Source organism: Capra hircus, chromosome 19, assembly GCF_001704415.2.
Source record: "Capra hircus breed San Clemente chromosome 19, ASM170441v1, whole genome shotgun sequence".
NCBI classification, from domain to species: Eukaryota; Metazoa; Chordata; class Mammalia; order Artiodactyla; family Bovidae; genus Capra; species Capra hircus.
The window spans coordinates 50,412,283-50,658,423 of record NC_030826.1 but is presented as its reverse complement, the minus strand read 5'-3'; the positions used below and the strand labels follow the sequence as shown (position 1 = coordinate 50,658,423).

Here is a 246,141-nt window from a genome sequence, read left to right as displayed (position 1 = left end):
GCCAGCTGTGCAAACTCTCCCTAAATCATCTCCTTCTTCCATCACTTCACAGTGGCCTCCCTCTGGGGTGGAAAGTGGTGGCCCCAGGAGCCAGAGGCCCTTGCAGGGAGAGGGCTCTGGGCTGGGTTAGGGGGTCAGGGGTCCAGGTCTAGTCCCTTTCCCTCCCAGCCCACCACCTTCCCCCAGAAACTGCCTGGAGACATTTCCCAGTGCGATGGTGGCTACATACAAATCTCAGGAGGCAGTCAGCCTGCAGTACTGGCCCGGCTATGGACACAGGGCTCCCAATCTCTAGACTCCCCTCCCACTCAGAGTTCCCCTGTGCCCCTTCTTCCCAACCCACTGAGAACCAAGAGTCTCAGCTCCTTTTCTTCCATGAGGTGTCAACCAAGAGGACCACCAGGACAACAGGAGGTACAGGGCCCCTGCAAGGGAGGAAGTCAAGCCCCAGGCACTCCTCAGCACCCACTCCAACCCCCATTGACCTGGAAAAGCCCCCAAACCACTGCTGATGGAGTCCTAATGGTGGCTTAGGGACAGCAGCTTGACAAACACAGGAGTCACCTCCGAAATCACCTGTCCAAGACCTAGGAGTAATGTAATTCCCTGAGATAGACTGGAATCTGATCCGTGTTCAGAATGCCTCCACATGCCATCAGTGGAGGAGTCCCTCAGCCATCGTGTGCGACTCCTTGGTTCTGGTGTGTTGGGCCAACCACTACAGCTCCCAGCAAGCATCATGGGGTTCAGAGGCCTCCCCTGCACCCTGGCTGTAGTGGCCCTGGAAGGACTTCCAGTCTCAGGGCCTTGGCAGGTGTCTGCTGGTTCCCTGGGGGTGGGGTGCTGGGAGCCTGACATCTGCGGAGTGTTTTTACTGTTGGACAAATTGAATCAATTAAACAGGCCCCATCAGGGTGGCCGGGAGCCCAGTGAATGGGAAGGAGGAGGGGAGCAGAGCCAAGGGGGCAACACAGCCTGTCTGTGGGAGCGTCTCACCAGCAAGGGTTCAGGGTGAAGAGGCAGGTGGAACATACCCCCTTCCTGGCTGTTTGGGGGCAGGGACCCTCTATGCTAACCACAGAGAAGGAAGGTCTTGGAGAAAAAGCCAGCAAGGGGTGCTGGGGCAAGTTACAAGAGGTGACCCATTTCTCTATCCAGAATGCAGACCTTCTGGGCTTCTCAGCCATCTGCCCTACAGATCCTTGGGGGCACCTCCTCAACACCGCAGGCTCCTTTCAGTGGCATTTTGTTACACTCACATGGAGGCCTTCGGAAGCTGGAGGCTCCACCCAAGAAAGAGGAGGATGCCTAGGGAGGTTGGAGGAGCCAGCAGAGGGAAAAGGAAACAGACTTTGGAGGTGATAGCGAGGACCAGTCATCCACCTGGAGCGGAAGCCTCCGCTTGGGCAGGCCCAGAATGATTTAGGGGCCGGCTGCTCTGTGACCCAACTGACCCAGGGCTAGCCGCTGCTTGGGAGGCCGAGCAGCTGCCGGAGCGTCCCACTACCAGCCCTGCATCCAGTTCCCCGACTCTAGCGAGGGCAGCAGGGCCACCTTCTCAAATGCCCTTCCCCCAAGTCCTGAGTCCTGGGGCAGTGGTGTCTCCTGAGGCTGCAGCTGCAGGGTAGTGACAGGGTTTCTGTGAGTTGGGCCAAGATTCCCCTCCCCCGCCCCCAGCTGCCACCCTGGCACAGGCTCTCTCCAAAGTACCTTTGCTCTGCTCTTCAGATGCCATGGTGGTGATGATGTCACTGTCACCCTGGACAGCCAGACCACGTCTGTCCCTTGATGTCAAATGACTGTTACTGGGCCACCTGGGGCAGACAGCATCTCATCAGCAGCTTCCACGGAGGACAGAGCGGTCAGCAGGAGACCTCCATGGGGCAGAGGCTGAGAAAGGACACTGACCAGTGTCTGGGCCCGGGAACTGGCTGAGGGTCCCACTTCCAGAAGTTAGCCTGGGACCAGGGTCATTTCACTGGGAGATGAAGAGGAGACCCTTGCAGCTGCCACAGCCCTGGGACAGGGTCACCAGTGTGATAATTTCACTGTGGATGCTGTCCTTTCCTGGAGAGGCCACTGGCACCCAGTCTGAATCCCCGGGGGTTGCTCTAACCAGAAGTCCTGCCGGGGGAAGAGACGCAAGGAGGGCCGGGAGAGGGCTGCAGTCCTTGTTTTGGTTCTTGCTTGCATGTCACCTGCTGAGGACCCCCAAACTCAGACCCCTGGCCTCCCTCATGGGTCGAGTTTTGAGGCATGGAGGTGTTGAGTGTGGGCCACAGGGACCCCAGAGGGATGCCAGGTCTTGGCCATCTAGTTGTCTTAAGGAAAGCGAGTGTTCAGGTCATCTGGCAGGCGGCCCCTCAGGAGGTGGGATTAGTGCAGGTTTGCTCGCAGAGGAGCAGTTAACAGGCAGGCACGGGGTCCTGGGAGGAAGGAACTGCGTTTGCTTTCTCCACTGAGCCTTTGCTTCATTTTCGCCCTGGACCTCACCAGCTGCAGTGCAGTCTCAAGGCGAGAAGTCGCCGCCCGCCCGCTCCCACCCTTGGTTCTACCGTCCTGACGTGAACCAGGAGATCAACCTCCTTCGCCGCCGAGGGCTCAGTGGTGGAGGGCGGGGGAAGCCAGCGGCCGGCAGGAGTGGTGCTGGGGCGCCCTCCAGCGGCTGCAGCAGGGACGACGGCAGACCTGTGGACCCGAAGAGCAGGCGGGGTTGGGTGGCGGTGGGGGTGGGGCGCATCGGTTGTAGGGGATCCAGCCTGGGGACGCTCTCGGCGCCCCGTATTCTTGATTGGATCTCAGATAACTTGGGAACCAAAAAGGGAGCTGCCCCGTGAGGCACTCTGCTCCTCATAGCTCACCAGGTGGGGTGAAGAATAGCACACACACCAGGTAAAGCATCGGGGTATTAGCCACCCCCACCTCCCCAGGAGTAATCAATACCTCCAAACTCAAATCCTGCCACACCCAGGCCCAGAGCACTTTGAGAGCAAAGAGAAGGCAAATACTGTTTCGAATATGACTCGCATACTCCATACAATTTGCCCCTTTAAAGTGTACGATTCCATAGTTTGGGGATGTTGCATCATTAATTTTTTAAATTGTGGTAAATATATATAACAAGATCTGTCATTTTAAAACCATTATCAAGCATACAGGTCAATGGCATTTAGTACATTCTGTGTTCAGTAACCACCACCACTATCCATTTCCTGAGCTTTCGCATTATCCCAGAGAGAAACTCTGTACCCACTAAGCAATAACTCTTCATTCTTCCCTATCTCATAACCTCTAATCTACTGTCTGTCTCTCTGAATTTGCCAAGGTTAGGTGTTTCATGTAAATGAAGTTATACAATACTTGTGCTTCTCCCTGATGGCTCAGATGGTAAAGAATCTGCCTGCAATGCAGGAGACCTAGGTTCGATCCCTGTTCTGGAAGATCCCCTGAAGAAGAGAATGGCTGCCCACTCCAGTATTCTTGCCTGGAGAAGTTCCAGGGACAGAGGAGCCTGGTGGGCTAGTCCATGGGGTTGCAAGGAGTCAAACACAACTGAGTGACTTTCACTTCACTATTCAGTATGTCACTCAGCATAATGTCTTCAATGTCCATCCATGTTCCAGTGTGTGTCAGAACTTCATTCCTTCTCATGGCTGAATAATATTCCTTTATATGGATAAACCATATTATATCCATTCATTTGTTGATGGACCTTTTCCCTACTGTGATAATGTTACAAGATACATTGACTTACAAGTATTCGTTTGTTCGAGCCACTGCTCAAGAGGAGTGTGTACCTAGAAGTGAAAAGAAATCTATCTTTAGCTCTTTGAGGATGGACAAATTGTTTTACGTAAGGCTGCACCAGCAATGGCACCCCACTCCAGTACTCTTGCCTGGAAAATCCCATGGATGGAGGAGCCTGGTAGGCTGCAGTCCATGGGGTCGCTAAGAGGCAGACACGACTGAGCGACTTCACTTTGACATTTCACTTTCATGCATTGGAGAAGGAAATGGCAACCCACTCCAGTGTTCTTGCCTAGAGAATCCCAGGGATGGGGGAGCCTGGTGGGATGCCGTCTATGGGGTCGCACAGAGTCGGACACAGCTGAAGCGACTTAGCAGCAGCAGCAGCACCAGCACTGTATGAGGCTCAAATTCCTCTGCAATCTCACCAGCACTTGTTCCTTTCATCATCATTAAAAGAAATTTTTAAAGTAATATTTTCTTCTTTAAAATTATTTATCTTTGGTTGCACTTCATTGCTGCACTCCGGCTTTATCTAGTTCTGGAGAGTGGGGACTACTCTCTAGTTGTGGTGCATGGGCTTCTCATTGTGGTGACTTCTTATTGCAGAGCATGAGTTCTAGCTAGGGGCATGGGCTTCAGTAGCTGCAGCACAGGGCTCTATAGCTATGGCTCTCAGGCCTAGAGTGTGTAGGCTTCAGTTAGTTGTAGCATGCAGGCTCTGTAGTTGTGGTGCATGGGCTTACTTGCTCCTCAGCATGTGGACTCTTCCCGGACCAGGGATCAAAACCATGTCCCCTGCATTGACAGGTAGATTCTTATCCACTGCGCCACCAGTAAAGTCCTAAAGTAATATTTTCAATACAAAACATATCTGTTGAAACTAATTTGTAAGCCAGCTTCCCAGGTGACTCAGTGGTAAAGAATTCCCCTGCCGATGCCAGTTCAATCCCTGGGTCAGGAAGATTCCCCTGGAGAAGAAAATGTCAATCTACTCTAATATTCTTGCCTGGGAAATCTCATAGACAGAGGAGCCTGGCAGATTAAACAATGTATAAGCTACAGAGAAGAAAAAGTTTGTATTCATCTCCAATTCCACCACCTAGAAAAGACCACGGGTAATCTGTGGTGACACTGTTGGTTTTTGGAAATGTCTCGTCTACTAACTTTCTAAGGCCCAGGGCAACTCCCGGCCAGCACCGGGTGGGGCAGGGGCTTCAGGTCGAGCCGACTTCGATTCTGTGCACAGGTCCATTACTTGCGGGGCGGGGGGGGGGGGTCAACAAGAATCGTGGGCTCACTTCCCTTACTGAAGGGCGGCAGAGGAAGGTTAAAGAGAGACCCCAGTAACCATACAGCTGGCTCCCATCAGACCCAACACCCTAGCCCTCCTGCCATAGCCCCTGCGGCTGGGCGATCCGGGAGCCGCGCACCCATTGGCCAAGAGCACAATCGCTCGGACCAATCACAGAGGCGGTTTCCCGGCGCCTAACGCAGGCGCGCTGCAGCGGACGCACGCGCGCTAAACCAAGCACGCGGCGCCGCCCCCGCCGTTCCGGGGCTCGCCGCAGTGACCCCGTGGGTTCTGGTAGGATTCTCGTGCCGCGTGCGAACCAGTTTTCCCTCCCGGCTTTAGTCCCGGGGAGCGCGAGCAGGGGATCCTGCAGATGCGCCGTCCCTCCCCAGTCGTGCAGAGTCCGCTGCCCTGACCGATAGTCGGTGCTCGCCTGCCCTCTCCGAGGCCCCGCAACCCACGCATCCCCCGGTCCCTTCAACTAGAATCGGGAGGTGAAAGCCCCTATTGCCGCAGAACTGTCGTTATTGTAAGAGAATAAACGCTTCAGTACAAAAGGGAGACGCAGAATTTATGAGATGGCCCCCTCAGAGCCCGTGGGCGACATCTGGCTGCGAGAGGGGTCCCTTTATCCGTAGACAAAGGAGCCTCTGGGCCCCCGAGGCCGCAGTGGCGGGGGTCCCTGTCAGCCCTGCGTGCGGTCGTGGGGAGGCCGCACTTGGGAGTGGCGAGGGCTCTCGGTGGCCGATTGCGTCCCAGCACCCCCGTCCCGTCTTCAGGCTGGCCTTCCCCCACCCCCGCGTCGGGCTTCCCCTCCCTCCCCTCCCCTCCCGCCCTTTCTCCCTTCTCCCCTCCTCCCTTTCCTCCCTTTTCTCCGCCCTTCTCCATCCCCTCCCCTCCCCCTGCCCCGCAGCAGAGCGGCAAGGTTAAAAGAAAAGGCTTCAGGAGAATTTTCATTAAGTCATCTTTGCTTCGGGGAATAACTAATAGAATCAAGGGCGGCCGCGACCCCGCCCCTCTTCTGGGGAGATAACATATCACGGGTTCTGAAGGGCCTTCGGGGGATCAGGGCTCTACCTGGACAGAATCTTTTCCCTTCCCTGGGGAGCCTGGCCCCTGGAGAACCCCCGCCCCCTCCCTACCCGTCCGGCCGGATCGCTCAGCGCGACCGAGGGAGGGTGCTACTGCTTCCGCCCCAGGCCAGCGCAGGTGGCCGAGGCGGAGCTCTGCACAAAGGCCGCAGGGATCGAAAGCCTCAGCCCCTCGCATGTGACCGACCCCTAGATGACCGAGATTGAGGCCCCAGAGCAGCCCCCAAGAGGCAGGCCAGGCCCGCAGCACCTCCAGAAAGGAGAAGGGGCTGAATGAGAGGGCTGGTGAGCAGGTGCTGTCTCCCACTCCCTCCTGGGAACAGACCGGGCTGGCAGCACCTCGCCCCTGTGCACAGTGCCCCCCACCCCCCAGCTGCAGGGACATATGACGGTAAAATCCATCACTGCCATCTCTCTACCCTTCCTGTCACCTGGCCTGGGTGTTTGCTCCCCAAGAGCTTCCTGGGTATGGATCAGAAACCCCAACTCCCAGAGAGTAGGGAGAACAGAACAGACCGGGAGGTCCTCCCAAGGGCCTGTGGACCCAGCGCTGGGCGTGATCTGCCTCAACATCCTTAGACCCCTGTAAGTCACTGTTTCCAGCTGTTCACTCAGCCCTGAGAGAACCCGCTGCCCTGATCATCTGAACTCCCTGCGGAATCCACCAGCATCTCATAACTCCAGACTCCAGATAGCTTCTCCCTATAGTTCCTGGAATTCACCCAGACCTGCACTCACCCCCGGGGCCTTCCCACTGTCCATCTCTCTTTGCCCCTCCATCTCCTCCTTTTAATCTTTGTTCAAATGTTGTCTTCTCAGAGGGCTCTCTAACCCCCTACTTAAAATTTTCACCTCCGCCCCAGTCCCTGTGCCCTCCGTCCCAGTTCCTGCTTTGCTTCTCTATAGCTAGCATCCGCCTCCAATGCAAAGCAGTTTCCTTGTTTTAAGAGTGTTTCCCGGTACTAGGGTGTGAGTTCTTTCTGCCATTGTGTTTCCGGCTATATCCTGCCTGGCCCCCAGGAGGCCCTCTCTAAGTATTTGTTGACAATAAAATAGTGAATATAAATCCAAAAAATCTGCAGACCACCTTTCAGATCAAGGCTGACCCTCCTCCCAGCTACACACCAGAGCTGTGGCAATAGGCCAGGCCACTGTGTATAACATACGCGAAGAAACATTAGCGATAACATTCTCGACACAGCAGAGAGTCTTTATTAACCATAGAGGAGAAACAGCAGTACTTCAATAGAAAATAGGCAACAGTTATGATAAAGACATTCCACAAAGGCCCCAAACAAATGAAAAGACGCTTCAACCCTCCAAAAATTAGACATGCACATTCAAACAGCCAGGAGGTGTCATTTTTCACCTACCAGACTGGCAAACATTTCAGCATTTCAGGGTGGTCGTAGCTGGTGTTGGTAGGATGCGGGGGTAGGGGAAAGGATGGGGGTTGGGGGAAGCCCACAGTAGGAAGGAGGAGGAAGGAGCTGTGCTCAGGCCCCAAAGAGTAACCACACAGGAGAGTTTGGCCTGGCCCCAGGGTAGCCAGTGAGACCTCCCCCAGGACGGAAGGGCGCCCACCCCTTACTCCTTCTCATCTCTTCCCCAGTGGCGTTGTATTTGATGTTTCCAGACACCAGCTGGAAGGACACACGCCTCTTGGCCTGGCCAGTAGATGCCAAGACTGAGTGTTGGCTGTGTTCACAACCTCAGTGAAGGGGCCCCCAGGCACCCTGTGGTTGGTGCGAGGCTGCCAGAACAGCCCCAGAAATGCTTATTAAAGAGCCAATAAATCACACGGCTCCATCCACCTCCCCACCCCTCTCCCTTCCATGTTGCTGCCTGACGTTTTTTTATATTGATGCATTTAATTTATCTTTAAGAATGGGCCAGACCGCTTGTTTGATTTCCACAGGGGCCTCGTGGGGCAGAGAACAGACAAATTATCTCCTGACCCCGGCTGTCTGATGTCAGGGGTCCCCGGCACTGAAGGCCCGGCCCCCTTCTCCTACATGCTCCTTGCTGTGGCTCTGGGCCACTCCCCTTGCTTTGACATCAGAGCCAGTGCGGTCCTTGGCAGCTGGCTTATTCCCCCATAGCTGCGGACACCTATAGACTTCCGGAGACCCCTGCCAGGTGGCAGTCCTGGCCCAGGCCTCTCTGGTCCATGCCTCCCAGGGATATGGGAACTCCAGACCGGGGAAGGGCTGGTGAGTGCTGACCCCTCTTTGGGCCTGACAAAGGCTGCGGGGACACTTTGGATTATTCCTTTGCCTGAATCATCAAGACAGACTAGATCCATGAGCGTCACAAAAAGGGATTTATTTGAGCCAATGAATATTTTCAGCAAAAATAAATCTGGAGAAGGAATCCAAGGAAATTCTTTGTCAACGCTGGACAGGCTGAGGCCATCTGAGCCCGAAGAATGTCCCAAGAAAGGATTCCGGAAGAATGCCAGTAGAAAAGCCTCAACCTGTTTCAGGTGGACTTAAGGCATCTTAACAATAAAGCTGGCTAGTTACCTTTCTACATAAACACATAGGGAATTCCCTGTGGTCCAGTGGTTAGGACTCCACACTTCCACTGGGGAACTAAGATCCCACAAGCTGCGTGGTATGGCCGAAAAACAAAACAAAACAAAACTCACAAATGGGCAGACACGCGACAGCAGCTATGACTGCCTCCAAGGTGGCCCCATGGCCCCACCTCCAGGTCCTCAAGTCCCCAGCCCCACTCAGACTGGACCAGGGCAGGTCTGGCGGCCAGCAGAGGAGGGCAGAGCAACAGCACTTCTGAGAGCATGTTGTGAGACCATGGCTCTCTCCATCACCTCCTCCTCCTGGCAAGGAACACAGGCTTCTGCCAACAGCCACGTGAGCTGTTGGCAGTCCCCGTTGAGTCTTCAGAAACCATGGTCCCAGACCACAGCTTGACCACAACCTTGTGGGAGCCCCTGAGTCAGGACCACCCAAGGAGGCTGCTTCCTGACCTCCGGATATGGTTGTTTTAAGACGCCGAGTTTTGGGACAGTTGGTTACCCAAGAGAGAAGACCCACCTGCCCCAGAAGCAGCAGACAGTACGGACAGCCTGGCGTCCTTAATGAGTTGGTTATGAAAACAGAAAAGGAGGGAAAGGAAGGGATTCTGTAGCTACACAGTTTTCCTTTCCTGACAAAGGACAGAGGGTAGAGCCTGGATTTGGCATCAGAGCCCTGGGTAGAGCCCTGCAAGTCCCCATTCCCTGGGGGCTACTGGGCAGCTCTATGATCAGCTCTCCATCCCGGCATACTTGCACAGGGAGTTCCTTCCGCCCAGAAAGTTCTCAACCTTCCTGTGCCCTGCAAGGCCCTGCCCCTGTCCACCTTCCGGGGAGTTTATACCTGAGCAGGCATTCCCTCCCCACCGTGGAGTCAGGTACCCCCTTGCAGCAGGCATTACCCAAGTTCGAGGACCTGCTTGAACCACACCAGGCATCCAGTGGGTGCTTAATAAATGTTACTGACTCAGAGCAGGCAGCCTCAATTTTCAGTCTGTTTTACATCAGAAGGAGAGGGTGTTGAAGGGGATAATAGCACTTAAACAGGTTAACACAACAGTCCCCACAGAACTGCAAGGTAGATACTCCATTGTTACCATGGCGACTAAGGCTCAGAGAAGCCTAGGAACTCACCTAAGATCACACAGCTGTGGCACAGCTGGGATTCAGGTGCTCAGACTGGCACTGAAGCCATGCTCCTAACTCCTGTCTTCGCTGCTTCTTGTCTGTTGGGGTGGCCTCCCACCATCCATGGCTCCCACATTAGCCACCATGCATTAGGGTTCAGGTTTGGCCCAGTGGTTTCACGTTAGGTAATCTCTCTCTCTAGGATGGTAGAGTGAGGGGGAAGCACTAACACACACATCATCACGATGGCGTGGATTATAACCACAATCAGTGGCAGCAACCACCTTTTTCAAAGAGGAGAATATGTGAATCCTGGCCCAGTCATCCCTACAAAGAATGTTTAATAATCTAGGGAGATGCTTGGGTTAAAATGGTTAATGAAAAGAGCAGATAAGCCTGTGGTTGTCTTGGCAAAGTCTGAGAAAGTATTATTTACCAACATCAAGAAACCAGCTGCACAGGCCTGCCTGATTTGCCCCCACATTTTTTTTTTTTTTTTTTTTTGGCAACGAGGCGTGTGAGATCTTAATTCCCTGATCAGTGATCGAACCCAAGGCCGCTGCATTGGGAGCACAGAATCTTAATCACTGAACTGCCAGGGAAATCCCAAGAGTTGCCTGATTGAACTTAGTTGGCAGAATGATTTGGAAATATGGAAGAGTCTCCACATTTTTCTTTGTATTTATTCTTTTTTTAAAATCCAGGTGTAGTTGCTTTACAATATTGTGTTAGTACAATGAAGCGATTGGGAAAGACTGAAGGAGGCAGGAGGAGAAGGGGATGACAGAGGATGAGATGGTTGGACAGCATCACCGACTCAATGGACATGAGTTTGAGAAAATTCCAGGAGTTGGTGAAGGAAGGACAGTTGCAGTCCATAGGGTCGCAAAGAGTCGCAGACCACTGAATGACTGAACAGCAAGGAAGCGAATCAGCTATATGTATATTTATACTCCCTCCCTCTTGGTCCTCCCCTGCCAACTGAGTCTCCAGATTTAAACAGAAATTACCCCACGAAAATTAGGGAAAGTCTTAAAATGCAAATACCCTTGAAGAAGGCTTGAGGTTGGTTGGCCAAGAGCTTTGAGGAAATGAGCATTTCCAGACAAGCTGACAAAGATGCATAAATAAGAAAGCCCATTACCGTGTTATATGAATTAGTAACAATCTTAAAGCCACCTCAGTAGCCATCAGTAGAGAGGTAGTTCAGTTCAGTTAAGTTGCTCAGTTGTGTCCAATTCTTTGCGAACCCAGGACTGCAGCACGCCAGGGTTCCCTGTCCATCACCAACTCCTGAAGCTTCCTCAGACTCATGTCCATCAAGCTGGTGATGCCATTCAACCAGTTCATCCTCTGTTGTCCCCTTCTCCTCCCACCTTCAATCTTTCCCAGCATCAGGGTCTTTTCCAGTGAGTCAGTTCTTCACATCAGGTGGCCAAAGTATTGGAGTTTCAGCTCTAGCATCAGTCCTTCCAATGAATATTCAGGACTGATTTCCTTTAGGATGGACTGGTTGGATCTCCTTGCAGTCCAAGGGACTCTCAAGAATCTTCTCCAACACCACAGTTCAAAAGCATCAATTCTTCAGCCAGCACTCAGCTTTCTTCACAGTCCAACTCTCACATCCATACATGACTACTGGAAAAACCATAACCTTGACTAGACAGACCTTTGTTGGCAAAGTAATGTCTCTGCTTTTTAATATGCTGCCTAGATTGGTCATAGTTTTTCTTCCAAAGAGCAAGCGTCTTTTAATTTCATGGCTGCAGTCACCATCTTCAGTAATTTTGGAGCCCCCCAAAATAAGGTCTCTCACTGTTTCCATTGTTTCCTCATCTATTTGCCATGAAGTGATGGGACTGGATGCCATGATCTTTGTTTTTTGAATGTTGAGTTTGAAGTCAGCTTTTTCACTCTCCTCTTTCCGTTTCATCAAGAGGCTCTTCAGTTCTTCTTCGCTTTCTGCCATAAGGGTGGTGTCATCTGCATATCTGAGGTTATTGATATTTCTCCCAGCAATCTTGATTCCAGCTTGTGCTTCATCCAGCGCAGCATTTCTCATGATGTACTCTGCATATAAGTTAAATAAACAGGGTGACAATATACAGCCTTGACATACTCCTTTCCCGATTTGGACCCAGTCTGTTGTTCCATGTCCAGTTCTAACTGTTGCTTCCTGACCTGCATACAGATTTCTCAGGAAGAAGGTGAGATGGTCTGGTATTCTCATCTCTTGAAGAATTTTCCACAGTTTGTTGTGATCCACACAGTCAAACGCTTTGGCATAGTCAATAAAGGAGAAGTAGCTGTTTTTCTGGAACTCTCTTGCTTTTTTGATGGTCCAGCAGATGTTGGCAATTTGATCTCTGGTTTCTCTGCCTTTTCTAAATTCAGCTTGAACATCTGGAAGTTCATGGTTCACATACAGCTGAAGCCTGGCTTGGAGGATTTTGAGCATTACTTTGCTAGCGTGTGTGATGAGTGCAATTTTGCAGTAGTTTGAACATTCAGTGCCAAACAATGCCAAAGAGAGGTAGTTAATGATAAATTTCCACAGCAGAATACTACATAGCCATGAAGAAGTTACATTCAAGCATATTGACATGGAAAGATGTCACTAGCATGTCAATAAAATAAAAATCAGATCATGGAAGAATATAACCTTTATGCCTAAAAATATGTCAATATATATATATTACAAAACATAGAACTTCTACTTTTGGCTATTATGGGATAATTGGTTGGGATTTGCTCTCCTGCCATAAATGACTAGAAAACTGGAAAGAAAAAACATGAGGCAACTATTTTTAGACATTGGACAGTAGGCATTCCAGGTCTGTGATCCCTAAGGGGAGAGAAACGTCAGATGTGAGCCCTACAATTATCTTGGCTTTCTGTCTAGAGGTACTTTCTGGAGTGAGGCACAGAACACAGAGGTCATGTGAGTTGAGACACAGGGACTGGAGTTTGGAGCGGCTGAAATGTTTGGCATGTGCAAAGCAGAGTGTCTAAGGAGGTGAGTGCGCAGAGAACGAGCTCTGGAAATCTACATAGGGGTCCCCTTAATTATGAATTTTAAACTGTGCATGTGGACCATGAACCCCGTGAGACTCAGCAAAGAACAACTCCCAGAGAGCTGTGAAGCTGAACCATTCCCAGAGCTCCAGACCAAGACACATGTGAGTTCCCAACAGACCTCATTATTAAGCATCTAGGGCCCTTCATGGAGATCCCGTAAGAGTCACACCAGGAGTAGCGCTAAACGAGAATTAAAGGCTTATCTAGACTCAGCCTAACAAAGCTTTAAAATTGCCTCCAAAAAATCAGACTTCTCTGCAAGTAAATTGACTTCCTGTGGGAATGAAATTCAATACTCAAAAAAAAAGGACAATAAAATCCAGAGGTTCAATAATGTAACACTTAACGATGTCCAACTTTGGATGAAAAACCACTAGACATGTAGAAGCAGGGAAATGTGACCCATACCAAAGAAAAACCAGTCAACAGAAACAGGCCCAGATATGAGATGGTGGAATTAGCAGACAAGGATTTTAAAAGAGATGTTACATATTCATTCACAAATGTAAAATAAAACATGAACATAATACAGAGAATGAGATGATCTAAAAGAAACCAAATGGAACTTCCAAGGCTGAAAAATACAATACTTAAAATTAAGAATGAATCCCATAGGGAATTCCCTGGGGGTCCAGTGGCTAAGACTAAGTGCTCCCGGTGCTGGGGGCCCAGATTCAATCCCTAGTCAGGGAACTAGATCCCACATGCCACAAGGAAGACCCTGTGCAGCCAAATAAATAACATGAAGTTTAAAAAAAGGAAGAAGAATGAGTCACATGGACTTAACACCAGAAAAACAAAACAAAATACCAAAGACCTGGAGGATACAATAGTAACTATCCAAACTAAATCACAGAGAGGAAAAAACACAATGTATCAACATTTTGGGGCCCGCAGCCAGAACAGTGATTAGAGGATATATATACAGTTTTGGGGTTTTTTTTTTTAGTTTTAAATGTTTATATTTTAAAAAGAAGTCCCCAAATCAATGATTTTAAGGCATAGAAAAGAGAAGATTAAATCCAAAATGGAAGGACAAAGAAAATAGGAAAAATCAATGAAAATGACATAGAAAATGAATATGCAGGAGAGAGAAATCACTGAAAGTAAAAACTAGTTGTCTGGGGACTTCCCTGGTGGTCCAGTGGTTAAGAATCTGCCTGCCAGTGCAGTGGACAGAGGTTCAATTCCCAGTCCCGGAAGATCCTGCAAACTGCAGGGAAACTAAGCCTGTGTGCCACAGCTACTGACGCCTGTGCACCCGAGATGCCGTGCTCCGCAGAGAAGCCATCACAGTGAGAAGCCAACCCGCCCAACCCAGAGCAGCCCCTGCCTACCGCAACTAAATAAGACCACAGATAGCAACAAAGACCCAGGCAGCCAAAAATACATAGATAAAAATGTAAAACACTTTTTTAAAAGCTAGTTCTTTGAGAACTTTAATAACTTTGATAAAACTTTAGCTATACTATTACGGGCTGAATTGTGTCCCCCCTCAAATTCGTCTATTGAAGTGCTAACCCCCAGGACCTCAGCATGTGATTGTATTTGGAAATGGGGGGCTTTAAAGAGCTCATTTAACTTATATGCAGAGTACATCATGAAAAACGCTGGGCTGGAAGAAGCACAAGCTGGAATGAAGATTGCTGGAAGAAATATCAATAACTTCAGATATGTAGATGACACCACCTTTATGGTAGAAAGTGAAGAAGAACTAAAGAGCCTCTTGATGAAAGTGAAAGTGGAGAGTGAAAAAGTTGGCTTAAAGCCCAACATTGAGAAAACAAAGGTCATGGCATCTGGTCCCATCACTTCATGGCAAATAGATGGGGAAACAGTGAGAGATTTTATTTGGGGGGCTCCAAAATCACTGTAGATGGTGACTGCAGCCATGAAATAAAAAGACACTTACTCCTTGGAAGAAAAGTTATGACCAATCTAGACAGCATATTCAAAAGCAGAAACATTACTTTGCCAACAAAGGTCCATCTAGTCAAGGGTAAGGTTTTTCCAGTAGTCATGTATGGATGTGAGAGTTGGACTATAAAGAAAACTGAGTGCAGAAGAATTGATGCTTTTGAACTATGGTGTTAGAGAAGACTCTTGAGAGTCCCTTGCACTGCAAGGAGATCCAGCCAGTCCATTCTGAAGATCAGTCCTGGGTGTTCATTGGAAGGACTGATGCTAGAGCTGAAACTCCAATACTTTGGCCACCTAGTGTGAAGAACTGACTCATTGGAAAAGACCCTGATGCTGGGAAAGATTGAAGGTGGGAGGAAAAGGGGACAACAGAGGATGAGATGGTTGAATGGCATCACCGACTCAATGGACATGAGTTTGAGTGAACTCCAGGAGTTGGTGATAGACAGGGAGGCCTGGCATGCTGCAGTCCACGGGGTCGCAAAGTATTGGACACAACTGAGCAACTGAAATAAACTGAACTGAAAGAGGTAATTAGACTAAAATGAGGTCATGTAGATGAGCCCTAATCCAATGTGACTGATGTCCTTATGAGAAGAGATAAAGACAGACACACCCACAAAGGACAATCCAGTGAGGACACAGGGAGGGAAAGGACCATCTACTTGCCTAAGAGAGTGGCCTCAGGAGAAACAACCCTGCCAAAACCCTGATCTCATTCTGTTGGCCTCCAGAATTGTGAAAAAATAAATATTTGTTGGTTAAGCTCCCTGGTCTGTGGTAATATGTTATGGCAGTCCTAACAAATTAATAAAAGTGATCAAGAAAAAAAAAGAGAAAAATCACAAACCCTGACACCAAAAGTTGGCAGAGATACTGCAAGAAAAGACTAGTGCATACATGTGAATATCACTTAAAAACACAGATACAGAAACACTTAACATACTAGCAAACTAAAGCAACAGTAGACAGAAGAATCACGACCAAGTGGGGTTTATGCCCAGGAATACAAGACTGGTTTAACACTCAACAATCACTGTAATTCATCATGATAACAGAATAAAGGGGAAAAACTGATCTTCTCAATGAGGCAGAAACATCATTTGACAAAATTCAACACCCATTTCTGATTAAAAAAAAAAAATCATGGGACTTCCACGGTAAGCCAGTGGGTAATATTTCCCACTCTCAATACAGGGGGCATGGTTTGATCCCTAGTTGGGAAACTAAGACCCTGCAAGCCACACAGTGCAGCCTAAAACCAACAAACAAACAAAAACAGCCTCATATCAAAATAAAAATAGAAGGGGAATTCCTGAACCTGATAAAAAGTATCTATGAAACACCCACAGCTGACCACACTGAACGATGAAAGACTTGAGAGCTTTCTCTCTAAGATAAGGAACTATTGTTATCACTCCTGTTCAGTCTGTTGAATTATCATACTGGAGATGCTAGCCAGTGCAATCAGACAAAAATAATCATTAAAAGCAAACATATCTGAAAGAAAAGTAATAATAAACCGTTCCTTGTTCATGACCAGGATCTGGTCATGTGTGTAGAACGCCTACTTCTGGAATTAACAAGTGAATTAGCAAGATCTCAAGATGCCAGACCAGATGCAAAAATCATTTGTCACTGTTTCTCGCACTAGCAGTGAGCAACTGGAAAGTGAAAAGAACCAGATCATTCACAAGGATAGCCCAGAACATCAAATACCTAAGAATAAGTTAGAGCTATGTAACACCCATCAACTGAAAACTATAAAATCTTAACTGAGAGAAATGAAAGAAGACCTACATAGATGGAGGGAAAGAAAACACTCATTATTTGGAGGACTCAGTATTGCTAAGGTGTTGATTCTTCTCAAACTGAACTATAGATTTAATGTAGCCCTAATCAAAATCCCAGGAGGCTTTTGTTTATAGAAAATAACAACCTGATTCTAAAATGGATATGGAATGCAAAGAACTTAGAGCAGCCAAAGCAATTTTAAGGAAAAAGAACGGGTTGGAGGACATACACCACTTGATTTCAAGACAATGTAAAGCTGAAATAATCAAGAGAGTTTGGTCCGAGGAGGATGTATATATAGGTCAATGGGACAAGGTAAAGAGGTCAGAAGTAGACCCACGCAGTCAGTTGATTTCTGACACATATCAAGCAATTCAATAAAGAAAGGAAAATCCTTTCAACAAATGGTGCTTGAGCAACTGGATATCTCTGAGGGAAAAAATGAACTCTTACCGTACGTCATTCACCAGTGATCAACTTTTTTTTTTTTGCCTCGCACCATGGTTTGCAGGAGCTTAGTTCCCTGACCAGGGATGGAACCTCAGGCCATGGCAGTGAAAACACTGAGCCCCAGCTAATGGACTGCCAGGGAATTCCCACACAAACATCAACTTTAAATCAATCATGGATCTCAACGTAAAAGTTAGAACTCTAGCACTTATGGGGAAAAAAAAAAGGCAGGACAAAATCTTGATGGCCTTACAGTAGGATGAAAAAATCACTAATGATCAAAGGAAAATTGGTAGAAGCTCCCTGGTGGCCTAGTGGTTATGAGTCCGGGCTTTCACTGCCGTGGCCCGAGTTCAATCCCTGGTTGGGAACTGAGATCCTGCAAGTCACACAGTGCAGCCAAAAATGAAAAAGGAAAAATGGGTATATAAGACGTCAACAAAACTTGAACATTCTATTCTTCAAAGTACACTGTTAAAAAATGAAACAGCAAGTTACAGAATGAGATAAAGTACTTGCAACATATGCATCTGATAAATTATTAGTGTCCAAATAGACAAAGAAACCTTAGCACTGAATAATAATAAAAAGACCAACAACTCAATAAAAATGGGCAAAAGAATAGACTATATACTTCAGAAAAGAAGACATAGAATAGACCAATAAACACATAAAGAGATGCTCAACATTATTATGTATTAGGAAAATGCAAATTAAGACCACATTATGAGACCACTAACATCTAACAAATGAGTAAAATTTGAAAACATTGACAACACCGAATGCTGGCAAGCATGTGGAGCAACAGAAATTCTCCTTCATTGCCAGCGGAAAATTCAGAATGGTACAGCCACTTTGGAAAACAAGTTGGCCATTTCTCACAGGGACTTTCCTGATAGCTCAGTTGGTAAAGAATCCGCCTGCAATTCAGGAGACCCTGGTTTGATTCCTGGATCAGGAAGATCTGCTAGAGAAGGGATAGGCCACCCACTCCAGTATTCTTGGGCTTCCCTTGTGGCTCAGCTGGTAAAGAATCCGCCTGCAATGCGGGAGACCTGGGATTGATCCCTGGGTTGGGAAGATCCCCTGGAGAAGGGAAAGGCTACCCACTCAGTATTGTAGTCTGGAGAATTCCATGGACTGTATAGCCCATGGAGTCACAAAGAGTTGGACACGACTGAGCAACTTTCAGTTCACTTCACTTCGTTTCTTACAGAAATGAACACAATCTTACCATACAATCCAGCAGTTATACTCCTAGGATTTTTGCCTAATGGATCTGAAAACTTATGTCCACATAAAAATCTCCAAAAAAAAAAAATGCTTATAGCAGCTTTATTCATAATTACCAAAATCTGGAAACAAGCAAGATGTCTTTCAATAGGGGAATGGAAGTCTTCCCTGGTGGCTCAGTGGTAAAGAATCTGCCGCCAGCGCAGGAGACACAGGTTCAATCCCTGACCCAGGAAGATCCCACGTGCCTCAGAGCAACTAAGCCCCCGAGCCACAGCTATTGAGCCTGTGCTCTAGAGTCTGGGAGCTATAACTGCTGAGCCCATGGGCCACAACTACTGAAGCCCTCAAGCCCGAGCTCGGCAGCAAGAGAAGCCACCGCAATGAGAAGCCTGTTCTTGGCAGCAGAGAGTGGCCCCACCAGCCACAATTAGAGAAAAGCTGGCACAGCAGTGAAGATCCAGCACAGCCAAAGATGAATATATGAATAAGCAAATTAATAAAATTATTTTTAAAAAACATTTAGGAAATCAAGGGACCCCAGGAAGGAAGGCAGAATGTGGCAAAAGAAGGTAACAATTACAAATGGATGAACCCACCTCACTAAAGTGGGTGGGGGAAAGGTACTGACCTAGGTAACTTTGGGAATGGGAGGATCCCTAAGACTAAAGGCAAAAGAACAGCACATAGCCCCATACTGTAGTTGGTAAAGTTGTTTCATGCTGGTACTGGTTAATTCTGAAATGCTGTACAGTTCAGTTCAGTTCAGTCACTCAGTAGTGTCCGACTCTTTGCGACCCCATGAACTGAAGCACGCCAGGCCTCCCTGTCCATCACCATCTCCCGGAGTTCACTCAGACTCACGTCCATCGAGTCAGTGATACCATCCAGCCAGCTCATCCTCTGTCGTCCCCTCCTCCTCCTGCCCCCAATCCCTCCCAGCATCAGGGTCTTTTCCAATGAGTCAACTCTTTGCATGAGGTGGCCAAAGTACTGGAATTTCAGCTTTAGCATCACTCCTTCCAAAGAACACCCAGGACTGATCTCCTTTAGGATGGACTGGTTGGATCTCCTTGCAATCCAAGGGACTCTCAAGAGTCTTCTCCAACACCATAGCTCAAAAGCATCAATTCTTCAGTGCTCAACTTTCTTCACAGTCCAACTCTCACATCCATACATGACCACTGGAAAAACCATAGCTTTGACTAGATGGACTTTTGTTGACAAAGTAATGTCTCTGCTTTTAAATATGCTATCTAGGTTGGTCATAACTTTCCTTCCAAGGAGTAAGCATCTTTTAATTTCATGGCTGCAATCACCATCTGCAGTGATTTTGGAGCCCCCCAAAATAAAGTCTGACACTGTTTCCACTGTTTCTCCTTCTATTTCCCGTGAAGTGATGGGACCAGATGCCATGATCTTAGTTTTCTGAATGTTGAGCTTTAAGTCAACTTTTTAACTCTCTGCTTTCACTTTCATCAAGAGGCTTTTTAGTTCCTCTTCACTATCTGCCATAAGTGTGGTGTCATCTGCGTATCTGAGGTTATTGATATTTCTCCCAGCAATCTTGATTCCAGCTTGTGCTTCATCCAGCCCAGCATTTCTCATGATGTACTCTGCATATAAGTTAAATAAGCAGGTTGACAATATACAGCCTTGACATACTCCTTTTCCTGTTTGGAACCAGTCTGTTGTTCCATGTCCAGTTCTAACTGTTGCTTCCTGACCTGCATACTGTGCAGGAAGACCTATTTTTTTTTTTTTTGAGCTTCAGTTTATTGCACATTGTTTACAAATCAAAGGTTTGCGGCAATTCTACCTTGAGCAAGTCTGTCGGCCCCGCTTTCACAACAGCGTTTGCTCCCTTCGTGTCTCTGTGTCACATTTTGGTTATTCTCATGATATCTCAAACTTTTTCATTATTATCATATGCATTACAGTGACCTGTGATCTTGTGATCTACTACAACTCACTAATGGCTCAGATGATAGCATCTTTTAGCAATAAAGTCGGAGAAGGCAATGGCAACCCATTCCAGTACTCTTGCCTGGAAAATCCCATGGATGGAGGAGCCTGGTAGGCTGCAGTCCGTCGGGTCGCGAAATCGGACACGACTGAGGGACTTCACTTTCACTTTTCACTTTCATGCACTGGAGAAGGAAATGGCAACCCACTCCAGTGTTCTTGCCTGGAGAATCCCAGGGACGGGGGAGCCTGGTGGGCTGCCGTCTATGGGGTTGCACAGAGTCAGACACGACTGAAGCAACTTAGCAGCAGTAGCAGCAGCAATAAAGTATTATTTTAATTAAGGTACATACTTTTTTTTTTTAATAAGACAATGCTATTGCACACTTGAGGCTTCTCTGGTGGCTCAGATGGTAAAGAGTCTGCCTGCAGTGCAGGAGACCTGGGTTCAATCCCTGGGTCGGGAAGATCCCTTAGAGATGGGAATGACTACCCACTCCAGTATACTTGCATGGAGAATTCCATGGACAGAGGAGCCTGCCAGGCAAAGAGTCAGAGAAGACTGGGTGACTAACATATGTCAAAATAACTACCGTATAATGTAAACGTGTTTGTAAAGATGTTTTTGATGTGGACCATTTTTAAAGTCTTTATTGAATTTGTTACAATAGTGCTTCTGTTTTAGGTTTTGTTTTTTTGACCATGAGGCATGCGGGATCTTAGCTCCCCAACCAGGGATTGAACGTGTACCCCTGCATTGGAAGGCAAAGTCTTAACCACTGGACTGCTAGGGAAGTCCTAAACATAACTGTTATATGCACCAGGAAAGAAAAAAATTCATGTGACTGACTTTATTGCAATATTCACGTTATTTGGTGGCCAGGACCTGCAATATCTCCATTCTGCTTGTACATATACACTGGAATTGATGATTAAATGAATGTATGGTGGATGCTGGGGCTTCCCTGGTAGCTCAGCTGGTAAAGAATCCGCCTGCAATGCAGGAGACCCTGGTTTGATTTTTGGGTCAGGAAGATGCCCTGGAGAAGGGATAGGCTACCCACTTTGGTATTCTTGGGCTTCCCTGATGGCTCAGATGGTAAAGAATCCATCTGCAATATGGGAGACCTGGATTTGATCCCTGGGTTGGGAAGATCCCCTGGAGGAGGGTGTGGCAATCCACTCCAGCATTCTTCCCTGGAGAAACCCCTGGACAGAGGAGCCTGATGGGCTACAGTCCATGGGATCACAAAGAGCTGGACATGTCTGAGCGACTAAGCACAGCACAGCACAGCATGATGGATGCTGGAATCTAGGTTGCTCATTGTTAGAGAAAGAGGTTACAGATAAATGAAGGCAGAAGAGTAGACTGATCCAGTGGTAACGATTAGAGTTCGAGACATCAGTAGGAGCTCATGCTTAACTTAATACAGATACAGATGGTTTGATATATATTACGTGTGCACACCAAACCCAGTGTCATGAAGCTTTTGTCCTGTTCTCTTTTTTAAAAAAATTATTTTAATTGGAGGCTAATTACTTCACAATATTGTAGAGTGGTTTTTGCCATACATTGGCATGAATCAGCCATGGGTGTACATGTGTTCCCCATCCTGAACCTGATTCCACCTCGCTCCCCATCTCATCCCTCAGGGTCATCCCAGTGTACCAGCCCTGACCACCCTGTCTCATGAATCGAACCTGGGCTGGCGATCTGTTTCACATATGCATCCTGTTCTCTTCTAAGAGTTGTGTAGTTTTCGGTTTTCCATGTAGGTCCTTAATCCATTTTGAGTTAATCTTTGTATGTGGTGTGAGGTAAGGGTCCAGCTTCATTCTGTTGCATGTGAGGATCCTGTTTTCACAACACCATTTGTTGAAAGGAATATACTTTCTCCACTGAATGGGCTTAGCAACCCTGTTGAAAATCATTTGGCCATATATGGGAGGGTATATTTCTGGGCTCTTCCCATTGGTTTATGTCTGTCTTTATTCCAGGACCAACCACACTGTTTTGATTATTTGTGCTTTGTAGTTAACTTTCGAAACCAGAAAGTGTTCATCCTCCAGCTCTATGCTTTTTCAGGATTGTTTTGGCTATGTGGGGCGCTTGAGATTTTATGTTAATTTTAGGATGGATTTTTCTGTTTCTGAAAAAAAAATGTCATTGGGCCTTTGGTAGCAATTGCACTGAATCTGTAGATTGCTTTGGGTAATATTGACATTTTAACAATATTGTCTTCCAATCCATGAACATGGGATGTATTTGTGTCTTCTTTCATTTCTTTAAGCAATGTTTAGTAGCTTTCATTGGACACATCTTTCATCTCCTTGGGGAAATCAGTTAGTTCCTAAGTATTGTATTCTTTTTAATGCTATTGTAAAAAGGATAAATTTTATATACTGTGTATATTTACCATCATTTAAAAACAAAAGCACCTCACAGACCAGGGAGGGAGACAGGTAACACAGGCATTGAAGTGGTAGGATAGGTATACAAGGGGTGGGGCAGGGCTGTGCAGGGATTTCATGGTACAGATGCACAGGTGGTGCACTGCACAATTCTAGGGGTAGCCATGCGTATATACATTGATGCTGTATCAGACTGCTGAGGCTTCATTATTCTGCATAACCAGTGATTCTGTAATTTCACCAGCTTACAGCAGTAAGGATTTGTTTCTTGCTCAAGCTCTATGTCCGAACATGTTAGCACTGATGATATCTCTCAGGCCTCCAGGCTGATGCAAAAGCCCCTCTCTGGAACACTGTGGTCCCAGAGCAGAGGGAAAAGAGAGCAGGTCCGCCCTACATAGGTTCTTACAGTCCCTTCACTCCTATTTCATTGTCTAAAAATGTGTCCAGGGTCAAACTCACCATCAATAGGGTAGGAAGTGGAACAGACCCCAGAGAGGGGCAGCCTCTGAACCCTGCACTGAGACAGGTCCCCCTGGAGGGCACCCCCTAAGGCCTCAGCAAGAAGCTGAAAGAGGAAAGGGAACTTCCATCAGGAAAAAAATCTGAATGGCCACTGGTCGATGCGGGTGAAGTCTGCAGACCAGCACAGCTATAAGGGGCTGTGGGCCCCCCAGGGGCTCTGTGTACAGCAGGCAGCCCCAGCTGGGGTGGCTCACGTGCCTCTCAGGAGGAACACCCCATGGAGAGCTCCCCAGGGCTGAAGGTTGGTGCCTCTAACCAGAAAAGGGTCCTGGGAAGCCACAATCGCCAAGTCATTAGAGACTAGTCTTTCCAGAGCGAATCCTTGCAACTCCCTCCTTGAAACACTTTCCATCCTCCACTCAAATACTGACCATTCATGATAAAAGGGCCTCGAACTTGAAGTTGCATCCGACAAACACGACATCCACCTCTTGCCAGGGGATGCTAATTTTGAGTTGGCATCATCACTGACTGTCCACCAGGCACGTGGATGGGCTCCTCACACCACAGGAAGGCTGGACACCCATAAACCTCCTGCGTCACTCATTGTCCTCCACCTGTCTCAGCATCAGGACACCAGGGGCCCTGGAGAAGAGCCTGTCAAGGGTTCAGCTCACAGATTTACTCAGGACGTGTTTCTCTGAGGGGACAGCCCTTCCAGAAGCTTCCATTCATTAAGCTAATTGGCATTAAGACATCAGTCTTCGAGGTTTTCTTGCCTTCCCTAAGTGGCCCATCAGAATGTTCTCTCATCTGTGGTTCTTCCGTGGTCTGGAGATATATACACATATATATTTTTTAATTAGCCTTTATGTCTTTTTAAATATTCATTTGGCTGCATCAGGTCTTAGCTGTGGCTTGCAGGTTCAGTAGCTCTGTGGCATGTGCGACCTTAGTTCCCAGACCAGGATCAAACCCACGTCCCCTATATTGGCCTGCAGGTCTGTGGTCTGCAGATTTATCCCGTTTCCCCACTTCAAAGATGCTGCATTCCAAGCGCCGGCTGGCTTTGTTAATGACGTTCTCCCTTGACGAGCTCCTTCTTTCTGTAGAAGTGGGCAGAGCTGGGACTTGCCTGGCACTCCAGTGGTCGAGAATCTGACTTCCAGTGGAGGGGATGTGGGTTCAGTTGGTGGCTAGGGAACTAAGATCCCACATGCCAAGGGGTAGCTAAGACCATGCACCGCAACCAGAGAGAGGCCCAAGTGACACAGCTAAATCCTGATGCAGCCTCAAAAAAGAGGCAGAGACAGAAGTGGGCAGGGCTGTCAACCTCTTGCTTTGGTTTGAGCAAATTGTGTCCAAAGTCATAGTGACTAGTCCATCTTTTCCTCCAGCTTCCTCTCCTGTGCAAAGCGTAGCATTTTGCTGTACTCTGCAGGCAGAGCTGACAAAGGTGAGATTTTCCAGAGGCTGGAGGAGGGCCTCCCTCTGGGGTGAAGTCTCTTTTCACAGATGGCACCGTGCTGAGCTCTCCAACAGGTCCAGCCAACGGCGCCAGGGGCCAGGCTTCCCCGCCATGCTCCTTCCTCCAGTGGGTACAGTGATTGGGTTTGACATCCGGTAACTGTCCCCAGAATGCCACAAAGAAAGGCCAGTGTCTTCTGTGTTGCAGAAATCTTGCTACACCCAAGAGCAGAAGGGCAGGCGACATGTGCCCCTTCCACACATGGGGATGGTGGCTGGCCTCCACATGGAGCAGGCACTGTTCTCCAGTTTGCAGAGGGGACAGAGACCCGGAGTAGAGGGCCATGCTCACTGGGCCCAATGCAAGGAAGGGTTTATGGAGCTGGGATTGCGGTCACCCAGGTCACCTTTCTCCTCCCTGTTCCTAAAGGCGTTCTCTCCTCCACCTCGCTCACCTGAGTCCGGTCTATCCTGTTTCCTGAATCCAATCAGGCTTCAAATCAGATTTTCTTGTTCTGAAAGTGGAATGCTGCCCAGGGCAAGAGAGTCACTTCTGACCCATCACTCTTGTGTTCCATGAGTGGTCACAGGGCTGCTGTGAGCAGACAGGAGCAAAGCAATTGGAGGTCTGGGCTTGGCAGGGTCCACATTTTTATTCCCAAGAGACTCCCCATCTCCTTCAGTCATTTGTTCTTAGGGCCCCTTGCTCCTGACCCAGTCTAACAAGGCCTCCCTCCCCTGGACCTGGAAGCCCCTCCCCAACCACAAGGTTAAACTAGAAAGCACTATCAGCCCCCACCGGTGAAACTTGCTTCCCAAAGGGCATGCAATCTCCAGATACCTAAACCATGTTTTTCCAAACCCTTAAAAGCTTTTTCAACCTGTCAACCTGCCAAATTTGAAAATCTGAAATAGCTGTGGAAGACTCTGCCTGCCCTTAGGGAAAGCTTTGGGGTATTAGTCAAGGAATCTAGAGCCCAAGTCAAGTTCACCCCACCAGGTGACCCTTATCAGCAGACTGAAGGTTCCACAGCTCAGCAAGAAGGCTCTAATCAACTCCATGGTTGTTTCACTGAGAGTGCACCACCTCCCCATCACCTGTGTGCTGAGAAAGTTACGCCCTTCCTGCTTCTATGGGAGCGCATCTTTACACCAAAGACATCAAGTGTAAGATGCTGCCCTCCTCCCAGCCCCCCTGGGGGTTAGTCCCACCCAAGCTTTCCTTTTCCCTGGAAGCCCAATCTGACACGGACTCCAGATGCTCACAGGACCCCTGTTCACCTCTGGTTTTGGAGAAACCAGTTTTTGTTGCCTAATTTGAGCTTGAGGCTGTTATACCCCCACACAACCCACCACTCCCCACTGATCAAACACAGGCACTGATCGGTTTACTGCAGCACTTTTATTTCCTCACAATGACGCGTTGCTGGGGCCTAATGTTCTCACATGACAGTAGAAAATCAAAGTCTGTTGTCATCTCTTAAAAGAATTGAGAATTGCGTACAAAAACCTTACATAAATTAAAAGGATGAATAAATTTACAGGTGTGAATGCCAACTGTTTCCAACTCAAGGCAAGTAAAAGCCCATGGTGTTCTGGTGGGAAATCTTCAGTAAGAAAGGAAAAGCAGGTCCTACGGCTTGGACCTTCCCAACCCCGTGTAAGACCGGCCAAGACAGAAATGACAACTGTTTCAGGACTCTTGCCAGCCTCTAGAGAAATCCTGGAATAGGCAGCTCTGACACATTAATACCCTGCACAGACTGAAACTTGCAGTCTCCCAGATTCTTATCAAGCCATTGGATTTCTCTTCCATAACATTCTCACCTCAGCTACAGAGGTGAGAGAGCCGAATATAACTAGGGGTTTAAATCAAAGATACGCACAGGGCATTAAACATATACCAAGGGAAGAGTTAACTTGAATACAAGGTCAAAATCAGCAACAAGTTCTACAATCCAGTGCTGATATCAGATACAAGCTTCAAGGACAAATTTCTTTTCAAAGGCTTATTCCAGTTTCATGAGGCTAGCATGAGGTGTATACATTTGCCAGGGCAAATTTATACTTCTGAATTAACTCATGCAGCAAATGCTACGCATCTGCTCGCAGTCCGTTTAGAAGCATTTGCGGTGGACAATGGAGGGGCCAGACTCGTCATACTCCTGCTTGCTGATCCACATCTGCTGGAAGGTGGACAGGGAGGCCAGGATGGAGCCTCCGATCCACACCGAGTACTTGCGCTCGGGAGGAGCGATGATCTGAAATGACAAGAATGGGGCTTTAGTGGGTGGCACCATCTTAGCTGCAAGGCCCCGGGGCCCAAGGCCACAGCCGCCTCTGCCTCACCTTGATCTTCATCGTGCTCGGAGCCAGCGCGGTGATCTCCTTCTGCATCCTGTCGGCGATGCCAGGGTACATGGTGGTGCCACCAGACAGCACCGTGTTGGCATACAGGTCCTTTCGGATGTCCACGTCACACTTCATGATGGAATTGAAGGTGGTCTCGTGGATGCCACAGGACTCCATACCTAAGGGACAAAGCTCACCCTCAGAGATCCCACGTTCAAGGTGAAAAGCACCTTGACCCTCGGCAGCCTCAAAGGGAGGTCAGTCATGCTGCCCGCCAGACACCTACCCAGGAAGGACGGCTGGAAGAGCGCCTCGGGACACCGGAACCGCTCGTTGCCAATGGTGATCACCTGACCATCGGGCAGCTCATAGCTCTTCTCCAAGGAGGAGGACGACGCAGCAGTAGCCATCTCCTGCTCGAAGTCCAGGGCGACGTAGCAGAGCTTCTCCTTGATGTCACGCACAATTTCCCGCTCGGCTGTGGTGGTAAAGCTGTAACCACGTTCCGTGAGGATCTTCATGAGGTAGTCTGTCAGGTCCCGGCCAGCCAGGTCCAGACGCAGGATGGCGTGGGGGAGGGCGTACCCCTCGTAGATGGGCACCGTGTGGGTGACCCCGTCCCCAGAGTCCATGACAATGCCAGTGGTGCGGCCAGAGGCGTACAGGGACAGCACAGCCTGGATGGCCACATACATGGCAGGAGTGTTGAAAGTCTCGAACATGATCTGCAGGAGACAAAAGGCTCCTTTAGTCAGAGGAAGGGACTCGGGGCCACCCCATGCTCTCACACCATGCCAGCATGCCACAAATGTGATGTGTGGAGAAAAGAAAAGGAAGCAAGCAGAAACACAAATAAGAAACCTTGAGACTTCAGGAAGGAAATGCCAGGAGAAGAACAGAACCCTGGAAATATTGAAAGAAATACTTGAATTTCAGAAAACAAAACTGAACATGAAATGACTAGCGAAATAGATGAAATGGCTCAACCCACCCAGCTGTGCTTACCTGGGTCATCTTCTCACGGTTGGCCTTGGGGTTCAGAGGGGCCTCCGTCAGCAGCACGGGGTGCTCCTCGGGGGCCACACGCAGCTCGTTGTAGAAGGTGTGGTGCCAGATCTTCTCCATGTCGTCCCAGTTGGTGACGATGCCGTGCTCGATGGGGTACTTAAGGGTTAGGATGCCACGCTTGCTCTGGGCCTCGTCGCCCACGTAGCTGTCCTTCTGCCCCATGCCCACCATGACGCCCTGGTGTCGGGGACGCCCAACGATGGACGGGAACACGGCCCGGGGGGCGTCATCCCCAGCAAAGCCAGCTTTGCACATGCCAGAACCATTGTCGATGACGAGGGCGGCAATTTCTTCTTCCATGGCGATCTATTCAAAGATGAGACCCACTCAGGCGCGCCCTGACGCTCAGAGAACGGCCCCGGCAAAGGCCCTCCCCGCGAGGCGTTCCACCTCCCCCCGACCCGGCTGCAGAGTAACCGCCTGGAACCGGGGCCGGCTTTTATGTAACGCCCCCTCCCACGTCGTTCCGCGGAGAGAAGACCGGGGGCTCTCAACACTGCCGCCCGGACTCGCCCTGCCCCTTCCCCCAGCAGCACACCCGCTGCGCCCTCCCCGAACCAGCTGGGGCGCGTCCCAGCCCACTTACCCCACCCCACCCCACCCGACCCGACCACCCTTTGTTCCCGGGGTCGAGGTGGCCAGGCCTCTAGGGCCGGGAGTAGAAAAAGGAACTGCGAAGGGGTGCGGGGGCCCGGATACCCAGTCAGGCCGCCTAGGCCTGGTCGCTTACCGATGGAGGAGACGGGCCGCGGGGTGCGGAAGAGAGAGCAAAGAAGCGCGGGAAGACACAGAACGCGAGCCGGCTGCGGCGAGTGAGACCGTCCGCGGCCTCCCCCGCCGGTATTTAAGCGAAGCGGGGCGCGCGCGCGAACCGGCGGCGCGCGCGGCCCCAGAACATGTCCATATATGGCGATCTTTCCGAACGCCGGGCGCCCATTGGCCCGCCCGAGAGGGGCACGTGGGGCCCCTCGCCCGGTCCCGCCCCCCGCCCGCACCGCCCCCAACGGCCCCGCCCGCGCTGCCCCCGGGCGCCGGAGACCCCCAGAATGAGACCCCGCACTGACCGGCGCGCGGGCAGGATGGGTGGGCGCCCCCGGGGGGCTGCAGGGGTGGTCGCAGAGGAGGCCGGGAGCTGACCTGGGGGCCCCGCCCCGCGACTGTCGCGCGCCGTGGGGGAGGGCCCGGCTGCACCCCGAAACTGCCTGGCCCGGGGCTGGGCGGCACCCGGAACAGGGTGTGTACCTGCGGCCTAGCCGCGCTGGTGGGCTTTCCTCCCCGCGCCCCCTTTAATTTTCCCCTCCTAGTCTCTGCAGGCCATCAAGGCGGGTTCCCGGCACCGGGCTGGGGGAGGGGAGGGTGGTGGTCCCGGCCGGCCTCCCTTGCGGCACTGTGGGCCCGGTGTTCCTGGGGAGTCCTGGGGAGCCGTGACCTCGACCCTGTCTGGATGGGAAGGAGCCGCTCGTCCCCCACCGCAGCCAGGACCGCGTAGGCCTCAGCGTCGGAGTTGAGGCACCGTGGTCCCTGACAGTACAGAGACTGGCCCGATTCTACCACACCCAACGCATCCTGCCCCTCAAACCGCAGGCCCGATTGTCCCCAGGCGGGGGCTCCACTCTGGGTTTGGGGTCACCCTGTCCCCTCTGGGGAGGGGGTGGAGCTTTGTTTCAGTTTAATAACCTTTCATTTTAATTCCCTTTGTAGGGAAACAGGCAGGGAAGAAGTCTTGACTGCCTAAACGGTCAACTCCCCCGCTAAACTTGAAGGTGGCACCCTCTCTTCTGTTTAAGTTATGTGTGTGTGTGTGTCTGTGTGCGTGCGTACCGTCGCTCAGTTGTGTCCCACTGCTGGACCCCTGGCTGCCCTGGGGCTGTGGTTTTCCCGGGTCCAGGGCGTGCCCTTTCTCCCAGGAGCTGGCACTTGAAGACTTGTCACCTCTGGCAGGGTCCTGATGACCCCCTTTGCCGCCAGTATTTGGGTTATGTCTAGAGGGAACTAGGTACCATGGTTTCCTTGGACTTGTAAGCTTCAGGATTGCTCAGTAATGAATGAAATCACAGGAGATATGGGGAAGAGCAGTGGCCAAGAGGGATGGCAGTGGTGCCAGGCAGAGTGAGTCTGGGGACTCGTCCAAGGTCCAGGTGCTCTGGGCTGGCGTCTGATGGGGGGCGGGGCCGCGGGCCCCAAAGAGCTGGGCAAGGTCTGGCATCTAGCTGATATCCACATCTACCTTTGCACTAGGCAGGTAAAGCAGGTGCCCAGCTCACCTGTGGACTGCAGTCACCCAGATGCCAAAGCCATGCCTATGGGCACCCTTGCTGCCAGGCCTAGCTGGGTTCCCGACTCCCAAGACTTTGCAAGGGCGCAGGGCAAGGCTGCTGTCCATCAGGTGTGTGCTCCACCCAAGAGAGAACCTGGGGCTAAGTCTCCCTCCAGAAAAATCCACCCTTACAGGCGCCCCTGGGCACAACCACGAGGCCTTCAATCCCCAGGTGGGGGAGTGTGTGATGACTGCAATACTTGGGGGGGGGGGGTCCCAAGATGTCACACATGGCAAGTGGGAAGTTTCCAGTATCGTCCAAGGCGTCGCGCCCAGTGTCCGCCTACCCCGCATTCCACTCAGGCGCTCTCGTCTGCGGGGGCCTCCCCTCCCCGGAGGCCTCCCCTCCCCGGACTCCAGTTCCCTCCGGCACTCCTTTGTCTGGTGCGCCCGGGCTGCTTCGTAGGACAGATGGGGAGGGGGCGGAGGCCGTTGGAACTCTGTCCCCTTCCCCACCCCCACCCCCCCCCCCGCTGCCATCTTCCCCACTTTGCAAGGGCGGTGGATGCACAAGCCAAAGGGTCGTGTGGGGAAGTGGGACCGGGCCTGGGTTCCCGGGGGCTCCCACCCTAGGCAGCCAGCCCCCCACCCGCAGGGCTGGCCAGCGGCGGAGGGGAAGGGGCGCTCTCAGCCGGCCTGGCGCGGGGTGGGATGAGCTGGGGGAGCGACTTCCACTTCCGCGGCTGTGTCACCCGGCGCGGGGCAGGGGGAGGGGGTTCAAGGTGCGGCCGCAGGTGCGCAGGTTGGGGGCGGCGGCGCGCAGTGCGGCCATATTTGGCCATTTCGGCGCCGCCGGAGCCCCACCCGCCGCCCGGGCAGCCGCAGCCCGGCAGCCCTGTCCCCGCCCGCCGCCGGCCCTGAGTCACCGGCCGGGCGGGGGGCGGAAGTAACGGACTAGGGGCTCTGGGCGCGCTCCTCGCCTTATTTAGTCAAGGAGGCCGCGGATTGGCCGGCGAGACAAAGGGGCGGTGGCGGGCGGCCCGGGCGGGGGCGAGGCGGCCCCGGCGCCTTGGAGGGGACGGGGCGGGGAGGGGGGCCTGCCGCCGCCTCTCCCACCCTGTCCGCGGGTCCGCGAGACCCCGCCGCCCCGCGTCACACCCGGCCGCGAGAGCGAAGGGTGGGGTGCGCGTGTCCCCAGAGGTCAGGTGGCGCGGGCGGGGGTGGGGGGGTGGGGGGTGGGGAAGTGGAGCTGGAGGTTTGGCTAGGGCGTGGAGGGGGCGACCCCTCGCCTGGGAAGCAACCCCCACCCCGGAATCAGCAGTAAGAGGACGCTGCGGGTCCAGGGACCGAGCCCCACAGAGAGACCTCCAAGCCCTGCGCAGGGGGTTGGGGAACGCCGCATTCTGTGCTGTGATTTTTCTGTTCTGCAACTGGCAGTGCGAGGCCTCGCCCAAGGTCATCTCAGGGCTGTGCTCCTGGAAGTGCAAGGCCGCCCCCTCCTCCCTCAGGATGGAGAAGCCCAGGAATCCCTTGGGAGGGGACCACACGAATGTGGCAGCCCCTGGCTCGGGTGAGCAGGGAGGCCCTGGGAGGAGGAGCGAGAGACAGCAGCTGCACTTCTGCCCAGAAGCGGGTGTGTCCTTCTATCGTGAGGATGGAGGGTGGTCAGAGAAATGATGTGATTTTTTTTTTTTTAATTCGGTGCTGGGCTTGGTGGATTTATCGTGTGCTTGCTGCATCTCGTTTCATCTTGTGGCCATTTAACGGCTGAGAAGACACTGGTGCAGGGAGGTGGCATCACCTTGCAAGGAAGTGTGGCCTGACAGACTTAGCCCCAGGCCTCCCCAGCCCTGGGGCACGGCCAGGCAACCCCAGCTCAGGGTCTTTCTTTTCTTTCTCTCTGACAGCCACACCAGTCTGTCAGTCTCCCTGCTCCAGCCTCCAGGGATCCTTCACAGGATCAGGGTCACCTCTGCATCTGGTAGCGTAACCTGCAGCCCATCACCCAACCCCTGCCTCCCGCCTCTCACCATCTCCCACTAGCCAGTTACTTGCCAGGCAGCATAGGGACTTGGTAATAAGTCCCCCTTTCTGCCTTTGCCTCTGCCACTCCACCTGCCAGGAATGCCTTTCTTTCCCCTCCCCCCAAATGCAACGTGGGAGTCTGAGTTGGATCCTAGAACAGGAAAAAAAAAAAAAAGACAGTAGTGGAAGAACCGGTGAAATCTGAGCAAAGTCTGTGAAGTTTAATGAATTAAGTACCAGTCAATTTCAGTACAACAGTTGTACCATGACTTGTGTAAGATGTTAACATTAGGGGAAACCAGGTGGAAAGTCTACAGAAATGCTAATACTGACTTTGGGGCCTTTGTGTCAGTCTAAAATTATCTCATAATAAGAACTTCATTTTTTAAATGCCAAGGAGGACTTCCCTGGTGGTCCAGTGGTTAAGACTCTGTGCTTCCACTGAAGGGGGCACAAGTTCAGTCCCTGGACAGGACATGTAGGGAAGTTCTGTGTGCCGCAGTATGGCAAAAAAAAAAAAAAAAAAAAAATCCAAGGAAAACCACAAAGTTTTCCTACCCTCAGCTCACTGTCCTATTCTCCTAGGCTTGTGGGTCAAATGCAAGATGAGTGTTCTATCACATAAAGCCTTCTCCAGGGTGCTGGGCTGGCTCCCATGGCAACAGGCACAGCCCCTGGAGTGGTTCTGTCTGTTTGGAACAAGGGTCCCCAGACTGCCCTGGTAAGCAAAGTCAGGTTCCTGCTGGCTTGGCCCACCTACCTCTAAGTTTCAGATCAATAAACAAGAGTCAGGCCACATACTTCCGTCTCTGGTCTAGGTGTCTAGAGGGGTTTGTTCTGCCGGCCCTTTACAGACAGGCATGCAAAGTCCAGCTGTCCCAAGGCACCCCAGGAGCCCAGGGCTCCAGCCCCAAGCCCTGTGGAGCCTCCATGGTGGCCAGATGCTTGGGTACTCAGGCACTGGTGAGTTGTCAGGTGCTGTCTGCTCATCCTTGCCGTTTGTCCTGTGCCAGGATGCACTGGGCCAGGCCTCTTCACGTGTCATCCAGTTGTTGCTGCATGAGGCAGGTAGACTGAGGGTCACAGGGTGTCCCCCCCAATGAAGTTGGGAGGTCAGGTACACAGAGACACCCAGGCCAGGGCTTCACTGCTCCGGCAGTGGAGAGCTTCAGCTATCTTACAGACAGGCCCTGCTGGAGTTTCTGGGAGCTTCCCATCTCACTATGATGCAATGGGAACCGAGGAGGCCCTTGGAAGAGTACTGGGCTGGGAGTCCGGACCTGAGTTCTGGGTCTCAATTTCTGTAAAGAAGATGGGCCAGTGATGTGAGCGATGTTTGACCCACCAGAGGCTCTGAGGGTGGTGGCCCTCCTGCACTGGACATAGGTCTGGGGACAGGATGCCCCTGGATGGCTCAGTGAACTTTCCCCAAGCCTCACTACTGAGGATTTCCAGACCTCTGGCCTCAATGTCCCCAGGCATTCAGTTTTCTTTGATGAGTAAGATGTACTCACTCAGCACCTCCATGTGTCAGACCTGAGATTCTCTGGAGCAGCAGTCTCTGCACTCTGCTTCCAATGGTGCACCCCCAGGCCTCATTCCCCTGGGCCTCCAGGGCCAGTGACAATGCTCTCTACACCACTGAGCAGCCTGCTGGCCTGGCACAGAGGTCCAGAAGTGGTCACAATCTGCTTTTCACCTTTGCTTGCACACATGCCAAGAGCACACTTTGCCCACCTGTGTGAACCCTGCTCCCTATGGTTAGGACTTTTCATGTCTGCACAGTTCTTACTCTTAGTGAGCTGTGTCCACAAATTGCCAAAAGGAACCAAGGATTATACCCAGAATTCTGGGCTTCCAGCTGCTTCATCATAGCCCTACCTCAGCATGTGGCTAAAGACAGAAACCAGGGTGCCTGCCAGACCATAGCACTCTGCACATCCTGGTCCTGTGTCTGTCCAGTCCAGCTGCCAGCCTTCTGCTTCCCTCCAATTAATGCTACAAACCCCATCACCCTGCCCCCCATGCCACCCACTGCCTTGAGACAGAAATTCAGCCCCTTACCCTGTTGCTGGGGGCTCTCATGGCAAGCTCTGATTGACCCTTCCACCCCCTCACCTCACACACCACCCACTCACAGCCCTCCAGCCCAGGACCAGCATCTGCCCAAAAAGATTTTCCCATTGGCTGCTGCCTCTGCAGGCCTCCAGGTCATCCCCTGGCTTTGGGACAAGTCCCCACCTCCCACCTGAATGCTTGTTATTCAGTTTGTCCCCGCCCTTGGCCCCAGAGTGTGGTTCTCCTGAGGCAAGGTGCAGCCGGTGTCCCCTTATACTTGGGAGGGAAGAAGGAATGGAGGGGGAGGGTTTCCAGCCAGCCCTGCTGGAGGGAAGGGCCTTCCCTGAGAGTCAGAAGGGGGACAGGGGAGCAGCTGTGCTCTCCTCTGTGTGTCCCTCTCTAGAGCTGAGAGGGAAAGGAGACCCAGCCAAGGCCTGACTGCCCCCAGGAACCCTCTTCCAGTAATGCAGCTGGTAGGCGCATGGGGCTGCTGGCAACAAGGGTGGGGCCCACCTCCTGCACCTCTCGCTCTGGCCCCAGGCTGCGGGGAGCTCGCCCAGCCAGCCGAATTCTCTTGAGCTGGACTAGGTCGGGACTGTCCCAACAGGTGTCCCCACCCCTGGGAGGCGGATCAGGGCAAAACACAGGGAGGAGGCCGCTGGTCTGGTTCTGTCTACTCCCCTCCACTGCACCAAAGGCTGCCGCTGGGGTGCGCAGAGTGGTGCGGGACGAGGTCAGGGCTGAGGTCGAGTCGGGTCACCCAGGCCTTCGCGGCACCCCTCTTCCTGGGCGGCACCCCTCTTCCTGGGCTCAGACTTCCCGGGGAAGCCGCGCTCCGGGGGCGGGGCCTATAGAGCCCAGCCCAGCCCACTCCGGCCCCGCTCACTCTGGACTCTAGCTGGCGGGGCCCAGGGCCGCTTGTCCTAATTTGGTCCCGGGGCGGGTCCCAGGCCTCGAGACCTAGCGTGTCCCTCCCTGTCCCCCGGCTCGCCTCCACCTCCGGGAGCCTGACCCCAGCCCCAGCACCGGCTTTCCCTGGGCCCTTTGGGGTCAGCGCCGGAGTCCCGGGAGAAGCTAGGTCCGGCGGGAGGCGGAGAGAGTGCGGAAGAGGCTGCCGCCGAAGCAGCGCCAACTGGACCCGGAAGCCTGGGGCACCCTGCCACCCACGGCCATTCTGCGCCCCCTCTGTTAGCGGGTTTCGGATCTGGGGCCGCCCGTTCACCGCTCAACCCGCATCTCCGCAACGGGGTGCGGGCAGGGCACCGCACGCGTGGCCCTGCAGACTGGGCAGGTGGGCGCCAGTGCCCGCACGCAACACTCACCTCTCCCGATCAGTCACGGGCTGGGTGCGGGTCATCCCCTGTAAGCCGCGAGTTTGCAGGCTTGGGCCAGGAGATGGCGCTCTGGCCGGTCGCGGCGGCCCGGAGCGTCCAGCTCTAAAACAGGTCACTGTCATTCCCAGGTGGGCCGCCAGGTGGATCCCCCTATCCCGGCAAAGTGCCCCGGGTCGAGCGAGGACTGGGTGAGTCGGGGCCGCACCTGTCAGCCCCACCCTAAACCTCCACCCGGCTGGCCCGGGCCTCCCGCACAACACCGGCAGCCACTCACCCGGGCTGGGGAGGTCGCTGTCGGTGGCCGCTGAGTCACTGCCGCCCTAGGGTGACAGGGAGCGGCTTGGGAGTGGCCGGTGACTCCAGTCAGTACTGACGCAGGGAGACAAGGTGGGATTGGGGTCAGCCTGTACCCAGGGCAACAGAAGAAGGGAGGGCCAGGGCCACCACTCAGGAGGCAGGGCCAGCCCACCCCTGTGTCCCTGTAACTTCTGTTCAGGGAGCAGACAGCACCCACAGACGGACTCCAAAGCTAGGGCGGACCCTGGGCCTGAGTGTGTCTGTTGAATACACAGCTGGTTTAGATGGCAGCTGCCATACTGTCTGCTCACTGGACATGCTGGGTTATTTCAGCAGCTAGGCCACCTGGCCAGATGGCCTTAGATAACCAGTTCGGAGAGAAGGAGGAGGCTCAGAGAGGCTGAGGTTAGTTTGAGAACACACAGGATGATTGGAGGGGTGGGACTCTGAGCCCCTCCCCCAACTACACACATCCTGCTGGCACCGCCAGGCCAGGGTTGGGGGCCGAAGGGGTGTGTGTTCAAACCACTTCTCCAGAAGCCATGCAAGGGCTGTCAGCTGTGGGGCTAGGTCATTTGGGGTTAGGTTAGCCCCAGGAAGGTGGGAGTGGGAGCTGGTGGAGGTGCACCCTCTAGGGAACCTGGAGTGCCACACCAGGGCAACAGCAAGACCCAGAACGCCCTGGGGTGGATGGGTAGGGAGGGAGTTGAGGGCAGACTCACGAGGTCTCCCTGAAAGTCGATAGGTAGGGGGCAGAGAGAGCCAGGTTGGGGTCAGGTCATTCCTGGGGAAGGACAGAGGACGCCCATGGGCAGGTGGCCAGAGCGGCACCTCTGCCTCCCTGGGTGACAGGTGAGTCACCCTACCTGTGTGTCCACCAGGGCCTGTGTGAGTGAATTGTCTCAGAAAGCTAGCCCCCAGGAGCAGCCCTGACCCACAGGAGTCAGCCAGGGTTAGCAGTACTGAGCAGGCTCACAGATCCACTCCTGCCCACAGCATTTTCTTCCTGACCTTGCCCAGACACAGACTGAGTGTGCGGCTGGGAAGGGGCAGGCCTGGGGCCTGTAAGCAGGAGCAATTTGGCATATCTGCAGGTGCCTGTGTATTACCTACCTGGGAGCAAGGGAGGGAGTTTCAAGATGAAAATGTTCCCTCAGATTTTTTGGATGAATGTTCAGCATGCAGGATCTTATTTCCCTGTTAGTTGCTCAGTCGTATCTGATTCTTTGTAACCCCACGGACTGTAGTCTGCCAGGCTCCTCTGTCCGTGGAATTCTCCAGGCAAGAATACTGGAGTGGGTTGCCATTCCCTTCTGTAGGGGATCTTCCCAATCCAGAGATCAAACCCAGGTCTCCCATATTGCAGGCAGATTCTTTTACCACCTGAGCCACAAGGGAAGCCCTATAATACTAGAGTGGTTTGCCATGACCTCCTCCAGGGGATCTTCCAGAATTAGGGATCAAACCCGCAGCTCTTCTATCTCCTGTATTGGCAAGCGGGTTCTTTAGCACCTGGGAAGCCCTAGTTCCCTGACTAGGGATCAAGCCCGCGCCCCCTGCATGAAAGGACGGACTCTTCTCCACTGGATGGCCAGGGAAGTGCTATGTTCCCTCAGGCTTGGAAGGCTTGACTCCCTGGCTCTTCCTACTGCTGCTCTTGGGATATGGTTGTCACTTGAGCCCCACCCAGAGTCCATGGTTTTTTGTGGTTCTCCACAAGAGTTTGTTGGGCTTCCCAGGTGGCGCTAGTGTTAAAGAAGCTCTCCGCCAATGCAGGAGACTCAGAAACGTGAATTCGATTCCTGGATCAGGAAGATCCCCTGGAGGAGGACATGGCAACCCACTCCAGTATTCTTGCGTGGAGAATCCCATGAACAGAGGAGCCTGGGAGCCTGGTGGGTAGCAAAGAGTAGGACACGACTGAAGTAGCTTAGCATGCATGCCCAAGAGTTTAGGCTTTCCCCCTGTTTTTCCAGCTGATCTGAGATTTCTGGGGTACCAGTACTGAAGACTTCTCATTCTTGTCTTGGCCATTACTAAGCCCTAGGCCCTCAATGTCCTTCAGTTCTTCGGAATTTTCTCATGCTATTTCTTTTATATTTCCCCTCTTTCCTGTTTTATTTTTTCTATTCTTTGGTTTGGGGTTTTCTATTATTAGACTGGTCATACCTCCTGGTTGAATCTTTTAATCATCTTATTTTTTCTTCTATCTCTATTTTTTTTAACTTCCTGTAATGTTTTTTGAGTTCTGACCCTGCAGTGAAATTTCATTTTATTTACTTATTTTAGTTACACTGTGAAGCATGTGGATCTTAGTTCCCTGACCAGGGATTGAACCCATGCCCACTGCAGTGGAAGCGTGAATTCTTAACCACTGGACCTCCAGGGAAGTCCCTACAGTGGATTTAAAATTAGTTATTATGGTTTTAAAAAAATTTTTTGAGACACTTTCAGACACACTAATTATTTTTACCACTTGTCACACTTGTCTTATTTTCTTTTTATTTTCCTCTTTTAATTTCTAAACAATTTGGGAGTTGGTCTCGGACATTCTGACCTTTACTCCTTAATATTTCAGTGTCTTTTTCCTAAGAACAGGGACATTGTCTCATATAACCACAGTACAGCAACCAAAATCAGGCAGTTTCACATCAATATGACACAGTTCATCTAATCTGCAATCTAAATTTCAGTGATGACAGTTATCCCAATAATGTCCTACACAGAATTTTTTCCTGACCTAATCCAGGATCTGTATTGCATTTAGTTATCCTAACTTATGACACACTTAATCCCCAGAGCCTCACTCCTGTTCTCTGTACCATTTATAGCATATCACCCATGCTGCTGCTGCTGCTAAGTTGCTTCAGTAGTGTCCAACTCTGTGGGACCCCATAGATGGAAGCCCACCAGGTTCCCTCATCCCTGGGATTCTCCAGGCAAGAACACTGGAGTGGGTTGCCATTTCCTTCTCCAACGAGTGAAAGGGAAATTGCTCAGTCGTGTCTGACTCTTAGTGACCCCATGGACTGCAGCCTACCAGGCTCTGCAGTCCATGGGATTTTCCAGGCAGGAGTACTGGAGTGGGGTGCCATTGCCTTCTCTAGCATATCACCTATAGGTGAGAAGATTTTTATCAGAAGCAGACCAGCACTAATGCCTCAAGCTGACTGGCTTGACACGGTCCCCATGGGAACCATTTGATGAAGGTGCCCATGTGCAGAGCCTGTTTGACTGTAGGACCAGGCAATGAACCATTCCTGTTTTGGCCTAGAAGTCAGAGACAGAGCTTAGTTCTTTTTGAATCCCCAGCAAGGTTTCTGGCACACAGTAGGTACTTAATAAGTGCCTGTGATTGTTGGACATGAAGTGTCTGATTCTTTCATGATGGCCTGAGCCTCTGCAGATAGATTTGGCCTTGGCATGGGTGTTTGGCTGAGAAAAGAAGAGAACCTAAAGGCAAAGGAGAAAAGGAAAGATACCCCCATTTGAATGCAGAGTTCCAAAGAATAGCAAGGAGAGATAAGAAAGCCTTCCTCAGGGATCAATGAAAAGAAAGAGGAAAACAATAAAATGAGAAAGTCTAGAGATCTCTTCAAGAAGATTAGAGATACCAATGGAACATTTCATGCAAAGATGGGCACAATAAAGGACAGAAATGGTATGGACCTAAACAGAAGCAGAAGATATTACAAAGATGTGGCAAGAATTCACAGAAGAACTATACAAAAAAGATCTTCATGACCCAGATAACCACACTGGTGTGATCAGTCACCTAGAGCTAGACATCCTGGAATGTGAAGTCAAGTGGGCTGTAGGAAGCATCACTATGAACAAAGGTAGTGGAGGTGATGGAATTCCAGTTGAGCTATTTTAAATCCTAAAAGATGATGCTGTGAAAGTGTTGCACTCAATATGCCAACAAATTTGGAAAACTCAGCAGTGACCACAGGACTGGAAATGGTCAGTTTTCATTCCCATCCCAAAGAAAGGCAATGCCAAAGAATGCTCAAACTACTGTACAACTGCACTCATCTCACACACTAGCAAAGTAATGCTTAAAATTCTCCAAGTCAGGCTTCAACAGTACGTGAACTATGAACTTCCAGATGTTCAAGCTGGATTTAGAAAAGGCAGAGGAACCAGAGATCAAATTGCCAACATTCGTTGGATCATTGAAAAAGCAAGACAGTTCCAGAAACACGTCTACTTCTGCTTTTTGACTCCAGCAAAGCCTTTGATGGTGTGGATCACAACAAACTGTGGAAAATTCTTCAAGAGATGGGAATACCAGACCACCTGACCTGCCTCCTGAGAAATCTGTATGCCGGTCTAGAAGCAACAGTTAGAACTGGACATGGAACAACAGACTGGTTCCAAATAGGAAAAGGAGTATGTCAAGGCTGTATATTGTCACCTTGCTTATTTAACTTATATGCAGAGTACATCATGTGAAATGCTGGGCTGGAAGAAGCACAAGCTGGAATCAAGATTGCTGGGAGAAATATCAATAACCCCAGATATGCAGATGACACCACCCTTATGGCAGAAAGGGAAGAGGAGCTAAAAAGCCTCTTGATGAAAGTGAAAGAGGAGAGTGAAAAAGCTGGCTTAAAACTCAACATTCAGAAAACCAAGATCATTGCATCTGGTCCATCACTTCATGGCAAATAGATGGGGAAACAATGGAAACAGTGAGAGACTTTATTTTTTGGGCTCCAAAATCACTGCAGATGGTGACTGCAGCCATGAAATTAAAAGATGCTTGCTCCTGGAAGAAAAGCTATGACCAACCTAGATAGCATATTAAAAAGCAGAGACATTACTTTGCCAACAAAGGTCCATCTAGTCAAGGCTATGGTTTTTCCAGTAGTCATGTATGGATGTGAGAGTTGGACTATAAAGAAAGCTGAGCACCAAAGAATTGATGCTTTTGAATTGTGGAGAAGACTCTTGAGTCCCTTGGACTTCAGGGAGATCCAGCCAGTCCATCCTAAAGGAAATCAGTCCTGCATATTCATTGGAAGGACTGATGCTGAAGCTGAAACTCCAATACTTTGGCCACCTGATGTGAAGAACTGACTCATTTGAAAAGACCCTGATGCTGAGAAAGATTGAAGGCAGGAGGAGAAGGGGACAACAGAGGATGAGATGGTTGGATGGCATCACCGACTTGATGGACATGAGTTTGAGCAAGCTCCAGGAGTTGGTGATGGACAGGGAGGCCTGGGTGCTGCAGTCCCTGGGGTCACAAAGAGTCAGACACAACGGATTGACTGAACTGAACTGGTGTCTGTGTGTGTGTGTCTGTGTGCAGGCATCTGTGTGTTTGTTTGTGTGAAGGTGCACCCGAGCAGAGTCTGGGCAGAGGCTTCTGTGGTCACCTGCAAAATTGTGAGCTCCTGACGGTCCATGCCAAATATTGACACACCTTGGGCACTGGTGTGTCTGGAAACCCAGGTGGGCAGTAGGCAGTCGTATTTTGATGAAGCTGACCTGGTCCTCACTCAGTCCCATACAGCCGGGACTCACTCGGATAATGTGAATGCTCCTCTTATTCCAAGAATGTGCAAAGGTCCTGAGGTGTGGGTGCTGGAAGATTGCCCAGTGGTCATTGCCCTCAATCCTGTCCTTGTGGTCCCTTTGGAAACTTTTGGCCTTGCTGGAGCCCAGAGTCCTCTGGTCTTTCCCTCCCCTCTCCTGCCAGATATAGCCCTCGTCTCCACCTCTCCCCAGCCCCCCACCTTATGGCTTTACAGGAGACAAAAACCAGGAGATTCACCAACTTCGTACCCTGTCAGCCCCAATTGGGGGTCTTCCCAGCCCAGCCAGTAGGTCTCTGCTTAAAGTGGAACCGCCAAGATGGTGTGTGTGTGTGGGTGCATGTGTGTGCATGTGTGTGTGTGTGTGTGTGTGTGTGTGTGTGTGTGTAGATGAGGGTCTTGGGAGGAGGGGTCGGTGGGGGAGGTGAGAGGTCTTAAGAGATGGTGGTGGGTGGAGCAGGCTGGGCACCCCCAGTGTTTGCCCACACGGTGCAGTCTGAGATGTGGGCGCCCCCTCCCTTCTGCCCTGCTGAGGGGAGCTGTCACCCTAAACCGCCAGCAGGCCTCCAGTAAACCAACCTAGGCCCCCGCCCGCCCGTGTAAGTGGAACTGCGGGGCAGCGGAGAGCTCTGCCATGAAAAAATCATGAGGACACCAAGCTGTGGGCCTGTTTCAGGAACAATGCAGGAAGCTGGGCCCTGGGCGCCTGCCGAGCTGGACCCCAGATGGGCCCAGGAGTGAGGAAATCAGGGCCTCGGGCTGTGCCCAGCAGCACCTGGACCACCAGAACGGCCCTCACCTTGTGGGGCCAAGGAGTCCGGGGCAGAGGGTTAAGGAGGGACGGCAGAGGCCTGGCATGGGAGGGATGGGGTGCCTGGGGTGGGGGGGAGAAGAACACCTAGGGCAGCAGCTGGCCAAGGCCTGGGGCTGAGGCTCTGGGGTGAGGCGCCAGTGGTCTCCTCTGTGAGGAGAAGTTCCCAGACTCACTGCCCTGCGGGCAGGGGCCTTCTGCTGTTGCTCAGCGCCGGGAGTCCAGACCTGATTTGGGGAAGGTGTGACTGTGGAGGTTCCTTAGCCGGTGGGTCTGCCCTGGCCCCCATCCTGGGCCATTTCTTAGTTTCCAGGGCTCCAGGCCAGCTGAGGCAGGGACGGCCCCCTCCCCCAGCCTGCACACACACACCGCCTGTGCCAGCTCACACCACCAGCATCAGCGTTGCCCGGGCACTGAGCCTGGCGCACGCGCTGGTTGCCATGGCAGCAGGCAGCGTGCTGGCAGGAACCCAGGCTGGGCTCTAGCATCAAGGGCTGGCTGTCTAGACGTGCAGAGGTGGGGGTGCTTTCCCTGGTAGCCCCAGAGGGGCCTGGCTACGGGGAGTGGGAGGGGGGTCCCTCCAATGGCTAGGACTACCCAATCCCCAGCATTCCAGGAAAGGAACAGTTTCCTGAGAGCTGCCGGGTGAATGTTAGGGGTCTAGGGGGCTTTAAGGCCCTCTATGCGCCTGGTCCCACCTGGACACTAAGAGGGGCAGGAGGCCAAGGATTGGCCCCAGCCTTGTCTGCTGGGGGCGTCTGATAGATGAGGCCATTCCCACCTTCCGGGGCCAGCTGTGGCCCGAAGGGCCCATCTGGCTGTGCCCATCTGCAGATGGCCACTCCCTGTAGTAGGGGCCAGAGGCATGGCTCGTTGCAGGAAATGGCGCCCTCCTCCAGTCAAACATATTAAAGTTGGTGTGTTAGGCGGCCTGACATCTGTGCTCAGGCCTGGTCCTGGTTGCAGATGGCAGCTCAGGGTGGTGAGCACACACTGGGTTCATGCCCCCACCCATGGGAAGGGACGGGGTCAGGTTCAGAAGTGAGCAGGGTAAGTGAATGGGGCTCCGAGAGTGGCAGAGACCTTAGATGTCCCAGGGCGCAGGCTGGCCAGGGCAGTGGTGGGCACATTTGTATGCCCCAAGTGGGTGGCTGTGTGGACAAGTTCTGGCAGGGGGCATGGGGTTCTGTGGGAAGGGTGCTCCCCATTGCCTGCGGATGCTACCCCGGTGTGAGAGGTTCCCCGAAATAAACTCCCTTAGGCCACCCACAGCCTGGTCACCCTGCTGGGCAGCCTCGAGGGGGTTCTGAGGCTGGGATCCAGAGTAGCATCTCTGGGCTGGGGCTGACCCAGCAGGTGGCTGTGGATCACTCTGCCCAATTCCTGCCTGCGTGTACTACACACACACACACACACACACACACACACACCCAGACTTGCAGGCATCCTGCCCACCTGTCAGCAGATGCTGGGCCCATCACACAGGAACACCCACATCAAACATTCACAGGCAGTTATTAAGTACCTACTGTGTGCCAGAGCCTTGCAGGGGATCCAGAAAGGAACCATGACCCAAGAAGGCAGCTGGGCGAGGCCCTGAGATCCTGATTTGGGGAGGGAGGAAGGGAGGGAGGAGGGACCATCTGTGCAATCCTCCTCCCTCCAAGGAAGCCTGTGCTGGAAGGCCCGCCTCTCAGAACCCACCCCCCCAGCCCCCAGGGCCTGAAATGCCACCTGGTGGCTCATGCCCCTGGATCAGTGCTGGGGAGCCCCACCCTACCCCCACTTGGGGCTGTGGGACCTGAGAATTGAGAGGCCACGGGCACTTCTGGCTCTGCTGCTGAGAGGCTGCCTGGAGCCAGGCCTGCTTAGCGCCTGGTGGCTGGGCTTCCTCCTGCAGGGCACGTGATGCCCATGAGCGCCCTGCCAGCATCAGTCAGCGTTAATGAGGCTGTCGTGCTAATCGGGCCCGGCTGGGCTCCTTCAGAAGGCTGGCTGGGAGTTGGGAGTGCAAAAGGAGAGAACAGTGCCCATGCCTGGGGTGGCCACGGGCACAGCTGCCCCTCAGGCTGCCCATACACATGGGAACTGAAGTGTGGACAGCATCACGGCTGGTACGGCCAAACCAGGACATTTCCCTGGCATCAAGGGCTGGGCAATGCAGTCCCCTGGGAACGTGGAGGGATTTCATGTGGGCATCATCTCTGCGGAGGCGGTGCAACCCCAGATTACATCTCCCTTACCATGGGGTGCCTGGCACACAGCCTAGTCAGTCAGTGTCCCATAAACCCCTGTTGGCCACAGAGGTGGACGACACTAGCCAAGACCAGTTCCTCGCTCAGTATGCACCATGCTGTCATGGGGATTTGTGTGCAGACCTATCTCCCTGAACCCCAGTGTGAACCCCTCAAGCAAGGGGTCAGGTCTCCTGGTCTCTTGCTCAGTGTGCACATGCCTGGGGAGGTCACTGCTTGGGATTGGGGACATGGAGGAAGGACTCCAGAGCCATGTGCCCATCCACCCCACCCACCTCCTGGGGCCTCTGCACGCCCAACCCGAGGCCCCTTCATTCTGTTGGACCCCCATATGGCCTTGAAAGGGATGGAGGGGTGATGCCTGGAGCATCAGGGGCAAGACTCAGGAGGCCAAGGCTGGAAGTGCCCTGTGGCTCCCACTCCTGGTCCCCAGGGAGGCCTGAGGGTCACACGCTGTGATGAGGAAGAAGACACCAAGGCTGGCCTGGGCCCAGGGCAGGTGGCTCTGGTTTCACTACTTGGCTCCTGGCCCCTGAGGCAGGTGCAAGAGACAGACAGGCAGGGCGAAGCTGAGCAGGCCCACCGCAGCCCCCTAAGACAGCCTCCTCAGGCTCAGGGTTTGGGGAGGTACAACAGGGTGGGACCCCAGAAACTGAGCTGGGAGGTACCAGGGTCAAAGGTAGTCAGCTGTGGCTTCTCCTAGCCTGTTGCCCTTATCCTTCTGCTGGGAAGGTTTTGCCCTATGTAATCGTGGGACCCGGCCCATTAAGGATCCCACAAGGACCCCACAGTCAGGCCAGTCACTCTATGCAGTGTGAGTGGCAGTTCAGGGGTCCCCAGGGCCATCCATCAAGGCTGGCTTCACCAGAGCCCACCCATGGCAGACAGAGCAACCTCATGGGCCCTGAGAGTTGCTCAGGGTACAGGGGTCAGGTCCGAGCCTGGCCCTGTGACCCCAAGTCCAACGGCTTGCCACCTCCTCGTGCTGCCCGGGATGACGCCTGCTCCGCATGTGCTCCCAGGCCACCGTCCCGCTGTGCAGCCCGCGAGGTGGGCATGACTGTCTCCATCACACAGCTGCCACCTCAGCCCAAACCGAGGGCCCTTTCCCCCGGAGCCCAGCAAAGCCAGGCTGCCTAGCCAGTGTGAATCTGGCTGAGGAGCTGCCTCTTCACACCTGGCATGGATCTGGGTGCCACGAGTGCTAGGATGAGGGGGTTGCCTGGCCCGCTCACTGGCACCGACAGCCCTGCCTGCCACTTTCCCAGCTACAGGCCACCCTTGGGAAGCATCAGACTTGGGGCTGCAGGCTGTGACCCAGGGGCTGCTGAGGAGGACATGCAAGGCTCAGCCGCAGCCGCCCAGGTAGCAGCAAGGAATCAGAGAAGCGGTAACTGGATCTGGCAGCTGAGGGTGGAGGGCTGCGATCGGGTTGCGGCCACACGCAAGTTTTCCACCAGGCAGCTTTCTCTACCCCAGGAAAGAGCTGGGCTGGGCTGGCGAGTCTGTGCAGTGGGTCTGGGGGCCCGGAAGTGGGGGGCAAGGAGAGAGGCCAAGACTGGGGGGTGGGTGTCCAGAGGGTGGGGCACAGCACCGGAGCCAGAGCCAGGCAGCTGCCAGTGAGCACAAGGAGGTGGTCAGCCCTGCGGCGAGTGGCACTCTCCAGCCCCTCCGGCCCCGGGCTCTGGCCCCTGGGCAGTCCGGGAGTGGCTGAAATCCAAGCTGGGGTAACGAAAGGCTGTTCCTAAGCCGGCACAGTTCTGATCCGCCCTCCCACCCGCCCTCTGCTGCCCGCTGGCCATGTAAGAGCTCCCCGGACCCGCCACTGCTGGTCAGAGGCAGCTTCTGAGAGGGCAGCGGGTCCATGACGCCAGCCGGGCCTGGGGGCCGCTGGCCAACCCAGACGAGCTGGGCCTCTAGGGGACCTCAGGGGTCGTGAGCACAGAGAGAGCTTCCCTGACCCCCGTCGGGGACCTCAGCCAGGCCCGAAGATGCCTACCAATGGCCTGCACCAGGTGCTGAAAATCCAGTTTGGCCTCGTCAATGACACTGACCGCTACCTGACGGCCGAGAGCTTCGGCTTCAAGGTCAACGCCTCGGCACCCAGCCTCAAGCGGAAGCAGATGTGGGTGCTGGAGCCAGACCCAGGGGAAGGCACTGCCGTTCTGTTTCGCAGCAGCCACCTGGGCCGTTACCTGTCGGCCGAGGAGGACGGTCGTGTGGCCTGCGAGGCGGAGCGGCCGGGTCGTGACTGCCGCTTCCTGGTCCTGCCGCAGCCCGACGGGCGCTGGGTGTTGCAGTCGGAGCCGCATGGTCGCTTCTTCGGCGGCACCGAGGACCAGCTGTCCTGCTTCTCCACGGCCATCACCCCGGCCGAGCTGTGGACAGTGCACCTGGCCATCCACCCGCAGGCCCACCTGCTGAGCGTGAGCCGGCGGCGCTATGCGCACCTGTGCCCGCGGGAGGATGAGATGGCAGCAGACAGTGATACGCCCTGGGGTGTGGACGCACTCGTCACCCTCATCTTCCAGAACCGGCAGTACTGCCTCAAGTCCTGTGATAGCCGCTACCTGCGCAGCGATGGCCGCCTCGTCTGGGAGCCCGAGGCTCGCGCCTGCTACACGCTTGAGTTCAAGGCGGGCAAGTTGGCCTTCAAGGACTGCGATGGCCGCTACCTGGCACCCGTGGGCCCTGCGGGCACGCTCAGGGCAGGCCGCAACACACGGCCTGGCAAGGACGAGCTCTTCGACCTGGAGGAGAGTCACCCACAGGTGGTGCTGGTGGCCGCCAACCACCGCTACGTGTCCGTGCGGCAAGGTAATGGGGTGCGGGGCCTGTGCATGTGTGTAGGGTCATGTAGCGAGTGGCTCCGGGGTTGAGGGGTGAGAATACATTGTAGAATACAGTGGGCTATAGGCCAGGTATGGGGTCCCTGTTGAGCCTCAAGCCCGCTGGACAGCTGCTGAATGCAGGATGGGCAGCGCCCAGGTGGAGGTGGTTGAGGCCCAGGCTCGCCGTGATGAGGGGCAAGAGGGCAGGCCCCATCCACACCGGGCTGCCCCCTGACCACTCTTCCCCTTTTCTTCCATCACCCCACTTCTGAACTTTACAGGAAATTGGGGCTGTGACCAAGGGCAGGGAAGGCAGGCAGCAGGAACGGAGTGGGACGGGGTCCTGGGGGCCCTTCCAGTCCAGGGAGATGCAAGCGGTCCCTCCAGAGCCTGGGCTCCTTGGTGGGGAGACACTCTCTGTTCAGCAGGTGTCACGTGGCTCCCCCCAAGTCCCCGATCATCGGTCACCTGCTTCATGTGACCCGTGGGCCCTTCTCCACATGATCACCTGCCTGTGGGGTGAACATGGACAGCTCCTACTTCCCCTCAAGGAAAGTGAGGTTCCAGAGTGGCTCCATGCCACTTGGACTCCTGGCTCTGTGCACCTAGAAGGGGTGGGTGTACCCGGACCCGGCTCACTGCCGCCACCTGGTCCCAGCCCTGAGCACATAGAGGGGTGGCCCAGCTGTGGCTCTAGGGGCTCCTGCCCGTCGTTTGGATCTTCAAAGCCAGTGCAGAGTAGGGACTGGCATTCAGCAAACACCCCTGAATCCTTGTAGAGTGCGGTTGGGCCCTGGGGTGTAAGGGAGGACAGACAGCCCCAGTCTTTCCCGTCACAGGTCCTACTGTCTGGCCACACTGCTTTCTGGCCTTGACCAAGGCCCATATGCTTGGTTTGCCAGTAAAAGGTGGGCAGTAGTGGGGAAAGCTTTCTCTGTGAGTCAAAGGAAATGCTGGCTACAAAGCATTTGTCCTTGTTCAGCTTGTGAGTGAGACAAGTGGTAGTGGGGATAGTGGTGATGCTGGTGGTGCTACAAGCGGTGGTGGTGATGGTAAGGGTGCCATGGTGATGGAGATGATGCTGGTGGTCCTGCTGGTAATGGTATTGGTGGTGATGGAGATGATGGTAGTGATGGTGGTGGTGGTGAGGGGGGATGGTAGCCGTGTAAACCATTTTTCATTCTTTGGATTACCCTGCATCTGACCTGATCCCTTTGATGGGGGAATTCCCCCACAAAGGAACAGATTCACCCCCCTCCCCACCAACACCACTGTGAGGCCAGAGGTACCTACATTCACCTCCCTGCTTTCCTTGCATAAGCCTGAGGGCATCAGACCTGGCCCTGAGATGTTCTGATGTTGACTTTGCTAATCAGTGATTCAGGGAAGCAGAGTGTGGCATCTCAGGCTGAGGGGGGGATAGTGCCGCTAGGTTTTGAGGCAGCTGGAGTGGTGGCTTCTGCAGAGTGGGCTGGTGGTTCCTTGGTCCCTGTCATTTTGCTGGCGAGGTAGCCCCCAAACTTGTCTCCTTCCCCCAGGCCAGGGTGTTGGTGAGCAAATTGGCTTTTGCTGTTGATTTTTTTTTTTTTCCTTTCCCAATCTCCATCAGCCAGAGTCTGCTTGTTTCTGCTATGCCCACTGCCAGCCCTCACTCATGTGGCATTGCTGCTGGGCTGCCCAACAAGCAGTGTTTGCTGCTGCAAGTAACAATAGCTGCTTATTGGCTTAAGCCATGAGGACGCTAATATCTTGCCTAAGTGGAGGTCTGGAGGCACAGGGGTGGTAGGGTCCCAAACGGGCACCACATCCAGCTCAGTGGCATCACCAAAGCCCTCTGCTTTTTCCTCTTTGAGGAACTGCTCTCCCAGGACAGTTCTGCCCTCAGACTGGTGCCCCTGTGGTTACAAGATGGTTGCTACTATCTGGGACCTCACGTCCAAACAGAACAAAGTCCAAAGGGAAGAGGGGCACTGGCTCTTCTCGTGGCTTTGCAGGAGTAAGAATAGGTCTCCTGTAAATGCTCTCAGACACCACTCCTTGCTCACACATCCACCACTTGATCAATCCCTCCTGGGACAGTAGGGTCCATACTCTTTGCCAGCACCAGCCAGGACTCCACGAGACCCTGCTGCTGCAAGATCAGGGTCCCAGGAGCAGCCGGCTGTGTGAGACCGAGCCCCTGGGCTGTATCCTGTCTGGAGAGGGTGTGTGGAAGGAGATGCTGGGGACACTAAGAGGCTTGACCTCAGAGATGGGGGTGGAAAACTTGCAGCCACAGCCTCAGACCCCTGGCTTCAATCCTCCCTTTAGTACCTGTTGGATGGCTCCCTCACCTTCTCAGGTCCTACTTCAGGGAGGCCATCCCTGGCCAAAACCCCAGCAGTCATGGGCACTGGACATACCATTTTTGTTGTCCACCGCTCCCCTTGGGCCAGCGTCTGGAGAACAAGGCCCATTGTTTTGGTATTGCTGACCACAGGCTGGGGGCAGCAGGAGCTCACTTTGTGCAGCACTGCTGATGGGATGGTGGGGTTGGCAAAGAGAAGGGGTCACTTTCTTGGGGTCTGATCAGTGATCTGTGTAAGAAGGGAGACAGACTCCAGTCTGGGGGACAAACAGGACAAAGCCATGGGCACCCCCTCCAGTCTGGGCCCTGTGTGCTGCCCCACTTCCTTCCCAGGGGGCAGGGCAGGACAGGATGTGGCCCTGACCCTTCAGCCCTGATTGGGGTATGCCCCACTCCCTTCTGCTCTGCTCACTGGAGCTGTTGGGGCTCTGCCTCAGGGGAGCTCTGTGATCTGCCAGTTGCAATGGAACACGGATGTGGTTTATGGGAAGATACCAGGGAAACTCCACTGCCTGACTGCTCTTCCCTACCCTGGTCACAGATGCCCCATTCATCTCCCTCCCAAGCAGAGTCCCAAGTAGCTTTGCCCTCCCTCCAGGGTCCTGGGAGACCACACACTTGTGTATGAGGGGCTGAGATGACAGGGGGTCAGTCCCAGCTCAGTGCCCAGGAGCAGATCCCAGGACCCCGCTGTGTCCTGAACCATGCTAGGGAAGGACAGGGACCCTGCTGTGTCCACCCAGCAGCTTAGGGAGGAGTTATAAATAGAGGCTGCTGTAAGTCCTGGGTCCAGAGAGCAGGAGCAAGCAGATTACCTGCTGATTAGCTGAGGCAGGGGATTTGGCGGCACGGAAGGGCCTGGCTCCTGGGGCTGTGCTGGAAACCTGGCCTCTAGGAAGTGGTATGAGTGCGTCCACAATGCGCCTGCACCGCACTGGAGCAGAACTCCAAATCTTCTCAAGTCCAAAGGGTTCTAGATGAGACCCCCGCTGACTTCAGGGATGCCCCAAGAGCATGCCTTCCCATCCCTCTGCTCCCCACCCCACCCAGGGTGAGGCGTGAGGGGCTTCCGATCTCCTCCCTCCAGGGGTCAATGTCTCAGCCAACCAAGATGAAGAACTGGATCACGAGACCTTCCTGATGCAAATTGACCAGGAGACAAAGAAGTGCACCTTCTATTCCAGCACTGGGGGCTACTGGACCCTGGTCACCCATGGGGGCATCCAGGCCACAGCTACACAAGTGTGAGTGCACCATCCTCACCTCTGTGACCCCTGCATCTCCACCATCACCATCACCTCCTCTACACACACCACTTCTGTGGCCGTCACCACCACCTCCTCCACCATCACCACCACCACCATCATCTCCATTTCCACTACCACAGGCATCACCACCTCCACCTCAACCATAGGGACCACACAGCCGCCCAACCAGGGAAGAAGGCTGCTAGCTTGCAGGGCAGCTCTTCATGGTGGTGGGTGTAGCAGTGGAAGTCAAGTGCCTTGAGCGGGTGGTCCTGGACTTGAACGGGATGCGGGAGGTCTGACCCTGAGTCCCCGTGTCCTGCTTCTCTGAGGGGACCTTGACCTGCCCCTTCCAGTTCTGAGAACACCATGTTTGAGATGGAGTGGCGGGGCCGACGGGTGGCCCTCAAGGCCAGTAACGGGCGCTATGTGTGCATGAAGAAGAATGGGCAGCTGGCGGCCATCAGCGATTTTGTAGGTGAGCACACCCCTCCTGCCCTGGGGAGCCTGGGGCTGAGCGCTCTGCCTGGGGACAGTTCCAGCTCAGCCCGTCTCCACCCAGGGCTGAGCCCTCTCCCTCCCCATGGAGCTGCCGCTGTCTGCCACAAAAGAGTCGTACTTCCTGTTCCAGCCCATTGCTCTTGATGTGGGGGCTCAGATCCAGAGCACACCAATCACTGCTGCACTTCTGCGGAACCAGGGGCTCACATAAGCAGTGGGCAGATCCAGGCACACAATCGGGGCAGGTCCTGGCCTGGCGCTCTTGTGGGGCTGCTGGAAGGTCCCTCAAGCCCTTGTCTCGCCAGCAGGGGAGGACGAGGAGTTCACCCTCAAGCTTATCAACCGGCCCATCCTCGTCCTGCGCGGCCTGGACGGCTTCGTCTGCCACCGACGTGGCTCCAACCAGCTGGACACCAACCGCTCGGTTTACGACGTGTTCCACCTGAGCTTCAGCGACGGCGCGTACCAGATCCGAGGTGCCGGCAGGCGGGATGGGGCTGGGGAGCAGCGGAAAGGGGGGTCCCGGAGAGAGTGGGGGGCTGTGCCCAGCCTGGATGGGGGAGCGAGCCACCCGCCGACCCCTCTCTGGCCCACCCCAGGCCGCGGCGGCGGGTTCTGGCACACTGGCAGCCACGGCAGCGTGTGCAGCGACGGCGAGCGCGCCGAGGACTTTCTGTTCGAGTTCCGCGAGCGCGGCCGCCTGGCCATCCGGGCCCGGAGTGGCAAGTACTTGCGTGGCGGCGCCTCGGGGCTGCTGCGTGCGGACGCCGACGCGCCGGCTGGGGTTGCGCTCTGGGAATACTGAGTGCCGCCGTCTGTCCCCCATTAAACCATGTCTGTGACCAGCGGCTCGCGGGTCAGTGGCGCCGCTCGCGGTGCGTGGGGAAGGGTTCGCATCCGCCTGCCGCAGGCCCTCTGGGCCTTTCCTGCGATGGTCGCTCGACGCCAGAAAATCCAAGATTGGCGCTTTTCCAGCCCATTGAACATCCGGAGACCCCTTCCTGGACTGCCAGTCCCGGGCCTTCTTTTGTCTGCATCACTCCTTGGCACATAGCTCCTCCCCAAGCATGGGGGTGGGGGTGGGGAGAGGACCCCCATTCTACTCAGCAGGACAGGAATGGGAGTGGGATAGTTGGGAGGAGCCTCATCCCAGGCCCCAGCAAGTCAGGTAGGTTAGAGGGTCTTCAGGGTCTTCATAGCACACATCACTGCTCCCTTCCCCAGGGGCAGGGTCTTAGGGAATCCTGGAAGCACCTGATGAAGTGACTTCCACCCCTCCCAAGACAGGGTTATGTGCAGCCAACCATGGGGGAGAGGGCGCTTCTCCGCCTGTGCACTGGCCTGCTGCCACCCAGCGTAGGAAGGGTGGACCACCAGGACAAGGCCCATGGTTCACCCACAGGTCTCCCCAAACCAGCTGGCACCCAAAACACCCCAGTCGCCAAGGACCCCCACCCAGGCCAATACCTCCTGGAGGTGCTGGGCAACCTGGACCACGGGAGGTGGGAGTGGGGTGGGAGGTGTGCCCCTGGGATTGCCTAGGCCTTGAGGACTGGGTGATGGAGGGCTGAGGGGACAGCCTGAGCAAAAGTAGGGGAGACCACGGGCCTCAGCGACCTTTCCCCTCAGCCCCCACCCTCTCCCACCCTGGGCAGCCCCCACTCTTGCCTGGGGCCTGAAGCGCCCCTTCCAGTGAGTCTGGCCAGCGTGAGGCACTTTGGGAAAGGGGGGCAGCTGGGACTCCTCTCCAGGGTCCCGCTTTGGCTGGCTCCCTGACTCACCGCTTCCCTTCACCTTAGGGATGAAGAAAAGCTGGGTCCCACGTGGGCCAACAGGTCAAGGTGGGCTCTGATGGACACTGGCCCAGATGGGACAAGGGGACTGCCCTGTGTGTGGTCTGCACTGCCCCCTGGTGGCCTGGGAGACAGGAGGGTTGCCTGCTGGGCACTCTTGGCACCCTTGTTCAAGTGCTCCAGTGGGCGCGAAGGAGGGTCTCCTGTTTGCTGACCTTGGCTGGACAGGGTACTTGGCCTCAGACATGCTGAGTGGAGTCTGTGCAGCCCAGGGCAGTGGCTGGAGACGGGAGGCAGGGAAGAGGGCTTGTGGGTCCCTGTGGGCTGGCCTGCCCACTTCCTCCCCCCCCAGGAAGTGACAGGAAGACGACCCTCAGAAACAGCCACTAAGGGGGTGCAGGCCCTTCCCTGGTTGGGCCACAGCTCCCCTCCAGGCTGTGTAAGGACCACCCAAGCCAGCAGGGACCGGAGGCCAACTGCTTGCTCATCTTTGAAGGCAACTGTTACACTGCTCCCAGCACACACGGGGACAGGAGGCACAGGACAGTACTGGGTGGGCGGAAACCCCTCCCCGTCCTCCCTCCTGCTCAGAAGAACACTCCAGTGCTGGGTCTGTGCGATGACCCCAGATCCCAACTTGGAGCACACCACCGCCCCTCTCCCTCAATGGAGCATGACGAGGAGGTGCCCGTGGTCCTCCTGGGGAGGGGCCCTCATGACCTAAATGGCCCTGCAGGGACCACGTCACCCCAGTGTCTGAGGGTTCCCACTGGCCTGACGGCCCCAGAGAGGCCAGTTCAAGGCTCCTCTGGGGAGTGCAGTGGCCACCAGCCTTGGCGGGGGTGTGGAGCTGCGGTGAGCCCAGGAATCCAGGTCAAAGCCGCCACCAGACCGCAGGGAGGAGGCTTAAAAAACAGCCCAGGACAAGGCAGAGCAAGAGAAAGGGTCATTTTTTGAGGCGGGGTGCCCCGCAGGCCCTGCATGCACAGCAGGAGAGCACCGTGTGAAGTCCCGGGGAGAGCCACCCTCCCCCAAAGCACCGGAGCCACCCCAGGGCTGCTGTCGGCCCTGAGGGACCCTTGGAAACAACGCACAGTGCTGGGCGCTGGGTGCGGCCCCGGCCGGAGGCATCTAGTTGTTGAGTGTTGTGGCCACAGGGCACCTGCAGGAAAAAACCCCACCCACCCCTACCCCCACCCCCACCCCGAGTCTTTGTGCTTTGGTCACAGGGAGCACCCTCCCACCTGGCGACCCCAGTAACTGCAGAGAAGCAGAACCAAGGCACCAGAGCAGGCCCGCTGTGCAGGTGTGGACAGTGCTGGACAAGAGGTCTATGGGAAGGCGAGTGGTGCTGCTAACAGGGGCAGCCCCGGACTCTGGGCACCATGGTGGGAACCAGACAACCGCTGAAACGCACCTGCCTGAGTCTCAACCCCGAAGCCCTGTCTCCGGGGCCCCTGCAGGCTGTGAGGGCAGCAGCAATCCTGCTCTGGAGTCTAGACCCCATGGCCAGGCCCGACTTCTGAGCGGAGCGACATCGGTGATCCAGCCCCGACGTTCTGGGTGGGTGGCGGCCCAGCAGCGTGGAGGTTGAGTGCAGAGGCTGTGGCAGCTGCTGGAGGAAAGGAAGGAGTGATATGGGAGGCTGAGCGGGCCCCCGGCCCAGTGGGGTCACGGATTGCCTGGCTATCCTGATACAACGGCTACATGACCCGCCTCCTCTGAGCACACCCACCCCGGGGGGCACCGGGTGGCCATCTGGGGGGGCTGGCTGCATTCACCACAGACCTTCCCCAGCTGTAACCAGGCCAAGTGCCTCCTGGGTCAGGAGCCAGGTTATCTCCATAAAACCATGGAGATACTGTGAGCTGTCAAGGGTTCAGAGGCCGGGAAGGCCCCGGGCAGGGCGGGGTAGGGGTTTGGGGAGGGGGCTGCCGGTGTCCCGGGCAGGGCGGGGCCTACCTGGCGTCACAGCAGGAGGAGGCTGGGGCTGCGGAGGCGCCTGTACACCTGCAGCAGCCTCTGGGCAGTGGCGCAGGAGCTGGCTTCATCCTCCGTGCACAGCCGGTCCCGCAGCGTCTGCACCTCCCGCAGCAGCATCTACAGGAAGGGACCGGTGGCGACAAGCTAGGGGCCACCTTCCTACCGGGCACGTCGGCAGGCCCCTCCAAGAAAGGGGGACACCCACCACTCAGATCCCACCCAGGCTGTGGCAGGTGGCCCAGGAAACACACTCCTCTGTGGCCTTAACATGATGACCCCTCGGGACAGGAGGTGTGGCTGGGCTGAGGGGAGACCCCGTCCCCAGGGGACGGGAATGTCCTGGCCAAGGTAGAGCAGTGTGACTTTGCCCACTCTGCCCTCCTCTCGCCCCTGCAACAGGAGCCCAGAGCTGACTCTGGGCTGAGCGGACTGGGAGGCCCTGCCAAGCTGGGCGATACACAGGTGCTTGTGTGTGTGACCCCAGTGGAGCCCCAGCGGGTAGAAGGTTCAGGGCACAGACCCCCGAAGGGCCTCACCTCGTGGTTGGCCTGCATCTGGTGAAGATACTGCAGGCGGAGATCAGGTGGGCTGGAGCCCCGGGCAGCCTGCTCCACCACCAGCCTCTGGAGGGATACAAGGGGTAAGTGGCTGGAGAGGGCGCCCCTCCTGTGTGTCCCCAGATAGAGCCTAGGGCTCCTGGCACCGGCCTGCAGAGCCAGGCAGCCCTCCCCGCTAGTTGAGACATCCATCAGGCCTCCCTGCCTCGCCTCTAGTTAATCTCCGCTCCACAAGAGCCCCAGCCTGATGGTCGTTTACTTGGAAGTAACGTTCCTGATTCCCAGGGAGGATGCTCCCAGATGGATCCAGGCAGCAAGGCTCCCACTGGTCTCTGGGGCAAAGAACTGAGAAGAGACCCCAATACCTCGAGAGACGGCAGGAGGTGCCACCAGAGGCAGAAACTACACATCTGACAAGGTCCCCAAATTCTGAGTGGCCAAGTGAATGAAGAACATTCTGTCATAGGTGCATGATGTGGCAGACGGAGTGCAGAGGTTTGCAGCCCACAAGAAATTCCCATCAGGGGAGTGCCCGCAGCACTCCGTTAGGGGCTGACTCAGGCCTCCCAGATTCACATGTGGAAGGTCCAGCCCCCAGCACCTCAGGTGATGGTGTTTGGAGAAAGAGGGTCTCTATAGATAATCAAATTAAAATGAGGTCAGGTGTGTGGGCCTTAATCCCACAGGACTGGTGTCCTGCTAAAAAGAGATTAGGACACGGACACGCCAAGGGAAGATCCCGTGAGGACCTGGGGAGGAGTTGGCTGTCCACACACCCAGGAGAGAGGCCTCGGAAGGAATCACCCTGCAGACACCCGGCCTCCAAACTGAACCCACTGTGTCCCGTCCGTGGCACTTGGTCACTTGGTCCTAGCAGCCCTGGGATGCTAACTCCCCTTCTTGTGGGAAGTCTGGTCAGCATGCTCCCCACCGCCCCAGTTTCTCACAGCTGTCCACCTATCAGCTGCCACGCTCAGCAGGTCTGCAGACGGCCCTGCACGTTTCAGGCCCAATAAGAGCAACCACGTGGCACCTTCTGGGGTGGAGGGATGCAAGGGTGGGAGCTCCGCTCTGGGGACAGAACAGATCCCTGAACCCGGGTGTGAAGCCACGGCTGTGCCATGCAGGGCTGTCACAGCATGGCTGAGGGGGACCTTTGGTCAGGGCTTGGCCCCCAGGCTTGCCTGGGCACACAGGTGGGTCTATTAATTGAACAGCAGCCTCGGATCCCTGCTGGAACTTGGACTGCAGCTCTCCGACTCTTGGGGTCTAGGGTGGGGTCTGGGCATGCGCACTGGTGAGTTCCCAGGTGAGGCTGCCGCAGAGCCCACATATAAGGAAAAGCATGGGAATCGGCTGATAGCTGCCAACCCAGCCTGCTCTGTGCAGCCGAGGCCACGCACACAGAACAGGTGGGAGAGGGGCCAGCAGGCCCTGGGCCCAGCCTGCCAAGCCACCAGCTCACAGATTTCCCTGGGGGACACAAAGACCTCCCCTCAGATCCTAGAGTCGTGGCCCCAGTAGCCCCACAAGGCATCGAAGCGGCAGTAAGCGGCCCCCAGGGCTGTGTGTTTGTGAGGGGCTGGCTGCCAACTCTCTCTTTCTTGGCAAGGATATGGAAGCTCCAACAAGCACCTTATCCTAGGACCCGAGCTGGACCTCTCCACACTACTGTATGGAAATTTCATGCTGACAAGTCACAGGTGGACTGTCTCCCTGTAACCACGTGTGCTCATGGACCACTGGGGGCTACTGCCACGAGGGTGAGAGACAAGTCCCTCACCACCTCCCAGCTGGCCAAGCTCATTTGCAACCCCAGGCAGGAAGCCAAGCCACCAAGGTCCTGTGTCCCCACCACCCCACAGAGACTTCCCAGGCAAGCCCATGAGGGCCAACAGACCTGCAAACGCCCGACAATGGCGTGATGTGCCCTGCACAGGTTGGCTAGAGAGGAGCTCTCCACCTGGATCTCCACGGCCTGGACGGGGCCCGCTGGGCACAGGTCGGTGACGGCCACCTGCAACGCACGAGGAGCCTCGTTGGCTGTCCACAGCCTCGTCTGGCCCGAGGGCAGCATGGCCTGTGGGAGCATGTGAGCTGGCTGAGGCATGTGAGGCCTGGGTGGCCCCTCCACATCCCATTCTGGGCAAAGCTTGGGGGGCCCCAGGCCTCGATCTCCAAACCCAGCACGAGTTCCCACCTGAAGAACCAGCTAGCCAAGCAACAACAAAGCTGCTCATCTGGAAACATCCGTCCAGGAAGAGCCCTGCTCCCTCTGAGTCCAGGTGTGTGGCACGTACAACAAAGGCAGTGGTGGCTGTGGCTGCACCACCAAGGAGAGCCTATGCCCTAACCCCTCCAGGGCCCACCCTGTGCATTCCAAGTCACCCCACAGCAAGGTCAGGTTGTAAAAAAACAGGGAGGGGGCTGGGTAACGGAGATCTCTGCCCAGTGCCCTCCAACCAAAGATAAAACCTGGCAAAGATGGGTGATAGCCAGGACGCAAGGCAAGACCCCAGGGACCTTAGGAAAGATGTTGTCCCTGGAAGTTCTTCCTTCTGGGACTGTGGGATGGCTGGGCACCCCACCCTCTCCACCACCAGGCCCCCGGGATACCCAACGTGGATGCTGCCTAGTGTCGGTGGACCTGAAAGGGCCGTCAGTGGGCAGCCCCCACCCACCACCCTCAGAGGGGTATGCTGGGTCACACGGGATGCTCCGCCACAGCCACCAATGCTGCGGCACGAGGGTCAGCTGGATGTGACCCCGAGGCTGCCAGGAGGGTCTCCGGAAGGAAGGTGTGTGCAAGGACTGCACCCAGAGAACTGAGCCCCGCCTCAGTGTCTCAGTGGCCCCTGGGTGGGGTGTCTGTGACAGGGCCCAGCACCCTGGGGCTCTGGGGGCTGCGTGGCTCAGGGGCTGGAGGGCTTGTGCTGCTGCTGGCGGCACAACTGATTGAGTTGCTTGGGCCACTATGAACTCCAGCTGGACGCAGGGCCAGGGCCACGCATGGGGAGTGCTGGACAGGGTGGTCCTCATGGAGACCTGGCTGGGAGGCTGATGCAGCTTTCAGCCCTACGAAGGCCACCCCATCACAGCCTGCCTCTCAGACGTGGGTGCGTCAGACTTCTCTGGAAGGTGGGCCCCAGAATCTGATTCCTCTTGAGCGGCCAGGGACCCCACTCAGAACTGCTGCTGTCGAGGCCAACGTCTCCCCCTGGGGCAGGAGAGCTGACCCCTGCTTGCCTCTCGGATGATGAGGTGGACATCGGTGCCATCGGGGGCCACTCCCTGGACAGAGGACAGCGCCTGGGCCTTTACGATGTCGGTGGCAGCATTCTCGGCGAGGAGCCACTGCAGGGTGGCACAGCCCAGGGACACGCCTGGAGGAGAGAGGTGCGCCAGTGAGGCTGGCCGGATTCCAAGGGAGGGAGGAAGGGCCCCGAGGCTGCCTGAAGCCAGTCAGTGCCACCAACCTGCGTGACTGTCCCCTAAGGCGGCCCTGAGCAGCTCTGCCGACACCTTGATGGTGGCCACTGACGGGGGCAGGTACTTGGCCCGCAGGGACTCGGGTCCCGCCGGCTGGCTGCCCGGCACACGGCAAGTTCCCAGGAAGGTGTGGATGGGGTCCCTGGCAGGGCCCAGAGCCTGCGTGTAGGGCACGCCCAGGCTGGGGAAGCGCAGGCCCTGCAGCATGTCCACCGTGTGCTCGCTCAGGGGCAGGCACACACCATCCTGTTCGGGCAGGACGATGGGGGTGCACTCGGCTGAAGGGGGGTCCTTGAAAGGGTCCCGGGGGGTGAGGGCCCTGCCCACGACCTCCCGGAGGCTGTAGAAGAGCGCGCAGGACACGGTCACGGGCAGGTCGAGGGCACCGTCCTCACCAGGGCCCAGGGGCAGCGTCACCTCGCGCCGACCGCCGGGGCCGAGCTGGTCCACAGGGATGGTGTAGGTGACGGCTGAGCCAGCCGAGTCCAGGTCTAAGGCCTGGGAGCTGCGGAGCACCTGGATGCACAGGGCCCAGCCCCGGTCCAAGCTGAAGCCGCTGCTGTTCTCCAGCAGGCAGGTGGCCACCAGCACGTCCTGCAGCTGCAGGCGGCTCCAGGTGGTGCTGATGGTGCAGGAGATGGGCCGCGGACCCTCCCGGCTTGACAGCAGGGCGCAGCTCACGTTCATGACTTCGTTGAGGCAGGTCAGGGCCTTGTCCCGCTGGTCAACTGCCTTCTTCAGAGAAGACACTCTGGAAACAGACGTGGCTGCTGAGGGAAGACCCAGACCTCATTCCTCCTTAGCATAACGTGAGAAGCCTTCACCTCAGGAGCTCCCGGCCTTCTCACACGACTGTCTAACCCAACCCTCCTCTCCAGCAACAAGAGAAGAGAGGGCGCAGGATGGAGCTGAGGCAGCCTGGACTTGGTGGCCTGGCCTCGCCCCTTGGGCTCATGGAGCCTATACCCCCAACTGGGCCATTGGGCCAGGAGGTGCCCATGGTGGGGCTGGCCATCCCTGCTGTGCTCCCTGACGTGTTCCAAGTTGGCCCAGATGCTCCTCTGCAGAGCCACCGTTGACAGCCCAGAGGGTGGCATGCACCCTAGAAATGGTCCTAAACCACAGGGGCCTGGTGTCTGCGCTGGCCTTTACTATCACCTTTGGCCAGGCACCACGATGTCTGGGGCAATCTCGGGGGTCAGAGGCAAAGTCACAGGCCCTGTCCGGACCAGTGCCAGCGCCAGTGCCAATGCCTTGGACACCTCCTGGATGCCATGCCGGCCTCTGCCCAGGCCTCAACCCACTGCTCACCTCTCAGACACGGTGCCAATTCCAGACAACAACTGCTTAATTTTCTGGCCAGCCTTTGCTGAGGTCACTCTGGAGGGCTGAGGTGCCTCATCATGTGGGTCCAGGCGGCAGATCATCAGCCGGCCTTTGGCAGACAGGGCCAGGAGCTCGGCACCTCCTGCAGGAGAAGACATGCAGGGCTTGGGTGGCAGGCAGGGAGGGGCACACGGCTGGGAACAGGCTGTGAGGGGCCTCCCTGGCAGGGGGTCAGCCAGCAGAGGCGTCACCTTGTACGTGGACTAAAAGGAAACAGATGAGGGTCATCGAATTAGCAGGGTGCATACCCCCTTCAACAGCCTCCGCCTTGAGTAGAGCTGCTCTGAGATTTCCTAAGAGAAGTAAGTGCTACTCAGGCCCAGGCCTCCTTCACTGACCAGTCTGCACTTGCCGGGGCCTTTCTGAAAGCCTGCCGCCTCCCCAGCAGCGTTCTGCCTCTGTTCCCACTCCTGGACACCAGAAGCTCCCTGGGAAACAGGTTCCATCTCCTGCGACCCACTGGTTGTGCAGATCCAGTACCACTGAGGCCCTGAGCCCTGCCCAGAGGTATGGCTCCCCCATTGCCTGCTACAGGCAGCCCTTCTTCCCCTGTGGGAGACAGCAGTTTCTTCCCGTCGAAAGCATTTCTTTCCTGTCGGGTATGGTCCACGGCAGGCCTTACAATGCACTCATGGGCCATCTTAAGGGGAATATACGGTGTGGGGAGGGCGGCTGTACCCCTCCCCCCACTACTGGACAGACATGGCTGAAACCCTCTCTGGCTCTGTCCAGAGAGAACACACATATCAGAGCTCATGGATGCGCCCCCCCGGCCCCCACCTTCAGGGCAGGGTGGGCTCCTTGGAGGCCACTCGGTAAGTGGAACAAATGTTTTCCAGCCTTCAGGAGAAATATAAAGGCTTGACCTGAACCAGTTTGAGTTTCCCTTGGACCACCTGCCATGTGAGACTTGTCACGGGAAAATGCTCTTACCAAGGGTTGCCCAGGTGCAGACCCTACCCAGGCAGAGGGGCACAAACCCCACCCCGAAACCCACACAGGACCCCAAGACCAGCATCAACCACGAGGCTGTGCCGGCGGAGGGTCGGGCTGCCCGGAGCGGTTTTAAGGAGAGCAGGAATGAGGTAGGGAAAGGAAGATGGCCAGTTCACAGGGAGGAGATGCCAGGGCGGGGGCTCCACCAGCCACCGCGGCTTTGGTTTTTAGCTTTCGGCCATGGCTCATACCTTCAGGCACGCTCGATGACACACAGAGAGTGACGAGGCTGCAGATACCCAAGTTGTCTGGATACAGTAGAGGGGGCAGGCTTCCTGGGGCCCCGTCACTCTCCGTGGGGTCCAAGGGGGAACCCTCCTGAGCCAGGTCGACTACACAGAGGCCCGTGGAGGTGCTGTGGTACACATGGCTGCTCCTGTCGCAGGCTGCGCAGAGCACGGGCCCCGGGAGGCTGTACTCCCGCAGCTCAGGCACCAGGTGCCCTGCCTCATCCCAGCTGGCCTTGATGGCCAGCGTCCGGCCGTGGTGACCGAGGGCCACCAAGCAGTCGCAGTGTATGTCTTCCACCTCCTCGGCCAGCGGCTCTGTCCTCAAGGCGCCAATGAAGACGACAGGCTCCTCCAGGTGATGGAGGATCTTGACAAGGGCCTTCGGATCACCCAGGGCTGACGTGGAGGTGACCAGGGTCTTGATGATCACACAGCAGAGCTGGCCATCGGGGAGCCCACAGAGGACCACAGGTGACTCCAGGAGGGCGGCATCAGCTCCAAAGAGTAGCCCAAAGAGGGCCCCCTCCAGCATGACCCCCTCAGAGCTCCATGAGTGGCCAAGTGGGGTCCTGGAGCCAGGCGGTGATGCACAGCACAGCACTGGGAGGAAGCAGGGGGCTGCGGACGCCCCCTGGCTCTCAGCTGGGGGGGTGCAGGTGGACAAGTCCACCTCACCAATCTGGCCTCTGGGCCTGGGGTCCTCCCCTGGAGAGGGACGCTCAAACAGCTGCATCTTCCACTGGGTGGGGCCCAGCGCCAAGGTGATGAGTGCATCATCAAGGACGGTGAAGGCATGCAGCGAGGCATCCGGGAGCACACAGGACTCTGGGTCCACGTGGATCACAGGGACAGGGGGCTCACCGACCTGCCCATCGTCACTGTCCTGGTCGTCCCCGCCATCCTCCTTGTCTCGGCTCACAGACCTTGTAGAACCCAGGGAACTGTCGGTTACAGTGCTCACAGGCTCCCTTCAGGACAGCCTGCCACTGACATGATGGGTGTGGGGTCTGCACAGGGAGCGATCTCAGAGGCTGCCACCAGGGAGCAGCTGGCATGCCCACAGTGCCTCCCACCTGCTCCAGGGAATGCTCTCCCCCACCCCGGTCACCCAGGGACACATGCATAACAGCATGCATCAAGGCTTCCAGAAATGGGGTTTGGACAGAAAATTCTCAACAATGCAGAACTGTCAGGCCCCTGAGTCCTCACCTGTGGTGAGTGCTCATTCTGAACCCAGTCCAGAGGTGACCAGACCATATAGGTCACAGGGGCAGTGTTTGAGGATGACAGGGAAGTACTACCAACTCAGAAACAGTGACAAGCCCATCTGAGGGTATGTCAGCCTCAACCTGGGAGAGGGCAGTGTGGGCCCAACCCAAAGCAGTTCCCACCAGCGACCAAGCCTCACCTGGTCGTCTGGTCCAAAGACAAGCAATAGATGCCGCTCTGGGCGCACAGGACATAGAGCACCTTGTGAAGGGCCAGGAGCTCCAGGTGCCACACCTGACCGGGAAACTTGTACACAGCCTGGACGACCGGGGAGAAGGACAGTGTTGGGTCAGGGGCGTGGGGGCTCAGGTGAAGCAGAGGACAAACTCCTCAAATGCGCCGGCCGCTCGAACATCCACGCCCGACCCTGGCCCCTCCAGGACCCCCGATCCCTCCCGCCCCAGCCCCCCATCCCCTAGGCCCCCAGTCCCAGCCCCTCCCCGGTGTGCCCGGTGCTCACGATCAGCAGCCGCCCTTCCCGGTCGTAGACATAGACCAGCTCTCTCCCAGTGGACAGGAAGATCTCCGCCCCGTGGCACAGCACACGAGGCTTGCCCGCCGCCAGGCCCCCGAGCGGGTAGCAGAAGCCCGCCAGGTATTCGACCCGCGGCCTGGGGTCGGCCATCGTGGGATCGCCCTGGAGCCCGGCCACTGGCGGGGGCTCGGCCTCGCGGCGCGGGAGCCGGGGGGGCGGGGCCCTGCGCTTTACGGCCGCCTAGGTCGTAGCGCGGCCTCCGCCGTACGGCGGGGCCGGGGGCGGGGCCGCTGAGCGCCGAGTCTCGGGGGCGTGTCAGCGGGAGCCGAGTCCTCACGCCGCCCGGATAAAGCTAGCGCACACAGAGCTGTATGGCAAAGGGCCAACGTGTTTAAAGCCAAACGCGGGAAGCACAAGGGCCTGGCCTCTCCACTCGGGGGCTCCACTGGGCCCGCCCGAAGTCGAAGGGCCGGGCAGGCTCTCGAACCCGGGCTAGTACACGGGCTCCCCCAGGGCGGCGACCCCCCAGAGCACGTCTCTTCCGAGCGGACAGTCTCTTCCGCTCCTAAAGCGACTGTCTAGCGTTTTGGGGCTGGGCCTGTGAAGGGGGCGGGCAGCGCCAGGTCTTGACACTTTCGCAGCCGGGGTCTCTTCCCTCTGAGCTACTGAGCCACAGCCACGCCTACCCCGTCCCCAGGACACTGCCGCCTCTGAACCTAACATGGACAGACGGGTCTCTTGGGTGTGTTGGTTTGATTGGACAGTGGGGAAAAGGGGTAAGCCAGAGGAATTCTGGGTTGAGGGCAGAAGACCATAAAGAAAATCACTGGTTAGGCCTTGGTAAGGGGGGCGGGTACAGCTCACCAGCAGTCATCCTGGTGGTCAGGGTGAAGACAGGGCAAGACACCTCTTCTCCCTAACCCTATCCTCCATGGCTTTGGGGAAGGGTCTGATCAGATGGCCCAAGAGTTCTCTGAATAGAGACCGAGATCAGAGTGACACCGAAAGATGCCTGCAGATAGCTCAGTTACACTCCTCTCAAGGCCAAACATCTATGAATGAAAGAGGCATCTGCGGTGGTGTGGCCAGACAGGCCAAGTTGAAGGGGCCCAGCAGCCAAGTGTTTTCTGGGCTTGAGTTAAGCTGACGTCACCAATGCTGATTTACCTACTGAAACAAGAAACCAGTGGCACAAGTTCTAATCCCCCTTGTTGAGGTTGGTGCTCAACCCCTAGGGCAGTGGAAAGCCACTGTGCTTCTGGGTTGGACCCAGCATGAGCGCACCATATGCAGTCTGTCCTTTGCCCTAAGACCAGCTCCCACTTGGCTTTTGGAATTAGAAGTGAGGACTCCTCTCAAGACACACGACTCTGAATTCCTCCTCTACCCCCCCACCCCACCCCCAAGTGCAACCTGTTCTTGGCTTGTGTTATGACCACCAATCCTTGTGGGTGACATGCCCATACCAATTTCTACTCTGATCCTCCCAGACTTCCAACACCAAGGGAACTACACTGAGATTGTCCCAGAGAAAATGACCATATGGGCAAGTGGACTGCAAGGAGATGGGCTAAGCCAGTCAGGCCTCACCACCCTGCTTCAGCCCCGACTGGCCAGGCACTGTGAAGTTGGTCACTGCTCTGCCCCACTCCCTTCGGCTTTAGAGGACTAACAGGCTCCTGGCCCCAAACCCAGGCAAACCCCACACTCTGTGATACTAGGATTTATGACCATCAACAGTCTATCCTGAACAGTGAGGGGTCCCTGAATGCTGATTGCCCTGGAGGGTAGACATGAGCAAGGGGCTTAGCCAGCTCAAGGGGTGATGCAAAGGCAGAGACCCCTCATGTGGGTGTCTCCGGAAGGCCTGTGGCAGGATGTGAGACAGCAGGGCATGCTGTGGACAGTCAGTTGGTCTCTATGCCACATGGAAGCTGTATCATCTTCCAAGGACAAACTACTGACAGACAGCACTGGGGGCGTGGTCAGGGGGGGACAGGACACAGCATGTACAGGCAGTGCCAACTGCTTCCCATAGCAACATGGAACGCCAACATGTTGAACGTGCCAAGAAAGGGGGTGGCAGGACCCTGAGTTCTATTTCCAAGCAAAGCAGTACCTTCCATTTGCTTGATTTCGAGGGGAGGGGGCTATTCCAGAACCTTGTTACTTCATAGAACCAATAAGGTCAGCAGCCTGAGCCATGCAGAAGGCAGAACACTGCCAGTAAAAGCAGGTAAACTCAGGGACAGGGCTGGAGCCGGGAGATGAGGCCACTCACCCCAGTCCAGAAGCTAAGCTGGGCCTGCCTCACCTAGGGCCCCTTGGACATCAGTGGTGGCGTTTCTCATATATGTGTTCAAGGAGCAGTGAGTCGGTGGCCAAAGGACAGTCGGCTGTAAGGTGTGTGTGAAGGCTCGACAAGTAATTCAGGCCAGGCAGCATGTCCTCTCCAGGCCTTGCTCCCTCTGCATCTGTGCAAGTTCTGGGCTTTGTCCTCCACCTGCTGCCTGGCTGCCTGCACCTGACCCACCAAAGGCCAGGAGCAGCCACATGGCTGATGGTGGGAAGGGTGCAGGAAAGGCACAGAGGCGGCCAGGCTCTGCTCTTCCCATGGACATCATGCTGGGAGCACAGGGCTAACGAGCCTGGGCAGGGGGGGGCGTCTCTATCCTTCATACTCTAAACACATCAGCAGAGGACAGTGATGTGTGGAGAGGAAGTCATCAAGTCACCCGACAAGGTAGGCAGGTCACGATCAGGGCAAGGAGAGGCCTCAGGGCCCAGGAAGGACAAACGGGGCGCTGACAGTCGCTTCAGGTGCTTTTATTGGTTCACTTGCAGGGCTGGAGTCCAGGCAACGCTACTGCAAACCCAACCGACACACACCTGCAAGACCCAAGTGGGAGCACGGGGAGCAGACTGGTCAGTGGAGGCTGGGCACCTCGTCACCCTTCGCTGAGTTATGGCGCCTGGTGGCATGAGAGGGTGTGTCCACATGAGGGCAGGTAGGATGCAGGTGGGGCTGGGGGGCCCCTCCCTTGTGTAAAAGGAGATGGCTAAGCTGCCTGGGCCTGAGTCTGCTGGCAGGGTGCCCCCACTCCTTATGCTGACCCCTGACTGTCTTTGGACAATAAAGTGCATTACTGAACAAAGAGTGACTCAAAACCAGAAGCAGAGAAATCACAACACTTTTTCTTTAGCTAAAAGACAGACGGAAATGAACTATGCAGATGCCAGAACTTCAGGGCGAGCGGGATATTGGTCGGAGAGAAGGTAAAGACCAGAACAGGTGGAGGAGGAGCGGCGGGGACCGCGTGGCCTGAGGTTAGTGCGCTCCCACTCCCCCTGCAGACTCATGTCTGATCAAAGGAGCAGGTGACCTGGGCCAGAACACGTGCCCAGCTTTCTGGCCGGCGGCCACAGATGAGCTGGGGAAACAGGGCTCTGCGCCTCGTGCCCCTACAATAGGTCCAACCCACTGGCCACTTGAGTGTCCTATGCCAGGTCAACCCAGAGGTGCCAGGCACACCCCTGCCACAAGTGAACACAACACCCAGGTGTGCTCTGTTCACAGGCCAAGGGTGAGGGAGGGTCACAGAGATTTGCATCCTGCCCTAGGACAGAGATATGAAGTCCTCAAGCAGCCTGTGTCTGGGTCCACCTCTCCTGGGGATGGGTGCAGTGCAGCTCAGAGATACAGGGTTTTTTTTTAAGGCAAAGAGGCATCAGGACATCCACAGCTCCTGGGGAAGGGCCAGACTGGAACCCAGCTGTAGAAGAAATGCGGGACCCTAGAGCACGTGCAAGGTCTGACCACCTTTGTCCTGGGATGGCCTGGACCCACACCTCAGCATAGGACCCACTTTCCAACAACCCAGCAGCAGCTCCACAGCCCTCTACAACCAGGTTCCTACTCCCTGACCTGGCTTGTAATGTGGCCTTGTCAGAGGCCAGGGTCTAGGCAGGACAAGAAGGAATGGTGTGGGGACAAAAGGGACCAGAGCTTCCGGCCCTGCCTGGGGCCACCCAGCTCACCCAACGCAGGCCTGGTCAAGTGTTGGCTGCCTGAGGGGCTGCCTGCTCAGTAGGGGACACTGCCAGGCTCCTGCTTGGTCCTGGGTCTGCAGCTGTGCCAGGCGTGTGGCCTGGCAGGAAAGTCTCAGGCACTGAGGTTCACTTGTGAGGAGACCTGACTGTGGGTCCCCCGTCCACTCACCCAGGCTGCACACACCTCCAGGAACTCATTAAAGGAGGGACGAAGGTGGAAACTAGTCTCTCTCACTCCCCTTTTACGCAGTTTTTCTTAAAAAAAAAAAAATAAATAAAAGTCTTCTGGGCAGGAATTACTGATTAACTGTTATTACAACCAAAGCAGACTTTAAAACCCCCCATGGACGCTGGGTGGGAGCAGGAAAGGGCGGGCAGCAGATTCACCTGCAGACCAGGCTGACAGGAGGCCATAAGCCCGTGGCCACACATTTCCACTGCATGATGGCTACCAGAAGGGGAAGAGGTGGCCCTCACAGGCAGGGTCTGCCCCAGAGCATCAGGGTACAGAGGTCACCAAGAGCTCCCAACCAAAAACATGGGAGGAGCAGGAACAAAAAGCATCCAAGGAAGGGGAAAAGAAAGCTGGATGGTGGCAGCGAGCCCTCCCACCCCCTCGATTCCAGGTGATGATTCAGAGGCACCTAGTCCTTCTACCACAGTGGGGGCTGCTGTGGGGCGGCCGGGTGAGGCCACACCATGCCTCCACCAGGAGACTGGTTTTAGCCCGCAGAGCACCAGCCTGATTCCCTCTCTCCAGGGAAGCCTGGTGCTGAGAAGCTTCCTGGGTCAGAGACCCCAGGGCAGCCGCCCCCTTGCCTTCAGGGCTGCTGAGGTGGGGCACGGTCACAACAATCTCGGCTTCCGAGAGGGCTGGGGTGGGCCCAGTCCCGCCAGCAGGGCCCGGGAGCCCTAGGTCCTGGGGAGGCTGCACATCTCGCAGTGGCCGGTGCCCGGCTGGTTCATGAAGGTGCAGTGCTGACAGGCCCACATGGCAGATGAGGCGGCATGTGTGGAGCCCCCGACGGCTCCGTACTCTTGGAGGCCCGGAAGCTGCACACCAACTGTGCCTGTGGGGCAAGAAGAGAAGCAGTATTCATCCATTTTGCACAGGGAAGATGCCCCACCCCGTCTGAGAGTTCTGCACGGCTGCTCATCAGGACAGGAGTGGACCTGAAAAGCAACTGCCATGGGCGTGGACGAACGCGGCTTGAGAGCCCCCACCTTGGGTCCCCTGCTCGCTCTCACACACAGAGCCCCGCTAAGGAAAGCTGCTGTCTGCTGAGCAGGAAGCTGCCGGCTGTGGCCACTCACGCACCTGCTCACTGCCCCCAACCAGCTGTGTCAATGGCTCCTTCCTTTTCACTGCTGAGGAGCAGTATGTGGTGTGAAGAGCATCTCCGGTTATCTGTCTCCCTCCTGATGCACACTTGGGTCACTGCCAGTTTTAAGCTATTGTGAACAAAGCTGCCATGAATATTCTTAACACAAATCTTCGTGCAGATCTGTGTTTGCCTGTCTCTCGGGTAGCAGTGGGCTGGCTGGGTCATCCTTACCAGGGCGTGGGAGAGGCTCCAGCTGCTCTGGGAGTGTGTGAGCACGCCATGCAGCCAGTGTCTGCATCTCATCTCACAGCATGTAATGGTAGCTTATTTACTTTCCACTTTTCTGATGACTGATGGTGACCTTACTGAAGCTCTTTTTGTGGAACATCTTCTATGGCTTATCTTCTCCTAGTCTGTACCTTGCCTTTTCAAGTTTTAGACAACATTTCTTCACGAGCCCAAGTGTTTCATTCTGATAAAGTCCACCTGACCAATCTTATAGTCAGTGTTTTTCTGTCCTACCTTCAAGGTCCTGAACATGTTCAACTTTTTTTTTTTTTTTTAACATATATCTTTATAGTTGTAGATCTTACCATTAGGTCTATCAGCCTGTGATAGACCTAATGTCCCAGCCTGTATTGATTTTTTGTTTCTTTGATTAAAAAAAAAAAAATCTTTAGCTTCTGCTGTTGCAGCACACAGGCTCAGGAGCTGCAGCTCTCCAGACCTAGAGCTCATGGGCTTCAATATCTGTGGCACACAGGCTGTTGCTCCACAGCATTTAGAATCTTCCTGAACCAGGGACTGAACCCGGTGTCCCCTGCACTGGCAGGCAGATTCTTAGCCACTGTACCACCAGGGAAATCCCGTGTTGGTTTTTATATATGAGGTGTACTGCAGAAGTCCAAGTTCATTTTACCCACACAGACACCCATTTGCTTCAACATGTTTTCCTAAAAAGGGTGTATCTCACGTAATCATTCAGGTGCCTTGTTATCACCCAATTCTCAACTCTCCATCTGGCCCATCAGCCTATTTATTCTCATGCCAACAGCACCCTGTTTTAACCATGGCAGCCTTACTATTGAAATCAGACAGTCCACATCCTCCAGCTTCATTTTTAAAAAATATATTTAGTTACTTGGCTGCACCAGGTCTTAGTTGTGGCACGTGGGACCTTCGATTTTCACTGCAGCATACAGGATCTTTAGCTGTGGCATGCCAACTCTTAGCTGCAGCATGTGAGTTCTAGTTCTCTGACCAGGGATCGAACTTGGACCCTCTGCGCTGGGAATGCAGAGTCCAATGGCACCCAACTCCAGTACTCTTGCCTGGAAAATCCCATGGATGGAGGAGCCTGGTGGGCTGTAGTCCATGGGGTCGCTAAGAGTCGGACACGACTGAGTGACTTCACTTTCACTTTTTACTTTCATGCATTGGAGAAGGAAATGGCAACCCACTCCAGTGTTCCTGCCTGGAGAATCCCAGGGATGGGGGAGCCTGGTGGGCTGCTGTCCATGGGGTCGCACAGAATCAGACACGACTGAAGTGACTTAGCAGCAGCAGCAGCCACTGGACCACCTAGAAGTCTCTTCTTTTTTCATGATTGTTTTCTAGGCCCTCTGCACCCCCAGATAAATTTTACAACTTTTCCCTCCTCTCTTCCCTTGCAAAATAAATATGTCTAAGGGGAATGATGATTGAGATTGTACCAATTAATTTTGGGAAAACTGACATCTTAGAAATATCTTGCCTTCCAGTCCAGAACAATGGTATTTCTTTACGATCTATTTAGCTCTTCTGGCAAAGTGTCAGCTTTCAGCAGAGAGCTCTTACATGGCACCAGTAGACTGTGTCACGAGATCGCTCGTGTTCTGTGACCCTGCATCTGCAAAGGGTACTCCATTGCTAATTTACGTTACCAACCCCTGTGCAGTGAGCAGAGTTCTTTGAGTAGTGTATCTGTTGACAGCATTTGACAACCACACAGCACGTTTTAGCAAAGTGACAGGCACTTTCCCAGTAGAGGCTCCAGGCAGTGGGTCCAGACCATATCATCCTGCTGCTGTGAGACTGATGCTTGAATAGGTTTGGGTTTCTTCCCACCTAAGTATGAGGCGTGGAGCCAATGGGACCCAGCTCCTATGGGGTCACCAGCTTTTCATTAGTTTCTAGTGAGGATGGCAAGGCACACCACATGCTCAGACTGAATCCTTTCCTGATCTAGTTTTCTTTTCTCCCAACTGGGCCAGTGCTTATCTAGGAAAACCTCTTGGTCAAGCCACTCTCCTTTCCCAGCTTCCCTGTGTGCTCTTTCTGGAGCTCTCTTTTTAGAGAGAGGGTTCCAAACCACTAAAGCTGCTGCAGTCAATGTTTCTGTGTGAGGCATCTGAAGAATAACACCAGGAGCTGGAAGAGCCCAGTACGTGGGAGAGCCGGACCAGGAGCTGAGACCCTGGCCAGCAACTCACACTGTCCACCCAAGGACATGAGGCCATGGGCTTCACTGTAGGAATTTGGTGACGACATTGGGTCCTCTGTTTCAGAACGTGAGGGCAAGAATTAGATGGCACGTCCAGCTCTTTTACCGTTTGGCTGTCAGAATCATATAAAAAGAAAACTTAAACAGAACAGTAACACGGTGAATTCCAAGGCTCCTCAACCCCTGAACTTCCAGGTACTCAGTGTAGAGAAAGTAAGAACCCCATGGGGTTCCCTGTGGCTTGGGTTCCACTGAGGGTTTCCTGACTAACTCTGGCCCTCCAGATTGAGAAAATGTTTAAACACTTTTTAATATGTACTTTCAGGTGTGTTTTCAGGGGGCACTGCAGTTCTTCTCGAAGCCACAGAGCAAAGGGCCACCAGGGTCACCACCCTCTCGAGCTCTTGGCGAGGGCGCTGGGAGTATGGGAGCAGCTGGATGGAGGCTGATGGATGGAGGCTCTCACTCTGAAGACACAAGATCCCCTAATTCTATTCTCTTTTCCTCCTTCTCCACCAAGAATACTCTGAGGATTGATGGGGAAAGGGGAACAGAAAAGCCTGAGGAGCCCAAAAGCTCTCTGCACTCAGCACTTAGGTGAGTGTGAAATTCCTGTTCACCTAAAACAATGACTTTCAAACTACTCCTCTGGAGCCGATTATACAGAGTGAAGTAAGCCAGAAAGAAAAACACCAATATAGTATACTAACACATATATATGGAATTTAGGAAGATGGCAATGACGACCCTGTATGCAAGACAGGAAAAAAGACACAGATGTGTATAACGGACTTTTGGACTCAGAGGGAGAGGGAGAGGGTGGGATGATTTGGGAGAATGGCATTCTAACATGTATACTATCATGTAAGAATTGAATCACCAGTCTATGTCTGACGCAGGATACAGCATGCTTGGGGCTGGTGCATGGGGATGACCCAGGGAGATGTTATGGGGAGGGAGGTGGGAGGGGGGTTCACGTTTGGGAAAGCATGTAAGAATTAAAGATTTTAAAATTTAAAAAATAAAAAACTATAATTTAAAAAAAAAAAAAAAAACTACTCCTAAGATGCTTAAAGAATCATGTACAAAAATCCATAGAACTGTGTACCCAAAATGTGTGGCCTTAACACATATGTTACAGTGATAAAAACACCTGTGGGCCCCAGCAAAGGTCTGTCTGTGCTTGTTCCACTGCCCATGATGCCATCAGGATACATTTGGGGTCCGGTTTCCAGGGCCCAGGAAGAAGTACTGGGCCCTGAAGGGCAGGAGTCTGAACCCTGGTCATGGGGGTTGCAGGAGGGGAGGACACTTACTGCAGAGCTGCTCAATGGTGGCCCATTGCTCAGACTTCTTCCAGGTCTGGGCAAGCTCCTCGTTTCTGGTCCTCACAGCCTCCAGCAACAAGCTAATGCTGTCCTGCAAGAAGCCAGAAAGATTCCAACTCGCTTCACTGACAGTGGACAGACTTGCTCACAAGATTTTCCTCCCCAGTATCAAGACACACTTAAGGGAGAATTGTGAAAATCTCCCAGGCTGTCACATGAAACGCGAAACAACACACACTTAGTCTATAAAGGCAAGTGCTAAATTGAACTAAAGTGTAAATTCTTCCCAGAGAGCCCCAAGGTGAACACTGTGCTGCTCTCTCCTGGGCTGCCTGCTCCACCCCCTAGGCAGTCACAGCTCACAGGCCTTCTCCTGAGGGCCTGGGCAGACAGGCAGGAGCCCCGTGGCCATGAGGCCCACCCTCATCCCTCTCGCCTCCCTCAGTCCTCTGTCTTCATCGCGTCTCTATCTCAGTGCGCTTCGCAACCCAGAACTCCAGGGCAAAAGTGCAGAGAACTGAATAGCGTTTATAATTAGAAACTTACAAAGCCTTCCAGGGCCTCTCAGGCAGTACCTTCAGAAAATGCTTCCTAACAGATGACTGCAACAACAGCACAGTTTCCAGTGAGAAGGCCCTAAGCTCTCACCACCTTCCCAACCGGACAGGCAGCAGCTGAGCCTGGGACTGGAGCTGCAACTCTCTGGGCTAAACAGGGAAGGCAAAGCTAGTGTGAAGCCTCAGAATGCCCAGTGTCAAGTATCACAAGTGAGCAGTCTGGACAAAAACAAACACAAGATCAACCCAGCAGGACACAAGAACAGCTACAGAAAAGCAGTGGGAGGAAGGGGCCTCGCCCTTCTATTCTGTCTCCTTGTAGAAATGTGTTTCTCTGGGTCTCAGGCAGAAAAAGGGCCAAAGTAAAAGGACAGCCACAACACAACCCATGCAAGAGGCTTCCTGACTGGACCTGCTGCTCCTGTGCTGCTCAGAAAGCAGCTGCCATCTGTAACACTTCGCCCTCATCTCCCCACAAAGTATGTCTTAAAAACGCCAACTGTGCAGCTGTGCGCCTGGGGCCTGGATGCTGGCCAACCTTCTGGGCCAAGGTGATAAACCAGAGCTGATTCGGGAGAAGGGGGGATCAGGAAGAAGCAGAGGCTGGGGTTCTCAAACTGTTCCAACAGGAACTTTTTAACTGTGGATTTCTAATGCTTCCCTTAGAAGCTAAGTGGCTTCTGCATCCCATATGATTTGTCCTCTGTCATGGAGGGCAGACACTTTTGAACAAGCTATTCTAGTGCAAACTCTAAAACTGAGAAAGTCACCTATCCAGGCCCTTGTGCAAAGTTGCTGCCCACAGGACAGGTTAAGGGGGCCTTAGCTGCTCCGGTGCTGCCCAGAGTGCTCCAGTCTGAGGACAGAAGCCCACCTGGCTCGTACCTGCAGAGGCATGACGTCGTTGGTGACCAGAAACAGCAGGAGGTGGAAATCCGAGATAGTGTCCAGGAACACAGATGAGGTGTTCTGGGACAGGTAGGTGGCCAGGCTGTGGAAATCCTAGAGATCCAGGTAAGAGGGGGAGGAGGAGACAGACACAAGCACCCGTTGGTCCCAGGTCAGAGTTGGAGGAGAGCCACTGTCCTACAAAGATGAGACTGAGCACATTGAGCGCTGAGGGACGGCCCACCCCCTCTCCTTCTAGAACCATTTACTGGGAGCCAGGGGTTGAGGAACGCAGCTGCAGAGGAAAACTTCCAGGAAAACACTGGGGACATCTGACTTATGGAAGAGTACTGACCCAGCTGTGAGACACATTCAAACTCACCTCTGGGGAGGAGTGGGAGTGGGAAGGGCCACGTGGTGCTGCGAGAAGCCCTGTCTGTCCGGGTGCACTGTTGACCAGGGCAGCAGAGTGGTGAGGAACAGGAATTGGGGCAGAGGGATGGGGGGACTATATGACACTAACACTTTCAATGGGACTGAAGCAGGCCGTTCAAGGGTGCTACCCCAGTCAGTGGCCCTGCTCCTCCACCAGCACCTGGCCAGGTGGGCGGTGAGGAAACCAAAGTATCGGAGAGGTGCTGGACACGAGTCACTGTTTCAGAAGAAATTCTCAATGCAGACATTCTTTAACCAGGCCCCTTTCTGCAGTGCCTGTGATCAACTTGGGATGTGTGCTCACAGGCCACTGACGTGAGGACAAGGCAGTCATGGCAGTTCTGACTAGCCTGATGTGCAGGTGAGAGCCGAGGTGGCCAGGCCACAAGAGGCCCCATGGCTTGGATGGTGCCAGAGAAACGTGGCAAGGTGACGAGGTAGGGGGCAGAGCACACAGCAAAGCAAGACACCGCCACAAAAGACGGCGCTTAACAACAATCAATAACCTTGCTGGAAGAGGACATAAAGTGACCGATAAAACAGGCCCCCTGAGAATGGTCCTTCCGGCAAATCCACAGGCCTGAGGACTTAGTGGGATTTGCCTCTATGCTCATCCACTGCCCCTGCCCTGGAGAGGGCTCATGCGATCAGCAGTATCTTAGAAAAAAGCCTAACCAGGCTTTGTCACAAGAACGAATGAGCAGAGTCAGAAACCTTGATACTTTCTGGAAAAATAATAGTGACACTAGATAAACAAGCAGCAGCGACTTTAAATTATGTTTCTAAAGACAAAGAGCTTACCTGTGTCTCACCCAGTACATCCCGGTTTTCAATGGGAAATGGATTTTGTGAAATAGAAAAAGTATAAACTGGATCCTTGGGGAAAGTTGTTGTGATCTAATGAACAAAAACACAAACCCATGATAAATTAATTGTGTCGTAAACAGGGATGTGGGCCCTAAGCACACCAATCCTTGGAGCCCCGAGCTGCTCACAGGAGCAAAGTCCTAACTGTTCTACCCTGAATGGGATGCTTAGCTCCTAGGACAGCCCCTAAATGAAAATTCTGAAACTGTGACTCTCAAATAAATAATCATTTTTCATAGCTGGTAAGACTGTGGTACCCGTGGGCAGTTTCCTAACTCCATCTCCACTGGAACGGCCGCTCAGCTGCTCTCCCGCTGCCAAGGGGGAGCTAGAGGGTGGGCCACGGGAGAGAGCAGAGGCATGAGCGCCATCTCAGGAGCCAACTCTGTTCCAACCACCATGTCTGGAGGGCAAGTGCAGAACCAGCTCCTGATGGTTTTGAAAGCCACGGTGCCCTCCAGCGAGCTGGCTGAGGCCCCTTCCAATTCCCAGGCACCACTCCATGGAGCTAGGGCATGACCAGGCAGGAAGAGAAGCAAGGCTGGGGAGATGCAGGGCATGGCTCTCCCCTGAAGATGGCTGGAGTCAGGAGCTTGCATCCAAAGGGGAGCTGAAGCCCTGCAGTGCCTCAGACGTGCTTCAGAAACGAAGAGAGGGCATTTAAAATTCAAAATCAATAGAAGCTACAGGGACAGTGGCAAATGTGCAAAAAATCAATACAAATACAGTTTCTCATTCCTCCTGGCAGGTGCCCCACCCCAAACACACCCAAGTGTGCACCACCATCAGCCATCTTTTGGTTGACGCAGCTCTTCCCCTGCAATATGACACTAGCAGCAGATTACACCTCGTCCAGATTTAGCACAGCTATTCTGGTTCCTTCGGGACTATTTCTAAAGAATGAAAATGTGGCTCTGGCCTGTTTTCTGCATCAGTGAAGGCAGCGAGCTGTGCCAGGCTGGCTGGCCCAGGACCCGCTGTGCCCGTGCCAGCGCTGTGACAGTGAGCTGAGCTGTCAGCAGCGCCTTCACTCGAGCCCTGCTGGCCTTTTATGGATGAGACCACGTGGCCTCGGGGCACAGGGTGTGAACTCAGCACAGCGCCAAGTCCTCCTGTGAGGCCTCGCTTGGTTCATCTGAGAGATACGGAGACCAGAGAGCCCATGCCTCCTAAGGCTGTGTGAGGATCAAGTGTGCCCAGACGTGTGGAGCCCACAGAATGGGCAGCACACATGGGGCTCAGTCTCAGCTGCCGTCACGATTCTAGAGATGGCGGAGGGGCCACCTCACTGCAGAGACAAGGCCTGTGGCAGGCTCACAGCCCTCCCTTTGGAAGGCAGATATAGGAGTGGACCAGCAACAACAGAAAACCCACTAGTAAGTAAATGAAGAATTAAGGGAAGTATTTGTTAGACCTGTAACTGCCCGTTGGAGAACTTCAGAGCCAAGTTCACATAGCAGTCTGACTATCCCAGAAATCCAGGGGAGAGGATGCAGGGTGTCAAGCACTTTATTTTGTGCTCAAACCCTCTCCCCACCCAGCCTGCCTGGCAGACACCCCCCTACATGCGAAGCACCTCCACAGAAGGCCTGAACGGCTGCCTGACCACGAGGCTTATTTAAAGTCACTGAATGTGCTGATCAGGTGGGGGTGTGGGGTCGGGTGAGGAGTGAGCACGCCTGTCTGGACACCTGCTCCAACCTCCTTCCACAGGAAGAGAGCACGTGAGTATCACAGGGTAGAATGTTTCCCCATCAACCAAACGCTACTGCAACAGCACTAAGGCAAGAGCTTAGCTCCTTCGTGAAAGGGAACGGGTAGGGAGGCCACTGGGAAAGAAGACCTCAGGAAGCTGGCTTTAAATCACGCAGACTCCTCCTAAGTGTATGCTCTATCAATCTGTTTTCATCTTAATTACACCCTAGGTAGTCTAAAAAGCAGATGCCTTTATGGCCTAGGTAATAAATATGTTCTCGGGAGCTGTCAGTTGGAATGGAGCGTTGGCGGGCTCGGCTCACAGGGACCCGCTGCTCCAAATGCAATGATACTTTACAGCCTGAATCACATGCCTGTCCAAATGCAACCTGAATTCATCCTGGCAGGCAGCAGTTAGGAAAGGAGCCACCTCCTGTACCCTGTGGACAGAGCGCTGACTGCAGCAAATGCATCAGGCTCTGGTCCTGCAGCATGTGTTGCCCTCTGCCCGTGACCACATCTCCATGAGGAGCCTCCAGAAAGGAGCCGCGGCTTGGGGAAGGTGTGCCAGTAACCAGGAGCCTTCCTGGCTCCTAGAGTGCCCTCCCAGAGACCGTGCTATCCCTCACTCAAGGGCAGAGTCCGGCTATGTTCCCTAAGGATCGACTTGCAGCAGCCCACCATGAGCCTGGCTGTGGCGGCCATTGTGGCAGCCACTGTGGCCAGGGCAGAACCTGCGCACAGAGCCAGGGAGAGGCTCGCTGACCTCTGGGGCTGCTTGGCCCAGTCGGCAGTCCTCTGCTGCACTGTAGGCTGGGAGAAGTGAACCCCTTAAGCTGTTTTTAAGGAAATAAAAAATGAAAAGCCCTTAAGGTTTCTAGCTTTTCAGGGATGCCAGAAGCTCAGTGACTCAAACATCTCTGGGTGGCTATTCTATGCAGGCAGCGGGGCAGGTGTTCAAGCGGCGCCCTCTCAAGGCCTCCCCCAGCCGTCCTGACCTCCGCAGGGAGATGACACACACTTACGTCTATGATCAGATACTCCACAGGCAAGGGGCGGGCCAGCTGGGTGATCTCGTTGCCAAACTTGTCTATGTCCTGAAACAGGAGACAAAGGTCCAGGGTGTGAGTGCTGACCTGTGATGGGTTTTCCGTCCACATGCTTGTCTCACTCCTTAAATTACTACAATTCCTATTGAAGTGTTTGAAAAAGCAGAGAAGGAAATGGGCACATTTTTGCCATGACTCCACCTTCCAGCATTTCTTGGAGGCCACGACTCAAGAAAGTAGACTTGCTCTCAGCCACAGGTGTCTCGCCCCCCAGCCTGGTGCTGAAGCGGTGGGAGATGGACCCCAGCTCCCTTGGGGACAGATTCCTGGAAACAACCCCCCACCACCAGGCCACATCTGTGCCCCCCGCCTTCTCTATAAGCTCTCCCAGTCTCATATCTGAATGCTAACTCTTAACAACCTCCCTCACACCTTTGAAAACCCAACTTCATGGAAACTTAATCCTTACACATTAACAAAATAAACACACACACACACACACGAGTACACATACTACTATGCAAACATGAAAACCCCACCGCCAATCTGTCAAAGTCTAAACTTGTTTTGCTTTGTCAGATGCACGGAACATAAAGTTTAATTATGGGGAAAAATGGCCAGCATATGTTCATTAATCATAAAATGACAATTAGATCTGATTTATGTCAAACATGCTGAGTTCAAACAGAGCTCTCGAAATAAATTCATAAGAACCAACGCTTTTCATTAAAGATTCCGCAAGAGAGGGTCATATTTTCTATCTAACTCATCACTTAACATTATATAAATCATTCACTGAGTCATATATAAATTAGACATCCATAATTTCCAATTATGGGACCTTACATAAAAGTTTATGTTTATTAAAGCTCTCAAACCCTATTGGATGCCAAGCAGACCACCCTGGGACATGCAGGTGACGCAGTGCCACCCCAGCACATCACACCTTTTGGGGATGTCAGAGGCCCACGCCGTCTTTTGAGACAACGTTCACAGGCTGTCCTGCGTTAAACCAAGTCTGTTATCCTAACGAGAAGTCTAGAGGCTCCATGCAGCCCTGCTCCTTTTTTTCTTCCAGATATTAAACTCTTTGGTCCACAGCACATCTCAGATTACCCACACCTTCCCTACCTTTTCTCAGTTCACAACCCAGAGAGCTGCTAGCAAGCATGTGCCCCTCTGCCCTTCCAGAAAATGGTTCAAACACATCTAGCCAGCCACACAGGGAGTAAGACCACAAGCAGAGGACAGGTTCCTGGAAACAATGCCCATTCTGTCTGTGTGTTCTCCTCAGAAGCTAGAATCCTGTCCCCTCCACCTGGGCAAGAGTCCTTGGTCTCTCCGCACGCTCACTGCTGCAGCATATGAAGCAGGCCTGGCTTTCGGTGGCTCTATCAGCTTTGACACTGGCAGCACAAGACATGAGGCTTGCTGAATGGGTCCTGGGCCCCCAAAGTGGTAGTTTTTCAATGGAGGAAACATGGTAGGAGGCAGGAATCAAACCCAATCAAACTACATCACCATTTCCAAAAATACATGCTTGCCCCTACAAGAAACAACCTGCAACAACTCACACATAATTAGCCCGTCTGGAATTCATCTTCAAATCTAATTAAGCTCTAATATGCAGAGACATTTTCACAGCACCTGTTCGCTTTAATCTTCCCCTCTAGGGATGTTGCTTGCTAAATGCCCCCCTCTCTTTTTTGTGTGTCATGCGATTCTCTTTCAGATTTAACTACCCCACTGTACCCTTCTGCTCCCCAAGAAAATAAAGGTGCTGCATCCCCCTCTCTTCCCCGGAGGAAAAGCAGGTACTTTCTATCTCTCCCCCATGCTTTCACGCAAATGTTTTTGCCAGCCAAGCCCTAGCCCCACACACCATTTTAAAAGGCAATTACTTTTTATGGGCGTTAGCAAATGTCAGGCAGAATACACTAGGAGGAAGACATCTTAATCCTAAGTTTGGCAGCCACCAAAGTGTCAGCAGTTTTATCTCCACCTGGAGCAAGACACTGGGAGAGTCAGAAATCGAGGTCCCTGACGCCTTGCTACCTCCCATCGGTCATGTCTACGAAACGTCAATGAGAAATCCAGGGATCTCTGTCTCTGTTAGCTCAGAGGCAAGCAGGCTTTGTGCCAGGACAACAGCAAAGTCCACTTACTGGGTGGCACCAGCTTGCTTTGGAAAAGGTAAATGAAATCCTTCAGGTAATGCTTTTCTCCTTAAAGAACTTGCAAGAAGACTAAGTGAAACGAGCAGCTTGATCTGAGACTTCACAGGATAAAGTAAGAAAAAACAACATTTTCAGGACAAAGTCTCTTAAAGAATCACCATTTAGGAAGCAGTCCAGTTGATAAGCACCTAAAGAGCACCTGTTAGAAGCAAAAGACCAGCAGAGCCTGGTCCAGGCTTGACAGCGTGTGCATGCACCCAGCAGGCCCCAGAGCATGCGGAGGGCACAAACGGGTGTGAGGACAAGCTGCTCTACCCGAGATCTAACAGCCAGGAGGGGCAGAGGGCAGGGGGGACAGCAGCTGTGTCCACTTTAGACTCCAGATCTCAGTTCCAGGACTCATGGGCTCTGCTCTTCCGCAGCCCTGCCACCCAGGGTGTGCACGTCCAGCTCCATTTCCACCCCTGTGGGGATCTGACCACAGACTTGTCATCTCCAGCTCAACGGAAAGAATGAAAGCCAAGCTCACAGGTCTCAGAGACTACAAAATCCTTTTCCCTAGACTGGGATGTTATTCTCGTATGTTGTTGCTCAGTTTCTGCTCTTGCTGGCAATTTCTTGGTTCCTTGATACATTTTCCTGAATAATGCTGGAGGCAAACATAATCTCCTGTGATGAAAACATTCGTTTAGAATTCCCTGGCAGTCTAGTTGTTAGGACTTGGTGCTTTCACTGCCAGGACTCAGGTTCAATCCCTAGTTGGGGAACTAAGATCCTGCAAGCCAAGTGGCACAGCCAAATATAAAAGAAATCTTTAAAAATTAATAGGCAAAAGATAAAACATTTGCTTTAAAAAGTTGAATAGTGCAGAGTCTTGCCCTAACAAATATAAAACTGTTATTATGAAACTACAATAAATAGGTAAATAATGGATAAACATTACAAATCTCAATGCAAAATTAAATCAAAAAGCACTGAAACAAAATATAAGTAAATAGATAGCTTTAAGTAAAGAATTAGCTAAGTATGATGACAAAAGCAGGAATTACAATTTTAAAAGATTAAGGTATCTCTGAATCAGAAAATGTTAGAACTTCCTTTGTATGTAAAGTTAAAGAAATGATATATATGACAAAGGGTTTACGTATAAAGACCCCTCAAAAATGAATGCAAAAATGATGAATCGCTTTACGAATACCTCAGGGCACAGAGAGGCAATTCACAGAGAAAACAGCAATGCACTGAAGAGACTTGGGGCAGAGTGAGTGCAGAGCATGGGGTCCCGAGAGCAGGGCCCAGGCAGGCGAGCGGACGAGCACAGGGCTGGTCTGCAGCACAGCCTGCTGTAGCCTTCTCGGGGGAGCTTTGGAAGACCACATGAAACACCTGAAATATAGGTTAACCTTTGACAAAACAATGCTGGTGGTTTGCTCGGAATGTCCTAAGTAACTCAGAACACACATGGAGTGAGCTCCGCGATGAGTCACAGAGCACGGCTAGTCAGTGCCAGATGCTACGACAACCCCATGCTGGGCTGAGGACAGGTGGGTAAATGATGGGTGGGACAGAGAGGACTCCACAGGCCCCCAGAGCGTGCTGATCCCCTCCACAGCCATGACACCCAGTTGCCTGTGTGCTCTCTCCTCCCCACCGCAGCCACCTGTCAGCTCTTCCAGATCCTCATCACTGAGGCCACAGCCACCTCATGCCGGGAGGATCCACCTTGCCACCCCCCTGCCTGGGCAGCCACCTAAGAGCAGCATTCCCTGGGGTCTCTAAGACCCTCCCTGTCCACTGAACAGCCCACCTTCTCTCCTCTACTTCCAGGGCTTTAATCTGGGGTGTCTCGGCAGATAACCCTGAAGAGGCACTCTTGGTTGGCACCTCTCGCCTTCCTTCCTGTCCCACCGCATCCTAAGACACAGGCACCTCTCCCCACCATGACAGGAGGTGCTCCCCAGCCATTCTTTCACTGGCTCCACAGAGCTTCCCATGACAAACAGATCAGAGCTGCAGACAAAGGTGGACCCTCAAGCCCTCCAGCCCTGCCCTCTGTGCGGACCCGCATACAAATGTGTGTACATACACGCACCAACATCTACAGCAGTTGGGATTTTTACTATACATACAGGTACCTTTTATTCTTTAAATATATTTATTTATTGAGCTGCGCCAGGTCTTAGTTGTGGCATGTGGGATCTAGTTCCCTGACCAGGGACTGAACCCAGGCCCCCTGCACTGAGAGCACAGTCTTAGCTGCTGAGCCACCAGAGTAGTCCCATACAGATACACTTTAAATTTTACTTCATGAGTTTTATCGCGTATCTTCACATAACTTTCAAACACATTTTTAGTGATCACAGAATATCCCACCATATAGATGTATAATTTAATGTTCCCATTACTAGACTTTTAGATTGCTTTAAGTTCTTGTTACCACAGATAACACCATGATGAACAGCCTTAGACAAACACGGGTATGTGTCCTGTTTACAAGGTATATTTTAAATCAACCCCAAAGCCCACAGGAGGACTAAAAGGATTACTTAAATGTTTGCTTTCATAGGTCTCTTTGCTCAAACTGATATTTTCCTGAAATGTATGAGAAATGAGTGTCTCAACTCCTATAGGGCTATAAACAATTCTGAGAAGCCCTTCTAGACTGCTCTCACTAACGGGCATGTAAGCAATCTAAGAAAACAGCAGCATGATTAAGGAAATAATATGTTCCGGGACAAAAGGAGCTCTCTTCTTAAGGGGAGGAAACTTACAACAAGAAATGGAAATAAACAGCAAATTTCCAACATGATAAAGGGTACAAAGAAACAACACACAAAAAAGCCCCACAGCAAACTCACAGTTAATGATGAAATCCTGAAAACACATCTTTTACAATTAAAAACCAGACAAAAGCACTGGTTACTCAATACTTCCAAAAGCCCTCGCCAGCACGAGGAGCCAAAACGAAGGGAAGAATCAAAATTCCTCCATAGTGCAGAGAACCCAGAACACACGTACAAATTAGAGGAACAAGTAACAGAGAGCTGAACTGCCAAGCCGGTGCTTACTGCAGTATGCAGAAAGTATAAAGTACCCAGGATCAATCTAACAAACAATGGACCAAACCTTCAATGAAAAAAATCCTGACTTTCTGAGAAATGTCAAAGGTATCGTTCGTGTCTGTGTGTGTGTCTGTGTGTGTGTGGGTGTGGGTGTGTGTGAGAGAGAGAGAATCACATCTGGGTGGAACCTGCAGGCTGGTCCGCAGGGCGGGGCTGCAACGGATTGGGGAAGAGTGAAGTTACAGTGAGTTGGACAGTGCGGTGCTGGTGCTGGTTGAGCAACACCGGTCAGGGGACAGAAGGGAGGACAAAGGTGAGGCCACGGTCACGGAGACGACTGCTAATGGAGAAGCACCACAGATCAACAGAGAAAGACAGTTTTCCCAATAAATGGTGTTCAGACAGAATACGGCTACAATAAATTAAGAGGAAAACTGGGCCCCTACCTTGGAACACACATTTGAAGCAATCCTAGGTGGGCTTAAAACTCAAAACCACCAACCTTAGAAAAGACAAGATAACAGATTTTATGATTCAAAATGCTAAACCATAGAAAGCTGACCACATGGAAATGTAAGCTTTGTGCTTCAGTGACACCACGGGAGAGAAGAGGCAGAGGTGTCACACTCCTGACATGGTCAGAGGCAGGGAGAAAAGAGACTGAACCACCCAGGGAGGAACAGGAAACAGATACAACCAGCACAGCACAGGAGACAGGACGGAGCAAACAAACGGAGGAACAGGAGCCTGGCCTCACTTATGATTAGGATGGCACAGTGATAGCTCAAGAAAATGCCCCATGGGTGTCCGAATGGTGAGCAGGACTCGGGCCCAAGGCTGTGGAGCACGGTGCCTCGCGCGGCATTCTGCTCACGGTGGACTCGGGCCAACACAATGGCCACACACAGGTAGGTCTCAGGCTGCTCCAGGGTAAGGGAACACGGCCTGGCTCAGAGGACACAAGAGCACAGTTCTGGGTCTACTGTGTGCAGCAACATGTAAAACTCACAGTACCTGGTTTAGGAAAACATACATAGGAGGTAAAACTGGAAGAAAAGCAAGGAAGTCACACTGCACCCCTTCTGGAAGCAGACAGGAAGACCCAGCAACTTCAGAGGCCACAGGAACGTTCTGGTTCTTAATTCTGGGGATTGGTATTTCTGCTTTTTTTAATTTCTTAAACATGTTTTTTAAATAATCTTTTATATCTACTCAGTATATAATTTTTAAAATTCTGGAAAAAAAAAGAGATGGCAGCCTGATGACCTTGTAGCAATGTGTCCACATACACAGTGCACCAGGCTTCACAGGTCTTTGCAGCTAACAGGGAACAGCTTTCCATGAAGACACCAGACCCCATCACTGTCCCCAGACCCCATCACTGCCCCCAGACTGGCAAGCTGTCCCCAAAAGGCTCAGGACCACAACTAGCAGGATCACCAGGTCTTAGGGTCTATAAGTGAGTCATCCTGCATTCCGAAACGTGCCATACAAACATATCTTGTAAGACAGGAACTTTTGGGGAGAAGATTAAACCTTCACAGTGGTCCCCAGCATGGTGTGATTTTGATGTGTGAATGTTTAATAATGGTTTAAAAGTATTTATTCAGAGTACCTGATGCACACAGAATTTGTGTACGGGCAAAATCTGTGTTATCAAGCCAGAAATTGTTACTGAACACCACAGGAGAGAAGAGACAACAGATTCTTAATCAAGACTCTTTAGAAATGTTTCAAGAATGACATGGAGAACCTTTTCGCAGAGCTCCTTATTGTTCCACTCTGAGGGGATGCCTGAGCGAGCTATCACAGGCCAGCCTCACTGTGTCTCTCCACTGCCACCAGCCGAAAGGAGGAGATACAGCATCAAGGCCTGCCTGCTCAGCGAGCATTTCCTGACAGGCTGCTACAGAGCAAAGACAGGCTGCTTGCTACCATACTGACCCAGTCTTCCTGGCACAATGACAGTCCCCGCCCCCACTACCCTCAGACCATGCAGAAGCTGAGATTCAGAAGTAGAAGGCAGACCTTCATTCCAAAGAGTTGAGGGGAAGACCAGGGGCAGGGACAAGACCGTCAGGCCCTTGCATTTTTCCTCTGCTCGTCACCCACTGCCACAGACGCCCACAGCAGGAAAGACCCAGCTTCAGACAGTCTCAGTCCCACTTCTAATCCCCGAGGAGGTGAAGCCTTTGTCACAATCATGCAGTGTCTAGCCTTCACGTCACCACCAGGATGAGGCCCTGGAGGCCCTCAGCTCTGGGTGCTCTCCTGGGTGTCTGACATGTCCCATAGGTAGTGGGGTGTGTCCTTGGCACTGAATGCTATTCAGCAATGAAAAGAATGAAGCACTGCAGACTGCAGGCATGGATGAACCATGAGACACTGTAAGTGGTGAAAAGTCAAGTCACAAAAGACCACACACTGTAGGATTCCATCAAGGAAACCAGAGAAAGCAAATCAGTGGTTGCCAGGTTTTGGGAGGACTGGGCTGTAACTGCTAAATGATGCAGGGCTTCTTTTTTGGGGACAAAACTGTTCTAAAATTAGACGGTGGTGATGGCTACGCAACCCTGCAAATATCCTAAGGGCCCCTGAGCTGGGCACTTCAAATCAGTGAACTGTGTGATGTGCAAACTGCATCTTGATAAAGCTATTTAAAAATACAGCCTTGTTGGAACAATAAAAACAAACAGAACAATGACTAGACACTGCTTAGTGTCTAGTCACTGCACACACTGATACAAAAAGAATGCTAAAAGAATCAAATCATTTTAAAGAAACTGGATCGTCACTCTCTCTGGGCTTTCACTGCTTGCCTATTTTCGGTTCCAGGCCCCTTCTGCCAGCAAGTCTTTGAGGCCTAAGTGCAGTAGGACCACAAGTAGAACTGTGAACCTAGAACTTGTTACGTGGTAAAAACGTCCCTCAGCAATGGAAACGAAGTACTTCTCAGACATACGGACGCAGCCCTGTACCACAAGAAATAAAGGCTCCTCCGGGAAGAGCAGTGCCGGATGGAAACTGGGGTCTGCCCAGGATGGGGGACAGGCACAGAGCCGGACTGTGACCACGAACAACTCCCTCGAGGCGGGTGGGAACCAGGTCACTAGCCTGCAAGGAAGCACCCAACGCTGACTATCCAAACCAGATCACAGCTTTCTTTCTTTTCTGGGAGGGGGGAGGGGTGTGGCACGCCATACAGCATGCAGGACCTCAGCTCCCAGACCAGGGATGGAACCCGTGTCCCCTGTAATGGAAGCCCAAAGTCTTAACCACTGGGCCGCCAGGGAAGTCCCCACAATTTTCAATAAAAGTCATTTTTATAGTTTTCACAGGAGACAGATTTAGAAATGGATGACTGGGTCTCCTCAGGAGAGTCTCACTTCTGCCAGGCAGCTCCAACCTTCACTCCTGCTGAGGCCCACAGGCACCAATTCTCCTTTTCAGAAACTGAAAGGGTCTGTGTTGCAATGGTCTCACTTGTTATGCACCCCAACTCCAGGGTGCAGCATCCCCACTTCTGCTTATAAGCCCTGACACCACACAATCCTGCACAGTTAACAAAAGCCCTGGAAAAGGTACAGATTCCTTATCCACAAGCTGGTCTCTAGATGACCATGGTGGACCCATGGCCAGAATGCACCAAAATTAGTAGCATCCAGGACAGGTCAGCGTCCACACTGCTCTCCATCCACCTCTCTCTTCTGGTACCATCGCATTTTTACCTTATAAAACACATCAGGCACGTACTGCTCGCTGCTGGACTCCTTGGCATAGCCGAGCTCAGGGGCATCCTTGCAGGGCAGCAGGCATTCATCTCGGACCAGCGCCATGCACTGATTGGACACCTGGTACCCTTCAAAGTGGACCTGGTTGTCGGGGCCACCTGCAAGAGAAAGACCTTCAGTGAGAATCCACTGGAGGATGTTCAAAACAAGTGTCACTCTTCATCTCGGATCTGCAGAACCAACTCCCGTGTATGTGTCTTGGGTAGAATCAAAAAAGTTCGACTGCAGCTTCACGAGAGCTGTGGGCACAAAGCTTTGAACATAGGCTGTGGAAATGCCACTGCAGCTCCTCAAACAGGCCCACCAGTGACATGCTCTCTCAGAACTGGAGGTATGACTGTTAAACCTTCTCTAACACCCGTCCAAAAGCACGCTTGGGCTCCTGGATTTTAGTAACACAGGGATATGAACAACAGCGCCCCATGTTCCAGCAAATTCCATTCTTGAGTGAATGCAGGGAGCCAGATGGGAGTGAATGGGAGAAGACAGAAACATTTCCTAGCAAATACAATGCTAGTTATCTGCACACTGCAGAGGGCAGTCCTGACCTCAGACACCTGGACAGCCGGCACATCTGCGAGGCAGGCGTGGACCCTGCCGCAGCACTTAGGAGGCCATACTCCCTGTGCCAAGCCCTGTCCTTCACTCTAACCTTTCTCAGGTCCTACTCCACAGAAACCTGCAGCAGGGTTACAGTTTGAGACGAGGGTAAAACCCATGGAGGAGGTCAGGCAGGACCAATCATTCGGCCATCTTCCTCCCCTCCAGAATCAGGGTCACACCCTGACAACTGCGATAGCTTTGGAGAATTAAAAAAAAAAAAAAAAAAAAAAAAAAGCTCTCAACATATCTAACTTAGTTTCTTTATAAAAGCAGAGTAAGGTACCGATCAAGGAACACCATCCATTGCCACCCCCGGGAAAGGGAGAGAAATTATGCATCTGAGCATCTCGCAGCACTACCAAGAAGGACAACTCAGCCCAGATCTGAGAGGACTCTAACTGCAGATCTTATTATAAGTGACTTACTACCTTACAGTTCTAAAACCTGTCAGTAAAGTGCCAATTTCAGATGCAAAAATTCCACAGACAATCTGTAATTTCCAAATTCTCAACAACAGGTATGACTCAATAACTGAAAGTACAGGCAGCTCCTGACTTGGAAACTATTTATAATTCTAAACAGGTACCAGTTCTTTGGGCTCATCAAATAATTCCCCATAAAAACAGTAATTAAAGGGGTTAGGTTACCATGGGAGCCCATGGAAGCCTAAAACAACAGTGCTCACAAGAAGCAGTTCTGAAAATCTGTGGAGGTGACTTTTGTTTTTCTTAACGAAGTGGGGCAGGGTGGGGCGGGAGCTGCTAGTTTTAGCAGGCTAGAGTCAAAGGTGCCGGATGTCCTGCTGTGTTCATGGGAGTCCCTCACGACACCTGGCCTTGAAATGTCCTGCGCACACTCCTGTAGGCAAAACCCGCATTTGTGGAGACCTGGGATTAGAATCAACTGCATTTTATACACAACCACAGCAATAAACACTCATAGCTTTAACAGCGTATCATCTATGAACAGGATACCGTATAAGCTGAGGAAGGGCCCTGCCTGGCTCAGAGTTCTATGGAGGGCTGCTGGCTGAATGTCTAGGAACCATGTCACTGATGCCTACACGGGGCCAGCCCACAAGGCTGGCAGCCCTCCACAGTGCTGTCCCCAAGCACTTGCTGGCTCATGGAGTGTACTGTTATTACACGTTCCTTCACTATTATTTTTCCTTAATGTTACAGTCATCCTACGACTCTGCTTTCTTTTTAGAATCAGGTGTGTAGGCTGGCATATTACCTATTAACTTTACTTTCTGGTAGTAAAGACGAGTCATAAATGTACTAAAAAGCAGGTATCAGGTCTAACAGGTTTGAGAACCACCGGCCTAAATGCCTAGACCCAGAATCTCAGCCTAAATGAAGCGAGTGGGGGTTTATGTGATGTAGGGAGTAGAAAGAGAATACTTTCCTCCCCTGTGTCAAACAGAAAGCTGGCTTGGCAAAATTCTGGTAATGTACAACCTGTCTCTTCTCTGTTCTCCCCCTTGGCTCCTGCTGCCCTGAGTGTTCTCATCACAATAGGTTCCCTGCCCCCATGAGGCCCTGGTAGGACTCTATGCTACAGAATTAGTGTTTTCACTAATCCCTGTCCAAACTCCCATCCACTTCCTTAAGCACTTGACCCCATTAATTCACGTTAATATGTGAATGATGCCGCCATAGCCTCTTGTGCCCCAAAGTACATTCATTTCAAAGAGAAGGTGCCTGTCACTCTAAATGGATCACAAATCAAATGGATCTTAAAACTTCAGACAGCATGAAAGATGTCTTCCTTCATGATTCCCATGGCAGTAGTAACAGGCTCAACTGGGATTAATAGGGGATATAGTTACTTATGGAAAAGGAAATGGCAACCCACTCAAGTATTCTTGCCTGGAAAATTCCATGGCTAGAGGAGCCTGCCAGGCTACAGTCCATGGGGTCATAAAGAGTTGGACACGACTGAGCACATATTTATTTATATGCTTTAGGATGTTTGTAAACTGGGTTTTTAAACTAGAAGAAGTGTGATAGCCATGAACAAACTGGATTATCACCTCTGTGATGGAAGAACTCAAGGCTTCACAGGATCAAGGTTAGTGTTTAATAAACTGACCAAAGAGACTGTTTTTAAGAGTTGGTTTTCCAAGTTTCAAATTCCTACTCCTTTTGAACGATATGGTCTTATACTTGGCTTTTTTCTAGGACAGCATCTCAAGTGTATTTTAGATTTGGTGGCACTTTTTTACAGGCCATAATCTTTTATTACTATGTATTCATGACATATGGGCTTCCCTTGTGGTTCACCTGGTAAAGATTCTGCCCGCAATGCGGGAGACCTGGATTCGATCCCAGGGTTGGGAAGATCCCCTGGAGAAGGAAAAGCTACCCACTCCAGTATTCTGGCCTAGAGGATTCCATGGACTGTATAGTCCGTGGGGTCACAAAGAGCTGCACATGACCGAGCGACTTTCATGACATATATGTAACATGTAATTCAACAGACACAATATTACAAACACATTCATCACTCCCAATAAAAGCTTTATGGAAAAGATTTCTTAAACTGACACTTCCACTCATAAACAAGTAACAGAAACAGTAAATTCCTTTTCTCTTACTTAACCAGAGCCATCCTTCGTTACTAGAAAGGGGCAAAGGCAGCCTAGAACTCCGATCTAGAACCAAGTGAACCCGGACTAAGGCTAAGACAGTGGACCAGAGGCCACGATTCTAGTATTAACAGTTTGGGGCGACGGTGAGTTCAGGATTTCTGCCACAAACCAGAAAGAAGAATTTCATGTCTCACAGGCCCATTAAGAAAATCTATTGTAACTACATTAACAATGCAGGGCTTTTCTGGTTGCTCACTAGTAAAGAATCCACCTTTCAACGCAGGAGACCCAAGTCTGATCCCTGGGTTGGGAAGATCCTCTGGAGAAGGAAATGGCAACCCACTCCAGTACTCTTGCCTGAGAAAACCCCATGGCAGAGGAGCCTGGCGGGGTCACAGGCCACAGGGTTGCAGAGAGTCAGACATGATTCGGTGACTTAACCAACAACTGGGCAGCAGAGCAGGCTAAACACAGACTTGACATGATTTAATCCTTTCTTTCCTGTATCCATTCAGGCCTGGTGCCAGGGTGAGGCAAAAAAAAAGTGCCTAAAAAAGAATGCAAAGAGGAACAAAACCTATTGACAGGGTAGCAATGGTTATAATATAACTCTGCCTCCATTTATACCTGTAGCCACTGCAGTAACAAACTTGGATCCAAAATGTCCATCTGGAGATAGTCGACATATGTTGGGATGCTTATTTTGGAAGTCTCCTGCAGTGATACATTCTTCTGAACTCAGGAAATAGGTGTCCTAAGAAAAGAGAACCAGCATATCAAGTTCTAGGAGCATCATGTCAAAATATGCTTCTATTTCTTCTTTAGAAAATAGTAAGAACTGAACTATGACACGTCACAAACGACGGTGAAACAAGCACCTACACTTCCTGTTACCAACCCGTCACAGAAAACCACTTGTAACCAGTAAGGCCAGAAGCACAGGGCAATTCACCTCATGGGCTGACCTATGAAAGGCAGAGCTTTATAAAGGTAAGGAGGGTTTTGATTTCCAACACAGAATGAACAGACTCAGCCTTAATTTACCAAGAACAATGTGTTGAAAATAATGTGTTCTAAAAACGTAAGCTGTGCGGGGATACCCAAGAGTGCAGCCCACAGCTGGTCTGTAACAAGGTCCCGCCAAGCAAACATCCCCACCCCACCTCACCTTATTTCGACTGTATCGAACTGTACCCTTCCGAGTATCTTCTGAGACAAGGTCTGTAAATATCCAGCCAACCTGCATAAGAGAGAAAAGTACCTTCTGAGTCTCTCCCTGAAGCAGATGACAAATGCCTTCTAGCCTCTGCCCAGAGAGGAGACTCCTGGGAGTCAGTCCTTTCTTTCTAGGTGAGTCAGCTCCTCAGCTAAGCCACTGTCCAAACCAGGGTTCTCAAGCAGTACTCAGCTGACACTAGTTGTCCTCCCCCTGATGCTGCCGGGTGGAGACGAGAGCAAAGGAGCGAAGCTCATTTATGTGTTAGAAACTAAGACTCAGCGCCATCTCTGGGCCCAGCACTGTACTAGGTGCAGGGGCCTCCGGCCTGGACAAAACTAACAGAGTATCAGTGAAAAGGGGATTGGAGAAACAACAAGCAAGCAAATACAGACAGTGCCTCTCCAGATGCTAGGGCTTTCTCCAGACAGGAGAACATACTCCCTAGAGAATGCACTTAAAATAAAAGAAAACACACGACAGAGACTTCACCCAGCTGCTTCTCTGAGCGCCAGTGCAGGGCTGAAGGAAGCATCTGAAGGTACAGGGATCTGAAACACCAATCCCAGACCTCGGCATAGTCAGGCTTCCTGGCACGTCCTGCTACAGCAACAGTGCCTGTCCATGTGCTCTGTGAACCCTGGCCGTCTTGTGCCCATGAATCTCACAGCTGGTTACCCTTCCTGAACCAGAACCTGGCTGGGAGGTCGAAGAGCGGCAATGGAATCCAGATACACACCCATTTCAGTCCTTCAAAGAAGTGACCTGGTGTCTGTGACCCTCTCCAGTACAACCCTGACATGAAACTCTTCAACTCCATCTCCTGCAGACATGACCAGCCAAATCAAGAGACTTTCGTTTTCTTTAAAAATGTCCAAATGAACAAAACTCCCAAGGAGGATGGCAATGGAGAAAATGAGACTTAAAGGATAAATGTAATTTAACCATTAAACAAAACAGAATCAAAATCAAGCTGAGATAAGGGCTAAGGAATTAGTGTTTGGAGAAAGGCATTTAAGTAATTTCAAGACCTTCTACTCTACCACGAACCAAACATTTATAACAAAAATGGGTTTAAAATAAAAACATTGATTTCTCTTTTCAACATGAGAAACTTTCAGAATTTAAACCAAAATATGCCCCTAAATCATGATACTGACTCCTTGTTAGAAACAACAGTTTTTTTCTTAAAATGAAGTAGTAACTTTGCTCCATAGCATTCCTGGGTTAAAAGGCACATTTCCAGTCTTCCCCCATTTATCTGTACAGTCTATTTCTCTCTGTCTAAACTGATTAGGAAACAAAGGATAAAACTTACGTAGCTATTAATAGTGAATTTTTAAGATGTGTTCAAATTCACATTTCAACATTATCTATAAAAAGTCATCTTTATAGTTCCTAGGAACTCTACCAAAGATGTGAGATAAACTAGATGAACAGATTCAAAAAGAAAACCCTCTGTCTTCTAACTGCCCAGAAAACTAGCAAGGCTTATATGCTCAGATGCCTCAATTACAAACAGGAGGTTCACTGAGGACTGAAGAGGAACCACCAGAATCTCCAAGTGCAGGGGAGAGAAAATGATCGGTGCAGACAGACACATGAAGGGAGAGCTCACACCCAGAAGGATGTGCCTTAGCAGGCAGGTGGGACACAGAGCCTGGTGTCAGGTCCCCTGCAGCAGAAGTAGGGGTCTTGCTCCTGCTGCTTTTCCTGGCCCACTTTGAGGCAATCCGCAAGAAGTATGTCTGGTGGATTTACATATAATAGTCCCTACATTGGCATCCTTTTCTAGGCACCCAATAAATACAAGCGAGGCTTCAAAATGTGCAGGGCCTGCATCTGACCTTGAGCAGCTGGGGGTTCAGTCCCGGATCAGGCCTGGCTACGCGACACACCTAGATGTCCCCAACACAGAGCCCAGGTCCTCCCTCAAGGAAAAACAGTCTCAGTACCTTCCTCAGGCCAAGTTTGGCAGCAATTTCATCAACCACCTCGGCCTTTGGGTCTTCAAGAAGCTCCAAGCTATTCTGTGTACCAATCTGTGAGGGTATTAAAGAGAAGGCGGATTTAGAGGAGGAGTTCAGAAGAGCAGCAAGCAGCTCTGCTCCATTTCTGGTTGGTTGTCACAAAGGAGCACCAATCTCCCTTGCCAAACAGGAGATTTTCAACAGCAAAAAAAGCTCAATCAGATCCACAAGCCAAGCCCTCCAGGCTCTTTCCTTCCAGGGCTCAGCTTTGCTTTTAATCAAGATTCAGAGAACATGGAAGAGGCAATATTCAGGCTGGTTCACGTTAGCAGCTCCACATGAAACGTGTGGTTGTTCAGGACTAGAGAAGACTCTCTACACCTTAAGGTTCCTTGGTTTGGAATAGAAGTTAGTTTCAAAACTCCCTTGGATAAATAGTTTAACTCCAAGTAAACTTGGCTAGATTAGGCAAGGTTAGAGTTACAAAGTAACATTCATTCCCAGAAAAAACAGCTTTGGAAAACCTGCATACAACTTCTACAGGGACAGTGCTTAGCAACCTGCATACAACTTCTACAGGGACAGTGCTTAGCTTCATGGGCAATGCAGAATAAGAGAGCACAGAAGATAAACACACTCTAAGCCAACAAAAGGGCACCTGAAGTGGGTATCCTGTTGACTCAGCTTGGGGCAGTGGGGGGCTTCGGCTGGCTCACATGCAACCTACACTGGCCACAGGACTCCACTTCTCGCAGCAGACAAAGCATGCTGAAATCTTTAATCTGCACCAAAATGCAGCTCATAGGTTAAGCATCATACTGAGCAGAAGACACAGCTATGAAACAGGAAAGTGAAGGTAATTCCAAATTGAGTTATGCTAATTGGGTATATCCTTGTAAATTAGTCAAATCCTGGCAAAATAACAAAAGAACTTTATGTTGCTGGGTATGACCCATATGGAGATGATTACTACATCCAGAGCACAGCTCAAAGTACAAACTCAGAACAAACCTAAAGATTTTTGTTTCATGACATGTGGCATCATGAGCTTCAACTTCTAATGAGCTGGAGGTTATTAGAGGTCACATGTTTCAACTTCCAGGATCCCCAATTTGGGAGCTCTGATGATGCTGAGTAGTTTCGACGCCAAAGGCTTCTGATTCCATTTTTTGTTCAATCATACTCTAAAAAGAACTGTTAAAATACTTCATGAAAGGACCCTCCTCAAAACTGAACTGGAACATCATAAAGGACCCTCCTCAAAGCTGAACTGGAACATCCTGTGCTTCCAAAAGCAGGTCCTGCTTACAGAGCACATTCAGCACCTGAAGGGTTGGACAAGCAGGGTCTCCTGGGTGAGCACCTACTGCCATCTTCCATCTCCTTACAAGTGAACCATCACAGAAGGCCTGGTCCGACAGTTCCTCTGTGGCTCTCAAAAAGTAACAAGAATGTCAAGGGGGTAGACGACACACAATCTGTGTAAATATACCCAGGGAAGAACTGATATCTCTACAGGAGCTACACACCTGCACAGGCCACAAGGCCTGCAGTTCCAGACCCTGGTTTATTATAAAAAAAATGAACCAGTCATGGCAAGATCTCCAGAACACAGCACAAGGCTAGAGAAGGCTCTCTACACCTTAAGGTTCCTTTGTTTGGAATAGAAGTTAGTTTCAAAACTCCCTTGGATAAATAGTTTAACTCCAAGTAAACTTGGCTAGATTAGGCAAGGTTAGAGTTACAAAGTAACATTCATTCCCAGAAAAAACAGCCTTGGAAAACCTGTACACAACTTCTACAGGGACAGTGCTTAGCTTCACGGGCAAGGCAGAATAAGAGAGCACAGAAGATAAACACGTTCTAAGCCAAAAAAAGGGCACCTGAGGTGGGTATCCTGTTGACTGGTAAGGAGCCATGACTGGTTCACTTTTTTTTTAATAAACCAGGGTCTGGAACTGCAGGCCTTGTGGCCTGTGCAGGTGTGTGGCTCCTGCAGAGATACCAGGAGTATCTCTACACATGTGTATGGCATGATGCCCACCAGAGAGAAAGGAGAAGACAGTAGTATCTATGTACCCACTTATACTAAAAAAAAAAATCAAACTTTACAGATCTAAGCCAAAAATTGTTTAAAGTGAGGGATACCTGTAGGGGAGGGAGGAAATCAGATGAAAGGGAAGACGCTGTTTGTAGATCTCACTTTGCAAACATGCAAATTTCTTTTCCAACATTTTTTAAAATAAAAAATTTCAGGCATACAACAAAGTTTAAAGAATCAGTAGTGAACACCTATATACCCACCACCTAATTCAGCCTATCTTTACTATGTTCCATTTGTTCCTCTGTTCATGCCTCAACGCACTGCATTTTTGTGTTTTTGCATCACAGTAACCTGCAGGAATAAGACCCTCTCCTAACAATCTCAACACATCATAAACCAGGATGCAATACAGTTCCAGTCTTCACTTTTGTAATAAACTTATTATAGATAATAAAACAATATATTACATATACATATCACACAACCATATAGAAGTTTTACATAATTGTACAATAAATTTAAATACATATATATATATAACCAAAATGAAATGAACATAAATGTTGGTTATAAGCTGTTGGTGACATAATCATACAGAGAAGATCTTCCAGGCAACTTTAAACACAGAAAACAACTGCTGGTCCCTAGTGGGATATACCCTAGGGGACCCTACCCTTCCACCTAAACAATTCTAAACTGTTTTCAGTCCTACACCAGTGGTAATCTTGATACTGTTAGTAAGTTACATGTGTGGCATAAGATAAAGAACTAGAGTAATTTTGTGACTCTAATTTCTTAATTCCTAGGATAGGTGATTGTAGGCATGAGCAGAGGAGACAGGGAATCAGAAGAGAGCAACTGTGTGACACTTTTGGGGGAACTGACAAAAGTGGAATAAGATGGCAGATTAGATCTGTATCAAAGCTCAACTTACTTAAATTGCTCAATGCGCTTGTTATATAAGAACGTGTCCTTATTCTTTGGAAACATACACTGAAATATTTACGGGCTATGCTCTTACTCTCCAAATGTTTTTTTTGAGTGTGTCTGAGTGTCTACAGACTGTGGCAAATGATGCAATAAGAAAAGCAACAAGCAATCTGAAAAAGGCATCCCATAGAGCCGTCAAAATAAAGCAACAGAGACCCACAGACTGTAAATCCTGTTCACGTCTACCTGAGGAGGCTCATAAATTGCAGCTACTTCAGCCCTGATACCAAGAGGAATGTCTTTGTGCTCCGTGTACCGTCCATACAAGTACCCGAAGTGCTGGTTCCCCGTCTTCCTCCAGAAGTCAAGGAAGCGGTCAGCAACTGTATGATTCTCAAACATGATGTTGTCCACATGTCTGTATTTCTGTAGAGTTAACAACAATAGGTTAAATTCAAACACTCGATAAAAAATAATTCTTTTAGCACAAACCGTTCATAAGTATCTTTTACCTAGCTTTTTAAACACACAGACTTTAAAAATGTGCTCTGCCCTTAAGACTACTTCAGATTTTAGCAGGTAGAAGGGGTAATGGTGGGATTCCTCAATAAATTAATTCAAATTTATCTCACTGGGGGACATCCCTAGCAGTCCAGTGGTTAAGACTCTGCACTTCCACTGCAGGGGGGAAGTGTTTGATCCCACATGGGATTTCACCTAAAATCCAGGTTTTCACATTTTCTAAATCAAAAAAAGTTTTCAAAAAGAAATTAAGACAGAAAGAAAGAAAAAAAGAACTAGAGTGATGGATGGAAGGAAGGAAAGAAAAGGAGAAAGGTTCTCAGACAGTCCAGGAGATTATGGAATTCTAAGCAGCTAAACACAGGCTGGTAGTGGCAAGGGAAAGATGAGGTGAGCTATTCTTAGAGGGCTGGATGATAGGAGTGGAAAAAGCCAGAATAACTACACAAAATTTTCCCTGAGTTCCTTCTTGAGCCAAGGCTCCTTCCTGAGCCCAGTTCCCTCCTTAACCTGGCTTGGAAAGATGTCCTGAGCTAGTCCCAGGACAGTTCTGTTCATAGTTGAGCCATAGCCAACTTCCAGAACCACAGTTTCTTAAAAGGCAAAGTCACAACCACTGAGCATTTTAAACAATCACCAAGAAAATTTTGCCTCCACACAAGCCAACAAGACAGAAAACTGAAGGCTACCCTCTTTGCTTGAAGGAGCTAGAGATCTTTCCTCAGCCATGAACACAAATATACTGCTTTCTGCATCCAGATGGACACAGACAACATCTCACCTGTCTGTTCAACGTGATGGCACTTGGCTGGCACTTAGTACAGATGCCGTTAGGCCATGGAAGGTGTCCCTCACACCCTGATTTAATCTTGCAACTGATGTTCTCCAGGGCAACAAATTTCCCCCTGAACAAGAAAATGCAACTTAATTAAACATTACAATGGTAAAAAGTTTAGCAGGAGGCTGGAAATAAAATGTAAGATACCTTACACTTCCTGAATAGAGTTCTTAGGAGCCAAGCACGTGGCAGCAACAGCAGGGAAAATGTGCTAAAATTTATTCTAATGGAATTCTAGCTTCTGTCCGGTACACTTAAGACTGTACAGGATTCAGAACTATTTCTGACAAAAACAGTTTGTTTTCACTATCACTAACATTTATGAAGACTTTCAAGAGTACTGCTGAATATCTAGATTTAACCTATGCCTCTGAGAGAAAATGAAACTCTTTTTAAATTTCATCGACTTAACAGAAATATTTACGTAATGAGTCTAATACTTAAGATTTCTGTACAGAATTCTTATCCATAGAAAAAATGTGATTAGGATACAAAATGCTTTTGGTCAGTGAGGAAGTCCTGGGCCCCACTGTGGACTTGGGGTGAGCTTGCACGAGTGCCTGCAACCTCCGTCGCTTTCCTGTTCACAAACAGCCCAGTGATCAGCACTGTCCCCACAAGCCAGTGGCATCACAAAAATGATGGCACTTGGAAGCAAGGGTTACCACCAAGGTTACGTGTTAATGACAGCGATGAGCGAGCCCTTGACCTATACTGACAAAAGGCCAGCAGACCTCAGCACACTCGTGCTCTGGTCCAGATAGCCTCAGAGCTTACCCCACGGACAAAGCAAGAATAGGCTTCTGGTAGATTTTTTTTCCCCTGGCCTAAGTTTTTTTTTAAGTCATTTCAGGATGTCAGCAGGCTGTCAGAGAAAAACTACAAGCAGGCGAACATGACATTCTTCATGAAATGTTGCTGACTTGGGTTCAACCACCGTCTCCTCTCGATGCACAGACAGGAATCATAAAATCCTGGTAAGAAGTCCGTTCCTTTTTGGTGAGGTGAACACATCAGCAGGATGGGGCTGCATGACTTGATGTAATTCAGAAGAAATCAAAGTGCTCTCAGCTTGCCACTGTCACAGCTGCTCTCTAAGAGCCAGCCGTCCCCACTGCCCGCCTGCACCCCCACTGCCCGCCTGGCCGAGCCTGCAGACAGCAATGCTGAGGCACCAGAGGCCAAGCCAGGGATAACACCCTACCTCGGCCTTACTATGGCTGTGAAGTTGAGCTGCTAATGAGGCAGGCTCCAGGGCAAAAGGCTGACAGGGGCTATGAAACAGGGGAGCCAAGAGGATTGAGGGGAGGTGGTTCAGATTTTCCAAAAAGCAGAGGGAAGGTGGGCTCAGACTCCACAGACACAGGACTGGCCACTGTCATGCCTCATCTCATCCATTTTCGCAAACAACTAGCTGCCAGAACATGGCATACCCGAGAGAAGGTTGCCAAGGTACCCCCAGGCCTTCACAGCAGCCACCGCCAGCTGGGCCTCTGCCCATGCACTGGGCACTGCGACTACAGCAGGTACCAGAGTCTCCACCCACCTGTTTCCTCTTCTAGAATCAGAATAAGATTCACAAATTTAAACAATGCATGCCCAGACTCTTATCTTTACTTTTCTCACTCATATGCCAAAGGGCTTTAAGCAACGTGTGCAAGTGACAGAAAATTAACTTCTGTGCCCCAAAGCCACTCGGGTGCCACCCCCACATTCAAGCTGCTTACTTGTCAGCCCCTCCAGTCAGCTTCCGGATGTAGGCGTGGAAGGACATGTGCTTCACGGGAGGCTCCAGGTGGTTTAGGTAGTCCTCATCAAACGGCTGCCAAAACACACCGTCAACAGAGTTACGCACCTGCGACCAGGGTCACAGCCACAGCCTCCACCTGCCAAGCCCTGAGGCAGGTGGGCAGTAAGGGAGAACTGGTGCTGGGTCCTCACTATTGTTCTAGGTCAGAACCAAGTTTTCTGTGTACCAGTTATCTTTAAAAGATTAAAATTAATCTCTATTAAATATGAAATGATGTAAGTCAAGTAAGTATCAAGTAAATTTTGGAAAAAAAAAAAAAAAAAGGCCACAAGATGAAGCAAGAGGAGCCTCATGAAGAAAATCAGGTTGGCCTTCCTGCCGTAAATTCAGTGTTAACCAGTCACAAGTCAGCATTATTACGGTAACTCTCAATCTCACCAGGACAAACCAGTAGAGACGTGAGATTCAGGGCAAAGTAAATCAAAACGATGATGGAACACAAAAACCGCCAGGCCCAGCTTTGTGTCAGGTTTTAAAAGGACTGTCCAGGGAAGCCAGTGTAAATGCTGCCACTTTATCACAGCAATACCCTGTTCCAGCTGTTCATAATCCACCCAGAAGGTCACTCCCATAAATAAAGGCTCATCCTCTCAGTGCAGCCTGCACTAGGGGGAATACGAGGCCCAGGGCAATAAATAGATAAGTTCTTTGAACCACTCCAACCCAGCCCAGGGACTCAGAGGTATAGAGACAGCCCTGGGAACTCCCTCTGCATGGACTCTCACCTCGAGAGGAACGCAGTGCACGCACTTCCCCAGAGGCCCGTGCCGGCACCTAGAGCACAGGGAAGAGAAACGCACAGCATCAGCACGTGCTCTTCCGCCTCCCTGCATGCTGATACTCACAATGCACCTCATACCTAATGAAATGCTGCCCCACCCACGTGAAATTATCTGAAATGGTACATGGTGAAGAGCTTCTAACAGTTTAATATTTTGGTGTGTATTAAAACTATTGACCTGTGCATCAAACCTGTGATTCCATGGATATTAACTGCTTAAAATGACACAAACTAAGAAGAAAAGTGAATGAAGTTAAAGTCAATTTAAATAAAAATGTTAGGTAAAGACTAAGAAAGTTGGTATGTGGATGTGGCAAAAACCCTGAAAATGGTACATAAATAGCTCAAGTGTGGAAAACACCCACTCTGCATGCACATTTTGGAAAAAAGGATGAAAGGATCACTTGGCTCTGTGGGTTTCAGTCTGCACAGAGTAGGACAGTGGGGGTGTGGGAGGTGGCAAGGCTGCTGATGGGTGCAGTCACAGCACTGTCCACACGGGGCAAGCTCTCAGGTGCACCTCGCTCTGTATTTCAAAGCAAAAACCGCCTGGACCTCCCAACAGGCAGGCTCTTCCAGGTAATGCACACGGAGGCACATGAACTCTGAAAAAGATTCCAACGAGGCCTCACAAACACTGATCAGGGTGGGAGCAACCCTGGGTCCCTGGGAGGAATGCAAATGGGGGCGGAGAGCTAACTGATGGCCACAGCCACAGAGTGGTTCCATGCCAACTGCATCTCAGCACTCTCTGGGGCCCTCTGATCGGAGACATACAAGTTCCTAATGCAGCATGCTGAATTCCAATATCTCAATGCCATGCTTGCAGAGTGATGCAGTTACACACTCCACTGCAGAGACAACTTTCACTCAGTTTTACATCAGAGTGTGAGCTCAGATGTTTCTAACTAGTCTCCTTAAAAAGCACAGCCAAAAATCTAAAATAAACAAACGTACACAAGCATAAGCACTTTATACAATCCTCAATGAAAAGTGAACATTCCGAAGGGAGCAGCACCTTTAGCAAATGAAACATTTCCTAGAAGAACGGAAAGAGCGCACTGAGTATGGGAGGTTGAGCGTCGTCCATGAGAATTAAACCAGACGATGTGAATGAGGACCTGTGCCGGCAGGTGCTGAGGTCCCACCCCCTCCATCCCTTCACACTCGCTAAAGCCCACTCTGCACGTGCATCCAGGTATTTCAGGGGCACACCACAGAGAGGACTTGGTTTAAGGCTCCTCCCTTCTTTCAAATCTCTTAGTTCTCACCACTTAAAACGTTTAAAATACATGTGGAACACAGTTGGAGATTCAAACAATGAGAAAAACCTCACAGTTATAACTTAAGTGAGATGTAAGTTGAAAATAGATGGTTAAACTCGAAACTTACATTTCTTCATCAGGACATATTACAGACATTTCACTTGACTGACCCTGAGGGCACTTACAGCTGCGGATCGCGGCTCCTGTAGATCTTCCCATCCTGCCTGCTGAGGTATTGGTCAATCTCATCTTCCACCACATTGGGAGCACCACAGGCCTTCAACCCCTGAGGGGCTGACGTCTCCATCTCAGATGACGGTCCCGCAAGGTTCGAGGGAAACAGGAACAACAGATCTCCATGCCTGTTCAAACAACAAATGTTAAGTTGAGGCTGTCTTCTTTTCTCCACAACCTGAGCTGCACAGAAGATCAACTCATGTGAAAACCTCTGATGCCTGTGAACAGCCAACACCAACCACCCCAACAGCCTAGACAGCAAGGCTTCCAATTTTAAGAGAGTAGAGTGCTCCTTTCCTGTCTCCTCTGTGCCTGTTCACCTTATCAAGGCCAGCAGCAGGCTCTCTGGACTGAAACATAACTTCCTTACAACCAGACTGCAGGATCTATGCTCCACAGGCACAGACACACCTAGTTCCACACAGAAGATGCACGACCTCAGCAGACACTGGAGCAGCACAGCCTCTACCCTCGTCCTCCTCCTCTGCTTGGCGCCCACTTCCCTTCATTCCTTCCATGGCCCTGTCTTTAGCTCCCTCATTTACGTCCCTGGGGCATCTTCCTTTCAATTCTCTCTACATCCACACATGTGTCCCTAACATGCATGTCACTAATGTACAACCCTGAGATGATTAGACACACACTTTCTGCATTTGCTGTTCCCACACAATCCCTCCAAAGATGGTCTGCATCTAGTCAATGTTCCGCGGTGGAGCCACCCCACAGTACGCTTTGCTGCTCCCGCATGACACACAAGGCTCTTGAGAGACCTGCCACCACCATGCCACCAAGAGATGGCACAGTCTCCCAGCCGCAGGGCAGATTTCCCAGAGAAGGTACATTGGACTTTAGAAGTTTTATTTGTTCTTAAAGCTGCTGATGTACTGCTTTCTACAATAGTTCAGTTCAGTCGCTCAGTCGTGTCCGACTCTTTGCGACCCGATGAATCGCAGCACGCCAGGCCTCCCTGTCCATCACCATCTCCGGGAGTTCACTCAAACTCACACCCATTGAGTCAGTGATGCCATCCAGCCATCTCATCCTCTGTCGGCCCCTTCTCCTCCTGCCCCCAATCCCTCCCAGCATCAGGGTCTTTTCCAATGAGTCAACTCTTCGCATGAGGTGGCCAAAGTACTGGAATTTCAGCTTTAGCATCATTCCTTCCACAGAACACCCAGGGCTGATCTCCTTTAGAATGGACTGGTTATATCTCCTTGCAGTCCAAGGGACTCTCAAGGGTCTTCTCCAACACCACAGTTCAAAAGCATCAATTCTTCGGCGCTCAGCTTTCTTCACAGTCCAACTCTTGCATCTATACATGACCACTGGAAAAACTATAGCCTTGACTAGTCAGACCTTTGTTGGCAAAGTAATGTCTCTGCTTTTCAATATGCTATCTAGGTTGGTCATAACTTTCCTTCCAAGGAGTAAGCGTCTTTTAATTTCATGGCTGCAGTTACCATCTGCAGTGATTTTGGAGCCCCCGAAAATAAAGTCTGACACTGTTTCCACTGTTTCCCCATCTATTTCCCATGAAGTGATGGGACCAGATGCCATGATCTTCGTTTTCTGAATGTTGACCTTTAAGCCAACTTTTTCACTCTCCTCTTTTACTTTCATCAAGAGGCTTTTTAGTTCCTCTTCACTTTCTGCTATAAGGGTGGTGTCATCTGCATATCTGAGGTTATTGATATTTCTCCCGGCAATCTTGATTCCAGCTTGTGCTTCTTCCAGCCCAGCGTTTCTCATGATGTACTCTGCATAGAAGTTAAATAAGCAGGGTGACAATATACAGCCTTGACGTATTCCTTTTCCTATTTGGAACCAGTCTGTTGTTCCATGTCCAGTTCTAACTGTTGCTTCCTGACCTGCATAAAGTTTTCTCAAGAGGCAGGTCAGTTGGTCTGGTATTCCCATCTCTTCCAGAATTTTCCACAGTTTATTGTGATCCACACAGTCAAAGGCTTTGGCACAGTCAATAAAGCAGAATTAGATGTTTTTCTGGAACTCTCTTGCTTTTTTGATGATCCAGCAGATGTTGGCAATTTGATCTCTGGTTCCTCTGCCTTTTCTAAAACAAGCTTGAACATCTGGAAGTTCACGGTTCACGTCTTGCTGAAGCCTGGCTTGGAGAATTTTGAGCATTACTTTACTAGCATGTGAGATGAGTGCAACCGTGCGGTAATTTGAGCATTCTTTGGCATTGCCTTTCTTTGGAATTGGAATGAAAACTGACCTTTTCCAGTCCTGTGGCCACTGCTAAGTTGTCCAAATTTGCTGGCATATTGAGTGCAGCACTTGCACAGCATCATCTTTCAGGATTTGAAATAGCTCAACTGGAATTCCATCACCTCCATTAGCTTTGTTTGTAGTGATGCTTTCTAAGGCCCACTTGGCTTCACATTCCAGGATGTCTGGCTCTAGGTGAGTGATCATACCATCGTGATTATCTTGGTCATGAAGACCTTTTTTGTACAGTTCTTCTGTATATTCTGTTTCTGTTAGGTCCATACCATTTCTGTCCCTTATCGAGCCCATCTTTGCATGAAATGTTCCCTTGGTATCTCTAATTTTCTTGAAGAGATCTCTAGTCTTCCCATTCTGTTGTTTTCCTCTGTCTCTTTGCATTGATCACTGAGGAAGGCTTTCTTATCTCTTCTTGCTATTCTTTGGAACTCTGCATTCAGATGCTTGTATCTTTCCCTTTCTCCTTTGCTTTTCGCTTGTCTTCTTTTCACAGCTATTTGTAAGGCCTCCCCAGACAGCCATTTTGCTTTTTTGCATTTCTTTTCCATGGGGATGGTCTTGATCCCTGTCTCCTGTACAATGTCACGAACCTCAGTCCATAGTTCATCAGGCACTCTATCTATCAGATCTAGTCCCTTAAATCTATTTCTCACTTCCACTGTATAATCATAAGGGACTTGATTTAGGTCATACCTGAATGGTCTAGTGGTTTTCCCTACTTTTTTCAATTTAAGTCTGAATTTAGTAATAAGGAGCTCATGATCTGAGCCACAGTCAGCTTCCGGTCTTGTTTTTGCTGACTGTATAGAGCTTCTCTATCTTTGGCTGCAGAGAATATAATCAATCTGATTTCGGTGTTGACCATCTGGTGATGTCCACTTGTAGAGTCTTCTCTTGTGTTGTTGAAAGAGGGTAGTTGCTATGACCAGTGCATTCTCTTGGCAAAATTCTATTAGCCTTTGCCCTGCTTCATTCCGTGAGCTATCCCACACCCGAGGTCAGAGGCGGCAGCCAAGAAGAGCAACCCCACGTTCAAGGAGCTTTACTGGAGCAGCCGTGAAGAGATACCCCACATCCAAGGTAAGAGAAACCCAAGTAAGATGGTAGGTGTTGCAAGAGGGCATCAGAGGGCAGACACATTGAAACCATAATCACAGAAAACTAGTCAATCTAATCACACTAGGACCACAGCCTTGTCTAACTCAATGAAACTAAGCTGTGCCCTGTGAGGCCACCCAAGACAGGCGGGTTATGGTGGAGAGGTCTGACAGAACGTGGTCCACTGCAGAAGGGAATGGCAAACCACTTCAGTATTCTTGCCTTGAGAACCCCATGAATAGTATGAAAAGGCTTTCTACAAAGGCTGCCATGATTCACACTACAAACGGCAATATTTGATTTTTGATCATTTTCAATATGAACAGCGTTCTTTCCCCATCAGACCCACTGCAGACTTCGGCAGAGCCTGACTGCCCACCTACCACCATGCCTGAGGCCAGTGAACAGTCCCACCTGGGAGCACTGCGGGTCCTGAGACAATCAGCCAACCTGTCTGGGAGGAAAAGCTGTAGCACCACCACTGGGTTAAGTATTTCCTTGCTCTCAACAAGAGGCACGTGCAGAAAGCAAGACTGGAAGCACAGCCTGCAGCCTCCAACCAACCAACAGAGAACAGGCACCTAAGCCAGGATGGGGAGGCTGGGCTGTAGCTCTTCAACGGGTCTGCTTGGCCCTCTTTTTCCTCTCACAATTTAGGGTGATATGACTGCCAACTTGTCTATGTCTAACAGCAAATGAGATATTCCTAAATATCCTCCAGGTTCAGGATACTTGGCTCAACTATCCATCAGTTTTAATAAACACACTCTAAAAGGCATTGTGGAGCTCTAAAGAAGGGAACTCTCAAGGGTCCAAAAACCCAGAGCAGCTCAAATAAGAATAGTGAGGGAACCTATGGCCAGCTCATGATGGGAACCTTGAAGTTGGCTTATAGTCATTTTCTGGGCGACAGAGGTTAGGCCTTGAGCCTGCCTGCCCAAAGCGAGTGGCTGAGCCCAAAATGCCACACAGAGCCAGATGTCTGAAGATGTCTCAACAGTTGGGAAAAAACCTACCAGCTGACAAAACAGACCAAGGAGAAATCCCATCTGCCTCCATCCACTACGCTGTAGGCAAAACTGTCTGAAAGTCTGAAACCAAAGGCCTGCTTTTGCATGCATCCAGGGTACAATTAGGGATGCTACCTGGTTCAGGAAACCAAAGACAGAAATTAAGTTGAGTGCTGAGCCCACAATGCCCCCTTGTGCTTACAATGCTTCTCAGTAAGACTCTTTGCAACCCCATGGACTGCAGCCCACCAGGCTACTCTGTCCACGAGATTTTCCAGGCAAGGATACTGGAGTGGGTTGCCATTTCCTTCAGTAGGAAAGCCAACAACCCCAGATCCTTCAGGCTCCCTAAGACTAAGTTTGGCCAAATATAAGCTCTCAAGAAAAGGTCACCAAATGTACAAGAGAAACAAACCACCAGGACCAAGAGAGGGCAGGAAACAATCAAGAGATTTAGACAGCCAAAGACTTCAGGTGTGGGATTCAAGACAAAGAATATATACTTATGAAGGAAATGTCAGCTGGAAATGGAATGAAGAATTATGAGCAATAAGAGGCTATCTGCAGTAACCAGGGCCTCCAAGAGTGGGCAGAGGGGCCACAGACTTGGCAGTTCTTCCCAAATCCCCTGCTTAGAACAGGCTAGACAACACCAGCAATAGTGCAACAGGATCCTCACAAACCCTAAATACACTCAGGCAAGACAGACTCCAGACACCTCAGGACCTGAGAGGGAAGCACCAGGTGTGTGACAGGCCAAGGCGGAACCCCAAGGAACCCAGGAGTCTTCACTGGAAGCCTAGGGGCCAGCGTGAGAGCAGAGCAGGAGCCGGGAAGAAGCCCCTGTGAGCATATGAGCTAACAGCCAGGGCTGAAAGAAATCAAATAGGAAAAAGTAAAAAATGTAATCAACTGAAACAATAGAGAGACTGAAAGAGAGGTATTATTTAAAGAGATAATGGGGAAGAATTCTCTAGACCTCACCTGCAGATACAGAAAATACATTTTACATCAGGTAGATGTAACACAGCAACTAACAAACCATCGAGTCCACACCTGGACAGATCAAACAGAAACCACAGGACCCCAAGACCAACAGAAGATCTTGAAAGCAGCCAGAGGAGGGAAAAAAGAACCTATAAATGAATAAGAGAATTAGAACAGCCAACTGAACTGTGAAAATGGCAACAAAGGCAGTGGAGTGAGACTCGCAAGGAACTCTGGGTGACCGACTCTTACAGACGTGGTCAGGTAACTCTCGAGCAGGGACAGGACGTGGTTCTCATGCTGCTCAGCAAGCATCACAATTATCACTGAAAAGACGCGCTCTAGGATCACCCAGAAAGACACGCCCTCCAAGTGTGACCACACCGCAGGTGGACAGCTTTGCCTAAAGGGTACTTCATTCTGCAGCCCCCCTTTTCTGGCATCCAGCTGTCAGAATAGTTCTGAGACACATAGCTGCCACTTCCACAGTGCTTGTCCTGTGTAGGGACCAGACAACCATGTGGCGGAGGCACAAGCCCCCCACCCCCCAACAGACAAGGGTGGAGGGGCCCAGTGAGACTGGGTGACTATTCACGCACACAGCCAGGAGTAGTGGGTGTGAGTCCAAACCCAAGTTAACACCCACAAGAAGTGATTCTCAAGATGTGGAAACTCTTTGCAAGCTGGGAGGAAAGTCGGCCCACAACCACCGGAAACGAATGTACACAAGACAAGACTTCACATCTTCACAGCAACAGGCAATGAGCAGGTGCTAAACAAGTATCCGATGAAGAACAAATAAATTCATGTTAAAACTGCATTTTTCCCCCTAAGATATACTAATTGTGAATCTAAAATGGACCACACAGATTGCCAAGACGGCCTATTATTCTGACTGGTAAAAGGCACACAGCCAAGTACCAACAAAGCCCAGCCCAACCCTCAGCAGTGGTCACAGCAGCCAGGCTACCTGTACCCCAAATAGGAGAATTCCCTGCCCGCTACCTAAGGACAGCAGAAGACCTGAAGGGTTCTACTCACTAATCCATGAGCAGGTGTGCCCACACAGCTCATGTGTGGGTGAGCAAGGCTTTTCCATAAAGGGCCAGACAGTAAAATATTTTTGGCTTTGCAGACCAGACAGCCTCTGTCACAATCACTCTGCCCTGCCCTTGCAGCATGAAAACATATGAATGAATGGACATGGTTGTGCTCCCATAAAACTGAAAAAACAGAAGAGGTCTCTGCACTCAAGAAACTTCTTCTGACATTACCCATCAATTCTAAGGCATTCCAGGGGTCTTGCCAGCAAGAAATACAACACAGACCTACCAAGCAGGTCTCAAGGCAGAACTACACACAGAGTTACATTCAAGGTCCTTCTCTGCAGTGAAGCAGCTGAGTGTGCAGCTGCACACACACTATAACTCCTCCTCTGTGACGCATACCCCTGAATTCTGCAAGTCACACAGATCGGCTCGACAGTAACTGTAGATTCGGCATGGCTGCCAAACACCTGGCGAGGAGCACGGTCACCTGCACTTTGGTCCGCGTTCAAGACCGTAATCACAGCAGCAGAAGAAAATGGGAGAACTTAGTAACTTCAGGTGGGTAACTAGTGCCAGCATGCCCTCCCCACTCCCCATCTTCTCCCCTCGGGCACTCACTTGATCTTCAGCAGGTTGAGGGATTTGTTAGATGATGCTGTTATTTCTCCAGTCTTGTTTCTATTGATGTAAACTGAGAAGCCATTATTTTGGAAGCCAAACTCCTTTGCGACCTAAAACAAGCCCCAAACAACAGAGATTTAATAAAATATTTAAGGGAATTCCCTGATGGTCCAGTGGTTAGGACTCTGAGCTTTCAGGGTTAAGGACCTGGGTCCAATACCGGGTTGGGGAACTAAAACGTCACAAGTCACACAGCACAGCAAATAACATACCAAAATATTTAAGTCTCACTACTCTGACCACATATATACATCAGACATTCCTAGTGAGTTTAGAAACTGCTCCTCGTTAAACAAATACCTCTTGTTATTTTGCTTTCTTATGAGGAAACTCAAGTCTGGGGCCAAGACATGGAGCTCAACTCTTAGCGTCATCGGAGACAGGAAATTTTGGCAGAGAAACAGAAATTATAAAATATAATCAAATAGAAATTCTACAACTGAAATAGAAAATTCACTGGATGGGCTTATCATCAGAAGGGAAATGACAAAAACAAAACAACAAAAAAAAGTCAATTAAAGATGGGTTAATAGAGATTACAATCTATAGATAGAGATTTGAAAGAATGAACAGAGCCTTAGGGAACCTCCGGAGCAATAGCAAATGATCCTCCAGAGAAGAGACTAAGGCTAGAACTGAAAAATATTTGAAGAAAGAATGGCCAAAACCCTCAAATTTGATGAAAAACATACGAGTAACAAATCCAGGAAGTTCAGCAAAACCAAAATAGGATAAAGAAAGAAAAAACTATGTCTGGGCACACTGTCATCACACCGCTAAAAACCAAAGATCAATGGAGAACAGAAGACAATGGAACAACATCTTTAAAGTGCTGAGGCAGGAATAAAAATCTGTTAACTCAGAATTCTCCATCTGGAGACAATACCCTTCAAATACAAGGGCAAAATGAAAACATTCTCAAGTTGACAAGACCCAAGGGCACCTGTTGCCCACAGCCTCCACCACAATAAATGCCAGAGGATGTTCTTCAGGCTGAACACCAGACAGAAACTCAGAAGCAGAGGACACACAAAGATAAGAACTCCAAATCACACAACAGGCAATCATCACAGAATCGCCATGAGAATCCTGAGAGAGCAACAGTGCTGGTCAGGAACAGGACCAGGTACTTTCTTGGCAGTCCAGGGGTTAAGATTCCATGCTCCCAACGCAGAGGACATGGGTTCAATTCCTGGTCAGGGCCTAAGATCCCGCATGCTGCGCAGTGTGGCCAAAGACAAAGAAACAGACAAGACTAAAGACTTTGACCTTTTTCTGAAAGTGATAAACTGGAATTAACAAATTGTGGCATTTTATCTGTTCTGCAAAACCATAGTTTTTCTATAGACAGAGCATTGCAAGCTATTGCCAAGAATAAGAAAGAAGTCTTGCACCAGGAACATCGTTCCTGTGTGAGTTAGGATAGCACCCCTGGGATGTAAGGCAATCTCTGAAGTGGTGCAGGTATCATGTCGGCAGTCCTGTGGGCAGAGGGAAATCCCTATGACCACATGACTGAGAACTGTGCTTTCTATCAGGACCAAGAGCAGCAGTATTTTCAAATACAACAGCCAGCAACATTACTTCACACATGCTGAATCCCACTTTGGGGAGATGCAAAAATATATATACTAGGTTCTATACGGTGCTCCTGTGAAAATAACTGCTTCTGCCAACTCTGAATTCTTTATCTAAAGATACAGAAATCAAACACAAGACATCAAGCATTAAAAAAAAAAAAAAAATCTTAGCAGAGTCTTACAAGAGCACACTTAAAATCTTAGAAACTGGGACTTTGCTGTCAGTCCAGTGGTTAAGACTCTGCCTTCCAATGCAGAGGGCACAAGTCCCCAGTAGAAGAACTAAGATCCCACATGCCACGCAGTACAGCCAGGAAAAAAAGCTTAAAAACTTCACTTCAAACCTGAGATAATCTTGATGTGTGACTACTGTAATAAAACCAGAAACATGGTACTGTGTAAGATGAATACAAATGTTGATAATGGAAAATAAAAAAAAAGAATACATGGCATGATTTAAGTTCAAAAACAGCCAAAACTAAAATTTAGGGTTTAGGAATGCATAGAGGTGGTAAAACACAGAAGAGTGGGGAAACAGCTCCCATCAGGTGAGAAGCGGAGTGACAGGCTGAGAAGTGGGAAGGCTGACCGATGGTTCCTGGAGGCTGGCACTGCCCCAACCCAGACCTGGGTATTTGCTTCACCATCAGTCTTTTTGACTGTTCACATTTTTCAAGCATCTCTTAGCAGGTACTTTAATTCACAGGTAAAAAAATGTATAATATTATAAAGAGAAAGGCTAAGAGGTCGGTTAAGAAAGGACTGAGGGAAATTTCCTGACAACCAGGAAGTTAGGATTCTGCGTTTTCATGGCTGAGGGTGCACATCTGATCCCTCATTGGGGAACTAAGATCCTAGAAGCCACAAGGTGCAGCCAACAAAAAGGACAGAGGTAGGATCTGGGGTGACTCAGTGAGGGCCCTTTCAGCAAAGTGACAGCAGCAGAAGCAAACTCTGGGATCCTGGAGATGAGGAAGGACGCTGCCAAGCAGGACACCCAGAAGAGCCTGTCCCGGAGGGGTCACGGTCTAGTGATTCACAGAGAAGGAATTCTTCAGGGAGAAGCATTAGGTGGCCTCAAAAGATCCGGTAACTCAAGATTCTATGAGAGATTTTCATTGCAAGATGTCTTATTACACTTACAAAACCAATTTCCTTAGAGAGTGTAATGCCACATATTAAATCAGGATCAAGGGTATCAAGTGTGGGGATGGGAAGTTGGAGCCAACAAAGTTCAGTGGTTAACATACTTTTCAGGCAAGTTTGTGAGGCGACAGGAAAGCCATTTCAAAGCCCACTTACAGGGCACAAATGCATAGCCAAATTATTAATTATCAAAAATCAGTATGGGTCCACTCATATGACACACCTGGAGAGACAGAATGTAGGGTGGTTACCAGAGCTGAAGGGGAGGCGGGGAGAAAAGTTTGTGTTTAATGGGAACAGAGTTTCAGTGTGGGAAGATGAAGAAATTCTGGAGATGGATGGTGGTGATGGCTGTATAACACCATGAATGTACTTAATGCTACTATACACTTAAACATGGTTTGCATGGCAAATTTTATGTTATTTTTCTTATCACAGTTAAAGAAAAAAAGATACAAATCTACATTTGTTGACATACAGTCATGTCTATAACCTATTGTGGAGTGAAAAAAGGTTACAAATGATCACAAGGTGAGATGTGAATTTCTCTAGAATGGGTGCATCTTACTTCTTCTGCCTGCAGGGCAGGAGGATTGACATATGGGTCACTGCCTGGACTTGTGTGACTTGTCACCCAGACAGCTAAACAACCATCACCCCTCAACACTGCCATCAAACAATCCATTCAATGATCAATCATGGAAGAAACAGGGATCTTGGTTCTTGAGCCTTGTTGGTAAGGTGGAGAGCATCCAAGCACCAGCACTGGAAACACAGGCGTTGGTGGCTAGCTCACTGATCTTCCTGACAGGGCAGACAGTGACCCCTTCAATAAGACATAACATGGTCACTTGAGTCAAAAAATGATTCAGGAAGGTTGGACTCTGAATGTGAGGTCACAAGGAGAGCCTATCCAATTAATTCCAGGTGGATTTTCCTCTTTACGAATGCATAATACATGACTAAAATACATTATTTCCAAATCAGTCTTTAAAAAGCACTTTACATATAAATTAAAATGCAGGCAGGCCAGTTTTTTTTTCATTTTTTGTACTAAGTTGTTTCAGTCATGTCCAACTCTTTGCAACCCTACAGACTGTAGCCCACCAGGCTCCTGATAAGATTCTCCAGGCAAGAGTATCAGAGTAGGTTGCCAATTCCTTCTCCATTTTTTTCTTTAGTGATCCATAAATGTTTCTCCTTAACCTCAGATTTGAAATACAGCAGTAGTATAGTGAGCTCCTATTTTGGTGAAAGTACATGTACATGCATATACAGGAATGTGTGTGCACATATGCCTGCACATGTGTACACATAAAGACATGCTATAGTAACAGTTACTTCTGGCTAGTAAGATTTTGAGTTATTCTTATTGCTTCTTTATACTTCCCTGTATTGTGCGAGGCTTTTGTAATTAATCCATATCATTTGCATAATCAGAGGAAAGGATTTTCACTTGAGGGGAAGCATCTTGGCATAATAAATGTTTGTTTTTGAGTATTCCCAAGCAAATTTCTCCTACGCAATGACTACTGTGGTGATAATGGCTTCAGAAATTAGGTCAACACTAAACTACCTCCCTGACTCCACCCACATCCAGTGACAGCTACTGTGTCTATATTCCCTATGCAAGGCAACAAGTAAATATCCAGAGGGAGCACTAGGATTTCAGGATACTTCTGAGGCAAACAATGGTCAGAATAATCCTGTATTTTTAGGTTTCTTTTAAATCATTTGAATTTAACCTGTCCAACAACTCTATATTTGATGCCAAGCACAAAAACCTCAAGTTAAAAACAAAATCATATTTCTACATGGTTATTAGAGATATAAGAAATTTTCATATAACAAAGACTCAGAAAAGTAAAGAACTATAGGCAGTATTCTTAATCTCACGTTTATCCCCATAACTGTCCAAGCAATAGCTACTTAATGCTTCATCTCTGTCTCAGACGATCTCTCAAGAACTCAAGATTTTAGGGTATCCCAGCACCATCACCAGGAGTGAGCTGACAATGGTCAGCTGCTACTAAAAAAGCAAAGAGTAAAATATTAAAACGGAGTAGGAAAAGGCAACCCACTCCATTATTCTTGCCTGGAAAACTCCATGGCAGGCTATAGTCCATGGGGTCACAAACAGCTGGATATGACTGAGCAAGTAAGCACACACGCAGGATATTAAAAAGTCCTTAAAGACACAGAGATTCTCTTTTCTGCTGTCTATTGCACCTGGGTTGTTTTTCTTTTATTTTTGTAAATATGGTTGCTTAAGCAGCACTGTTGGGATCAGAATAGAAACTACTTTTCAGAGACCAAACTTCTCAGGTAAGTGCTATGACTTCCTTAACAGATCACAGTGTAATCCTCAGCAAATCTCCTTATTCCCTGGACTTCAATTTCCATCTTTGTGAAAACAAAAAGATCAGACTACCTGACACTGAAAATTTCCTCTGGCTTTAACAGTCTGTGACTATTTTTTTTTTTTTGGCTTATGAAAAGTGATTTTTTTAAATTAAAAGTTAATACTTATCTACAACAAATTCAAATAATAAAGAATGTATAAAGTAGAGGTTGGCAAATTTTCTCTGTAAAGAGCCAGGCAGTAAATATTTTCAGCTTTCAGGCCATACAATCTGTCACAACTACTCAGCTCTGCCCCTGGAGCTCAAAAGCAGCCAGACAGTACATAAGCCAAAGGGTGCGGCTGTGTTCCAATGAAAACAGGCGGCCAGCCATGAACCATGCTTTGCCGACCTCTAGAATGAAGCATCAAGCAAAAGCCACTCTCCTTCCTTTGGCATCCTCTTCCGGAGCTACCCCTTTTAGGTCTGGCTTATGCTCTTTAAACCACATTCTCACACCACAGATTTGTATATGGCGCTTTACCTAAGTTTTTAAGAAGAAAGTGGGATCATTCTATACATGTTAATAACTCCCCTTTGCTGAAGAATGATTCAAGTTCTTCACTCTCTGATTTTTTCACTCACAAATATTCCTCCTGGGAAATCCTTTTACACTGACCTTTGGGCCCTCGGTCCTACGACGCTAAGCAGTGGTCAGCTGCGACACATCTGATTCTGTATCAGTCCCACCAATCAGGACAGAGAAAACCAATGCGAGAGACTAAACTTGGGTGTGGGGAGGAATCAAGAAAATGAGGGAAAGAGAAACGGTACAGACTAGGAAGGGAACAACAGTGGAGGATGAAGAAAGGTCAATACCCAAGCCACAGGTACCTTTTTCAAAAATGTTGCAGCTGTTTCTCTCTTTGTTGCCGTGATCCGCTTCACCCCATCTGGGGACTGGACACGTATTATCTATGGTAAATGAAACAAGGTGGTTACAGTGCAGACTTGGAAGGTCCTGACCTATTACTGAAACTAACATCTGCAGTCTCTCGGCATGAGTCACTGAAACTTAGGAGTCAAACTTCACCTTTCCTCTTGCGTATTGTAACCCAATGTTTCTAGAAGATGAAGCAGAGGTCTGAGAGTCATCAGCACAGGGGAGGACATCCTAAGAGGGCTGCCCTAATAGTCAACTCGTATCATTTCACTCAGAAAAATACAGCTTCAATTTTTAAAAAATGTATTTGGCCATGCCACATGGCTTGTGGAATTTTAATTCCCCAACCAGGGCTTGAACCCACACCCTCAGCAGTGAAAATGCAAAGTCCCAACCTCTGGACCAGGGAATTCCTACAACCTCAACTTTTAACCATTATTTATAAAGAATATATCTGAAAGATCAACATTTTTCTCTTCATGTTTACCCAAATTTTTTTTTTTAATCAGCAGGAAAAAAAAAAAAAAAAGAATCATGAACAATTGAGTTGTTTAAAAAAAACTTTGTTCCCAGATCCATACAGACTACTTTTAAAAGATCACAGAATTCAATATGGAACTCCCTAGCAGACTATCGAGGGTTAGGACCCGCAGTGAAAGCCAAGGGCACAGGTTTAATCCTTGCTTAGAGACCAAGATCCCCGCAAGCTGTGAGGCCAAAATAGAAAAAAAAAAACCAACCTAAAAACATTAAAGGACTGCAGGAAATCTAATTTGTTATTTACTTTCAATAAAAAGAAGACAAATAAGATTTTAATACCATGGTAAAATTTGTCAGGGTTTTAAATATTTTCATGGCTAGCCATGAAATGGTTGTCAGGTCTGGAAGACAGCTGGACAGAGCAGCACTTTCTAGATTTGATTTTCACCCTGACAGAAGCCCAGTGAAGGTGAGCTGCTATGTCCAGGCCAGCCATCCGAGGTCTTGCCTCAACGGGGAGCATGAAAAGGCATGCCCTGCCACCAGCAAGACAGAGATGTTCCAACCACCTGAGGGATGGGAGGAGCCACGAACAGAATGTGCCAGAAAGTACTCATGTTCTTCATCTCAGCAACACTGCACTGTGTATTGTATTCAAAACACCACCATACAGATGAGAAATGTCATAAGCAATTGTTTCCGAAAGGCTTTCATTGATATAGGACAAAATGCCACAATGGCTTTCGATCTGGTCGATTTTATCAAATTAAGACTAATGTACGGACTTCCCTGGTGGTTCAGTGGCCAAGACGCTGGGTCCCAATGTAGGGTGCTGGCGTTCGATCCCTGGTCTGAGGACTAGATCCCACATGCCACAACTAAGATTCTGTGCAGCCAAATAAACAAATATTCTTTAAATAATAATAATTTATATTTTCCTAAATTATTCCTACATTTCCTAAAAAATAGCTTGCCTCCGTCTTTCCCTGTTTTGGTTTATTCGGCCATACCTCTCAGCATGCAGAACTTTCCCAACCAGGCATCAAACCCCTACCCCCTACAGGGGAAGCAAGGAGTCCTGCCTCCACTACTGGACTGCCAGGGAAGTCCTTTCTCATTTTCTAGTAAATTTTGTGTGTGTGTGTATTCAGTTGTGTCGGACTCTGCAACCCCATGAACTGTAACCCGCCAGGCTCCTGTTTATGGAATTTTTCAGGCAAGAATACTGGAGCGGGTTGCCATCTCCTACTCCAGGGGATCTTCCTGACCCAGGGATTGAATAACTTTTGCTTAACTGAAAAGGTTTTCCCCCCATGTTGTATTCAATTTTAAGATTTTGTTTTGAATAGTCCTTATGAAATTCCAATTGTTAAGAGTGTATTTTCTTTATTTTTGCTTCTCAATAACATGTTTAACTTTCTCACTCATCTGTGTGTACCACAAACAAAAAGTCTTTTGACTTTTGATTTCTAGTATACTCTAGATTCAAGATCTAGAAAAATGTTTTAATACACCGCCTGGACATGAGGTAACCTCCCACTTATTTGTTTCTGCAATCTGTCTCCAATACTGAGGCAGGTTAAGCAGTCAAGTGCCCTGCTTCTCTTTGAGGGATGTAGTGACTGTGGCTTTGAATGTTCACATAGGACCAAGAGCGTGACACTCTACTCCTTGAGGAGTTAAAGGTCAGGATTACATGTTTCTGGAGAGTTCCAAAGCTTAAGAAGTTAGTCTACTTGTTTGTTTACAACAAGACACAGAAGTTGAGGTTTCCAAGCTAAGCTCAGTATTTAACTCGGAAAGACAAACATAACTTATACTGAGGGAAGTTATGGCCTGACCTTCGACACAGGCTATAAAGTAAAATACACAAGAAAAGACAAACCAGGCAACAGAGACACATTAACTTCTTGGTAACCTAGGTCTCCCTAATTATGAGAAAGTGAGCCCAGAATACTTCCTGGGGAAGTCAAAGAATTAGTGAGATAAAAATCAATTTTTTCCACAAAAATTTTTAGAAGACTTCTTCTAAATAAGTAAACAAACTTTTGAAATAAATTTCAGAATGATCTGTTTCAATTCCTCACAATGTGAGAAATTCAGCAAGAGATCCATGCTATCAACTAGAGCTTTGCCTTATACACAGATCCAAAAGTGGCTTTCTCTGAAACTCACTTATTCACGGTATTTCAATTCAGTTAACACTACTACAGTAAAGAGAAAGTTTGGAAGTATATTTGAGTGCTAACTCTTAACCTATTTCTAGGATGAGTTACCAACAATCGGTGAGAAGTCTTATTTTAAAACGAGTTAGTTGCTCATTTCTCTTGGGCCATTTATTCCCTCTGCTCATGTCTAGGCTGGGAAACACGGAGAAGGAGCCAGGGCCCCTGAACAGAGAGCAGAGTTAAGACTAACTAGAGGGAAAGTCTGAAAGTCCCAGAGCTGGAGGTTCCTGCAGACCTGACCATCCAGAGAGAATGCGTGCTATTCCCAACACCTGGCAAAACTGTTCGAGGCCCTCCCAAGGCCAAGTTCTGAACATGACTTGCCACCCCAAACTGCTTTTGCTTCCCCCAGGAAATTCCAAGTGGTCCTTAAAGTTAACCAAAAAATTCTTCTGTCCAGCTGGTCTGTTGAGTTTTTTCCGGCTACACTGACTTCTGAGAGGAACTTTTCTCAAGTTAAGGGACGGCGAGTTTTTTTCTTATTTTCACTCAAAAAAAAAAAAAAAAACCTTTAAGGGGACGTGTGTTAATATCTAACTTTGCGTACAAAATGAGATATTTTAACATCCCTTTACAGACAGGTAGCTGTCAAGGTCTCCTTGCCATCCGCCAGTCCACCGTCTCCCTTCTTCGCAGCTTCCTCTAGCGGGGAGAGGGGTCCCATTTGTAGAAAATGCTCTTTTAGTGACCTGTGACAAGGCAGTCACTGGGGCGACGGCAGGAGGCAGGAAAGACGGAGAGGAGGCGAGGAGGGGTCGTAGCCCCCGGCAACCCGGAGCCCCTCTTCTAGGCGCGCCCGGCGAGACCCCGCGACCAGGAACAGAGCGGCCAGCACAGCCCACACCCTCAGACCGCCTGGCCTCCCACTCCAGCCGGGGACGGGAGGTGCTGAGAGGAGGTCGGGAGCCCAGCCGGCTGGCCGGCCCAGGAGGAGGAGGGCGGGCCGCTGCGCCTCTCCGCAGGCCGCGCCGGCAAATATGCTGCCTCATCCCGGCGCCCTCCCGCCCGGCCGCCCCACTCACGATGCTCTCGGCCATGGTGGCCGCTCCCGTGTCCGGGCTCGAGCCCCGGGCTGCCGCCGCCTGCCGCCCCACGGGCCTCGCAGCCCCGACCCCGGCCTCAGCCCCGGCCCCGGCCTCCCGCCGCCGCCGCCACCGCCGCTCCAGCTTCGCCGCCCGGCCGCCACCGCCGCGACGTCCTGTGCCTCACCCGACGCGCTCCCCCGGCCGCGCGGCCGCGCAACCAGGTTCCGGCCCCGCAATCAGGTTCCGGCCCCACCAACGGCCTGCGCCTGCGCAGGGCGGCCCCGCGCTGTGCTCTGCGTGGAGGGGCGCCCCCAGCTGACCACGCGGTGGCGAGACGCTGCGCTGCAGCCCAGATGGACGCATCAGAGCGCATCTCATCCACCGACAGAGATCGGTGGGCTCGATTTGGGCGCCTTGCTGGTCACACGGAAATTCTATTATAAGTGTGTTAGGGAAGCCTTAGGGGAAGTGAGAGTGGAGGAAGCATGCTCTGTGTAACATTGTAGGATTCTTCTAGAAACTGAATGGAGAATCGTGCAGGAGGAGAATCAGGGAGACCCTTGGGGAGACTGAGGCTTTATTTAGTTCAGAGGGCAGAACACGGTGGCCATGAGGGGGCTGGAGGCGGGACAGACATTGGCAGAAGAGTTGATAGGGTTGCTCCTATCAAGGGGCAAGGTGTGTGGTTTTTATCCTGCTGACACGCATCCTGCTTTCTCACCCTGTCCTGCTCTTCTTGTACAGGACGGCCTCTTTTTGCTTCTCATACTGACTGTATCCCTTACACAGAAGGACAAAACTGTGTCCTGGTGGTGATGTCTCCTAGTGTGGTCACGTCCAAGCATTGACAGACATGCTATTCTACTCTACACCGCTTACCTTTTAATCTCCATTGTGTGACTGTGAAGGTATTACATTAATGTTTTCAAGTTATATTAGTAGTTATATTTCTGGGGCTGCCATGACAAAATACCACACACTGAGTGGCTTAAACTTATTTTCTCACAGTTCTGGAGGTCAGAAGTCGGAAATCAGGCTTGGTTTCTTCTGCAGCCACCCTCCTTGGCTTGCAGATGGCCGTCCTCGTCCTGTGTCTTCCCTCTGTACAAGTGCATCCCTGGAGTCTCTCTTTGTCCCAGTTTCCTTTTCTTATAAGGACATTAGAGGAGGGCCCGCCTTAATGGCCTGATTTTTTAAGTTAATTACCTCTTTAAAGGCCTTACCTTCAAAGTCTCATTCTAAGGCCCTGGGGTTTGGACTTCAACATAGAAATTTGGAGGGGGACACAGTTCAGCCCATAACAGTGGTGGTAACTACACTTTCATCCAAAGGCTATCCAATATCGGAACAGGGCTGCGATGGAGCCAGAGAGGTGACAGCCATCTTCCGGAGGCCCTGCTTTGAAGCCTGATGCGGTAATTGATGAGGCCGGACGTGTCCTCTCTGAGGAAGAGATGAGCCACAGTCTGGCTACACTGGGCCTGACCTCCAGCTCCCATCCTATCCCTGACCTTCTGCCCGTAGCACAGCAACCTGAATGGTCCTTTTGTCAAATTGGATGCACCTTACTCAACACCTGTCATCTCCTCATCTCACTCGGAGAAAAATTTGAAGACAGCCATCCTTCTTCGGACTTTCCAGGATTGTTCCCACCTAAGGTACTACATGTGCCCGAAACGCTCTTCCTGCATGTCAGCCTGGCGTGTGCCAAGGGCACTGCCCAGAACCCCACTCAGGACCAAAACTGCTGGCAGCGCTGGCTGAGCTCCCCTTTGGGGACTTAGCTTACTCCAGATCACAGTCCCTTCCCCTAGGCAGCTCATACCCAATAACGGCAATGGGTAGCAAGGCCCAGCCCCATGTCTCAGTCTGGTACAATTCTGCAGGCCATCCCAGCTGCGAGGATCCCTGAGGCCTTTATTGGGATTGTCTGATTGCTCACCTTCTCCCTCCGCCTGTGCCATGCTGCTTCCATTGCAGGTCTGGATCCTGAGACACTGCCAGGTGACCTTCCTGAAGTCATCCTCACAGGGGCCTTGCCCCAAGAAAATCTATGAGGCTCATTCCCTCTCTTCCTTCAGCTTCTTCTCAGTCCTCTTGTTCTGTTCTTTTCCTTTTTAAAAAAATTTTTAAATATTTATTTATTTATTTGGCTGTACTGAGTCTTCATTGCAGCACCAGGGATATTAGATCCTGGCATGCCAGGGTCTTTAGTTGCAGCATGTAAACTCTTTACTTGTGACATGTGAAATCTAGTTCCCTGACCAGAGATCGGAGCTGGGCCCCCTGCATTGGGAGCACAGAGTCTTAGCCTCTTGACCTCCAGGGAAGTCCCTCTTTTCTTTTTTTAAATTGGGATGACATTCACAGAAGCTACAGTTAACCATTCTAAAGGGGAAAACTCACTGCCCTTTAGTGCATTCCCGATGTTGAACAATCACCTTCTCTATCTAGTCCGAAAGTTTTCATCAACCCCTAAAGGAAACCTCACACTCATTCAGCCGTGGCTGCCGTTTCCCCCTTCCCCAACCAATGGCAACCGCTAACCTACCTCCTGTCCCTATGGCTTTACCTGTTCTACAAGTGGAATCACATAATATGTGGATTTTGTGTCTGACTTCTTTCACTGAGCATCATGTTTTCAAGGTTCATCCATATTGTAGCCTGTGTTAGAGCTTCTTTCTGTTTTATGGCTGAGTATGGTAGGCTTCCTGATGGCTCAGTGGTGAAGAATCTGCCTGAAATGCAGGAGCTGCAGGAGATACCGGTTTGATTGCTGGGCTGGGAAGATCCCCTGGAGGAGAGCATGGCAACCCACTCCAGTATTTTTGCTGGAGAATCCTATGGACAGAGGAGCCTGGTGAGCTACAGTCCGTAAGGTCACGAAGGGTCAGACATGACTGAAGCAACTAAACACACATGCACATGTATTCCATGGCATGTATGGAGCACATTTTATTTGTGCATTCTTCATTGATGGAGGCCTGCGTTGTTTCCAGCTTTTGGCTGCTATGATTCTGTATATCTATGTATTTGTTTGAGTCCCTGTTTTCAATACTTTTGGGTGTATACCTAGGAACCAGAGCCTTACAGTTAGGCCTTCCCGATCGCCTTATACAAGAAGACAACATCACCACTATTTCCTATCCTTGCTTCATGACACTCGTGACCATATACAACAGCACATATTTGCTTGTTTCTCCACATACTCTCTGACTTCCCCTGTACTTGAATGTAAGCGCCTAATGATGGGGGATTGTCAACTTTCGTCACTACTGTACTGCAGGGCTCTGTACTGCAGACCAGTCCCAGACAGAATAAACTCTGTGTCAGTCATTTGTGCTCACAATACTGCTGTGTAATGAACCCTCCCAAAATTCAGTGGCTTAACACTCAGATGGCCCTCTGCCAGAGTTTAGGCTGGGCTCCAAGAAGTAGTCATTATGGGAGCAGCTAGTGAGGAACCTGAAGCAAAAACACAGATGGGAGCTTCCGTGGTGGTTCAGTAGTAAAGAATCCACCCGCCAATGCAGGAGACATGGGTTTGCTCTCTGGTCTGGGAAGATCCCATATGCTGAGGAGCAACCAAGCCCGTGTGCCACAACTATTGAGCCTGTGCTCTGGAGCCTGAGAGCCACAACTACTGAGCCCACGTGCCACAACTTCTGTGCTCTAGAGCCTGGGAACCACAGCTTCTGAAGCCCGTATGTCCTAGACCCTGTGATTCTGTGCAACAAGAGAAAGTGAAAGTTGCTCAGTCCTGCCCAACTCTTTATGACTTCATGGACTATACAGTCCATGGAATCCTCCAAACCAGGATACTGGAGTGGGTAGCCTTTCCTTTCTCCAGGGGATCTTCCCAATCCACGGATCAAACCCAGATCTCCTGCATTGCAGGCGAATTCTTTACCAGCTGAGCCACCAGGGAAGCCCAAGAATACTAGAGCAGGTAGCCTATCCCTTCTGCAGGGGATCTTCCTGATCCAGGAATCGAACCAGGGTCTCCTGCATTGCAAGTGGATTCTTTACCAACTGAGCTATCAGAGAAACCTGTGCAACAAGAGAAGCCACTGCAAGGAGAAGCCTGCATACCACAGCTAGAGAGTAGCCCTTGCTTGCTGCAACCAGAGTAAAGCCCACACAGCAACAAACACCCAGAGCAACCAAGCATAAATAAAGTGTGTATATATATATATATATATATTTTTTTTTTTTTAAAGAACAAGATAAAGCAAATAAAAATAAAAAGTGCTCCCTGGGCCATACTAGTCTGGAATTGGACACCAAGAAGACATTTCAGGGGATGGCGTAGGTCAGGGAACATCAGTGCCAGGCTGATCAGGGCCCAGCAAGCAGCCCAAGTGTCTGGATTGTAAAGTGGTGAGTGAGGAAGGAAAAGAGATGGGCTAAAACATCAAACAGAAGAAGCTGAGAAAGGGAGTGGGGAGGACGGTAGAGACAGGACAGGGCACACAAATCCCCCAGAGACCACTCTTTCTCCTGCCATGCAAACGTGTTTGCAGAGGGGCTCCTGGCAGCCTCTGTTTTCCACGGTCTCAGGGATCCAGCAGCCAAGAGCAGCATCCACACACATCACAGTCTCATGCACGCCATAAGCTGGACTCAGGAGGTATGGAGATTCATGCCCAGGGTCTTGCAGAGTTGGTGGGGGGTAGGGTCCCGCTCTGAGCCAGTCTTCCTACTGCATCCAAGCAAGGCAGGCAGGGTGAGAAGGCAGATGATGCAGGCTCAGGGAGCCTGGAGCACACCTCTGTCTGTTCCTTGCTGCATGGCCAGGGTCCTTCCAAGCTCTAGGGCCCAATAGTGACCTTGACAAAGTCCTGCTGCTGAGAAACTCAGAAGGTGAGGGATCCCGGGTACCTTAAAACCAAGAAGGATGTAATTTACCCAGTGATGTGTGAAAATGAAAAGACACTTCAAATATACATGCGTACATTTGCATATAATTATGGGCTTCCCTGGTGACTCAGACTGTAAAAAATCTGCCGGCGATGCAGGAGACTGGACTTTAATCCCTGGGTCGGGAGGATCTCCTGGAGAAGGGAAAGGCTCTGCATTCCAGTAGTCTTGCCTGGAGAATCCCATGAACAAAGGAGCCTGCCGGGCTACAGTCCATGGGGCCGCAAAGAGTCGGATACAAGTGAAACAACTAGGCACAAACACGCACACACAGGTAATTATATGTACATATTTATATATGTATGTATATAATTATGTTGGTCAGTCGCTAAGTTGTGTCCGACCCTTTGCAACCCCATGAATTGCAGCACACCAGGCTTCCCTGTCCTTCACTATCTCCTGGAGTTTTCTCAAACTCATATTCATTGTATATATTCAATTTCTTTCTTTCAGTGAATAAATCAGAGGATAAACTGGCATTTAGCTGTGGGCTGGTCTCCCAGGCTATTACTGGGGCCCAGGATCTGATCCTCCAGCTGAGCTGAGGGGCAGCACTGAATCTGCCAGGCTGTCCACACCGGGACCCTCTGGCGATGACCACGAGGCCAGCCCCCTGACAGCTCCCACGTCATGCCTGCACAGAGCAAGGCCAAGAATCTGGGTTCAGGAAAAATTCTCTGCATCTCGACAAGCAGAGGCTGTGTTAAGCCCTAAAATATGACTCCTCACATGATCTGGTCATGACCACGGCATCCTGGTGGAGCTCACAGCTCACAGAGCGGCCAGGGCCACAGGCAACACTGGCCTGGTGTCCCAGCCAGAGAAGCCAGCAGGGTCTAGCACACCTGTCCTGGGGAAGGATGGAGGAGGGGGAAAGGAGCCCCCTGCTGTCCCAGGTAAGCAATGCTATGGCGACTGCCAGGGTTGGGGGTGTTCTCTCTCCCCTATCCCACCCAGAGCCCTGCTGTGTACTGGGGAGGCGGATGCCCCGCTGCTAAGATTGGGGTGGGGCTTTACTAATCAGGTGCCTTAACCACCCCCAGCACCCTGTTTCGACCCTGAAAGGTGACCCAGCGTTGCCCTTGTGTTTAACATGGCGTGGGGTGCATCCACACCCCAAGGATAGCACACACCCAGGGACCATCACCCAATGGGCCACCCCCACATTTTCCCTGCCCCCCTCACCTGTGACCCAGCCCCCATCGGCCTTCTCATCTCCCTGTTGCCCCCGTCTAAGGCTGCCATTCACTCAGCCCCGTATGGCCCCTAGACAAGAGATCTGGCAGGTCTCCCTGTGGATCTAGGTGATGGGAGGGTGAGCTCTGGCTCGGTGCAGAAGGGGCTGAAGGCCAATGTCATCGGCAGCTTGTCCTTTTGCTCTTACTGACTTGTTGAGGTCTGGGGGATGCTGATCAATAACCCCTCTTTCCTCTGCTCTGATGTGGTCAGACAGGTGGGGAGTAAAGGGCTCATTTCTTCCTGGGATACTGGGGACTCTGCCCAGGCCTGAGGTCTTAGCTTCCTCATTCTTCCTGCAGCCAGACTTCAAGGGCCTGCTGCCCCTTCCCCTACAAAAAGGGGGCAGAAGCCCTCCCACACCTGCCTGCCAGTGGAGGGGTTAGGGAACAGGCAGAAGTGAGGTGGAGACTGTCCGTCAAGGGACAAAATTCCATCGATGAAACTGGCAGCTTCTCCCAACCTCATGATCAGTGATTCAGGCCTCTGTTGGGGAACTGATAGGAGGGTTGGCCCCCCACCCCCACCTTTAGCACCCCATTATTCTTTTCCTGGGTAAGGCCAGGGCCCCCAAACTTGGCTGAGTGTCCTCCTGGAGGGCAAGGTGGAGTCTTTGGGAGGCCCTGCACCCACAGAGCCCTGGTCTCCTGGCCACACCCATGTCCCCGGGCTTCTAGGATCTCTGAACGCCCCCTTCCACCTCCGCTGTCCAGCTTCCTCCCCCGAAGGCTCTGACCTTGCTCCCAGCTGAGTGTTACAGGGACTGTTCCTCCTTCTCCTGCAGGAGGCTGGAGGTCAGGAACCATCCCTCGCCGGGAGCAGCCCCCTCACTTCCAGTCGCCCAGGACCAGCTCCCTGGGAGGACCCGCCCTGGAGGGCAGGCCTTGGGGGGTTCCTGGCCTGCTTGCTCCCCTCAGAAAGCAGCTGCCTCAAGTGCCTACTCTTCTTGTCCAACTTCCTCTTCTCCCTGCTCAGCCTGCTGGCCCTGGCCATCGGGCTCTGGGGCCTGGCTGTCAAGGGGTCTCTGGGGAGTAGTTGGGGGTCCCCCCTGCCTGCAGACCCCATGCTGGGACTGGTGCTGGGCGGGCTGGCGGTCAGCGCAGTGAGCCTGGCGGGCTGCCTGGGTGCCCTCTGCGAGAACGCCTTTCTGCTGCGCTGTTTCTCCGGGGGCGTCCTTGCCTTCCTGGTGCTGGAGGCTGCAGTGGGGGCCCTGGTGGTGGCCCTCTGGGGCCAGTTACAGGATGGCCTGGAACACGTCCTGCGCCTAGCCATCACCCACTACCAAGACGACCCAGACCTGTGCTTCCTCATCGACCAAGTCCAGCTGGGGCTGCAGTGCTGTGGGGCGGCCACCTACCAGGACTGGCAGCGGAACCTGTGAGTCCTGGAGCCCACGAGGGAGGAGGGCTGGAGAGGGGCCGGGCCGCACTCACATGCCCATACTCACTTGTACACACATTCACCTGTACAGGCTCCTCACCCATATATACTCACACTTGTGCACACGCTCATGCAGGCACATTTGCACATGTACATGCTCGGGCCCAGCCAGGGCCACATGGTCACGCAGGGATGTTAACAGAGAAACTCAGCTGGCAGACATAGAAAATCATTTTTGGAGATTGTTGTTTTGTTTTTTCCAGTGAGGATATCATACAAGACATCTCAGTGTCAGTTGAAAATAACTTTTAAGTTAATCTAACTTCCCTTGGAGAAGGAAATGGCAATCCACTCCAGTATTCTTGCCTGGAGAATCCCATGGATAGAGGAGCCTGGCAGGCTACAGTCCATGGGGTCGCAAGAGTCGAACATGACTTAGTGACTAAACCACCACCAGCTTCCCTTGTGGCTCAGCTGGTAAAGAATCCGCCTGCAATGCGGGAGACCTGGGCTAAATCCCTGGGCTAGGAAGATCCCCTGGAGAAGAGAAAGGCTACCCACTTCAGTACTCTGGCCTGGAGAATTCCATGGACTGTGTAGTCCATGGGGTCGCAAAGAGTTGGACATGACTGAGCGATTTTCACCTTCACTTTAGGTTAATCCAAGACATCCCTCCAGACCATGACTCCACGGGGTTGCCTCTACTGTGTGTGTATGTATGTGCACACGTGTGTGTGTACGTGCGTGTGTTTAGAGTCACATGGAGACTCTTGAAAACCAGCCACTTACCCAAGCCTCCCTGAGACGTGCTGAGCCCTTCCTTCCGAGTACCAGGCGCCCTAGAAGCACTTGCAAGGCTTGTTCTCACTGTGGCCATCTGTGGCTTTGGGTTGGTGGCAGCCCTTTCTGATGTTATGTTCACCCAGCCTACCGGTCTCCAAGCCCCAGCCTTAGTGAAGCCCACTCTTCGAGGAGATGAGACTGTGCCTGTATGGGGCGGGGGGCGGTGAGGGATGAGCCTGCAGCTCACAGGGCCCTGGACGCTTTGACTAGATGCCTAATCAAAGCCGGGGGCACCTGAGGGCTGCCTGAAGCAGGTGATAAGAGCGACACTCCCTCCAGGCCCTGTGAGCTCCTCCCAAGCCTCCTGTCCCTTGTCGCTGTCCAGTGCGGCCCCTCACGCCCCCACCACAACCCACTGACCCCTACAGAAGCCTCTGCCAGTCCTCAACCCACCTTCTCCGGCTCCAACCCTGCTGCTCAGACCAACTCAGCAGCATCTGTGGGGCGAGGCCGTCTTCCTTCCAGCTCCCATCAAACGCTGGCCTCCCTCCATCTGTCTTGTGCAGTGTGAGCCTTCTAGCCAGGAAGCATGTGCAGAGGCCTGCCTGGTGCGGGATGAATTGTAGGGAACTGGATATTGTGTGTGTGTGCGCGTGAGCATGCACAGGTGTGATGTGTGTGCCTCTATACTTGCATGCCAGTGTGGATTCATGCTGTATGTATCTGTGTGTGCAGTCATGCCTCTGCGCTTGCATCATACACACATGCATGCCTACGTGCCTATGCATGTGTGTGGCCATGGAAGTTTGGAGGCGGGTAGGAGACATTCTGGGAGGCTCAGTGGTAAAGAATCTGCCTGCCAGTGCAGGAGACACGAGTTCAGTCCCTGGGTAGGGAAGGTCCCCTGGAGAAAGAAATGGCTACCCACTCCAGTATTCTTGTCTGGAGAATCCCGTGGACAGAGGAGCCTGGCGGGCTAGAGTCCATGGGATTGCAAAAGACTCGAGCACAACTTCAGTGACTAAGCAACCACAAAGAGACAGTTCACACTGGGGTCCCAGACCAGGGGACCTGCCCTCCAGACTGACACTGTGTGCCCTTGCAGGTACTTTAACTGCAGCTCCCCTGGAGTCCAGGCCTGCAGCCTTCCTGCCTCCTGCTGCATTGACCCCTGGGAAGGTGGAGCCTCTGTCAATGACCAGTGCGGCTTCGGGGCCCTGGGCCTGGACGAGGACGCGGCCCAGAGGGTGGTGCATCTGGAGGGCTGTGGCCCCCCACTCCTCCGGTGGCTGCGCAGTAACATCCAGACTGTGGGCTGCTATGCCATCGCGGTCGTGCTGGTCCAAGGGCTGGAGCTCCTGCTGGCCATTCAGCTGGTGAGGGCCCTGACTGTCCACAAGGGGGCAGCAGGGAGTGGGGGCCTGTCCATAGGAACCCCAGACCCGGTGTCCCGCCCTCTGCCAAACTGGTCATGGGCTGACCAGCCAGGGGGACGAAAGACCAGAATACAAGGATGGGGTCTGGGGCTGCAGGCCTCCCCTCGCCTCCCGGGGCAGATGTCAGAGTAACCTGCTTCGGTGCTTAGGGACACGCGCCCTGAACCCCCAGGCCACCTCCGCCTACTGACTTCCAGCTTCCCAGGGTTCCCTTTCCCTCACACTGCCTGCTTGCTTGCAAACGCTGCTGTTCCAAGGGTAAGCTGACCTCGACGACGGCCTGGCCAGCATCTGCCTCCCATGGAGGGTGCCAGGCAAAGCCACCTGGCCAGCAGGGAGAGCGGGAGGCGAGAACTGGATGAAATCCTGCTGCCAAGCCTCCAGCTCTGAATTTCACCTTGACCCTCACTTCAATTTTCACCTCTGACCTCCACTTCCAACCGCCTCCAAGTCCCACCTCCAAGCCCAGCCTATGAAGCCCCATGTCTTCACCATAGTCTGGCACCTGCCCTCCTCTGGGCCATCTCCCCCTTTCCTGTCCGTTGAGGCTCAGGCCTCTCCCTCCAGAGTCTTTTTTTGTTTTTGGCAGAGTGTAAGTTTTATTGCGATGTATCACTCATACAGTAAATTGCACCAACCGTAAGTGGGCAGCATAAGGCTTCTCACTCAATGACACACCTGTGCACCCCCCACCACTACCAGGTCTAGCTCCAGCCCCAGCAGAGTTCTTTGTCCCTTCCCCAAGGTCACTCCTGTTGGAACTTTTTTACCTTCAGGTTTGCATGGTTTTTTCTGACCTTCACATAGACGGGATCACAGGGCCCCCTTCTCGAGAGTCATTGTCCAGTCACTCTGCTGTGTGAACAGAGCCCCACGTCTGTGTGGACATGTACTTGGGCAGTTTCCAGAAGGTGACTGCTAGTAGGGACAGTTTTGTGCAGGTCTATGTGTATGTATGACAGCGTGCCCCGCTGTGGGGTCAGGAGTGGAGTTGCAGAGTTGCTGGTGGGCATCTGTCCAGCTTTAGTGGACACTAAGGGTGGGCAGGGGGGCCCAGTTTCCCTGCACCTGTCTCCTCACCTGTGGGGAGCAAACAGGCTTTCTCTCCCCCTGACCCGAGCTCCCATCCCTGCAGTACCTGAGGCTGCCTGCCTTGCCCCGATCCAGCCTTCAGGAGCCTTCTCAGCACCCGACATGTTTCCTCCCCTCAGCCTGGCTGAGGCCCCGCCATCCCTGCCACTGCGCCTGCACCATCCACTCCTACTGAACAGACCCTACCCTCGGGCCCTGTCCCCACTGACAGCACACCCCAGATAAGTGGTGGGGAGCAAAGCTAACTTTATTTGAAACAGAACAGTGAGCATGGGCCACATTGGAAAGGACAAGCTTCCTACTGGTGTGACTGGTCCTGGGGGTTCTCATTGTCTGACGCCTGCAGGACTCCTGCCATCAACCTGCTGGCCCAACGGCCTCAGTTGGGAAAGGCTAGTGAGGGGACCCCGTCCTCACCCCCAGACAGGCAGGCCAGGAGGAGGGGTGTGGCAGACACCACTGGGAGGCCTGCCCTAGCTTTCCAGCCTGGGAAGGAGAGGGTCTGTGGACCAGTGTTTCTGGAAGTTAAGCAGGGCCTGGCTGCCCCGAGAGGGTGTCCTGAAGGGAGGTGGTGGGCTCCTGGTAACTAGCGTCCCGGAGGCTCGAGGCTGCTGCCCTGTGAGGGTCTCCAGACACAATCCAGACACTCTGGACTTCCCAGGGGCACAGCTCTCCTCACAGGAATCTTGAGCAGGGGGTCATGGCGGGCAGCGGAGTAGAGGGGCCAAGGGCGGGGATCCAGGGCTAGATGATGCCGTACTGGGCCAGCTCGTGCAGCTCCAGGTGGTTGAAGGCCTCCCATGGGCAGATGACGGTGATGTCTGCAGGACAAGGAGGCAGTAGGTTGAGGGTCCCATGGCCCCTGGCGCCACCATGCACTCTGGGCCCTGTTGTCCACACCCCAGTGGTGAGAGTACAAGGTCCTTGGGCACAGAGCCCTCCTTTCAGAACACACCACCTTTGGGGGGGTATCGAATGGGTTCCCTGCCCAGGAAGACAGTGGGTGCAGCAGGCCTGGAAGAGGCGGGGTGGAAGGTGGGCCTTGCTGCTGGTGAGAGGGTGTTGGGGTGGGGACAGCAAGAGCTTTGTTCCTCCCAGCCCCTCCAAGCACCCACTGAAGGAACGACCCCACTCTGAAGCTTGCAGTCGGGAAAGGGAATGAAGCACAGCTAGGGGGAGGTGCCCTCTGCCTGGGGTGGGGGCCTGGGCCTCAGGCACTCTGGGTGGTGGGCGAGCAGGGGGACCTAGGTGGACACTTGCGGTTGTCATACCTGTTCCCAGGCCTTCCATTCCAGGGATGTCATCACCAAACCTGCAAGGACAGAGCAGTCAGGGCCGGTGGCCAGGAAGAGAGGAGGGGTGTGGGGGGCGTGCGTGTACTTGAGTGCAGGTTCCTGGGAACGTGGTGTGTCTGAGTGTGTCCTGGGTGTGTACAGATAGGGCTGCGTGTGCGGAGATGCACATCAGTTAGTGGGGTGCTGGTTGAGTGTCTGGGTGACGGCGTGGATGGGTGTGCTTTCCAGACCTTTCAGCAATAACGGCTAAAAAGGACACCCCTCCACATCCCCAGGGAATGGGGACCCTGAGACAGGCCAGCTCAGGCCCCCAAGAACTGCCCCACCCGCTTAGGAGGATGGGATTGCCTTCCACCAGAAAAGGGTGGCTGAGGCCCCACCCAGCCCCCACCCGCAGTGCAGCCCCCCTCCCTCCTGTACAGCTGGTGGGCCCTCCACCCCCTCTCAGAGCCACCCCTCCCACAGCTCTGCTTACCCTTGGACACCTTTCTTGGGGGGCTTGCTCTTGAACTGCCTGGTTTGCCGCTGCTTAAATTTCGGGGGCCCTTTCCTGGGAGTGACGGGTCCCCCCATCACCCTGGTGGCCGACCGGATCTCGGCCTTGGGTGGCTCCAGGTTCATGGCCAGGTTGGCAGAGATCCCGCAGCGACCTTCAGCTTCTGGACTGCCTCACGCTCTGGGCCCTCCTGCTTCCGACCCTCCTCGCAGGTCTCAGCTCCCTGGAGCAGAGGAAACCCTGCAATATGAGACCCACCGGTTCCCAGTAGGACTTGGACGGCAGTCCCCTGACCCGGGGAGCCTCTGCCAACTGCACCTGGGGCCCAAATGAGGACCGGGAAGGGGGTGAGAGCGCTGGGTGGTCCCAGGGGCAACCTCCTTATGGCTTCCTCCTCCTGCATTCCCCATCCCAATCTCTGGGGGTGGAACACTCAGCCTCATTTATGGTGGCATGTTGGGCACCCAATGGCTCCTAAAGGTAGCCTGAGAAATGGGAGGGCAGGGGAGGAGCCTGTGTCACAATGAAACCCCCAACCGGGCTGTGTAGCCTTGGTTCCAGCAGCATCTTCCCTCTGTTGGTAAACAACCCCTCCACCTGCCACCATTCGCTAGGTGCCAGCATCACCTGCTGGTGTCCTTGAACCCACTGCACGGAGTGGCCTCCCGTCCTCCTCTCCCCCAGAGCTTCCCCCTGGATGCCCTAAGCCCTGGTGACCTTGGCCAGGGGAAGCTCACCTTCCTTTAAGCCTATTAGCACCAGGGGGAGACTCTAATCTCTCAGGAAACACTGTGAGCCCAGAAGGTTCTGGGGCTAAGTACACGACACAGCCAGGAGCCGTAGCTACCCTGGCACTGGATGCCCCAGGCATCACCTCTTGGGGCCCCTTTTCTTGTCTGCCATTTGTGGGCTGCAATGCCTGACTTCGGTCTGGGGCCACCGCCCACTGCCTGCTAGAGTTTAAGGGCTGAGACCAGTTGGGAGGCAAGGACAGCTGGTTCTATCAAGACCAGTGAGGAAGGCCTGGCCATGAGGACCAGGGCACCTAGAGTTGGATGGGCCCTGCTGTGGACCTCCCCTCCCTAAGTTTTGGCCTCTGTGCTGGGACCAGCATCAGCCTGAGAAGAACCGGGGATCAGGGGCCAGATCTACACTGGGTCCAAGGTGGACAGCAGCAGGTCTGGTGGCCCTGGCGGCTCAAACCCCACAACACCCACTCCTCATGGCCCAGGCACTGTAGGCCCAGCCAGACCCTTTCCCCAGTTCCAGGCCATGGGCCTGGTGTGGGCAGTTCTTAGACCTGATGGAGCTCCAACTATCAGATGCTACCCCATGGAAACCACTGCCTGAGCTGCCCTGGCTCCAGCCTGGCCTGTGGCTTGTGCCCATTTAGGTTGGTTGTGTGTGGCCTGAAGCTCCGAGACCATTGCTAGCCTGGGGGACAGCCCACACCACCGTCTGACATGGGGAGCAGAGGACGTGATAGGCTGGACATCCTCTCTGAACAGGGCTGTGGGTGGCTTCCCATAGACCCAGACCTCAGGACAGTGGTGAAAAGCCCACCAGCTCCCCACCCTCTGGGCAGATACCCACTAACACCCTTGGGTAAGTGGCCACCAGGAAAGGCAACCTGAGAAGGTCGCTACTCACCAGGTTCCGGGGCAGCAGGTCTCAGGAGACCATGGGTGTGAGTGGCAGGCCTCCCTCAGCAGGGTGCTGGCTGGGCATTTATCCTGTAGCTGGGTAAGCTGATTAGGACTGTGCCTGACACCACACTAATGAGATTGTGGGGTTGGGTAGCACTACCGAGGACTCCCCCAAGATGGGGGAAGGGGCTTAGGTGCGGTCAAGGGAAGGACACGCTGGGGACAGGGTCAGGGCAGGCAAGGAATGTATGATCATGAACAACCAGCCTCTCCTGAAGCTGCTTGTTTTTTAAAAAATATTTATTTGCTATGCTGGGTCCTAGTTGTGGCATGCGAGATCTGAAGTTGCAGCATGGGAACTCTTAGCTGTGGCATGTGGGATCTAGTTCCCAGATCCGGGGTTGAACCCAGGCCCCCTGCATTGGAAGTACGGAGTCTTAACCCCTGGACCACCAGGAAGTCCCTGAAGCTGCTCATTTTTGAAGCAAAGATGATACGGCGCTGGCTGCCATCTCAGGCCTCTCTCCACTTTCAGTCCTGACTGCTGAGGAACCCCTTTCTGGCCCCCAAAGCCAGGTAGCCTGGTCCTGATTCACTTTGGTGGCCTCACCTCTCATCCCTCCCTCCTGCTGTGTGTTCTAAGGAACTCCTTCCACCCAACGGCCTTTGCACCTGCTGTTCCCACCAAGCAGTGCATTTTCTACATCTCTCCCCTTCCCCTAGCTTCCTCCTCCTGGGACTTCACAAACATCAACCCCAGGTTCATATACACATAGAAAATCTTTCTTTTTTTTTTTTCATAAATATGTTTTATTGAGAAAAGTACAGTAAACTTCTTCCTACATCTCTGAGATTAACTATCTCTATGTTGTAGACCCCTTCGGGGCCTCAGGCCCACTAAGGTCTGTTGTGCTTTTGTCTCCAGGGAAATCTTTTCCTGGGCCATTTTCAAATCTGTAGGACATGATTGAAGTAGATGGTCTCTAACATAAAGTGTAACAAACCTGTATTGCTACTATCATGTTTCTCTGAAAAAACCACAACTGCTTCTGGATGATATCATTAGTTGGCCAAGACAGCTGGCACTACTGGGTGTATCCTCAGGCATTAGCACGGCAGCATGTCTTGTGGCTGTGTCGTTTCATTCTTTTGTCCACAGATCTGCCTTTGTGGAAAATGCTGGCTTTACATTGAAGGCCTCTACCTGGGAAGGCCTGTTTTATCAGCTCAACTCCTTCGTGACGTCAGATCACAACCCTAGCTTTTCTTTTAAATGAGGAGATGAAACAGGCATAAATTCGTTTAACCCTGTCCATCCAGGCCACTGGTATCAGAGCTTGGAAGTCTGCAGTTGGATGGATGGGACACTTCCCAGGCCATCTGTGGGCATTTGTGCCCACCAGTGGTTTGCTAATGGCCACCTCTCAGGACCGGATGGTCCTCCCTCTGCCGCATCACTGACAGTGGCTGACCAGAGCTGACCTGTGGGTGAGACTTCTGGGATGCTGGGACATGGAAGGGGGCCCCTGGTGTCATTGTCACTTGAACAGTCAAGGAAACAGGTTTATTTTCACCTTCATAGATTGGTGAAGGCTGCAGGTGCCCCGTGGACATATGATAATATGGCATAAGCCTACAGATGATGACACAAAAGCCTGCTGTCTAACCACCACAGAGAACGTATTTATTCTCAGGCAAAGTCAATGAACAACTCTTCCTACTCCTGCCGACACCAGCAGCACGAACGGGCTGTGGATAAAGGTGGTGGTGCAGGATTCTGAGTGTGTCAGGGTGAGGGTGTCTGGCCAGGTGGCTCAGCCTCCTCTCCTAACGCGGAGCTGGATCTCCATCCGGAGGAAGGCCTTGAGGTTCTCATCAGTCACGTGCTCCTCCAGGGCGGCCAGGGCCTGCTCCCCGCCATCCTGGCAGTGCTGCAGCAGCGCATCTGCGTACTCCACCCACACACAGTTGGGGCAGCCGCTCATGCAGCAGTTGGTGGGCGGCTGGAGCTCAGGTGGTGGTGGGGACAGGGGTCCTGAGGGGCCCCCACCCGGCAGGGAGGACTTGGGCTGCCTGGTGCCTGCTGCACCTGCTTGGGACCCCACTTCCACATGGTTCTTCCCAAACTCTCTGTGGGCTTCACGGACTTGGATCCTGTGAAGAAGGTTGCCGCCTCCAGGAAGCTTTTGGCACCAGTCCCAGCTGGACAGCGGCCACTAAGGATGCAGATAAGCACATGAGTCTCTAGGAAGCTGGTAAGGCCCCACTCGCCTCCTGCTCTGGGTAAACTTTGGCTTCCTGTCACTGGCAGGGGACTCCATGTCTTTCTCAGCTTCCTTAATTCTTGCATGACCTTAGACAAGTTACTTCGTCTTTAGACTCAGTTTCCCATTTGTAAAATGGACCTGACGCTTGGGACGAGGATGACCCATAAGTTCATGAGAGAGGCTGGGTTCAAGGCCTGGCACTAGGCAGGCACTCCAGCAGATGGTGAGTGGAGAGACTGTTATCTCCAGCTAAGATGCCTTTGCCTGGTGGTCAGGACTGTGGCAGAGGTGGAGGCTTGTGAGCTCCAGGCCAAACAGCCACCTCTCCCTCTCCAACCAGTACTCCCACATTTCCTTCCCGTGACCATCCTGACTAATCGCATCACCCCTTCATCCCTCTTCCTTCTGTCACAGGAGAAGCCCAAGTCATTCCCAAGGTCCAGGGCGCAGCCTTCTCACCTGGAGCCCCCACCCTGGTCCCTTGCTCTGTCTCCAGGGCACTGAACAAGGGCCCAAACTTTATTTCTGTAATTTCTCCAGCGAGGAGCATCAGCTCCTATTCACTGAGGTTTCCCCAAAGGCCTTGCACACAGCAGCTGTTCAACAGGTACTGGACGGGGGGAAAGAGCGCAGAACCCGCCGGCACTACCCCGAGATCCGATCAGCGGCCGTAAGAGCGGGGCTCCTCGGCCCCTATGTGGCCCAGCCTCCCGAACATATCCCGTCCCCGTCCCCACTTGTACTTGCCCTGCCGAGGATAGCGGCAATCACCGCCCGGCTTCCCCCTGTTACCCTCCTCAGCAGCATTGCCCGCGGCCTGGCTCACTGCGCACGCGCCGCAGGCGGCCGTGAAAGGCGGCCACCCTGGCCAATCCCGACCCGTCAGGGAGCCGTACGGCGCCGATGGGCGCAGGAAGCGGAAGTGGCGGGCGTGGGGCGGGACCGCGCAAGAGTGCGGTAGTAGCTGTTCTTGTGAACCCCGTGCTTGCAGAGATGGCCGGACTCCGGCGCGGAGCGGCGACGGCGGTGCCGGCGGGAACGGCGGGGTTTGGGAGACCAGGGCGACCGCAGGGCCGGAGGCAGCAAGAGTTGGGGAAGCAGCGCTCGGCGCCACGGCCGGGACCGCGCAGGTGGGTGCGGATCTCACTGCCCTGAAGACACCTCGGCGCCCCTCCGCATGCCGGGCACAGCTCGCTGCCGGGTCCGGGCGGTGGGCGTCCTGGAGGGTCAGCTGGGTCGACAGAGGCGTGACGGAGTCTCCGGTGTGGCACATGTCACCTTCCGGGCGCCGTCTTGTCATCCTGGACGAAGTCAGGTCCTTCCACGCAGGGTCCTGGGAGGTCCAGGGACAGTCTCTGGGCCGGCTAGGACGAGGTCGTGCTCCCTTGAGCGGCACGCACTACAGCGGCCAGGGTTAGCCTGCGAAGTTTCTTTCTCCAGGCTGAGCTTCGGTTTCTCTGATTCTGTTTATGCTCCACTTGAGACCTGTTTCACCCCCGTGTTCTCCTTCACAGCAAAGAAAAGAAGAAAGTGAATTGCAAGCCCAAGAACCAGGATGAACAGGAAATTCCTTTCAGGCTGCGAGAGATTATGAGGAGCCGGCAAGAGATGAAAAATCCTATCAGTAACAAGAAGAGGAAGAAAGAGGGTAACTGCAGGCCTATGCTGGGTGGCCATAAAGCCTTGTGTGTTTGAATCCACTTAATTGCACAAGTATTCAGTGGCGTTTCAGGCAAAAGAAATCTGCCAGGCTCGAGCAGTTCAGACGGTGCAGGAGCATGTGGAAGGCTGACTGAAGGCTGGTGTCACCAGGGCCAGAGCGGCAGGTGGCAGCAGGTGATAAGGTGGTTTCAGGTGAGGCTCCAAAAGGAGCCCCTGGGGCCTCATGGGCTAAGATGGAAGTGTTGATTTCTACCACAGCCCCCCCAAGAGTAGTGGAGATAAATCAGAGTGGACAGTCAGTTCAGATTTACTTGAAGAAAAAGGTCGCTGTGTAAGGATTGAGGGGATGAGAGGACACTGCAGGCCAGCCTTACTATGATGATGGTTCCTTGGACCAGAGTGCAGAAGTCATGGTGAAGAGAAGTGGATGGTCTCTAGAGGTTATGGGGGGAATTGATCAGACCCTCTAGGAAGCTCATTTCCACACACCCCCACCCCACCCCTTTCCCCAAGGCCAGCTAGGGTGCCCACCTGTCAGCATCTCCCTGAATGCTGGGGGAATTGGGTCCAGAGTGTTTGTGTTTCATGTACACATGTGTTCCTAAACATGACACTGATTTTGCAGCAATGCTGTTTTGTCGTTTCTTTGTAAACCTTAGTCTTTTTGTTGGGGATTAGATGGCTGCCAAATCAATAGCGAAGTAAAGAATTGAGGAAGCAGAGGGGAAGGGGAGGTCACTGACCCAGATGGATGATGGCACATTCTGAACCATGCCCTATAGAGTCAGCACTTTTAGGGGGTTAAATTATTTTAAAAAATATAAACTTACGTATATGGTGAAATCAGTTCTGAAAGGTACGAGGTGAGGCGTCTTTGAATCCTGTTCCCTCCACCTAAAAGAAATCACTGCTCATCTTCTTTTTACCTTCCCAGGGGAAATGTTATGCCTATTTTAGTTATTCATATGTTAGTCTTATACATATTTCACATTTCACATATTAGTAAAAGCTATACTTTCGTTCTGTATATTGTTTGGTGTCCTGGGTTTTCCCTTCCAGTGGATTTTGTAGATCTCCATGCCCTTGCCCATAACTCCATGAAGCTCTCCTCAGCAGCTGTGCAGTGACACCTCTGGATGAACATAAAGGGAATCATTCAGCTGGTCACCTAGTGATGGATACCTAAGGTCTCGTCACTTTTTTCAGCTGAGCTGCAGAGGATGTCTTTGATGTGTGCCAGTGAGCTTTGGGGGTGCCACCCCAGGGTGCCCCCAGCTGGCATCTTAGAGATTGTTTAGTTTGCGTGTGAGTCTGCTCTTCCCTTTCTGCAGCCTGGGGAGGGGAGATGAACATGCGTGACCAGCCCAGCACCACCCAGTCCACCCCCCTGCCTTCATCACTCCTCTCTGAGGTCTCCCTTTGTCCTCAGCCCAGGCAGCTTTCAGTAAGACATTGGAGAAGGAAGCAAAGGGAGTGGAACCAGACATTGCCATACCTAAGTTCAAGCAGAGGAAGTGGGAGTCCGACAGGGCCTATGTCCGGCGCATGGAACAGGAGGCCCAGCATGTGCTGTTCCTCAGCAAGAACCAGGCCAGCCGGCAGCCCGAGGTGCAGGCTGCTCCCAAGAAGAAGTCAGAGCGGAAGAAAGCGTGAGTGGGGGCTGGAGGGGCTGGGAGGCAAGGCTGTGGGGTTCCTCGAATGTCTTCTACATTGACAGCCTCTCGTTGCCAAGGGGCACCCTCCCCACCCCCGTGATTCAGAGCAAGCAGGACCTGGTGTTATTCGCTGTTTTTCTGTGCACCTCAGCCTCTTGACCTGGGAGGCTCTGAATCCACAGAACTCTGAAGGCTTAGCTTTGTCTGTGCCTCTCTGTGGAAAGCATCAAGGGATCCAGGAGCCAAGCGAGGGCTAGCTGTTCCCTCCAGGCCAGTCGTTACAGGGAGGTAGAAAAAAGGTGAGGCTCCTTCCCAGGAGTGCTTGCAAGCCACCAGGTGGACTGTGCCTGCCCCACAGAAGTCAGTTTCCAGGATTGACCTTTCCAGCCCCCAAAAGATTTGAGAGCCTATAGCTGTGTCATTTGGACAAGTTCTGTGACCTCTCAGACTCTGCTTCCTAGTGGAGATACTGGCACCAGGAGGAAGCCCACCACCAGCTGCCCATCCCTACTCTCAGCCCTGGAGAAGTCTAGGACGTGAGCTATGTGCTACCTTCTTGAGCCTGTGGGTGGGGGCTAAGCAGTGGTTTTAGCAAACAAATGCTTTTTGCAATGTGTTTCTACCTCTACTGAAACTTTCGTCATGAACCAAGCCAGGCTTTCATCAGAAATTTCTCTGAAAGCAGGGACTGCCCGGGCAGCCCAGTGCTCCCACTGCAAGGGGCATGAGTTCCAACACTGCTTGGGGGAACTGAGATCCTGCATGCCATGTGGCGTGGCCTTAATTTAAAAAGAAAGAAAAGAAGAAATTTCCCTAAAGCTATAAAAGTTTGATTGTTTTCAGCTTTGTGGAGTTTCTCCATGTCCACTCATAGTTCACGTACTCATATTAGCCAATGAAAATTACATCACATAAAACCTGTCCCAGGTACCAGTAAAAGCCACAGTGATCTCCAGCACTCATTGGACGCTGATTCCAGAAACAGTAAGGAGCCACATCACACATGCTACTGTGCAGGGCCCTTGAGACTCAGCAGCATGGTTGACACTTGGGGCAGGTGATTCTCTGGGGTGGGGGCTGTTCCATGCCCCATAGGACAGTGAGCAGCATACCTGGCCTCCACCCATGAGGTGCCAGGAGCACCCCCGCCACACACACACATTGTAATAGCCCAGGACATCTCTAGACATTGTCACGTGGCTCCAGGGCTACTGATGCTGAGGACCCCTGACTTAGAACTTTGGGAGGGTCTGCTGGGTTCAGGAGTGCTCTCTGGGGGTCGTGGGATTTGGTGGCAGGCCCCTGGGGTCTGCTGTGGAGCATTCTTCGTGAGCAGGGGTGATCTCTGCCTCTTCCTGAGTCCTGTGAACCGAGGGTTTAGGAGTAAGAGGAGCACTGTGCTCTTCCCAGGTTCCAGAAGCGGCGATTGGACAAGGCCCGGCAAAGGAAGGAGGAGAAGGCAGCAGAGAGGCTAGAGCAGGAGCTGCTCCAAGGTAGCTTTTCTGGAAGCAGTTGTGTCTGGGTCAGTGGGTGGGCTAACATTGGCTCTGGGTGCCGTGGCTGCGGGGCTTGTGTAGGCAGCAGGCTTCAGCTGTGCTCATTTGGCCCTCCAGACACGGTGAAGTTTGGTGAGGTCGCACTGCAGCCCCCAGAGCTGACCGCCAAGCCCAGGATGAGCGTGAGTAGGGACCAGGTAAGCAGGGGTTCGGGGAGTTGCCCTTTTTGCCCCTTGATGCTGCTGGGTCCAGGGCATACAGGAGAGCACCGTGTTCTCACGGACTGACTTTTAGACTTTTGGACTGACCTAGACCCTTCCTTAACCTTCCCTTTTTCCCGAACCTGTGCCTCACCCTCCCTCTCTCTGTTCTTCAGCCTGGCAAGAAATCACTGATGCTGAAGAAGCTTTTAACCCCTGGCAGTATGTCCCAGCCTCTGACCACCTCACTGGCCAGACAGAGGATTGTGGCGGAGGAGAGGGAGCGGGCCGTGAACGCCTACAGGGCGCTAAAGAGACTACAGCAGCAGCAGCAGGGGACTCAGTCACTACAGCCACCCCACCTCCGTCCCGAGAAGAAGCCAGAGACGCAGCTGTAATGACGAGGGACCAGAGCTGCTGCACCTGGGCTGGAGCTGGACAAGCAGATGGCCTACAATTGAGAGTCCCTTCCCAGGACATGTCCTGGGACTCAGGTGGGGGAGCGGGCTCCTGTTTTTTCTCTCTAGAGATTGCTCTTTCAGGAGTGACCATCCGCTGGACCCATATCTCGCACAGAGCATCGTCTGTCTCCTGAGCCCCCATAGATGGAGCCACCACCTGGGTAAAATGCAGTCAGCGTCATTCCCTTAAGCCTAGCGTCACATGCAGCTTTGTTCTGAACACACAGGTCCAGGCTGAGACACAACCCAGGGCCACTTTAGGGAGGGCCAATCCCATAATCCTGTCCCTAAATGCCTGTGAGTTGTAGACACTGCTGACTCAGTAAGCGAGGCTCTACCAGATACGACAGAGCCACACGGCTGGAGCCAAAGCCAGACAGCAGGCTGGTGTGGGGCAGGGGCAGGGGGTCAGCATCTAGGCCACCTAGATGTCCTCATGGTCCCCGTGGGGCAGGTGGAGCCATCCCAGCTTATGTTAGGGTGTGAAGACTAAGCCACCCACACCACGGTTGGGGAGGCTGAGTGCTTATATCATCAGGGTCTCTGGGGAGGACATGGCGGGGCTCTCCAGCAGGTCAGGAGTGGCTAGACAGCAAGGACAGGAGCCCAGCTCAGGGCTCTCGAGATCAGAGGAGCCATGTGAATTCCTGCTAAGGGCAGGGCCTGGCAAGGTTTGAACCTCCCACAGGTGCCAAAGGAGGGAGCACCTGGATTTATCCTCCTGCTCAGGGGTGGGATACAAGTGAGAGCATGGGGATGCGGCTTACAGGCTGCTAGCAGTCGAACATGGAGGGACAGGGGCAGGGCACTCACAGCCCTGTTGGAGGTTGACAGCCGCTGGGCTGCCTTGCTCTCTACAGCTCAGGCTCCTCAAGCCAGCAAAGACGGCCTGGGCACCTCAGTCAGTGCTAGGCCTCAGCACTGGCTAGGGCGGCCCAAGAGAATGAGCGTGGAGTGGTATGCAATCTGTTTTGCTCTTCCCCAAGTTTGTATTTTATGCAGTGAAGTTTATTTTTGAATTAAAAGATTGAAGTTCTGGAAGCTGTACCTGGAATCAGGGCTGTCACTCTCTGGGGTGTGTTTCTGCATGGTGGGTGGCCCCAGCCCTTGCATGGGTGGCCAGGTGCTGGCTGGCTGCAGTAGCCAGGACTCACCCCCCATCACATGACAGTTGGGGCGGGCAGTGCAATCTCTCGTTCAGTGCTGACATCCTTCTTACAATCAGGTTCTGAGACAGGCAGGGCAGTGCGAGCAAAGAGTGAGGTGGGGCTGCTGAGAAACACTGGTGTTTCTTGGACGCACTGCAAGTACAGTATAAACGTGGGAATGAGGAAATAGGTCATGGTGAAGGAAGTTTGCCCTTGGTCACATGAAATGTGGAAATTATAGTTCCTTAGACACTTGTTGGAGTGCCTCTAAAAACTGGTCAAGTCAGCTCAGCTGGCTTTACCATCAGAGATGTCACCAGGCCCAACCTAACCCATCAGCAATGGTGACCAGGCTGGGGTCATCCCTCAGAGATGGGCCCCCAACCGGGCATCACCCCTCAGGAATGGAGCCTAGATTCGGGTCTCCTCTAGAGATAGAACCCAGGTAGGATCAGCCATCAGGACCTCCAGCCTGCATTAAGGGTGTTGACTCTTAGCATGAAATAAGATCTTTGGCTAAAATGAGTTTGTTGGAATCAGAATTTCAATCCAGAACAAGCAAACTGTGTGGCAAGTTGGAGGAGACAAAGGGGAAGGTAAGCTTTTACTAGGTTTTAGGAGGAATTGACTGAGCGACTTCCTTTTCACTTTTCACTTTCATGCACTGGAGAAGGAAACGGCAACCCACTCCAGTGTTCTTGCCTGGAGAATCCCAGGGATGGGGGAGCCTGGTGGGCTGCTGTCTATGGGGTCGCACAGAGTAGGACACAACTGAAGCAACTTAGCAGCAGCAGCAGCAGCAGGAGGAGGAATTGATGCTTTTGAACTGTGGTGTTGGAGAAGACTCTTGAGTCCCTTGGACTGCAAGGAGGTCAAACCAGTCAATCATAAAGGAAATCAGTCCTGAATATTCATTGGAAGGACTGATGCTGAAGCTGAAGCTCCAATACTTTGGCCACCTGATTTGAAGAACTGACTCATTTGGAAAAGACCCTGATGCTGGGAAAGATTGAAGGCAGGAGGAGAAGGGGACGATGGGATGAGATGGTTGGATGGCCTCACTGACTTGATGGACATGAGTTCGGGGAATCTTGGCAAGTTGGTGATAGACAGGGAAGCCTGGTGTGCTGAAGTCCATGGAGTCGCAAAGAGTCGGACATGACTGAGCGACTGAACTGAACTGAGGAGGAAATTAGGAGGGATCTGGTTTTCCATTGGCTGCAGTGAGTAGCTTGTTTCTGAGTCAGGAAATCTTCCCGCTGGGCCTGTGAGCTGTGGTGCTGAGGGACGCATGCGTGAGAGCCTTCCCTTCAGAGCTTCGCGACCCCATTCTGATTGAGCTTTCGTTTGCTCATTTCCGCGTTTCTCCCTCCCTTTTGATCTGGGTCTTTCCTTGAGACCATCACTGATCAGTTTTAGCAGAATTGTGTTTTGTCCCTCAATGCCAGGACCTTGCCTGGACATCGTGTCCCACATCAGAGAGAAAGTGCATAGTGATTGACACTGACTGAGGCCACGTTTGAGTAATAAGGAAAGTAGAAGGAGAAACTCTCAGCCATTTTCCCTCTTAAAATCATATCTTGTAAAGAAGGTACAAGCATCAGCAGTCATCTCAAGGCACTGAGTCACCATCATTCTATTTAGTGTGCATTTCTGCAGGAGGTTGACAAGAAACATGTACAAAGTTTTAAAATAGGGAATTCCTGGTGATTCAGTGGTTAGTACTTTGCACTTTCCCTGCCAAGAGCCCAAGTTCAATCCCTGGTTGGGGAACTAAGATCATGCAAGCTATGCAGCATGGGGAAAAAAAATAAAAAACAACAGAAACAAAAAGCCAAAACTATGCAAAGCAGAATGCAAAAGTAATATATGACAACTAGCTTGTGTGATGGTTCTAAACCATGACCCTAGACCTGAAGGTAGCGGAATAAATCAAAGGGCCAAGGAGAGTCGGGTAAAATTTGTGCTTGTTCCCTCATCTTGTGAAATTGAGTTTCTACTTCTCCAAAGGTGTTTATCCAAGTAGTAGTAGTAGTAGTATTTGCTATTGGACAAATGCCTCCTTATTCATTAAGTACGAAATCAAAGTCTGTGTGGTTGTCTAAGGTTACTTTAGCTGATGAATCAAGTGATACATGCAAATCATTGTTGTTGTTTGGTCATTAAGACATGTCTGACTCTTTGCAACCTCATGGACTAGAGCACACCAGGCTCCTCTGTCCGTGGGATTTCCTGGGCAGAATACTAGAATGGGTTGCCATTTCCTTCTCCAGAGTATCTTCCCGACCAGCGGATGGAAACTGCATCTCCAGCGTAGGCAGGGTCCTTTACCATTGAGTCACCAGGGAAGCCCTGCCAATCATTACCAGGAATTATACCCGTGAGATGGTGGGCAGCTCTGTGAAACCCACTTGCCAAACCTCGAATGGTCTGTCAGGCAATTTGGAGCATCTGGGAGGGAGCTGTGGACAGTTTTTCTGGATTGCATTTTTAGAATGTGACACCAACCCTGGATCCAATATCTTCCCACATAATGCTGCATAATTGCCTGATATCGTCTGCTGACAATTCATTACTTGGGAAAGCAACACTGAAGCCTGCACACTGGTGTTTAGATTCATAATATCCAGCACTTTAAACAGCGTGTCCACCTGCCCCCTCACTTTATCACCACCAGTCTGGTGTAAGGGCATGATCTGTTCACTCCTTTTGGAAGAGCACTAAGTGTTGTGGGTTCAGGATCATTTTTTCTTGATTTGCTGAGGTTTATTGGAGACCTCCACAATTGGGAATTGAGCTCTGAGGCAGGGACTGTTCAGTAGTACTGGGGTTGAGCATTGAGAATGTAGCTCCAGTATAGAAAATTCATTCCCAGTCTGGAGAGTTGTTTCTGTGAACCAATTAAGAGGGAGACTTGGAAAAACTGATTTCCTGGAATCCCATCACTGAGAAGTGGGAGGACACTAGAAAGATGGATTGGGTGACTGAAGATGCCCAGAGCGCTTTGGTTTCTCGAAGTCTTTCTTTCAATGTCCTGGCTTCTTAAAATAATGATTAAGGCTGGGAGGACTTTGCTTAGGGGACTCTTACCTGTTGAACTGAAATATTAAGGATTTTAATGTTTGTTTTTCTTTCTTAGTAGACTCATCTAGGGTGCAGGCTAATCGGTTTGCCAAGTTAACTACGTCTTCAGAGGACAGTTTCCCATTCTATTCTAGTTCTCTTAACCAAGAAAGTCCTGGTTTGGCCTGTTAATGAACAGAGTTGAAGGCCATCCTAGTGGATTTGTTATCCATAGGGAGACCAGCATTCTTCTGAAAAACAATTTGGAATCGGCCTGTGATGGTGTGATTTATGTATAATATACATTTAGTCTTCATCCTCACTTTGGGCACAGAGCTCCTAAAACCCTTGGAATTTTCTGATTAGAGCAACAAAGATGTCTCATGTTAGATGAATGAGTTGGGTTTTGGACCCTGCCTAAACATTGGGGCTAGCTGCCAAGAGAACCAACGTGATTAGAGGGTTAGAACTTTTCAGTGCCCATTACCTCCAACTGCCCAAACTCCAGGGAGGGGAGAGGGCCTGGAAGTTGAATTAATGATTCAATCAATTATAAAACACAAAGGGCAGAGTTTAAAGAACTTTCAGGTCGGTAAACATGGCAACATGGGGAGTGTTCACTGGAGGGGGCATGGGAACTCTGCCCTTTCCCCATACCTTGTTCTAGGGCTCTTTTTCATCTGGCTGAGTTATTTTCTTTCATAAAAAGTGATCTGGTAAGTAAACTGTCTCTGAGTTCTGTGAGCCACTCTAGCATATTAGTTGAGCCTGAGGAGGGCGGTCTTGGGAATCTGATTTATAGCCTAGCTGTCAAGTCAAGAGCAGAGGTAACAACCTGGGCTTGCAATTGGCTTCTGAGGGCAGTTGTGCAGCCTTGCACCTCATCTTTTAAAAACAAAGCATATAACTTCCCTTCGGGACACGCTAAATGGAAACCAGTAAGGGTGGCTGAAAAAGACCCTGATGCTGGGAAAAGACCCTGCATGCTGGGAAAGATTGAAGGCAGGAGAAAGGGACTATAGTGGATGAGATGGTTGGATGACATCGCTGACTCAGTGGACATGAGTTTGAGTAAACTCCGAGAGTAGGTGATGGACAGGGAGGCCTGGCATGCTGCAGTCCTTGGGGTCACAGAGTCGGACGTGACTGAACTGAAGGGTGGCTGAACCCAGTGTGGGGTAGAAGGTGGGGTGCCATGGTGGCCCTGTGTGGAGGGCAAGAGCCTGTAAGCAACCCCCTAGGGGCAGCTGCTGGGACTTTGGATGGGAGCACTTCCACTTGAGGGGGGTTTACCACCTTGCCACCTGACAATAACTGAAGCTGCCCCAGTGATTGAAGGATATAAAATGATCTTAAGCTCCAATAGCAGTGATATCTCGGATGATGTCGAGAGACACTCTAATGCAAGTGGCAGTGCCCAGAAGGTTTCCATATAGACATGGAAGTGGAAATGGCTTACACCAGACCAAGCTGCCTGCAGGATGCGAGGAGGTGCAGGAAGCCTCTGCACCCAGGGAGGACTCTGGGACCACAAGGAGGTGCTGGGCTCTACTTGGGAGTCACTCGGACAGTGCCCTACAAACTGCTCTCGACTGACCGACAAAGAGCTGTTCACTTTGTGAATGGCAGTTCCAAGTTGAATGGACAGCATTTTGTTTGGAAAGCTTCTACATAAAGACCAGCAAATGGAGACTGATTGAAATAGGTTAAAAAGGACCAGCTTGTTTGGGCTAAATTACATGCATTTTTCCTAGCAGTGATGAAGCACTGAGCTGTAGAAGCCCCCATGTTTGACTTTTTACTGACTGGGGTAGTGGTCGATGGCCTGGCCATATGATCAGGCAGGAGGGCAGTGGCCTATTTAAGGATGTCCATTTGGGCACAGTCCTATGGAAATCAATGATGACCATTTGAGGGGTGTGTTAGAGTAGTACATGTCAGTGCCGATCAGAAGAGCCCCTTTCCAGGTTTGGAAGGTGATTGGAACAAAGATACCCCATGTGCTCCTGTGAGATAACTACCTGGGTCCATGAAATCTGTGGACATGGGTGTTGCAGCAACACTGAGATGGGCTGAATGTAGACAAACAGGCAGACCTCATTTTATTATGCTTCACAGATAACTAACTTAAAAAAAAATGGTTTGTGATAACTGTATCAAGCAAGTCTATAGGTGTCATTTTCCAAAAGCATTTGCTCACTTCATGTCTGGGTGTCACATTTTGGCAACATTCACAATATTTCAAACTTACACACTGGGGAACTAAAATATTTGTGTGGCTGACTTTATTATACTTGCTTTATTGTGGTGGTTTAGAGCTGGAATACACAGCATCACTGAGGTGCCTGTAGACCTCTTGCGCCCTCTGAGAATCCAAAATGCTGATAGCAGTTGTTCTGTCTGCCAACGCGAGACACTGAGACCATGGATGTTCACAGGTACACTGGTGGGCAGGCCCTGAGCACAGCGTCAGCTCAGACTGATGCCAGCAACCCAGGGCTACAAGGGGTTCTGACAAGGAGAGATGCCAACTCTGGACTGTGCTTTGCTGCCCTGGTGGTAGATGCAAATGCTCAGAATACTATGAAAGAATCACAACAGAGGATTTTGCACCAGTTTGGGCACCTGACCATCACTTCATCAGACCAAGAACTCACTGTGATGTCTACCGATGGACAGATATTATTCTAGATGTTTCTGTGAAGGTGTTTTTTAGAGATTAACATCAGTAGACATTATGCATAAAGCAGATTACCTTCCATAATACAGGTGGACTTCAGTTAAGACCTTAATAATAGAAAAGACTGACCTCACCCGCACAAAGAAGGCTCTGCCAGCAGATGGCCTTCAGACTATAAACATACCGTCAACCTGCTTCACCAGCCTGCTGCCCAATCCTGCCGATTGTGCACTTGCCAGCCTCCACGATGACATGAGCTCGTTCCTTAAAATAAATGTCATTCTTTCTTTCTCCTGTTCTCTATGTTTGCATTAATAGATACACATAGATGCTGGATCGCAGCCCCCACCCCCAGCTGTACCATCCAAAATATTTCTAGAGTATCCACTGGTGGCCAGACTGTCCCAGTAAAGAACTACTGTGTATATAAATCTTGTTTCTTGTGGCTAGTTTGTGGTCTGCTTCATCTATGTCATACATTTCTTGACAGCTTACTCCTGAATATTAAAAAATATCACTTTGTGAATGAAAGTCATGATTCATTAAATTGTCTAACTTTACTGATATTTAAAAAATATTTTATTTTACTCATTTTTAACAGGTGGGCAACTGAATTATCTTAAACATATTGTTATATACTTTTATTTCATACAAGTATTATGTATACAAAAAATATATTGGTGATGGCACTAGTGTTGCTCTTAGCGTGGGGATCAGGAGGAGGCAGTCTTTGCTATGGTCCTTCCTTGGCTGATACCTGGGGGACTCTTGCCCCCTTGCCCACCCACCCTCCCAGCCAGTCTAGGAATGAGGACACCAGAGGGCAGCATCAGCACTTTCGAGAACTCAGTACTGACTTCAGGGAGCCCTGTAGCATCCACATGGACTCTGGGGGTCCAGGGTCCATTGTGTCGACGAGTTCTGTAGGTGATTCTGAGAAAGCAGAGTGGGGAGAACACAGAATGGATGGGCTCCTCCGATGGCCAACCTTGGGGTGGTGTCGGGGCCTAGTGGGACCGCAGCATTCAGAAGCTCACCCTGCAATCTGGGCAAGTGGGGAGTGTGCACAGGTGGCACATTCTCCAGGGAGAATGACCAGCCCCTCACCAGATTCTCAGGTTCCAGACAGCAGAACAGCTCAGAACCTTGCTCCATCCCAGAAGGGAAGATGCGTTCTGCATAGCCAGCATGCTTTCCTGGGTCACAGTCACAGATGGTCCCCAGTGGGGCTCCAAGCCTCTACCGCGGCCATGTTCAGGCGTTACAAACACTGCAAAGCACTCTTCGATGGCCTTAGACCGACCCAGCCAGCCAGTGGCTCCCTCCAAAAACCAGCTATTCTCTCCTCCAGGTCTCGGGAAGGCTGTCTTTAAGATTCTTCAGGATGGCTTGCCCAACCCCAGGGCCTCTTCACAGAGTGTATTTACTCCATCTGAGAGCTGTTTCTCAGAGCAACTGGGGAAACTGAAGCAGGCTGAGGATGTAGGTCAACTTGGAGCCCAGACCCCTCAGCCCACTCTTCTAGAGTGTGTACTGAGCCCCCTGTCTGGCCCCTCTGGGCCTGGACATCTGGCCCTGGGATCAGAGTGGGTGAGGCCAAAGCACAACCACAGGGGTGGCCAAGGCAGGCCAGTGTGAACTGTTCTTGCCCTAGAGAAACCCCAGGGTGTTGGAGCCCTGGGTCCTCACAAGGCTAAAGGAGGCCATGCAGGCCTTCCAAAGGCCCTTGGAACCCAGTGAGCTAGACCACCAGCTGAGACAGGGGAAGGTATTGTAGGAAACTCACAACCACACTCAGAAGCAGAGGATTTCTTACCAGACTGCAGCAGGTTTAATAGCAGCCCCAAAGGTATGCCCAAGTTGTAACCTCCAGAACCTACAAAGAGGACCTGATTTGGAAAGACAATCTTTGTACATGTAACTGTGGATTTTGAGATAAGCTCAGTCTGGATTAAGGTGGGCCCTTGTTTGTGCTCAGCTGCTCAGTTGTGTCGACTCTTTGCGACCCCATGGGCTGTACCCTGCCAGCCTCCTCTGTCCACAGACTTTCCCAGGCAACAATACTGGAGTGGGTTGCCATTTCCTACTCCAGAGGATCGTCCTGACCCAGGGATCAAACCTGTGTCTCTTGCAATTCCTGCATTGGTAGTCTGATTCTTTACCACTGTTTTGTCCTCATAAGAAGAAAAGATCATGTGAAGACAGAGGCAGAGAATGTCCCTGGTGGTACAGTGGGTAAGGCTCTGCCTGCCTATGTGGGGAACATGGATTCAATCCCTGGTCTGGGAAGATGCCACATGCTGTGGAGCAACTAAGCCTGAGTGCAACAACTACACCCTAGAAACCTGCACCCTAGACCCCGTGCTCCGCAACAAGAGAAAAGTCAAAGTATTAGTCACTCAGTCGTGTCCAACTCTTTGCACCCGATGGACTGTAGCCCCCAGGCTCCTCTGTCCATGGAATTCTCTAGGGAAGAATACTGGAGTGGGTTGCCATTCCCTTCTCCAGGGGATCTTCCCAACTCACGGATTGAGCCCAAGTCTCCTGTATTACAGGCAGATTCTTTACCGTCTGAGCCACCAGGGAAGCCTGCAACAGGAAGCCCATGTGCTGCAAGGCAGAGTAGCCCCAGCTCTCTGCAACTAGAGAAAGCCCTCAGGCACCAACAAAGACCCAGCGCAACAACAACAACAAAAAAAAGACAAGAGTCAGGGATTCAAGTCTTGCAAGCCACAAGCCAAGGACACCATGCAGCAACCACAGCAAGGGATGGATTCTCCCTTGGAGTCTCCAAAAGGATCACCCCTGCTGATACCTCAGTTTCAGACTTCTGGCTTCCAGTCCTGACTGTTAAGTTTATGTTGCTACAAGCCACCGTTTATGGTGATTCATTACAGGGGCCCTAGGACACAAATGCACCAGCAATAGATGTAGGTGTTTCCTGCAAGCTCTCTTAGCTGAGAACACAGCGGGCCATGGAGGAACTGTGGCCTGAGGGTCTGGCCATGAGCTCACCAGCACCTCCCATACCCCATGAGAGCCTCTCTCCACCCTGGCCTACCTGCGGGATCCCTGACCATGGAGGCACCTCTGGGTAGTAAAGGTTTACTATTTCTAACCCAAAGCCTGGTTTTTCCTACCACACTGACTCATGTACCTGACGCTGTCCGTGGGGTATCCCACCGTTAAGGTACCAGAAACTTTACAGGTTGGAAAGCAGATCTCCTGGGGAGAGGGGAACAATTCCCCTAAAACCATTGCAGGATGGTACAGGACACAAGCCACCTGGCAGGCCTGTCCTCCTCTCCCAATCCTGGAGCCAGAGGGCAGATATCAGGAGTTTCTGTAACCTGGGTGACAGTTTATCCATCACTGCAACTCAGCACAGAACCCCGTCTTCCAGGGCTTAGCCTGCTTTTATAAAAAGCAACAGACAGCCGATGGCCAAGGAGTACCGCCTCTGCCTTCTTGTCACAGAGCAGGCTGGCCATGCTTCTCCACCCTGCAGTCAACCATTGGTTCTGTGGGTGTCCTGGAGCCAGCGCAGCACGTCTGACAAGCCAGTGCCTTTCCAGGCACTGATTTCTAAGGTGGTGATGTTCTGCTTGGCGCAAGCAATGAGGTCTGGGAGCCTGATTAATGACTTCATCTCTTCTATGGTCATGTAACAGGGCAGGTCACTGGAATGAAAGCAGCATGTATCAGAGTGGGCTGCCAGAAGCCCACCCTAGCCATCACTGTGCCCCTCCCACCCCCCAGTGAGCCACCCTCTTGGTTACCCTCTACAGGAGCTCCATCCTGGGGCACACCTGCACTCCCGCTCACCTCACAGACACGTACATTTTATTGAAGAGAATCAGAACTGATGCATTTGCAAGTTCTTCTGCTGATAGGAGACCCAGGAGCTGCACACAGGATGCCGAGAGCTGGGTGGGGTTAGAAGCATCCACCATGAACTGGAAAGAAGTGAATGGAGATTAGGGCCCCCCTGGGATGAAATACCATCCTTGCCAAATCTCTATTCACATCACAAGCCTGGCTCAGGAAGAGCAAGGAAGGCTTCAGGAAAAGCAGAGGGGAGCGAGCTATGCAAGAATCACCAGTGTTATTTGCTTCCACCTACACGGAAGTTGCTCTACTTGTGTAGCCATTACTCTTACAAGGAAGCGTCCCAGAATTTGGGGCATAGATCTTGCAGGATGGGATGAACCAGGCCATACATAATTAAAACATAAAACATACAAACACACCCAGAACAATAAGACAGTGAGTGGATGACACAGTTATCTGCAGAGAAGAAATACTGTCTTCAGCAACCCTTCGGTGAGCTTTCACATTTGCCTGGGACCAGCAGCATTAGGGAGCAGCTGGAGTCCCAGAAGGAAGCAATTCTGGCCTGGGCCATGTTTCTTTGACTAGCATAGCTGCCTGGGAACCCAAATTCCATCCCACACAAAGTGAAACTGGGGACTAGACAACACTGAAATGGGGACTTTCTTCCCCAAAGGAAGAGCAAAAGACTAGGACCTACCAGGAGAGAATGACAGTTTCCATAGTAACTGGACCAGATGGGGCCCATGCAGCCCCCCAGCTCTCGGATGGTGATCTTTTTTTGAGCCACAATGTCTGTTAAATTGGTACCCACCTGTGGAAAAAACCGGGATGTAGAGACCACCCCAAGCGCTTTCCCACTGGCAACTCCTGGAGAGCAATGTGCCCAGCCCTTTACACTGCGACCTAACCACTAACATAGGTCTTAAGTGTTTAGGCAGAACCCACAAGGGAGGAGGTCTAAAGATGCTCCCTGGGGTGCAGGACCCACAGGACTGGCTGTGACACCCACCAAAGGGATTCGCCCTGTGCGGGGAGCAGCAAACTCAATCTGACCAGTCGTGAGGGGCAGGCGGCTCCGGATGCCCTGCGAATTCTGTCCCGGCGGAGCCAGGCTCCCCGCGGTGACACCCACCACCTCCGGAAAGGTGTCTTGAACACACCCACCAGTCAGACCGCTGCTTCCATTTAAAGGAACCCAAAGCTCTGCTAATCTCAAGGGGACCCACTTCTAAACCTGCAGGACGCCTACCGTGGGCCGCGTTGGGGGCGGATCGCCCAGGTCGCCCTTCCCATCCCGGGAACTCAACTGTGCGAGGCAGTCAAGGACTCTTGAGTGGGGCCAAGGAGGGCGCGCCAGCCGTACCCCGCCCCCAGCCCGAGGGCCCCCGACGCACCCCACCCCGCTCGCCGCCAGCGCCCCTCGGATCCCCACGCCTCTCCGAACCCCCTCAACCCCCTGCCCGGCGCGGAAGGATAGTCTGCAGGCGTTTCACCAACAGCGACTTCCCCACCCCCGTGACCCCCAGGAGGAGACACATCCCGCTTCCCGCTCCACTCGACAGCCTTAGCTCAGTGAGCCACGCAAGGCCCACCCTCAGCTCCGCTCTCATTGGATAGACTCCGCCGCCGGGGAGCTCATTGGCTCCCGACATTGACCGTCTCAGTAGGCGCCGTTTAATTGGCGCCCAGCGTCTGGGGCGAGTGGAAAGACCCGCCTCCCCACGGCTCGCGGGCTGGCCGGCGACGTGCGCGTGCGCGCGTCTGAGAGGCAGGCGGAAGCGGAAGTCGGGGGCGCGCCGGCCAGCAGTGGGGTTCTCCGCGGCGTCAGGTTGGGGTCCCTGGTCGCCATGGGGCGCGGCAGTGGCACCTTCGAGCGTCTCCTAGGTAACGCTGCCCCCGCTCCCTGGTGGGAAAGACCCCCGCCCCCAGTGCTTCCGGGCGACCGCCGCGCGACTCGGGCCCTGGGCGGGCGCGCAGGCGACATAAGGCCCGGCGGTCCCGGGCGCAGGGCCTGGCGCCGACCGATTGAGTGAGGGTCCGCGCAGGAGACCGGCCAGGAGCTTGGGGAAGTAACTACCAGCGTCTGGCCAAGCGGGCCTCACGTCCTGAGTTACGAGAATGGATGACTCAGTGAAATAGTAAAGTCTCAGTAGACCCTCTCTCCCCGCCAAAAACCTAGGTTGCGTGGGATTTGGGAATTCTGACCCATACGTGGGCCCCAAGGGTGGAGCCGGCAGTGTCTTCCCTGGGACCTGCCAGCCCTTCGGAGCGCTGTTTCCCCAGGGATCCAGACCTGCGCCGTATGTCCCCACTGGGCTCCGAAAAGAAGCGCCGGGGCTAAGAAGGCGTTTCCTCTGTTGGGGTGGATAGCTGATCTTTCTGAACCTCCTGGAAGTCACAGGATTTAGGAAGGAAAATCAATGTTTATGGACAAGCTCACTCTCCTTCAGGAAACTGTTCTGTGTTTGGGACAGGCGCTCTGGGTAGTGGAATGGTCAGCCTGAACCTGGCCTCCTTTTTCCTCAAACGCGATTTCGGAGGGACCTCAGATGAGGCCTCTTCGTTGCTCGTTGAATTATCTGGGCTGAGGAACTCAGCTCATGAGATGGTTCAGCCCTTCAGCGATCAATCCAGGAGTCACTGTCATATCCTTTTTGATCTTCGGCATGACTCCAGGGACCATGGTTTTGACTGAACTGGGAGAGCAGCCCCTGAGCTGCTCATTTGTGTGTCTGAGGCCACAGTGACGCAGACTAGAGGTGGTCATTGGGGAATATTCCTTGGCAGGTCAATCCTGTCTGCACTCCACAAAACACTTGAGGCAGAGGACTGGGGTCTCTGCTGTATGTCCCTCCAGCAGTGCCACAGCTGAGAGCTAAAGAAACAGGCTAAGCTTCTGAAAACCAGGGACTCTGAGGGATGAGGCAACAGAGCTTAGTGTTGACTTCTGGTTCCACCCCAGCAAGCTGTGTGATTTCAGGCCTAGTGACTTTACCTCTCTTCATTTCTCACCTAGTTTCTTTGTCCGCAGAGAGGGTGGAAATATCCCCTAATATTTAAGGTTTGTGTGAGAGTTGAGTGAGTTCGCGTAAAGTGTTTGGAACAGCACTTGTGTGTAAAAAGCCCGCGATGTCTTTCAGGAAGGACAGTGCTTTCCACGGTTATTGTCAGGTGTCAGGAGGATGGTCACGTAGTTTTCTGTTTGGTCCAGATGTCTAAAATGGGAAGGGGGCAGTTCCTCCTGCCTGTTTCTGAGCTGGGGATCCAGCTAGGGGATCACCCAGCAGGATGAGCCCCTGTAATGGTGTGTTTCTGCCTTAGACAAAGCAACCAGCCAGCTTCTTCTGGAGACTGACTGGGAGTCCATCCTCCAGATCTGTGACCTGATCCGCCAGGGGGACACACAGTAAGTGCACCCTCGGGAGCAGGGGGGTGGCCGTACCGTGGACTGGGATTGCTTGGTGCCCACTCATCTTCCAAGATCCTGCCCTGATGAAAGCTGAGCATGTTAGGCCCCGATGGAGTACTGTGTGGTCTGTATGCTATGGCTCTTGAGATCTCAGGACAGTAAAAGGACTTTTTCTATACAGTTTGGGAGTGCATGGTTACCTGGACGTTTGCCTAGGGGGTCTCAAGAACCAGATGGCCAATGGGCTTTTCCTCAGTCTTAGAAGCTGTTCTCTTCTTCTTTCTTTTTTTCCTCTGTTTGCTTTTACCAATGCCTTTTTTTCTGTCAGGGCAAAATATGCAGTGAGTTCCATCAAGAAGAAAGTTAATGATAAGAATCCCCACGTGGCCTTGTACGCCCTAGAGGTAATCAGACCCTGTACTCCAGTCGGCCCTGGTCGGGGTGGCCGTGATGGGCGCACTGCCAACAGTGGAGGCACCAGGGACAGAGGGCTGGGCTGGGCTGGAGCAGTGCTTCCACTCTTCCACCTGAGACTGACACGTGTATGCCCTGAGGTTGACTCCAGTGTCTGTCCTTGGTGATAAAACATGGAGTTAAAAGGAGCAGGTGTAGCCCTGGATGCTGCTAGCCTTGGAGACTGCTCTGTGGGCTTTCCTATCCAGCTGGGTGGTCTGAGGGCCCTGTTGAGGCCCACCTTCTTGTGGGGAAGGTGGACCTGTCCAGGAGGGAGAGTTCCTGCCCTGACCTGCAGCTTAAGTCTTCCCCTCCCTGGGGTCTGCAGGTCATGGAGTCTGTGGTCAAGAATTGCGGCCAGACAGTCCATGATGAGGTGGCGAACAAGCAGACCATGGAGGAGCTGAAGGAGCTGCTGAAGGTGGGTGCTCTTCAGGGAGCAGAGAGGCCCATGTGGGGGTGCGCCACCCCAAGGGCTTCTTGGGGCTTTGCTGGCACCTGTGTCAGGAACAGTGCCGAGGGCTGGAGGGCAAGTGTTTGTGATCCCTGCCTGGAGAGGTCAGGCCTTCCCAGAAGGTAGGCAGGGCTGCATCTGGGAGTGCGGAGAAGACCCCGCTCCTCTTGCAAGGTGAGGAAAACTTCCTGGAGGGCAGGAGCTGAGTCTGAAGGGTGGGGGATGCTCACTGAGTAGCAGAGGTGGGGAGGAACAGTGTCGTGTGGCCATGGCAGAGCGTGTGAGTGGAGACCTGGGGTCCCCAAGAGACTCGCACAGAGCAGGGAGGCACGTGAGTTTGATGTGTTTGTGGAGGCAGAGCTGGGGAACAGCAACAGAGAAGGGATGCCAGAACCCGGCCCCTGCCCCACCCGCCAAGGCAGAGGAGGGAGGTCCTCCAGGGCCTCAAGGGGTCATCCGAGCAGGGCAGGTTCGCTGCCCACCTATAGGGATTGTGATGTGGGCAGTGACACCAGGGGGTTGTATGATGTAGAGTGGGTGGTACAGCCATTCTTAGAGGTGAAGGGCATCCCATAGAGCTGAGGCCGCCCTAGGTGGCAACCTAGGAGCACAGCTCCGGCACCAACTCCACCGCCACTGTGACCTGGGCCTGTTGGGCGCCTGTGGGCCTCGCACCCTGGAGCCCATCTGAGGCTGAGCTGACAGCAGGACTTTTCCAAGCCCTGACTGGAGGCCTGGCCAGCCCCTCCTCTGTCCTGGGTGACAGAAGAATAATTAGAACCTGCCCTCTTTGTGTGGGCATGATCGTGTCCTGTTCTCACAGCACGGGGTCTGAGTCCTTGGAGGGCTGGGGCTACCTGGAGAGGGGCCCACTGACTGGACCCAGATTACAAAAAAGAGCAGGAACTCTGGCATGTGAGCTGTGGTGGGTGTTTCCTCGAAGCCGCTTTCTCAGCCCATTGTCCTGAGCATTGTGTGTGTACATCATCAAGAGAGCTTTAGAAGTGGGATTGGTTGTGCTTTAATCTGCAGGAGGTGGTGGCCTTGTATGTGGGGAACTTTCTGGAGCCATTCATCCCCTGTCTGGGCTGCCTATGACTGGAAGGAGGGAGCTGGTTGACTGTGCATCTGCACCTTCAGCCCAGGCTCGGTTGGCTCTGCCTGTTGGTGGCTGGCCTTAGCCAGCCCCAGAGTGGGTCTCAGGCTGAGGGGCTCCCTAGGTAGTCAGGGTCCTGTAGAGCACAGGGGTGAGATGGGGAGAGACAGGTGGTGATGAGACAGTAGGGGTGGGAGAGCCTTCACTTGAGGGATTCCCCAGGTTCTCTAGGTGTTTAGAGACCAGTGCAGGCCCTTAGTTGACAGACAGGGGGAATGGATTTGTCTTTGGGGATGGGGTTCCTGGAGGAGGCCTGGATCTGGAGAGTGGCTCCCTGCATGGCCCCGTCTCCATTTGGAGTCTGCCAGTTGCTTCCTTGTTCTGGGATATCTCTTTGGCACCTCCATCTCCTCATCTTCCTTCTTCCCTTGCCTACAGAGGCAGGTGGAAGTAAACGTCCGGAACAAGATCCTATACCTGATTCAGGCCTGGGCACATGCCTTCCGGAATGAGCCCAAGTACAAGGTGGTCCAGGACACGTACCAGATCATGAAGGTGGAAGGTGAGTCATGGGGGTGGTAGCAAGAGGGTCCAGTCCCGGGCTTGGGATGCACCATCAGGAGTTGAGGGGCTGCCCTGCACCAGGTTGGCCCAAGGGAGGCTGTGCTGGGGACGGCACTGTGCTCTGAGTCCAGTGGACTTGGAGAGTCTTAAGCGGGGCTGTGGCAGCTGAGGCAGGCTTCTTCAGGCCCAGTGTGTGTGCCTCCCTGTTGCTGTGCCTGTGGAGAGATGTTGGGGTTCTGGCAAGGAGAGCGGTGGATTCAGGCCATGTTTGGAAGATTTCCTGGTGCTCCCACCTGGTGTGGGTGAGAGGGCAGGCTGGGTCCTCTCCCACCTGTGCCGCACGGCGGGGCCAGGTCTTCTAACCCCAAGATGAGCCACAGAGTGGGAGCAAGGGCACTGCCTGTTGGTTGCAGGGTGAGCAGGACTGTGCAGACACTATGTGATGAAGGACCATCCAGGTCAATAAGCTGGTATCAGACTCTCAATTCCTGAACTTCAGAAATGAGAGAGAACATCCAGAGTTTACGGAGGGAATTTCCAGGCAGTCCACTGGTTAAGATTCTGGACTTTCGCTGTCAGGGACCCAGATTTGATCTCTGGTTATGCTTCCCTGGTGGCTCAGAGGTTAAAGCATATGCCACCAATGCAGGAGACCCGGGTTCCATCCCTGGGTCGAAGATCCCCTGGAGAAGGAAATGGCAACCCACTCCAGTATTTGTGCCTGGAGAATCCCATGGACTGAGGAGCCCCAGGCTGCAGTCCACGGGGTCACAAACAGTCGGACACGACTCAGTGACTTTACTTACTTTGGGGAACTAAATCCCACAAGTCACACAGCATGGCCAAAAAAAAAAAAAAACCAACCAAAAAACAAAGACTTACGGGATTTCAACAGGTCCATGGCTCAAAAGAAAAGGCTCTGGTTTAAAAGCTCTGGGAAGTGTGGTTGGCTGGAATGCAGGCCAGGAGCCAGACGGGAGGCCCAGGAAAGACCGGCGAGGCCTTGATGTGGTGGGAGCAAGGCTTGGCTCTGTGTGTGGTCCCCAGGACTGAGCAGCCACGTGGAGCCACCCCAGCTGTGGGGCAGGCTGGCTGAGCTGCGCCCCAAGACGCCCTTGTGCAGTGTGAGGTCACTGTGCCTGCCGCCTCAGGCTCTGGGCCTCTTCTGTCTGCTCGGGGAGGCAGACGCCAAGAACTGGGATGTGACTGCTGGAGGCCTTAGGGCTGATGGGGAAGGACAGGTGAGGCTGAGGGCCTCACACACCAGGGCAGCATTCAGTGGTAACAGGGGCCTCCTTTTTCCAGGACACGTCTTCCCAGAGTTCAAGGAGAGCGATGCCATGTTTGCTGCGGAGAGAGTGAGTTCACGGGGCGCTGGGTCCAGGAGTTAGGCTGCTTGCGGGAGGCAGAAGGGAGACCCTGGGATCTGGGCTTGTTGGGAGCAGGTGAGCTGCTAATTGACCTCAACATGAGAATGCCCTTTAAGTAGAGTATGCAGCTTTGTCTGCAGGTTGAGAAAGGAACCTGGTTGAAGGTGCCTTAGGGCTGTGGTTCCCAGTTAAATACTTCCATGTCCCCGAAGCTGTGGGAAGTCTTGCAGTTAGGTCTTTAGAAAGAAAAGAAGACCATTTTGGAGGGAGATCCTTCCTCGAGTCATGTCTGCAGTGGGTTGGCTGCAGTCCCTGCACCCCTTGTGGAAAGCGGGGTGGCCAGGGAGGGAAGGGGCATGTGACCGGACTCTGCCCATCCCCAGGCCCCTGACTGGGTGGATGCCGAGGAGTGCCACCGGTGCCGGGTGCAGTTTGGGGTTATGACCCGCAAGGTGAGTGTGCCTGCCTCAGGGAGGGCCCCAGCTCCCCGCCTGGCTGGGACAGACCCCAAGCCTCACACTGTCATCCCAAGGCCACTGTGCGCACAGCAGGCCCTTTCTCTCTGGACTGGGACCTGGCAGCGTGGGGAGTGAGGTCATCTGGGGTCTGTATCCAATGGTCAGTGTCCTCAGGCAAAGTTCAGGCAAGGCTGCACTCCTGGGGAATGCAAGCATCCCATGCCCAGGGGTTTGGGTCTGCGTTGCCTCGGCCCGTAGCCCCCTGGCTGAGTCTCCTCAGCTGACTTGACTTGTCCGGCTTGGACCCTCCTGCTCACTGAAGCCGTGGCCAAGGCTGGGGCCTGGGACATCTGAGCAGACTCCCCAGACTCAATGTCCAGCAAAACTTACTTATTAGGACAGCTCATGTGTTCTTTTGTGAACTTTTTTTGTTAATTTGACTACTTTTCCTCAAAGTGGAGGCTATAATTGAGAGCTTGTGAGTGTGCCCTGTTCCCCCAGATCCTTTGTGGCCTCCCAGGCTCACCTTCTGCCCACCCCAACCTGGGAGGCCCAGCCTGGCACTTCCTGCAGCAGGCGGTGCTGGGCAGGTGGTGGTCGTGAAGAGTGGCTGACCAGGCCTCCCTGACCCACCCTGTGTCACAGCACCACTGCCGGGCGTGTGGCCAGATCTTCTGCGGCAAGTGCTCTTCCAAGTACTCCACCATCCCCAAGTTCGGCATCGAGAAGGAGGTGCGGGTGTGTGAGCCCTGCTATGAGCAGCTGAACAAGTGAGTCCCCGGGACACTGGAGCTAGGGCAGTGCCAGGCAGGGCCCCTAGGTCTGAGTCCTGCTGGCCAGTTGCTCGGGTTTGTTTATTAAGTGTTGGGAGAAGAGACACAGGAGTTGCCTGGAGACCCTCACCCCACGACAATTGCCTTTCTGCAGCCCCATTGACTCTGTCACACACACACACCCTCACCCCACGCGTGTGCACACACACACACAGGCCCTCACCCCACGACAATGAATTGCCTTTCTGCAGCCCCATTGATTCTATCTTTCTCTCACATACACACATATACACAAACACACCCCAGGCTTGTGTGCCCACACACACCTTGTATCCTGAACCAGTCAAGAGTGAGCCGCAGGCACCCTGTCCCTCTCCCCTCCACTCCCATGCGTGCCTCCCAAGGGGAACTTTTCCCACGAGCCTGCTGGTAGCTGTCGAGTTGGGGCATTTGGCATCAGTGTGGTTAGTCCCTGTTCAGGGTTCCCAAGTCCCAGTAACGTCCCATGATGGTTCGGTCCTGTTAGGACCCAGCCACCTCCTCAGCTCTCTAACCTGGTAAGTTTCAGCGTCTTTTTCTTTTGTGACAAGGACATCACTGAGGGGCCAAGGCTGTTTGAGGCACATCTCTAGGTTTGGGTCCGGGGTCTCCCTGTGGTGACAGTCAGGCTCTGTGTGGCTGGCCCAGGAGCCCATGTTGTCCATCTTCCCAGCATCAGTGATAGGATCTGATCTCCTGGGAAAGTGGTATCTGTAGGCCACTCCACTGGGAAGTCTTTTCTGTGGAAAGCGACAGCGTGGCAGGTGTTTGAGCCCCATTTCCAGGAAAGGAGCTGTCGTTTAGGCCAGTGACTTGCCCAGGGCCCTGCAGCCCAGAGGTGACAACTGGTTCGTGGGTCCAGCTTTTCTCTGGAGTGTGGTCTGTGGAACCCCCATCTTCCGTCCCTAAGGATGTCAGAGGGGAGCCCCAGGCTGTTTCCAAGAACACATGGGGGTGGGATACAGCGCCCAGTGACACATGGCATCCTGTCTCCTCCAGGAAAGCGGAGGGAAAAGCGGCCTCGACGACGGAGCTGCCCCCGGAGTACCTGACCAGCCCGCTGTCTCAGCAGTCGCAGGTACTGCCCGGGCCTCTGGGGGTGCCTTGACCCTTGGCTCCGCTAACCCTGTCCTGTCATCCTCAGCTGCCCCCCAAAAGGGATGAGACAGCCCTGCAGGAAGAGGAGGAGCTACAGCTGGCCCTGGCCCTGTCTCAGTCGGAGGCCGAGGAGAAGGAGCGGATGGTGAGCGGGGGGCAGCCTTGCTGAGTCTGGGGGTGCTCAGGAAAGTGCGGCATGCCCCTCGGACACCCTCCTCCTGGTCATCCCGCAGAGGCAGAAGTCGGCCTATACTGCGTACCCCAAGGCAGAACCCACACCCGTGGCCTCCTCAGCGCCCCCAGCCAGCAGCCTGTATTCTTCGCCTGTGGTGAGCCTGCCCTTCAGCTCAGCCCCAGTGGCTTAGACCCCCTTCCTGTGGGATGGGGGGGTAGGTGATTGTGCCTCAGCAGGGATGCTTGAGTCTCCTGGGCAGGGGCAGGGACAGCCTGGTGCCCACAGGTCTCAGCTCCCTGGTCAGGACCCCGGTGGAGCAGAGGACACTGCAAGGGCTGGAGGCCTCACCGTCGAGACCCCGGTGTCTTCCATACCCCACCCCCGAGCGGGAGGAGCTGGGGACACCTTGGGTCAAAGGTGCTCTGTTTTTCTAGCCTCCTGTGAGGCCGTCACAGGTCTGTTTGCTGGAGGTGGACCGAGTTCTTTCTGTAAAAAGGAGGAAGGTGGCAGGTGGGGCAGAGGTTTAGAAAGTCATTTGCAAACCCTGCAGGGCACTGTGGGTGGAGCTGAGAGAAGCCCTGCCAGTTGCCCACCCGACCCTGTGTTCTGTGGGAGGGCTGGTGGGGCAGCACCCTGCATCCCATCTACGGTTACGGAGCCCCTTGGAGCTTGGACAGGCTTTGGCCAGTCTGCAGGGTCCACTCATGGCTATATCATCCAGGCCTCTGCTCCGGCCTGTGGCCTATCATATCCACCATGTCTCCCCAGAACTCGTCGGCGCCTCTGGCTGAGGACATCGACCCTGAGGTGAGGATACCCCAAGTGTGGTGCTTTCACCTCGCTGCCTCCCGGCCCTTGGGAGTGACCCCCTCTTGCCTGTGCAGCTTGCGCGGTACCTGAACCGGAACTACTGGGAGAAGAAGCAGGAGGAGGCTCGGAAGAGTCCCACGCCGTCTGCGCCAGTGCCTCTGACAGAGCCCACGGCCCAGCCTGCGGAGGGACACGCAATCCCTGCCAACGTGGAGGTAAGGGGCCACTCTGTCTTCGGACTGTGGTCCCTTGGGAGAGGGAGACGAGGATAGGCAGAGATGGAGTCTCACTGTCTGGTCTTTTCCAGACTTCCCTCGCAGAGACAGACCCTCAGGCTGTAACTGCAGCCGGAGCTGCCTTTAGTGAGGTAAGCCATGACTCCCTCCTCGAGCTGGGGCAGACTTGGCCTCCCAGAGTGCAGAGCACCAGACTCACGGTGACCTCCCAGAGGTGGGCTGTTGTCACTTACAGCTCTCCATTGAACGTCTCTGGGTTGGCTGTAGGCTCTGCTCAGCTCCTTGCTGTCTACCCCAAACAGGCTGGAATATTCTGGGGCTCTGCTCTTTGGTGCCCAGTGGAGTAAGAGGCCAGGGCCAGGACAGCTTCGTCTTGGCCACGCTGTGCCTGTGGGCAAAAGCCAAGCCTCCCTGGGCCTCCGTTTCCTCCCTTATGAACTGGGTGCTGAGGGCACCTCTCGCAGACCCCCCAGGAGGACCCAGTCAGTCGTGCAGCAAGCTCAGAGCTCAGCACCTGGCTCAGCCGGACAGAGGGACCCTGTCCCAACTCGGGCTGGGGGTGTGGGAGGTGCTCAGGCAGACTCCCTGTGCCCTGGCAGCAGTACCAGAATGGGGAGTCGGAGGAGAGCCACGCACAGTTCTTGAAGGCCCTGCAGAACGCCGTCACCACCTTCGTCAACCGCATGAAGAGCAACCACGTGCGGGGCCGCAGCATCACCAACGACTCGGCCGTGCTGTCCCTCTTCCAGTCCATCAACACCATGCACCCCCAGCTGCTAGAGCTGCTCAACCAGCTGGATGAGCGCAGGCGTATGTGCCACGCGCACCCTCCCAGATGGCCCTCCAGGCTTCAGGGGCTCCCATCAGGGGCCTGCCACACCTGCTAGGGGCAGTGGGTACCTACTGGGCCAGGCATTATCGCGCCTGGGGTGGTGTGGGCAGGGCTGCCGCGAGGGACCTTGGGCTCTGCATGAGGGAGTCCCAGTGGCAGGTGTCCCACTGAGCACAGTGAGCTGGAGGGAGTGTGTATGTGTGCCCATACCTGTGCATGTGCGTCCACCCGCCCTGGATCCCCTATGCCAGCTGCACCCTGCCATTTCCCAGACCGGGCTGGGCAGCAGTGCCTACTGCTGGGCAGCTCGTGTTCCAGCCAATGCCAAGGCCCCCCAGCTCACCCCTTCCCCACAGTGTACTACGAGGGACTGCAGGACAAGCTGGCGCAGATTCGTGACGCCCGGGGGGCGCTCAGCGCCCTGCGGGAGGAGCACCGGGAGAAGCTTCGCCGCGCAGCCGAGGAGGCCGAGCGCCAGCGCCAGATCCAGCTGGCCCAGAAGCTGGAGATCATGCGGCAGAAGAAGCAGGTGTGGTGGTGGCGGCCCGCCTGGCCGTGGGGGGTGGGGGCGGTGGGAGCCTGCCCGGCCCTGATGCCTGCCTCGCGGCCCACAGGAATACCTGGAGGTGCAGCGGCAGCTGGCCATCCAGCGCCTGCAGGAGCAAGAGAAGGAGCGGCAGATGCGCCTGGAGCAGCAGAAGCAGACCATCCAGATGCGGGCCCAGATGCCAGCTTTCTCCCTGCCCTACGCCCAGGCATGCACCCACCACACGCCCCGGTCCCTCTGGGCACCCTGGTGACGGACAAGTGCCCTGAAAGCGGTCTCTCTGTCTCCAGCTCCAGGCAGTGCCTACGGCGGGGGGCGTGCTGTACCAGCCCTCCGGCCCGGCGAGCTTCGCGGGCACCTTCAGCCCGGCCGGCTCGGTGGAGGGCTCGCCCATGCACACCATGTACATGAGTCAGCCGGCCCCGGCTGCCAGCGGCCCCTACCCCAGCATGCCAGCGGCCGCAGCAGGTAATGGAGTGGGCTGGGGCAGGAGGGTTGGGGGGCCAACAGCCAAGACAAACCCCAGACCAGTACTACCCTTTCCTTCTTTTGTTGTTTTGGTGTGATCACAAACTTACAGAACAGTCAGCAGAGCAGTACACAGCATTTTTCAGATTCACACTCTCTCCCCACATTCAACCCACACTCACTCTCTTCTGACCCAATTTAGGGGGAGTGGCGGGTATGACACCCTTTACTACTAGAGGCCTCTGTGTTTGCTAGACCAGGATGCACCGCAGGGCCTGGGCACAGGCACCAGACGAGGAGCCCGGAGGCCCTGGTGTGACTGCATCCGCGGCTGGCTCGTGCTCACACGGCCCCAGGGCCTCACCTGTGCCAACAGGAAACCCGCCCCCTGTTTAGCTGTCCTCCCTCTTAGAATGTTCTGTGGGCTTCTGTGACACTGACTTCCCAAAGACCGCTGGCCTGTCGTCTTGCAAACCACCTCTCATTTGGGCTGTGACTGGTCTTCTGAGAGTGTGACGTTCTGTGGGTCCTTTCCTGTCTTTGTTGATTTCACTTACTATTATTTTGTGAGAATGTGAAACAAACTTATTTCTCTAAGTCACAAGGAAAAGGGAAACTCAAACCCCTGTCCCTTACCCCATCCTCAGAGTTCTGAGCTCTCTCCTCTTTGCCTGCAGACCCCAGCATGGTGAGCGCTTACATGTACCCAGCAGGGGCGGCTGGCGCACAGGCAGCCCCGCAGGGCCCCACAGGGCCCCCCACCAGCCCAGCCTACTCATCATACCAGCCTACTCCCACGCAGGGCTATCAGGTAGGTGGGGAGGCTGCCCCTTCCCTACAAGGCCCCTAGGCCCAACTGTCTCCCATCGCCCTCTCTCCTCCACAGAATGTGGCCTCCCAGGCCCCACAGAGCCTCCCAGCCATCTCCCAGCCCCCACAGTCTGGTACGATGGGCTACATGGGGAGCCAGTCAGTGTCCATGGGCTACCAGCCTTACAGCATGCAGGTGAGAGGCTGTCGGGGGGCCTCAGATGGGAGGAGCAGGGCCTTTGGGGGTGGGAGCGTGCTGGGCAGGCTCCACGCTCTGCCCACTGCCCCACGTCCCCTCCACTGCCTCTCTACTGGTTGGCATTTACCCGGTTACAGAGCTGCTTTCTTAGCATGGGGCTGTTTCATTGTCCACAGAATCTGATGCCGACCCTCCCCGGCCAAGACGCGCCTCTGCCGCCCCCACAGCAACCCTATATCTCAGGGCAGCAGCCCGTGTACCAGCAGGTGAGCCTCTCCTGGGACCACTGTGGGTCATGACGGGACAGGCTTCACTGTGGACCCCTCGTCTGCAGTGGAGCTGTCCTGGGAAGTGCGGCTGGCGTGGGCCAGGATTGCTGCTCTTCAGGCAGGACCAGGACAGACATGTAGCAATAGCTGTTGGGTGTCAAAATCATATGTTTACTTAAAAGCCCAAGGTCCCATCTACTCAGCTCCAGAGACATGAATCTGGAATGCATGGGGAGTGGGCTCTGCTGGGGACAGGAAGAGGACAGGGAGTTCATGATGACTGGAGGAAGGGAAGGGGAGCATGGGCTTGAGGGGCCTAAATATCGGGCCAGGCTGGTTTGTGCAGTGTTGGAGAGGAGCTAGTAGAGGATGGGGAGGCTGGGGCCTAGAGAGGGAAGACAGACCACTGGCCTGTGTGTCCTCCCACAGATGGCGCCCTCCAGCGGCCCTCCTCAGCAGCAGCCCCCAGTGGCCCAGCAGCCCCCAGCACAGGGCCCGCCGGCACAGGGCAGCGAAGCCCAGCTCATCTCGTTTGACTGACCCTGGCTGGGAGCTCCCCATCTAGAGTAACACTACGGTTCTCCAAAACTGCCGCCTCCATCTCTAACTAGCGTGGTCCTCCTGCCTCGCGCTCTCCCCTCTGCGTGGGCGGGGTGGCCCTTCACTCCGGCCCTCCTCCATCTTTGTCCTTGCCTGCCAGCTCCTGGTCCCTCTAGGCCCCATCCTTGTCTCTGGCTCCTTAAGTTCATGTCTGACTCCTTTCCCCAGGGCTGGGCCTCGGGGAGGAGGGTGGAAGGGAAGGACCTTCCCTGAGAGGAAGCCCCCAGCCCAGTATGTCAGGTTCTGTGAGGTCTGGCCAGAGTGGGGTCTCTGCCCCACACAGCTCATGCCCTCCCATCCCCACCTGGGAGACGTTGAGGCCATGGTCTGTGACTAGCGTGAGTGCTCCCCAGAGTTCTCCAGCATGGCCCCCCAGGCTGTCAGCAGGGATGCTCTTGGCCCTCACAGGAAGGGTGGGGCCTGTCTCCAGCTTCTCTGCTTCTGAGCTGCCATCTTATCCAGTGCCCTGAGTAGATGGAATGGAACAACGATAATAAAAATGTCTTTCAACAAGTATCAGGGTGTCTGCTCAGAGGGAAAGTGCTGGGCAGCTGTTTCAGTTCTGGGTGGGTGTGTGGGTGCCTCCTCACAGGCCAGCTGCCCCTTGCCCCAGGCCTACCTCCACAGTAGTCTCAATTGGTGCACGCTACTCAGCCTTGAGATCGGTTGTCTTCCTCCCTGAGATTGAGCACCAAAGACCTGTGCCCTCTCCACCCAGCTGCCCTGACTCCTGGGAGAGATGTGTGGGGCCTGGGCTCTAGTCTGAGTCTGCACTGTCAGAATTGGAGCCTAGAAGAAAATGTTTATGACAACATAGACTCGTGGCCTCTCACATCCAGGGTTCAGTACATTTCATAAACTAAGTGTGCAAACCTCTTGGGTGATTCCCCTTAACTCTTCTATGAAGCAATGCAGTAGTTTAATGGGCTCAGAGCTCAGGTCAAAAACAGGCTCAGGATCACAGAGATGCTGGGCAAAGGGAAGCCCAGCCTTCTTGTACCTAAAGTTAGGATTTATCCCTGGGCTCTTAGAAAATCACCTACGGTATCTAGGACAGAAGGAGAGGGGAATGTCCCCTGCTGCATTTAAGGAGCAAAGGCCCTAGGACCCGAAGGGCTGGGGACACCCCATGTGCCAGATATTTGGGAGCTGAACTAAGAGGCAAGAGTGCAAAGGATCTGGGCAGCTGGAGACAAGAGTCCAGGCTTACAAATTCTCCCAAGGACGCCATCCTCGACCCCTTCCGGGCTCAATCACAACCCTTAGCAGACGCTGCAAGCAGAGTTTCTAGCTAGCTGCGGGTCTGGTTCAGGCGGAGGGCGGCGGCTTCGCTACTGTGGCGGCCAGGACGGAAGGACCAAATATGCTCCCGAGCTGGCCTGCAAGATATCCGTTTAGATACAGGAGACCGAGGAGAAGGCGGCCCAGAGGGCCGGGGAGCTCCCTCCCGCCAGGTGACCGCAGGCCACGGGCGGCCGTGCCCCCGGAACAGACTTTAGGAGGAATGGCACTAGGGATGCCCGGGCGTGTCCTGCGGCAGCACCAACGTCATATGCCCGGACTCTGCTGCAGGTGTCACTGGGCTGTTCAACAGGGTCAGGTCCCTGCCCGTCGTCCCTAGCGTATCGAGGGCCCAGTCCGCTTCCCCGACTCGAACGAACCCTGGCGCTGGGTCTCAGTCTTCTCTTGGCTTCATTCGCCCCTCGGCAGGTAGGGCGCAGCTCAGCCGCCGTCGGGCCACCGTCCCCTCAAAGAAGCTCTGCGCCTGCGCCGCCCGTGTCTTTTGCATAATCTCGCGGAGCGAGAGGAGGCAAGTCGAGTTGAGGCTAGAGCGTCCTCCTCCAGTTTGTATGCGCGGCTGTCCTGGAGGCTAGAGCGTACTACCCAACTTTATGCTTGGTAGTCCTGGTGGCTAGAGTGTCCTCCCCAGCTCGTCCGTCCGGTGGCCCCGGCGGCTAGAGCGTCCCGCCTACTAGGATCCGCGTGTGACCTTCTCTCCTGTGCAGCGATGCTGCCGTCGGCCACAAGCCTCTTATGGGGGCCCTGTCTCGGGCTTCGAGCCGCTGCGCTTCGCCTCGTCAGGTACTGCGGGCCGCTGAGGGCCGGGCAGGCTGATAGGATGGGGCCCTTGGCCCGGCACTGAGGGTGCACGTTGGGGCGGCTCCCGCGCTCGGGGGGCTTCCCCCGACTCGGGGAGTCCCTACGTGCTTGGTAGGCACGGGGCCCCCACTTAACGATCCCCTGACCTCACGGGCCGCCGATAGTTCTGGGGTGGCCCCGGATGACCTTGGACCGGTCCGTGCTTTTCTCCGGGCCTCAGTTTCCCCGGCAGCACAGTGGCGTGGTAGGACTCCCATGAGTTGATGTGGCGTTCTACCGCCAGGGACCGCAGGTTCTGAAAGTTTGCGTGGCAAAATGCATTCAGGTAATTGCTTTACGTCCATGGACTGGTAGAGTTCATCCAAGCCGGAAACGTCGTGGGTAGCGTGTCTGCAAACAGTTATGTGGGTTTCCAAGGCCCTTTGAAGAATGTATAAAATGGCTGGGAAATCCCTTTTGTTATCCACGCGGTCCCTGGAGTCTGAGAACCTGGGTTGGGACCAAGGAGCTAGGTCTTCTGAGCTCATGGCACCTACCTGCCTGGCCCATGTCACCTGCCTGTGCTAGGCTGACGACTCTGTTTTACTGGGGTTCAGGCAACAGGTACCTCACGTCTGCGCTGTGCGGCTTATGAGATGCAGCAGCCATCGAAGGGGGGAGGCCCTCACTGGTGCCCCCCTGGATAACGCCCCCAAGGAATACCCCCCCAAGATCCAGCAGCTGGTCCAGGACATTGCCAGCCTCACGCTGCTGGAGATCTCCGACCTCAACGAGCTCCTGAAGGTATCAGTGCTCAGGCTGGGCAAGGAGTTCTGGGGCCCCTTGCTGGGGTATTTGGGAGTTTGGTAAATTATCCAAAGTGTGCTCCATAAATGCAAGGACCTTGCCAGGCGTGTTCCTGAGCATGTCTGGGTGGAACAACCAGCTCCTGAAACTATCCTTCTTTGTCTCTGCAGAAAACACTGAAGATCCAAGATGTCGGGTTGATGCCGATGGGTGGCATGGTGCCTGGGACTGCCCCTGCCCCAGCAGCCCCAGAGGTGAGCTCAGGCCGGTGCATAAAGCGGTGTTTCTCTGGTGTCCAGCTGATATCTTGCCTGAGCTCACATGGCCAGGTTTCTCTCCTCATCCCTCATCTTGGTCCTGCGTCAACCAGGCACAGCCTGTGGGTCTGTGTGGTTTCTGGCTGTGGGCACCCCGGCACCCTCACTGGCATCTCTTCCCTGCCAAGACTGTGCAGGTTCCTGCCCATATGAAGACCATGTTTGTGGTGGAGGGGAACAGCTAAAGGCGAGGAAACAACAAAAAAAAGAATTTGTATCAAACAGAAAGGGAAAAGAGTAAGGAAGAAGCTCTTAAGGGAGGGAGAGGGTTACAGTTTTAAGAAAGGCTGCAGGGAAGGAAACTCTGAGGAAAGACTTGAGGAGCTAAGGATGAGAGTGAGGCAGAGGGATAGCAGGGCCATGGATATCTCGGACTTATCCACAAGGAGAAATAACGCAATTATTGATATGCATTTCCCAGCGTCAGAAATCATAAAGGTTTTGCCACATTTGCTTCACCTGTTCTTTGAAGCTTGAGACAGATTTCTGATCTCTTCTGCCTCATGTGTTCCACCATCCATCTCTGAAAGCACGTGTTTCCTCGTGTTACCAGGAGCTGTTTGCACAACAAATGCAATTAGCAGGGCTTCCTACCCTAGCCTCTTCAAGTTTTGCTAATAGTTCCAGACTTTTTTAAATAGTTTTTTTTATTTATTAGTCTTAGTTGCGGCACTGTTGTAGAGGCAGGAGGGCTTCGTTGCCCCAAGCCATGCGGGATCTTAGTTCCCTGACCAGGAATCAAACTCTTGTCCTCTGCATTGGAAGGCATATTCTTTAACCACTGGACCACCAGGGAAGTTCCATTTCCAGACCCTTTTTTTTAAAAAAAGTATTTAGTTTTGCTTTCGGTTGCACAGGGTCTTCGTTGCTGCTTGCAGGCTTTCTCTAGTTGTGGAGAGCGAGGGCCACTCTCCAGCTGTGGTGCTCTGGCCTCTCACTGCGGTCAGTCCTCTTGTTGGTGGAGCATAGGCTCTAGACCACGGGCTCAGTAGTTGTGGCACATGGGCATAGTTACTCCAAAGCATGTGGAATCTTCCCTGACCAGGCATCAAACCCATGTGCCCTGCATTGGCAGGCAGATTTTTATCCACTGTAGCACCAGGAACGTCCCAGACTTTCTTTAAAACAGTCACTTTACTCAAATCCAAAAGAGGTCTCTGTGTTGCATTTGGTTGTTGGGTTTCTCAAGCCTCTTAAATCTGGGTGGCTGCCCTCAACCCTCTTCCCCCAGCCATCACCTACTGAGGAAACCAGGTCAGGGGTCCTGTGGAGCTTCCCACATCCCACATGTGTCTGATAGTGCCACCAGCTTTGTCCACACTCCTTCCCACACCATGAACTGGAAGGTGACTATACAGGCTAAATATCTGGGGCCAGGAGAGAATTACTGTGTAACTTGTCTAAACTGGAGCGCTTTTAAGAATAAAGGGGGTGCTGTTCATAATTAGGCAGCACACCCAAAGTAGAACTGCCCCAGGCTGTTGGCCCATGTAGTCCCTGGTCTGGGGGTGCTGTAGTCTTCACCGCTGGAGCTCTGTCATGCCCAGTTGTCCCATTATTGGTCACCTGGTGGAGCTGAAGCTGGTCGTACATTTGTCATCAGTATGTAACCTCGGGCTTGCACTGCTTTTCTGTAGTGTTATCTGCAGAGTGCTTACGGTGTCATTTTTCCTTGTCTCAAAAGTACAATTTTTAAAGGACAAGGAAACTAGAGTGCTGGGTGGTGGGGGCAGAAGGTAGTTTTAGAGCAGCATCTGGAGAGATGGAATGGATTAGGTGAGGAGAGCACCCAGTTTGGCAGCCTAAGCCCGCTTGTCTCACTGTGACCTCCTGGCAAAATTGTACGCTTTGTCAAGCAGCCTGCCGGGGTCTTGCCTTTGGGTTGCAGGACAGGGTGGCCTGGGAATGAATTTGCTTGCTTCACCCCGTCCTTTCTCACCTTGCCACCCACTTCCTCCCTCCCTCCCCCAGGCAGCAGAAGACGACGTCCCCAAGCAAAAAGAACGGACACATTTCACTGTCCGCCTGACAGAGGCAAAGCCCGTGGACAAGGTGAAGCTGATCAAGGAGATCAAGAACTATGTCCAGGGCATCAACCTCGTCCAGGTGAGGTTCCGTGTACCGCACAGCCCTCTCCCACCGCCACTGACAGCTCTCAGGCTGACCCAGGCCCAGATTGGGTTCTGACTTTACTCTCTGGCAGGCAAAGAAGCTGGTGGAATCCCTGCCTCAGGAAATCAAAGCCAACGTGGCCAAGGCCGAGGCCGAGAAGATCAAGGCGGCCCTGGAGGCAGTGGGCGGCACTGTGGTTCTGGAGTAGCCGCCCAGGAGACTGTGGACAGGGTTCCCGGGCCCTGAGTGGGGCTCCGCCTGCTTTGCGCCCAGCACCCAGGCTCAGTGGATGGAGCAGCCTTCGAGCAGAACTGGGCATCGACACCACGAGGTCAACTCCATTCTGGGACAGACGGATGGACCTGCTGAGATGGGGAGGGAGGGGCAGCCACTGACTGTGCAGCCCCAGGGAGAAGGACTCGAATCTACCAGGAGTGTACACCCCCCCCGTGGCCGCTGGGAAAAATGCATTGTGTAGGCCCTGTGTGTGGAGTCGTGTGTGTCGGTTGGGCACCACGTGCAGCGGGCTGTCCTCTGAGGTCCCAACGCATATTTGTCCTGCTTGTGGGGGTGGCAGCTCCTGCGTGGCTGGCACTAAATCTTCACCTGGGAGCTGGTGGGGGTGCCTTTGGAACTCCTTGTCTTTAAGTGTTGGTGGTCTTTAACAGCAAATACAGACCTGGGCAGGTGAGAGTGAGGTGTGTACCATAGCTGGGGCACAGAAGGCAGGAGGGTGCGCTTTGCAAGACTACAGCAGTTGGGGGGTGTCCACTGCTCCCTTAGAGGGGCTCAGGGAGCTTTGTCATAGAGCCAGGGATTTGGTAAGAAGAGGTGACCTGGTGCCAGAGTGACGTTTACAGGTGGCAGTGATCACCCAAGCTTGCAGGCTCTGCCTAGTGCTCTCTTTTCTCCAAGGACCCTTGGCTTCCTTCTCTTGGGGAAGCGCCATCACTGGCCCATGGCAGGAGGCCCCTGGAGCTGAGGGCAGGCAGTTGCAGGGCTTTTTGAGTATCCACTCTGGGGAGGCCCATAGTTCCTGTGACTTGTGGGGACCCACCCCCTCTGGCCTGGGTCTTTAGGTCCCACCTGGAGCCCCCCCCCCCGCCTTGGTTTGTGGGACCAGAAGGGGACACTCGGTCTGGGAGTGCTACCCTCTGGGTGAGATGGCTCAGGATCGGCCCAGGAGCTGCCAGGCTCCCAGATGAAGAATCCCAGGAGAGGGGAGGCGGCCCCTTGACTGGAGAGCCCCACTAGCCAGGCCTGGGGCCCATGAAGTTAACGACTGACTGGCGGGCACCAGATCTCTGGGTGTGCCTTCACTTAGCAGAAGGGACAGCTGGCTGCCTGGGGCAAAGTGTTGGCTGCTGATCTGCTGCCGTTTCCTAGGGGCAGGGAGTGGTCCAGGCTCACCTCTCACCCAGCCCAGGCCTGTGTGGTCACACCCCACCTCCCGCCCTATGGGTGACCTTTAAAGGCCGCTTATCCTCTGAGCTCCTTCATCTTTTTCCAGGGCAGGTAGGGTGATGACATGGGCTCCCTTCACCCCACCCGCCAAGGAGGGGTCACTTTGTTCATGGTAGTATTGCTAAAGGTGTGTCTACCTGTGGGACCATCAAGCCCAACTCCTCCCGCATTGCTTAAAACAGACAGGATGCTGCCATGGTGCCCCCACCTGACCTCACAGTCCTGTCTGAAGGCACTGAAGATCCTCAGCCTCCCCTTCTCAGGCAGCCCCCTGGCCCAGGCCGCTGGACCCTTCCAGCGCCTCCTGACCTGCTCTAGCCTGTGGTAGCTCTAAGGTGTCTCAGACTTGGGAATAGGTTGGGTGTGCCACGGGGGATCACCCTGGGTCCCTGAAGCCCACTTAGCCCTTAGGCCTGGTGTTGGGAGGTGGGTCTGCTGGGCATCCTGAGTTGCCCTGCTAGCACCCACAGAAGAACTTAGAAGATCCCTTCAGAGCCTGGTAGGAGCTGGCCTTCATGCAGGCTCATGAGATGATCACAGAGGACACGGCAGTGGCAGAACGAGAGCTAGCCATGTGCCTCTCACCCCACAGACACCCCCACCTCCTCCGTGCCGATTCCAGGAACCCTGAAGTATGCCAGGCCACCCTCAGGGCTGCATCCTCCCTGCCCAGAAACCAAGAAAGTGTAAACGCTGCAGCACAGACACCAGATCCCTGAACGGATCCCTGGCTGCCAGGCCAAGCTGCTGCCCAAAGTCCCCATCCCTTCGGATTTATGCACAAGTGTTCGGGATCCTTTTGAAAATTTGGGATCTTTTTGAGTTCCTAGACCTATAGTTTGCAAAATCCACCCTTTCCCAGGATTTCTCCTATACTTCCAACTGCCTTTTCAGCACACCTCTACCACTGGCCCCATCCCAGGCTCCTTGGCAATTCTGGGCTGGAAATCTCTGTAGCCAGCTGTTCACCCTCCCAACTGATGACAGAGGGCAGAGGCCTCCTGTGGTTCTAGAAGGCAGTTTCCTTAGTTTCCAGGAGGCCGCTTTAGGCAAATAGGGTTTGCTCTGGCAACTTCTGCCTCCGACAGAGAATCCCTGTTTGCTTAGGCTGGGCTGGACTTGTTATTCCTGGTGCCCCGTGGGTCCAGGGGCCAAGATTTGCTTCCCTGGTGCCCCTCACCCTTCTCCCTTGGGCTGGGGGCTGCAGTGGCTAAGCTGGGACAGCAGGACATGGGGCCTTTACTAGTGCAGGGGTCTCTGGCTCTGCCTCCCCTGAGATCCATGGGGCCCTGTCCAAAAGCGGCCCTGGGGACCCAGATTTCTCTGCCCGGCAGGCGCGCCTTCTGGCTAGCAGCGCACGTGCGCTTCCAGTTTGCTGGGAGGTGCGCGGCTCCGGCTAGGCCGGGACAGTTTGTTGACTACTGCTTCCCAGGAGCCCGAGCCCTCACGCCCAGAATCCCCATCCTGTGCCGCCTCAGGGTAGCTGCCTGGGGGCTGTCTGGTCAGAGCTGGCCTAAGGCTGGGCGTTCGGGAGAGATGGGTAGGCGGGGTGGCTAGTCTCCGAATTGCCTGTAATCCGCAGGTTGTGATCCGTGGAGGTTTTCCGCTGCGCCTAGCAGCTGTACGTATCCGGGGCCTGCGCCGCGGGGCTAGGCAACCGGGGGCAAGTTCCGGGCCGCGGCAGCTGCAGGGCGCTTATGAGAGGCAGGCCTCTAGGAGGGGTGGGGGCTGGCCGAGCGCCCGAGCTACTCGGGCCGTGACCTTTGCAGACGTGCCTTAGGCGCCGGGGCCGCCCTGCGGGCTGGCCGGCGCAGCATAGAGGGCGCCGCAGGTCCGTGAGAGGAACGAGGAAGGTCTACCTAGCAGGCTTCCTGCGGTCCGGCCAGTGAGGGGGTCCCACTGAGCCGCCTCCACTGGGGCGGCTCGCTGGAGCCCACCGCGTTAGCCTACCGAGCCGCGGGCACTTTAAGGCTCGGGACCCACCCTCGGACTTGGGGGCGGGGTCTCTGAGACCCCGCCCGTTAGCTCCCGCCCCCGGGCCGCGCGGGTGCATTGGTTGTCTGCGGCGAAGGCGTCCGGCGAACCTTTGAACGCGCGGCGGGCGGCTACGAGGACCGGGCCGGGTCGGGCAGGGGAGGGGCTGGAGCGGGGCCGGGCCGGCGTTTGGGTTTCACAGGCCGGGTCGGGGCTGGTAACCTGCGCTCCTTGGCGGCGGCGGCGGCGGCGCCCGGGCCATGGCGGATGAGGCGCGCGTGTCGCGCTGGTACTTCGGTGGGCTGGCGTCATGCGGGGCCGCCTGCTGCACGCACCCGCTGGACCTGCTCAAGGTGAGCACTGCTGTGGGGAGGGCCTCGGGCCGGGCTGTCGCCCCCGCCCGGAGGCTCTGCGTGGAACGGGCGGCAGAGGTGCCCCTTGGCCCCCGCTCTGCTACCTGTGTGACCTTGGGCTGGTCTCCCTCCCAGCTCTCCTGAGGGTGGTTTTCAGTAAGCGCAGCTGTCGGCATCCCAGCAGGACCACGCGCTCCCTCTGCCTAGTGGGTGCCCACCAAACGCACCAGTAGATGGAGGAGGGATGTGGCCTGCGCTTCTGCTTTGGGCTGCTTCCTCCTGGGAGGTGGGTGAGCATCTGGAAGCCATGGTCCCAGCCTGCGTGCAGGTCCTGCCCAGTGAGGGTGATTGTTTCTTCCATCGAGAAGCAATCACACTTTCTACATTTTTTTGGAAAAAAAAAAAAGCCTATGGGGCAGAATAAGACAGAGTTTCCCTTGTCTCTGAGGCAGACCAGTTTTTTGCTCCTTACTCACCACAAACAACAAAGAAAGGCCAGAAACTCAAAGCGTATTTTGGCAAGTGGGCCCTGGGCCACAGTACCTGGGCTGTGGTCTTACGGAGGCTGTTGGCAAGAGCGGTCATTTGGCCATCCCCTTCCTTATTCCCACCCAGAGCAGCCTGAAACCCACGCTGGCCCCCTTGGAGGGATTGGCACCTGGGTCTTGGGCTGATCCAACTATCCCTAAAGCTTTGGCCTGGCCACCAGGAAAGGCAGGATTAGTAGACGTTGGGGGTGGGGCTGAAACTGGCAGCCCCTCCAGCATTTCAGAGACCTGGGAGGGTCCTCTGTGGCTCCTGGTAGCCGCCAGGGCCTGTGACGTGGCCTGGCCAAGCAGGGCCAGGTATTAGGTGCTTTGGGCCTGTAGGAAGAAGAAACCTTTCTCATGGGCACTTTGTTTTACTTTCTGCCCATGCAGGTCCCTGTGCCCTCCTCCCCCTCCCCCATCACAGGCCCTGGAGGGTCAGACTGGAGAAACAGCTTTCAAGGACTCTTGGAGCCTTCCCTGGCCCCAGGCCAGCCTTTTCCCTTGTTCAAGGCTCCTTTGGGCGTCACTGCCCCTTGCCCTACCCCCAGGTGTTATTTTCTGCTGCACATTTAGCGTGGGGGTGGGAGTCTGGGAGGTGGCTGGCCACAGGAATGTGGCCGCCCTCTGGCCCAGGGAGCACATGGCCTTGGGCTGGGCTGCAGCAGGCAGTGTGGGCAGCCATAGAGGCCTCCTCTCGGCATTGTCTTTGGGAAAAAAAGTATCTTAAAGCTCCTTGATCTCTGCCTTTGCCCCACATCTTGGCTGAACCCTCACAGTGGCTTGCCTACATGGGGTGCTGCTGTGTGGCCACCCTGCCCCCAGGCCCTAGGTTCCCGGCTCGCAGCCAAGAGAGACTAAGGCAGCAGAGCCAGTACCTTGCCCCCGCGTGTCCGGGCAGGACGTGTAGAGCCTGAGAGTGTGATTCAGGAAGGGACTCCGAAGTTCCCCTCCCCCTGGGTGCCCCACGGAGCTCCACCCACCTCTCCCGAGCCTCCCCTGTTTCCTCAGGACATCTCTGAGTCCCCTAATTCTGTTCTCTCGGGAGGCTACCAAGTGGGGCTCTGGAGTCTCCCGGTGTCCTCATCTAAAGGATGGGGCTGATGACTCCGCTCCAAGGCAGCTGGAATTGCGCTCCCATATTGGCTGGCGTTGTCTCCTGTGAGGTGATGGCGTGGAACAGAGCTTGGCGCCAGACGTCTCAGCTGGTGCCTTCAGTTCAGTTCAGTCCCTCAGTCCTGTCTGACTCTTTGCGACCCCATGAATCGCAGCACGCCAGTCCTCCCTGTCCATCACCAACTCCCGGAGTTCACCCAGACTCACTTCGATCGAGTCAGTGATGCCATCTAGCCATCTCATCCTCTGTCGTCCCTTTCTCTTCCTGCCCCCAATCCCTCCCAGCTCAGTTTCCTGTCTCTCAATACAGGCGCTGGTAGCACTTGTGGCAAAGGGCTTTAGAGCAGAGCAGGCCAGGGCGGGCTCCAGGTGGGGTGCGGCTCTGAGTGGTGGGACCCTCCCCCACAGGTGCACCTGCAGACGCAGCAGGAGGTGAAGATGCGCATGACGGGCATGGCGCTGCAGGTGGTGCGCTCTGATGGCGTCCTGGCGCTCTACAACGGGCTGAGCGCCTCCCTGTGCAGACAGGTACCTCTGAGGGGCCCCATCTCCCAGGGTAGTGGGTGGATGGAGACTCATGGCCAGCGATCCCTTCCTTAGGACTGATCCCAGAGCCCACTCTCAGCCCACGGAGGCGGAGGGGTCGCTGGCCTCCCTCCTGCCCACCATAGATGCCCTTTGGGCCTGGAAGTTACTCTCTCATCCTCAAGACTTCTTACAAGGACAGAACTACAAGGCCTGGGGGACCAGCAGCCCCCCGGGGTGGGCGCAAGGCATGGCTTCTGCCTTGCACAGAGTCAGCCCAGCTGGCACAGCTGGCCCGAGACCTCCACCTACAGATGGGGAAACTGAGGCTTGCAGGGACATGATAGGGGATGAGGAGGGGTGGGGCCTGGACTCAGTCAGCCCTAGGTTTTTTAAATGGCTCAGCTGCTTGCTGGCTCTGTGGCCTCTGGAAGGTTCCTGGGTGTCCCTGTGGCCCACATGGTGAGGTCCGTACACCGGAGGGCCAAGGATGTGGGAGTGCCCAGCACCATCCTCCTGCACCCTCTGAGCTGGGCCCCTTCTCCCCAGATGACCTACTCCCTGACTCGGTTTGCCATCTACGAGACCGTGCGGGACCAGGTGACCAAAGGCAGTGAAGGCCCCCTGCCCTTCTACAAGAAGGTCTTGCTGGGCTCCATCAGCGGTGAGCAGCCAGGAGGGAGGGGGTGGTGCAGGTGAGGCAGGAGGCATTGCCAGTGGTCATGTGTTGGCTGTTGTGCCAGGTTGCATCGGCGGCTTTGTGGGGACCCCTGCGGACATGGTGAACGTCAGGTCAGTGCAGCCCTGAGGCCAGGGTTTTGCTGTTCCCCAGCAGGGCCAGGTTGGCTCACTAGGGTCTCAGTGTGTTCCGCGTAAAACGTGTCACTCAGATCTTGGGGTCTGGGGCGCAGGAGGGTGGTGCTGAGCCTGCGATGGGTCAGCCCTGGGTAGGGCCAGCTGCTCACTCCCGCTGGGGTCTGTGGGGTGTCTGGCCCTGCCCTCTTGAACTCTCTGCTTGTTTTCAGGATGCAGAATGACATGAAGCTGCCCCAGAATCAGCGCCGAAAGTGAGTCACCCGGTGTGCCCACGGGTTTGGGGACCAGGGCTGAGAAGACCTCTGAGCAGCTCTGTGGGACCCAGTGGGGAGTCCTTTGGGCCACCACACCTGTGGGGTCACATGGAGCAATGGGGCGGCTGGTGGATGTTGGAAGCATACATTGTGAGGGGCCTTCCAGCATCTCTGGGTCCTACCCCTGTGGGAGGACCCAGGGTTGGGGCCAGACTGGGAGGTGCAGGGGCTGGTCACTCTCTGCTCCCTCTTATACCTGCACGGAGGGTAAGTTAGAAGCTTATGTGGTCTTCAAAAGGGTTTGGGAGCTGGGAGGTTGTCTCTGTGATAAAAACATCATTGTGTGAGATCTGAGACACCGTGGGTTCTGAGACCCTGTTTATGGACAGACACCGTAGTTAAACCCTGGGCGCCAGCATCAGCCAATTCAGGGAGAAGTGTGTTCCCAGACGATCCCACTGTCCACTCTCTGGCCGGAGCATAGGCCGTGGGGAGGGCAGACTGAGTAGGTTGGGAAGGGGACCTGGCAGGGCGTCCCTTCCTCCCGCCCTCAGGAACAGCCTGCAGGCGTGACCAGCCTCGGAGCTGGCAGCCCCTCAGTGAGGGGTTTTCCTGTGGAACTCGGGGGATCTTTAGGCCCTGAGGTCCCCTGAGCAGTGAGACCACTCTGAGCTCTCAGAAAAGGCTGATGTCCTCTGGCCCTGTGATGCTTTGGGTTCCTCCTGGCCTGTGATGGGGGCATGGCTCTTCGTGGGGAGGACCTTCCTGTGGGAGCCTGTGGTCAGAGCTTCACTCTCTGTCCCCTGGCAGCTATGCCCACGCCCTGGACGGCCTGTACCGTGTGGCCCGAGAAGGTAAGACAGGAGGTGGGGGCCTGGGACAGCCTCCAGGCCTGGGGGGATGGCTGGGGAGGTGCTTCGGGCTGGGCACCCAACCTCTCCTCTTCCCCCGACAGAGGGTCTGAAGAAGCTGTTCTCAGGCGCCACCATGGCATCCAGTCGAGGGATGTTGGTCACCGTGGGCCAGGTAGGACTTCGGCTTGGGGCGCCATTCTCAGGCAGCATCTGGGGGTCGGGGGCCCGGAAGGCAGCGGGCACTAACACACGTGGGGCTGCAGATGTGGGCTCAGGCGGGTCTGGGCCTGGTCTGTCCGCCCCTGTATGGTGTCTGTGGATGACCCACAGAGCCGGTACTAGGTCCGTCCAGTTGGTGTCGTTGCGGGCCCCACTGCCTTCCCCTGAGCTGTCCCTCGTGTCCTGACCGTCCCCGCTTCCTGACAGCTGTCCTGCTACGATCAAGCCAAGCAGCTGGTCCTCAGCACGGGCTACTTGTCCGACGGCATCTTCACGCACTTTATCGCCAGCTTCATTGCGGTGAGTAGTTGGGGGGTCCCTGACCAGCCTTGACAGCTGGGGGAGCCTGGGCGGAGCAAGAGCTCAGAAGGGTGGGAGGCTTTGGTGAGGGTGGTGGCTGCCCCTCTTGGGCTCTGCATTAGTGGGAGGAGCCCATGGATCCCCAGAGCCCAGGCTGGGACTGTTCATGTTGTCCCCATGGCCCTGGGGACACCTCCTGGGAGTCCAGACAGGCCTGCGGAGGGGAGGTAAGGGGTGCCCTCCTGCCCTCCTGGCAGACCCATTGGTGACGACTTGCCCTCCAGGGTGGATGTGCCACATTCCTGTGCCAGCCCCTGGATGTGCTGAAGACCCGGCTGATGAATGCCAAGGGCGAGTATCGGGTGAGTGGGCTTCCCGCCCTGCTGCTGGCAGGTGAGCCTGTGTCCCTGGGCCGGGGTACAGACGAGGCTGTGTCCCTCCCAGCTGCCATCAGGCCTGCAGCCGCCTGGGCCCCAAGTGTATTTTTAAGTCAGGTTCTTTGACATGGTAACAGAGGCAGCCTGGTCATAGCAGGGTGGCGGGTCCAGCGCCTGGGGCCAAGCACCTGTCCGGGGCTCCCTCCATTACGCATGGTATCTTCTGTGTCTGTGGCAGCCGGCCAAGAACCGTGGGTTCCTGGCGGGTCAGCCTGGCCCTGGTGTGCTTTTAAATTCTAGTTCTGCCTGGCTAACGGGCGAGGGCAGCCCTTGACCTTTGTGCCCACCAGCCCTACTCCCCGTGTTTACCTTTGAACTTTCAGGCCTGCTCCTCTGCACACTTACGCCCACTATCAGTGTGAGCAGCTACTGGCACTGGTGGCGGGGGAGGGGGGGATGAGGTGGTGGGGGTTCCTGCCTTTCAAGAAGCAGCTTTCCGTTTTATTTCATTATTTGGTGTTTTTTTGCAGGGTGTTCTGCACTGCGCCATGGAGACAGCGAAGCTGGGGCCGCTGGCCTTTTACAAGGTTTGGGGCAGGGGGGCAGGGTAGGGGGTGTAGGGTGGGGGGCTCTCCCTCCAGAGCTGTCTTCATGCTCCCCTCCTTTCTCCCGCAGGGCCTCGTGCCTGCTGGCATCCGCCTCATGCCCCACACTGTGCTCACGTTCGTGTTTCTGGAACAGCTTCGCAAGCACTTTGGCATCAAAGTGCCGTCCTGATGTGGCAGTGGGAGCAGCTGGGTCACGCCCAGCCCCCTGCGCCAGTTTATTCCAGAGTCCCAGAGGGTTGGCAGCTGAGCACTGCCCTGAGCCCAGCACTTGCCCACTGTGCTCCGGCCCCCTCCTCCCTGGCCCAGGACCCCCACCCCAGCCTGCCTGGCCAGCCCAGTGACCATTGTCCCCTCCCAAGCTGCTGGCTTCACCTCCACCTCCCGCTGCCACCACTGACTCTCCCTGCCTGGTGTCCAGCGGCGCCCTGTGCACAGCAGTAACTCTCTTGGAGGGTGTAGGCCCCGGGTTGGGTGTTCTCTCCCCAGGTAGGCAGTTAACCCTGGAGCTGGGAGGGGTGGGCTGGGCAGACTTTTAGGGGCTGGGGTCTCCAGCCCCTGAAGTCTCTTCCTTTCATGAAGCCCAGGACCCCCAGGAGCTCCCACTGAGGACCCGGGTGGTGGAGTAGGGGGTGTGAACCCCCAGCACCACCCATTGAATGGTGTGTACACTTGCACTTTCATCCCAGCAGAGGGACCATAGCTTTCATGATGTTCTTTAAGGCAGCTGCGCCCCACAGCTGCCAGGTCAGGGCAGAATGAGTACCCAGGAGGAAGGGCCTGCGTGTGACCCTCAGGCACCCCACCCACCCCTCCTGGTCCAGCCCACCCCCACTGGCTTTAACAAGTGAAACTCGCTCAGTCATGTCCGACTCTTTGCGAGCCCATGGACTGTCCAGTCCATGGAATTCTCCAGGCCAGAATGCTGGAGTGGATAACCGTTCCCTTCGCCAGGGGATCTTCCCAACCCAGGGACTGAACCCAGGTCTCCTGCATTGCAGGCGTATTCTTTACCAGCTGAGCCACCAGGGAAGCCCAGCTTTAAACAATTAGTTTCACCAAAACCTTTCAGCGCCAGGAGGAGGCTGCTGTCTTTGGGGCTGTGCAGTGACCCCTCCCGGCTCCCTGAGCCCGAGTGGCATGTCCACGGGGGCTGACTGCACCGCAGTCACCTGCAAGGTCTCCAGGAGCCGGTCAGCCAAAATGCCCAAAGCAGCCTGCAAATGAGGCTGGGGGCTGCATCTGTCGGCCTCCCCCAGTCACATGGGCACTGTGCCACTACCCCGCACCCCCAGCAAGTGGCCAGCAGTCCCACATTGCCCTGCAGGGATGTTAATAAAGGACGGTGAAGTGCTGAGTCTGGTTCTGCATCCAGGGCCCTAACCAGTCTGCCTCGCGGTCAGGGCCTATGAGATCCTCCTTTGCACCTTTCAAAGAGAGCTCTAGGGTTTATCGAGGGGCAGGGGCCAAAGCAGGGGAGAAGCCACCGCTCTGACTGGATGCACTGGGATGGCCTGGGGGAAGAGCAGGGTATGGGGCTGGTTGAGGGACTCAGTGTTGCGGTCCTGGATCCAGGTCACCGGACCCCCCCCACCCAGGGCTGCCCCTTCCCAGCAGGCACCTGCCACTACAAGCCCCTCGAGACAGTGCCTGTGGTGGGGGCAGGGGGGCAGTGCTGTAGCCTGGTCTCCCTGGAGATGCCCCTTGAGTCAGAGCCCTGGCCTTTTGGATACTCACCTATCATCCAGCAGACCGAGACTGGACTGGCATACCCAGGTTCTGTGGGCTACAGACCCTCAGGCTGGGGCAGGAGCTGGTGTAAACACCACCTGTGACCGTTTGCTGTCCCAGGACAGGTGGGAGCTACCCTGGGGCTCCTGCTGCCCCAGTCGGGAATGAACAGAAACGCCCCAGACGGTTCAGACATCAGTGCCTCTGACCCCGTGCCATGAAGCAAGGAGGAGCATTTCAAGCAGATAAAAAATTTTAAGTCATGGTTATGGTTGCATAGCTCTGTAACCCGAAAATTACTGTATTACAACAAAGCTGTTACTTAAACAACAAACCACCCACATGCCCGCCCGAGCCTCAGCAGTGAGTTTTCACCAGGCCTGTGTTCTCCAAGCCCTACAGACCTTTTCCCACCACTGGACTATTTGGAAGCAAATCCCAGATGTCCTGTCATTTATAGATAAATACTTACCAAGTCTCCGAAAACGGTCTTTAAAAAATTCGAACATAACTGCAATAATTCATTGTATATAAAATGGCCCATGTTACCATCATCAAATTTCCGGGGTTACTACATGCATGTCATTAAGTAGTTGGTTTTGTTTGAATCAAGTCCAGCTGAGGTCTACTCACATCTCTATGGCGCATGTCCCCTCCTCGTCCTCTCCGCGAGGGAAGCCAGGTCCTGGATCCAGCTGCTTCTCCCGTCTGATTTGGCCCCTCCCTCTGTGAATTTCCTAAAACTGGCAGAGAGACCTGGATTAGAGTCACATTTCTGGGTGATGGTGCTGGGTGTAGAGTGCAGTTTCCGCTGCAGTGTTGGGCACAAAGCAGCCATGGGTCTGGAAGCACACCTGGCTGTGGGCCAGACTTCTGAGCCCTGGGCGGGCAGGCAGGCGGGCGGGCGCAGAGCACCCAGAGCCTCACAGAATGTCCAGTCTGGTGCCCCAGCACCCAAGCTGGAGTCCCACTGAGGTGGTTGGAACCCAGAGCCCAGGAAGTGAAGCGGGAGGGGGGGGGGGCGGCGGAGGCACATGACTGGTTGTGGGGCAGGCTGCCACTTTGCTCAGACCCCTGGCAAGTTGAAAACAGCAAATCTCAGAAACAGCCACACAGGGCCACATTCTCTGCCCTTAAAGCTGCTTTGATTGGAAGCATTGGGATCCTCTTTACTTGCCTGCAAGAGTGCCCAGGCAGCCTGAGAAGATGGCATTTCACCAGCCTCCTCCCAGCCCAGCTAGCTTACGTGGCGCTTCCTGGACCAGTGTCAGGGGACGAAGGGCCCCATGTGGTTTGGGGAGGGCGGGGTGCAAAGGATAGTGAAAAGATGCAGTGTTTACTGGTGGGCCATGGGAGTGGGCACAGTACCTGCCTACCCACCCTGCAGGGGCCCAGCTTCCTGGATGGGGGCAAGAGGGGAGGCAGGCAGGGGAAAGCAGGAAAAGGGGCAAGTCAGAAATGAGGCCCTTCCCTAGGGAGTTCTCCACCTGTGTTGGCTCAGAACCAGCCTGAGAAGGCGAGCAAAATAGAGGAGCAGCCCCACCTGTGGGTCACCTGACTCCAGGTAAGGAAGTGATGGATTTCACGCTGGCAGGGAAGCAAGCTCAGCATTTCATGATTCAATCTCCACCTTTCTTCCTTAAAGACAATAGTTCACAAAAAGTTACACACCAGGAGTCCATTGTCAAGAAGTCTGAGCAAGGGTGCCAAGGCAAGGCAGCAGGGAAAGACGCCTTTTCAACAACTGGACAACCACACGAAGAGTGAGCGAGGGCCCTCCCACACACAGGCAAATGTTCCTCAAAATGGACCACAGAGCCGAAACTATGAAATGGGTAGGAATGGATGAAAACCACGCAAAATGAGAACAAGCGGAGCTGTGTGCTCAGCTTGCTCCAGCGGGGAGGCAGCCCCCTCACTTGCATGTTGGCAGAGCCTCAAAGACAGGCAGAGGAGGGGGTGGCTTCATAACGAGAGGGGGGCTCAGGTGCACCCCAAGTGGGAGCTGTGGGCGTGGGGAAGCTGTGGGGGGGCGCCGACGAGGTGCTGCAACCCCTGTGGTTCGTTAGGGGAGCATACTTGGCTGTCTCTGGTTGGTGCTGAGTTGGAAGCGGAGGCAGAAATTAGGGAAGCTGGCAGTTATTGGCCAAGTTTGGGCCTGTTGCTACAGGGGCTTAGAAACACTTGGCCACGAAAAAACTTGCACAGGAATCTTCAGGGCAGCATTTTACTCATTACAACGAAAAGGTGGAAACAACCCAAATGCCCATCACCTGATGAGCAGATAAGTCAAATGTGGTGTATTTGTATAATGCAATACTATTTGGCCATAAGAGGGAGTGAAACACTGCCCCGCTGCAACATAGGTGAAACCTGAAAACACGCTGAGCGGAAGAAGTCAGTCACTAAAGACAACGTATTATGTGATTCTGGCTACAGTCCACGGGGTTGCAGAGTCAGATGCCACCGAGTTCACTTTTTCATTTGTATGCAGGGTTTAGAACAGGGCGATCCAGAGACGGGAAGTATTGGGTTGGCCAAAAAAGTTCATTCAGATTTTCCCACTTGATCTTATGAGAAACCCAGAATGAACTTTCTGGCCAACCCAATAGATCAGTGGTTGCCAGGAGGTGGGGTGGCGTGAGGTGTAGTGGGGTGGGGAAATTGGGAGTGACTTCAGACGGAGACAGATTTTCTTCTGGAGTTATGGAAATGTTTCAGATGAAGGAGTATAGGATGGTTGCACAATTCTATGAATAATACTAAAATTCACTGACTTGTACACTTTATCTTTTAAAATATTTATTTAGCTGCACTGGGTCTTAATTTTGGCATGTGGGATCTAGTTCCCTGAACAGAGATCGAACAAGCACACCCCTGCATTGGGAGCACGGAATCTTAGCCACTGGACCACTAAGGAAGTCCCCTGAATTGTACACTTTTAATGGAGGGATTGTATGGTATGTGGTGACTAAAATTTTCTCTCCTTGACTAAACTCTACCCAGGCTTGTCTCAAAGCCTGCTTCTGCATCAGGCCTAGAAAGACTCGGTTTCTGACAGCTCAAACTGCATCCCTGGGGCAACCCCAGTCCTGTTTAGAGCACCCACCTGAGGCTGGACATCTCAGGCCTCTGTGAGAACCCAGAGGCTCATTTCAGACAAGTGCTGTTAAGGAACTAGATGGGGTCTCCCAGCCTCCTGCCTGCTTTATTAACTGTCTGCTGCCTGACTCTATTGCCTGAGCTCTCAGCCCTCCCGATTCCCATATTCTCACTTTAAAATGCCACTCACCTCTGCACAAGTTGAAATTGAGTTTGGTTCATGCTGGAATTTCCCCTCTGGGAGCATAGTGCTGATTAGAACCCGTCCTTTGCACTTCGGCATCTGGCTGTGTTGATCTCTGTGGTCTCTCTGTTGACACGCCGGACTGTGTCTCAGTGAGGCCCTCTAGTACTCCGTCCAGCAGGCTCCATCCCTGGGTCAGGAAGATCCCCTGGAGGAGGGCATACATGGAAATGCCAGTCTTCCAGTATTCTTGCCTGAAGAATCCCATGGACAGAGGAGCCTGGTGGGCTACAGTCCATGGGGTCGCAAAAAGTCAGACAACTGAAGTGACTTAACATGCACTCATGCAAGGAACATATTAAATGAGGAATGCTGTGCGGTGCCTATAGAGGCAGCAGTCAGAGAGCCACACTGATGTGATGGACTCTGGGGACTCGAGGGTATCTTTGTGATGTATACACTCCTAAGTACCTATTCTGCTCCAGCCCTGTTGATCCAGCCCTTGGTGGAATTCTGGATCCTGGAATGAGGCTGCTGGCATTGGGGACAGCTGGAGATGAGGTGCAAATCTTGCAATCAGCCTAAAAGAGCACAGAGGGCCGGACAGGGCAGGTAGGAGTGGTGGCCTGGGAAGGGAGCTGACCTCCACCAGCTGACCCGGGGACAAGGCTGGGCTGTCCACGTCTCTCCTGCCTCACTCCCTTGTTACTGAAACTGGTCATTCTGCATGTTTACAAATAGTTGTTTCAAGTAACCCATGCACCACAATACAAATTTCCACACCCAGCAGGGTTTTCAGGGGACGGATTACTTCCTTCCCACCAACCCCGGATCCTGACCCCTTCCCAGAACAACCACGGCCACTAGGTCTTTGGGTATTTTCCCTACTTTGCTTGAATTTAACAGGAAAAAAAGAAAAAACAGAAGTGAAGGGGGGGGGAATGCCAGTCTTCAGAAAGTATTTATTTTCCACCAGAGATACTAGTTCCCCAAAGAGGATGGAAACACCAGAAAGTGGAGTCACGTGGTCTTGTTCCCTTCCTACTCCCCTCCTGGTGACACCACCCGCTCCCCACCTCCTAATTGCTGACAAGCTGGAGGGACTGGAAGGCACCCAACATAGCACCCAGGGGCCCAGTACCACCTCTGGGAGGCCAGTCTGAGCTTGGCTCCCACAGCTGCCCTCCCATCCCAGGGGTCCGGCAGCAGCCTGGCTGGACCACCCAACCCAGCAGGTGGAGGGGGGCGGTGTGTATACAGCTTGTCCCCATGGCCACATTGCCAATCCTACCGGTGCTACAAGCTGGGAGTCTGTCCTGAGAGCTCAGACCTATGCTCTGTGGCCAACAGGACCCCTTAGCAGGACCCGTTCTCAGCTGATGGGCGTGGGACCTGCCCTCTCCTTACCCGCACCTGTGACCCTCAAGGACGCCTATCCTGTTGGGTCCCATCCTCACAGCCACAGTAACTGGGAAGAAGAACCTTGTATTCTATTACAAGTTAATCGCTAAAGGAATGTTGCCTGTAAGCTCAAATTATATGCCTTGGCCCAGCTCCCAGTTAATGAGCATTAAGCTAAAATACCTTTGCTTAGTTCACAAGAAATATCCTGACCAGGCCCACCTGTGAATGACTGCAGGGAGAAAGAAATGAACACACCCCCTCCAGAGGCTGATGGGAACCAGGAAATGTTTGACTTTAACTCCCTTCCCATTTAATATAAAAGAAACATGAATTCTAACTCAGGTAATGGTTCTTTGTGGGGAGGGGTGAATGAGCCTACCATCTCGGCGATTTGCTGGCTTTCCAAATAAAGTCATATTCCTTGCCCCAACAATTTATCTCTTGATTATCGGCCTGTCAGGAGGCCAGTAGTACGAGCTTAGACTTGGTAACAACGCAATAGTTTCACATCATCGAAGCCTAAACACTCAAGGCTGTGTCTTGTATCTTGTCGTGCAGAGGGTTTGCCTCCGTTCTGTTTGTAAAAGCTGAGCCCTGGTCTTGATTCTGCTCCAGGACACCCAGGTCCCCCCACCCTCCCTGGGGGGCCTGGAGGGCCATCCAGTGTCCAGGACCGAGAGGGGCTGTCCTGGCCTCCTGGAGGAGGCTTTTGAAGGCCCTGCCCTCTCCCTGGCCTCTCTAGCAATCTTCTTGCTTGTCTAGACTGCCAGGGTTTCTTTTGTGGGTGGTCTTTCCCAGAAAGGCTGGGTAGGATTGGAGGTCTGGGGTCTGCTCATTACTCCTGCACCACAGCTTAACTTCTGAAAGCTTCCAGATGCCACCTCCCCTGTAAACGCTGACCTGATTCCCCACTCTCTCTGGGTGACAGCCTCATTCTGGGTTGAACCCTAAATAGTTCTTTGGCCTTGAACGGCAGTAACAACCAGGATCTATTTGCCTCAGGGTCAACTTGGCCAAGTTCCTGGAGCCAGGCGTGCCCTTGGTCTGTAATATCAGCTCCTCCACATCCCCGCTTGGCTTCTGCTGTGCCTTTAAGAACATTCTGCCTCAACTTAGGGTCACCTCTGACCTCTTCTCTGCTCTGTCCGGGTGCTTTTAGTCTGTGACCTGCTGTCACACCCCATGCCCTCCAGCCCTTTGTTCCCTCTGCCACCTCCTCCCCCATGGGTGTGTCCCCTCCTCTTTGAGAGCAGATGGTTAATTGGAGTGATTCTTCTAATTCTCTCTGATGCCTTTTGCCCCACTGGGTTAACTCCCCAGACTGGGTGTTTGGTGTGCCCGACCCAGGCTGCAGACTTTCTTCTTTCCTTTCTTTTTCTGCACCACCCCTTGCCTTTCTTTCTTGTTTCTGGCACCCTGTTTGAAGGTCAGTCTGCCCTTGTCTGCACCCTGCCTTATTTCTGGCCCCCCTGCTCTGATATAGTTCAGTCCCTGAGCTCCTGGGTGGCTGACCTCCCTCCATCCTGGCCCAGGGGCTCCCAGGGGACCTGCCCCAAGACAGTGGAGCCAAGGGCAGAGCTACCTGGCTGCCCAGTCCCAGGCTGGTGCCCAGGGTGGGGAGTTCCTGGGCAGCCTCGTGAAGCAGGGCTGTGGCCACGGACCCCCCTGCCCCAGAGGCTCAGTGCCTGCGACCAGACACCGACTGCCAGGAGCAGAGGCCTCCCTGCCTTCTGTGAGTCAGCTCCTGCTGGCCCAGGTGTTCCAGCTGCTAGCCCTGGGCCTGCAGTGACACAGCTGAGACCTGGCTCCCACGAAGGAGCCAAGGGAGGCCAGTCGCTGACCACGGGGCCTCCCAGCGGCCTCCCTGTGGTTTGGGCCTCTCACAGCACAGCTACTGGGTTCCAGAGGGACCTTCCCAAGAGCCAATGTTCCAGAAGGCCACCTGAGAGATCAACAGTTTCACTGTCGTGTGATTCGTCCTAACGTGATGAACCGTGCACAGTTGCAGCACACGATTTTAGAGGTTTGTGCAGACAACACACCCTGAAACTGTCACCCCAGGCCAGATTGCAAACATTGCCCTCAAATTTTCCTCTGGCCCCTCTTTGCCCTCCCCATCCTCGAACAATCACTGACAGGTTGTAGATGTCTAGAGATTCATTTCATGGATTTCTTATGGACTTCTATACTCTGTACTCTCATATAATGAAAACACATAACATGCTCTCTTTTTGTCAGATTTCCTTGCTCAGCATAACAACTCTGAGATTCATTTAAGTTGCTCAGGACATTTCACACCAGGGACCATGCCACTGCACGGATGAAGAGACCTTAGTGTGCCTCTCTACTCACCCACTGACGGACAGCAGGGCTGTCTTCAGTTTTGGGATATTACAAAGCAGCTATGAAGATTTTTGCAGTGTTTGTATGGACATGTACGTACTTTCATTCCTCTCGGTAAAAATCACTAAGAAAGTGACAAACTGTTTTCCATAGTGGTTGTACCATTTTCACCCACCAGTAGTAAAGGAATTTCAACTCCCTCCAGTGCTTGGTAGAGTCAGATTATTTTTTTATTTTTCATATTCATTTTGTGAATTCATTTTCATATTGTGGAGTGGGATCTCATTGTAGTTCTAACTTGCATTTTCCTAATGACTAAATATGTGGACCATCTTTCATGGGCTTATTTGTCATCTATGTATTTTCTTTGGTAAGGTGTCTTTTCAGCCACTTTGACCAATTTTTTTTTTTAACAACTAAATTGCTTTCTCACTATTGAGTTTTTAAAAACATAACCTCACCAAGCAATTTCAGTTTTCTTTGTGGGAAGATTTTTATTTTATTTTATTTAAGTCTCCACTACCCCCTCCCTTTTTTTAGCCTCTTGGCATGGAGAATATTAGTTCCCTGATCGCAGATCGTACCCTCTAACCTCAGAAGTGAAAGCACAGAGTCCTAACCAGTGGACTGCTAAGGAATTCCCAAGGGAAGATTTTAAACCAACAGTTCCATTTCTAAAAGAGATAGAGGGCTATTCAGGTTACCTTCTTATTTGGTGAGTTTGGCAATTTGTTTCTCAAGGCATTTGTCAAAGGTATTGGCATAGTGTTCATTATATTTCCTTAATATTCTTTTAATCACTAGATTAATTACTAATCATTCATCTTTTCCAAGTTATGCATTTAAGGCTATAAAGTTTTTCCTCTGAGACTGAATTGGGCTCTATTCCACAACCTTTACACCAATAGTGTTCTCTCATATTTATTATATAAAATTTGTCATCTGCTCTTTTACTCAAAAGTTAGTCATCTGAAGACTCTTATTTTTAAAACTAAGACAAATCCATAATTATAGCTGGCGACATCGCCACCCCTCTCTCAGTAGTTGATAGAAATCTAGAAAATCAGTTGGGATGTTAAAGACTTCAATATTATCAACCAACAGAATCTAACTGGCGTTTATCAGACATTCACCCACAAGAGCAAGACACAACACAGAGTTCTAATTGCCATGTGATCGTGGTCACAGCAAGCCACCAGGAATCACCTGAACGCACCTTTTGCTAAAATGCCCAGGGAATATATCCCATGGTAGCCAGAAAATAAGCATCAACAGATTTAAAGGACTGAAATCATAGAAGTTGTGTCTCTGACCACAGTGGAATCAAACTAGGTGTCTGCAACAGAAAGATACCAAGAAAATCCAAACACTTGGGAAAAACACATGTCAAAATCATCACCAGGTCAAAACAGGACATCTCAAGGGAAGCTACTAAATAAGTTGAAGTGAATAAAAATGAAAATACAACATACAAAAATGTGAAAAATGTCTGGGCAGCAACAAACACGGGGTTTAGAGGGGAACTCATACCATTAAATGATTATATGAGCACAGACTATATAAGAATGCATCTTTCAGATGAAAAAAAAAATGTAAGCTTCCACCTTATGAACTAGAAAAAGAGCAAAAATAAATCGAAAGTAAACCGAAAGAAATTCTAAAGGCAGAAACCAATTAAGTTGTAAATAGACAAAAAATAGAAAAAAAAATCAATGAAACAATGTATTTCTTTGAAAAGATTAATCAAAATGACAAACTTATAGCAAGACTGATAAATGGGGACCTCACTGCAGACCTTGCGGACACCAAATGGGAGGTAAGGGAATCTTGCAAACAACTGTAAAGCGTAAGGTGATGATTCAGATGAACTGGAACAAGTCCTAGAAACTGTTCAAACCACCACAACTTGTCCAGTTTAGAACGGATCGTGGGAATAGCCCCGTAACTACTATGGACAGTGAATCCATAACCTCCCCAAGGTTTGGCTCTCCCAAAGGAAGACCCAAACAGCCCAGGTGGTTTCATGGAGAATTCTATCAAACATTTAAAGAAAAATTTACCCAATCTCATCCATAAAACAAGAGAAGGAAATACCTCCCAATTTATTTCGTGAAGTTAGTATTGTCCAGATCCCATAACCAAATAAAGACAATACAAAATAAGAAAATGGGAGACAAACTTCTCTTATGATATAGATGCAAAAACCTACAGCTAACATTGTATACTTAACAGTGAAAGACTGAATATTTTCCCTGTAAATTAGAATGAGGCAAGGCTGTCCACTCTCACCATCCTTATGCAGTGTAGGATTGGAGGGAGCTTCTAGCCAGTGAACGAAGGCAAGAAAATATAAGGCATTCATACATGAGAAGGAAGAAACAAAACTGCCCCTATTTCAGACGTTACGACTCTCAATGTAGAAAATCCCAAGAACACTACAAAAAAAAAAAAAAAAAAAAAACCCTCCTAGAGTTAAATTTTCTTTTTGTGTAAAAAGAGTTTGGATTTTTTTAAAAAATGCCATATTCCTAGAAACTAAGACATGCACTCTCCTAAATAACAGCTGCTAAAGAGATAATCACAATGGAAACGGAAATTTTTTGAATTGCCCAACAATGAAAATATGACATGTAGAAATTTGTAACACTGAAGGGACGCTTATAGCCTTAAAAGCATTTATCACAAAACTGAAAGGGTTAAAAAAAGTATTCAAGTATTCAATTTAAGCAATTACAAAAAAGAGCAGAGTAAATCCCAGAGAGCAGAAGGAAGTACCAAAGGTAAGAACAGAAAGGAAAGAAATGGAAATTGACTAATGAAAACTCAGAACTGGTGCTTTAGGGGACTTCCTTGGTGGCCCAGCGCTCCCAATTTAGGGGATGCACGTTCGATCCTTGGTTGGGGAATAAAGATCCCACTGGTCATGCAACATGGCCAAAATTAAATGAATAAATTAATTAACTTTAAAAACTGGTACTTTAAAAAGACATGTCATGTCATCATACCACTAACATGTCCAACAAGGACAATGAGAAAAGACATGAATCTGCAATGAAAGAGAAAAACATATAAAAGAAATATTAGATATTGAAATTATTAGTGAATCCTACAAACAACTTGATACCAATACATTTGAAAGGGAAAAAGAAATGGGTAGCATTCTACGAAAACACAGAGAGACTGAATATACTGGGACCATGACTAGTAGCAGGCTTCCCAGGTGGTGCAGTGGTAAAGAATCCGCCTGCCAATGAAGAAGATGCAAGAGACGCAGGTTCAGTCCCTGGGTGGGGAAGATCATCTGGAGGAAAAATTGGCAACCCACTCTGGTGTTCTTGCCTGGGAAATTCCATGGACAGAGGAGCCTGGAAGGCCACAGTCTAGGGGGTCGCAAAGAGTCAGACACGACTGAGAATGCGCGCGTGCGCGTGCACACACACACACGCACGCACACACACACACACAGCTACTAGATATGCCAACAGAACTCAGCCAGCCCCAAACGGCCAGGACTTGGCCAATACCTGCCAGCTTCCCTAATTTCTGCCTCCACTTCCGGCTCAGGACCAACCAGAGAAAGTCAAGTACGCTGCTGTAACCAACCAGATGGGTTGCAGCACCTCCAGTTGGCCACCCACAGCTTCCTCAAGCCCATAGTCCCTTTTGGAGTGCACCTGAGCCCCCTGAGCTCCCCTTTCACGATGGAGCTGCCCCCTCCTCTGTCTGCCTTGAATCTCTCCAGCATGCAAGTGAGGGGGCTACTTCCCTATCAGAGCATGGTGAGCACATAGCCTCTCTTGTTCTCATTTACATGGTCTTCGGTTACTGCCACAATGTTTGACCAAAACTCACACACAAGCGCACCAGATATGGCTGGTTTCACAGGTGAGTTTTTACTGTGATCGTGGAACAGAAAACTCCTTGTCTTAAAAATTTCAGAGACTTCCTGGTGATCCAGTGGTTAAGACTCTCAACTTTGAGGGGGAATGAAGAGGGAGAATGGGTTTGACCTCAGATCGGAGAGGACTCCTCATGCTACCTGGCACAGCCAAAAAAAAGTTTAAAAAAAAAATCATGGAAGGCTAGCATGATCTCAACTCCAAAACGAAAGTTAAAAGACCAATCTAATTCCTGATGGTGAATACATAAAACCCAAAGAAACTGTTAATAAATTGAAGTCAGCTATACAACAAAAAATGTTAGACCTCTGACCATGTTGGGCTTACAGTGGGATTTCAATGTCAGAAAACTGATGGATGTACTTCCCATTACAGGTTAAAGGAAAACAAAATCCATGATCATCTTAACAGCTGCAGAAGGAGGACTTGAAACAATTGAACACTCCTTTGTGATTTTTAAAAAATCGTCTAGCAACCCAGTAGTAGAACAACAACTTGTTGATCTGATAAAGGGCATTGCCTTAAAAAGATACAGTAAAATTAAAGACCACAAATTAATGGAGGAAAGACAGACATTTGATCATACAACAATTTTTGGTATTATGCATGGCAAAACCTTCTATAAAGAAATACATACAAACATGCACAAACAGATCAGAGAAAACCTTTGCAAAGTATATGGTAAAAAGTTCCTAATATACTAATTGCTCTTACAAATCGCTAAGAAAAAAATCCACCTGATAGGAAAATGGGCTAAGATTACAAAACTTTTCTGGGCTGTAGACCCTGCACATGGCTTCCCCGGTGGCTCAGTGGTAAAGAATCTGCTTACAATGGAAGAGACACGGGTTCAATCCCTGAGTTGCGAAGAGCCCCTGGAGGAGGGCACAGCAGTCCACTCCAGTATTCTTGCCTGGAGAATCCCCATGGACAGAGGAGCTTGGTGGGCTCCATAAGGTCACAAAGAGTTGGACACAACTGAAGTGGCTGAGCACACACGCATGAAGACCCTGCATTAACCAGGAATCTTTTGATTACGTAGTACAGAAACCCAGTTCAGACTGATTTATGCATGGGGGAATGTATTGACTCACCTGGACATAAGGCATGACTTAATCCAGGTGTGTCATCCATCTCTCTTCCTGTTTCAGTCTGACTTTTCCCCGCATGGCTTCATTCATGGGCAGTCTCTCCTCAAATCCTGGCCACATTGTGCCAGCTCAGCATCTCCATGGAGAAAATGAGAGCAGGCCTGGGTGACTTCTCATTGCCCCCACCTGAGCCATTTGCCTCCATGAATCAACTTCAGCTGCCAAAGACAGACTGGCTGGCTGAGTCTGGGTTTCTAACCTCCCTTAGACTAAGAGCGGGGAGAGAGACCCCAAAGGGAAACCAAAACACTCTTACCAGAAAAGAGCCGAGGACTGCAGAATGTTATGCGGGCAAAAGGGAGCTCAGCCCATCCCAATCCTATTTAGAAATTAAAACAGGTCTGGATGGCCTTTTGCTCAAAGAATTTCTTCTTCTACTGAATGATTTGAAACATCTATTGTGTGCTTTTTTTTCCATGAAAAAAATTGTATTAGGTTTTGTAATCAGTCCCACAATCTATTATGTACTTTAAAACACAGAGTACTTGCGTTTCTGGTGCCTCCAGACGTGGATTCTAATTAACTAATTGCATAAACGTCATGGAAGCAAAGTAGGAAAGGACTTCTGGGAGCCTGCCTGTGTTTCTGGGAGGAATTCTGGGAGGACCGAAGAAAAGCAGGAGGGAGACAGGAGAGCTCCATGTGGAGAACCTGGTGCTTGCCAAACCCCTGCAGTGGGCGGGAGCCTGGGGGCTGAGTCCCAGGATGGAAGCCAGTGGGTGGAGGGTGGAGGGCAGAAGGGGGGCCAGCAGGGCCTGGGCTATGAGGTCAGACACTGTTAGAGGGCCTTGATCAGGGCTGTGACTGGATCAGGCATGGATATTAAAGGATTCTCAGGGCTGGCAGTTCATCAATTAAATATAGAGTTACCATGGTTGTCACTGTTTAGTCACTAAGAATTGCTATGAAAGTGAAAGTATTAAGTCACTCAGTTGTGTTCAGTTCTCTTGGATCCCATGGACTATAGCTCACCAGGCTCCTCTGTCCATGGAATTCTCCAGGCAAAAATACTGGAGTGGGTAGCCATTCCCATCTTCCTGTCCCAGGGATTGAACCCAATTCTCCCACGTTGCAGGCAGGTTCTTTACCAGCTGAGCCACCAGGGAAGCCCTGAGAGTTATCATGTCACCTAGCAATTCCTCTTCTGGGTTTATTCCCAAGAGAAATGAAGACATGTCCACATGAAAGGCTGCTAAATGGGTGATCACAGCCGCCCTATCACAGTCGCCAAAAGTCCGTCTGTGTATGAAGGGATAAACAAGTCGTGATCCATCCATTCAATAGGTGGACCTACCCAGCTTTTAAAGGGAATGAAACCCTCACATCTGCTAAAACACAGCTACACCCTGAAGACATTCAGTTCAATTCAGTTCAGTCGCTCAGTCGTGTCTCTTTGCGACCCCATGAATTGCAGCACGCCAGGCCTCCCTGTCCATCATTAACTCCCGGAGTTCACTCAAATTCATGTGCATCGAGTCGGTGATGCCATCCAGCCATCTCATCCTCTGTCATCCCCTTCTCCTCTTGCCCCCAATCCTTCCCAGCATCAGGGTCTTTTCCAATGAGTCAACTCTTCGCATGAGGTGGCCAAAGTACTGGAGTTTCAGCCTCAGCCTCAGTCCTTCCAATGAACACCCAGGACCAATCTCTTTTAGGATGGACTGGTTGGATCTCCTTGCAGTCCAAGGGACTCTCAAGAGTCTTCTCCAACACCACAGTTCAAAAGCATCAATTCTTCGGCACTCAGCTTTCTTCACAGTCCAACTCTCATATCCATATATGACCATTGGAAAAACCATAGCCTTGACTAGATGGACCTTTGTTGGCAAAGTACTATCTCTGCTTTTGAATATGCTATCTAGGTTGGTCATAACTTTCCTTCCAAGGAGTAAGCATCTTTTAATTTCATGGCTGAAGTCATCATCTGCAGTGATTCTGGAGCCCCCCAAATTAAGTCTGACACTGTTTCCACTGTTTCCCCATCTATTTCCCATGAAGTGATGGGACCAGATGCCATGATCTTCGTTTTCTGAATGTTGAGCTTTAAGCCAACTTTTTCACTCTCCTCTTTCACTTTCATCAAGAGGCTTTTTAGTTCCTCTTCACTTTCTGCCATTAGAGTGGTGTCATCTGCATATCTGAGGTTATTGATATTTCTTCTGGCAATCTTGATTCCAGCTTGTGCTTCTTCCACCCCAGCGTTTCTCATGATGTACTCTGCATAAAAGTTAAATAAGCAGGATGACAATATGCAGCCTTGACGTACTCCTTTTCCTATTTGGAACCAGTCTGTTGTTCCATGTCCAGTTCTAACTGTTGCTTCCTGACCTGCATACAGATTTCTCAAGAGACAAGTCAGGTGGTCTGGTATTCCCATCTCTTTCAGAATTTTCCACGGTTTATTGTGATCCACACAGTCAAAGGCTTTGGCACACATTAAGCTCAGTGAAAAGAGCCAGACAAACTCATAGAGACAGAGAGTGTGTTAGCACTTGCCTAGGTCTGGGAGGGCTGGAGGGCTGAGGGGTTGGGGCTAGAAGGCAGGAGGTTTCCTTTTGAAGTGATGAAATGTTCTAAAAATTAACTGTGGTGACAGCTGCATGGCTGTGAGCACACTAAAAACCACTGAACTGTGTGCTTCGGATGAGTGAATTATATGGTATATGAATTACGTCTCAACAAACAAACAGGGACTCAAAAACAAAACAGGGACTTCCCTGATGGTCCAGTGGTTAAGACTCTGCCTTCCAATGCAAAGCACACGGGTTCCATCCGTGATCCAGGAAGATCCCACAGGCCACGAAGCAACTAAACCCATGAGCCCTAAAACCCACACGCCGCAGTGAAGAGTAGCTCCCACCTGCCACAACTAGAGAGAGCCCGCGAGCAGCAACGAAGACCCAGTGCAGCCAAAAATAAAGAATGATTTACTAAAAAACCAAAAAAGGACAGTCCTCACAGGTAAGTTAAAAATGCAGAAGCTGGGTGGAGTGGGGGACCCCCTGGAAACAGATGCAGTCCACTGCTGACTGGGGCCACATCCTGGGGGGAGGAGGCCACTACCCTCACAGAAGTAGCATCTTCTCGCCCACAACGTAGCCCCAGGCAGAATGACAGGTAGAATCTGTGAGGCTGGGACAGAAGGAGCCCCGCCCCCCCCACTTCCGCATCCCATCTGCCATCTGCCCGGTTGCTTTTGTTTTTTCAGTCTGATGGGTTTAATTTTTATTGTGAGGTAGTTCAACCAATCTCAAGTATTTTCTGACATAAATTCAATGGAAGTTTCAATCTTGCCTCTTTGTGTGTGTGTGTGGAGTATGGTTTATTAAGCTGTGCCTTAGTACAGGTTGCTGGGGCTTGCCCATGGTGCTTTTAATGGACAAGGCCCTGATGTGCTGCCAACTTTTCTTGAGCAATGACACCAGGAAGTTGGCAGCTAAGTGGATGTTGTACACAGCTCCTCATCTGTCATCTTCATTTGGCCAATAGCCACTGCCAGACACAGCCGCTTCTTCATCTGGAACTTGATTATGGATTTCACTTCATCAGCTTCAGCCACTATGTTTTCACTGTGGGTCAGCAAGGATGGGAACTTGCCAGCCTTGCTCAGGTCTGGGCCCAGGATTCATGGGATCTGCTTAATCAGAGAGAGACCCTGAAGCCAGAAAGACATCATACATTTTGGCCAGCTTCTTGCTCTTGTTGAGTTTCTTCAGCACCTTGCTGTCCATGTGGGGGATATCCAAGCCTTGGCCTTATCACAGTGCTGCTGGTGCCCCAGGACACATACTTGGGGCGGGGAGTGGACACCAGAAGCGGGGCATTAAGCCTGACAGTCCTTCTGAGGGTCATAGTTCTCCAGGCTGCCCTGAAGCTCCACCATCTCCAAACACTTCCAGGGCTTGTGTGTTCCCAGACAGGACTTCCTGCGCTGCCTTATAGAGGGTGTCTCAGGAGACTGCTGCTCAGGGTTCCTTGAGCTGTGAAAACCAGAAAAGAGTTGGCTCTTTTTTTTTTAATTGGAGTATAATTGCTTTACCATGTTGTATCAGCTTCTGCTCTACGATGGACTGAGTCAGCTATATGTATACATATATCCCCTTCCTCTTGGACCTCCCTTCCACCGCACCCCCCCATCCCACCTCTCTAGGTCATCACAGAGCACCAAGCTGAGTTCCCTGGGCTCTACAGAAGGTTCCCACTACTATTTTACACATGGTGGTATACATATGGGGCTTCCCTGGTAGCTCAGATGGTAAAGAATTACCTGCAATGCAGGAGACCCAGCTTCGAACACTGGGTCATGAAGATCCCCTGGAGAAGGGAAAGGCACCCACTCCAGATTCTTGCCTGGAGAATTCCATGGACGGAGGAGCCTGGCGGGCTACAATCCACGGAGTCGCAAAGAGTTGGAAATGACTAAGCAACTAACACTTTTTTCGCTTTCAGTGTATGTATATCAATCCCAATCTCCCAGTTCATCCCACCATCCCCAGTTGTTGGACCCCATCTGTGTCCCACCTAGAAAGTCAGCCCCTTGGGAGGAGGGCTGAGCGCTTTCTCTGGCTATGTCCTTCCAGCCATGAGGTCCGTCGGGACCTGGCTCAGCTGGGCTCCTTGTGGTTTGCTCAGTGAATGAACGAGTGAACGAGATGAGTGAGTGGGTGAGGGAGAAAATAGATGGGAGAAGCGGCTGGGCCTGGGTGGGTCCACCCAGCAGGCCGGTTGCCAAATGGAAAGCTGGCCACTCCCCGAGTGGCCACTGGGTGGCAGCCTGGTGACACTATGGCCAGGAGAGCTCGGAGCCGGAGGTGTAGGGAGGTCCAATGATGGGGGGGACTGCTGCCTAGCAGGGGCTAATGGGGCTCCCCTTTGCCAGGCTGCCTTCCAAGTTGAAAGGAGGGTGACCAAAGGAAAAGTTGGCTGGAATGTTTTCCAGGAACAGCAGTGGTCTAGAAAGTATTAATACAAAACTCCAAAAGGCGAGGGTCTAGATCCCATCAAAGCCAGGGTAAAACCCAGCGCCTTCAGAGAGAGGGCAGCGGCCTGGCCCAGGTGGGAGGAGAACTCAGGTTTCAGAACAGGGTCTCCTCCAGACCCTCAGGCTTCCTGGAACTCAGCCAGCCTTAGGGAGAGGGGATATGACCCAGGTCCATGGCCGGACAGTCCACAAGCATCGCCAGTGCCCAGTGTGGGCTACTGGGCTGATGGGAGAGAGGATTCAGACATCAGAGCCTTACTTATGGAGGAGGGGGCAGGCAGGATGGGGGAAGGCAACCCACGAGGGCTCACAGGGTACCACGATCAAGCCTGGAAGGGCCAGCGGGTGACTGGGTGGAGAGTGCAGAGCCATTTCGCGTGGCCTAAGAGCTGGCTGGGAAAGAGGCAAGGGGGCAAGACCAGACCCTGTGGCCAGTCTGTCCCTCGGGGAGTATCTATCTGTTCTGAATGTTGCTGGGGACAGTGGGCGTTCTGCAGCAGGGTCTCGATCCCAGCTGGCTTGGGGGCAGGGTGTGGAAAGAAGGCTCTGACTGCCTTTGGTGAATAATTTAGGGATGTGATGGTGGGGTTCCAGTGGAACAAGGGAGGGCTGGGAGAAGAGAGGGCTTCAGAGGAAAGCCATTACTGTAGGCCCTGGGGGCACTGGACACGTGGTGCAGTGAAGGGGTGCTGAGAGGGTCCTGGTCAAGTTTCCGGTGTGGTCTCCCAGGTCTTTGCATCCTTCCTTCACCCTCCAAACCCCCTCTCTGCCCTGTGGGGGACCAGCTCCTTCCTCACATAAGCCAACTGGGCCCAGCTTTATTTTCCGGACCCTAGGAGGGTGACCAGGAAGCCCAGGACCCTGGTGGGGCTCCCTCTCTTTCAGCAACCAACACAGAGACCCAAGTGAGGGGAACTGGAGGACTAGCCACCTTTGCCCACACTGCCACACAGGGCCACTACAGGGGCCACACCTGGCAGCAGTGGTTAGCTATCTGGGGACACTCTGCACCCTGGTGGGGGCAGGGGGACTCACCTCCCACAACAGGTCCCAGTGGCCAGGCTCAGCCCTGGACCCCATCATCCCTGGAGGTCTGGTCACTGTGGGCTCTACAAGCCACCTCCTCCAGAGGGTCTACCAGGCCCCAGTGAGGGTCAGGGTCAGGCTGGACCCTAAAGCATTTTGTTTTTCCATCCATTTATCCTTCCAGCCAGCCAGTTGAGTTTCCAGCTCACAACCGGAAACATCTTTCCTGTTTCCCAATATTAGAGTTGGCTGCAGCAGCCGAGGAGACAGGGCCCCAGGGCAGGGGAACATGCCACCACTTCCCCTCTGATGAGGACGCAGGAAGCACGCTCCCTGGGTGGGTGCCTGCAGGACACAGCGGAGGCTGAGGGAGGAGCTAGCCTGCTGGGCTGCTGTGCTCAGGCCCCCGCTTGGTCGCTTGGTCGAGTTGGTTGTCCAGTTGAGTTCTCGGCTGGTGCTGGCGGCAGTCATGCCCCGGAATTAGACTGGGGTATGAATTTGCTGTATGGCTCAGGAAACTCAAACAGGGGCTCTGTATCAACCTAGAGCGGCGGGATGAGAAGGGAGATGGGAGGGAGGTTCAAGAGGGAGAGGATATATGTACACCTATGGCTGATTCATGTTGAGTTTTGACAGAAAATAACAACATTCTGTAAAGCAATTATCCTCCAATAAAACAAATAAGTAAATAAAATTTTTAAGAGTCAATAAAAAACGGTATGACATGTACAAGCCTCCCTGCATCTTAAGACTTAAAATTTTTTTCACTGTGGTAAAATACAATAAAATATAACAAGTAACATAAAGAGAAAGCCCACATGCAGCAACCAAGACCCAGCAGAGCCCAAAACTAAAATAAATAAATAATAAATATATATTTTTTAAAAATAGTGATGCTATGAACATGAACACACACATATCTGTTCAAGCCCCATATTCAGTTCTTTTGGGAATACATTTGCTGGATCACATGGTGATTCCATGTCTAACTTTTTAAGGAGGCTGCGTCTTAGGTCTTTAAGACTCTGGATGCCCCCACCCAACAGGGAGGCCTCATGGTTCCTTCGTGTCTTGGTCTCAGGGTCAACACCTCATCTGCAACTCTGGAGATATCTGAGTGGTCTCCTCTGTCCTGGGTCGAGGCTCGGGTCTGGAGTGTCAGGGCAGGGTCACCCACCCTTGACCTTTCTAGGGGATAAAAGTGAAGCAATGCCCTCACGGCCTGCCCACCCCCACTCCCTGAGGGGGCTCCTCTAACTGCCCCAGGACCCTACCCTGTCATCCACGCCCTTATGGAGTCCTCTCTCCTGAGTGCAGACTCGACTTGCCTCTAGAAGGTGACAAAGTGACAGGATGTCCGTTGTGAGACTGGACATTAAAGACTGGCTGCCATCTTGCTCTGGCGCCGAGGAAGGAGCCGCTGTGTCCAGCCAGCCCCCAGCAAAGACCTAAGGACGTGACAGCCATGCCAGGGGGCCTGGGAGCTCCTCCCAAGGCTTTCCTTGTTGTTCTCCTCAGCTGCAGGTCCTCTTGCAAATACATCCCCCAGCTCTCCTGTTTCCCGGACTCTGTCATCAGTCTCCCAGGAGCCATTCCAACAGCCTCCTAGGACCCAGTCCAAGTATCCTTGCCAGGATTTGGAAAATACCCTTATCGGTACCTTCCCCTTCCCCAGGCAAGTTCCACCCCTCCCCGCCCAGATCCTCAATATCCACTTCCCCTGCTCCCCGGTCCTGCAGGCGGACCTGGGGAAGGACACCTACCTGGTGACGCCTGTGTGGCCTGGGCAGCGGGAGGCTGGTCTCCTCCAGTCAGGCTTGCGGCCACTTCTGCTGCCAGCAGTTTCGGAAGGTCTGAGTTCCGGGGCTGAGGGTTTCCACCTGGGTTGCAGGGTCCACCCTCTGCTATGGGTCCTGACATTGGCCCAGGAGACGGTGAAGCACAAACGTCCTTTCCTTTGCGGCCCCACACCTCCCCAGAATCAAGTCTTTGACCCGACTACCTGCTCTTTAGGAGCTGTGACTACGTACTGCACGCTGGCTCTATGAGTGTCTTGAGGCTGCCACAGCGGCTAGACAGACTGGGTGGCTTGAACTACAGAGTTTTATCAACTTACAGCCTGTGGGACTTCCCTTGTGGTCCAGTTGCTAAGACTCTAAACTCCGAGGGCAGGGGGCCCGGGTTCAATCCCTGGTCCCCCATGTCACAACTAAGGGTTTGAGTGCCACACTAACGATCACACATGCTTCAATTAAGACCCAGTGCAGCCAAATATATATATTTATATATTAAAACAAAGCTGGTTCCTCCTAGGACCTCTCCTGGGCATGCAGGCACCACATTCTCCCTGCGTCCTCACATGGGCGACCCTCTGTGTGTGTCTGTGTTCTAATCTCCTCTTCTTATAAGGATACAGTCAGATTGGGTTAGTGTCCACTTTGAAGGCCTCACTTTACCTTAATTACCTCTGAAAACCCCATCTCTAACTACAGTCTCATACCAAGGTGCTGGGGGTTAGGACTTTAACATGCACACTTGGTTGCTGTTGTTTTTCCGTAGCCCGGTCGTGTCAGACCCTTTTCGACCCCATGGACTGCAGCTCGCCAGGCCTCCCTGCCCTTCACCATCTTCCGGAGTTTGCCCAAGTTCCTGTTCCTTGTATCAGTGATGCCGTCCAGCCATCTCATTCTCTGACGCCCTCTTCTTCTGCCCTCAGTCTTTCCCAGCATCAGGGACTTTTCCAATGGGTTGTCTGTTCTCATCAGATGACCAAACTACTGGAGCTTCAGCAACAGTCTTTCCAGTGCGGTCCTTCCAGTGAATAATCGGGGTTGATTTCCCTTAAAACTGACTAGTTTGATCTCCTTGCTGTCCAAAGGACTTTCAGGAGTCATCCCCAGCATTACAGTTCAAAGGCATTAATTCTTTGGTGTTCTGCCTTCTTTCCAATCCAGCTCTCACAACTATACGTGATCACTGGGAAGATCAAAGCCTTGATTATATAGACCTTTGTCAGCAGAGTAATGTCTCTGCTTTTCAACACACTGTCTAGGTTTATCATCGCTTTCCTGCCAAGAAGCAGTCGTCTTCTGATTTCATGGCTGCAGTCACGATCCACACTGATTCTGGAGCCCAAGAACAGGAAATCTGTCACTACTTTCACCTTTTCTGCTTCTATTTGTCATGCAGTAATGGGGCTGGATGACATGATCTTAGTTTTTTCAGTATTTAGTTTTAAGTTGGCTCTTTCACTCTCCTCTTTCACCCTCATCAAGAGGCTCTTTAGTTCCTCTTTGCTTTCTGCCACTATACACATTTTGGGGGGATACAACTCAGCCGGAAACAGAGGGCTCTGGATCTCACTGTGGCCCTGAGCTGGCTGACCAGAGATTTCTTCGAGGCTTCAGGCCGCTCGATGTCCAACACTTAAAACTTCTGTTCCCTCCCCCGCATCACTCCGATGCTGAAGACAAGGCTCAACCAGTGTGCCCTGCACACCCGTGGCTCAGGCCAGTCCACCCTAGGTGAGCAGCTGTCACGACCCCATCACTAGCCGCCTTGAGGAATGGGAATGGTGGATAAACCCCAGCTTTGTTGCTCCAGGGTTCCATCAATTCTCACCTCTCAGAGGTTGAGGCCGTCACTCAGAGAAGACATCAGATTTTCTCTGTAGGAAGTCCGTGGCATCCTCTGCAGGTGAGCTCTGGGGCCAGCTGGGAGGATGGGTGACCGAAGACTGGGGAAGCCAGTTAAGGAAGGCCAGCTGGGCCAGCCTGGGGACCAGTCTGCACCACTGGGAGGGCACAGCCCTGGAAGCAAAGGGGAACCACCGGAGGTTGTAAGAACACGGTGTTGTGGGAAGAAGTGAGGACAATCCATACATGCTTACGCTTTGGGGCCAGTCTGACGCAAGCAAAACCCCAGGCTTCATTCCCTACACTCTGGCCCCCAGCCCTGCAGGATCCCTCCCCATCTTTTCCAGCCACCTTGTCACCCCTTTCTCCATTTCACTTGGCCTGGGCTCATTCTGCAGGAGCCCTTGGGTCCCGCCTCCTCCATTCCCACCTCACCTGTGCTCTGCATCCCGCCCTGATGGCCCAGATGCGGGCCTGGACTTGTCTGCCCCCCTCACCCTGAGCACCTGGGTCAGGGGCCGCAGCCCCGGCGCCCCTTCCTGTTGCTCCCATTGCGCTAAGTGATTTGATTTGATTGAGCCATGCCGGATGCCACCTAATGTGACTTTGCTCAGCCTGACGACCTTGATGGTGGCTCAGGGCAAGAGTCAGCCAGCAAGACAGAGGCCAGGACCCAGAGGGCAGGGGTCACCTGGGGAGAGAACGACAGCCATGGAGGGAGGACACTGCACCCCTCAGTCAGCCCAGGCTGAAGACTCTGGACTGGCCACTTGGCTTCCAGAGCCGCAAGCTCCTCATCTGTAAAATGGGAGTGGGGATCCCAGCCCTCTGAAGAGACTATTCTCTAGGTCCAGTGTCCCATTTGGTCAAGACAGAGGGTTCTGGGCCTCCTCTGCCCTCACCTTGGCTGAGGGTCCCCAGGCCGGCTCAAGTTCTTCAGTTACCTTTTCTTAAAGAGGCCAGATCCCCACCACCACCCTCCAGGGAGAATTCAGAGAGGCCGTGTGGGAGACGTAGAAAACAAACTTGTCCCTACCAGGGGGAAAGGAAGGAGGGAAGGATAAATCGGGAGGTGGACTTCCCTGGTGGCTCAGATGGTAAAGAATCTGCCTGCAATGCAGGAGACCCGGGTTCAGTCCCTAGCTCAGGAAGATTCCATGGAGAAGGGAATGACAACCCACTCCAGCACTCTTGCCTGGAGAATCCCATGGACAGAGGAGCCTGGCAGGCTACAGTCCATGGGGTCACAGAGTTGGACACGACTGAGTGACTAACACTTACTTACTTGGACTATTTACACACTACTATATATAAAATATACCGAACCTACAGCGTAGCACAGAGAACTCTCCTCAGTGCTCTGTGAAAACCTGTGTGTGTTCAGTCACTCAGTCGTATCAACCTCTTTGTGACCCCATGGATTATAGCCCACCAGGCTCCTCTGTCCATGGAATTTTCCAGGCAAGATACTGGAGCAGGTTGCTATTTCCTTCTCCAGGAGATCTTCCCAACTTGCATCTCCTGCATCGGCAGGCGGATTCTTGACCACTAGCCCCACCTGAGAAGCCCTGTAAAGATCTATATGGGAATAGAATCTAAAAAAAAAAAGTGGATGTATATGTAGATATAACTGATTCATTTTTCTGTGCAGCAGAAACTAGCACCATATTGTAAATCAACATTACTCCAATTAAAAAAAAATTTTTTTTTTTTTTTAAAGAAAGCATGTGGGTGGGCATTGGCCCAGGGCCCAACTTGCAAAGGACCCGGGTGAACACTAGGGGGAAGGTGACCCTCCCAGAAGATGGGCAGTGAGTGGGGACAGGTCTTGGGTGCCCTAGAGGCTGTCTAGACTTGGGGGTGACTGTGGCTGGTTAAGGTGAGCCTAGCTTCTCCCTGTTCCCGGCTCCCCCACACCTTTGAGCATACCTGCCCTCTGGAGGTGGGGTCTGGGCATGGAGCATGTGCACAGTGGCCACCCCAGCCTCAGTTTATCTGGAGGTCACAGATGGAGACTGGAGGTCAGTTTGGAGTAGGGTGGTCCCTGGCAGCAGGAGGGCAGCCATGGTGTCCAACAGGCAGAGGAGGCCTTCGTGGAGGGCAAGGAGAGGCAGCCTCCACCGGACTCATGGCTGTTTGAATGGACAGGCTTGGAGGGGCGCTCAGGCCAGTGACCACCTGCTACCACGGCAATGAGACCTGGGAAGAGCGCTGAGGCCAGAGAGTGGCAGGGCCGGCAAAGTCCACTTGCAGGAGTTTCTCTTGTAATCAAAATCAAGATTAGGGGAGGAAGAGCTGGCAAGTCAGAAAGGTAGGAGGATGAAAGAGAGGAGGCTCGGAGAGGAGGGGCCTCAGCTCAGACCCGCCCCAGGAGGAAGGCTCCACTCCATTCCAGACATGTTTCCACCAACAGTGACCCAACACCTTTTTCCTTTACTGTAAGAAAATACTGGGAGTTCCCTGGTGGCCGCATAGTTAGGATTCTAGACTTTCACTGCTGTGGCTGGGGTTCAACCTGTGGTCAGGGAACTGAGATCCCGAAAATGCAGAGTCCTAAGCGCTGGACCGCTGGGGAATTCCAGCAAAAGAAAGTCTTAAATCCTGCTTTACCATCTGAGCTGCCAGGGAAACCCTAAATCCTGCTAGAGATCCTAAAAAATCGGCACAATAATTTCAAACAGCAGTGGGGCAATATCTAGGGAAACAGCACTATGTCTATTTTAAAAAGTGAATGTGTAGTTCAAAACCTTCCTACAAAAAAGACAGTCTGGACCCAGATGCTTCAGAAATGAATTCTATCACTGTCTAAGGGAGTAATGGGCTTCCTGGTGGCTCAGGGGTTAAAGCGTCTGCCTGCAGTGCACGAGACCTGGGTTCGATTCCTGGGTCTGGAAGATCCCCTGCAGAAGGAAATGGCAACCCACTCCAGTATTCTTGCCTGGAGAATCCCATGGACAGAGGAGCCTGGTGGGCTGCAGTCCACGGGGTCGCAAACAGTTGGACACAACTGAGTGACTTCACTTCACTTCACTTCAAGGAAGTAATAATACCAATTCTATACAGACTTCCAGAAAACAGAAGAGGGAGGTGTACTTACCAGCTCATTTTATGAGGCCAGTATCATCTCGATACCAAAGCCAGACAATTTTCTTATTATAAGAAAATAAAATTACACACTAAAATCCTTAACGAACACAGATGCAAAAGCTCTTCATAAAATGTCAGCAAATCTAACCCAGAAATACATAAAAAGGAGAATATTTCATGACCAAATGAAATCCCAGGAATGCAAGGCTGGTAAACGTTTGAAAATCAGTATTACTCAGTACAACAATAGAGAAGGACAAATCTCACAAAAAACCAAAGATATCTGATAAAATTAAACATTCACTCATGATTAAAAAAGAAATCTCTCAGCAAACTAGGAGTGAATGGAAACATTCTCAAATTGATAAAGGGCAACTCTGTAAAACCTATAAATAACATCATACTTACTGGTGGAAAATTGAATGCTTTTCTCCCAACAACTCGGAATAAAGCAGGGATATGAGCTCTGATCGCTTTTGCTCAATGTTGTACTACAGGTCACAGCCTATACAATAAGTTACCAAAAAATAAATAACCAGGCACACAGACTGTAAAGGAAGAAAACATCCTTTCTTACAGACTGCACAGTCACCTCCATAGAAAAACCCAAGGAATCCGCACACAGAAGTAGAACTAATAAATGAGTTTAGCAAGGTCATAGGATACAAAATTAGCAGACGCAAACATCAGCTGCATTTCTATACAGTAGCAATAAGCAACTGGAAACAGAAATTTTACAAAATTATCCTTCATTATAGCATCAAAAATCATGAAATACTCTTCCTAACAACAACAACAACAACAAATCTGTATGACCTGTGTACTGGAAATGATCAAACATTGCTGAGAGAAATTAAAGAAGACCTGAATAAATGAAGAGATACATCCTGTTTGTGGCTGGGAAGGTTCAATGTTAAGATGTCTTTTCTCCTCAACTTAACGTATAGATTCAACTGAATCTCAATCAAAATCTTAGTAGGCTTTTTTGGTAGCAATTGACAATCTGATTTTAATATTCAAATGAAAATGCAATGAACGTATAGTACAAAAACATCTTTGAAAGAGGTGAATAAAGCTGGAGAAGTCACAGTACCCAATTCCAAGACAGGCTACAAAGCTTCAGTAACCAAGAGAGTGTAGTATTGACATAGAGAACAATGAAATGGAAGGGAGTTCAGAAAGAGACCCACAGTAAGGGTCAGGAGATTCTTTCACAAAGGCGCTGAGGTAACTCAGTGAAGAAAGACAGTCTTTTCAGTAAATGGAGCTGGAGCAACTGGGTGCATTTGCCAAACAAACAAACTCACGTTGTACCGCATGCCAGGATAGCTTACCATAAATCATAGATCAATGTGTAAGAGCTGAAACGACAAATCTTACAGAGAAAACATGGGAGAAAGTCTTAGCCACCTTGGATTAGGCAAAGATGTCTCAGATGGGGCACAAGAAGCGCAAGTCCTGAAACAAAAATATGATATTTGGATTTCAACAAAATTAAAAAACGTCTGCTCTCTGAAGAACAAATAAGAAAGTAGGAGAGCAAGTCATTGAACAGGAGAAAATATTTACAAAACATGCATCTGGTGAAGGACTTGCATTGGAACATACTGGAAGTGGAATGGCTGAAAAATCAGAATCAACAATTCAAAAACCCTGAAGAGCTTGAGGGCCTAGAAGGGTGTGGGGGCGATGGCAGCTCTCCCTCAAGGCCATTGGAGACGCAGGACAGTGAAGCTGCTCAGGACAAGAGCTTGGAGGTTTCTTGTAAAGTCAGACATGGGCCTGGGAACCACAATCCCACCCCGAGGTATTTCCTCCAGAGAAATGAAAACACGTGTCCACATAAAGATCGGCACACAACCGTTTAGGGGAGACGAATTGACAAAATCTGAGAACAACTTGAGACTTCCATGGAGATTAAGGCTCTGTGCTTCCAGGGCAAGGGGCGTGGGTTTGGTCCCAGGAAACTAAGATCCTTCATGCCATGTCGTTCAACCAACACACACACACACACACACACACAAACTGGGAACGACCCAAATGTCCATGTCCACCAACTGGATGGATAACCCAAATCTCAGGCCACCCATCCGGTGGAACAAGACTTGGCGACAAACAGAAGTAACCACCATTACAGGCTGTATCACTGGTGGATCTCAAAAACTTTCCCATATATGAGAAGCCAGATACAAAAGACTGCATATTCCATTTATATGTATTCTTGGAAAGGCACACCCACAGGCCCAGAAATCAGGTCAGTGATGGCCAGGGGCCTGGAGGGTGAGGATGGACTACAGGGGGTCATGAAGGAATTTAGGGGCAACAAAAAAGTCCTATACTTATTTTTATAGTACACTTTTGTAGCCCACCCCCAATGTTTTTAAAAATTTAGTTTATTTCCTTTTGGCCACTCTGGGTCTTAATTGTAGCACTCGGGATCTTTGATCTTCATTGCAGCACATGAGATCTTTAGTTGTGGTATACAACTGCTTAGTTGCAGCATGTGGGATCTAATTCACTGATCAGGGATCAAACCTGGGCTCTCTGCATGGGAGGACAGAGTCTTAGCCACTAGGACCATCAGAGAAGTCCCTATTTTTAATATATTAGACCAAAAATGGGAGAGTTGAGTTTTTCCTAGGTGTTTACATGTCTACAGGGTTTAAGGAAAGAACTCCATTGTGATCCCCTCAAATAATTACTAAATACTCACTCCCCCACCTGGGTCAGCACGAATGCAGCCCCAAAGCATATTGCTGAACAGAAAAACAGATATATCAGAACTGGTGTTTTAAGAACAGGCCATGGAACTGTAAATCAACAATACTTCAACAACAACAACAAGAAAAAAAAAACCTGCCACAGATATCAAGCATCATTTTTATATTTGTGCAACAGCAGTATGGAAAACTAAGGGAGAAACACCCAGTTTGGAGCAGTGGGAAGTTTAGGGGGAGGGTTAGGCAAGGTCTGGGAACATCCAGGACTTTAAGAAGAAAATATCTACAGTAACCACATTCTTTCACTGTATCTCCTCATCTGCAGTATTTTCTTTATCAGAACCTGACGTCACAGCAGGAACATGCAGATCTGCTGGGTTGTGTATTGTCCGCCTCCCTCTCCTAAGACGTCAGCTTCCCTCCGTCTCCCAGCATCCAAGACACAGTAGGTGGTGCTCTATCGATAGTCTGGATTGCCTTGATTTGCTCTGTACAGCATTATCCCAACTTCCCGGCACCCCAACCAGGGCCCTCGTGCCCCCTTCCCCCACCTCAATCCAGAGGCATCATGACCTTCTGCATTCGTACCCTAATTGTGGAAATTTTGCTGGTGAAAGGGTCAATGGGTGACCTGGGGCTATGATTACATTTCCTTCTTGATAGAGTTTCTTGGTGTTTCTAGACGGTGCTGGACAACAGAAATATTTTTCATCACAACGGTGAACCAACATGTCATTTCAAACATTCTGTAACCACATTTAAAAAGGAAAAGGAACTGGGGAAATGAAGGCTTCCCTGGTGGCCCAGTTGTAAAGAAACTGCCCGCCAATGCAGGAGGCATGGTTCGATCTCTGGGTTGGGAAGATCCTTTGGAGTGGGAAATGGTAACTCACTTCAGTATTCTTGCCTGGGAAATCCCACAGACAGAGGAGCCTGGCGGGCTACAGTCCATGGGGTCACAAAAGAGTTGGACACGACTTAGTGACTAACAACAATACCTTTTATTTAACCCAATTTGTCAGGAAGAGGATTGCTTCAACATTTACCAGCACACACGATTCATGACACTTTATGTTCTATTTTTATACTAAGCTTTCAAAATCCAGTGTCTTCTTGACTGGGTGGTGCCCCACTCCATGCTGGGTGGCTCAAGCTTGGAGCTTCTTAAGAAGAACTGCATGCGAAGTTAAGAGTCCTCTGGTTTCTAGAAATGTCCTATTCCTGCCCTCGCAACCTGTGGCATGACTTGGAAGATGGTGGTCCTAGTGCAAGGACGTGAGGTGAGAAATCCTGTCACTGGGAACGTGGCTCCCTCAGCTGCAGCCAACAGGTCTGATGCCATGCTGAGCAGCGCCCATCTCCAGGAGACCTCTGTTCACACTCTAGAAACTTTCCATATCTTCTCTTTATTCTGAGACGTTTGAAACTTCATGAGGATGCAACATGGTTGAATTTTTTAATCCGTTAGCTGGTTTGCTGTTTTTATTGTGCCGGGTAGTTGGCAGACTTTTCCACTACGAAAGTTCTAGGAAGAACTTAGTATTATTTCTTCACAATTGTCTTCCTCCTCCGCTGGTCTTTGGAAACTCTGTCCCTCTGACCCTCCATACGGATCCTCCACCATCCCTTACCTTCTCTTTCCTAGTTTCTGTCTCTCTGACTTTTGTTCTTTCTTCTGTGAAATTTCCTCACCTCCTTCTTTCAATCCTTCTACCAAATTTTTAAGTTTTCAGGTATTATTTTGTACCTTTCAAGGACTCTTGTTTTCTTCCTGTTTTCCGAAGTGCCCTCTCCTAGTCGCATGGATGGCTTGTCTTTCCCTATCTGAGGAAGATCGTCTGAAGTTTTTTTCTGATCCCTGAATTAGCTCTTGTTTCCTCTGGTGTCCTCTTTTCTGTTGGTTCTCCATCTCTCAAGCATGTCTGAGCGAGGCACCAGGATGCAGTTTGGGGCTCATTCCCTGGAGTGGTAGGGGGGCATACCTGAAACAGCTTTGGACTGTTCCCTTTTTTGATTCCTATATCCTGTGAATGGTTGAGTAAAGTCTGACAGACCCACACAATGGAATACTAAGTGCCCACATACCATAGTGTTGAGAGGACTTCTTATGAAGATGGGGAAATGCTTATGTTACCAGCTATGCGGGGATACCTTGACATAAAACTCTATCAAAAGCAATGAATTAAGGCACAGTAAAGAGATCTGAAAGGAGCCACCCTGTGACGTTAACAGCTGTCTCTCTGGGGGTACCATCTCTTTTCCCTCTGCCCCCTTTTCTGCAGCTCCCAAATCCAGGGTCCCTCTGCCCTGGGTTTCTACCGAGAACCACCCTGTCTGGCCACGAACCACCCTACCTGGCCATGAACCACCCCGTGTGGCCACCTCTTTCCTAGCCGCTTATCATCTTCCTGCCAGAACCTGAGGCTGGGGTGTCTGCTTCGTCGGCAGTACTAGCTCATACCACTCAGCTAAATGCCTAAACTGAACTCTGGGTGTGCCTCCAGAGCCCACAGCACAGACAGAGGGGACAGCACTCCCGAGGCTGCAGAGGGCAGCCCCCCGCCCCCCGCCTGCCCTGGCACATGGGAGCCACCACATCTCCAAGGCGCCAACGGGACTCTCAGGGACTCAGTGGTAGACAGGCCCCTTCCTCAGTCCCCAGACCTCCAACACTCCGTGGGAAGGCCCAGCCCCCTTCGTTCCCAGTTTCTGGTCTATGTATGTCTTATGAATTCAGTTATGTAAATAAAGGTGGCCCAGCCCAGGGAGGGGCCCTCACCCCCATCTGTTTCCTCTCCCTCTGCCTCCTGCTCCCCACTGTGTCCATACATTTCAGGCATGCCTCCCACCCTCATATCACCCGCTGTGTCCATACATTTCAGGCATGCCTCCCACCCCCATATCACCCGCTGTGTCCATACATTTCAGGTATGCCCTCCCACCCCCATATCATACACTCTACATTTATTCTTTCTCATCTCTTCCTGCTAGAACCCAACTGGGGGCACCCAGAAGCTCCCCCCAGACTGCTGGGCCTCCACCCAACCGAAACATCTTCAGGAAAATAAGGTCCAGAGGGCCTCTCTGAAGATCACACAGCAGGGATGACCTTCCCAGCTCCTCAGGTTAATCCCACATCTAGGAAGAACCTCTAGATTCTCCCCTGAACCTCACAGACACCCAGAGTGGTGCCAGTTACCCGGCTCACAGTGAGGCAGGAGCCCAAGGTCACAAGCAAGATTCCACCTACTCAGATCAGTGTGGTTCCTATGGGTGCCCCACCCCCAGAGAGGTGGGAGGAGAGCTGGAAGAGAGGTGCCAGAGGAAGGGAGAAGAGCGTGGAGGATGGTGGTCTTTTGGGACCCGTCTCAGAAAGCTCCCCGCCCCCAGCACCTGCCCCCAGTGCTCGCACAGTCAGCCCTATGCAAGCAGAGCTCTACTTTCTGACCTTTGCCTTCTGACCATTGCCTGAACCAAAACAGGCTGCTCTGGGGGCAGGGTTCCAGGTGGGCTGGTAAGAATGGGGGTCTGGAGGGCACTCTCAGTAATACTCCTCCATCCTGAGCCTTCAGACAGTGGCAGGGCAGGTGTGTAGAGGTCAGGTTACCAAGCACCGACCACCTGTGGGCATGTCATGGGGTTCTGGGACCAGCTTCAGCTCAGCTCTGGGGGCTGGAGGGTGGGGGAGCCATGGGTAGAGGAGAACCATATGCTCCAATGTCCCCCCACCCCCAAACAGAAGTAGAATTTAGAGAAGGGCCCCAAAGATAAAGGACAGTATCTAAGAAAGAGCTGACCCAGTGGGTCAGGGAAGGCACCCAGGACAGCAGTTGACAGTGGATTCCAGAGAAACATGAGAGGGAAAATTAGGATTTGATGATGGGCTGGAAACCTCAGGATCCCTGCCGGGTGTCCAGCTGGTGGGTGGGCCGAGGAAGTGCATCCAGGAAATGGCAGCGGGCCAGTGGAGAGGGGTCCTGATGTGGCTCTGGGCATCTAGCAGTGTGAACACCAGGAGACCCGGGTGGTACACAGGGAACTGTCCAAGGGAAAAAGGAGGAGAGTGCAGAGAGGAGGTGATGGGAATGCCAGCCTGGAAACCATATCCATGGGAGAACGTTCCATAGGAGGGCATGACCATCAGGGTCCCCAGATCCTGAAATGCCAGCAAAGATGAGGCCCCAAAGTGTCCATGCGGTTTGGTGACACTGAGGTCACTGGAGACTGACCGCTGGGGTGTGTGTAGGGGTGCAGGTGAGGAAGTGAAAGGGGTCCTAAAGCAGCAGCTGAGATGCTGGCTGGCTTTAGACCGGAGGGGTCAGGGGAGAAGAGGACATCAGCAGGAGGGTGAATCTGGGATCTGGCGTTAGGAAGGAGAAGTTTGTGGGAAGGAGCAGAGCGTTGTCCTCTCCAAGCAGGAGAAGCGGTGGCCAGGCACTCTGGGCAGCCGGCTTGGTGAAGAGGGTGGGGTTGGGGGCTGTTGGATGAACTGCGCTGGAGGGGGCTTAAGGGAGAAGACTCGGGACACCGGGCTTAAAGAAGCATCCCAGGGGCCACCCCTTCCCCGCCTGGCGTGGGCTCGGCCCGTGGAGGGCCTTGGCCCCCGCTACAATCCAGCTTGCTCTGGGCGCTGGAAGGGTCACCTAGGAGCCACGTTGAGGGCTAAGTGGAGCATCGGTCCTTCCCGCAATCAGCACCCGGGAAAGAAGCGGCGAGGGCCCAGAACGCGGAGGAAGTGAGAGGAAGGGGCAGGGGGCCACAGCCTCCATCTCTGGTCGCGCGCCTACCACGCATCCCACCTGTCCGTCCACCGCTCCATTCCCGGCTGGGAGCTGCAATCGGCCCACCCGGGTTCCCCGGGCGGGGGTCTCCCCACTGAGCTCTGGGTGGGGAGGTCTGCGGGGCGGCGCCCTCGGGGAAAGTCCCGCAGTATAGGAGTCCGCGAGGCAGGTGCCGGCACCGGCGCGCAGGGAGGGGTCTGTCGGGCAGGGGCTCCGGGGCGGCGAGTCGCTCCCCGCGGCCGCGGCAGGAGCGCGGAGGCGCGGGCAGGGGCTCGGAGCAGCAGGCGGGGACCCTCGGCCGCCGCTCCACCTGCCGGCTGCTCCTGCCCCCGCCCCCTCCCTCCCCCTCCGCCGCCGCCCAGCGTCGCCGCCGCCGGAAAGTTAGCGTGCGGCTGGCGCGGGGCGCGGGCGCGGGCGCGGAGCCGGCGCTGACCCTGATCAGACAGCGCTGCGGGGCCGAGCGTCTGCGGGCCCCCGGCCCGTGCGCGCGGAGGACGGCGGAGAGCGCGGAGAGGCTGGAGCGGCCCGCGGTGAGCACCTGGGACGGGCCCGAGGGCAAGTTCCCGGCCAGGGGCCGAAGGCTGGAGCGCGGGACTGGCTGGCGCGCACCCCTTTCGTGGGTGGGCGGTCTCGAGTCCCGGGTATCGCCCTCCTCATCCGTCGGACACCCCCTTCCCAACCCCAGGATGCGCCCTTCCAGCTCGGACGGGTCAACCTGGTTCCGAACTACCCGGAGGGCTGAGGGTCTCAGCGCTTCCTCCGTCCTCTCCTCCCCCGGGGAGCGCGTCCCGGGGTGGGGGAAAAGAGTGGGGTGTCTGTGGCCGCCGGGCGCTGTGTCCTGCTGCCTCCCTCCACTCCCGATTCCTCCCTCCAGCACCCCTCTTTTCCCCTCCTTGCGCATACACAGAACCGCGGAGACACCCCCAAAGGCGTGGGGACGGGCGCTGGGCAGCCCTGCTTCACTCCAGCAGCGGCTGCTCCCCAAAGCTGCCCACCAGTGTCTTGGTTACCCGGGTTTCCCCGGAGGGGCCGAGGGGCGACAGCACCCAGCCTGACACATTCATCTACCGAGCCTACACTTATCACTCTGATCCGCAGAGAGGGTAGGGCACTGCCCAATCTGCCCTTTCCTCACTGGGCAGCCCCCACACACAGGCAGGGCCACAGGGTTTCTGCCTCTACCAGGAACCCCCTGACTCCTGATGTCTGAGCACCTGCATTCTCCGGGGACCCCTCGGGATGTTGTCCACCCTTCTGTGCTGGGGCATGAGGGTTGGTGGGGCAGTAGCACCCTGGCCCACTTCCAGGCCCGCCCTGCCCCCACTGAGTGGGAGAGGACGCAGGAATCAGGCTTTGTCAACAACCTGTGGCCGGTGATCTGATCTCACCCTGGGGCCATGACCTTCTGCCACTTGCTCTGGTTTCACAAACACCCACCAAGCCCATTCTCATCAGAAGCTGGCAGGCCCCATTCAGAAGCTGGGGTGACCAGTGCCCACCTCATGGAGCCCAGCCATTCTGTGGGGGGGTGGTGTTTTCCCCACTTCCAGGTCTGGAGTCTGGGACATCCCCAAGGGAAACTGGGGAAACGGCTGAGCTTTGGGCCCCCAGGAATGATGCATTCTGCCAAGCAGGGGGCAGAACACATGCCCCGCCCCCGCCTCAGCCTCTGGAGTGGGGGAGGCTAGGAAACAGAGGAGGGGGTGAGCTGGGGCTGAGAGAAACCTGGCCTTCCGTCCCACCTCATCAGTGTCTAATCCTGAGCTACCTGTGCCGGGCAGGTGGAGTCCAGGGCCAGAGAGGGAGCCGGGCCTCCAGGTAGGTGAAGGGAGAAGGCTTGGTCCCTTGCCGTTAGTCCCCCACCCCCCACTGGCTCCTGGGCCATGCCAGGAGAGTAATAAGGTGGAAGACAGCAGCCCTGCCTGATGCCACAGCCAATGGGAGGCATGGAGGGGCACCTCTGCATCCAGGTCTCAGTCCTCATTCATTCAACAAATATTTATCCCTGGGCCTGGCAGGCTGCCTCTGGGGTTGCAGTGCCCCCCACGGTAGGGAGGGGGCCTGGACCTGATACTCTGTCCTCCTCTTCAAGTGGCAAAGCTCATTTACTCTTTGGTGATGCAGAGCCAAGGATTTTACAAGTAGGAAGCCGAGGCTCTGAAAAGTTCAATTATTGATATTTGCCCTTGGTCCCAGGACCAGAACTGGGCCCCGCAGTGTCCCCCTCTCCTGTGGGGTCAGCCTTACACCTGGGCGCTCAGGGCAGGGACCTCAGGACCTCAGCCTTGCACACAGCTGAAAGTCATCCCGTACCCAGCCCTCATGCAGAGAGGTGCCTTGAAATCTTGCCCGTACTCCCCCTGAAAGGCATGAGGGGACTTATCCGTTTCTGCCGCTTCTTGTGTTTCTATCAGAGTCTTAATGACAGCGGTCATCCTCCTCTTAAATTGGTGGCGGGGTGCTGATGCCCTGATCCCTAGGGCCCTGGGGCCTGGGTGCCTTGAACTGGTTACCCAGCCTGGGATCTGTAGGTACTGAATTGTGTGGCATGAATCTTCAAGGATTCCCAGCGCCATGTGCTAGACCAGAGTAAAGGGTATGGAGAATCGCCCTCCGCCCTCCCCTGCCCTGGCTGGGGCCCCAGGGCAGCCCATCCTTCCCTGCCCTCTACCCTGGGGCTCTGCTTCTCTCTGTGGTTCTCAGACTGACTGACTCCTACCTGGAAGGCAGACTGGCCCAGCTGTTGCCCTGCTCACCTTGAGCTCTCCTAACAGCCCTAGGAAGTCAGCAAGGTGAACTTCCACTTTTCAGAGGGGAAAGTCAAGGCACAGCTGGGCCACCCCCCACCCTCCAGCTGGGCTCTGATGGGGCCAACATCTTGCTTTGGAGCTCCTCACTGGACGAGTCCGGCCGTATCACCCTCCCGTCACCACCGGAGGCAGGGCCTCTGGGCTGGGGCAGCTTATCGGGCGGTATCTTTTCTCCCCTTGTCCCCTGCTTGCTATGCACCTTCCGCTCCGCCTCAGCCATCCTTTGTCACTCTCTGCCTCCCCCACCCCTCCAACCTCTAGTTATCCAGGCTGCCTCTGTCTCCCTGGGCCGGCCCACCCGTCTCCCCTTCTCCCGCAGCAGGGCCTCACACAGCAGGCTCTGTGGCCTGGGTGGGCAAGGGCAGGGCAGCAGGCTGTTTGATAAGAATCAGGAGATAAGGCCCTTTGGGCTAGGGACACCTGAACCGCCCCTCATCTTCCACCCGCCTGGGGGGCTACTCCCTGGGAAAGCCCTCCGGTCCAGCTCCTCCAGAGCAGCCCTAAACCTTGGCTCCTCACCTAGACCAGGACCTGCAGACCAGCGACTCCTGGGCCCTCCCTCACCAGGCCTGACCCACACCCTGGCCCAAGGGTGAGGAGCCCCACGGCAGTCTGTGTGGACCCACCACATGGCGTCCCATGCAGGGTGAGGAGTGAATCACAGGAGAGTCCACGTGAACTGGCCCCCTGAGGGCCCATCTGGACTCCAATGGGAGGAGACTGAGATCCAGGGTTGTCCGGGAACCCGCCACCTTCGGCCGTAGCCTGCGCCCCTCCTCCCTACCTCCTCCCTGGCTTTTCCCAGGCACCGCCTTACAGCCAGCCAGTTTCGTCCATCTGTCCATCCATCGGTCCACCACATGCTCACTCTGTGGCAGGGTACCTGGTGGGAGGGGCCCATCCACAGCCCTAGAGGGGCTCGCATAAGGGAGCCCCTCGCTTTGCCCTTGTGGAATTCAGTAGAGCAGAAAACGGACTCTGGAAGCAGTGACACAATGCCTGATGGGGCTGCTGATGCCTCAAGCGTGGCTCTGGCCAGGACCAGGCACCTCGGGCCCCCCACTGCAGGAATCATGAGGGCAGCGGTCCTGTGTCTGAGCCCCCGGCAGCCCGGAAGTGCTCATCTTAAAGGAACACACTGCGGCTGCCTGCATGCTATGGCCCAGGGAACCCAGGAAGCCCGTCTTGAGTCTTAGGTGGGGTCCAAGGAAGCCCCTAGACACCCCAGTCCTGGGCAAGGGAGTATGCCTGTGCCAGGGACCACCTTAAGCATACGCCTGGCACTTCTGGCTCCTGGCAAGGCTGGAACCTGGCCCAGAGCCACCTCAATAACCACATCCCTGGGGACTAAGTGATGATGGATGGTCCCGGCACCCTACCCGGGCCTGCCAAACTGACTTTCCCAGGGGCTAAGAATAGTGGGAAGGATAGCAAGGGCTGAAAGAGGAGGTGGGCAGTTAGGGAGGCTGCTTCCCCTCCTGACATCTTTGGTACCAGGCAGGACTGTGATCACTTAGCTAGCATGGAGGGGAGGGGCTCTGGGGCCGGCCCAGCCTCCAGACAGACAGTCACGGGCCGTGAGAAAGCAGCTCCCCTTGGGTGATGGCGCCAAACCCCCAGGCACGGGGCCAGACCCCAACCCCCAAGTGGCAGAGTGGCCACTTTTTGCATCACTTCCCTCCCAGCTCCCACTCCATCAGTAGGATTTGGAGACTCCGAGGGAGGGGTGGTTTTAGGCAAGCAGGACACCCTGCTGATCACGAGAGAAACCAGCTGCGCCTCTTCACACCAGAGCCTGCCCCCCACCGCACAGACCCTGCTGCTCTGATGCTCGCAACCCCAGAGGAGCGTGCACCCGTGAGGACCTCTTTGTCCCAGCTGTGCAACCCCAGCCAGATGTGGGGGGCAGCTGCCCAGAGGCATGCCCCCCATCCAGCCACGCTACCCCCACCTCTCCCTGCTGCTGCTGCTGCTGGCCTGCCAGGTGAGCACTGCCCGTCCCCCATCCAGCCCCCGACCCCCACCAGGCTGCCTGCTCCCTGTGCTGATGCCAGTCTGTCCCCTCTGTCCATCCATTTGTTCCCCACCCACCCCGCAGCCAGAGACCCCCTCCGCTCAGGTGATGGATTTCCTGTTTGAGAAGTGGAAACTCTATGGTGACCAGTGTCTCCACAACCTGAGCCTGCTGCCCCCGCCGACTGGTGAGCCCTGTCTTCGGCCCGAGTCCAGGGCCCTCTTCATGGGAAAGCCCTGTGCCCCCAACCCCCACCCACCCATTTACAAGTGAGGAAACTGAGCCACAGAGGAGCTAGTGACTAGCCCAGGGCTACAGATCAGGGTGTCTAAGAAATGCAAGAACTGCCCCAGAACTGGGGTGCTTCACCACCCTCCTCTGCTGCTGGGCACCAGCCCTCCACGCCTGAGGCCTGGACACAGTTTTCGCTCCCATGGAGGCAGTGTGTGGGGGAAGTGAACCGGGAGGGGCAGGCAGAGGGCATCGGGCCTGGTGATGCACAGGGAGATGGGCCATTATTTAGAGTGCTCAGGGAGACCCAGCACCAGTGTTCTGGACAAGTTCTGAAGATCACTCGGGTGCAGAGAGAGAGAGACTAGGGCAGGAGAAGCGGCCTGGGAAGCCAAGCCATTGTCTGGACGAGGAAGGGGGCTGGTGTTGGGCCCAGAAGGATGGCAACAGAATTGGGGTTCAGCCTCCAGGGACAGTAGTACTGCCAGAGGGGCACTAGGAAGAGGGGGGACTACCAGGGTGAGAGGCGGGGCATCCAAGGGGAGGTGGCCAGGCACAGCTGGAGCTTAGAACCAGGCTGGACAGAGGCGTCCGGGGCAGGCAGGATGGTCAGCACGCACTGGAGGGAGCAGAGAGCGTGCCACAAGGGCCGTGGGTACCAGGCCCTGCTGAGGAGTAACCCAGCCCCGCCTCTGCAGAGCTGGTCTGTAACAGAACCTTTGACAAATATTCCTGCTGGCCGGATGCCCCTCCCAACACCACGGCCAACATCTCCTGCCCCTGGTACCTGCCCTGGTACCACAAAGGTAACCGCAGGAGGGATGTGGGGGGTCGGCCGAGGGGGTCGATCGCGGGGGCGGGGCGCTGACCAGAGCCTGCCCCTCCCAGTGCAGCACCGCCTCGTCTTCAAGAGGTGCGGGCCCGATGGGCAGTGGGTGCGTGGGCCTCGGGGGCAGCCGTGGCGAGATGCCTCCCAGTGCCAGATGGACGACGAGGAGCTTGAAGTCCAGGTCAGCCCGCGGTGGGTGCCACAGCGTAGGGGTGGGGTTTGGGGTCGGGCGAGGCGGCCCTCTCCAGCCCCGACTGGCCACTGCCGTTTGCAGAAGGAGGTAGCCAAGATGTACAGCAGTTTCCAGGTGATGTACACGGTGGGCTACTCCCTGTCCCTGGGGGCCCTGCTCCTGGCCCTCGCCACCCTGTTGGGCCTCAGGTACACCCACTGACCCACACGGGGGTGGGGGGCGGGGCCACAGTGGGCAGGGGGCAGGGACTAACTCGCCGTGCCCGCAGTAAGCTGCACTGCACCCGCAACTACATCCACATGAACCTGTTCGTGTCCTTCATGCTCAAGGCCAGCTCCGTGCTGGTCATCGACACGCTGCTCAAGACGCGCTACAGCCAGAGGATCGGGGACGACATCAGCGTGAGCGTCTGGCTGAGTGATGGGGTGAGTGCGGGGTGAGTGCCGGGGCCCGGTTTCTTGGCCTCCGGGCCCCGGGGTGGTAGGTGGCTGGGAGGCCTGTGCTCACGCTGCCCCCGCGGCCAGGCAGTGGCCGGCTGCCGGGTGGCCACGGTGTTCATGCAGTATGGCGTAGTGGCCAACTACTGCTGGCTGCTGGTGGAGGGCGTGTACCTGCACAGCCTGCTGAGCCTCGCCACCGTCCCCGAGAGGAGCTGCTTCCCCCTCTACCTGGGCATCGGCTGGGGTGAGTGGGCTGGTGTGCGGGGGTCAGGGGTGAGGGCAGGCAGCCCAGGGCCCCGGGACCAGAGCTGTTCTTTGCCCGCCACAGGTGCCCCCATGCTGTTCGTCATCCCCTGGGCCGTGGTGAAGTGTCTGTTTGAGAACATCCAGTGAGTATTGGCTGACTGAGGGTGGGCTGGAGAGGGGCTCACCTCTGCTGGCTGGGAGGTGAGCCCAGCCCCGCGGGGAATGGCCATGTGGCTTCAGGGTGTGAAAGCGGCTCGGGGGCCTCTGGCCAGCATCAGTGGGGGGTGGTAAGCAAACCTGGCGCCCGTGGTAGAGGTCATTGGTCATTATCTCCCTTCTTTTCCTGAGGCACTAATTAGATCCCACAGAATCTATGGGATGGCGGGGGCGGGGGGCGGGGGGTGGCGCACTGGGAGGCTGCCAGGACACAAGCAGTCCCTGCCTTGTAGGTGTTGGACTAGCAATGACAACATGGCCTTCTGGTGGATTCTGCGCTTCCCTGTCTTCCTGGCCATCGTGGTGAGGAAACAGGGCACCTGCTGGCACCACAGGGAGGGCTGAGAGGCTGCTGGAGTTGCCCCCCTCCCCCCGCCCGCCAGCCTCCTGCTTCCTCCATCAGCCTGCAGCAGCCCAAGGAGACAGACGGCCCCCTGCCTGGGTGGGCAGGGAGGGAGACCTGGCACTCTGCCAGGACACTGGCCGGCGCTCTGTGCCTCGGGCCAGGCTTCTCATCCTTGAGTGGGTGCCCACAGCCCTAGGCCCCGGAAGCCAGGGCCTGGCTGGCTGCCCAGCCCACCTCCAGGAGGGATAGGTCAGGGCCAGGGGCTGCCCTGAGCTGTGTCCCCCACACACAGATCAACTTCTTCATCTTCATCCGTATCCTTCACCTCTTGGTGGCCAAGCTGCGAGCCCACCAGATGCGTTATACTGACTACAAATTCCGGTGGGTGTGGGGTTGTCGGGGGGTAGGCAGCTTACAGACCCGGACACCCCTGGGGGCCAGAGGGGGTATAGGTGGGTGTGGGGCACCAGAGCCCTGGTGAGGGCCTGGGCCAGGTGGCTCAGGTTCCACCCCCACAGGCTGGCCAAGTCCACACTGACCCTCATCCCCCTGCTGGGAGTCCACGAGGTGGTGTTCGCCTTTGTGACCGATGAGCACGCCCAGGGCACCCTGCGCTCCGCCAAGCTCTTCTTCGACCTCTTCCTCAGCTCCTTCCAGGTGCCTTCCTGCCCCATAACCGCCCAAAGCCCAGGCCCTGAGCGGCCCTGACCCCACCCCTCTCCCCAGGGTCTGCTGGTGGCCATTCTCTACTGTTTCCTCAACAAGGAGGTAGGTGGTGGGGGGCAGGGGGGGCGGTGTTTTGGGGGGAGTGTAGACACCCTCACCCTACCCCTCAGGTGTGCAAGCCCCTTGTGTCCACTTGCACTCACTGGGCTCAGCTGCTGGGATGCTGGGTGTCAGGCCTGCCAAGTTAGGTCAGCCTCAGCCCTGCACCTAGAGAGGGAGAGGCTCCCAGATGTCCTGTTTTCTGTGGGGACAGAGCCTGTCTGGTTATATACCCAGGGCACCACACTGCCCTTCAAAGCTGGAAGCTTGGGGATCCTGGGAGGGTGGCAGGGGCAGGCCCTGGGTATGGCCCGACCTACCTGCCCACCCCAGGTGCAGTCAGAGCTGCTGCGGCGCTGGCATCGCTGGCGTGAGGGCAAAGCACTGCAGGAGGAGCGCCACGCTGGCAGCCACACAACCAGGCCCCTCAGGGGCCCCCCCAGTGAGAAGCTGCTGCTTGCAAGGGGCAGTGGCAGCAATGGGACTAGCCAGGACCCCTCTACCGAGACCCGCTTGGCTGGTGGCCTTCCTGGATCGGCCGAAAACCCCCAGTGAAGCCCCCAGAACTCCAGCTGGGGCTGGACTCAGAGGCCCAGAGAGGCCATCACCAGAAATCTGGAACTGATGTCCAACAGAGGCTAGAGTGTGGAAGCAAGACAGCACCCCTGTCCACACATTCCCCAGTGTCGTGGTTTGAGGGGCACCTGCTCTATGCCCAGGGGTGGGGGATGGCGTGCGGTGGGAAAGCTGTTCTGCGAACATGGGCCCCTTTGTCATCCTGGGTGTCAGCATGCCCATGTTCAAGGAAATGTGTCCTCCAACAATAAAGAGCTCTGTGTACACCCTGGGTAGAGAGCTGGACTGGAGAAGGGCTGGCTGAGCCCAGGGCTTCCCCATGAGAAGGGAGTGGCCATGGACAGCCCGTATGGGCTCACCCCCTCTGGACTTTTCCTCGCTACCCCATCATACTGGTGAATTGGAGCTGGAACCCCTGAGGATGTGAGTGGTGGCTGGAAGTGCCCCACCTGCATGTGCTGCCCCCAGTCCACTTTAGGTAGGCTTACCCCCACCCCCAGCCAGAGTGGACAGTGCCCATTCAGTCTTGGCTCCCCCACCCTTGGAGGGTCACCATTCGCCTGCAGAGAAATGAAGGGAGTTGACGGCCTAGGGGTGAGCCACTGACATCACAGTCCTACCAACCCCACATGAATACATCTTGGCTCCCTGCTGGAGCCGCAGCCAGGGCTGGGCTTAGGTCCAGTGAGGGCATCACTGGACAGGCCAGAACTGGATGTCCTCTACTGGTCTCTGCTTCCACCCCAGCATCGCAGTCCACCTTGCCAACTGAAGCAGGGAGAGATGAATGCCCCAAATTGAGACCATCCAAGTGCAGACACAGCCGTTTTCCTGACTGTGGCACAGCACAACAGTCAGTTCACAGGAAGTCCCTGCAGTCCTTGCTACTCCAGGACAGCTGTGCACGAGGGTGTTGTCTGTCGTGTGGTGGGTGGGCACGCTGCTTGGTAGTCAGTGAGGGCTGATCTTCATGCAGAGTCAAGATGGGCAAGCCCTGAGTGCAAGCTGTGGACCCCTGGGGCACAGTGCACCTGATGCAGAGGGTAGCGGCAAATGCAGGAGCATCAGGACTATGGTCACGCCTCACGAGCTGCCCCTGTGGCTGGCGCCATGATGCCCAGTGCAGGGGGGTGTGGAGAAGGGAGGAGCAGGGGTGCTGTCAAGAGAGGAATGGGCAGCAGGAGCCAAGAGCAGAAGCCAAATGGACCAGCCAGGTGGCCCTGCTTCTAGGAGCTGGTGGGAAGTGACTGCTGGTACCTGGGGGAGGGGGTGTTCACAGTCCCCGCCCAGACACGTGGGCTGGAGCTGCTCAGGCAAAGCTGGGTTAATTGGGGCAAATGAAAGGACAGGAGGCCTCTCAGGAAAGGTAAATAGAATTACTCACCTCCCAGGCACTGGGGCCCTCCTGAGGGGGACCCTGACCTCCTGCCACGGGATATTGCAGGGAGGGAAGGGCAGAAAGTGAGTTGCAGTGGACCGGGCTCTCCTGTGGCCCAGGTGGGATGAGACGTTGCTGTGATTGGTGGGGGCTGCAGGGCAGCGTGGCTGGCTGCACCTCTGAGGACCTGAGACCCCTGACCTTGAGGCTTCAACTACTGCTTGTCCCAGGCTCCCCAGCCTCTAGCCTGCCTCTGAGCCCCTGTCCACGGGGGCGCCCCTACCCGTCCTCCATGCCCAGAAGCCTTGTGGGCACAAGCTAGCACAGGGAGGGCACAAGTTCTCCTTCACGCCAGCTGAGTTCAGGGTTGGTGACTGCCCTACGGGTGTGCCACTCACCCAGGGGCCTCCTGACAGCCCTCCCCATCCTGACTCCCTCTGCCCTTGTCCTCCTTCACCTTGTCCCTGTCCCCAAGGGAACTGGAACAGGCTGGTGAAGTCAAGGGTGGAGATGGGGTGGAGGCCGGGCAGGGGCTGGACTCATCCAGCCAATAAACATCGATTCTGACCAGGCTGCCCTGCAGATGGGGTGGAGGGGCTACCAGTGGGGGAACCCACTTTCCAAAGCAGGGCCCAGCACCCACACAGCATCACCCCGCATTCAGGAAGATGAACATTCCAGGCTCTCTGCCCCTTCGCCATTTCTGCTTCCCTTCCCACCTCCACCTGAGCCCTTCATCTCACGCCCTTCCCCCCCAAAAAAGCATGGGAACTACCCAGCATGTGTGTGTGTGTGTGTGTAGCACTCAGAGGGACTACAATAAAGATCACACCTAAGGGAGTGATGGGCACCCCCAGGATGGCACTAGTGTGCCAGGCAGAGTGGGTCACTGGGAGAGGCCGCCTTAAGCAGGGCAAGTTTACAGGAGAGACACCTCAAGGGGATTAAAGTGACTGAACACACTGAGATTTAGATAACCTGGTGCAGAGTTCAGGTCTTTAGTGTTAGTACACAGAAAACTAAGCAAATGAAAAAAGGTGGCAATTAATAACTTCAAGAACAGAAAGCTGAGCAGAAATCACAGTTTACCACATGGCTCAGCTCTGAACACATAGACATCATAATTTAAATACTCAACACTGATGTAACCAAAGTTATGAGAGGAAAAAAAAAATCCAGGGAGGACAGTGGATGGTAAAAACATGTGTGTAGTGCCAGTGGTAAAGAATCCTCCTGCCAGTGCAAGAAACGTAAGAGAAGTGGGTTTGATCCCCGCAGTTGGGAAGATCCCCTGGAGAAGGAAATGGCAATCCACTCCAGTATTCCTGCCTGGAGAATCCCATGGACAGAGGACGGGGCTACAGTCCATGGGTTGCAGAGTCGGACATGACTGAGCACGCATGCAAATGAGTTGGGCTGGGGGTAAGAAGCAAAGGGGAGAACCAAGAAGCACAGTTCATTTATGATATTGAAAAACAGAAATACAAAAGTATCAGCAGAAAAGTTGAAAGTGGTTGCCTCTAGGTGAGTCAGAGGTCTGAGGGCTGCACCTGGCCAAACTCTCTGCCTGCCTGGGCCTCCTCCTGGACACTGCAGCAGCCTTCAGTCCTGGGCCCTCCCCTGGCCGCCCTTTCTTACCTTGCTCTCCACTGCTCTCAGTCCCCTATCCTGCTTCCTCCTCCCTTCCCTGAACGCAGGGACCCGTCCCAACCTTCTCCCTTCTTCATCAACATTAAAATTACTCCCAACTTTTATCTCCAACCTGTGGCCCCTCCAGATCCACTAGACTCAGCTTCCCACTTGGCACCTCTACATAAGACATCCAATGGCATCTCAAATTCCACTGCCCACGTTACGCTCCTTACCTGCCCCCTCACCCAGCTGCTTCCTCCTCCAATTCACCAGAGGCAGCCCTCCTAACAGGTCTCCCCACTTCTACCCTGAGTCTTATGGCCTGTTCTCAACAGCAGTCAGAGCAATCCCTTTACACCCGAAGTCTGCTCCAATGAATCCCATCGTGGCTGTCTCACCTCAGTTTACAGAAACCCAGGAAACAGAGGAGCCTGTTAACACTACAATGATGCAACCAGCCAAAACCGGAATTTGGGAAACTCCATCTGGTATCCAGGGAGTCTTCAATCATAAACGGAGGGAAAATGTAGGAGGCAGTACTGTGACTAAGACAGACTGAAGGGATCCATCAGGCTGATGCAGCTGAGGCACTTGGCCTTTCTGAGTCTATAACCCTCGAGGAATACATTATTGTCGACAGTAGGGGACTATGGACTGGGTATTACCTGGCACTGGGGAATTGTTTATGCTCAACACACACGAACATGCTCAGAGTACATGGCTCAGCAAGTACGTGCTAAACTCAGATTTCGATAAACAAGCTTAAAAATCAGATAATGGCCAGTCTCCTACAGCAGGTCACCACTCCCTCATATGGACCATCAGGGCAATAAAATCGCCCCCTCCCTGAGGTTTCATGGTAATAACCCCATCCCTGACCAAGTTGCCAGCACAGAATAAAAGCAGAGAGAGATGTGTGTGGCACTGCCAAGGGTAGAACGTGATGGAGATGTGGGTAACCCATCCACCAGGACACTCCCTCATCTCCTCTGCCCTCACTGTCTGATGGTAGGGGAGGTGTCTCCAGCCACTCAGGGTCGACCAGGCAGCCCACCGTGCTGGTGAGGATTCTCCCTGGCACAGCCCATTAACCACATTCCCACCTCTGAAGACTCCAGGCCTGGGCCTCTTTCTCAGAAAACCTTAAGTTGGCGGGGACAGCAGGAATGAAAAGGCCTCGAGGCTTGTCCCATGGACCCACCCACACAGGGGCAAAGCATCAGTGCTGGCAGGCGAGGCCGGGGAGGGTGGCTACAGACAGCGGAGGCCCAGACGCTGGGGGCCTGGGGTGCCACCATTCCCACTTTCCAACCCCACAGGACGGATGACGACCCAGAGAGGGTTGGGAGCAAAGTCGGGTCGATTTTTAACCAACGCAACGTATTAGATGTTTCCAGTGTGCTGCCAGGGGGCCTGAACACCCCTTCAGGGGGAGGCCTTCCAGTCGCCACAGCCCAAATCCCCACTTTAAACGGGAAACAGGCAGCACAGCAGTGTTACATGTCCCGGAGTCACAGCAAGGCCAGGTCCGTGGCTGCAGGAGGGCAGACATCCAGGCCCCCGCAGTCTTGTGGGCCAAGGGCCCTGTCAACAGCATCCATGAGGTGACTATTGTGGCAGCAGGCCCTAATACTCAGCAGCCACCCAGAGGAAGGCGCTAACCTCCACTTCAGAAAACTGAGGCTTCGAGACTCAGCAGCTTGCTCAATGCCACACGTGCAGCAGTGGCTTGGCTGGGTTCAGGCCCATTCCTCCCCTTCCCCAACGGGGGATCTCTGTTGGCTGACCATCACCCCATCCTCAGTGGTCTTGGACATGCTGGGTAGAGGGTACATGTGCCCGTGCGCCCACTCAGCCTCTGGCCACAGGGCCCTGAACCCCAGCCAGGCCACACCCACCTCCTTTCAGCCACAGGCACGGGGGCTGTGTGGGTGACCCAGCCCAGCAGGCACTCAAACCCTTGGCAGGATGCCCCATAGGTCCCTGGGGAGCAAGCAGGCCTGTGTGGTTACAGGAACTTGGCTCAGGGTCTGGCACCAGCCAACGCCCACTGGCTGCTGCTTATTGCATGAACCATCCTTCCTGTGCCCTCATCCCTGGGGAACCCCCTCCAGGAGAAGACGTCTCCCAGAGCCACCTGTGGGGCCGCTGGGGCCCCAGAATACTCTAACAGGAAAGGCTGTTCCCGAAATAAATTCCGGTTTGGCTTGTCCGCCAGGGCTACGTCCAGGTCTGAAGGTCAAGTGCACTGGGGCTCTCCAAGTCCAGCAGCCACCCTCCCTGGACAGCAGACAGGCCACCCCCCAAGGACCCAGTGCTGCTGAGGGATGTTACCTCCAGGGCCCCCACCTCCACCTCCCACTGCCCTCCAGAAGCCCAAGCCCCCTGGTGGAGCCCAGGGATCAGATGGAACTTCTGGGCCTTGGGCTTCCAGCCCCGTGTGGGCAGCCAAGACAGGGGCCTCAGAGACCAAGTTGCCAAGCCAATGCCACCCCACTTTTATTTACTGGTCCTCAGGTTCCAGTCAGACACCTGGATCTGCAGGGCACAGGAAGAAAAAAAACGGCCCTGAAGACCCTCCCAACTCACCACACAGAGCAGGACCCACTGGGTAGCCTCATCAGCTCAGGCCAGCCCCACGCCCCTTCCCAAGGGCGGGCCAGACCTGGCTGCCTAGAACCCTTGGAGGGGGCACCCAGCAGTGTGCCAGGCCCGGAGAGCTGGTGTTATCCTGAAGCTGACAAGGACGGGGCCAGGATGGACAGTGGGGTGGGGGGTCAGATGCTCCGGCCACAGATGCAGCAGGGGTCAGTGAGGGACCCATGCTGGGTGTGGGTGGGACCACCCTGTCCTGGCTCCTGGCCACTTCAGGACAAAACCAGCCCAGTCCCACAGCACAGGAGACAACAAGGAGGCCCCTCATCTCCCTCCTGATCCTGGAAGTGGCCAGGGGTCAGGGGTGGAGGCAGGAGAAGGCGACAAGAATCAGGGTCGAGGCCCTGGGGGCAGGCAGGACCAGCAGCTCCAAAGGTCCAGCCAGGCCCCCGGGGGCGGGGGGAGCGGGCATGGGCTGGCAGGGCCGAGGCCCTCCTAGGGACAGGGGTAACCTGAGATACCCCGAGAGGAAAGGAAAGGCTCGGGGAGAAGGGGCAGGCCTTGGCCATCAATCATGCCTGTCCTGGTCCTGGGATTTTCGGCCCACTGGGAGCAAGGCCCCCTCCCCCTCCCAGGAGCTGAGCCCACAGGAGAGGCGGTGGCCAGCGGCAGGCTGCACCCAAATCTCCCGGAGGCCGGGGGAGGGGCACTGGCGCGCCTTAGGACTTCTTGGCGTCCTGCGTGTTCCGGCGCTTCAGGTCGCTCAGGTCGATGGGCTTGAAGGCTGCCGAGGGACAGAATGGTCAGTGGTAGGTGCAGGTGGAGAGGCAGGGTCTGTCCCTTGTCCTGCCCTTGCCTCTGAAAGCCCTGGGATCCAGGCCACCCCACCAGGCTGTCTTGGAAGCAGCCGGTGGGTGGGCCTTCCTGCCCCCTGGTCGGCCCCTCCCGCCTAGGGCAGCCCCACTTACTCTTCAGGCTGGGGTTAGGGACCTTCTCCACGTACTCCTCCACCAGGCCCCGCTCGCTGCCCGACATCTGGCTGCGCAGGTCCCGCTCCACACCCTGCCAGGCTGCAGGAAGCAGGGGTGGTCAGGGCCCCTACCCCTGGGCCTGCCATCCGGCCCCGTCAGTGTCCAAGCGGATGGCACCCGCTCCTGCCCTGTCCCTCCCCTCCGAGTGGCCCCGCAGGCCCCCCGAGCCCAAACTCCCACTTCAACAGTTTCTGGCCCCCAAGTCCAGCCTGCTCCTAACCTGAAGTTGTCCTCAACAAACCCTGCTCCCTCGAGGAGCCCTGCCCAAGCCATGCCCCTTTCGGCCTCATGGTACCATGACCAGAGCTGCAGTCACAGAGGCTTCTGAGACCCACTAGGGTACAGCACTTCCTCAAGGTGGGTGCCCCATCTTTCCCACGTCCTCCGTCCCCAACCTCCCAGCACAAATGCTGTGCACACGTGCTCACACCTCCACCACACCACCTCCAAGACACCCCAGGTTCCCCAGGGTGCGCCATCTTCCATGGCACCCCTCTTCCCAAGCAAACACCACTGACTCCACACACTGCCTCTTCTGGGGTGTTGCCATTCAGGAACACCATAGTGCTAACCATGCACACCCATGACCAGAACTGGGTCTCCACACCCCACAGGAGTACAGGGGGCGGAGGGGCTCAGGGGCGCTGGCTGCGGACACCCCGTGTACCTTCGTAAATGAAGCGCACATTCTCCTCGTGGGCTGGGGTGAAGATCTCACTGCTGTTGGGGGGAGAGCGGGGGCTACTGTTCCTCTTGCCGTTGTAGACAACTCTGGAGACGGGGGAACTGGGGGGAGCCCGGCCCGTGAGGAGGGGCTACAGGGCAGGACCCCCCCCACACCTGGCGGTCACTCCACTACCTAAGACCCACCTGGTCATCGCTGGGGTGTCTGGTCCTCGCACTCCACTGCCGGATCCCCTCGGCCTCTGGAAGGGAAGCCCCATGACATAGGAGTGGGATAGAGGCCACCCTGCCACCCTCACCAGAAGGGTCCAGGGATGGGAAGGGCATGGGGGCATTTGCCTCTTCCCTTTAACTGTGATCTCCCTGCCTTCCAGGAGATAGGGTCGAGCCACAATCCAGCTGGCTAAGGGTACAGTACCGTTAGCCAAATGCAGCCAGCGGCCACCAATAGGCCGGAGTCAGCAGCTTGAGCTCCAAGTGGACCCCGCACTTAGACCACCACGGCCCAGGGAACACATCTACCCCAGGGTCGGGAAGCCCTGTTGATATTCCCAGTTCAAGTCTCTGAACACCACTCCTGATAGAGCGCAGGGCTGCAGGAAAGGCCTGCAGTCGTCCAGTGCCCTCACGGCCTACAGGACCTAGTAGCTTGTTTCCACTGAGCCTCAGTTTCCTATCTGTAAAATGGGGATATGCTTCCCAATGGGAAAAGTGCCTGCCCAGGTTCCTGGTCCCCAGGATGTGACAGGAGGGCTGAGGGAGGGCTGTGAGCCTGGAGGAAGCCATCAGGCCAATCCTAGTGACTGAGACTCTGGGGTGTGTCCTGTTTACAGGCTCTCTTAGCCCAGGAACCAGACAGCCCTGGATGGGGGTCTATTTTTAGACTCACTCTCAAAACTGCCCAATTGGACAAAGTCCCCTCTCTGGCTGAGGATACACACCACAGGGTGAGGAAGCCAGTTGCACAGGGCTAGTCCCAGGCCTGGCCTTGCCCCAGAGTAGGCCAACCCCAGGTGCTGGGGATGGGGGAAGCCTGGGAAGGGCCTATGAGCACAAGTGCCTCCCCTCCCCAGCCCTGGAGTCTGGGGGCCCCAGAATGCTCAGAGCATGTAGCCACAGCCCCTCCTGAAGAGCCTGGAAGATGAGACCCAGTGGATACTTCCTTTCTGGCTCCTTTGGCATCTAAACACCCGCAGAGGGGGACTTCCCTAGCAGTCCAGGAGTTAAGACACTGTGTTCCCACTGCAGAAGCCATGAGGTCGATCCCTGGTAGGGGAACTGAGATCACACATGCTGCACAGCCCAGCTGGGGAAAAAAATCTGCACAGGTAAAAAAGCCTACAAGTTGAGGTAGTAACGACAAAGCATAAAGCCAGCTTCCCGGGGGGCACATAGAAGCCTACGCCCTCCCAGGAGAGGGGCCCTGCTCCTCACAAAGGGACTTCTCCCTTCTTGGACTCGAGGGATCTCACTGCCTATGATTCTCCTGTCCAGGCGCCAGTCCCACAGACACCAGAGCACAGAGGGAAAGCCCTCTCTGGCCTGAGGGTGCCCTGGGGACACTGAGGGGCTCAAGAACACTCACATCTCAAGGGGCTGTTGGCAGTGCAACAAGGTGGGAGGCTTCAATTAAGCAACAGGAGGGAGGCGCCTGGAGGATCAGCCAGCCCCCACCCAACCCAGGCTGGCCACTCCTACCCAGGCCCCCTCATCCCTCCTGCAGTCTGTCCTCTCAGACCTCGGGGGCCACTTCTTCAGGGTACCTGCCTTCCCAGCTTTGCCCATCTCCAGGGCTTCTTCTTTCCAGGGCAGCCTCGGCCTTGGCCTCCTCTGGTCACAGCCTGAGGGCTGCCTGGCCTTTATGGGTGCCTGACTTTGGTCCAGGGCCCCCGTTCAGTCTCAGGCCTAACTCAGAGGCCAGCCCCTTCCAGCTCCTGTTGCCCTGATTGCACACACACACACGCACACATGGCTCTGGGGTTCTCTGAGCGCCTCACCTGCTTCCCTTGGTCTCCGCATTCCCAAGGCCTGGGCCCCAGGCCCCTGGAGCATTCGGTCTCCACAGTGGGAACCCACCCCTTGCTGCCCCCACCGGCTGTGCTTCCTGACCAGAGGTTAGAATGCCCCATGAGCCATGGAGCTATGTACCTGTCATCGGGCACCTGTCCACACAGATGTGCTACTTGAGTTAATGAGGTTTCTGGTGCCCTGGACAGAGCGGCCAGGAAGTACCTTGGCCAGGGGCAAGACACCCGCAGGCTCTCATGTCCTTGGGACTTGAAGAATGAGTAAAAGGACTTTTTAAAAAGGAGTTATTGTCTGCCTCCTCTCGATGGGGGAGGTCACACCCAACCAGGTCTGTCTTTAATGGCCTGTGTCCTACCATCCTACCAGCTGGTTCCTACTCATGAGGAACCCCCGAGTCCTCCATCTTCTCCCAGCACCTCGGCCTCCCTCCAGGGGCCTTTCTCCTTAGGACCTCAGGCTGGCCCCGCCCCGCCCACATGGATACCCTGCTTCCTGCAGGATGCAGGGACACCAAGGCTTCACCTGAGTGTACCAGCAGCTTCCCGCGAGGCCAGGGCCTGCTGCTCCCCTGAAGACAGAGAGACAGTGAGCTGCACTCGCTCACCTTCATCACCTCCTCCAAGGAGTTGGGCCCCCCATGCTGACCCCAAAGGAAAGTTCCTGGAAAAATCTAACAAATATGCATGCCCCGTGACAGCCATTCCAGTTCCAGGATGTACCCAAAGGAAAGGGCCTGGTGGCTACCGAGAGGTGCACAGGGGCAACCAGAGAAACAGCACTTGTCTGGGCCGAGGGAAGAACCACTGAAAGGGGCCCATATACACTGGGCCTGTTTCCGCCCTGGGAGGTGACAGTTGTAAGTATGAGCCATGGCAACGGCGGGCGAATCATACCACTGATGCTAAAAACAGAAGCCTGGGGACACATGGCTGTCCAGTGGAGAGGGCCGAGCCGCAAAGGCGTGGACAACGGAGACAAAACAAGGTCAGGGAGGAGATGTCTAAGAGGGTAGTTGGACTCAAGGAAGGCCAGGGCAGAGAGGTGACCGCTGAGCCACCATGACAAAATCTCCAATGACCTAGCAAGAAGGGGCTCAGCGGAGCAAGGGGAGGAAGTGGGACCTTCGGCCAAGACTGCCCATCCCTGACAACTGGTTGTGAAGAGAGGCGTGAGGCCTGGGCTGACAGTGGTTGTGTGTCGTGAGGCAAAGGGAAACTCAAGCACATTTACTGTCTGAGCAAAGTGCTGAGCAGGGCCTCTACAGAGGCGACTGCAGAGGAGCCAGGCAAGCAGCAGGCTGGGGAGAATGGCACGCCTGGAAAAGCGCCAGGGACACCTAACAAGGCCCAGTAGGCCACGAAGAGTCCCCTGAGGTTGGAGTTTCCAGTCCATCTGGCCAGTGGGGAGGGAGTATCTACTTCTGCAAACATCTCCCTCCTCTTGTTTGCTTTCTGACTTTTGTTTACCATGATTATCAGGGACAATTATTTCCTGAAGACTGGAGCTCAAAACCTCACTACATATACTACATCCCATCAACTCTGAAAAACTTTTTTACCCTTTTAATAGCTTTGAAATCAGGTTGTATCTGGCAATTGCCAGCACAAAGGTTAGCACCGTTTTTTCATGCTCAGTGGAGCTTGTGAGGCCCAGCTCACACTACTGAGGTCTCAGATCTGATGATGCAAAGAGGTTCCCCTCAGCCCACAGACCCCAAGCCTCTACCTAGTGTATGTGCTCTTCAGTTACTTCTTCCCATTTCCACAAATCCGACATCCACTGCTCACTCTCCAATTCATGTCGGGACAGTACCCTGCACTACCCTTCTCCATCCCTGGTACACGTGATGCCAGCGCGATCTTCCCAAAACCTGCCCCCACCCAAGTCACTCCCCACTCGGACACTACCAGGGCCTTCTACTGCCATCAAGTCCTCAGTCTGGCCATAACCTAATTCACCAGGTGTGGGTGTCACCAGCTACTGGGCTCCCAGCCCATCCCAAACCCAGTCTGAGCCACAGAGTCACCTCTGCTGCTGCCAGAGTCACAGAGAACCACACAAAGTCCCCTGGTGTACTCCACAGGCCCTGACTGTTGTCCACAACAGCCTAGCCCATAGCAGCCAGTGGGCTCCATGCTCAGCACCTGGCAGGGTCCAGAACCACTCTGTGACTGGGGGTCATCCATCGCTGCTCTGTCACCCCTGGGCAGGTCTCTTCCCTCTATGGGCCATGGAATCCCCATCTGAGCCAAAACAACCCCCAAGAATGTTCACCAGGCCTTCCTGCTCAAAGGGACCCAAGTACAGCCACATGAGGCCACAACCTCAAACAAAATCTCTCTGGCTGCTTATCCAACGAGACAGTGGATAGGACAATCATAGAAGGAATGTATCATGCAACTGGGCATTTCTGAGAGTAAAAGGGCTGCTCTTGATTATGAAGTGTGAGCCAGGACAGCCTTGGGCAAACTGAACGCAGAGTTTCCTCAGGCATGGTGTAGACCCACAAACATGAGACACTGTGGAGAGGCAGCAGCCAAGGGCCAACTGTGGAGCAGCCACTGCACTGAGCCAGGGAGAACACCAATAAACCCCACTTTGGAGGTTTAGCGGATGAAGCAACCTGCCACTCAGCAGAGTGGGGTCTGGGCCCCAAGAGACTCCCAACCTCTCACCCTCCCAGGCCACAGAAATCAGGGCTAGGCTAGGATGGCTGAGCTGCCCTGAGCACCCCAGAGACTGCCTCTGCCTTTGCTTGTACCCGTGGCAGGTTCCAGACCCCTGGCACCAATGTGGTTCTGCTTAGAGACAGGGAGGGACTCTTCCTGGATGGATCTATATAGCACCTTGCTCTTTCATGGGGAAAAAAGGGCTTCAGAGACCGCCAGGGAGGAGGAATTCGGGAAAGGGAGCCCAAAGCCCAGTCTCCAGACTGCCAGTCTTGAACTCTTTCCCCACACACAGCCATATGTCTAAAGGCAGGAGGTGAGATGATATTCTGTTGTCTGGAAAAGTGACAATGGATATTCCGGAGTTAGAATCAATGATGCAATTGCAGGCACTCTGTGTTACTTTAAAAATTCTGATAGGTACTCAAATTTTCTCAAGACTCCACTTGCCCTTCATATTCTGTGTCTTTGGGGCTCTCAACAGCCCAGTTTCTACCAACGAGACTTTCAGAAGGCAATCAACCACTCAAGCAAGTACCAGCAGGACACTGCTGTTTTAGATACCAAATGGGCCTGGCGACCCTTGAAGAGACCCAGGCGAAGCCTCTAAGCACTGCACCACCCCTCTCCCTCTTTCCTTGGTGACAGCAGCAGCTTCCCTCCCAAGCGACAAACCCCAATGTATGCATTCCCCTTCTTCCTCACTTGGCAATCTCGCCAGCCCTTCCACTCACCCCAAATCAAACCTTCTCCTTCAAGACTTGGCGCCTGACCCTTCCCTCCCTACCCGCACTGCTTTCTAAAAGCTCTGGACACTCCCCCTGACACCTCAAAGGCTTTTGCTCAAAATGTCCCATCTGCCCAAAATCATCGTCCTGGCCCTGGGGGCCCGGCTCAAGACCATCTTCTCCGGGAAGTCTTCCTAGGAGGCAGGTGGGGGATACGACTTGTGCGCCTCCGCGTTACCTGAAGTTTCTCACAAACCTGGGTTGCTTCGTTCGCGGCCTTCCCATGGCGGTCCCCGCCCACCCCGGCATCCCCCGGGGTTCCGGTGAGCTCCCCGAGGACTGGCAGCCTTTTATCCCCTTCCCTGCCCTGACACTGCCTCGCCCGGCTCGGAGACCAGGAGCGTGGGATACGCGGGACGGCGGCGGAGGGCGAACCGCGGGAACCCGGCCGGCCGCGCTTCGCAGTCAGGAAGCATCGTCAGGGCTGCTCCCCGGGCGACGAGGAGGCGGCAGCTTCAGGGACGGAGAACGGCGGCCCGCTACTCCCTCTGAGCCCCGGGCCCCGCGGGCCCGCCCCGCCTCGCCGCGCCCCTCCCTAGCCTCCGCCGCGGCGGGCCGGGAACCCCGCGACCCAGCCCGGGGCCCTCCCCTCGCGGCCGCCGCGCCAGGGCGGGTCCGGGCCGCGCCCGCCCCGCCCCCGCCGCTACCGCCTCACCTCGCCCTCTCGGCCGCCGCCGCCGCTGCCAGGGGCCCGGCCGGAAGTGATGCGTCGCCGCCGCGCACGCGCACTGGCGCAGGTCACGTGACCGCCGGCGCGCGGAGGGGCGGAGACTGAGGGCTGGGGCCGAGAGGCTGGGGTCTGGGGTTCCTGGAGTTCCTGCCAGCCGGGGACGAGGGATGTCGAGGCCAGTCTCCTGGGCCAGCGGGGTCAGAGTTCTGGGACAGACGGGGCCTGGGGGTAGCGGGATCGATGGACGGCAGGGACCGGCGGTCGGGAGCCGCGAGACTCTAGCTCCTTGCTCCGACACTGCAGGATCCCCAGACCAGAGTGGACGGCGGTTGTCCGCTGACCACCAGAGCAACCGGAGCCGAAGGACTGGGACAGGACGATCTCCAGTAATCAGGCCATCACCACGGGCTTAGGAATCACGTTTATTGAAAAAGTAAAAAGTATAGCAATAAAAAAAAAAAAATTTCACCCGAAGAAAAACCCAGGCCGCGGTTGGGAGAGGGGAGGGGCTTTTGCCCTTGTGTGGGGTCCCGGCCAGTCTGGCCGGCCCATAGCCCAGCTGGTGGTGGCTTCCGGGGGAGATGGGCACCTGACTTCTCCAGGCAGAGCTAGCGCCCTGGGAGGGCAGGGCTGGGCTCAGTCCATCTTAGTCCCTTTGAATAGCTCCACCAAGTCCTTGAATTCCGGGTCAATGAGGTCTGAAGGCAGATCTCCATCGTCGTTCGCCGCTTCTCTGTCCGCCCCCAGGGAAATGAGGTACCTGGGTGCAAAGGGCAGCCCTGGTTGAGGAGGGAATGTGGCCCGGAGAATGCTCACCCCTGCCTGAAGGTAGCAGCCTGCGGTTCTGAGATCTACCTGTTTTTTCTCTTTCCAGGTGAGGTGAGGAGAAAGAAACCGACCCTTTGGAAGTTTCGCTAACTTTTGCAGTTTGCTCTTGGGAGGCAACAGGGCAGAAAGGAGATTACAGAAGCCCTTAGGGTTTTTAGCTACACTAGCAGGGCCACCTTTGGGGGGACTACATCCTTGAGGCCACCCTCTCACCTGGCTATATCAGGGTATCCGTCACTGCAGGCGATGTGCAGGGGTGTCCAGCCTGTCTCGTCTCGCTGATGAATGTCTGCCCCGTATTTGACTAGCAGCTTCACGCACTCGAGGTTTCCAGAAAGCACCGCTTCATGAAGGGCAGCCAGGCCTGGACAGGACAGGAGGGGTCAAGGCTCAGGCCTTCCCCTGCCACCCCACAGAGCCTCACTGGCCCCGCAGGCACTCACCCGAGGGGTAGATGGTGTCCAGGGAGACTTTCCGAGTCCGGATGAAGCGCCCCACCTGCTCCAGGTCGCCTTGGCGGATGTGGTCCAAGAACAGGACGTCATTAGGGAAGTGCACACTGCGATCAGCCAGGAGCCTCCGGCGCCGCTGCCTTGGGCTGTAGCGGGCATAGCGGGCTGTTCTGCTGGGCATCCTGGCAGCTATGGTTTGGGCCACCCCTGTGGGGACCCTCCTGCTCGGGGAAGGAAGGTGCACGGACCCGAACTGTGTGCAGGCTCTTCTGACTGACAGTTACCTCCAGCACTGCTGCCACAATGCTCTCCGTGCTCCCGTTGGCCAGGGCACCTTCTTCTTATATAGGACCAGCAGAGCTATATAAAGCTGCCCAGTCATGCTCGCACCCGAGGGGCTGAAACTGAGCCGCTCCAGCCCTGCCCTCAGGATCATGTTTAGTGGTTCATCTTTCAGCCCACCTGTTGCTGTGCCTGGCCAAAGGGGTCAGATCCTTCCTGGCCACTGCTCCCTGCCCCACAACTGGACCTCGAAGGTGCTTGACAGAGGGCAGGAGAAGCACTAGAAGGGCAAGGCCCATAAGCAAGGCAGACAGATAACCAAGGTCATTGAGGACCAGGGTCTCCCTCCGTATCAAGAACTTGAGGAGAAGGGTATGATATGTGATAAGCACAGCTACCTCTGCCCACTGGGAAGGCAAGGGGATGCTTCCCCGCACCTGAGGGAACACAGAAGAAGCTGTACAGAAGGCCCAGCCCAACCCATCTCCCTGTCATTTGTCACTTTCTATCATGGCTTGTATCACTCTCAGGGCAGTTTTCCCAAAACGTGGGCTTCAGTGGCCCTGCCCTTCTGCTTGGAAACCTCCCGGATTAGAATCAAAGTGCAGAACTTCCCTGGTGGTCCCGTGGCTAAGACTCCCTGCTCCCAATGCAGGTGGCTGGGTTTATCCCTGGTCAGGGAACTAGATCCCACATGCCATGAGGAAAGATCCTGCATGCTGCAAGGAAATAGAAGATACCACATGCCACAACGAAGACCCAGTGCAACCAAATATTATTAAAAAAATTTTTTTAAGTTTTATTTATGTATTTTTGGCTTCACTGGGTCTCTGTTGCTGCTTGCTGGCTTTCTCTAGTTGCGGTGAGCGACGGCTACTGTTCATTGTGGTGTACAGGCTTCTCGTTGCAGAGCATGAGCTCTAGAACACATAGGCTTGATAGTTGTGGCTCACGGGGCTTATTTGCCCCTCTGCGTGTGGAATCTTCCCAGAGCACAGGTTGAACCTGTGTCTCCTGCATTGGGAGGCAGTTTCTTAACCACTGGGCCACCAGGGAAGTCCAAATTTCTCTTTTTAATAAGGACACCAGCCTACTGGTGTCCAGGGAGTAGGGCCCACCCTACTCCAGTTTGACCTCATCTTAACCAGTGACATCTGCAGCGATTCCATTTCCAAATAAGGTCACATGCTGGAGTACTGGAGTTAACACTTCAGCGTATAAATATTGAGGGGCGCAGTTTGGCCCCTAATGCTGGCAAGAGACCTGGATGCTGGAGATGGGCCAGCAGTCTGTAGTAGGGGGCAGGAACTTGGTTATGAGAAGCCCTTGCCCCACCATGTTGATCTCGTTCCAACAAAATCAACAAATTCATCAACACTCCAGGTGCAAAGCCTTGGGCCAAATGCTGCCGAGAACACTGCACTGCCCTGATGGGGTTTCTCCTCCTGCCTCTGCTGCTGATGTTCCCTGGGAAACTCCGCCAGGCCCAGGCCCTGCGGGGCCCCAAGGGAGGGGTGGTTCCCAGGGCTCCTGCATTTCGGGCTCAGAGTGTAGTGCTGGGCGATCCTAACTCTTGGTCACTTGTGTCACTTATGAGCAGCTACAATTTCTATCAGCGTGTTTACACGAAGCCCAGAGACAGAGTACCATGCTGTACACAGAGACAGAACTTTCCTTTGATGTGAAGATTGCCTTTTCTGCTGTTGTGGAAAGTTCTGTCAGCCTGCCATGCTCAGAGGATCAAATGAAAGAACTCTGGATGAAGAAGCTGCCACCAACAGCCTGGTTTTTCCCACCAGTGACAGGCTTCAGGCCAGATAGGGCAAACCATAGGCCCAACCAGGGTGGGCCTACTAGTGACCCCAAGAAGGACCCTCCCACTCTATCCTGCTAGAGGTGAGCTGAGAGAGCTCAGGATCTGGGCTGTGGGGTTTCTGTTTGGATATTTGGATCAGAGAAGGCACAGATGCCTGAAAGGCATTCTGGTGACAACTTGGGAAACATGTCCTCAAAGCCATGGACACAGCCTGTAGCAACTTTTGGCAGAAGCCAGCTGTGAGCAGTCTAACCTGCTATTCTCACAGCCACACCAGCACCAAACCTGTATTTACAGCTTTGTCCCTGAGCCTCTGCCCATGTGAACTTGTCAAGTGACCTGGTTTGCACAACTTGAACATTCTGCTTTCAGGAGAACTGATGCAAACCGAAACAGTTAATGGAAAACGCTCACTTTGAAAAGTCCGAGGAAACTCAACTAGCAGAGGTCTGCCTCCAGTAGAAAGCAAGCCAGGGGCCTGGAGGGGAGTCTGTGTGGGCCCATTCAGCCACCTCCCGGCAGATGCCGAAGCCAGACCTTTGGGGTCCAGTACACAGGCCCAGCAGCTGCTTTTTAGGTTCCAGGCCAATCGCTTCCTACCACCTGGAGAGAGGAAGAGAGAGATTGGGACGCCCTAGGCTGTTAAGCCCTGACTGCCTACCCCAGAGCCCACAAAGTTACCTTGCTAATCCACCAGCCCTGCCTGGTCTGGGACTCCAACCGCCGCCTCCCAGCAATCCCAGACCCAGGAATGTGCTAATCAGCTGCCTGGGCAAAAGGGGAAAGGTATCGGTGACTCACTCCCCCTGCTAGGAGCACATGACATGACGACGTGCTCTGGGCAGCAGTGCCTGCTCCCAAACTTTCTGCGCGGAGGGCCAGGCTCTGCAGAGCTGGTCAGCGGGGTCACCAGCGTCCATCACTGGGCATAGCCCACCCCTCGCAGGTGGGACTCCGGACAGCCCGGCTCTCAGCCCAGCTTGGATCCCCTTCTCGGGAATCTACACGTGTACCTCTGGGAACCCTCTCCCATTTTGGAGAGCAGGGCTAACATCTCCCTGGAAATCTCCCACAGAACCTCCAAGTGCCCGAGCTCACTACTTCGCGAATACATGTCTCACCGTGTCAGCAGGACCGGACCGAGGCACAACACACACAGACCCTGGAACAGCCCCAGCACAGGCCACCTGAGAACCAGGGAAGGGAGCCCCGCTGTGGGCTGAGCTGGGGAGCAGTACTCGGATGACAGGAGTGTGTGGACAAGCTGGGGCTTAGCTGCTGCTGCCCAAGGTGCTAACATCAGGTTGTTGCTGAACGCCAGCTGTATATCACATGCCCAGGTGGGAGAAGGGAGCAGCCCTGGGGTTTGAAGGCACAGAGCAGACACACAGGCCTCTGGCTGGAACGTAGCTGTGGTCATGGGGGAAATAACACATACACACCTCCCCGCAGACTGAGACCACCGAGGGAACCACATTCATAGCAAGTCTCACAGTCACATCTGCCAGACATGCCCCAGCCATCTCCAAGGCCCTGGCAGCATCAGAACTAGAAGCTGCAAATCGGGTAAGGCATGCATCCTTCCTACTTGGGCAGCATGTTAGAGGGACTGATGGGAGCATGTGGAGTGACAGCCTGGGCTTCTTGGGAGACCTAGCCACATTTGCTGTTCTTGACCTCCCAAAGTGGGCTGGGTCTCCACCCGTTCCAAGAATGACATCAGTGTCCCACTGTGCCTACAGACATGTGCACAGAACAGACAGGAAACCCTGCCCTGGGCAGAGGTCCCCTGGCTGGGGACTGATGCCCACCCGAGCCCTGCTGGCCCCTGTGGATGTCCCACTCAGAGCCCTCGTGGAACCCCAAGGCCCAAGAGGTGTCCCCAGGCCAGGTTCAGGTGCCATGAGCCACTGTAGCCAGGATTACAGCTTTGAGTCATGGTTTTTGAATTTTGTTTTAGTCTGGGGGGTGCAGGGGGAAGGAAAGGTCAGCTGAACTACTCTTCCTTATACAAATTATGCGTAAGCAGAGGCTCTAAGGAGTCAAATTACATTTTTAAAACTAAGAGATTGGCTCTCTTAACATCAGATTCTTTTTTACACAAAGGTCTAGTGATAAGCAGCACTTAAAATTATTTTTATTTACTCCAGCTATGCTGGACCCTAGTTGGAGCAGGCAGGATCTCTTAGTTGTGGCTTGTGGGATCTAGTTCCCTCCCCAGGGATCAAACCCAGGCTGCCTGCATTGGGAGCTCGGAGTCTTAGCCACTGGACCACCAGGGAAGTCTCTGAGTACAGCATTCTTGAAGCTGAACACCCCCAATTTCTCATCCAAAGCTGCAGTGGTTCTAGGCTGCGGGGGCAGGGGGTACTCTCGCACAACAGACCTGTGTCCCCCTTGCTGTCGTGTCCTGACACAGCATGTTAGCAGAATCCATGCTTTGACCATTGGGTGCCCACAGCAGGTAAAGCTGCAGACCCCCATCACAGGTGAGCCAGCAGGACAGCATAGCAGCAGGGCCAGGAGGCAGCCCTCCCCCTACCCTGACCACACGCACTAGGTGACTCGTGGTGTCAGCTCCACGCCCATGGGATGTGTACATGCTTCTGAGTGTCTGCCACGCTCCAAAAAAGATGGCTCAACAAGAGCAGCCCCAAGCTCACCTCCTCTCCCTAGAATGTCAGAATTCCAACCCCCATCCCCGTACCTAGAAGTTGTAAGGCAGAGATGACAAAAGGCAGAAAATTTTAACTTTATTTGGCCAATGTGTCCAATTCCAATATTGTGGTAGAAATGCCTGAAGAACTGTCAACGTGTGATTCAGCTCAAGCATCCTTGGCTGTCTCCCAGCCTGGAAACGAAGGGTCCCAGTTCTGCCTGGTGCAGGCCTCAGGCCACCCTGGACATCACAGAGCAATAAGGACCCTGGCTTGGGGACGGAGGGGGCTGCTGGGCTTGTCCTGGGCCCAGCCACACCCTCCGCTCATGGTGGGGGGGGTGGCCTGCAGCAGAGACCGGAGTCTCCATTTAATCAAACGATGCAGGAGCCACGCTCCACCAAGGCAATACCGCATGAGGTGAGGGACCCGTCCAGCCTTGCCTGGTTCTGCCCCACAGAGGGCAGGAGTCCCAGGGAGGCCTGGCCAAGGTGGAGCACACACCCTGACGTCCAAAAATGTCTAAAAATCCCACAGACGGAATTTTCTTAAAGTGATAGTATAAACCTAACAGGAATGAGAGACATTGCCAGCGTGAGATTCCAAAACATTTTAGCGAGCACTCTGGACAAAACCGTGTACAAAAAAAGTACATCACGATTTAAAAAAAAAGGCCCACCAAGATGGGCTGGGCTGGCCTGGAAATAAACCCCTTTCCAAAAGTTGAAAAGCAAAGGAAGACGGGTTTAGATTTGCACGTGTGTTAGAGTGAAGTGTGGCTTCAGAAAAGTTCCCTGCATTTCCGATTGACGCGCCCTCACCGGGAGGGTCTGCGGGCGTCCGGAGGCTGTGCTGCTGGGTGTGCAGCCCACTGGGAGGTGCCGGGTTCGGTGCCCAGGTCTGGCTCTCTGCGTTACAGTTCATCTTTCACAGCTTTTTGATCATCATCTTCCTCCAGATCAGGCTCTTCTGCTTCTTCAAGATCCTCTAGATCCTGGGACATATGATGGAAAGGAAGGGATGTGAGAAGTCCAGGCCGGGCCAGCTTGCTGAGGCCTCCAGCCCACAGTGAGGACACGAGGGACCAGTCTGGCACTCAGACACAAGCAGCCAACTGTGGTCTCTATGAGCAGATGCGTGGATGTGTGGGGTGGGCTTCCGGACGACAGCGAGGTATGGGGGCTCCTGCCCACAATATAGGGTAGAAGCAAACTGGTGCCCTGGGAGTTCACCCCATGCTGTCAAGCAGGTGAGTGCTTGGATCTACTCCATCCATGGCATAAGTATGAAGACTGAGCAGGGAGCCACTGGTGTGTCATATCCACCCCTCAAGTCCTGGAGCTCAAGGGGCTGGTGACAGCCCACCAATCACAGGAGCGCACGCCGCCCTGGCGGTCCTCACTGCCCCCACTGCGCCCTGCAGCCAGGTCTGCCCCTGGTCCCACATCCCTGCACTTCCGGGTGGACCCTGTGGCCTGAACTGACCATTCCCTCCACCACCCGACCCAGCCCCACCCTCTTGGCTCAGGCGCACTTCTGCCATCCCCTCCACTCCCCCCAGCTGATGTGGAGAGGACCGAGCTCACGCCGAGCAGAGCACCTCAGCCAACAGAGAACGTGCTGGATGTGTCTGCAAAGATTCCTGAGTAAACAGTGGCGCCTAAAGACCCTTCCAACCCCGCTCCCCACCCCATGTAGCACTGCGTGGCAGCACGCCCCACAGCCCGCCAGGTCCAATGACTACTTACGTCATCATCTCCGGCCCCATCCTGGCCACCACTCTCCAGGAACTTCTTAAAACCGTCCAGTGTCCGCTCCCCATTGTAGTCGATGACCTGCAAGAAGGGGGGATGAAATGTGAGATGCGGTCCCCCTGACAGCCCCCCAACGCCTCCGCATTCCCCTCAGTAGTGGGCGCACCGTCCTGTCGGCGCTGGCGGGGAAGAACTTGAGCGTGGGGAAGCTGTGCACTTTCACCGCCTCCACCTCATTGGCCGTGGAGTCCATCTTGGCGATGACTATGTTCTCGTGGTCCTTGTACGTCTCTCCCAGCTTATCCCAGATGGGGGCCAGCTGCTTGCAGTGACCGCACCACGGGGCATCTGAAAGAAAGCCGTTCTGCGTCTCGCTGGGCCGGGAAGTGTCCTGCCCCAGCAAGCCCAGAGGAGTGGAGGGCCTCACTTACAGAACTCTACGAAGACGTTCTTTTTCTCATCAAAAGCAACCTCTTCAAAGTTCTTTCCAACCAGCACTTTGACAGGCTGCTTGTCCCAGTCGTCAGGCAGCTCCTGGCTCATCAGGTGGGGCTGGAGGGCGAGTAGAGAAGACTCAGGCACGCGCAGTTGCCTGGGGACCCCTCTGCCACCTAGTTGCTCTATGCGCCCCAAGGATCCTCAGCAACCCCAACCCGGACAAGGTGTGCACCTTAATCTTGCCCTCCAGGAAGCGGTGGCAGAACTCAGTGATCTTCTCTGCCGTCAGCTCATCTGACTCTGGCTTATATTTGGTCATCTCCTCCTCCAGCGTGATGAGGCGCACGGCCGGGCACTCCTCTTTCTTCAGGCCGAAGAATTCCAGGATGCGCTGGTTGTCAGTGTGGTCGCTGTCGATGAAGATAAACAGGATCTTGGGAGAGAAAAGGCACGTTGATGGCACCGCACAATGAGGGCTCCCTATACTTCCCTGCTGCCCAATCCCCAACAACCAGGATCCCACACTAAAACAGGCTGTCCCAAGGCAGAAGGAACCCTCCGATCAGCCTTTGACCTGGGGGTGCCGAGCTGCTTGCGGACCA

General features: G+C 53.3%; 16 protein-coding genes, 1 long non-coding RNA gene and 1 pseudogene across 30 annotated transcripts in view; 7 read left to right on the top strand and 11 right to left on the bottom strand.

Annotated features, from left to right (window-relative positions):
• Window positions 25,967-28,854, bottom strand: ACTG1 (actin gamma 1). The gene is made up of 5 exons (XM_018063603.1): window positions 28,734-28,854; window positions 27,941-28,309; window positions 27,222-27,660; window positions 26,933-27,114; window positions 25,967-26,844 (listed from the first exon to the last, which is right to left on the bottom strand). The coding sequence occupies exons 2-5, from the start codon at window positions 28,301-28,303 to the stop codon at window positions 26,701-26,703; spliced, it is 1,128 nt and encodes a 375-aa protein (XP_017919092.1). The 5' UTR covers window positions 28,304-28,309; window positions 28,734-28,854; the 3' UTR covers window positions 25,967-26,700.
• LOC106503235 lies at window positions 32,481-36,321 on the bottom strand. Its single transcript, XR_001296859.2, has 2 exons — window positions 35,666-36,321; window positions 32,481-33,586 (listed from the first exon to the last, which is right to left on the bottom strand). It is a non-coding gene; the product is annotated as an uncharacterized LOC106503235 (long non-coding RNA).
• FSCN2 (fascin actin-bundling protein 2, retinal) lies at window positions 46,366-52,860 on the top strand. Of its 2 annotated transcripts, none has more exons than XM_018063601.1 (4): window positions 46,366-47,400; window positions 50,849-51,005; window positions 51,365-51,486; window positions 51,818-52,860. In XM_018063601.1, the coding sequence occupies exons 1-4, from the start codon at window positions 46,575-46,577 to the stop codon at window positions 52,312-52,314; spliced, it is 1,602 nt and encodes a 533-aa protein (XP_017919090.1). In that variant the 5' UTR covers window positions 46,366-46,574; the 3' UTR covers window positions 52,315-52,860. The 2 variants fall into 2 exon arrangements, with proteins under 2 accessions (XP_017919090.1, XP_017919091.1); XM_018063602.1 differs by having other exon boundaries at window positions 51,365-51,527; window positions 51,790-52,860.
• Window positions 54,508-63,902, bottom strand: FAAP100 (Fanconi anemia core complex associated protein 100). 2 transcript variants are annotated; one of them, XM_018063597.1, is made up of 10 exons: window positions 63,673-63,902; window positions 63,352-63,470; window positions 61,905-62,866; window positions 60,643-60,799; window positions 59,319-60,082; window positions 59,089-59,225; window positions 57,743-57,859; window positions 55,822-55,908; window positions 55,265-55,402; window positions 54,508-54,917 (listed from the first exon to the last, which is right to left on the bottom strand). In XM_018063597.1, exons 1-9 carry the CDS (start codon window positions 63,835-63,837, stop codon window positions 55,271-55,273), a joined length of 2,640 nt encoding a protein of 879 aa, XP_017919086.1. In that variant the 5' UTR covers window positions 63,838-63,902; the 3' UTR covers window positions 54,508-54,917; window positions 55,265-55,270. The 2 variants fall into 2 exon arrangements, with proteins under 2 accessions (XP_017919086.1, XP_017919089.1); XM_018063600.1 differs by having other exon boundaries at window positions 54,508-54,914.
• Window positions 66,498-119,249, bottom strand: NPLOC4 (NPL4 homolog, ubiquitin recognition factor). The gene is made up of 17 exons (XM_018063596.1): window positions 119,016-119,249; window positions 115,237-115,317; window positions 109,212-109,324; window positions 102,151-102,327; window positions 100,645-100,693; window positions 99,837-99,931; window positions 98,053-98,176; window positions 96,996-97,175; window positions 93,761-93,847; window positions 91,758-91,829; window positions 91,217-91,343; window positions 87,331-87,491; window positions 78,340-78,411; window positions 75,554-75,649; window positions 74,315-74,431; window positions 72,861-72,963; window positions 66,498-68,807 (listed from the first exon to the last, which is right to left on the bottom strand). The coding sequence occupies exons 1-17, from the start codon at window positions 119,028-119,030 to the stop codon at window positions 68,650-68,652; spliced, it is 1,827 nt and encodes a 608-aa protein (XP_017919085.1). The 5' UTR covers window positions 119,031-119,249; the 3' UTR covers window positions 66,498-68,649.
• TSPAN10 (tetraspanin 10) lies at window positions 119,029-129,383 on the top strand. Its single transcript, XM_018064020.1, has 3 exons — window positions 119,029-119,239; window positions 126,092-126,551; window positions 128,443-129,383. Exons 1-3 carry the CDS (start codon window positions 119,029-119,031, stop codon window positions 128,903-128,905), a joined length of 1,134 nt encoding a protein of 377 aa, XP_017919509.1. The 3' UTR covers window positions 128,906-129,383.
• PDE6G (phosphodiesterase 6G) lies at window positions 130,095-131,877 on the bottom strand. Its single transcript, XM_013972601.2, has 3 exons — window positions 131,636-131,877; window positions 131,137-131,177; window positions 130,095-130,686 (listed from the first exon to the last, which is right to left on the bottom strand). Exons 1-3 carry the CDS (start codon window positions 131,779-131,781, stop codon window positions 130,610-130,612), a joined length of 264 nt encoding a protein of 87 aa, XP_013828055.1. The 5' UTR covers window positions 131,782-131,877; the 3' UTR covers window positions 130,095-130,609.
• OXLD1 (oxidoreductase like domain containing 1) lies at window positions 134,089-136,420 on the bottom strand. Its single transcript, XM_013972600.2, has 2 exons — window positions 136,317-136,420; window positions 134,089-135,518 (listed from the first exon to the last, which is right to left on the bottom strand). The coding sequence occupies exons 1-2, from the start codon at window positions 136,374-136,376 to the stop codon at window positions 135,117-135,119; spliced, it is 462 nt and encodes a 153-aa protein (XP_013828054.2). The 5' UTR covers window positions 136,377-136,420; the 3' UTR covers window positions 134,089-135,116.
• Window positions 136,475-142,086, top strand: CCDC137 (coiled-coil domain containing 137). The gene is made up of 6 exons (XM_018063592.1): window positions 136,475-136,699; window positions 137,084-137,217; window positions 138,661-138,880; window positions 140,297-140,379; window positions 140,500-140,579; window positions 140,759-142,086. Exons 1-6 carry the CDS (start codon window positions 136,563-136,565, stop codon window positions 140,978-140,980), a joined length of 876 nt encoding a protein of 291 aa, XP_017919081.1. The 5' UTR covers window positions 136,475-136,562; the 3' UTR covers window positions 140,981-142,086.
• ARL16 (ADP ribosylation factor like GTPase 16) lies at window positions 150,546-153,227 on the bottom strand. 3 transcript variants are annotated; one of them, XM_018063594.1, is made up of 4 exons: window positions 153,163-153,227; window positions 152,466-152,579; window positions 151,760-151,890; window positions 150,546-151,614 (listed from the first exon to the last, which is right to left on the bottom strand). In XM_018063594.1, the coding sequence occupies exons 2-4, from the start codon at window positions 152,511-152,513 to the stop codon at window positions 151,443-151,445; spliced, it is 351 nt and encodes a 116-aa protein (XP_017919083.1). In that variant the 5' UTR covers window positions 152,514-152,579; window positions 153,163-153,227; the 3' UTR covers window positions 150,546-151,442. The 3 variants fall into 3 exon arrangements, with proteins under 3 accessions (XP_017919083.1, XP_017919082.1, XP_017919084.1); XM_018063593.1 differs by lacking the exon at window positions 153,163-153,227 and adding an exon at window positions 153,018-153,156; XM_018063595.1 differs by lacking the exon at window positions 153,163-153,227 and adding an exon at window positions 153,018-153,152 and having other exon boundaries at window positions 151,327-151,614; window positions 151,775-151,890.
• On the top strand, window positions 153,519-166,944 carry HGS (hepatocyte growth factor-regulated tyrosine kinase substrate). 3 transcript variants are annotated; one of them, XM_018063589.1, is made up of 22 exons: window positions 153,519-153,652; window positions 155,090-155,174; window positions 155,506-155,581; window positions 155,959-156,051; window positions 157,619-157,742; window positions 159,050-159,102; window positions 159,498-159,566; window positions 160,218-160,342; window positions 161,384-161,462; window positions 161,529-161,627; window positions 161,716-161,811; window positions 162,426-162,464; window positions 162,542-162,682; window positions 162,775-162,834; window positions 163,306-163,513; window positions 163,892-164,064; window positions 164,150-164,290; window positions 164,373-164,550; window positions 165,228-165,361; window positions 165,437-165,556; window positions 165,736-165,825; window positions 166,258-166,944. In XM_018063589.1, exons 1-22 carry the CDS (start codon window positions 153,616-153,618, stop codon window positions 166,366-166,368), a joined length of 2,331 nt encoding a protein of 776 aa, XP_017919078.1. In that variant the 5' UTR covers window positions 153,519-153,615; the 3' UTR covers window positions 166,369-166,944. The 3 variants fall into 3 exon arrangements, with proteins under 3 accessions (XP_017919078.1, XP_017919077.1, XP_017919079.1); XM_018063588.1 differs by having other exon boundaries at window positions 163,303-163,513; XM_018063590.1 differs by lacking the exon at window positions 162,775-162,834 and having other exon boundaries at window positions 163,303-163,513.
• Window positions 168,308-172,436, top strand: MRPL12 (mitochondrial ribosomal protein L12). Its single transcript, XM_005694063.3, has 5 exons — window positions 168,308-168,510; window positions 169,125-169,311; window positions 169,485-169,568; window positions 171,603-171,737; window positions 171,835-172,436. Exons 1-5 carry the CDS (start codon window positions 168,437-168,439, stop codon window positions 171,949-171,951), a joined length of 597 nt encoding a protein of 198 aa, XP_005694120.1. The 5' UTR covers window positions 168,308-168,436; the 3' UTR covers window positions 171,952-172,436.
• On the top strand, window positions 174,977-182,484 carry SLC25A10 (solute carrier family 25 member 10). The gene is made up of 11 exons (XM_018063587.1): window positions 174,977-175,534; window positions 177,586-177,705; window positions 178,252-178,366; window positions 178,446-178,494; window positions 178,728-178,769; window positions 179,583-179,626; window positions 179,728-179,798; window positions 180,053-180,145; window positions 180,430-180,507; window positions 181,053-181,109; window positions 181,198-182,484. The coding sequence occupies exons 1-11, from the start codon at window positions 175,442-175,444 to the stop codon at window positions 181,297-181,299; spliced, it is 864 nt and encodes a 287-aa protein (XP_017919076.1). The 5' UTR covers window positions 174,977-175,441; the 3' UTR covers window positions 181,300-182,484.
• LOC102180796 lies at window positions 198,198-201,419 on the bottom strand (annotated as a pseudogene).
• GCGR (glucagon receptor) lies at window positions 215,564-224,103 on the top strand. 6 transcript variants are annotated; one of them, XM_018063584.1, is made up of 15 exons: window positions 215,564-215,701; window positions 216,953-216,989; window positions 219,774-219,965; window positions 220,080-220,182; window positions 220,925-221,032; window positions 221,115-221,236; window positions 221,330-221,436; window positions 221,517-221,673; window positions 221,773-221,932; window positions 222,017-222,077; window positions 222,384-222,453; window positions 222,789-222,877; window positions 223,015-223,153; window positions 223,223-223,264; window positions 223,595-224,103. In XM_018063584.1, exons 3-15 carry the CDS (start codon window positions 219,903-219,905, stop codon window positions 223,814-223,816), a joined length of 1,443 nt encoding a protein of 480 aa, XP_017919073.1. In that variant the 5' UTR covers window positions 215,564-215,701; window positions 216,953-216,989; window positions 219,774-219,902; the 3' UTR covers window positions 223,817-224,103. The 6 variants fall into 6 exon arrangements, with proteins under 6 accessions (XP_017919073.1, XP_017919071.1, XP_017919070.1 ...); XM_018063582.1 differs by lacking the exon at window positions 216,953-216,989; XM_018063581.1 differs by lacking the exon at window positions 216,953-216,989 and having other exon boundaries at window positions 219,667-219,965.
• MCRIP1 (MAPK regulated corepressor interacting protein 1) lies at window positions 229,322-237,359 on the bottom strand. Of its 3 annotated transcripts, none has more exons than XM_018063577.1 (5): window positions 237,298-237,359; window positions 231,344-231,399; window positions 231,141-231,259; window positions 230,411-230,512; window positions 229,322-230,226 (listed from the first exon to the last, which is right to left on the bottom strand). In XM_018063577.1, the coding sequence occupies exons 2-5, from the start codon at window positions 231,349-231,351 to the stop codon at window positions 230,162-230,164; spliced, it is 294 nt and encodes a 97-aa protein (XP_017919066.1). In that variant the 5' UTR covers window positions 231,352-231,399; window positions 237,298-237,359; the 3' UTR covers window positions 229,322-230,161. The 3 variants fall into 3 exon arrangements, with proteins under 3 accessions (XP_017919066.1, XP_017919067.1, XP_017919068.1); XM_018063578.1 differs by lacking the exon at window positions 237,298-237,359 and adding an exon at window positions 236,839-237,155; XM_018063579.1 differs by lacking the exon at window positions 237,298-237,359 and having other exon boundaries at window positions 231,344-233,136.
• PPP1R27 (protein phosphatase 1 regulatory subunit 27) lies at window positions 237,715-238,927 on the bottom strand. Its single transcript, XM_005694060.3, has 3 exons — window positions 238,584-238,927; window positions 238,354-238,504; window positions 237,715-238,072 (listed from the first exon to the last, which is right to left on the bottom strand). The coding sequence occupies exons 1-3, from the start codon at window positions 238,771-238,773 to the stop codon at window positions 237,949-237,951; spliced, it is 465 nt and encodes a 154-aa protein (XP_005694117.1). The 5' UTR covers window positions 238,774-238,927; the 3' UTR covers window positions 237,715-237,948.
• P4HB (prolyl 4-hydroxylase subunit beta) overlaps window positions 243,424-246,141 on the bottom strand; it is a 9,939-nt gene continuing 7,221 nt past the window's right edge. The window contains exons 7-11 of the mRNA XM_005694059.3: window positions 245,772-245,972; window positions 245,533-245,653; window positions 245,268-245,449; window positions 245,096-245,182; window positions 243,424-244,341 (exon numbers count right to left, since the gene is read on the bottom strand). Of these exons, the coding sequence (XP_005694116.3) occupies window positions 244,261-244,341; window positions 245,096-245,182; window positions 245,268-245,449; window positions 245,533-245,653; window positions 245,772-245,972 (672 nt within the window). The 3' untranslated portion in view covers window positions 243,424-244,260. The remainder of the gene's footprint in view (window positions 244,342-245,095; window positions 245,183-245,267; window positions 245,450-245,532; window positions 245,654-245,771; window positions 245,973-246,141) is intronic.

Coding starts and splice junctions, on each gene's coding strand:
- ACTG1 (XM_018063603.1), bottom strand. CDS start 28,303: ATGGAAGAAGAAATTGCCGCCCTCGTCATCGACAATGGTTCTGGCATG. Junction 27,115..27,221: donor CTTCCAGCCGTCCTTCCTGG/GTAGGTGTCTGG, acceptor TTTGTCCCTTAG/GTATGGAGTCCTGTGGCATC. Junction 26,845..26,932: donor CGAGCACGATGAAGATCAAG/GTGAGGCAGAGG, acceptor TTGTCATTTCAG/ATCATCGCTCCTCCCGAGCG.
- FSCN2 (XM_018063602.1), top strand. CDS start 46,575: ATGCCTACCAATGGCCTGCACCAGGTGCTGAAAATCCAGTTTGGCCTC. Junction 51,006..51,364: donor CAGGCCACAGCTACACAAGT/GTGAGTGCACCA, acceptor TGCCCCTTCCAG/TTCTGAGAACACCATGTTTG. Junction 51,528..51,789: donor TGGGGAGCCTGGGGCTGAGC/GCTCTGCCTGGG, acceptor GGCTGCTGGAAG/GTCCCTCAAGCCCTTGTCTC.
- FAAP100 (XM_018063597.1), bottom strand. CDS start 63,837: ATGGCCGACCCCAGGCCGCGGGTCGAATACCTGGCGGGCTTCTGCTAC. Junction 62,867..63,351: donor TCTTTGGACCAGACGACCAG/GTGAGGCTTGGT, acceptor GGGTTCTACAAG/GTCTGTGAGCCGAGACAAGG. Junction 55,403..55,821: donor AGATGCAGGCCAACCACGAG/GTGAGGCCCTTC, acceptor CCCTTCCTGTAG/ATGCTGCTGCGGGAGGTGCA.
- TSPAN10 (XM_018064020.1), top strand. CDS start 119,029: ATGGTGGCCGCTCCCGTGTCCGGGCTCGAGCCCCGGGCTGCCGCCGCC. Junction 119,240..126,091: donor CCGCGCGGCCGCGCAACCAG/GTTCCGGCCCCG, acceptor TGCTCCCCTCAG/AAAGCAGCTGCCTCAAGTGC. Junction 126,552..128,442: donor CAGGACTGGCAGCGGAACCT/GTGAGTCCTGGA, acceptor GTGCCCTTGCAG/GTACTTTAACTGCAGCTCCC.
- NPLOC4 (XM_018063596.1), bottom strand. Junction 93,848..96,995: donor CAATTTATGAGCCTCCTCAG/GTAGACGTGAAC, acceptor ATACCCTCACAG/ATTGGTACACAGAATAGCTT. Junction 72,964..74,314: donor ACGACGTCATGCCTCTGCAG/GTACGAGCCAGG, acceptor GGCTTCTTGCAG/GACAGCATTAGCTTGTTGCT.
- PDE6G (XM_013972601.2), bottom strand. CDS start 131,781: ATGAACCTGGAGCCACCCAAGGCCGAGATCCGGTCGGCCACCAGGGTG. Junction 131,178..131,635: donor CCCAAGAAAGGTGTCCAAGG/GTAAGCAGAGCT, acceptor CTGTCCTTGCAG/GTTTGGTGATGACATCCCTG. Junction 130,687..131,136: donor AATGGAAGGCCTGGGAACAG/GTATGACAACCG, acceptor CTTGTCCTGCAG/ACATCACCGTCATCTGCCCA.
- OXLD1 (XM_013972600.2), bottom strand. CDS start 136,376: ATGCTGCTGAGGAGGGTAACAGGGGGAAGCCGGGCGGTGATTGCCGCT. Junction 135,519..136,316: donor TTGCCGCTATCCTCGGCAGG/GCAAGTACAAGT, acceptor CTGCATCCTTAG/TGGCCGCTGTCCAGCTGGGA.
- CCDC137 (XM_018063592.1), top strand. CDS start 136,563: ATGGCCGGACTCCGGCGCGGAGCGGCGACGGCGGTGCCGGCGGGAACG. Junction 138,881..140,296: donor AAGTCAGAGCGGAAGAAAGC/GTGAGTGGGGGC, acceptor TGCTCTTCCCAG/GTTCCAGAAGCGGCGATTGG. Junction 140,380..140,499: donor AGAGCAGGAGCTGCTCCAAG/GTAGCTTTTCTG, acceptor TTGGCCCTCCAG/ACACGGTGAAGTTTGGTGAG.
- ARL16 (XM_018063594.1), bottom strand. CDS start 152,513: ATGGGCCCCATCTGGTCCAGTTACTATGGAAACTGTCATTCTCTCCTG. Junction 151,891..152,465: donor GAAACTGTCATTCTCTCCTG/GTAGGTCCTAGT, acceptor ACTTCTTTCCAG/TTCATGGTGGATGCTTCTAA. Junction 151,615..151,759: donor AAAATGTACGTGTCTGTGAG/GTGAGCGGGAGT, acceptor CTTTCATTCCAG/TGACCTGCCCTGTTACATGA.
- HGS (XM_018063588.1), top strand. CDS start 153,616: ATGGGGCGCGGCAGTGGCACCTTCGAGCGTCTCCTAG. Junction 164,291..164,372: donor TCTCCCTGCCCTACGCCCAG/GCATGCACCCAC, acceptor CTCTGTCTCCAG/CTCCAGGCAGTGCCTACGGC. Junction 165,826..166,257: donor AGCAGCCCGTGTACCAGCAG/GTGAGCCTCTCC, acceptor GTCCTCCCACAG/ATGGCGCCCTCCAGCGGCCC.
- MRPL12 (XM_005694063.3), top strand. CDS start 168,437: ATGCTGCCGTCGGCCACAAGCCTCTTATGGGGGCCCTGTCTCGGGCTT. Junction 168,511..169,124: donor GCTGCGCTTCGCCTCGTCAG/GTACTGCGGGCC, acceptor ACTGGGGTTCAG/GCAACAGGTACCTCACGTCT. Junction 171,738..171,834: donor AGGGCATCAACCTCGTCCAG/GTGAGGTTCCGT, acceptor ACTCTCTGGCAG/GCAAAGAAGCTGGTGGAATC.
- SLC25A10 (XM_018063587.1), top strand. CDS start 175,442: ATGGCGGATGAGGCGCGCGTGTCGCGCTGGTACTTCGGTGGGCTGGCG. Junction 175,535..177,585: donor ACCCGCTGGACCTGCTCAAG/GTGAGCACTGCT, acceptor CCTCCCCCACAG/GTGCACCTGCAGACGCAGCA. Junction 180,508..181,052: donor ATGCCAAGGGCGAGTATCGG/GTGAGTGGGCTT, acceptor GTTTTTTTGCAG/GGTGTTCTGCACTGCGCCAT.
- GCGR (XM_018063582.1), top strand. CDS start 219,903: ATGCCCCCCATCCAGCCACGCTACCCCCACCTCTCCCTGCTGCTGCTG. Junction 220,183..220,924: donor CCTGCTGCCCCCGCCGACTG/GTGAGCCCTGTC, acceptor CCGCCTCTGCAG/AGCTGGTCTGTAACAGAACC. Junction 222,878..223,014: donor TATACTGACTACAAATTCCG/GTGGGTGTGGGG, acceptor CCACCCCCACAG/GCTGGCCAAGTCCACACTGA.
- MCRIP1 (XM_018063579.1), bottom strand. CDS start 231,492: ATGCCCCCATGCCCTTCCCATCCCTGGACCCTTCTGGTGAGGGTGGCA. Junction 231,260..231,343: donor GACACCCCAGCGATGACCAG/GTGGGTCTTAGG, acceptor GGCTCCCCCCAG/TTCCCCCGTCTCCAGAGTTG. Junction 230,513..231,140: donor TGTGCGCTTCATTTACGAAG/GTACACGGGGTG, acceptor TGCTTCCTGCAG/CCTGGCAGGGTGTGGAGCGG.
- PPP1R27 (XM_005694060.3), bottom strand. CDS start 238,773: ATGCCCAGCAGAACAGCCCGCTATGCCCGCTACAGCCCAAGGCAGCGG. Junction 238,505..238,583: donor GGACACCATCTACCCCTCGG/GTGAGTGCCTGC, acceptor TGTCCTGTCCAG/GCCTGGCTGCCCTTCATGAA. Junction 238,073..238,353: donor GGATACCCTGATATAGCCAG/GTGAGAGGGTGG, acceptor CTTTGCACCCAG/GTACCTCATTTCCCTGGGGG.